Source organism: Cydia pomonella, chromosome 7, assembly GCF_033807575.1.
Source record: "Cydia pomonella isolate Wapato2018A chromosome 7, ilCydPomo1, whole genome shotgun sequence".
NCBI classification, from domain to species: Eukaryota; Metazoa; Arthropoda; class Insecta; order Lepidoptera; family Tortricidae; genus Cydia; species Cydia pomonella.
Genome location: NC_084709.1, coordinates 3,731,332 through 4,019,689, shown reverse-complemented (window position 1 = coordinate 4,019,689; position 288,358 = coordinate 3,731,332). Strand labels below are relative to the sequence as shown.

General features: G+C 36.7%; 3 protein-coding genes and 1 long non-coding RNA gene across 7 annotated transcripts; 2 read left to right on the top strand and 2 right to left on the bottom strand.

Moving 5' to 3' along the window:
• Positions 1-98,763: 98,763 nt before the first annotated feature.
• On the bottom strand, positions 98,764-284,035 carry LOC133519603 (cytochrome P450 4C1-like). Of its 2 annotated transcripts, XM_061853631.1 has the most exons (9): positions 116,334-116,611; positions 110,791-110,880; positions 109,706-109,819; positions 107,706-107,888; positions 104,439-104,684; positions 102,134-102,323; positions 101,485-101,636; positions 100,497-100,676; positions 98,764-99,741 (listed from the first exon to the last, which is right to left on the bottom strand). In XM_061853631.1, exons 1-9 carry the CDS (start codon positions 116,491-116,493, stop codon positions 99,554-99,556), a joined length of 1,503 nt encoding a protein of 500 aa, XP_061709615.1. In that variant the 5' UTR covers positions 116,494-116,611; the 3' UTR covers positions 98,764-99,553. The 2 variants fall into 2 exon arrangements, with proteins under 2 accessions (XP_061709615.1, XP_061709616.1); XM_061853632.1 differs by lacking the exons at positions 110,791-110,880; positions 116,334-116,611 and adding an exon at positions 284,030-284,035 and having other exon boundaries at positions 109,706-109,821.
• LOC133519614 (cytochrome P450 4d8-like) lies at positions 191,909-201,829 on the top strand. The gene is made up of 9 exons (XM_061853649.1): positions 191,909-192,398; positions 192,619-192,732; positions 196,769-196,954; positions 197,446-197,642; positions 198,472-198,526; positions 199,082-199,274; positions 200,054-200,205; positions 200,715-200,894; positions 201,555-201,829. The coding sequence occupies exons 1-9, from the start codon at positions 192,137-192,139 to the stop codon at positions 201,722-201,724; spliced, it is 1,509 nt and encodes a 502-aa protein (XP_061709633.1). The 5' UTR covers positions 191,909-192,136; the 3' UTR covers positions 201,725-201,829.
• On the bottom strand, positions 230,809-285,635 carry LOC133519607 (elongation of very long chain fatty acids protein 7-like). 3 transcript variants are annotated; one of them, XM_061853639.1, is made up of 5 exons: positions 285,426-285,567; positions 283,334-283,524; positions 281,168-281,242; positions 280,003-280,299; positions 230,809-231,172 (listed from the first exon to the last, which is right to left on the bottom strand). In XM_061853639.1, exons 1-5 carry the CDS (start codon positions 285,445-285,447, stop codon positions 230,894-230,896), a joined length of 864 nt encoding a protein of 287 aa, XP_061709623.1. In that variant the 5' UTR covers positions 285,448-285,567; the 3' UTR covers positions 230,809-230,893. The 3 variants fall into 3 exon arrangements, with proteins under 3 accessions (XP_061709623.1, XP_061709622.1, XP_061709624.1); XM_061853638.1 differs by lacking the exons at positions 280,003-280,299; positions 281,168-281,242; positions 283,334-283,524; positions 285,426-285,567 and adding exons at positions 243,706-244,002; positions 246,271-246,345; positions 256,393-256,583; positions 272,671-273,076; XM_061853640.1 differs by lacking the exon at positions 230,809-231,172 and adding an exon at positions 278,327-278,629 and having other exon boundaries at positions 285,426-285,635.
• On the top strand, positions 276,083-285,037 carry LOC133519619 (uncharacterized). The gene is made up of 2 exons (XR_009799646.1): positions 276,083-276,227; positions 284,620-285,037. It is a non-coding gene; the product is annotated as an uncharacterized LOC133519619 (long non-coding RNA).
• Positions 285,636-288,358: the final 2,723 nt, after the last annotated feature.

Below are 288,358 nucleotides of genomic sequence, written 5' to 3'. Positions count from 1 at the left end.
ACCAGTCGCTTCTCGGTGAAGGAAAACATCGCGAGGAAACCGGACTAATCCCAACAAGGCCTAGTTTACCCTCTGGGTTGGAAGGTCAGATGGCAGTCGCTTTCGTAAAAACTAGTGTCTACGCCAAATCTAGGGATTAGTTGTCAAGCGGACCCCAGGCTCCCATGAGCCGTGGCAAAATGCCGGGACAACGCGAGGAAAAAGAAGAGTACCTCTTCGAAGAGATGGTGATCATTTTTGTGAACCTGCACTCAGAAAAAACTATTGTGAAAATAACAAAAAAACGTTGCTAAATAGGAGCCGACAGAGTAAAATTGCGGGCGCAGCAAGCTTAATTTTGCGAAAAAATATTGCGAAAATGACAAAGCGGAAGCGTTAACTTTGTGAAAAAGCACATAGCGAATTTCGCAAAGCCAAGTTTTTCACAATTTTACTCTGTCGGCTCCTATTTCGCAATTTTAACTTTGTGAATATTCAGCAATGCCGACATTGTGAAATAACGTTGACAATAAGACATAGTAAAAGTGGTGGTTTATAACATTGCTAATTTAGCAAACCTTTACATTGTAATATGAACATTGTTAATCTAACAAATTTAGTTATTAACAATTTTTCTTTGATGCCTATTTTGAACATAGCTATCTTAGCAATTTTTATTTTGTGGTTTTATTAATGCTGACGTTGCTAACTCCGCAGTTTAATGTTGCGGGGATAGCAATGCTGACGTTGCTAGCTCCGCAGTGTCATATTGCTGGAATAGCAATGCTGACGTTGCTAGCTCAGCAGTGTAATATTGCGGGGATAGCAATGCTGACGTTGCTAGCTCCGCAGTGTCATATTGCTGGAATAGCAATGCTGAAGTTGCTAGCTCAGCAGTGTAATATTGCGGGGATAGCAATGCTGACGTTGATAGCTCCGCAGTTTAATATTGCGGGGATAGCAATGCTGACGTTGCTAGCTCCGCAGTTTAATATTGCGGGGATAGCAATGCTGACATTGCTTACTTCGCAGTGTAATATTGCGGGAGTAGCAATGCTAGCGTTGCTAGCTCTGCAGTTTAATATTGCGGGTATAGCAATGCTAACGTTGCTAGCTCCGCAGTGTAATATTGCGGGGATAGCAATGCTGATGTTGCTAACTCCGCAGTGTAATATTGCGGGGATAGCAATGCTGACGTTGCTTAATCCTCAGTGTAATATTGTGGGGATAGCAATGCTGACGTTGTTAGCTCCGCAATGTAATATTGCGGGGATAGCAGTGCTGACCTTGCTTACTCCGCAGTGTAATATTGCTGGGATAGTAATGCTGGCGTTGCTAGCTTAGCAGTGTGATATTGCGGGGATAGCAATGCTGACGTTGCTAGCTCCGCGGTGTAATATTGCGGGGATAGCAATGCTGACGTTGCTAACTCCACAGTGTTATATTGCGGGGATAGCAATGCTGAAGTTGCTACCTCCGCAGAGTAATGTTGCGGGGATAGCAATGCTGATGTTGCTAGCTCCACAGTGTAATATTGCGGGGATAGCAATATTGACGTTGCTAGCTCCGCAGTGTAATGTTGCGGGGATAGCAATGCTGACGTTGCTAGCTCCACAGTGTTATATTGCGGGGATAGCAATGCTGACGTTGCTAGCCCCGCAGTGAAATATTGCGGGGATAGAAAACCTGAAGAAACACAACAATATTTATAAAAATAACTTTTATTCATTAAATACAGTTACATATATCGGAAGAATAGAAAAAGATGATCAAATAACTAACATGGTCGCCTTCTTGTAGTTGTGATATGCGTTCATGTAGACAGCTGTTCCATTTTGTTTCTACCAATTCTCTCAATGAAGAAGAGTGCTTCAACCACTGCACAGTATCTTTTTCAGATTCTTTATTGCTACTTATTATTTGAAAAGCGTCAGGAAAAGGTCTAACCCGTGCAGGAAATTTAATAGCAGATTTTTTCCTCTTCTTTTGGTCTTCGCTGCTGTCACTGCTTTTGCCGCTACCTCTGTGACGGCTTCTACTGCGGCAGCGATTTCAATTTCCTTCTTACTATTAAACCACTGGCCTGAATAGCTTTTCCATCTACAAGACGAAAAGGATTATAATATACCCCCTTTGTTTCACCAGGGAAAATCGTCATAATTTCTGATGTTCACGTATCCCAAGTTTCTTTTCCTATTGGGTCAGTGGTATCTTTCAATGTCCGCACTTCAGCCTCAACAATAAGGGCCGACAGTATCTTTCGGTCACTAGAGGATAATACTTTTTTATTGAGGAGAGGTTTCCCAATACTAGAGGTCTCTAAAATTTGTTTAAGAGATCCATCAGGTATAGTCTCTAGGAGTTTACCTGCATCTCTAAACTGTAAGTCGTCACAATTGATGCCCCTTTCCTGAAAATCAAGTAAGCCCTGAGTAACGAAAGAACTAGAAATCAGGTTATGTGGTTATTTGGGCACAATCATAACATTGTAATAAAATAAATACATAAAATAAATATCTGGGGACAATCTTACACAAATCAACCTAGTCACAAATTAAGCAAAGCTTCTAATATGGGTACTAGATGACTATATAAATACTTATATAGTTAAATGTATACTTAATACATAGAAAACACCCAAACATGTTTATCACACAAATATTTGCCCTGACCGGGGTTCGAACCTGGGTGGGACCGCAGCTTCGCAGGCAGTGCACAGTGTTACGACCAACTAGGCTGACCGCTCGTTAGTTAAAAAAAAATATAGTAACACATGTACAGTCAGCTGCAGAGATAGTTGACCCCCTGCATAACAAAAACATGATCCACCTTAAATAAAGAATACAGATAAATATTATAATTACCAATAATTCAGTTGATGTTGTACCAACAGACGATAAACTAAATTTTTGGCTGCTTGATGGAAACACGAAGGAGTCTTGCTTTTGAACTGTAGCTACAGCAAGCTGTACATCTACATCCCTCTGATAATTTTTAACTCCTCTCTATAAAGACAAAATAAAGTTAGAAGTGATTAAAATAACCATAATGCCCATTAACATATATACAGTAGTGTATGCAACTGTTTTCGAACTCGTGTTTTAAAACCCCCTTCTTTTTAAGTTTAAGGCCCAGGCACTCCAGCTGCGTATCTATGCGAAGACCTCCACGTGCGCGAATTCTAAAATGTTGGAAACGTGCATGCGTACGTAACGCAATCAGTATGCCATGTCTCATATTGTCTCGTATTGTATTATATGACTAATGTTCCCTAATATATTAAATAATGTTTAAACAGTACAGCAAAAATGATATGTATTTATTTTTATTAATTGAGGATCTATATATATCTTAAGGATTATTGCATACGTGTACGTATACGCTACTGGTGTAGCTGGGCCTTAAAACTAAGGACATGTAAAGTATTATCAATAAAATTGACTCAAAGTAATGAATAGATCTAGATTATGGATCAAGTAGGTACATATAAAAAAAGAAGCTGCTAACGCCATGCGCAGTTTTCCTTTCTGAACTATTGCCGGGACCAATATTGACAGTTCATGGTCATTCGCGCTTAACAAAAAATCAAGATCCACGCCCTGATCTATAATCATATAAATAAATAATAAGTACTACATAAATGTACACATTCAACCCACTGCACTGTCATGGCGGTAACACTGCCGGCAATATTTTTTTCAGAGTAATGGATTACAACTATGGGGCTTCTTCAATTTTAACGTGTAGTGCAAATGATTTCAAGAAAAATAATAAGTAAATGGTCATTACAATACAGCTATAATGTCTACAAAAATTATCCAACATTGCAATTCAAAATAACCTAATAATTATTTCTAATTCGATTAAAGAAATCTTCGATTTCGAATTGTTTATTTGGTTGAAACAAATATCGATTAGCAACGACAAAGTAACTTATTACATTAACTAGTTAGAACTAAACATAAACTATAACCACAATTATACCTTACCATTTAGCGATCCATAAAGGTGTATCAAATCACAGTTGAGCAGAAACACACTTAAGTCGTCGTTGAACTTCTTAATATTTTTATAAAACAACGTTCGATGCGTTCGACGCGTAAGTCGACGCATCCTCATCTTACGAATGTCGCCAGCGAAATGAACGATAATTTTGTCAGCTTTGCAAAGGACTAAGTCAACATCTCTATTTTAACTAAGTTCACATTGTGCTTCTAGCCATGCTGATATTATCTCGCAATGTATAAGTTGTGAAATTATCAAGTTGATTTTTTTTTCCCTTGTGAATTCCGCAATTCCAACATTGCGACTAAGGCAATCAAATACCTTTCTTAGAATTCCATTTTTAGGGTAAAGGCATTAGTAAGTACCAATAAAAATAATTAAATACGTTGTTTCTTATTAAAAACTGTAAACCTGCTCTAGATTTAGCGACAATAACTGCTTTATTTTTATATCCCAGGTACAAAATGCACAGTTCGATTTGTCGCCGCGCCGCCTCCCTCTATCATTCCAGTATATTATATTATGTATTTTTTAAAGGTTTTCCTTTCTAGACTTTACTATTTGGTATCTTGTCGATGTCGCGTCCTGAGCCACTCAGGGAAGAGGAAATACGATGGCTGCTTGCTTTTGTAAAATGTGTATGTTTATTTGTGCATCTTATTATAATATATTATAGTTATTGTTGCAATAAAGAATATTAGCTTAAAATATTTGGGAGACCAAGCTTTGCTCGGAATACAGGAATCCCCGAAATATATATACAAGAAATGCTCGTTGAAAGGTTTTGTTATATATTTAATTTTGTTATATTTTTGTTACATATTATACGCCTAAAAGGAAACTTTGAATTTAACTTAGAATTTCTCAAAACGAAGCAATAATTAAAATAAATTATGAATTTTCACAGGGATTCTAAGTTTTTTTCTACATATATTTGTGTATCTAAGCAAAAAGTGTTGCCAGTATAATAAATATCATATTTATCAAGAGTCTAAAACTGTATGCTAAGCTTTGTTGAGTGTTGCCGTTTAAAAAAATACGTCGATTTTATACGAATAGACCAAGTTGAAAAAAAATATCCCCTTGTACTAATAAGGATTAATCTACATTCTCATTCCTGAATGAATATCGTAAAATCGTAATTCATAGGGATTTTTCTTTTTCTTTGGCAACTCAAGCACCTTAATGGCTGCCAATGCTGTTGTGTTGTTCAATATAGGCGTCAATTTGTGACTGTTTATGGGTAAAATTTAGACTGTCTGTTAAATTGATTTATTATTAGATTAGGTTAACACGCAATATAATATAAATGATACTTAGTATGTTAAACGCAAACTTAAGATATTATTAGATAACTTCTTATGATTGATTTCGTCGGTGCCAAGATGACGACATTGAGGACTTTCACAACACTGTCCAATTATACGTTAACTTACTTAAATAATTAAATAATACTATCTTATAAGAAATGTGTCAAAATAAATAACTTAAATATTGATAATGGCCATAATCGAGATATTTGTCAAAATGCCACGTGTGCGCGGACCTGACATGCTTTGATTGAAAAATATAGCCTTATTGCGATGCCTATTACCTATGGTGAATAGAAAAGAGTGCCATGTTTTAGTATTTGTATCAATATACCGTACACTTATGACTCTAAACTTGGCTCTCGAACCAGGCGAACTAAATTGTCACGAGATTGACAGATAATATGATACCAGAAATAGCAAAGAAAAAATAGATATCGTAAGATATTGCAATAATTACTACCCATGTGATAATCATAAAGGGATCACAAACGATTTAGATTTACGAATGTCACGAGGAAAGTGGTTGATTCGATTGTAAGATTGTGACGTTACCGATTAAATCAGAAGGTGCGCACGCGAAAATGCCAAATTTCGATGTTACTATGCAGGTTTGGGGGCAAGTAAGTAAGTAAATATTCTTTATTGCACCAACAATTATACATTTTACATACATTTAAAACTACAAATTAATTTTAAAGGAAAATAGAACCAGGTAACAACAGGCGGTCTTACCGCTAAAAAGCGATCTCTTCCAGACAACCTTTAGGTAGCAAGAAATTTCGAACTCATAGGTAGTGCAAGGAGCTAAATACAGAGACTATTAAATAAACACACATACTACTTATATAAGTATTAAAACAATACCTAATATACTAATAAATATACAATATAATATAATACAATGTATATATATATATATATATACTTACACATATACAATATATAAAGGCAAGTTGTTTATTTCGAGAGCTCTGTTGTGGTATCGCCATAAATCTAAAATTGGTGATTTAATTACACATATAACACATACCTACATACATTTTTTATACATGGGGCCGGTAGATGAGATATGAGATTGATGCATATTTAAATGCTGACCTAATTGGCAACTTGAACTTGAATGTATGGTTTTCTATAGCAGCAAAATGAAATAACGTCGTGGCGTCAGTGGCACGATTTTCCGCTGACGTGATTTCCGTATTTGGCAGTGAGAATGTTAAAACAAAAAACCTATTATTGGATTATGTACCCTTGTAACACTTAACTTGTATCAACTTAAAATTTCTAGAGTCCGCAGAGTTCTATTTTGTGATTTTGACAAAGGCTCTCTTAAAGTTGCTGAAATCACAAGGTATAAATCAGTGTGGTTGAGAACACTGTCAATCTCCACACTTTAGCCATGTAGATCCCTCAGAGTTCTATTTTGTTATTTTGACAACGGTTCTTAAAATTGCTAAGGTCACAAAGTAAAAAACGAATGTAGCAGCGAACATTGCGAACCGCACAAACTTTAACTGTGAAGATTTCGCACAGTTATTTTTTATTTATTTGACAAAGGACCTCAACGTTGCTAACATCACAAATGAACGCTGTCAACTCCCAAACTTTAGCCGTGTATATTACGCAGAGTTATATTTTGTTATTTTGACAACAGCTCTTGAAGTTGCTAACTTCACAAAGTAAAAATCAATGTGGCAGCGAACATTGCGAACGGCACAAACTTTAACTGTGAAGATTTTGCAGAGTTATCTTTTGTTATTATGACAAAGGTCCTCCAAGTTGCTAACATCACAAAGCATAGATCAGTATGGTTGGGAACACTGTCAACCCCCAAACGTTAACCGTGTAGATTCCGCAGAGTTCTATTTTGTTATTTTGACAACGGCTCTTGAAGTTGCTAAGGTCACAAAGTAAAAACAATGTGCTTGCGAACATTGCGAACCGCACAAACTTTAACTGTGAAGATTTCGCAGAGTTATCCTTTGATATTTTGACAAAGGCCCTCGAAGTTGCTGACATCACAAGGTATAAATCAATGTGTTTGTGAACACTGTCAACCCCCAAACTTTAGCTGTGTAGATTCCGCAGAGTTTTATTTTGTTATTTTGACAACGGCTCTTGAATTTGCTAACGTCACAAAGTAAAAAACAATGTGGCGACGAACATTGCGAACCACACAAACTTTAACTGTGAAGATTTTGCAGAGTTCTCTTTTGTTATTATGACAAATGTCCTCAAAGTTGCTAATATCACAAGGTATAAATCAGTATGGTTATGAACACTGTCAATCCCCAAACGTTAAACGTGTAGATTCCGCAGAGTTCTATTTTGTTATTTTGACAACGGCTCTTGAAGTTGCTAAGGTCACAAAGTAAAAAACAATGTGCTTGCGAACATTGCGAACCGCACAAACTTTAACTGTGAAGATTTCTCAGAGTTATCTTTTGTTATTTTGACAAAGTTCCTCAAAGTTGCTAACATCACAAAATATAAATCAATGTACTTGTGAACACTGTCAACCCCCAAACGTTAACCGTGTAGATTCCGCAGAGTTCTGTTTTGTTATTTTGACAACGGCTCTTGAAGTTGCTAAGGTCACAAAGTAAAAAACAATGTGCTTGCGAACATTGCGAACCGCACAAACTTTAACTGTGAAGATTTCGCAGAGTTATCCTTTGATATTTTGACAAAGGCCCTCAAAGTTGCTGAAACCACAAGTCACAAATTACACGTTGTTCAATTAGCAAAGCTAAACCATGTTAAATTCGCATTTTTTACTATGCTATTACGACAAGGCATCGAAAAATTGATATTTTAACAACATTTTTATTGTTAGTTTCGCAATAATTGCGTTTCGCAAAAAAAAAGTTGCTGCGCTAGCAAAGGCTAGGTTGTCAATGTCCCAAAGTAGTTTTGTTGTTTTATCAATAATTCGTTCGCAACGTAAAACTGCAGCCTTGTCTCCGGATTTTTCTCTGAGTGTGTCTCTCCTAAAGTTCAGCAACTTCTAAAAATAACTTATGGTTTGAGTTTTATTACCCTTCAAAGTTTATTCAAAGACGCAATGTATTGCAAATTTTGTTATGTTTAAATTAAATTAAATTATATATCATTTATTTTCAGGCGACTATGGCCCATATATAGATACCTTACAGACTAACATACGTACAATAATAAAAATATTAAAATATAAATATCATTTTGACGACGCAGTTTTCGCAGTTAAAGAGTGACAAGCAACGTCAAACACACTGATGATACCGTACATTGAAAATAATATTTAATTTGTATGAAAAAGAGGAAATTCAAAGATTGTATATTTTGTTAAAGTTGATAATCAAAAGTTATATCTTTTGGGGAGTACTATATATGGTTTAATTATTTGCTCGTGTTACAGGAATCACCCGGTATAAAATATTCATTCAATTTCCATCCGATTAAAGCCTCAACCAATTCATATGAGATTGTATTATCGTATCGACGGCGCCGTGTTGACACCGCGTTGACATCGTGTGATGAGGGTCATGTCATATTATGATTGTTATCTTTACTTACCGAATTTATCAGCCCGGAATAACCAGAAAACCTTGGCATCCGTAACAAAAGCTATTAGAGGTTGTCCTTGTGTGTAGTGTACCTATATGCAACGCCACACTCAGTCTCTTAGCGTAACCTTATATATGTCGGAGAACGACTGAATCGTGGCATCTATCGCCTTAAAAAAAAAAAAAAAAAGACGCGTTTCATTACGCCATATTTGACAAATAGAGCAAGACAATAAAATAGAAGCGCGACAGAGTGGTCAGAAACAAGACAACGAACATATTTTTTAACCAACTGCTTAATAAAATTAGTATACGGCTAGGCGATGAGAATGTCAGCATTATATTTCACGTTTTTCCCCATCGTCCCTTTCCATTTTAGGAAACAAAACACCGAATACCATAGCGCACCCATATCGCACAAGGTTTTATGTCACCTGCAGACGTCGGTGTCCTTTCACGTCGCAGAAAGCATTGAAGATAAATTAGTCGACCGAAATACTTACAGGGTGCTTTCTGGGCTGTGGAGCAAGTGAACAAGGCATCATACAGTATTTAAAGATGAGCCTAATGATGTTCCTAATATCAGTCTTATATTTAATTAAGGAAACCGTAGGTCTAACTTTGAATTCAATATTTAATAACATATTATTATTTTTATTTAATAATATCTATATTGTAAAAGAAAACATCATAAAAGCTATAAAAGCTTGTTGCTAATTATTTATTATCACCAAAAATGGTAAAAAGTAGAAAAAAACATTTTTGCATACAATTTCGTCACCCTAATCAATGTGACGTCTTGTCGCTTTCCATACAGCGTATGTCAAAAGTCATAGGGTGACCATGATTTATTAGTATAAGATTAATTTTACTTGAAAAATAAGAAAAAAATTATCTACTTATCTTTAAAAAATTATCTATTTACTCAGAAAAAATCACCTGAATAAAAGCTACTTGACGGAATGTTGTGCACGGGATATAGAATGTGTCATTCACGAAGACGCGTGCCTTGGCTCATATTGCCATGGTATTAAAGGTTAGATTTGACAAATCTGCGCGTCATCGTGGATGACACGAACTATATTTTGCTTAAAGTTATACGGTACACTTTTTAGATGTGGGAATTTTTGTGTTAGTTCTACTTAGAATCACGAGCTTTTTTGATTCTAATAGGCAAAAAAACTCCCATAATTTCCAATATTTTTTCCTTTCTTCCAGTCCGTTACAAATTTTATTATTATTATTCAGAGCCCACTGTATCTCACTGCTGGGCAAAGGCCTCCCCCCTCTTTTTCCATTCGTATCTGTTTAAGATAAACCCCCATATAGCAAACTTTATCGATATGGTTAGAACCGTCTCTGAGATCCCCCCCCCCCCCCCAATCTATATAAATAAAATAAATAAATAAATATTATAGGACATTATTACACAAATTGACTAAGTCCCACAGTAAGCTCAATAAGGCTTGTGTTGAGGGTACTTATTAGACAACGATATATATAATATATAAATATTTATAAATACTTAAATACATAGAAAACACCCATGACTCAGGAACAAATATCCATGCTCATCACACGAATAAATGCCCTTACCAGGATTTGAACCCGGGACCATGGGCTTCGTAGACCCACTAGGCCAGACTGGTCGTCAAAATATATAAGTATATATTCAAAAATTGCTGGTCTATAGGTATAACTATTTCAAATGGTTATTAGGACTGTTTCGCGTGCAACACTCGTATATTGATACGAAAGGGGAGTAAGGAAATGAAATATCACATCAAATCGTATTTTGAAACTTCGAATACATTTCCCGGTGACAGAAGACTTTTACGACGTCTACTTTCAGCTGTGAACAAGATTTAGTTACAAAAAAAGAAAAAGGGTGTAATCAAGATTGAAAAGGCCGTATCTTATCTTCAAACACATTGCGACTGAGGGCTGTATAAAGTGAGACTCGTGATAGATCCCTTTACTTAGAACTTAATTTGATTCTTAAAGCAGTATTTTTTATTTTATTTGATTATATTTGAGATAGAGTTAAAGTGCAAGTGCTTAAATGGCTCGAGAGTAATAAGGGTAGACACTACTCATAGTGTTCCTGCCGGTGAGTAAGGTTGCCAGAGCTCAACGAGGGTGCGAAGTATTAGGGTCGGCTACGCGCATGTAACTCCTCTGGAGTTGCAGGCGTACACAGGCTACGGAGACTGCTTACCATCAGGCGGGCCGTATGCTTGTTTGCCACCGACGTAAAATAAAAAAAAGAATGTGTCACCTTAAAAGTTTTGATACTTCAAATAACCATTCACAAATAACACTTGTCAGCGTTCACTATTCCACGCTCCGCTCTAAATTCAAAACTGACCGTTAAACTTTCGAAGCATCCAGCTAGTTTCGAATTTGGAAAACTATCATATCGCTTCGGTGTTATAACGAAGTACGGAATAGTTACAGTACCCCTAGTGTAAATAAATTCGATTTCCAAACGTGACGTACGCGTTTGCGTTTAGTCTCATTTTGTATTGGATTTCGAAAGAGCGCGCCAAGCGGGACGTTTTGGAAACTCAAAATCCTATACAAAATGAGACTTAACGCAAACGCGTTCGTCACGTTATGATGTCGATCAAAGTTACACTAGGGGTACAGAATGAGCAAGTTATGGGTTTACGAGTTTTGAACATTTCACACGTAACGTAATGTTTCAAGAGATTGTAGGTTATGTAAAGTTAGCTGTAGAAGTAAATAAGCATGTGAAATGTAAAAGACTAAACTTTTGGTCTCCTAAGAGCAAAGGGAAGACCGCTTCTCCATACAAATGTAGTCCCCATTTTCCTTCGTGGATATTGACATTGTGGAAAAGATGTTTACACAATTTATTGTAAGTACGAATATTAACCATAACTATGCCCCTTCATTAGACTTTTTCGATTAGGTACAAATATGAATCCTTAAAGGTGTTGTCATTTCAAATAACCGTTAACAAATAACTCTAGTGGTTGTCAGCTACTATTCCACGCTCCGCTCCAAATTCAAAACTGACCGTTAAACTTTCGAAGCATCCAGCTAGTTTCGAATTTGGAAAACGTTCTCATATCGCTTCGGTGTTATAACGAGTACGGAATAGTTGCAGAATGAGCAAGTTATGGCTGTGCGAGTTGCGAGTTTTGAACAAAATTTTACACGTAGTATTTCATAGGAAATTGCATGTTATTTAAAGTACAGTTAGCTGTAGAAAATGAGATGACCCAGGACTCTTCCACACCACACGTCTTGTATATGGATATTACAAAATATAATAATATAATTATTATATACGGTGATTATTTTAATTCCTTTCATTTTAAGGGTGCATTCCTGAGCTTAAGTTAAGTTACTTTATTGAACACACCGATATTTTGTTAATTAACTCAATTTTGGAGAAAATCTAAATTTTATTTTTATCTAATAAGACCCCTATGAACATACGAGTATACACTTGCTTTAGGGCTTGTTTACATATTGTTTTGTGTTTAGTATGAGTCTAGGCATTTGCTACTAAACTCAAGTACTATTTCGAGCTTCGAAATGACATCGACATGTCTAAGTTTTCAATTACTTGGTTGCCCATAACAACGCTTTGTGCAGCATTTAATTAATGTTTACTTTAACAAAAACTACCTATCCCATTAATTTTCCTTAAATGTACTCAGCCATACCCAAAGAAGTTTAAAAGATTATAAAAATACCACGTGACTCGATCATTTGGCCAATAAGGTGGCTGCGATGTGTCTGTCGAATTGTCATCGAACGACTAATTGTAAGTCACGTAGTTTGTTTGTTCAATGTTTTGTAGAATAGAGAAAACTATAGTCATTAACCACTCATTCTTTTTTTTTCAATTCGTGTAAGTAACTTTTTTTTTCAATTCGTGTAAGTAAAATTACGCGTAGAAAATTCATTAAGATAAGATGTTTTTAACCTTTAAAAGCATATACTGGAAAAAATATTTAAAGATCACGATAAGTTCTGGTTTAGATAAGTTCTCATTTAGATATCGTTTGTATGTCGTATAATAGACAGAAGCAGCTCCATTCGGGCAACCAATGTCGCTTTGACGTTAGAAATATCGTAGATATATCTAATTGGGATCACAGCGGAATCGAAATAAACGTCAATTTTGACATGTCGTTTAGCTATCGATCTTTTAAAGATCTTTCCAAGATCTTAAACGTGTCTTAATCATTCTCCGAATCGGGCCGTGAGTCACGTGGTTTGTTTGTTTAAAGTTTTGTAGAATAGAGAAAACTATAGTAGTTAACCACTCACTCTTTCTTTTTTAAATTCGTATAACTTTTTAGATTAATTAAAATTTAGTTACTTGTACAAACTTCATTATAGGATAAGATGTTTTTGACCCTTCAAAACACAAACTGAAAAAAGGATTTAGGTAATTTTAAAGATCCAGGACGGAAATTTCAAAACCCAGTGGCTTAATGCGTTAAAATCTTTTGAGAAATTCACATTTCCACCCGCCATTTTGCTCAGATCGCCACAAATCTGATATTCAGCGCTGCATATTATTGCCTATATGGTCGTTGAGTACCTATGTTGCTTGGGCAGCCGCTACATGAGCGAGTAGGCTGAGAGACAAGGGTATTTATAGCAACTTATCATGTACAAGTACTTATACGAATATCGAAACATGTAATTACGCACCTACCTAAAAAAATACTTTCTTTCAAGTATATACCAGCACACTATAACTTAGGTCTTATCAAATCGAGAGTGAATAGACATCTCTTAGGTATGCTCCATCCTAGACCACATTGGCACTTAGCATCAGGTGAGATTGTGGTCAAATGCTTTCCTTTATCGAATTTAAAAAAGGTTAATATGCACACCACAGTCAATTTGGTCAGGTTAATTTAGTATGTGAGCGCTACCGTTTGTTCAGTTGTGCGTATAATTACAATTTTTGTATCTGTTTTGTTTTGTCTGTTTTATGTTTGGTACCAACGCTGATGTATGAAATGAGCACTCTATACTTACTGCTTATTTCTCTATGGCTTAAGGGCTGTATCTGGACTATTATAGTATAAAATGGCCTTTTACAAGTAAAATCACACCTGCTTGTTGTAGTTACCTGCTCTTTGTATACGCACCGTAATACGCTGTCAGTGTAGTCTATGTCTTTATCAAAAAGTGGTTGGTTCTCGGTCTATCGATTGATGGACGAGCTGGCAATCGAATCGGCAGCCGGAGCAATCGTGGTTCTTTGGCCTCGTTACGAGCCAGTTGAAAATGCACTTGAATTCCGAGTGTTATATGGCCATTTTGCACATTTTGCGGTACATTTTGCTGCGAGTTTGACAGTGAAGTTGGTGTTGCTGTCTAAAGACAGCCTAAAGGCACAGCATTTTGCTCTGAGTTGAAAAGTCAGATAACGGGTTGCTATAATAAAAACTAATATCTGCGATAATTGTTGGGATAACGTAGTTTAATCGGAACGCAGGCTTCTTTAGAATATAATAAGTAGGATACTAATAAAACAAAAGTTCTATATTTCCTTACAGTATTCAACTATTCAATCAAACAAAATGTTTGAAATAGCCAATTTATTTTGCTTCTTTTTCCTCGCGTTGTCGCGGCATTTTGCCACGGCTCATGGGAGCCTGGGGTCCGCTTCACAACTAATCCCAAGATTTGTCGTAGACACTAGTTTTTACGAAAGCGACTGCCATCTGACCTTCCAACCCAGAGGGTAAACTAGGCCTTGTTAGGATTAGTCCGGTTTCCTCACGATGTTTTCCTTCACCGAAAAGCGACTGGTAAATATTAAATGATATTTCGTACATAAGTTCCAAAAAACTCATTGGTACGAGCCGGGGTTTGAACCCGCGACCTCCGGGTTGCAAGTCGCACGCTCTTATCGCTAGGCCACCAGCGCTTCAGCCAATTTATTTTGCGATTATGGAGTTTCTAGATTCACGTTGATAATCTCATTCACCTTGATAAATATGACTAGACGCTAGATGAGAACACCCTGTGTTCCAAAAGCAATTAACTTTGGATTATAGTTAAATTTAGTCATCATTAACTTGGTAATCCATTTTAACATTCCCAAACTCTAACTGACTAACCAGTTAATGCTCTTAACAAAGACATGCAAATAACAAAAACTGGTTACCATGCAAAGCCACGGTCATCTTTGTAATCACAAATTATTTTGTCAATTTATTTATAATATATTTTGTCAATATATTTGGAAGTCAATTTAATAGAATTTCCTATAAGTATAGGTATTTTATTTGTATCACGAGTGAAAACAATTTTGAAGCAAATTTACAATGTAGGTACTTAAGGCGCAGGGTAGGGCAAGGCATTCTCCATACAAACCTTGTGCAAGTTTTATTCGTTAGTTTTGGCACATAGCATTTAATTTCATTTTTGCTTGTATATATTGGATATACGCAGAACATGATGTAGAAATTTAACTATATTAAAAAAAAAATACAAAAAAAAATATTTAAAAAAAATACATCAAGACCTAGCTAACAGAAAAATAAGCATATTAACGAAAAATAATAACTGTAGCGCAAACGCAAACGAAGAAAAACGCGCACAAAGTTTGTATGGAAAGAGCTTGCCCTACCCATCAACAAGCGGTCTTATAATATACGAACTTTTCCAATGTTAGAGCATTTAACCAATTGTCTATAATTTTTATTTCCAAAGCAGTTTGCCGATTTTTTCGGAAAGGGGCATGTCAAATGTATGGCTTGTACGTAACGCACAAATAGCCATGTCAGATAAACGTCAGTCCACACAATAAGTATGACGTGAGTATGACTATTGGCCATATAAGATATGGTTACCTATAGGAACCGTGCGCGTTGGAGGGTCTGCCATCTTGTGGCCTGAATCGGAACCATAAACATGTACATTTCCACATCACGTGTTTTCTTGTGCATAGTAGGTTCTGCCATCTTGTGGGCTACATCGGAACAATGAACATCACATTTACGCCTCGCCTGCCTCCTACAGTTTATGCACGCTCCCTATAATTAGATAAGCATCAGTCCTGATTGTCATATAGATTTAAGATGTAAGTGTATGTAAGATGTATTATTTGTTGGTAATCCTAAATAAAGAAAATAAAATAAAATAAAATGAATCAAGATTTTCGACACAGGGGCAAGCTCTTAAAGGCGAGGTTAAATGGTCTAAGCTCCCAAGCAACCTTAGGCTAGTAGGATATAAAGTACTTGTACTTTTTAAGAAATTTAACTTTAAGTCAAAACACCTGTGGCAGTCAGCAGATATTGTGCCCCAGCAGCCAAGGGAAATATTTTCAGATAACTGACTTCACGTACTTTAACTAGCCCGGGTGCCTAGCCAAGGTACGGTCAGTGCTGCCACTGAAATACTCGTAACTAAGTATCCATACTAGTTGTATAGAAACCGACATGCACGCTAATGTCTTTGCACTAATATGGAAGATTGATAGAAAGAGATTACCGTTTTTTTATACCAGCACGTCGCTGGCAAACAAGCATACGGCCCGCCTGACAGTAAGCAGTCACCGTAGCCTATGGACGTCTGCAACACATAGAGTGTTGCAGACGTCCATAGACTATAGTCTGTGTTATTAGGTATTAACGTTTCGTTCGTTACGGCGCAAACGATTGACATCTTGGCTAGGCTCTCGTTTCAACTGTTCGTCGCTTACTTTCGATGGTCCGACTGTGTTATAATTAACAGTTGCTGTCGCTAACACGTCGCAGTTTCTCAGTCCACCAAACTTAGATAAGCGTTCAGGCATTGTTTCTTAGTTTGGCAGACATAAGTTACGAGGGACGTTGATCAATCGTACGTCAGCGTAAGTTATGGCCGATCTTAGGCCTCCGCAAATAGGTCGCCCGGCCAATGCATACAGATTTAAAACGTATTGCTACCTTAGTGCTGCTGGATGTGGTTTAAGATCATGATCTTTTTTTGTTATGTAGTTTGTGGTATACTGTAAAACGTTCCTCCCCTAAAAAAGTCAGCATACAAATAATCACGGTTTTTTTTAGAGTTTAGAATAAAGAAAATATTAGAACAAATTGTGTTTACATTTTTTTTTATATTAATTATACTCGTAAAGTGTTTGGCTATGGTATTTTATAATGTGAATGTAAAATTCATGATTATTGAATTTAAATAGTGCTCCCTCTCTCTCTCTCGTTTTGGGATAATATTAGCATATTCCCGTACGATGAGCGTTCAGACATTGTTTCTTAGTTTGGCAGACATAAGTTACGAGGGACGTTGATCTTGATCAATCGTACGTCAGCGTAAGTTGTGGCCGATCTTAGGCCTCCGCAAATAGGTCGCCCGGCCAATGCATACAGATTTAAAACGTATGTCACCTCAGTGCTGCTGGATGTGGTGCTGATAGTACTCTGTGGATGTGGATAGCACGCTGAGGTACTGTAGAACACTGTGGATCTTAGCCGATTTTAATATTATAATTCAAATTTTTGTTTTAAATGAGTCTGAATACTCTTAATAGAATAGTCACATGGCGTAATTTAGATGTTTTGTTATTTTTTATTACACGATAAGTAATAAAAATTATAAGAGGCGGTTTAATGCCTTAAGGCATTTTCTATCAGTCCTTAAGTTATACGACGTATAACTTTATGACGATTATTTAGAAATGAAACGATACTGTTGCACTGGCAATATTACTCGCCATCTGTATCATCTGGGCGTCTGCTCATCGTCCTGTGTACCAAGACCCCAAATGAAGCTGTGAGACCTAGGTTAAGATGTACTAACACTAGTATTGTACGTCTGTATATAACTAACAATCTATGGGTAAATTGGCCTGAAATAAAGAAATAAATTAAAATTAATTTAATGTTCTCAATGTTTTTCTTATTTATTTATTCGGTTACCCCATACATCATCATCATCATTTAAGAGCATGGCTCTTGTCGGTGGAGTAGACGCCAGTTTTAGCGGTCCTCGGCCAAGTTCTTTAGGTCCCTGTAAGACACGACATTTACTTTTCCTTTTAGTTGCTGCGTGTAACTTGCTCGTGGTTTTCCTCTTCCTCTTCTACCTTCGATCTTGCCTTCCAAAATAGTTTTAAAGAAAGTGTCGTGTCTTATCAAGTGACCTATCATTTTTCCTCGTCTATTCTCTATGGTCCTCAGTAGGTTTCTCCTCTCTCCAACAATTCCCAGCACTTCCTCGTTCGTTTTTTTCTCAGACCAACTTATTCTCTCCATTCTTCTCCACAACCACATCTCAAAAGCCTCCAAGCGTTTCCTATCCTTCTGCCTCATTGTCCACGTCTCACACCCATACAAAGCGATGCTCCAGATGTATATCTTAATTAGGCGTTTTTTTTTATATTCTTAGATATCTTAGCCTTTAGCAAATGTTTTTTGGCGTTGAAAGCTGTTTTCGCCATTGCTATCCTTGATATTATTTCATCTGTACATACCGTCGCGTTTTTATTAAGAAATGTGTTTCAACGTTAATGCAAAATTACTCCGAAGAACATTACAGGCAATCATGATAAACTAATACGATTTTTTATTTGTATATAAATTAAAAAAGTCTAACAAAGGTAAATAACGTTATTTAAATTCTACCCCGAGTTTAACGGTGACCACGAATGCCTGCTGGTAAAAGGCTTGAAACGTTGGGAAATATTTCAAGACAGTGCCGAGTTTGGTTTAAAATTAAACGTACATGCCGTGAAGCCTAACAATACCATACAATTAGGTCAAACATGTATGGGAGCGGAACATTAACCTATATCTAATGTAGCCGCCCACACCCCACACGTGCACCCGTCAAAACTTACCAAGACAACTTTGATTTGTCAGAATAAACAGGCCAATTCGAACGTACACTTGTCCTATTAGTGCCAGCGAGTGACAGCTAACTGATACTTATGATTTCAATATCATTTTTAAATCAGTGCACGTTATTCAAAACAGAATGGAATGGAATAATTTATTGAGGCTATATGAAAAATCTGTTAAAAACAGGCGCTTCCAGTATTTTATACATATTCGCTATTTCCGATATATCCCAAACTTGACTAATGGACAAAGGGCAGTTCGGTTATGAGTTGGAGAGCCGATTTATGTGGGTTCTTGTTTATTTATGTATTAGATGAATCGTGCTTTTGGAACTTTCTTGAATAAAAGGGTTTGGCGTTCATTTTGTCAAGTATGGAAACATGGAGAGACTGAGAGAGATCAGATTAAACTATCAGATAAAGTCATCGTCAGTAGATATTTACGCGACATGTCAATTAAGTGCATGATATATACGGGTCAGTGGCCTGTAACACGAGCAAAAAGTGAAACTGTACTATACTCCTCAAACTGACCAACATTTGTTCAGCGACTTTTAAAAATTATAAAGATTTTCTTCCCCCTTATTCATAAACGTCTACTAAAGTTGACAAGCCGCGAATAATCGTTTGTCCCTTTCCGACGTATCGGTATGATGGAAAAGGGACAAATGATTATTAGAGGCTTGTCAACTTTAGTAGACGTTTATGAATAAGGGGGTTAAAATACAAATTAAATATTCCCCTAGACCCATATGGTCGAAAATTTGCTGCCTATGGATGAGGTCTTGGTGGCTTAGATGGCAGAGCGCTGGAGTATCGATCCAGAGGCCGTGAGTTCAAGTCTCACTCAAGACAGTAATTTTTCCCGATTATAAATTTATTCTCAGCTTAAAATAAATATTATCCTGCATGTGTATGTAAATAGTTGACATTTATTATTTTGATGATGAGAATTACTTTGAATCGCATGAGCGCCGCTACTTACGTTAAATATTTGTATGCTTCATAATATGGCCAAAAGTGGATAACATAATTATCTGTATGTAACACCTGTTTGCAACACTACCTGCTTTTCGACAAATAAATGCATATGCAAGTTTATGCTTTTCTTACTTAAAAGGTCGAATTTTGTCACGAAAAGATATAGTCAAGGTAAACGTGTAAAAAAGGATGCAGCTTAAAAATAGTTCCAGTTACAAAAATATCTTCAAAATGTTTAAGGTAATAGAGTTATTTTACATTTATAATTAGAAGATATAAAACAGAATAAATTACTCCAGAACGTGACTAAAATGTAATCCTTTTCGTGACCAAATTTATCAAAATATATTATAGTATTAGTAATTTTGTGTAAACAGACACGTTCTTACACAAAATACCACACACACACACACAACACATCATATTATATTGAAATAAAGGAAAAATAAGGCTGAGGCGCTAAATCATACGGTTGCCTGGTATTCCGGGTTCACGAATTCAACTCCAGCCTAAGACAGGATTTTTTTTTTTCATTTCTCCGTCATTTTTCTAAACAAATATGTTTTAAAATATTAAATAACTATTTCCTTCTGTTACCTCTTCATTAAGTACTGAACCGATTTAGATTCAATTTTGTATTGAGATACTTTGAGCCCCAGAAAAGGCGTACCACATACAAACCAGCCCAGTTTGGCCAGTTTTGACCACAGATATCATTCATTATTGAGTCGAAAAAGGAGGTCGAATTTACTATAGATATGGGATATTATAGTATATTTATAATAATGTAAACTAATTAAAGCTAGACCAAGATAAGTTGGCAGTGATTTTGATAGCCCAGACGGTGCAAAAGTTAAGTAAAAGTCAAATTAATTGCCTCGTGGCATTAAGTCCGCCTTTTGTACTGTAAGATTTTTTCTTTAGTGCAATAAAGATTAAATAAATAAATAAATAAAAATTTCATAGAAGTTTGGCGTTTAAAATAACACGTGCCCGTCTGGGCTATCAAGATCGCTGCTAACTTAGCTTGGTCTGACTTAGTTTACTTCAATTTTTATGTAGAATTCTACACAAACGATGTCACGGGCAGAAACTAGAAGAGTTATATGACTATATTACGTATAAGTTTTCTCAAATTTGCAGCAAAATGGTCATATAATGAGTTGAAAAGTTGAGGTTACCACGGATTTATCTAAACGATTTGCCGAAACGGGGCGAATGTAAGCGAACTTTGTATTCGAATTGTTGAAGATACATTCTGAGATATGAGAATCTGAACACTTTAGGCCTGGCTTAAAACAGAGCAGTCACTGAACAATGTTTTATGCAACTGTTACGTAATAAGGGGATTTGTCTAAACGATTTGCGCTGCAACGGGGCGAATGTAAGGCGAACTTCGTATCCGACTTGTTAAAGACACATTCTAAGATATGAGAAGCTGAACAGTTATGGTGCAGCTTAAAACAGAGCAGTCACTAAAATATGTTTTATGCAACTGTTGCGTAATAAGAATAAGGTTTGTTATTATGCAATATTGTGATACAATTTTGTATCCACGAGTACTACTATTTGTGGTTTAAATTATAAATAGTTCAGGGTGTAATTTCTAGAATCTAGTACTAGTCAGATCTAGTCTATGGTATATAAGTTTAACTTTTGTGCAAAATGTGATCGTCATTGGATAATTTCTGACAAAATATAACCTTCTGAAAGAGGATTTAGATTCTTATTGCTTCGGTATTTCATAATTTCAATATGGACCCAATGTGACACATGTATGTATATACAAATATCCTAAATTTTCTTGAAAAACTTCCTTGTTTTTGGGACTTTGCCAAGCCCTACATTCTGCAGTATTGAATATTATGAGATTTTGTTCAAAGGGTTTGATGTAGTTTTTTTGTGGTCTTAATTACCACAATTCCCTAAAATATGTAGACAAATGGGGTAAATTACATATATCTATTATCCAAAAGGCTCATAAACTTAGGTTTTAATTATTTTTTTCCATTTCCGAATTATGAAATATTGGTAAAACAAATGCGGCATAGCTTTGATACGTATTATATCAACCAAAACTACGTCAAGAACAATTTCACTCGATTATAACAAAAGCAGATATTAATTTTCTTCATTTTTGAGAAAACATCACCCAAAAATATTCGTTTTTATCGAATAGTGCCCTCATTGTTCGTTTCTGGCGGGGTTTCAAGGTCGTCCTCTTGTTCTGCGCTGACATCGGTGAGTATAGCATACGGGATCTCGCGTTCAAAACTTTGCCACACCCTACATTCTGTCATACATAATATATATTACAGTCAAGTATAAAAATATGGGTGTACACATCTTACTCAAAAATATGTCCCATAGCATCTTATTCTAGTGTAATAATAGCGTAGTACAGTCAGCGTCAAATACTTTGTAGCAACCAAAGTAGCCATATAGTTCGGTACATCATATATTTAGTATGGTGTACAGAACTATTTGGCCACTTTGACTGCTACAAATTATTTGACGCTGACTGTACCATATTTATGAGACGATTCTTTCGATACATATTTTTGCACTTGACTATACCTACCTAATCTAAGACCGAAAATACGTCGGGGACGATTTTAGTCAATATTAGACCCAAGCAGATATAGCATTAGTGTCTTTAATTTTCAGGATAATATTCTTAGTTATTCCTGAAAATATAACACAAACATATTCGCTATCTTAAAGTGCGCCCGCTGTTCATTTCTGGCCGGTTTCCAAGGCGGTGCTCTTGTTCAGCGCTGATATCTGCGAGTGTACCTTACGGGAACTCCCGTCCGAAACTTTGCCGCGCCCTACATTTTGCAGAGAATGTTCAATATTACGCGATTTTACACTGCATTTAGCATATAAGTGTTGTGGATATACGATTTATAGTTTAATATTTATATACATGATATACTTACATAAAATAGGTTACATCAAAAATTTATTTTATATTTTTAAAACCCGCAATATCGATTGAATTGTTCAACTAAAACTCTATGTGGTGTTGAAATGAAATAATCTACTAAAAACATGTACAAAAAAATGAAATAATCTACTAAAAATAAGATAATAGAAACATTGTCTTTTAGCCCTACAGAATACACATTTTCAAATTTTGTTTTTTTTTTTTCCGCTATCAAAAATCGTTGTTTAATAAGAAGAAAATTCTGTGCGTACTACCATTCTGTGGTTTCCCTGAACTGTTATCGACAAAAAAGGTTTTTGAAGATGCTTTGTTGCCATGAACCAATCCAAGCTAGTGATACAATACGAGGAAATAGACCACAAATCACAGCTTTAATCAAGTAATGAGTACGCCGCTCCGGTGACCAACGCAGTGAAACATGGGTAAAACGGACATTAATACATAATGGTAAAAATATATATGAGCTGTTAATACGAATTACTCGAAATACAAAAAAAAAACAGAAGATGTTTGCAAACCCTGTTACGAGCTGAGGGTGATCCAGATACGATCGTGCCATTATGTACACTTCAGTTCGTTCGTGGTGCGCGTGCCGCGGCCGCGGCCGCTGCTGAAGACCATCACGAGCGCGGACTTTTGGCCGAAGGGTGTGATATTTTGGGGGTTCCGTGGCAGTCTGCTGAATCCTCCCCAGAACAGGTGGCGCAGCAAAATAATGATGTGTCGCTAAAATGATTTTTGATTTCAGAGCTATAGTTTCTTTAACAAAACCTACCCAGAGAAGTTAGGCCGTATTGGAATTAGACAAATAGAGCTTCATGTTCACGTCTCCATGGCTACCATTTTGAACGTCGAACGACTTAATTAGCAGTCACATACTTTGTACCTTTTTAACACCGCATCAAACACAAAAGCTGTCCCTCAGACGCCACATCACCGAAGTGTCAAAACTAAAATTGTGACATGTTGCTTTGTGGTCTGTGACGAATAAATCCGTCTTCAACGTTGGACCTACGGTGCGAATATATCCGTCATTGGCGTCAAAATGGGTAAACCCATATTCATAAACTTCTGTAATTAATTAATACATAGTGTTGATAAGAAATATCTTTAACACTGCGATAGAATGACTATTAGTAAGTTAGTCCTCCGGAAGCAAAGGGGATTGACAATTATAATGTAGTAAAATAAGAGATCCACAAAAGAAGCTCTTTAAAATTATATTAATATTATTTGGTACCTGCAGTGGTGGTATCTGAATTTTCCTATTATCTCCCTGTTTCTGATCGCAACCATGTATATGACCGAATGATTTTATTCTTGTATCCATTCGCCGACTCACTCACTCTCTTCTTTCTAACAACTCCACGGTTAACATCGCTCTGTAATTAATATCCGTTTTTTAGTGAAAATACACAGTTTTCATCGATAAAAGGTGACTTTTTATCCACCAACATCCCACAATAAAACAAAATGGGTAATGCACTGAGGTTCCATTTATTAAGGTTTCATTACTTATATAAATAACTTATTAGTTAATAATTACACTAGGAAACAATCAGGACTTGCAAACGATTAGGAAGGCTGTCATCTAATCTTCCGACTTAACTCGTCAAGTTTATTGGACGTATTATGTTAAGGTTGCATTCGGATGAGACTGCAGCGGTGCATGATGCATAACTGAATTGCTTTTTTATAAACTATATTGGTAGTAAACAAGCATACGGCCCGCCTGATGCAGTCTCCGTAGCCTATGGACGCCTGCAACTTCAGAAGAGTTATATACGCGTTGCCGACCCTAACACTCCGCACCCTCGTTGAGCTCTGGCGACCTTACTCACCGGCAGTAGGGTGTAGTGTTATTTGGCTGTGGTTTTCTGTAAGGTAAAAAAATTGCCCTGTTTCATGTGTGCAATAAATTACTGAATATTGCTTTTTACCGCCTAATACAGGGGTCATAATGGAAAAAAAATAGTTCATCTCAAAAATCATGGCCTATACATATAGTAAGGTGCGCTAAAATGATTTATTTTATTTTTTGTTTTATAATACCTAACTAAAACGGTAGAGGGGCGTGGGCAGGGAAGGCCCAGGCAGAAATGGCGGGATGACCTGTCCAGCTTCCTTAATATCTGTCCGGAGGAAACACGAAATCAGGAGTCGTAGAAATTAACCTTTGCCACTGGGACACTGAAATCGGCCTAATAAATAATAATAATAATTCAGCCTATATACGTCCCACTGCTGAGCACAGGCCTCCTCTCATGTGCGAGAGGGCTCGGGCTATAATCCCCACGCTAGCCCAATGCGGATTGGGGACTTCACATACACCTTTGAATTTCGTCGCAGATGTATGCAGGTTTCCTCACGATGTTTCCTTCACCGAAAAGCTAGTGGTAAATATCAAATGATATTTCGTACATAAGTTCCGAAAAACTCATTGGTACGAGCCAGGATTTGAATCCGCGACCTCCGGATTGAAAGTCGGACGTCATATCCACTCGGACACCACCTAACCTAATAAATACGTTCTTTATTTCATATACCTAATAAATTACTATTGCGTTGTAGCAATATAGGAGTTAGAAATTTTGGTTTTTCATTTCGCCTGCAATTTAAATAATCAAGTTAAAAAAATGTTCTTGGAAAAGGGCGAAGTTATCGAATTACAGTAACTACGTAGAGCTAATAAATTCCTTTACAAGCTCTATTAGTATTCCAGTTGTTTCTTGACTCTTTTCAAGAAATAAAAGCTTCGTCTTCTTTTTTATACCTACTATTGTAACAGAAATAGCTAAAGCATGGTTTGCAAAAAAACCGGACCAGTGTGAGTCGGACTCGCCCACCGAGTGTTCCGTAAAAAAATAACTTTATTTATTTATTTATAATTTTCATATTTTTCCTTGTATTTTTAGTGTAAAATTTCATAGTTCTAAGTCAACGGTAAGTACTTATAGGTAAAAAACTTAAGTAAGTCACCTGTTGTATGTAGTTGTGACGTGTTCGAATAGACATTTGTTTTGTTTGTGTGTATCTTTTAAACGTGTATTGTCTATTCGAACACCTCACAACTACATACAACAGGTGACTTACTTAAGTTTTTTACCTATACCTACCTCATAAATTTTGATTCCCTTGAAAGTATCGAAATTTCGACAGTGAAAGATTTTTTAGGGTATACCGTGAAATTGCGCTTATATTATGTGCAGAGTAGGAAACTTCTATCCATCAATTTTTTTCGAAATCTGACGAAGAATATCAACAATAAAATAAACTAGTGGCTCTTTCCATCTTTAAAGCGTAAATTCAATAAGTAAATTAGTAAATATTCCTTTCTGTGATGGCAAATTGACAAATTAGGGATTAACAATCTTAAATAGGACTGCGTGTAAATCATTGTAGAACCATTTCTGGCACGACCCCTGCTCTAACGGCTGACATTCTTAGGATAAGGTGCTAAAAGCGTATCTAAAAGAAGCCAAAATCGTATGACGCGATTAATGGACGCCCCCTTTAGCGAAGCATCTCATTGATGCTACGGGTGACCAGAGGGCTGGTTCTTTCGTTGCCCGGCCAATCGCATCGCCATACAGCGCGGTAATGTCACCAGCCTTCAGGGCACCTTACGATCGGGCGACGAGCTAGCCCCCGTTTTTATTTGTTAATAGATATGTTTCTTTACTTTAGTTAATAGGTATTCTTTTTGTATTTTATGCGTTTTAATAAGTTAGTTTATATATTACATAGTAACTATTATTGTACAATTAAATAAAATTTTGAACATTTTCCAAAAAATTTAAAAGACAAAAAGTTATATGTAGCTACTGAACCTGCTTACAAAATTTCACGAGATTCAGTTGATAATTGCGACCTGTAGAGGAGAATCCGGACATACGAAAACAGATTGCCCGAGTTAAATAAAACCTAGACCTTTGCTAACGCAATCAATAACAAATAAAATTTGAAAGGTAAAAAAATAATGACTGTACTTTTTTTTCCACAGAAAACTAATACCCATCGAGACAATTCTAAAAACCCCAAACTATTAGGCTGCGGTGTCTGTCACAGAGTTCCTATGGCTACCTCCTGTCTCCATCATCAGATCGGCTCGATGGTTCCATAATATTGCATTTTCACCCAACTTACATATTATGTATGACAATCTTCAGTTCTATCGGAAACCGGGAAGCGGGTCTTTATCTTGCAAGATTTGACCCGGTACAAACATACACAGTTACACACATAGTTACGTACATTGCAAGTTAAATAAAAGATCATGAAATCGGCCCTTTCTCCAAGTAATCGATACATATAAAAGAGAATACGATTCCGATGAATTCAAAACTTCCTCCTTCTTTTAGGTCATTTAAAATTTACGCGCAAAGCAGTAATCAAGTCAGTCTGATAGCAATAAATTTTATAAAAGAACAGGCAAGTTATAACGCCACCTTTGACTCAAAGCGGATAGGAGAAATCCAATAGATGCAGTCCTTTGTGGCCCTCATCAGAATAAAACAAATTTTCGCAGCGCAATCCACTATAGGGGAGCCACAAACGAGGCTACATACAGTGACGGAATGTATACATACAGTGACGGAATGTGTATTCTGTGTATTCCTGATCACATTCTGAGACTAAAATGACATATAAACTTTTCTGGATTTCGCCTAGTTTCAGAGTTAATACCAATTTAAAAAATATATCTTATTGTAACTTAATGGAAGACACCTTTTTGGTAGCGATGATGCCATTATGGGGCGAAGTCTAAATATCCCTATTGATAGTTGTCAAAAAGTGACAAGTAACCTTTGCAAAAACTAGGTTTTATAAAAAATATATTATAAATTCATTTTCAGTCCCAGTTTTACCATAAAATTAACTTTTTATGTACAAAACATTAAACATAATTTTTTTTGGCGAAATTTACTTAATTTCATATAACATTTTTTCCTTTTTTTTGCCTCAGAAGTGCTTGGTTAAAATCTTTCGGGTTACTCGTTTCCCGCCGTAGGTATATAAAATAATTATTATATTCCGTCGCTATACCTGTCCGTGTCTGTGTCGGCATGTTCGTCTATACGAAGCTCGCAACACATTTTTGATTCCGAAAAACGGTCCATCATCGGTCTTAAGTTATCGCTTTTGTATAAATGTACCTTGCGACTTTGAATATTACCTTATACACAATTTCCCGGTAAAAAAAAGTTGATTGGTCACTAAAAGTTTTGATTTGGTAAAAAAAAAAAAGTAATATGTCAAACATTTTTCATGGCATTACGATATTTGACGTTGCCAACATGCGCGCTGATAGATAAAGTTGTTCTTACCTACCTATGGTTAAAAAAACCTTTTTAGGGTTCCGTAGCCAAATGGCATAAAACGGAACCCTTATAGTTTCGCCATGTCCGTCTGTCTGTCTGTCTGTCTGTCTGTCTGTCTGTCTGTCTGTCCGAGGCTTTGCTCCGTGGTCGTTAGTGTTAGAAAGCTGAAATTTGGCACGGATATATAAATCAATAAAGCCGACAAAGTCGTACAATAAAATCTAAAAATTTAATTTTTTTTAGGGTACCTCCCCTACACGTAAAGTGGGGGTGATTTTTTTTTTCGCTCCAACCCTAGAGTGTGGGGTATCGTTGGAAAGGTCTTTCAAAACTAATACGGGTTTTCAAGAAACATTTTTGATAAAGTGAATATATTCGGAGATAATCGCTCCGAAAGAAAAAAAAATGTGTCCCCCCCCCTCTAACTTTTGAACCATAGGTCCAAAAAATATGAAAAAAATCGTGGAAGTAGAGCTTAAGAAAGACATTAAATGAAAACTATAGCGGACATGATCAGTTTAGCTGTTTTTGAGTTATCGCAAAAAGTTTTCCCTTCATAGTAAAAAGACTTACTTTAATTAGGTACTGATTATGCAAATTTGCCTATTTGTTTAACTCGGGTGAAAGGTACCGTTTCATCCCTTGGTTAACAATTTACTATACTTTAAGCTCCAGTTTAGCTTATTGTGACGGAAGAGTAACTACGGAACCCTACACTGAGCGTGGCCCGACATGCTCTTGGCCGTTTTTTTTTACTTATAATACCTTATGAATGGTTGAATACTTAAATACTGGTCATAGTCATGGTAATTTAACCACCATGCTAAGGTATATTACTACGTTTTTGACACAGCCATATTCGCTAGCGGCTGCGTTAACTAACTCACAATGCATCTCCCTCGTACTGGCATTAGTGCAAACGAGATGCACTGCGTTTAAGCAGATGCAATTGCTAGCTTTTACGACTTCAGAAATGTCATAATAAGGGCGCTTTTGAATACATTATTAAATACTTTTCGAATATTGACGCATCTGTCTATGGTGAAATAAAATACATTTTGCAGGATATTAATTTGACACTATTTAGATGCTTCGTGTATAGCCAGCCTTTATTAAAGTTTACCTGAATTATTCATTCTATCGTATATGAATTTTCATCGCATTGATTTTAATAATCTTAACGAGATATATGCAGTTAGCCCATCATTACTATGGGATGAAACGCGATATAAAAAACGTGTTGCACTCCGGGAGTGCCGGCAGAAGAAAAAACTTGAATATTAACGTTGTGCATTTTTGATATTTTGGAATGGTTAGGGAATAATTTTGCACGAATTGCTTTAATTATCAGTATAAAAGTACTATCATTATATTATGTTATGTTAAAATGTGTTTCTAGTTTGTTTTTCGATTGTTTACTTATTTCTTCATTTACTTTTTGCATGTACAACGATTTTGTTTTTCCGCGAAAAAATGATTTCTATTCCTCTTTGTAATGTATGCAAGTTTTAACATGGTCTTCAAATATACGAAGATTAGAAAGATACTATGCGATAAATTCACTTTATTTACATTCATTTCGGTAAATTTTCATCTATCGTTTAACAGCATTGACTTATTATTACTTCTTATTCGTAAAGACCGTTACGAACACTACAAAATGGGCCAGAGGGTTTTTTGGTGTCCAAATGGCGTTTGTGCACATTTCCGTTAGTTAATTGATTATTTATTTGTTAGTTTACAAAGAGGTCTCAAATCTATTTACAATATGTAACTCATCATCATCATCATCATATCAGCCTTTTATCGCCCACTGCTGAGCATAGGCCTCTCTTCTAGTCCCTCTTCTAGTCTTCTTATCCCGGTCCCGAGCCAATCTCATCCAGAAGTGACCCCCAGTCTTCCGAATGTCGTCCAACCAACGAGCCAACGGACGCCAGGCACTCCTTTCGTCTGAAAGCGGCCACCATTCCGTTAGCATTTTGGCCCACCTGCCATCACTCTGCCTGGCAACATGTCCCGCCCAGCTCCATTTTAATTTGGTAATGACGTGTCCGACGTCTTGCACCTTGGTGCGACGTCGGATATCGACATTCCTCACTCGGTCTTGAAGTTTGATGCCGAGCATGGCGCGCTCCATGCCTCTCTGTGCCACTCGAATTTTATGCACAGTCTCCTTAGTGAGCGTCCCTGTCTCGGCACCATAGGTCATGGTGGGCAGGACACATTGGTTAAAGAGGCGAGTTTTCAGGCATTGTGGGATGTTAACGGCTTTGAGGATGTCCGCCAGTTTATTGAATGCCGCCCAACCCAGCTGGATCCTCCTGGAGATCTCCTTCCGTTGGTGTGTTTTGTCAAAAGATAGAATATGTCCAAGATACACGTATTGCTCGACCACCTCCAGAACATGTAACTATATTAGATTTACACCTTGTGCCTACAAACTGACATAAAAATTGGTGCGCATGTTCGCTCGGCGTTATATGAAGGCCTATCCTTACTTTTTAAATATTCAAAATTGTAGTTTTTATATTGAATTTTAACACATTGTTTGAAAGGGCATAATCTTACTAAAACTATAAAAGTTTAAAATTGATAGAAAAAAAACATGTATAATTTCCATTTGTCTTCCACTGTATATTGATAGCCTTGGTACAATAGCAGTATAATTTATAAAATAACTTAAGATATTGCCGAGGGAACTGATAAGCAAAATTTTAAATACAATTTCATTTTCAGAGTAATTGAGAGTAATTTGGTTGCCTTCAAATTTTCTACTTTTACGCCTCAATGAAATACAGCATATAAACAGTCCGTTTGTCTGCCACTCCCACAATCACGAAATAGCCTTAAACTACTACCCTATAAAGACCTCAACACATACGCACGTCATTTTTACAAGAAGACAGATAGTGCAACTCCTATACATCTTCTTTAACACAAACTTAACATTACCTCTCTCAAACTAAGTTTTACTTGAAAAAGGGTCCTAACACGAAGGTAATAGAGGTGTTAATAATGCCAAGGGGGTGTTCAAATAAGTTTGCGGTGCAGTAGTTGGTATTCCAACCGCGGAGAGTTGGCATGGCCCCTGAATAGATATCTTGTGGAATGATATGGCCCTCTCGTTGCCAATAAGGAGTGATTTATATTTAAGTACTCGCAAATCCGCCATAATTTTACAATTGGAATCTAAATTTAGTAGGCAGATAAAACATTCTGAATTTTGGAATCAATGTTTATTTCATTTTTCTTAGTATTAAAATACACTAACTCAAAAAGAGGAAAGTCAGCTCCTGATAGCGGAAAGAAAAGTGCTCAGGAAGATCCTGGGACCTGTCCGAAGTGACGACGGCTCCTGGAGGATCCGGAAAAATGCCGAGATCGAAGAGTTGGTGGCTGAGCCCAATATCATCGGCGTAACTAAATCCCACAGACTTCGCTGGCTCGGTCACCTACTCAGAATGGGGGAGGATCGCGTAGGTAGTTAAGGAAGCGTACTTGAGGCGACCAACCGGCCGTCGACCGATCGGGCGCCCCAGGTATAGTTTCTATTTTCCTCCGTGAGCTTCTACGGGTTATCGTCTTATCTATTGTTTAAAAACCGCAAAGGCGCGTGCCACTATGAAAAAATGGGCAGGCCGCATAGGTAGCGTTTATTGAATTACTACTCTATTGAGCACGGAATAAGATTCATTATGAACTAATACAGAATTCTAACAGAATAGCTGTCTGATCTCTATTGGTGCGTCTAAGGTAGGCGACTAAACGCTCTCAAACCAGCTTAACTTGTGACACTGCGATCCGAAACAAAGATACGTATTCGAAGACCTCGCTTGCACTGGTAATGCGAGCGCACGGCTAGCTAGCGCAAAGGAAGCAATGTTATGTTTCTCGAGGAGCAGGTAAAAAACAGGGCCGGATTTTCACACAAATATATTTGGGTGGTTTTACGTTGCTTAATTTAAAGAGATAAAACATAACACTATTTAAATAGTAGGTACACATCTAACAGAATGGGTTTGTGTAATTACAATAATAACGAGATATACTCATTTTTATAATCAACTGTTTAAACAGTTGTTTGCTAATTTTAAACTTTAAACAGGCTAATTTTAAATAAACAATAAAACAATGGTAAAATAGTAATAAATATGTATATCCATTTAACAACCCCGTACTACTAATGTTAAAATAGACCTATATGTTATAATTATGTACACTAAAATAAAGATATTATTTACAATAGAGTACACATTTAGTAAAACATTTATACAAATTTATATTATGAGTCAACAAAAAAATAAGTAACATATACATAATAGTCTATTGTAAATAATATCTTTATTTTAGTGTACATAATTATAACATATAGGTCTATTTTAACATTAGTAGTACGGGATTGTTAAATGGATATACATATTTATTACTATTTTACCATTGTTTTATTGTTTATTTAAAATTAGCCTGTTTAAAGTTTAAAATTAGCAAACAACTGTTTAAACAGTTGATTATAAAAATGAGTATATCTCGTTATTATTGTAATTACACAAACCCATTCTGTTAGATGTGTACCTACTATTTAAATAGTGTTATATTTTATCTCCTTAAATTAAACAACGTAAAACCACCCAAATATATTTGTGTGAAAATCCGGCCCTGTTTTTTACCTGCTCCTCGAGAAACATAACATTGCTTCCTTTGCGCTAGCTAGCCGTGCGCTCGCATTACCAGTGCAAGCGAGGTCTTCGAATACGTATCTTTGTTTCGGATCGCAGTGTCACAAGTTAAGCTGGTTTGAGAGCGTTTAGTCGCCTACCTTAGACGCACCAATAGAGATCAGACAGCTATTCTGTTAGAATTCTGTATTAGTTCATAATGAATCTTATTCCGTGCTCAATAGAGTAGTAATTCAATAAACGCTACCTATGCGGCCTGCCCATTTTTTCATAGTGGCACGCGCCTTTGCGGTTTTTAAACAATAGATAAGACGATAACCCGTAGAAGCTCACGGAGGAAAATAGAAACTATACCGCTGGTGTGATGTCGTGGAGGCGGACCTGCGTCGACTGAATGCCAATTTTGGCAGGAAACCGCGCTGGATCGGGACAGGTGGCGTTCTCTCGTTTCGGAGGCCAAGATTCTTTTTGGATCGCTGAGCCAAAGCAGTTAGTTAGTTAGTATTAAAATACATATAAGCCATTTAGGTGAGAAAATCAAATAATGTAAATATTTATTGATAACAATTGTTACATGACGTGATTTTTTTACATATTTATCTACTATTTGTCGTGCATATACTTATTGTATTAATTGTTACATCATTTTTCTTCATAGACTTATTCAATTACATATTACAAATAAGTTATTATTGATGATGTAAAATTACATTTTGAAATAAAAATACAAAAGCAGGCAACGTCATATTAAAATGTAATGTGAATTTGCAAACTGCTTTTCGTTTTTAAATGTTTAAGTTTTAGATGCATTGGACATATTTAAAAATCTAACAAGTATTTTTAGGTACAACTAACTTTACAAACTAATTTAAATTGACAAATTCTGATTGCAAAGCCAAACTTCCAAACCAGGTAAATGTACGCCTTAAAATACTTGCAAAATGAATTGTCTATTTTCATCCATTCGCTTGTTTCCGTGCCAAAACTAAACTTGTACGTTTGGATATTACAATTTAGGTATGATTTCATGTACCGCGTTACCAACTTATCCATACTCCCAGTCTTCAGAAGCTTCAAAACGCAATCTTATTAGAAAAGTGATAAGGTTCAAGATCTCAAGAGTGCAAGAAGTTTTTAGTTTAAAAGCGTCACTTGAAAGCGGAGCGTATAGACGCATATGACGTTTTTCTTTCAAACTAGCTGTTTCAAGATGTTAAAGCTAAATTTGTATTTAACATAAAGAACGTATTATACGATAAATACCGTGGCCGTAGTATGGGCCCTCGTAATACTAAATGGGCCGTTTAAGTAAGAACACGGGTTAACTTTATCGTGTGGATATGATTTGAGGTGTTGATAGAGTTGAGATATTGTAAGCGATTTTATGTGCGCCGTTTCTGGGAATGCGGAAAAGATATTATGCTGTAGATATAAAACGTAATATCGGAAATAACTCACATGCCTATAACTAATATTTCGTGAATCATAACGATAAGCGATGAGTGATAAGTATACTTTCTGAAATAAATTATTCTTTATCGAATGTTATTTTCTCTAAAGATTCAAAGTTCCTTCTTATTCTCTTTCTTCTTCTAGAAACATAGCTGTCTTAGTAATTATTTAGTGATAAGTTTGTACATATTAACATAGCTGTAAGTTCATACTAACATACTTATGAGTCTAAAGTGACTTGAAATAAATGATTAAATAAAAAATAAATAAATAAATAAATAAAATTTATTTATGGATATAAATACTGTCTACTGAATACAATAACAGGTAAAACTAACATTATTTTTCTGTAAGATTTTATTTGATTCCTTTATTTGGGTGAAAAATAACATGATCATCAAAGGGACACATTTTACTAGGTACTGAATCTTACGGCCTGATTCGAAGAATGAGATACGATAACGATAAGTTCTGGTTTAGATAAGTCCTCATCTAGATATCGTTTGTATGTCGTATAATTGACAGAATCAGCTCGATTCGGGCAACCAATGTCACTTTGACGTTAGAAATATCGTAGATATATCTTATTGGGATCACAGCGGAATCGAAATAAACGTCAATTTTGGCATGTCGTTTAGCTATCGATCTTTCCAAGATCTTAAATGTGTCTTATTCATTCTTTCTACTATAGTAAAGTACTAGTTACTATAGTTGGTTGATTCCCGGGATATATTAGCTTAGTATGATATTCTTGTCTCAATTTCACTAATGGCCCCATTCGAAGTACACAACACCGGTATTTGTTCCGGAGTCACGGGTGTTTTCTATGTGGAAACTGGACTAACAATCAAATAAAATGTTAGCATTGATACACCGAACAAAACACCAAAAATAAATTGGTACCTATTTCATCACACAAATAAAATGCCCTTACCGGGTTTGGAACCCGGGACGATCGGCTTCATAGGCAGGGCCACTACCCAGCTACCCACTAAGCCAAACCGGTCGAAGTAAGTCCATTTTTGAATTTCCCGACATTGTGAACTTTTCGGAATTACCCGAATAGACCTTACCTAGTAATGTTCCTTGCACCACTTTTCCCCACGTTGACAGCTTGCGAAGTAAGTACGATGGCAATTTCCGGCTGCACCGACTTTTAATATAAACGGGTTATTGAAAGAGCAGCCTTGCGGTGACAATAGGAATAACTATAGCGCGCCCGGCGAGTCTTGATACTTTCTAAATTTAAACTTTAATTTGGCGACCAGTCTGGCCTAGTGGGTAGCGACCCTGGCTATGAAGCCGATGGTCCTGGGTTCGAATCCCGGTAAGGGCATTTATTTGTGTAATGAGCAAAGATATTTGTTCCTGAGTCATGGATGTTTTCTATGTATTTAAGTATTTATATATTATATATATCGTTGTCTGAGTACTCACAACACAAGCCTTCTTGGCTTACCGCGCGAATTAGTCAATTTGTGTAAGAATGTCTCTATAATATTTATTTATTTATTTATAACTTCCAGCGCCAAATAGTGCCTAATACTGGTACATATTACCTCCGATTAATTATAATTAAATCGAACGATTTGCTTTTGTTTTTTTACAAGCTTTTAACTTCAAATGTATGTTCCTATGTGACTATATTTGTACGGGTCAAATCTTGCAAGTAAAATCAGTCATCTATGATTATAGTTCGTGCAACCCAGCTCGCGTTAGACCCGCTCAAATCACTAAATATGAGTTTTGATACTTTTCAAATTTAAACCTTAATTTTAGCCTTTATTATGGCACTTATTGTTGTATGATTGTATTTTCGTTTGTGCAATAAAGGTTAAATAAATAAGTTATCGAAATCCTCCTACAACAGTAACTCTGATGATGATGATAAGGACTCCGTTCTCTCACATATATTATAGGAGTCGAACCAAAATGCATGGCATTAACACGTGACAAAGTGTGGTCATGTCATCATTTATGCCAAAGTGATGAGATTTCCAACCATTTTCTTCTATTCAACTCGATACAAAGTAAACTTAGATGGACTCTAAACGGGTAATTGAAAGACGCTGCCCTTGCAATAACCTGCGGTAACAATAGGAATGAATATAGCGCGACTAAATAGTCTTGATACTTTCAAAATCAAACCTTAGACGTTCATTTTATTATTCGATTTATGCCTTTTATCGAAATGTGCATTCAAGAATACATAGTCGTATAACTTTATTCCCTATATTTATGGCAAAATCTAGTCCAATTGAAAAACATTCCAACTATACTTGATTTACAATACAGTTTACATATATTTAATGTGTTCAACGTTCTTTAACGTTTCAGTTAGGTTGCACTAGAACACAGACACTGAAGACTGACGTCCCAGCAAAATGTCAATATGTTGGACTCCAGTCCGGCTTTCGAAAAAAACATTTATGTACGTACCAAATTGCGTCAAAGGAACAAGACATTTTTCTCGATACAAATAAGTTTAATAAATCTACGCATCGTTTTCATACGTCTAATAAAGATTAAAGCGGTAAAACTGATACTGCGCAAATTGGAAACGTTTCAATATTTTCAATGCGTTTGAAAAGATTGCTTACATATTTATAGCATAAGTGCACGTATCAATGTCCGGATTTGTATGCTTCCTTTCTAACAAGATAAGAAAATCTTTTCAACACAATACCAAAATTGTTTAAAAGTCATACGACTAGGTTGGTGCCACTGCTGTACAATCGAAGTTACAATCAAAATTTGACATAAAAAAAACTTCTACTCGCTCTTTTTCTTTGTATAAGAATTGTTAGTTACGATATCTAGTAGGTACAGATATAGTGAGTAATCCTTTGCCATCGTATTTTCTCGGGATCGTTCGTATCTACTTCAGTCAACCTCAGTACATTTTGTACTGTGACTGATCGAAATAGCATAACACGTTCGTACGTTTCCGTGGAAAAAACGATGGAAAGGATTATTTTACTACATCTGTACGTAGGTATATGTTACTATTAATTTAAATAAAACTGTTTTTTAAAATGAAAGCGTCACTACAATTTGCGGCTTTTTGGAAGCGGGTTCATGAGCCTAAATAAATAAAAAATAATACAGATATAGTACAGCAAAGTATCAAGAAATTGGAATAAAATATAAAAATACTGAGTCATGTTTTGCCAATAAATGGTCACCTTCGCAAACAGTTCACAAGAGGGTTTTACCTGGTGAGGCATTCAAACTTGAAAAATCTGACATTGATTTGATATTGATATGTTATATTCGCAGAGCATCTTGCTCGCACCAATGTATTAAAAATGAGGGAGATGCTCGAGCCAGTACTTTTACTTATGCTTACCATAAGTTTTTGTTCCTTCTTCATTATGGTTCACTATTTCTGATACGCCATACTTATTTGAGTAAATATTATGTTAACATTTGTCTTCCTCTGATGCTGTTTTGATAATAAACAAACTTTGTAAAATTTATTTAATGAACGCTCGTATTGGTCTGGTCTGTCATTGCCTTTTTAGTTCGTGTAGTTACCGTTGGCGCTAGTTGCATATGCAGCTGTAATGCTCAGCCAAGGTATGGTTGGACCGGACCGATACAGATAACACTGTATCGGTCCGGTACAGTTAGGTATGGGTACGATGCTTGATTTATATAAAATATCCTTATTTAATTAAGTCGTTATGTTGTATATTCTTGCTGTGTAACTTTTTCCTATTTAACCATTATTTTATTTAGAAGCGGTGGTGGCCGAGTGGATATGTCGTCCGACTTTCAATCCGGAGGTCGCGGGTTCAAATCCTGGCTCGTACCAATGAGTTTTTCGGAACTTATGTACGAAATATCATTTGATATTTACCACTAGCTTTCCGGTGAAGGAAAACATCGTGAGGAAACCTGCATGCATCTGCGAAGAAATTCAAAGGTGTATGTGAAGTCCCCAATCCGCATTGGGCTAGCGTGGGGACTATAGCCCGAGCCCTCTCGCGCATGAGAGGAGGCCTGTGCCCAGCAGTGGGACGTATATAGGCTGAATTATTATTATTATTTAACCATTTATACACTCTATGTTATTTTATGTCTTTCTCCTTCTTGTCTGTCACCTTCCGTGATTCTTTTCACTTGATGGTCTTATCTGAAAATCTGCGCTGGAAGCCACCAGCAATATGCTGAGACGAGGCCATTTCGTGGTACTTTATACTTTCTATGTTTTTGTTATATTATGTTATTTGTCTTGTTTGTGTTTACGAAAATAAATAATTATATACTATTTCTATTCTAATTTGTGATTTCGAATCGGGCTTTTGGTTCCACGTAGGTAGTTTTCCTGTCTGTCCTTTGATAATGAAATTCTAAGACGATGTTTTGAACTATGACAGGGTTACAATGTAGTACCTTGAGACTTATAAAAACATGAAAAATATAATAGGGGAGGGTGGCACAAGACGGGGACCTTAAATTTCGATACTTAAAATCCAAGTTGAATTTCCCCCGACTTTAACGGAACAAAGTATGATTATAAACATTTCATAGAAGTTTGACATACTTAAATGAAGACATTGCACACTTTGTAATTGCAAAAATAATGCAGAGTTAGCTTGGTCCAACTCTATAGTGATTAAAAACTTGTCGTTGATAAGTGTCTCGCTTTCACGCTAATAGCAATATTATTTAATATTGCATTATCTAAATAAGAAACATATAGGACACCTCCCATACACGTCAAGTGGGAAAGAAATATTTTTCGCCTGAACCTTGCGATGTGAGATATCCGTTGGGTTGAGTTGGATTCTTAATAAACATTTTATTATCGTATAAAAGTTTTAAAACTATAAGGGCCTGTTTCACAATATCCAAGTAAAGTATTGGATAGCTAATTGACAAATAAAATAACTGCCAGATAAAATTTCCTACGAAACTTAGCACTAAAATATTTATTTTATTCTGTTTTTAAGTATTAGCGGCAACAGAAATACATCATCAGTGAAAATTTAAACTGACTAACTGTCACGGTTCATGAGATACAGCCTGGTGACAGACAGACAGACAGACGAACGGACGGACAGCGGAGTCTTAGTAAAAGGGGTCCCGTTTTACCCTTTGGGTACGGAACAATAAAATACATTAACAAAAGAATAAGTAATAGACAGAGACATAAAATAAGTAATAAACAGAGACAAAAAATAAATAATAAACAGAGACAGTAATAGCCTGGTGCTGACAGAGGTAGGCTAATCGCTGCTTCCAAGCCTGAATCTGGAGCATGGCCACACGCTCTTCCCTCTCCAAACTTAGGCACCTTACTAGACAACGACTCGTTGCGGGTGGCCGCTGCTCTCCGCCTGGGTTCTGATGTATGCCAAACCCACCAATGCATCTGCGGTTCCACTGTGGAGAGCAACGGCCACCATGCCTTGAGCTGCTGCCGCTGCGCGGGGAGGTTCCCACGGCACCATGCTCTTACTGCCATCATTAGGAGGGCCTTAATATCAGCAAATTTCCCCTGTATGCTTGAGCCGCCGGACGTCAGCCGATCGGACGGCAAAAGGCATGTCAAGTTTCCCGGGAATCCGAGGTGGGGCAATTATTGTTTTAATTATAAGCCTTTGCAGATCTATTGCTATGATGTATACAGACGTAGTGGATTATGAAATATTTGCGTTGTTTGTATGGCGCAAAATTGGCGGAAGAATACCTTTGCGATCCTAGCGATATAACGGTATTTTTTCTATGAAATTTTGTTTCGGGAGATAACGTTTTCCATTATCTGGTTTTTAACAAATCACTTTGATTTTATAGGTTTTACTTAATTTTTTTTTTTGGTTTGCATAAAATAATAATAATTCAGCCTATATACGTCCCACTGCTGGGCACAGGCCTCCTCTCATGTGCGAGAGGGCTCGGGCTATAGTCCCCACGCTAGCCCAATGCGGATTGGGGACTTCACATACACCTGTGAATTTCTTCGCAGATGCATGCAGGTTTCCTCACGATGTTTTCCTTCTGGGTTGACCCTGGTGCCGTGGGAAAAGGGTAAGTGCTTACTATGGGATGCCACGTGCTTCAATACTTTTACCGCCTCGCATCTTAGCCGCACTATGCGATCAGCAGGAGCGGCTGCTGAGCACGCGGCGTCCCTTAAAAAATATAAATATTCTGCGCTGAGCGGATATTTATTCGTTCCTCTCCCTCTGGAGATTTCGGGGTGCTAGTGCGCTGAAGGTAAGTCCTTCCTCCGGGATCTGAGTCATCGCCTGTTAGAATGGGGCCTTGACCCCCGCTCCGAGTTTTTCCTGATGCAAAGGCTATCCAATCCAACGCGGCAACGCAGCGAGCGTGATGGGCAACTTTGCATCGGGGGCGGCCCAGTAGCCAGTAGGTAGGTAGTTATTTTATACATATTTAGTTTATATTTATATTTAAGTTCTGATACATTTAGGTTTAGTTTTTAATTACTTTTATGCAGGGATCGGAACCGGTTTTTTGCAAAAACATCGAAATAACCATATATTTCGGTTTATTTTATACTCTAAATGTAGGACTCAGTTGTGTTTTCAGATAACGACTGCGTATTATTAGATTGCCTGATTAGAAATGAAGTAATTAACAAAGAACGAAAAAATACCGTTTTCGTTCCCATACAAAAAATACCGGTTTCCGATCCCTGCTTTTATGTTTAGATATATTTTAGTATGTATTTCTATTAACAAAATATATTAAATATCTGTACATGTACAAGATGGAGTAGCTCGAGAGAAAAAGATTTAATCCCTACTTCGACGAAACCTAACTAACTTAGAGTGTTTCGTAATTTGTTTGAGAATTGCTAAATGACTAAGGATGAACTTTAACGATAGAAAAAAGTTTGAGGCTTTAAACCTGATAAAAAGTTATTTGAAAAGAGAACCATCTGAAATAATTAAGTACTTTGACGGTCTTCTGTAGCTGGTGGCTTCGAAAAGTTTATTTAAGAGGAAATGGGATGGCCGCTGCTCCATACAAACGTAGTCACCATTTTCCTCTCCGAATATTAATAATATAGTAATTCAGCTTCACACAGGCCACCTCTCAAGCACAAGTGGGTTTGGGCTGTAGTCCCCACGCTGGCCCAATGCGGGTCGGGGACTTCACAATTCACATACACCTATGAATTTCTTCGCAGATATATGCTGGTTTCTTCACCAAAAAGCTAGTGATAAATATCAAATGATATTCCGTACATACGTTTCGAAAAACTCGTTGATACGCGCCAGGATTAGAATCTCCGGATTGAAAGTCGGACGTCAGATCCACTCGTCCACCACCGCTCTCCGGATATTGACATTATGAAAAATACTTGTACATAATTTGATGTATTTTAACCATAGCTATGCGCTTATCTTTCACCTTTTTAGATATTTTGTTTCTTGTATAAATTTGGAGCGGGTAAATAATTTCATATAATTTTTGAAATGCTCCTAACTCTTATAATAATTGAAAATTTAAAAAAATCAAACGTAAGGGCATAGCTGTGGTTGATATATAACAAATTGTGTTATAATATTATCCATAATGTTAATATCCAGAGAGGAAAATGAGGACTACGTTTGTATGAAAAGGCGATTTCGCGCGGACGTCCACTTTCGTCCAAATTTTTTTATGATATAGGAGACAGAGCATATAAACCACCAGCTGGTAAGAAATGACCGTCACCCATGGACACATGCAACACCAGAGGAGTTGCAAGTGCGTTGCCGGCCTTTAAGATCACACAAGGTTTTATGGTTGCCATATTACCACAATATGAAGTAAAGGTTTCTTTTTTGTCTATTTTTGAACCAAGATGGCCCGCAGCATCATAAGCAGAAATCAGCTTGCAAGTCTTGAAACTTACAAATATTGAATAAAATCTTCTCGGACCGAAGCCATAATGTGAAAAGGTCATAAATAATGCGATAAATCGCATCGTTTTCCGCCTAAGTTAGGCCTTTATACAAGCTGCAGGCGTCAATAGGCTACGGTGACTGCTTACCACCAAGCGGGCCTATGCTTGTTTGCCACCGTCGTGGTATAAAGAGCAGCCATGCAGGCAAAACAAGTACCTACTGCGTCGTATTATTCGGGCTTAGAGATGTAAGTATAATCCGTAGATATTGCCACGGGACTATTCTGGATAGGGAATACGCTTGACGACCGCCCTGCCTATAAAGCCGGTCCCGGGTTCGAATCCCGATAAGGGCATTTATTTTTGTGATGAATATAAATATTTTCTTCCTGAGGCATGAGTGTTTTCTATGTATATAATCAATAATAATAAATTAATATAATAAGGACATACTTACACAAATTGACTTAGTCCCACGGTAAGTCAAAGAAGGCTTGTGTTGTGGGTACTCAGACAACGATATAATTATTTGTGTAATAATGTCTTATAATATTTATTTATTTTTTTATTTAATTATACAATATACAATCTTAAAATTATAGAAAACACCCATGACTCAGGCACAAATATCTGCGACTATCACACAAATAAATGCTCTTACCGTAATTCGAACCAAGGACCATCGGCTTCATAGGCAGGGTCACTATCCACTAGGCCAGACCGGCCTTCCCTTATAAGTATAAGTACGTATTTATCTATATACGTATATATGTCGTCACCTAGTACCCATAGTACAAGCTTTGGGGCTAGGTCGATCTGTGTATGATTTTGATTAATTGATTATCCCCAAATATTTATTATTGGTATTAAAAAAATTAAAATAATAAAATCGGTTGAACTGAAATTGACTTTATGCTAATAATCACTTTTGTTAGAATAATGTTATTACAAGCTTTTATTTAACTTGACATGTTAGTGTGTAACTTTTTTTACAAATCTTGCAAACGATTTTTCAACCATTTCCTGATATCTGATTGAGCTGAAAATTTGCATACATATGTAAGTCGGGTAACAATGCAATATTATGGTACCATTGAGCTGAATTTAATTTTTAGTACAAGCTTTTATCGCTAACTTATATTTCCACAGGCAACTAATACTCACTGACATAATTCTAAAAACCCCAAACACAATTAAGTTGCGTTGTTTTATCACACAGTTACCATGGTCACCTCCTTTCTCCATCATCAGATCAGCTCGAAGGTATCATAATATTGCATTGTCACCCGACTTACATAATGTATGCATAATTTTAGCTCAGACAGAAACGGCATAAAATGTACGGGCTCTGATGGTCATTAATTGCGTTGACTACAATATATCCTTAATACGTCCGTTTTCTGTCATTATTGTGTTTCTCTTTGCTCAAGGCAGCTTCATTGTTCGCTTTTGTTGAGTTTTACTTGAATTAAATGGCTATGTTTTAGTTTGGAAAACATTTTGATATTACAAGCTCAATTCGACATGAGAATGTGATATGTGGCCTAGCAATAATTATCCAAAACGCGATAATTACGCGGTACTATGACCATGGACGTATAAAACAAGAAGACCTTCTTCTTCCTCGCGTTGTCCCGGCATTTTGCCACGGCTCATGGGAGCCTGGGGTCCGCTTGACAACTAATCCCAAGATTTGGCGTAGGCACTAGTTTTTACGAAAGCGACTGCCATCTGACCTTCCAACCCAGAGGGTAAACTAGGCCTTATTGGGATTAGTCCGGTTTCCTCACGATGTTTCCCTTCACCGAAAAGTGACTGGTAAATATCAAATGATATTTCGTACAATAAGTTACGAAAAACTCATTGGTACGAGACTACGAGCCGGGATTTGAACCCGCGACCTCCGGATTGCAAGTCGCACGCTCTTACCGCTAGGCCACCAGTGCATAGGAAATGAATGTCTGTAAAAATATGCATTATGAACCCCATTTTATGCTCATTAATTCTGAATTTATTTGGTTGCTCTCGCTTGCTTGGTTTAGCTGCAATAACAGTTTAAAAATTAACTTGATTTTTTGACATTTTCGTGGATAAGTCTGAAACAAAAGAAGATCGAAGGCTGATATTACGCATACAGTGTTCTTAGGACCTGCCACTACTGCACCTCAAATTACAACCAAATCCCTTGCGGGGGCCAATCTTCTTAGCTTAGCTTGCTAGACCCTTTACTTCTATTAAATTACGACGTATAAATAACACTTGCACTTGCTATCAAAATTGTTGCACACTTATTTTGGTCTAACTCTATTTCATTTACAGTCAGAGGCGATTCTATACTTTGGCGTTCCGGCCAGGCCCTTTGCGACTGCTGACGAAATGACAACACACATGTATCGATCTCTCGCAGAATTGAACGTGCTAATCAATCACTCGCTTTTAATCAGCTAGTACGGAATAGGACCTGAACACACTAGGAGAATTAGGGCTACATGGCATTTTAGTCATGGCTTGAACAAAAAATTATACATTTTAATAACATTATAAACGACATGAATCATCAAATTTTAAAAATAATTATATATATTTTTAAGCATGTAACTGGATTGCAATCCTCCTGTTAAGTTGAAAACTTGTGTTAGGAGATATTCGCTTTTACATTTGCTTGCCGCTTGACGACCGGTTTGGCCTAGTGGGTAGTGACCCTGCCTACGAAGCTGATGGTCCCGGGTTCAAATCCTGGTAAGGGCATTTATTCGTGTGATGAGCATGGATATTTGTTCCTGAGTCATGGGTGTTTTCTATGTATTTAAGTATTTATAAATATTTATATATTATATATATCGTTATCTAAGTACCCTCAACACAAGCCTTATTGAGCTTACTGTGGGACTTAGTCAATTTGTGTAATAATGTCCCATAATATTTATTTACATACAAGTTATTACTGTCGTCAAGCTCACCATACTTATTAACCTATCGAATGAGCTAATGGTTTTACGGATACTGGAAAGCGATATGTAAATGTACTACATACCTATACGAGGCCTGGATGTTAGTGAGATGACGATATGAGTTGTGCTGGTGTCCGACTTTATTACCTACATATAACATGAGTATCACATGATTATCCACCTGGTTTCTTGAGCTTAATAGTCGCCTCCAAACCTCCCCTTATAGCGACCCCTTTCCTCACACAAAGTTTACCTTAAGTTCATATTAGCCTCACTGGATCACTGTTCACTCTGAGTACTGATAACGTTGGTCACAATATACTAGAGACACATCATTATTCTAATAACACCATAAGAACGTTCTTGACTTGATCTAAAAGCAAATATCACTGCCGCGTCGATCTGTTCGCACACAACCTCCTTTTTCCTACTGTCGTTCTCATCTACCCTCTCACCTTCCCTCAAAAAATCCCAATAACCTCGAAGCGGTTACTTAAGTTAAACGTGACTACTAGCGCCATCTACTCCATGACGTTGGCAAATATTAGCGGGTTCGCAATACGTTGGCGACACTCCCGCCCAGAAAGAAAATGCTACTCTTAATTGAAATTAGATGTCTATAGGCAAACATATAAATAAATCAACAACTAGATAATAAGAACACTTGTGAATAACAATGTGTTTTCTCGAACCGCATGGTTCACCCTTTGCGTCGTGAATCGGCACGGCCTGAGACTTTGTGCAATTTCTGATGACGTTACAGAAATGTGCTGAGACACTGCGTTTCTGAGATCGATCCAATCGTGCATCTGGTCTGAGTTGAGTTGTGATTGTGAGTGATCTGTCTTGAGCTGATAAAGAACAGGATTCTGAGTCTGGTCTGAGCATTCATCAATGTTTGTGCTGAGCCAAATAATAACAGGATCCTAAGACTGATCTGAATACTGATCAATTTCCGTGCTAAACTGATTGAAAGCAGGATTCTGAAACTGGTGTGAGCGTCCATCGATGTCTGAGCTAAGCTGAGTGGGATCACGGCTGCGACCTGTCATATTTGGTCCATTACTGGTCTCTCCGTCAACCCATGACCAATGTTATTTCTTACACTCCAGCGCGTACGGTTCTCGATTGCTCCGAGCAGTCTCTAGTTGCAATTTAGGTCACGAGAAGAGACCGCGTCATGCGGCCCATGTGTCAGAGAGTGGCAATGCGATCTGATATCAAATATCGGTATTATTAAACAGTGAGAGCTCCGTTCGCGATAGGTTTATCCCATCTGTAACTACCATCTGTGATTCGCTCTGTCACTTTGTCACTTTGCTCTTTTGACATCGTTATTAACATAATAACCTATTTCACCACTTCAAGTGTCACAACTATTACTACAGCAGACGTAAACAACTGTAACTGTTTTGAACACTGCGACGACCGCGAGAACGAAAAGAACATACGTTTTTTATATGCAATGATAGTTACCACACAGACAAATGCGGCCATCTTATCCGAACGGGTGTATGTAACCTAAATTCCCACTACTTCTCTTTACTGAATATTACTCGCAGTAAACTACTATGTTAAGTATTCGCTTTAAATCTATTCGCTTATCCATTAAGGCCACTGTTGACATGTCCATCTCTGGGTGCACCCACTTCATGTCCGGCAGCCCTCCCCAGCCAAGGGAGAATCACGCTATTTTTATATAATCACAAATCAGAATGTAAAATAGAATCTATTTACAACTCGACCACACTCCTTTTTTTATGCTAATTGGACATTCAACAGACTTGTCAAATCAGGCTCCCACTTCGAACCGTCAAATCCAAAACAAGTGATGTGATATTCAAGGCACCTTTTCTTACCGTTCATTTCGATTTATCAAGCAGATATTGAGTCAAAATGAACTCTGTTTTTTTTGTTTGCAAAGTGGTTTTTATTCTTCTTATCATTCTCTGGTGCGTTTATATCGCGCCTGGTGTGAAATAATCTAGTTTAAATATGTTGGGACAGTCAAGTTGTCAGCAACAGTTTTAAAAGTATTATATCGCGTCCGTGATTTTATTCACGTCGATTTACGCATAAACATTTTTGCCACACTTTATTCTGTCTAAATTGAGCTACACTGATACCGCCTTTGGGGGGTGGATGCTGGCGAGTACCTCGGTATTAATTCAACGCAATCAAAATGCTTTTCTTTTCTGTTTCTTGCCGTTCTCACATCACACCATTTTTAAACCGTTATAACCTATTAAATATGTCTGACAGACCCACCTTACACTTTGCATCATTGCTTTTTGGAGTCATTCGCGATTAACAGCCGTCTTATCTATTTGAAAAACTTAAGATTTCGAAGGGTCATATACGTGGTGTCCTCAGGCTTAACGGCACGCAACACAGTAAGTCCGCTTTTCGTGGCAGCTTTCGATATGTTTACTCTTTGATTACATCCCCGTGCACATGCATCAGTCCTGCTAAGGATGGTAGAAACAGCAATACATATACTGTACATCCGAGGTACCGATCCATCTTCCTCATTCCGATCAGATCTTAAATTAAGCAAAATATCGCCAGCCTTCCGCACCACAGTGTTTTAACTGCTGTGTCCATCAAATTGACCCAATCTGTTTCTTTTATTCACGAATAATCACTTCACAACTTTAACAACCATGCGAGACATATAGATGGGTACTCAGTAGCAAATTCTCAACGTGTGCCAATTAATAAAGAATACAGTGGGTGCGGCGTATACTCTTTAAGGCTTTGCGCTTTATTGACTTCGCATTCGCAAAGGCTTTTGATTTCTTTAACTGGAGTTAAATGTTCAGAGTTATGAGAAATGGGGATACCGTAACACGTAATCCTTTTATAGTTGAACGAGGAGTGCAACTGTTCACTGAGATCTGTGAATAGACAATGAGTATAGGAAGGTTGTGAGGGTGATGTCCAAGTTGGTGGCCAACTAATCAATAAACTCAGTTTTGCAGATGACATGACTATATTAGGTTAAGTGTCCGTGGAAAATGAATTTCGGTTCTGCTACAAAAGATTGGGTATGCCAGTAATGAGTCCATTTTCAGGATGCAGATCCATACCTTATGATCAATAGAAATGAGACGAAGATGATGCATGTCGATCTTCCTTGTAAAATTAAGAGAATCAATGAATTGCACGATCTTGAGGCAAGTTGTTGGTTTACTTGGTATTTTAAATAAGTGATGATGGCATCTGCGACTAAAAGGTGATCAGAAGAGCTCATGTGGCCAAAGCTGCGGTGAAACGACTCGCCAGGATATGCATATGGAATAACATAAAACAAGGATCAGACTAATGCGGGCGCCTTGGTTTCTCGATCATATTCTTTACATGTCCGAAACCTAGACCATTGAAACTGAAACCCATCATAGGACAGATGCATTTGAGATATGATGCTGGCGAAGAAAGCTTGAACGTTACTACGGTGCAACTGCTTCAACTCTTGACAAACTCGACATCACCGAGGTTATCCACTGTTTGTACCCATAGCGTTCTTAGTTTCTTCGGCTATCGAGGCCGAACCAAGAAAGGAAGAGCCAAGGAAGCGTAGGGATGGACGTATGGTCACACGTCGTTGGGCGAACAGAATAACATTAAAGATAAATCCACATTACAGGCTAGCATACACCGCCCAAGAAAGAGCGGCTTCGAGTGCACTGGTGAAGAACCACACAGGACAGGTGTCCACAGTGACTTATGACGATACGGCAACGAATAAGACTTTGATAAATCTGTCTTGTGACTATTGCTACTGTAGGAGTCGTACATAAAACAATTAAGGCTCCTCTTCCCGCAAAATACCGTAAAACTAAGTTATTCAGAACCATATTTTATATTAAACATTGATACTTTCTGAGCAGCAAAAAACATATAACAATCTACAAGATATGACCAACGATATATTTTTCTGGAAATCTATTTTAATTTACACAACTATATTTCTTTCAGTTAGATCGGTATTACTTCTGCAAAAATATGGAACTTTACAATCATTCTCACAAGACACTATAAAATGATTTGGTTTTCTTGCTTTTTGCAATTTCATAAAACTATGCCTCAATTTCTAAAAACAATAAGCCTAAATTCCGCCTAGATTCCTACCATTACCCCCCTCTGCGGAGGCAGTGCGAGGCAAGTCGTATTGCTAGACGGACCTGTGCTGCATTGCACGCGCGAGCAAGCGATATTCTATTTCGAACGCATAGCTCTGCGCGCTCGATCTTTTGCAGTGGGTGGTGCGGTGAGGGGTATAAAGCTCCGCCCACACGCGCGAGGTCATTGGCGTCGAGTGCAGCCTTAACACTACGATATTTCACGGCAATATTAAAATGAATCAAGAAAGATATCGAACTTCCTTATATGACATCTGATTCTAATTGTGATTATGATTCTTGGGATCATAGTGTAGCTCCAGTCTGCATTTCAATCCGATTAAATCTGATAAACAAGCTAACAAGCTGAGGTGTCCCGATCAATTATTATCAATAATTATTTGGCTTATGATTAATCTCTTCCTTTTAAAGGTTTAATGGTCTGAGCTTTTGCATACTAAAATAATTAATAATAAAGTCCTTTTTATTGTTTCTAAAGATGATATTATACAAAATAGATGATATTATATCTGAATTACTTCTGTCATTACATTTATTAAAATAACACAATACTTGAGAAATTCTGATCTTATTCAGAAATGTATCCACCATGGTCTTCTACCGCCTTTGTAATTATTACTATGAGTATGAAGGTTGAAGGTACTTAATATGTACATCTACGACGAGTAGACTCGATTGAGTTGGCGACATCAATTAACATCTACTGCTCGATTCCACTTTCATTTAACAAAATTAAAATAGTTTTGCATGGCTAGTGACTATTCTTTAAATTATCTACCACTCCCTTACCTGTTTTTGTTGGAATAAAATACATAATAAAGAAACCACTAGCCCATTCAATTAGTATGCAATTCATTTGAAGTCTTCTCAATAATAATATATTTTAATATTTTTAACCCTAGGTTTGGGTCATCGCATGTACATGACATAGATACATACACAATTCAGAAGTTAAGTTAATATTTATCTAATTAGTTTATATCAAATCGCTAATCTGTGACTGTCCACACTATGAATCAATGGTTGAATAATAATAGGAAGTCCTTATACCTATAGGGTATGGCTTAGGTGCAAACATATATATTATAATAGCCTGGTGGCTTATAGTAAACAGTTTTGCGTTTGCAATTTACTGTTATACAAGTTGATATTTATTGATTCTCTGATGACAATCTCTAGATTGGAATGTTAATTGGGATTGAATCAAGATACTGTGCTGAGTTACATGAACAGAAAAAGTAAGTGAATATTATTTAAACATAATATTTATATTCGGCAGTTCTTTATTCGTTTACAATCCTTTTAACCGTTTATTTTTTAGGACAGCAATATCATGCATGCCAACTGTTAAATCTAGCGAGAGCCCCATATTGGCAGTTTGCTGGTGCCATTGGAGTGGCTGCGCGATTCTGATTGGGTCTCAATGATGGTCCTGGTCCTTTGAGTTTGGGTAGCCATGTACATATTATGACATCAAATTGTAATCTGATTTCAAGTGCCTCCTGCATTTTCATTAAGGCACGTTACAGGTTACTACATCTAAATGATACCTATAACTTCTAAGAAACCAACCCGTACCAATACCTTACAACTGTAACAACAAACAACAATGAGGCAAGACATTCCTTAACATCTCTTATGTTATGAGTGGTTCTAGTCCTTCAAACGAAGTGAAAGGGTTGATTTCGAATTTTGAATTACACGCAATGCGAATGCTTCTGATTTTAGCTTAGTGAAGATATGGATGCGCAAAACATACGATTATAATAGCCTAGTTTGGTTGTTTGGAAGATGTCGCTCTTCAGCGATAAGACCGCTTGTTGTGCACCATAGTTTGAGTTATGTGCTTAATCTGTATGTTATTTTCGTTTTTATATTGGTGAGCAACAAAGAATATTTGTACTGTATTATTTTATTAATCTTGATAAAATAAATTTTGTTTCATTCTAAGAGAATATTTATGGATCATATAAGTATATCGAACGAATGTTAAATCTGGTTCCTACCTAATACGTTAAACATGATACATTCGTTTTCTAAAAAGACACGCAGTATAAATTGTTTCCATCCACCACGCACACTTGCGCACACGACGAGTCAAATCAGGGCTGAGCTGATAATTTGTGATAAAGCGGATATTCTGCAAGCAATGCGTGTTATACAAAAGCATCATTCATAAGAGATTATGGTCCTTTTCACAAAATGTTATAAACACCAATATAACTAGATCCCGAAGTTACAGAAAATATACCAAATCGGGGGTCAGACCTAAACTGGTTTGTAAGCAACAACAGTCGGCAAGGCATTATATCACTATCCGCATGATAAATAAACTTTAAATTTGATACTATTAACTATAACAACTATTCCGCCAAACAGAACAATGAATGAGAGATTTTGATTCTTATTATTTTAATATTAAAATGTAAATTATTTTGTTAATGAATTGTTGATCAACAGCATGATTTGAATCTGTGATAAAGTCGCTGTTTGAAAGGATGTATCCTGGGTCACAACACAAATTGACCAGCAAATTTTAATTCAAAATGTCGTAAATGTTTATTAGTGCATGATTTTATTTAATTTATATCAAAGATTGGTCAGGCAACTAAATCTAAACACGTAGGTAAAGTACCTTGTCCCCTACATAATCAAATATAAATATCAAAATTAACATAACGTATAGGTACCTAAATATAGATTATAGTTAAACCTCTTGTTTAACTTAAACTTAGGTTTGAGCAGTTTGACCTGTTAGGTATGAGCAGGTATGGTAATGGCACCATTCATTAGACATTTAAGAGAACAATTGGATAATTGCTGACACTTCACCGATAATTGAAAAATTTCTACCGCTTTGGGCGTTAAAATTTGAGTTGAATGTCCTTTCACCTTTTATTATTTTCGACATGTTTAATGAAATATGTAGTTAGGTACTTGGTTTCAATATAATGAAATGTGAGACTTAAGAGTTCTAAGGCTCTTGTTGAAGGTAAAATGTTACTAAGTCAGTGTTTAAAAACTGATGATAAATACTTGTTTTATAGGATTTATAGTAAACACGAATTACGAATGTTTACTGAGACTTACCTGATTCATAAATGATTACTGATTACCTTTTATTATTCAGTAGAGATAACTATATTTTCTGATGTGACAATCTTTGCCACTCTCTCATTCTTTTAACATAGAAATGTTGAATCTGTTTAGTAACGTCACATATAATCATGAGCGTAAAAGTAAAATCTTGAGCGTTGCGAGTGTTTCAAGGCACGTGAGTTGAAAACAAACTTTGCTGCTCTGGTAAAACATAAACATTTTTATCACATCAATTATTGTCAAATACTGGTTCTAAAACATAAAAATTTAAATATTTATATCATTCAAAACCATAACATGAAATTCCATTCCATTCCACTGCTTATAGCTGCTATAGGGCTAATAAACACACTGTTTTCAAAGATTAAAGAGAGCTTTTTAATTCAGACTACCCTTTGTCGCAAAATATTAATAATCGTGAAAGTATGTATTTATATATCTGCTTTTTATAAACTATATTATGATACCTACTGACACTTGCAATCTCTTGTATATCAAAGAGCAAGAATGTTCAGTTAAAATGTATGTAGGTACTCACTCAATTGCCTATGTGCTCAGGTGAACCACTAACATTCGCCTGCTGAATACCTTTTTGGTAGAAATAATATAAATATGGGCTTCATGGTTGAAATAAAACATTAAATTGAATTAAATAAACCAAATATTGTAGCTCTTTAGTTGTACGCGCGTAAATAAATTGACTTTTCATATGTTAGAGATAAATATATGTTACTTTTGATGATGATAACAGTGCATGTGAATAAAAATTCCCAGCATGCTCCACCATGTCGTCAAGCTCACCATACTTATTAACCTATCGAATGAGCTAATGGTTTTACGGATACTGGAAAGCGATATGTAAATGTACTACATACCTATACGAGGCCTGGATGTTAGTGAGATGACGATATGAGTTGTGCTGGTGTCCGACTTTATTACCTACATATAACATGAGTATCACATGATTATCCACCTGGTTTCTTGAGCTTAATAGTCGCCTCCAAACCTCCCCTTATAGCGACCCCTTTCCTCACACAAAGTTTACCTTAAGTTCATATTAGCCTCACTGGATCACTGTTCACTCTGAGTACTGATAACGTTGGTCACAATATACTAGAGACACATCATTATTCTAATAACACCATAAGAACGTTCTTGACTTGATCTAAAAGCAAATATCACTGCCGCGTCGATCTGTTCGCACACAACCTCCTTTTTCCTACTGTCGTTCTCATCTACCCTCTCACCTTCCCTCAAAAAATCCCAATAACCTCGAAGCGGTTACTTAAGTTAAACGTGACTACTAGCGCCATCTACTCCATGACGTTGGCAAATATTAGCGGGTTCGCAATACGTTGGCGACAATTACATTTGTCTCACTCTATATGCACCAAGCATTCACTAATGGCGCAATGCATTCTTACTATATCTAGTATTAGACCACTCTAACTACTAAGGCTAGTTAGAGTGGTGGCTAGTCGAGGATAGCATCCTCATAACACAAATGACAACACACAGGCATCGATTTCTCGCAGATTCGTACGAACTTGCTCATCAATCACTCGCTTCAAATCAGCTAGTACGCCATAGGACCTGAATACACTAGGCGGATGAGGCTGCATTTCCACTGCTGCGGAGATGAGAGGAGTGCGGGAATCAACCAATACAATTGGTTGTTTCCCGCTGGATTACAACCAATGTTATTAGTTGATTCTGGCACGTAACGAGAAGGAGATGAGAATCTCCGCTTATCACCGGCTCATTGGATAGGCAGCTTTAGAAAGCATAATAACATAAAATTAGTTACGTATAGTTTATTTTTTATTTTTTTCTAATCTACATATTTAGGGGTCATACCGCCGCCAAAAAGCCACTCCCATACAATCGAAGTTACGCTTTTTGTCCGATTATATGGCGACGGCTAGATTCGTGTAACACTTAATTAAGAATGATTGACGCTGGAACGGCCCGAGTCCGGGCCGAGGCAAACGACACTTTACTTTTCTATGACCAGTGAACGTAATGCTTTCTATAGAAAACGAAGTGTCAGATGCCTCGGCCCAGACCCGGGCCGTTCTAACGTGAGTCATCCTTCACCTACCTACGTCATTATTCTTTTTTTAAGGTGTTACATAATAATACAAATGTTACTACACAATATTAAAAGGCATGAAGACAATATTTAAATAGGTTTGCTGAGTTACATTACCTTTTGTAAAAATATGCAAAATAAATTCAATATTTTATTTTAAAAAAAATGGATACCTTTAGTAACGTCGGTACAATGAACCTTGGATTTTGTAAGTAATAAGCAGACATCGGATTTTCAAGGGAAAAATTTATTGACAAGTATGGAGTTCCTATATGGAGTTGCTTCACGTCACCGAGATATAGATGTTGCGATGGATGTGTGGCGTTACGCGATTAGATCGCATACGTTTCGAACACATCCACGGCAGCCTTGGAATCCGTGACGTAGCCGATACATGCGATTTATTTAAATTTTTCATTTTCACCCTTGACAGACTTTCAGACTTTACACCTCCAAATCTTATTAGTATTAGTACTCTGACATTGGGGACCTTTTACATCTCTAAATTTTATGTTATGGTTTTATTAACGATAGACACTATACATCTCTGTAAAGGTGCGACCAGACCGCAGCTTAAAAAACGGTCACGATACGGAATCGCAGTGACGCGTCGTATGCGTACCGTTTTTGACGCATGCTCCCCACACCACACCTTTATATTGTATCTCGTAATTATTTATTTTAAGTATATTATAATGTAATATTTACCCAGGTATTGGCTGTTGTATATCATGTTAATATATCATGTTACTATAAATATTGTATTGACTTGTAAAAGAGCCTTGAGGCCTACTTGGAGATTTTTATTAATTTATTAATTTTGAAAAAGTATAAGCGCTTTTAGGATGCAACCGAGAAAACGCTAATAAGAAAATAATATCAAAGAGAATTTGAAATAGAAGTGGAATATCAAAGAAAACTTTGTGGCCACAGTAAATTTACTGATGTCTTTCGACACGATTAAAACTTAAAACGCCATTTGACTTCGATCCTTCTTCATTTACTGATATGTGTTAAATTTGTTAAAAGTGGCGCCATCTAGTAGATTAAAGGCCATAGGTATGGCGGCGTCGTTTTGAGCGTTGGCGCCACAAACTTAGGCCTATGCCCGGTAAGATGGCGCCACTTTTTGATATTTAACACAATATCAGTGAAAAAATAAGGATCAAAGTCAAATGGTGTTCTAAAACTTTCAAACATGTGTCTAAAAATGGTAGTAAATTTACTGTGGCTACAAAATTTTCTATGATAATCCACCTATTTCAAATTCTATTTGAAAATATCAAACAGACAAATTATCAATTACCAGAAAGAAAATGACAACAAAAATACATTAAGACCGAGACAAATGGCCTGTCATTCACCGTAGCCGTCATTCATCAGTTCGGGAATGCTCATCGATCACGTGTCCCGAATCTCGTCTCTAATCAGGACACGCTTACACACGTACCTTTGCTTGTTCATTTGCTACGCGGGTTTGCAATACCTCAAACACAGTTCCATCATTATTATTAAAAATATATATATATTTTGGGGTAATCTTACACAGATTGCCTTGGCCCGAATCTAAGAAAAGTTTGTGCTATGGGTACTAACGATATACGTATATGTATATCTCAAGCACTAAGTGCGAGCAGCGTTCACGACGGCCGCGCTTCTGTAATAGCTTCTAGACCTAGACACTCCGAAATGTCGCGCGAGTGACTAAAAAAACGTGAGTGTAAACCGTAAAATTAGTTAAAGAGCCCGGTAACGATTTTAGAGCAGTAATATTGCTAGATTTAGTCGTTGAAATTGTACTAGGAGGCCATGAAACATATGAAAAGAAAATAGCAATGCCCTTTACACTTTACCTTTGTCTAATAATTCCCGGAAATTATCAAATTTCCACGTCAAACCTTACTCTCATGCCGCCCACCATACAAGACTGTTAATCAAGGGATAAAACCTTTCACCCAAGTTAAACACTCTTCATTTCGAATACGAGGAAAACAAAATACATAAGTACCTATCCTTTTAGGGTTCCGTACCCAAAGGATAAAACAGGACCCTATTACTAAGACTCCGCTATCCGTCCGTCAGTCCGTCTGTCACAAGGCTGTATCTCATGAACCGTGATAGCAAGACAGGTGAACTTTTCACAGATGATGTATTTCTGTTGCCGCTATAACAACAAATACTAAAAAGTACGAAACCTTCGGTGGGCGAGTCCGACTCGCACTTGCCCGGTTTTTTTTTAACATGACTAAGTATAATTCTTTAATTCTTTATAGTATTTCTTCAGGGTACTTTCAATTAACCATTTAGGTAGAAGTATCACTATTTATGAAATGGCGAGTTAAATATCGGAATGAAAATTGTATAACAATCCATTTAAAACTAAATTTCAATTGCTTGTCGTAAAAAATTAAAAATCGTATTTGGAAAGTAAAATGCTCTAGTGCAGAAACGTATCACTTTCTGCAGACAACATGACACTCTTTCAGAGCATGAAAAATAGAAAAATTGTAGCTAAGGCAGTTCGATTATAGTTGTGTTTTTGATTCGGTTGAATTTAATTTGTTCAAAAATTTTACGTGTTTTTAATAAAGGTTTACATTCCGTCGAAATTGAGTGTACATCCTAATGTACATTGGGCGGCACGAGGTTATTGAGTTCCAAATAAATTAACTTTCCTATTGTAATGTTGGAAACCAGTCAGTAGAAAGATCAAATAACATTAATTTAAAGCTAAAATTGGGTCAGAAACATCCGGGAAAACGGGTATCTTTCCCATGGACATTATTAAAGTTAACAATTTGGGTATATTTTACACAGGCTTACAAGAGCTTTCAAGAAATAGAAAGTTTGAACATTACTACTGTAAGGGTCTAGCAAGAAAATTAGGCTTCAAAGTTCATTTAAGTTCAATGTGGCGAAGACCAACATGTAAAATGTATTGCAGGTAAGACCGTCATAGGAGTCATACGGCAAAAAAAGTATGTCACACCAAATCAAATATCATTTATTTTTAGGCAACTAATTAAATCTATCTATATCTGTATCTATATACATAGATACCTTACAAAACAAACATTGGCTACCTGCGAAGTACATAGTAGGGGTAAGTAAAGCGACCCCAATGCATAATGAATGTGGTAAAAATTCGAACTAACTGCGGATAGCGTCTTTAACATTTGAAATTAAATCTATCTTTGCCGGCTTGTAATTTTCTTCATATGATTAAACGTTAGGTAGCATTATTTTCTCCTCATCATAACTTATAATGTTTTGTTACGCTATCGATTTATACTTAAACAGAAACCTTGTTTCAATGAACAAAAGCGTAACTTTGCGTTGCCTCGAGCTAAGATCGAGTAAAGTATAAAAGTTAAGACAACGTTTTGTGTAGGTATAATAAAGGCCTTTGTTTTAAGCAGGAACAGTTTGGTTATGTTTAGGTATAAGAGAGAATAGTACATTTCGATGCTCGTGTATCGAACGACGTTTTTTAATAGTTGCGAAAAAGTAAGAAAAAAAAAACAAGTACTTTTTTATGCATGTTCTATGTATAGACAGAAACAATTGTAAATATAAAATATTATACTATCATTACCTAAGTATCATTATTTACGATTATTTGTGTATCGTATATTTAAATTGTATGAAAACAATATTGAATGTTGCCTTTGGAAACTTAAAACGTTCTTGCAGTAAGAAAAAACGCCTTTGCTTTGACAGGCGTTTCGGCAGCTATTCCGTTCCATTCAGACAACTTATTAAGAACGGTTTTTCAATATTCAATATTAAAAAATAAACGTGTTATAATGATGAAGAGGTAAGTAATGAAATATGAAATATGCTTATATTTATTTGTTTTTACATTAACAGTAGCTTTTTATGTTGATTACGACTTTTAAAGGAAACTAACATTAACACTCATCAGTAAGTAGTCATGAATTGGAACAAAAAGTAAAAAGCACTAGTTCGCGAAATCCAACTTTCCACACGCTAAACAGCTACGTAAAGTAGCACTTTTTGAGCAACTGTATTTAAAAAATCATATATATAGATTGTACTCTTCAAACGATAAAACATTTGCCTATGCTTTACAATAACATACACTCCCGGCCAAAAGTATAGAAACAAGCTTATATTTTAATAGAAAAGTGTGATTTTTAAGCGATGTAATATATACTACTCATTAGAAACAAAATGGTAAATATAATAGTAGAACATTTTAAAAGTAAATTACTTAAATTACTCAAGTTGTGGCTATGATATTTGCCAGTTCAACATTTTTCAAAGCAATTAAAAGGATATAATTATGTTACTTTTTCGTAACTTTTTAAATGTTTTTGACAATATTTTAGAATGTTTTGATAATTAGCGAGTATTTTTAACCTTTTGTGGTTGCTTAATGTAAATTTTAGGTTACAATTGTAAAACAAAAACAGAAACATGAGATATTAATGAAAACAATCTTGTTTCCATATTTTTGGCCTTGGGTGTTATTTTCAATATATTTAATCTTAAAGAATAAACTTTAAAGTACGCTAAAAATCAAAACAAATGTTATGCTGAACAAATTTAATATTGATCAGTTTGAGGAGTACACAATTAAGTTTAAGCTCTTGTTACTCGTATCAGGCGACCCCCATTCTAATAAAATGAGAGGTGTGAAAAATACTTAATAAAAAGTATTTAAATACAAAATCAAAATACTTCCTTGATATAACTATTTCAAATGCAGAATACAGAATAGTTTTTAATTTGTTTTTGAAATACAAAATAGGTATTATCAAAATACTTTTTAAAAATACAAATACTTCGCGATAAAACGTACTCTAGTAGGTACTCTAGTACTTATAGTGAATAACCTAGTCAGTACCCCTAGTGTAAATTCAATCGACATCATAACGTGACGAACGCGTTTGCGTTAAGTCTCATTTTGTATAGGATTTTGAGTTTCCAAAACGTCCCGCTTGGCACGCACTTTCTAAATCACATACAAAATGAGACTAAACGCAAACGCGTACGTCACGTTTCGAAATCGAATTTATTTACACTAGGGGTACTGAACTAAAAAGTATTACTCGGAATTTCCGAGTTGGAAACGCTCTCTGTCAGTCCTCTAGAGTGCAAGAAAGTTCGAGTTGTTTCCTCATGTTAACTGGTAGAATTCACTTTTAAGTGATTGTTTTTAACGGTCAGTTTTTAAAAGCATGAATTTAGATTTTTTATGTTTTACAGCTAGTATATGCCTATCGTTGGTGTGGTGAAAACGTCTCATTTGTGTTTTACCAGGGCATATAGGTTTGTTCAACAATTCCAAGTTAAAAGAATGAGAGAGTTGTAAAGATTGTAAGTTGTAACGTCAGAAGAGACAACTCCTATCTACTCGTACATTACCTAATAAAAAGTATTTTCTATTTTGAAAATAGAAAATAGGTCCCCAAAACTATTTCAAATAAAATACAAAATAGTTTTCAACAAAACGTATTTAAATACAAAATAGGTATTTTGCATTTTGTCTTTGCATTTTAAATACAAGTATTTAAAATAAGTCATAGATCTAAAAATATAATAATATAATTTTTATACTACGTCGGTGACAAACAAGCATACGGCCCGCCTGATGGTAAGCAGTCTCCGTAACCTATGTACGCCTGCAAGTCCAGAGGAGTTACATGCGCGGTGCCGACCCTAACACTCCCCTCGTTGAACCCCTGACAACTTTACTTACCGACAGGAACACAACACCATGAGTAGAGTCTAGTGTTATTTGGCTGCGGTTTTCTGTAAGGTGGAGGTACTTCCCCAGTTGGGCTCCGCTCTAGATCTGGAATGACATCCGCTGCGCTGTGCCCTACCACACTAAGCGAGGTGACATTCACAATGCCCATACCTCTCTTTATAACATAATTCTGCTTTATAAGTTTTAAATAAATAAATACATTTTTTTTTACTTACTGGGTGGCTTCATGGTGTTAGATTATAAACAAACTGTTTCTTACGAAATAAACTATCAAGTAACCCCGTTTAACCTAAAACCACCCCAATTTACTGTAATCACACAACAATTTAGCAATGTTATTATTTCGATGGTTGGAACAGTAGTGATATTTCCGTAATATTACCAACCTAAATATCACGCAATAACAGATAATATAATTGGCCTCATTAATAACAATACCTTTCAATCTCATTTACAAAAGCATTTCACGTGAAACGAAGATCAAAGATAAAATTATCAGGATTTGTAACAATATCTCAGGATCCTGATATAATGGAGCTAAATCGGATAATTCAATTAAAGTCCAATTCAAACGAAATGAGCAGCCTAATCTCTCCGTTTCATTCGTACGAGAAACTGTAGTCTCGGGAGAAATTAATCGCGCGATTTGGGGTACGATTCTTGGAATGCGCGACTAATTTGCGATTATAAATCTGAGGGATCTACTTCCAATTTGTGATTCGGGGTTTCTTTGTTTTTTTGGGAGTTTCTTTTTCGTTCTAGATTATTAAAATGTCGAGTTGATTTATTATTTATATGAGACGCAGTAATGTTGGTGAAGTATTTCCGAACGGTACTTTTATTGTTGGCGTGTGCTGTACCGCGAGCCTTATCAAGGTCGTATCATAATCAATAGCCAATTAAGTTTTTTATTTATGACAACCAATATATTTCTGCGGTTTTAACACAGTAGTCTTATATTCTAGGTAGTTTTAGTATTTTCTATAAGATCTCAAGAGACTTCTCAGGTAACAGGACACCATAATAGACAGAAATAATAAAAAATACAGCATAAAGAAAAACAATTGATTAGTGATAGAGGCAGACAACAGGCGGTCTTACCGCTAAAGAAATTCCCTAATTCTACCTATACACATTTATGTGTCTTATTGGGGCAATTTCGAATGCGGGGCATACAACGTCTCTTCAAACAAACTGTGCCACTGTTGTCCCTTGGACAACGGGACAGGATAACAAAACAAAAAAAGTTGATTCACCCATTTAATATGAACCTTACAAATTTTATGATAGCAGCAAACATAACATCAAATTATCTTTTTTTTATTTTTACTAATCTTACCTACTGTTCCCACTTTTGACTATTAAACCTATTTATCTGAGGATCCCTCAGATTTGTTCTTACTAATTTCAAATAATTATACCATATGGTAACAAGTTTCGTGAAATTTATTTTATTCACTACATCACCCTACCACCTGTATTATTAATTCCATGGATTTATTTACGATTATTTTGTTACTTCATTAATACTACTTTGTTACTACATGTCACACGGAAGTTTAAATACAAACTCAAACATCATCCTGTGTGCAAGATTACGTCATTTTTACGTCATCCGCACTTTTTGTCCGACCCCTGCTTATAATGTTTTCTTACGCTATCGATTTATACTTAAACAGAAACCTTGTTTCAATGAACAAAAGCGTAACTTTGCGTTGCCTCGAGCTAAGATCGAGTAAAGTATAAAAGTTAAGACAACGTTTTGTGTATAATAAAGGCCTTTGTTTTAAGCAGGAACGGTTTGGTTATGTTTAGGTATTTGAGATAAAAATATATTCATATAGATTGTGCCTATATAATCATCAGGGTAATTGACGTCACCTGTCATGCTTTACACATAACATTTTTTTTTTTTTTATACTACGTCGGTGGCAAACAAGCATACGGCCTGCCTGATGGTAAGCAGTCTCCGTAGCCTATGTACACCTGCAACTCCAGAGGAGTTACATGCGCGTTGCCGACCCTAACCCCACCCCCCTCGTTGAGCCACCGGCAGGAACACAACACTATGAGTAGGGTCAAGTGTTATTTGGCTGCGGTTTTCTGTAAGGTGGAGGTACTTCCCCAGTTGGGCTCTGCTCTAGATCTGGAATGCCATCTGCTGTGCTGTGCCCTACCACACAAGGCGAGATGACATTCACATTGCCCATACCTCTCTTAAAACATACACCATATATCATACACAACAAAAAAAAAAAAGGTTATATTTTAAAAGTGTGATTTTTAAGCGATGTAATATATACTACTCATTAGAAACAAAATGGTAAACATAATAGTGGAACATTTTAAAAGTAACAGTAACAGTAAGTTTTTAAGTGTTTTATATTTGTATGCCTCATAATATGGCCAAAAGTGGAGCACTTAATTATCTGTATGTGACACCTGTTTGTAACACTACCTGCTTTTCGACAAATAAACGCATTGAATTGAATTGAATTGTAAATTAATCAAATTACTTAAGTCTGGCTATGATATTTGCAGTTCTACATTTTTCAAAGCAATTAAAAGGGTATAATTATGTTACTATTTCGTACTTTTTTAAATGTTTTTGACAATATTTTAGGATGTTTTGATATTTAGCGAGTATTTTTAACCTTTTGTGGTTGCTTAATGTAAATTTTAGGTTACAATTATAAAACAAAGACAGAAACATGAGATATTAATGAAAACAACCTTGTTTCCATATTTTTGGCCTTGGGTTTAATTTTCAATATATTTTATCTTAAAGAATAAACTTTAAAGTACGCTAAAAATCAAAACAAATGTTATGCTGAACAAATTTAATATTGGTCAGTTTGAGGAGTACACAATTAAGTTTAAGCTCTTGTTACTCGTACAGGCGACCCCCAGTATAATAAAATGAGAGGTGTGAAAAATAGTTTATAAAAAGTATTTAAATACAAAATCAAAATACTTCCTTGATATAACTTTAGTTTTACTTTAGTTTTTAATTTGTATTTGAAATACAAAATAGGTATTATCAAAATACTTTTTAAAAATACAAATACTACGCGATAAAAGGTACTCTGAATAGTGAATAATCTAGTCTGAACTAAAAAGTATTACTGGGAATTTCCGAGTTGGAAACGCTCTTTGTCAGTCCTCTAGAGTGCAAAAAAGTTCGAGTTGTTTCCTCATGTTAACTGGTAGAATTAACTTTTAAGTGATTGTTTTTAACGGTCAGGTTTTAAAAAGCATGAATTTAGATTTTTAATGTTTTACAGCTAGTATATGCCTATCGTTGTTGTGGTGAAAACGTCTCATTTGTGATTTACCAGGGCATAAAGGTTTGTTCAACAATTCCATGTTAAAATAATGAGAGAGTTGTAAGGATTGTAAGTTGTAACGTCAGAAGAGACAACTCCTATCTACTCGTACATTACCTAATAAAAAGTATTTTCTATTTTGAAAATAGAAAATAGGTTCCCAAAACTATTTCAAATAAAATACAAAATAGTTTTCATCAAAACGTATTTAAATACAAAATAGGTATTTTGTATTTTGTCTTTGCATTTTAAATCTTGTATTTCAAATAAGTCATAGATCTAAAAATATAATAATATAATTTTTATACTACGTCGGTGACAAACAAGCATACGGCCCGCCTGATGGTAAGCAGTCTCCGTAACCTATGTACGCCTGCAAGTCCAGAGGAGTTACATGCGCGTTGCCGACCCTAACACTCCCCTCGTTGAACCCCTGACAACTTTACTTACCGACAGGAACACAACACTATGAGTAGGGTCAAGTGTTATTTGGCTGCGGTTTTCTGTAAGGTGGAGGTACTTCCCCAGTTGGGCTCTGCTCTAGATCTGGAATGACATCCGCTGCGCTGTGCCCTACCACACAAAGCGAGATGACATTCACAATGCCCATATCTCTCTTTATAATATAATTCTGCTTTATAAGTTTTTAATAAATAAACACAGACATTTTTTTTACTCACTGGGTGGCTTCATGGTGTTAGATTATAAACAAAGTGTTTTTTACGAAATCAAAGTAACCCCGTTTAACCTTAAACCACCCCAATTTACTGTAATCACACAACAATTTAGCAATGTTATTATTTCGATGGTTGGAACAGTAGTGATATTTCCGTAATATTACCAACCTAAATATCACGCAATAACAGATAATATAATTGGCCTCATTAATAACAATACCTTTCAATCTCATTTACAAAAGCATTTCACGTGAAACGAAGATCAAAGATAAAATTATCAGGATTTGTAACAATATCTCAGGATCCTGATATAATGGAGCTAAATCGGATAATTCAATTAAAGTCCAATTCAAACGAAATGAGCAGCCTAATCTCTCCGTTTCATTCGTACGAGAAACTGTAGTCTCGGGAGAAATTAATCGCGCGATTTGGGGTACGATTCTTGGAATGCGCGACTAATTTACGATTATAAATCTGAGGGATCTACTTCCAATTTGTGATTCGGGGTTTCTTTGTTTTTTTGGGAGTTTCTTTTTCGTTCTAGATTATTAAAATGTCGAGTTGATTTATTATTTATATGAGACGCAGTAATGTTGGTGAAGTATTTCCGAACGGTACTTTTATTGTTAGCGTGTGCTGTACCGCGAGCCTTATCAAGGTCGTATCATAATCAATAGCCAATTAAGTTTTTTATTTATGACAACCAATATATAGAAGCGGTTTTAACACAGTAGTCTTATATTCTAGGTAGTTTTAGTATTTCCTATAAGATCTCAAGAGACTTCTCAGGTAACAGGACACCATACTAGACAGAAATAATAAAAAATACAGCATAAAGAAAAACAATTGATTAGTGATAGAGGCAGACAACAGGCGGTCTTATCGCTAAAGAAATTCCCTAATTCCACCTATACACATTTATGTAAGGCGCATTGGGGCAATTTCGAATGCGGGATAATTTCCAATATCATTAATATATATATATATATATTTTTTAGTTTATTTCCATCTACTTAACCAGAAGCACTTGCTACCTCAACAACAATAACCGTATTGCAATGTTTTTACCAACAGTATAAAACTTCTTGCTACCCCACTTTTCTACTGACCCCATACCTTAGTTGATATAATTTTATTTTATTTTATTTTTTATTTTAACAACAACAAAATTACACAGCATTACAGTATATACTAATGCACTGCGAAATTTAGGACAGAAAGTATATAAATGCATACACATCAGGTACAGAATACAATCTGGGACTAAGTAGGTAGATCATTAAATTGTGTTATACATAAAAATAGAATTACAAAACACAGGAGAACCTTAATAACTAACTGAGGACGGACGGTCATCCATTGCCTCACAATGGTTTTTGCATTGCTCACAAATTTGCCTCCAATTACTGGCAAAAAGATCGCAGTCTGGAGCCGACTGGAGAAGTGCGTTGATGTAGTGCAAAGCACGAACCAGTGGTGATTGCCTGTACGCCTTCGTGCGTGCTTTAGGACCCGCAAGTAAGTCGCGATTACGAGGCCTAAAATTGAACTTTGCGACGGACAGAGAAGGGATGAGGAGGCGTACCAGCTGTGAGACCAGCTGAGGGCAGTCTGAATCTCCACGTAATATTCTGCACGCGCCGATCATAAGTGCATAATTACGCCTCACTTCTAAGGAGTTAAAACCCAGAGTTCCAAGTAAATATTTTGTCGGGTAAAGGAAAGGATAATACCCATAGACTTTTTTAAATAAAAATCTTAGAAAAGTCTTTTGGATTTTCTCCAGAAGCAAAGCGTAAGTGACCTCATGGGGGTTCCACACCACAGACGCTGCCTCCAGTTTACTCCTAACTAGAGAGGTATAAACAATCTTGATAACAATCGTGTTGTCAAAATCACGAACGTTACGGATGACAAATCCCAATCTCCGATAGCATTCGGTAGCTAGGGTTCTCATATGAGCATGAAAGTTAAGATGCGGGTCAAATATGACACCTAGGTCTTTAATAGTGTCAACGCGGTTAATTAATTTCGTTCCTAACATGTAATTACCAACTAGCGGACTACGAGATCGGCTAAAAGACATCACAGAGCACTTCTCAGGGTGAAAAATCAGTTTGTTTGAGATACTCCATTCATATACCCTGTTAATATCTTCCTGGAGCGATTCAATGTCAGAAAGTTGTTGTAGACCATAAACAAGCTTTAGGTCGTCGGCGTAAAGAAGACATCGCGCACATCCAGGGAGAGACGCCAAGTCGTTGATCATAACGCCGAACAGAAAAGGGCCTAGAATTGAACCCTGGCTTACTCCGGAGCGAGTATGGTAGGAATCGGAGACGAAGCATCCGTGCTGCACGTACTGCTGCCTATCGCGTAGATAACTCGCAAAAAACCGGAGCAGTTTTGGCGAGAAACCGATGTTACATAGCTTCCTCAGTAGTATATCGTTATCTACGCGATCAAAGGCTTTTTTAAAATCAAAGTACAGCACGTCTACCTGTATCCCCCTATCCAAATGCTCAGAGATAGAGTCTACTAGGGTTAAAAGGTTGGTCTCGACAGAACGCCTAGGCCTAAAACCATGCTGAGCGTCACAGAGATAGGGCTGCACTTGGGAGGCTATATGCTTGTTTATGATAGATTCAAACAACTTTGCAATAGAGGAAAGAATCGCTATGGGACGATAGTTTTCAACCTTGGTTGCTTCGCCTGACTTTGGAATCGGCCGTACCCGTGTTACCTTCCAGTGACTCGGGTACTCCCCAGCACGTAGGGCTAGGTTGAAAATGTGACATATAGGTTGTGCTAGCCAGTCTTTGCAACCCTTTAGAATGAATAATAACATTGGTTAATAGGGCTCAGTAAGATATAGATCGTGTCATTCGTGCCTTGACTCGTATTGCCATGTTATTAAAGGTTAGATTTGACAAACCTGCGCGTCAACGTGGATGACACGAACTATACAGAGAATGCCTTAAAGTTAAAATATACTTTGTTCGCCCTTCTAAATGTATTTTAATAATTAGAAATGCGACATATTGGATGCTTGTTCAGACAAATGTGGAACGGATTTGAATGAACTTTGACATACAGGGAGTTAACCCAAAAAGGGACGTACGATGTTTTTTATCCGTGATAAAATCAGGACAGGGGTTGAAAGACGCAGGTATTGAACGAGGGGAGGGGATTATTTGGAATTCAGCGATTTCTACGCGGACCAAGGGTCAGTTGCACCATACCATCTATCACCTTTAATGCGTTTTATTGCAGATCCTGGTGTGGCTGATTTTTCTTTTGTTTTGCGCTAGATATCAACCCTGTAAGGCGCTGCAAAACTCTGAAGGTGCAGTAAGTTCAGAAAACGGAGTAAAAAAAAGTCGTAGCGCTTTTTTGGATCACAATACGGCGGCCAAAAATTTAATTAGCAATCGGCCTTTCTCAAGGGACTGTGTCGATTCGAATCTGGACATTTTGACTTTCGTTTGATAGAAAGTAGTAAATTTTATAAATATAGAAATGTAAGTGAATTGTCATTATTTTGCTTATCCTGAGACCCATCAAAATTTGGCCCTGAACCGAAAAATGCCCGGCAAAAGGAAACGAGAATAGTTTTAAGTCTAGTGAACATGGTCACCCTAAATTTATTTGGTGCTGTTCCGTGGAGCAAGAGTAAAGTGTTACTCAAACTGCCCAGGTCTGAAGTCAGTGGAAGAATATGATTCGAGACCTATACCCTAAAAGGGTAACAGGATGAAAGAAAACGAATAAAATTGTCATACTTCAACCATTCAAGTCCGATTCGTGAAAAATATGTGAATTTTTCGCCGGTGAATGTATGGGGATTGTAAGCGGAAAATTCAAGGAGCTTGTGGAAGTAATAACACCACTTTTCAGCCTGGCGACATCAAGTTTCTTGAAGCCTGAGAGCTCTACTACAAGGATATTGGGTTTTTTTTAGGGTTCCGTAGCCAAATGGCAAAAAACGGAACCCTTATAGATTCGTCATGTCCGTCTGTCTGTCCGATTCTGTCACAGCCACTTTTTTCCGAAACTATAAAAGCTATACTGTTCAAACTTGGTAAGTAGATGTATACTATGAACCGCATTATGATGTTTACACAAAAATAGAAAAAAAAACAATAAATTTTGGGGGTTCCCCATACTTAGAACTGAAACTCAAAAAATCTTTTTTCATCAAACCCATACGTGTGGGGTATCTATGAATAGGTCTTTAAAAATGATATTGAGGTTTCTAATATCATTTTTTTCTAAACTGAATAGTTTGCGCGAGAGACACTTCCAAAGTGGTAAAAAGTGTGTCCCCCCCCCCCCCCGTAACTTCTAAAATAACAGAATGAAAAATCTAAAAAAAATATATGATATACATTGCCATGCAAACCTCCACCGAAAATTGGTTCGAACGAGATCTAGTAAGTAGTTTTTTTTAATACGTCATAAAAATTAAAAAAAATTTTTTTTTCATCAAACCCATACGTGTGGGGTATCTAGGGATAGGCCTTCAAAAATGATATTTAGGTTTCTAATATCATTTTTTTCTAAACTGAATAGTTTGCGCGAGAGACACTTCCAAAGTGAAAAAATGTGTGTCCCCCCCCCTGTAACTTCTAAAATAACAGAATGAAAAATCTAAAAAAATATATGATATACATTACCATGCAAACTTCCACCGAAAATTGATTTGAACCAGATCTAGTAAGTAGTTTTTTTAATACGTCATAAATGGTACGGAACCCTTCATGGGCGAGTCCGACTCGCACTTGGCCGCTTTTTTTGGGCCTTTGAGTGCCACGTCGACCAGGTAGTGATCTATTGTGACAGTACTACAAGGATAAAAACAAGGCTCTAAAACCGGTTTTTCCAAACAAAAAAAAAACCAAAAACATGGCGCATAAAATTTTAATTTCGGTATTGTTTGTAAAACCTTTATTATTAAACCGGTGTTTAGGAGACTATTTCAATAAATTTATTTTCAGATTAACCGGTTTAGAACAATAAAAACCGGTTTCTTCCTATGTCAGTGTCTTTGTTTACGCAGCACAGCACCAGGCCGGCCGGCCGTCTCGTCGCTCGTTGAATAAACCGGTTAATTTAAGTTACAATAAGTTCGGAATAAATCCGAAATAAACCGGTATAATCCGCCGTATTTAAAATAGATTCAAGCCTTGGATAAGCAGATAAACTGCAGTTTAATAAATATGCATACGACACTGCTCCTGATAACGTGCACTATATAACAAAATCCATTTTAGCTATATTTGTAAGACGTATAAAGTCTATTAGTAACTCTTTGCTACAAAAATACGTACTAGTAGTCCCTCGGGAAAACATCAGGAACGTAATGGTGCTTGAAAGTTTTATCGGATGCTTTCAGAATAGCACCCCCGGATTAATATTTAATCCGCACCAAATTGTGCAGTATCTACCGATCGGGCTTTTATTTTACCTTGCGATTGGAGCTGTAGGAATAATTTCGGGTTTAACCCGTTTTATGTTTCTATCTTGTGTTAAAACTCTTGTGTCGGAACTATTGAGCTGATTTTAATTAATGGAGTTTCTGATCTTCTTTTTGGTCCGGGTGACATATAATACATTGGGTTTAACCCGTTTTATGTTTGTATCTTGTGTGAAAACTGTCGGAACTATTGTGCTGATTTTAATGAATGATGAATCTTCTTTTTGGTGTCGTAATACATCTCCAATCAGTTTTTTCAGGGGTCCGGTTTTTAAAATAAAACGACAATTGCGGTCAGTTTCTACTTGAATTTATTAAATAAGCGAAGTAGGTTGGCGGTCCGGATCTGGACTGCGGTCTGCCATTTTTCTTTCAAAGTCTACCAACACTTCTGTTTTAGTGGTAGATTAGAGAAATCATCATACATTCATAGAGCACGATTTTCGGTAGTTGCTTTTAAAAGAGCGATAGCTAGACTTTACTAAATAATCAACGAAATGAGGATACTGAGATGGGCCGCGGGTGTAACTAGACTTGGTAAATTGCGTAATGAACACATCAGAGAAAGTTTCAAAATAGCGCCCATCGCTGAGAAACTCGCCGAACAGAGGCTGAGGTGGTATGGACATATTATGAAATACGACGATGACCATGTCGTGAAAAAGCCCTCCAGGAAACCAAAAGAGGATCACGGTGCCGGCCTGCTACTTGATGGTCCACCGTGTCAAAGGATTTAGAACTAGCCCACAGACAACCCAGGACAGAAGATCCTGGCGCAAGAAAACGAGGAGAGCCGACCACAAATAATGGGATAAAGGCAAAGTAAAAGAAGAAGAGACTTTACTAAATAATAGCCACAAAGGCTAGCCGGGTGTTGACCAAATAAAGGTTAAATGCATTTTAAGACTAATTCTTCCTTACCCCGGACAGACGGGGACAATTTCGGAGGCAAGAATTAGTCTTGAAACGCGTTCAAATCATTATTATTAATAACGCAGTCATATTATCTGCTTGAATTTCAAAATATTGTTATTGAATATAATATATGATGATGATGATACCTAAGGATCGAACTCACTGAATATCTCGTCTATTCTTCGTTTTGGTTTTCATAATCGACTCGTAATTTAATTGGTATAGCGATTCCACATAACTTGGCTTGGCTTAAATAGTTTTTTCAACGATTTCAATATTTAGTAATTACTAAACTATATACAAAACTTTAAATTAAACGCCAAAATACAAATTGAAACTACATTTAAGAAGATATTCGCCAAAGGCAACGTAATTAACGAAAATAACGGGATTCATTTCTACAACAGAATAAGTACGGCTCTCAGACGCTCTTTATTGCCTCGAAATCGATTCGAACGTACAAAGTGGTGTCAAATTGATCTAATTTTGATATATTCTTATATGATATATTACAGAAGGTAAACAAGCACACGGCCCGCCTGATAGTAGTCTCCGTAGCCTACGTACGGCCGCAACTCCAGATAAGTTAAATGCTCATTGCCGACCCTAACACTCCGTACCCTCGTTGAGCTGTGGTAACCTCACCGGCAAGTGCACAACACTATGAGTACTTCTAGTTTTATTTGACTGCGGTTTTCTGTAAGGTGGAGGTATTGACTTCTCTAGTTGGGCTCTGCTCTAGATCTGCTGTGCCCTACTACACAGAGCGAGATGACATTCAAAATGCCCATACCTCTCTTTTCGACGTAGTTTAAAGACATACCCGGGTCCACACCGGGTTATACAGAAATTTATTGACTTATTAGAAAACACAATTCCACAGCTTAGCTGTATGAGGCAAGAAGCTTCTAGAAAACGCGCTATTGAGGACTGCCATCTAAGTGGTGCAGACGCACTGACCGTACGAACTTACCTTCTCGTATATTCAAAATGAAACTAGTTTATTTCCTTGATAGTACATCACAAATTATATTTTGGTTGTATATCTAAATATCATGTATAAGGTACATTTGAAAGAAAAATACTAATTAATATTGGAAAAAGAACTGTAACTAATAACATACATTTACTCATTTAAATGAAAATTAACTGAATTTAGCTTATTTATATTTGGTATGAGTGTGTGTGAATGTTTTGTTGTTGTAGAGGTATCTAAATTAGGTATTAATATCAAATCAATATTTAACATTTTTATAAAACTCGAATGTCTCTTTGTCAGTGGAATTAAATAAAACTTCTGTTACATTAAGGGTCCAATTGAGAAGAAATTCTTTCTTGTAATCGGAACATATAAGGTATCATAATGCGTTTAAAAACGCAGTTTTGCAAGAAGGTTAAATTGAGTAGGTAAATCAATTATTTTGATGGCAAATAAACTATACAGCGCGACATTACAACCGAAGGCATTACTGTCACCAAGGCTCGGACCGGTTTATAAAATACCGATTTATTTCCGTTTTCCCCCATGCTTTTATAAGAACGCGAACGTTTTAAGAAATGTATTGTTACCTAAAAAAACGGTTTATCCGACGAGTGACGATACGGCCGGCCGGTCTGGTGGTGTGCCACGTAAACATAGACACCGACATAGGAGGAAACCGGTTTTTATTGCTCAAAGCCGGTTTATATGACAAGAACTGTTCTCATAAAATCCGGTTTAAAATAACTGATTTTCGAGATCAAGGAAAATTAAAAGGTTTTGCGCTAAGTACATAATAACGGTTTCGAAATTTAACGGGTTTCCGAGCCTTGACTGTCACGAATGTCAAAATCGATGATGCTGCCAGGATTTTTGATTGCGGCAGCAATGAAGTTGTCAGTAAGCCGTGCTACAATACTGTTGTAGGTAGTAATGCTGGTGTAGTCTAGGCTATGTCCACGAAAATCGAAGTTCGCAAATTGCGGGCATTTTTCTCTGTCACTCTAATTACGCCTTCATTGGAGTAAAAAAGAAAAATCCCCGCCATTTGCGAATTTCGGTTTTCGCGGCAGGCCCCCTGAATTTGAACGCTATCTTAACGCTGCCTGCAGTCATAATCCGAATTTTACCTTTAAGAGGCTGTCAATACCTAAAGCGCGCACACTGTCTATTTGTATCGGAGTAAATGAGATAGCACTGTCGCATGTTACTGGGCCTGGGCAAGGGAATAATAAAAAAAATATTTAAATAAAAAAAGTGGATTATTAGTGTAATATTTTACTCAATAGCGGTTTAGATATAAATGTTTTGAAATTGTGATTTTAATTGCAGACCCATAAGTCAAAACAATAAAGACATATAACCGTTTAATTGTGATTTTAAGACCAATCTTTGCAATTATTTTCTATCGAGCCGATTTCGTTCAATAGTGTATCGAGTACAACCACGGTCTTTGAAATATAATTAATATTAACATATATTTTTCTTACTTGACTAAAAAAAAAAGTCTTTTTTAAAAAACTGTTTAAGTAACATCAATTTCAAGGACATTGGGTGTTGACAGCCTCTTAATCTCAATTACAGTGGCGTGCAGTTGCGTTTTTATACCACCCATCTTATCCATGTATCCCCCAATTAACTATACAGGGTACTTATACTAAACTCAGGCTTATTTCATTAGCCCTTAAATCACTAATAAATCCCTCGGAGCCCGTTCCGATTGCCTCACAGATTTATCTCACGGTCGGCGAGAGATGCCTTTTTTTGGACACCCGTTAAGGCTTATCTTGTATAAGTAGATACAGATTACACTGATTTGTTTAATTAACTTTTTTGTTGAAATTAAAATCAGAGAATTTTCCTATTAGTAAATAAGTAAAAATTATTTAATGCATCAAGATTACATTTTAAGAATAAGATTATCTTTTACATGTAAAACTACAAAGAAATTAAAAAGAAATATATGACTAGGACAACTGGCGGTTTTATTGCTTCAAAGCGATATCTTCTACCGTCACTCTCGTTTTCAACAATAATTATAGGTGCATCAAGTAACTATTTAGTTGAAAATCGTTGGCAAAAAAGATATCATTTATTTTGCGACTCAGTGGTAAAGATAAATATTTTTTTTTTCAAGTAGGCATATTACTAACCCAACTAACCCAACACCTCTAACCAGAGAAGACTTAAACCCCTCCTAGATTGTAAAAGGGTATCCCAATATGGTACCGGACAGTGCCATTGTCAATATTACAGTAATACCAGTGGAGCGACACTCCTCCTTTCGGCTTTTCCCGGCTCCTTTCGGCTCAGCATTGCTTCGAGCAATTATTAGGGTTGGCACAACTTGACGTCCCTATACTTGCACGACCACAGATAAGATAATGACTTGAAATTCCGCCAGCCTTCAGGGCACCCTACCGAACGGCACAGACCTGGGGCCAATTGTCTATTTGTAGCCTTTAAATTTTTTAGGTAGTTTTGTTTAGTTCTTAGTTTAATTTATTTTAACCTTTTTCCTATTAAATTCTATCGTCTTTGAAATTGTTTCTTCACTGTTTTAGTCCAAAGATGGCCTTTTGTAACTAAATAACAAATCGGCCAAGAATATGTCGGGCCATGCTCAGTTTTAGGTTTCGTAGTTAACATTCTGTCAGAACAGGCCAAACTTGGGCTATGAATAAGTAAGTATCATGTAGGTACATTACAAGCATAAGGGAGTACCTTCATAGCGCTTTGTACGTATTTTTTCTAAGAAGAGAAGATTTTAGCGATAACTCAAAAACGGCCGGACCAATCATATTCGCTTTTGTTTTCATTGAAAGAATTTACTAAACTTTTATTTCATATTTTTTGGACCCTTGGTTCAAAAGTTATGAGGCGAAAATAATAACTTTATCAAAAAATAGTTTTTTGGGAGACCCAATTTGTATTGGAAATACCCAAAACAATTTTTTATAGGTTTTATTTTACCGTCGTTGCCATGCATGATTTATATATCTTTGCCAAATTGTAGCTTTCTAGCACTAACGATCACGGAGCAAATACGCGGACGAACGGACAGACGGATATGACGAAATAAGATGTAAGGATTTCTAGGTGACTACGAAACCCTAAAAAAGTAAATTATTTTTTTGTTTCGAGTGAGCAAAAGTGCGCAACAGCATTTCATATTTCATACGTTAATTTATTTAAGTATGAACCTAAATAAAATAAATGTCTAGTTCCCAAGGTGCAAAAAGGAAGGTATGCCCACTATATTAAAATAATTATTATAATAATTAGTTGGGTCTCACTTAATAGCTGGACCCGAGTCGTTTGTTAGAAGAGGGTGTGACGATACCATTATTAAAGTTCCTTATTTATGGTTGAGGTGGTTTGTTTCGCAATGTACTACTATTTAGCGTTCAAATTCTAGGTCCATGGTCTCCATGGGGTCTCAGCGCGCACAAGTTTTTTGCATAAATCGCGATGTGTCCTGTTGACTGGTGACCGAAGAGCTGGCGGCTTGCTCGCACAACGTATCAGCATTGCGATACAATGAGGACATGCCGCCAGCAAACTTGGTGCAATGCCTCATATGCCTATTTTAGATTTACGCTCGTTATTAATTAATAATATTGGTACATTACTGTAATACTTCTGTATATATTTACTATATAAATAAAGTGAATAACTACTGTTTTTATTTTATTAGTGGGATATTATTATCAACATCAACAGTGGGAGTCAGAATGGCGGGTGTAAACACTAATTTCTGGCGTAATAAAAATAAATGTAACTTAGCGTTTTTTTTTAAATGAGGTCGATAACTTGAAAAATTATAACGCCTGCAAAATTGTAATAGCAAGCAAAATATAAAATGAGTAAAACTTGGAAACCACAAATAAAATGGTTCATATTATAATTGAATATGAAGGTAAAAAAAAGGTACAAAAATTTGGCTTTTGTAGAATTTATCAATAACCACGGGAACATAGCGTAATAAAGTACACCCGCCATTCTGACTGTGCGGGTGTACTGTTTTTTGATGATAACTTTATGTACCGTGAGGTACAATTTTTTTAACGGAGGTAGGTACTAAAAAGAAAAATTTGGTACAAAAATATGGTATGCTTTTCATTTATTTTTATTTAGGTACACCCGCCATTCTGACTCTCACGATCAACATCCTAATCATTTTACATTTTATCGTCTCTTCGAGCATACCTCTTGTCCCGGCCCGAAGCTAGTTTTATTTTAATGATATAAGACGCAAAGGGGGAAGCCATGTCAGATAAACTCACGTTCTGACATGGCTATTTTTGCATGGCTTTTGGACTGACGTCCATACAAAAGTATGCAAAAGTGTGCAAGGTTTTCGGCATAGGGGTAAGCTCTTAAAGGCGATTCCCGTCTAAATTCTCTAAGGAAAATGGGCCTAAAGGATGAAGAGTTAATTCAGTCGCAAGAGGAGTATTCCTCTTGCCGGACATTAATGATCCCAGCATCTAAATAAGGGATATATTTTCACGGAAATTTAACGCCCCCGTTATCGTCAAACGGGTGGTTGTGATTTTTTTAACTCAGACCCTTAAACTCTGAGCTTAATCTTCATTTAAATAATTTAAGTCAACACCCAGACGCAAAAAAAATATTTTAGTAATTTAAAAGGAAATTACCGAAGGGCGTAGTGTAGTACCCTATACAGGGTGATTCATGAGACGTGAGCAGGACTAAGCATACACAATCAGTAAACGTTAATGAACCGTTCATCATCATATTTAAGTAAAACAATCTCGCTTTATTTCTGTTATTTAACTTTTTGGGAAGGACAAATTTGATAATCTACAATCATGGACACCCTACAACACTTAATTAAGAAAGATAAAACCTCTTTAACCGTTATGACAGCAGTTTGATTATGAAGAAAACAAAATGTCACACTTGAGTGAGATACGATTTTTCAAAAGTAACCAGACTCCGATGACATTCAATTTGTCACTTGTTATGGATAAAACAAAGAGGGTGACCATACATGGCGTAAATAAATTAAAACATTTCTTTTGAACAGTAAAAAATAAAAGAACGTTAATCTCACAAATACTGGTACGAAACAGTTGCTTATAACTTACTGAATGCTCAAGCTTGATTCTACTCACGTCTCCTGAATCACCCTGTATATTGTAGACCGTCTTCAAGGTCTTTCTCGCTTCTCCTGTATTTGTACATATATATACTCAGCTCACAGAAGGTCGGTTGAGTAGAAGAAGGGAAGCTTTTCCTTTCTGTGTTTAAACGACGTACGTATGCAAATATGTAAGTTGCACTATGATATTTGTTTTTTTTTTTGTATTTAAGTAACTCTTCAGTAGTTGCTACTGGGTCTGAATGACCCAGTGGCTTTCATTATGAACACTAACTTCCTTGGGTTGCGCGATGATGCAGTTGTGAGTAGTTAGTTCACGTAAAAATTCTTTGGGTCACTTCGTTTTTCACCTGTCTGACGATTGTCTGAAGAACGTATGGGTTTGTTAGACCCGTTCACAAGTTGATTTTACTGGACCAATGAGCGGTCAATTAAGTGACTTGTATTTATGGGAAATATAAAGGATTATGTTCAACTAAAGTTTTCTTTTTCATAGCACATAAGATGGTTGATCTTTGGGATTTGCCGAACAAAAAGATAGTAGATTTTTCTAAAGAATAACAATTGAAAACAAAAATTTTTGATTGAGTGCTCTAGAAATTCCTAGCATCGGGCATTTACGTAATTTATTTTACTAGAGATTCTCTTTTGTAATTTTTTATGAGTCAATACTAGTGGTTTAAAAAAACTAGGTACTTACAGAGAGGTATAAACAATATTAGCATAACATATGATACTTTCAAGAAACGCCTTAAAAAGGAAGCAATTTTATAAACTGTTTAATTTATACGATAATTCGCTAACAATAAACTATTATTATATCATGATTTTTTTATTTCCTTATTTAAGACATATATATATGCATAAACCCATCATATTTCAATCGTTTTCATTGTATGGTCACATAACGTCCTGGGTCCAGGAGACCCCTTTACATTTACACTAAAAGTGTTTGAAACTAGGGTACGACTGTTTAAGTGTTACTTTAAGCTTAATAATAAATTCATATTTAATTTTACGAATCCAAAAAAACTCCGGTTCTATCCTACTACACCACAATCTCGAAAAACTACTGGCGCAAAACAAGCATCTCACTTTAAAAAACTTAATAAAAATTGAATAAATGTTTACATACTTACGTGTTTAATTGACACATAACTTATTTTAATCCTATTATTCTCCATTAAATTGTTGGTTGATTATTTTAAATTTTCGCTCGGAAAACTGAAGCTTAGCGAAAACCGCCATCTGCGACTTTGCAATAAAACCATAAGTAAAAATAAAGAAATCTCATCAGACACAATGATAAGCACCAGACGTCGATACATTGTAACATCAAATTACATTTCTAACAAAACTACGAAATAAACACACTTGAAATAAGACCTTAGATTATTGAAATAAGTTTACTTTCTCAATAACAAACTTCACGCCTTAACGTAATGACACAAGTACTTTTGGAGCAGTGCAAGCAATTTAGAACTCTGCCACATTGGAAATAAGGTTTCGTTATTATTATTTTATAAAACCTGGATTTTGTAGGGTATAATAATCCAGTGACTCGCCACTCTCGCCAGTTGTGTTTTCTTCGCAGAGTGAAATAATAATGTCCTTTTTGTTTTGGTTTTGTAGTATTTTTCTACTCGTTGACTGTAATGGTTGAATTAAGATTTCGTATACCAAACTATAATTGCGTACTTTTCAAGTATTGGCTGCCACTCAACTATAAGATTCATTTCGATACGCTGTAGTCAACTGTAAAAAGAATGACCAATCACGTGCCGCCGCGCTCCCATAGAAAAGACTAAACGGGCGCGGAGTGCGGGGCGCGGGGTGCGGGGCGGGAGTCGGGAGTCGTGCGTTTATGTCTAAATTTTTGTCTACTGATACTGATACTACCAATTTTCAATTCTTTAGATGAACTGTAGACAAAATATTGTATACAATAGTGATATAATCAAGCTTTTCAGTCGAGTACCGTGATTAGGCAACGAAGCTTGCTGAGTTGCCTAAGTAAGTATATATACATATAATAGATTGATAGATAGAATACTCTACATCTACCGTAAGAACGTTACACTTCTTAAACGGCTACTGAACTTCCAAGTCATATAATTATAATACATACATATGTATTCATATACTTATATCACATGATACAGTCATTCATTAATCAGTACAGGCCGAATGAATACCGAAAAATTGCCGAATCATAGCATCTGCATGAACACAGAATTGTATGATATTTACTGCACACGTTAAATTTACTCATTGTCTACACCGTGTTTTTTTTGATTTGCGTTAATTTCGAGGGTGCATTCCTGAGCTTAAATTAAGTAACTTTCTCAAAGATACCGATATTCTAACTAACTCCATTTCGGAGATAATCAATCATAAATTTTTATATTATAAGGCCCTTACGAGCGTGTACACTTGCTTTAGGACCTGTTTACTTATTAGTTAGTGTTTAGTGCGAGTTCATACATTTGCTACTAAACGTACGTACTATCTCGGACGATCGATGTTAGAAATGACATTGATATGTCACAGTTTTCAATTGTTTGGTTGAGTTAAATGTAATGCCCGTGTTACAACAACGCTATATGCAACATTTAGTTACTTTTTATAAAAATAAAAATAGTAAAAAAAAAACAAAAAAAAATATTTTTTTTTTTTAAATTAACTATGCCATTTAGTTTCCTTAAACGTACTTACCGAAACCCCGGAGTTAACGCAATTCAATAAAAACACGGTGTATATTGTCATATAAAACATATCCATGTTGTCAATTTATCGGCGTTCAAAATTAATATCGTTTGTTCGGCCAAATGAACCGATTAAACAATGAAAGCACTTCATATTGTATGATAAAGCGGTCAATTTTAGGGCTGGTACACTGTGGTTTCTGACTGGAGGCTTTAATCGACGAAAATTCACGTTCACGTGAGATTTTAACATAATTGTTTCATTATAACAAGCCACTTTACACCCCAGGCCAAAATATGAAAATCTTTCTTTATTTTCAGGCAGCTATGGGCCCATATGGGCCCACCTTAAAACTAGCATACATATAATAAAATATATCTTAAAAACTAAAACACACACTAAGGCTGCAATGCATTTCGCAACCCGGCTGTGTCAGGGAGCCGGCCGTGGAACCGCCGAAACTTGACACCCTTCAGCCAAAACCTCCTTTGTGAATGAATCAAGCTTACTTATATGACAGTAAATTGTAGCACCACCCACAATCTTTCTGCTTAGTATTAAGGTTGACTGAGAATGCCTTAAGGCATTAAGTTCGCCTTTTATAATGTAAGGTTTTTTCTTTTATAAAATAAAGCTTACATAAATAAATAAGAAACTATTATCCTCATGCGCAGGATTTTTTTAAATATTTTAATTTTTATAAAAAATAATTAAATGTTGCATATAGCGTTGTTGTAACACGCGAATTAGATTTAACTCAACCAAACAATTCAAAACTGATATCTCAATGTCATTTCGAACATCGATCGTCCGAGATAGTACGTACGTTTAGTAGCAAATGTATTAACTTGTACTAAACACTAATCAGTATGTAAATAGGCCCTAAAGGAAGTGTATGTATACGCTCGTAAGGGCCTTATAAGGTAAAAATCAATTATTCATTATCTCCGAAATGGAGTTAATTAGAATTAGAAAAAATTAGGTGGCTTTGAGAAGGTTACTTAATATAAGCTCAGAGATGCACCCTTGAAATTTACGAAAATAAAAAAAAACCGGGCAAGTGCGAGTCGGTCTCGTGCACGAAGGGTTCCGTACCATTATTTATAAAAACGGCAAAAAAAAAATGTTTGTTGTATGGGATACAAACAACCCTTAAATATTAATTTTATTCTGTTTTTAGTATTTGTTGTTATAGCGGCAACAGAAATACATTATCTATTTAAATTTCAACTGTCTAGCTATCACGGTTCATGAGATACAGCCTGGTGACAGACGGACGGACGGACTGACGGACAGCGAAGTCTCAGTAATGGGGTCCCGTTTGACCCTTTGGGTACGGAACCCTAAAAACACGGTGTATATCGTTGTCAACTACCCTCAACACAAACCTTATTGAGCTTACTGTGGGACTTAGTCAATTTGTGTAAGAAAGCCCTCTAATATTTATTTATTTATTTTTAAGGGAATTCAAAAGGGCGATATGTAACTGTTTCCAAATTTCTATTCGATATTTGATTATAAGAACTTGACGATAAGCGTGACGAGCTAAAGGCTAGACCACCTATGGCCATAAAATATAACTACGTCGGAGGGGTGCTGACCTGCAGCGAGTGTGGCCGCACATTCGCTGCTAAGATTGGCTACGTCAGTCACCCGAGAGCGCACCAGCGACACTCAGTGGTAGAAAGCAGTTGCTGTGGCCGAAAACGGCTAGGAGACGATGATGATGATTAGGTTGTTTTAATACTTTGTATTTATAATAAAAACATGAGAAATGTCAAAAGGGCATCTACGTGTTAGTTGACTCCGCGCACGCCTCCCAAATGTACGAAGCATTGTACCGTTATGGGTAAAGACACACATAATAGAAACATAGATATTAATGAACACATGTTCCCATATTTTTAGCCAGGGATGGAGTCCAATATATGTAGCTCGGCATTTCCATCTGTTTATAGGATCCTGGACAAACGCACCAAAATAGCAAAATACCGGTGCAACGTTATAAACATATTTCAATACCATATTAAAACGTTTTAGGTGTGTTCTTGACGTCGGCATTGAATTCTATGCGCAGTAATTAAGGATCTAAAGTCAGACCATTGCAATGACAAAGTAAGACGATGTCATAATAAATAATGAATAAATAAATAAATATTATAGGACATTATTACACACATTGACTAAGTCCCACAGTAAGCTCAATAAGGCTTGTGTTGAGGGTACTTAGACCACGATATATATAATATATAAATATTTATAAATACTTAAATACATAGAAAACACCCATGACTCAGGAACAAATATCCATGCTCATCACACGAATAAATGCCCTTACCAGGATTTGAACCCGGAACCATCGGCTTCATAGGCAGGGTCACTACCCACTAGGCCAGATCGGTCGTCATAATGAATATCAGATTTCCATGAAAATATAGATACTCCTTAACTCTATCTGATCAAGTTACTAAAGGAATCAAAATATACATATTTTTTTTTATAATTTTTTGAAAGCACTGGTAACCCTATGTTAAAGAGGGCATTGTTATATTAAACGAGAGTATGATTTTACCGTTGTGAGTTGAAGTTATTGTTTATTCGTAAACAGACAATGTGAACATACTATTGCATACCGTAAAATATGCCCACTTTGTTCCAGAATTCCAGAGACTAGACCGAGCTATGCTGTGTGCAGAGATTACACAGATACCACATTATGAAGCATATACAAAGTGCACGAGATCGTCGAGATCACACATACTTAGGTACAATTTTACTTGTAAAATGCTACGGTTTGAGCTGAGCAACTTAGTTGTATTCAACACCTTCTCCTGACCGCTTTCGGCCACATCGACTGATTTATATGCCTTAGGAGTAGGAACTAAGCTGGTTCGCCCGCTCGTGCACCCTCATGTAACTTCAGTAGCCAATCTTCGCCCAGATACACCACCAAAAGCCTATTCTTTGTTAATATTTTTAAATTACATTAGTACCGGTCATAATCGTGGGCGCAACTGAAATGAGCGGAAGCACTTATGTGTGGTAATCGCGATTGACTTATGTGCTCCGTCTAGTATTTAGTTGAGGTAGTCTGGTTATGTGATGGCCCTGATGGCTGTGTGAAGTTGTGACTTTAAGTCAAAATTCACACTCACACATACTTGCTTATCGGGTTTAATCCTTCCACGGCTTGACAACGAGTTGTGAACGTGTGACAAATTTAATTGGGGCACATTGGTGGAATTAGATCGAGCTATGATGTGGACGGCCATCTTGGCTGTCAAGTTGTGAAATCATGGCAAACTGAATTCGGTGGGATTGCGCGAGAGTGTCAACGCATGTGGGATCCCAAACTAAAGGCCGTCCCAACTTCTAAGGCACCAGAGTCATACCTTCGTCCTTAGTCAGACCGACGGGCTCGAGCATGGCCGGCACTTTGGCAATGACAAAGGCCCTTCGGATGACATCTTTCATGCTGTCGTGTCGGTGTATGCGGCCGGCGCTTCTGCCACAAGAGAGTCCATGACTGTCCACATTGGCACCGCAGCGGCAGCGATGGGGGACGTTAGTTATAGTCCCTAAACGCAAACAAGCCGCCAGTCAAAATGTGGAGTTATCTAGGGTGCCTATGGATGGCGAGGGTAGAACTTTGACATTATAGACAAATATTATTCAATTGTTATAAAATTTCGCTAACAAAATATTTATTCAAATTAAGCCAAAATAAGGGTAAAACATGGGTTCAATGTTTTTAACTTAACACACCACGGACACGGACAAAATCCCGCGTGGAGGCCAATTAATGTATAAAACTAACACGTAGATATTTAAATTAATTCCAACCAAGAAGCCTGATAACTTAATACTCAACCGCTCGGCAACTGTAGCCATTAAATTTAATATTAAAGAAAACTTAATTTTCTTCCGCCGTCGAACAAATTTCGCGCGAAAACCCCCAACGTTCCCGAGGCAATATTTAGGCTTAAGTGGGAATTTATTTTCCCGGGTATTCGGGCCCAGTGCTAACTCACCGTGGATAAGGCGCTTTAGCTTACCTATTTGGCAAATAATGGTTTAAATGAAAATATATCTTAATAAATTGCCCTGATAATATTTGCGGTTTAGATAAAGCATCTTGATAAACAAATTTGGAACATGACATATAAGTACCTATTTATAGTTGATTTTTGAAAGTTTCATGGGGTCCCAGCGCGCACAAGTTTTTTGCAGAAATCGCGAAGCGTCTGGTTGACGTAACTGGTGACCGAAGATCTGGCGGCTTCATCGCACAACGTATCAGCATCCGTGGTACAGTGTCTTAAGGCAAAGGCCTATCTAGTTATAGTAATCCTCTGTAATATCCATTATGTATATTGTTATGCTAAATATTGGGAAAAGTACACATACATAATAAAATTGTAACGTTGCATGCCATTGTTCAAAGATGGCACTATTATGTTTGCAGTTTTACTTAGGTTAGGTTTTCTCACTTCTATTTTTTTACTGCAGAACGAAAATTGGAGTATCCTACAACCATAAAACAATGAGACCGACTAACTTAAATACGATAAACTAAAATAGTACCGGTCCAATGGCGGGAAAACATAGATTACCTGTAAATTTTTAAACTAAGTATAGGGAATTGTTTTCTGTACCCCTAGTGTACATTTATTCGATAGCGAAACGTGACGTACGCGTTGCGTTAAGTCTCATTTTGTATGGGATTTTGAGTTTCCAAAACGTCTAGCTGGCACGCTGTTTCTTAATCCCATACAAAATGAGACTTAACGCAAACGCGTACGTCACGTTTCGCTATCGAATAAATGTACACTAGGGGCTCAGGGGGCCTACCGCGAAAATCGAATTTCGCAAATTGCGGGGATTTTTCTCTTGTACACTCACTACGACGTAATTAGAGTGACAGAGAAAAATGCCCGCAATTGACGAACTTCGATTTTCGCGGTTGTAGCCCTGAACGCTTTCTATTAAGGTTGCCAACTACATTCTATAATTAAGCAGCGCTCAAAGAAGTTCCCTATTTCTCAAAAATTTACGCCCAATTTACGGTACTTAAGAAAGTCACATACCAAATATCAAACATTTATTCAGCAAATAGGCCACAAGGGCACTTTTACATGTCAATTTTTACAAACAATAAAAATTACAAACTACAAATACAAATATGGAATCGATGAAATAATATATACTTTATTAGAGATGTATACTGTCTCTAAATGTCAAATTATAAAAAAAAACAGACCATGTTAAAAAAATAAAACCCTAATAATACTAAAATTCTTTAGAGATGTATAAGTCTCTAAGTGTCAGAGACAAAATATAAAAAAAAAAAACATTAAATTATCCTTAGAGGTATAGAGGGTCTCCAAGACTTGAATTCTTATATTAATAAATAAAAGACAAGAAATGAAATCAGACAAGAACCGAATAAAGAAGCCTCCACACAACATAAATCAAAATGTTTAACGCGCCGTGGTTTCAGAGGTCCTACCGCGAACGGCCGTGTTGCCTCTCTGTCGCACTTGTGAATTCGTACGTAAGTATGACAGGGAGGCAACACGTCGAACGTGGTTCGCGGTAGGCCCTCAGACTCTTCTCTTACTCTTACTGAGCGTAAGATGGCTGTGTCATCAATGAGTTCGACTAAAAATAAAATTGTAGATTTTTATAATCAATATATTTTTAGGCTTTGAGCAAAATAAAGTGCATTTTATACCTATGTTCATGTTTCGAATCGATGCAATCCCTCAAGAAAGGCTTGTGAAAAGCGCTACAGGTTTTTAAAATCTCCTATATTATGAACCTACTGCACCCGAAGATTGTATGGTGATGAGAATGAAAGATCATATGTATAATTAAATGTATATAGTCTATACATTTATACTGTAGCTACTTCGCAACAGCGGTGCATATTAGCTTTTATGTGCTTTTATTTGTCTAGTATCCATTTCACTCAGAATACACAACGAAATCCGTTTAAAAAGGGATTCACAACTGAACCAACTGAAATAAGATGAACTGAGAGCATGTATCTAACAACTGTTATGTTATTCACAACGGCATACTGGCATTAATTCCAAATGTGGGATTATTCTTTATTTATTTTATGACTAACATATCTATAAATTTCATTAAGTTAAAACACTATCTAAGAAACAGAACGGTGAGGTTCCGTTGTATCGTCTGCTCTTGTGTCGGATTCGGTAGTTTGTCTCGAACTTCGGAAACACAAAACTCTTCGACCAGAAGTCAGCGCACTCGATGGTGCTCTGCAGCGCAGCGGTCGCGGTCGCGATCAAACCTGGAACAACCTCAACGTGTAGCCGATCTTCTGGAGAATATACCTAGCTACTCTACCACTTCATCAGCCCTGGCGGTTTGATGCACGCGCGACACATACAACGGCTTGATGTGCAGTGGAGGATATTGATTCTTTAGCAGTTTGCGGATCAAGCAACGTCGGCTGTACATACTTATGTTAACGGCACCAATCATGGGACATTTAAGAGAAAATTTGGAGTATTATTGATATTTCACCGATACCTGTAAAATTTCTACCGCTTTACGCTTTAAAAGTTGAATGTCCAATTCGTCCTTTATATTTTCTATGTATTTAATGAAAGCTGCTGCAATTGGTTTAAATTTTAGTAACCAATTAAAACTGTGGTTTTTTGTTCCAGTAACGGGATGTATTGTGCTATTCATTATCAAACTAACAAATGTAAATGAAAAATTAAACTTTTGCAGCTCTTAGCTCTTATTTATGGTAAAATGTTGCCAGTGATTAAAAACTGATGGTGTAAATACTTGTTTTAGAGGATTTGTCTACACCATCCCATTACTGGTGCCTGCTCCATTACAGGGGTGTTTACTATATGTCAAAAGCTGTCCAAAGTAAAGTGAACTGTAAACTGCAAAAGAATCAATTTCCTCAACCGTACCTAGCAAACGAGTAGTATAGAAGAATTTTATGGAGATCGTTGGTATAAAATTTTATTTATCGACATAACGTAGACACAAATCTTAAGTAACAAGCCAATTCAGACGTACACTAACATTAAACATGTCACATAGTATATAATATATAACTTAAATAACTAACAAAATAAATAAACTGCGCGTACATTGGCCTGAGCCTAGACGCACGATAACTAAATGACATCAGTCTGATGTCATTGCACTTTAGAACTGGCCTTAACTTATTTCAGCGTAAAATTTCTACCGTTTTGGCTAGACAATGCCGGATTAAATCAAGAATAAGTAGATATAATAATACCAAAGTCCATCGCCATAGGAGCAGATAAAATCTGGATGGAAACCCTTAAAGGACAGCCTTCGCCAGGTGAACTGGAGGTAGGGAGCAACACATGATCATCATCAGAGATGCTTAGGAGTTTTTGGATTTTGATTAAATTTTACAGATCTCAAAGTCTCAGTAACACTGGGAAGTTCAAGTTTTGTACCTCTGCAAGCATTTTAAACGACACCGCATGCATTTCAGCCATTATGCCTAGCCACGGAGCGGTAATGAAGTGGCTGTGCACGCACGGACACTGCCAACATTTTCATGCTGCTGGTATTGCAAAAATGGACTCTTATTACAAAGTAATAAGAGCGTCGATAAAGCACCTATAAGTTTGCCTGACCTACAACGCGAAACATACGGAGTGGTGAACCGCAGAGCTCCGTAAACTTTTTATACGCTTTTATTTTGCTTTAGGTACTCCGTCATCGTCACGTAGCATGATCCTATTTTTTTTTGTAATGGCTCACTAAACGTAACCTTTAAATAGTGACAATATTGCAGCGTAGCGTTTGTACAAACTGTATTACTGCAGGTAACTTGATATTAATGTTGATAAAAATTACTTTAATTTTGCTGTTGCAATTGGGATGTTATCCTAAGTGAATCTGTTTTACAATGATTTTAAAAGACACTAAATGCAGTTCAGCCACTCCCACGGGCGTAATGAAATTTAAAAATTAATTCCATGTCATTATTACGCAGTATAGCATATAATAACACTGTTTACGAGCAAGTGTAATGAATAAGTTATAATGCCGCTTTAAAAGCCCTAACACCCAACGCCGCGTTGCGCGGTATGAAAACGCTTCGTGTGTTCTCCGGGTACGCTGTTGGTCACACGATTTCGACCTCTATGTCGAAGTATTAAGAGCATTCACACGGAAAATACTGTTGGTGCATATTATCATGTAAATATGGTGCACGAAGTGACAACACTGAAATGAAACGACTACTTCATACTTTGAGGGCGTCCGCTAGCTAGTGCGGTTGCACGGAGCGAGTGAGCGGGTTAACAATAAATAGTATGAGCATCGCTAACTGGCGCGGACGTGTGCGACGGATTTTATCTTCAATGGCACTAACCTTACATACATACAAACAGGTCATAGTCCCAGAGCCGCCAGACCTTACTTATTTTCTCACGAATAAAATTTATGGGATAATATAGTGTTAGTACGTACTTTTAATGTCTGCATACTTGCTATATTGACCCGACGGCCATTTGTCCGGTACAAGATGCTAAAGGTTGGTAAAAATATTACTAACTTTTTTTAATATTGTCATGGCTGATTTTTATGTATTATGTATATTTTCTAAAATATACATAAAAATCAGAATGTAATAAAAGTTGGTAATATTTTTACCTAACTTTAGCATTTGTACCAGACAAATGGCCGTCGAGATTGATAGCAAGTATACAGATATGAAAAGTACATACTTTCATGTGATGTGGGGCGTTACAGGGAGAACTGCTTGGTCTTGAACATACGTTTATTGTGTCTTAAATAACAAGTACATGCCAGTATATACTAAGCTATGCACGTGTGTGGGTAAGGTGTAGTACACACACTACATTATTCATGAGAATATAAGTAAGGTCTGGCGGCTCTGGGATCTTGCTCTATCAAGTTAAATAAAAGCTTGTAAAATATCACAATTATTGTTGAAATAGAATTCGTGTCAAAATATTTAATATTCATTATTTAGATTAGATAATATAATTTGGAAAGATTCAGTTTGATCTTGACACCGATATCGTCTGCTACTACTGCTACTTAATTAATTAATTAGTATCAGTCTGTATTTTTGATACCACCGCATAATCAAAGAATTAAAAGTTAGTTTAGGTTTAAATGAATATACTTTGATGTGTTTTGTAAAAAATCGACGCCTTTTATTTTTCTATATAAAAGAAAAAGAAAAAAAAAGATAAAAAAAAAGAAAGTGAAAAGCGAGATAAGTGGCGCTATCTTGTGTCCAAGTCTCATTTTGGGTCGCTGAGCCAACGGAGTAAGTAAGTATATAAAATAATTCAGTAAGCTTTGTTTAACCAGAAACGTCGCATTTAATAACGAGACGTCACAACTGTCACAAGTCATCATGATGAACGAAATACATTGCCGCTCGAAAAAAAATTAAAAATTATTTACGCTCAGTACCCCTTAGTGTAAATTTATTCGATGGCGTAACGTGACGTACGCGTTTGCGTTTTGTCTCATTTTGTATGGGGTTTAGTTTCCAAAACGTTCCGCTTGGCGCGCTGTGTCTAAATCCCATACTAAATGAGACTTAACGCAAACGCGTTCGTCACGTTTCGTTATCGAATAAATTTACACTAGGGGCTCTGATAGTTAAGAGTAAATTAAAACTTACGTTTTGTTTAAATTTGCGGTTATAACAAAAATACACACTTTATAGTACGTATAGTGATGGACCAGTAATGGGTTAGTATAGACCAATCCTCTAAAACAAGTATTTACTATTTACCACAAGTTATAAACGCTGGCAATATTTTACCATAAACAAGAGCCAAAGAGATAACAGTGATACATATTTATTAGTTAGATTTTTTTTTTTTTTTTTTTTTTTTTTTTTTTTTTTTTTTTTTTTTTTTTTTTTTATGGTAGAGGAGGCAAACGAGCAGACGGATCAACTGATGGTAAGCGATTACCGCCGCCCATGGACACCTGCAACACCAGAGGGGTTGTAAGTGCGTTGCCGGCCTTTAAGATGGGAGTACGCTCTTTTCTTGAAGGTTTGAAGGTCGTATCGGTCCGGAAATACCGCAGGCGACAGTTCATTCCACAGTTTAGCTGTGCGAGGCAGAAAGTTCCTGGAAAAACGCACAGTTGAGGACTGCCAACCATGCCAAATTAAAGGCGCCATACATCCCATGACTGGATATATACATAGTTCCAATTTAATAATAATATTGAAAACATTTGCAGTAGCTTTCATTTAATATATAGAAAACATAAACGACGAATATTATAGGACAACTTTTAACGCATAAAGCGGTAGAAATTTTGTCGGTGAAATATCAAAAATACTTCAAATTTTCTCTTAAATATCCCATGATTGGTGCCGTTATTTGGTAACTTCTAAAAAACGTTTCCTACTTCTCGACTTGAATGCCATAAGGTCATGTAACGTCAAATATAAAGATCCGACCAAAATGACATTTTATCATAACGATAATAAATAGCGGATTCCCTTTATAATAAGCAGACTAGTATTTTTCCCGAGATATAGAAAGTGCATGAGTGCATTTGAATATTCTCTGTATTTCCGCGAGGCATAAAGCATTATTTTCACATCCGTCTGTTTCCATGCCTTCACTTCTCAATTGTTTCGATTTTGTGGAAGGCGGTAAGTGACTTAAGACTTTATGTCCCTAAAATGTATCATTAGATACGACGTTCAGCCTATATTATTAGTAACAGTACCTAATACGTTGTGGATTTGAACTATAGGACTGCCTAAAATATTCAAACATGTTAGCATATCAAAATATAATTTATGCCTTTCTTGTACTGTTCAATTCGGAAAAATAAAAAAAAATTGATCAGATAAATTTTTCATAAATACCGCCCTTTATAGTACAAAAAGAACTGAAACCTTCACTTATTCAGAACAGAAAGTAAATAGGCCTTGCTCAATAAAAAATGGTCTTTCTAGGATAACGGCAAACAAAAATACCAATTTCACTTTTTTCACATCCGACGTAAATCTTCTTAGTTTTAAAAGTGACTTAACACGTTGGTATTATTGTTAAGCATGTGTAAAATTAAATATTATTATTTAAATTTAGCAATTTATCCGCCCATTTTGCGAAAGGATGCATCTTGTGGTAAAAAAACTGGTACTCTTGCCACGAAACCATATAAAAAACCATTTTCAGAGCACACGTAGGTAATTGTATAAAAATACTACCTGTGTTGTAATGGCAGTTTTATGTTCAACGTGTAGCCTCACTAAGCTTCATAATGATGGCGTTACATTATGACCTAATTACAGTACATTGTTGCCTTTAACGACCGTGCCAAAGACTGGCTAAAGTTTTATTGAGTTTCCTTTCTTGGAATCGAAGTGTAATAATTGCTCAGATGCAATTGTACAAAGTTGCTGGTACGAAGTTGGATTATTTTAGAGTTAAATTGTTTTTTAATTTGTTGCAGAACGACGGTAAGAAACGTTTATTTGTTGCTTCAGTCTTGGCGATATAAGTTCTATTTTTTTTGACAAAATATGTACCTAATATCACCCCGCATTGAGCCAGCGTTTACTTTGATTGACTATAAGCGCTATAAGCATAGCGCTGTAAGCAAGCGCATGAGACGAGTCTGTGCTCATTATAGTAGGAAGGATATATATAGGCTGAATTACTATGACTAGTGGCTCTGGCTATAATAGACCTCGCGATAAGCTTAAACAATTAAATAAAAAAAAACTTACTTCGTTGAAACATTATCACAGCAAACTCACAACGGTCTTGCCATATACCTACACTAAAGCTTTTTATGCCAATTTCAAACTACCAAGCCCGCTAAAATTTCACGAGAATCAGTTGACAAAAGCGACCTGAGCTCTTTCGTGAGCGATTTGCTTTTGAATATGTAGGTGCAGTTTTAGTCATCATTTCATGATTTTTTGTATAAAAAAAAACTTAAAAAATCCTATACCGAAATCCTATGAGGTGGTCCACAGATCATGATATGATTGCCAAAAAGCAATACTAACCTACCCATAACATGAAATGGTAAAAAAATAAAAAAAAATAAAAAATAAATAAATAAATAAAAAAAATATATATATAATTTTTATATGAAATGATCAGAATCTATGATCTGCTCTTATTCGTTTGGTTTATAAACTGAAGCTATATAAACTAATTACAGAAATAGATATAATTATCTCATGTCATTGTACGAGTACAAAGTTCCTATGGAGTGTGGAATTAAGAGGAGTGACATCTCTTATGGTAGAACTGTTGCAAAAGTTTCCAGCTGTCAGCTATAAATAGTTCCAAATCTCTCCAGAGTAGCGCTAGAGTAGCTGAGAACCTAGGCGTTATTGACGGAGTGAAGTGCGCTGTCTATGATTTGATTTTTTTGTTCAAGTATTCTAGGTATTGTAGCGCCACCTATTTAAGGTTTTTTGATAATACTTTTTGGTACATGGAGATTGACCTTCCGTAAAAGTTCCATTACAATCGAACACCTAGTTTAAAAATGAGAACAAAACTCCGTTTGTATGAAAAGGTGAAATTCGGCCGAGCTTGCCGGGGACTCTTAACATCAGCATTTTATGAAATCACAGATTTTTCTTAGCTTCCACCGCTGCCTATCTTTGAAATCTGTGAAAAATATCGCCATTTTCTCGGAAACAAACTCAGTTAAAAGTAGGGGAAAGTATTTAAATGAGAGACAGTAATTATGCGCAAAGTTCTGCTTTAGAAGATAAAGAATGATACAGCGTATTATTCTTTTTTAAATTTAATATACATAGTAGCTTCTGCCTGCAACATTGTCTGCTTCTATGTGATTGGTCTCAAATCGGCGCTGTTTGTATTTTCAGTTAACAGCCCATTTCGAACTTTAACATACTTATGTCAAATATTAGGGCTAGATACGTGGGCCATTAGATTGAGACTCGTCACAGACGAATATGAGAAGATGACTTTCCTGAAGACTCAAAAAACTGCGAGGAGTGGCGCCGCCTGGTGGAGGCCTATGTCAAAGATAGCCTGACAAAGAAAAAGAAACAGAGAAAGAGTATAAACATAAATAAATAAATAAGTGTATACTTGTATAACTTTAAAAGAAAATATTAAAATTAAGTGTCAGGTATAAAGGCTATTTCATCAATTTAATTCAAACCAAATAGTAAACAATCTTTAAATGCAATTTAGTTTATTTTAAAAAATAAAAGAATTTTTCCTTTAAGTAAAATGAGCTAGCTTAAGGTTTTAAGACACTTTTCCTCCAGACATTTTTGGTACAAGCTTTTATCGCTGACTGTACCTTTCTTTCCACAGACAACTTATACTCATCGAGTCAATTCTAACCTCTTAAGACCCTGAGTACAATTTTTTGTACTTATTCCAAAATCTATTTAGAACTTTTATTGTGTAACTAAGGATTCCATATTCAAAAACAAAACAATTGCTTCTGGGTCTCGGGAGGTTAAAAACGCCAAACACAATTAGGTTGCGTTGTTTTATCACAGAGATCCTATGCCTACCTCCTGTCTTCATCATAAGACCAGCTCGATGGTACCATAATATTGCATAGTCACCCGACTTACATATGTTCAGCTTCATTGGAAACCGGGAAGTGGGTCAAATTTAACTTGCAAGATTTGATTACAGACCGACAGACAACGGAACAGGTGAAACTAAATAAAAGCTTGTAAAAAGAAAGTGTGTTTATAAACGTACCAAACCATTCACGAAAAACAAGTCTTTATATCCCTCAATGTGTGTAAAGCGTGAATTGCCTGTCCATAACAATTTGCTGACACAAACACAGACTGACAGCGCCACGCCAAATCAGTTAAAGATGAAGTAACGGCGCTGTTTGTATTTCTAAATATTCAATCGTTCACGCTGGGTATTATGGCTTACTTGTGGGTGTATCTTCTTCGGATCTTTCTTTGCAAATATTAGGGACGAATTTTCAGTTACCATTTAAAGGATGCCCAACACTTAATATTCTATGACGGCTGCTTTGTGATCACTTAGTGCTTTGAATAGAAAATGAAGTCCCTGAAGCTCTGGCCACGCCACGACGGTCCGGCCTAGCGTGAGTCATCGTTAACTCGTCCGATAACTTAGAGTTATGAGAATGACAATTGAGAATCGTGTAATCAATGGAATAAATCTTATCCGTCTGTTACCTGGGAACTGAAAAATCCACTATTAGGTAAAAAGTGACGACCGCTTACTGGTTATAACCACAGTAACATATAGTCACTAGAATATAAATGTTACGGCACTGTTTAAAATAATTTGGAAATGATAGAATATTCTTTATTTGCACACCTCAGTAAAAAGATAGGTACAAGACATTGCCTCGTCAATATTACACGACGGGCCCTGTAACACAAGCAAATAATTAAAACATATATTGTACTTCTCAAACGAACAAAACTTCTGTTTAACAACTTTAAATTCGATTCGAACTTTAAGATAGTCAAACATTCCTAAAGATACGATGTGGATTGGATATATCAGTGTTAAAAGTGACGTTTTTGTTTGAAGAAACGTCACCTTTGACACTGACATATCTAATCCATATCATTCATTCTTTTAAAATTATGGCTTCAGTCCGTATATTATTATCAAGGTATTATGAATTAAATACGACTAAAATTGCACGGTTACTACAAGATAGTGTACGGTGTTTTTATTAGCGATATAAAGCGATAGCTGGACTTTGCAAGCAGCATGTCTACCGGCCGTTGACTCCAAAATGGTGGCTAAATACTGTATAATAATCTATCGAAATTACAGTTTAAACAATATTAATGAGCGAAAAACTTAGGAATTAATACGAGGCTAACCATCAAGATGCGCTCGAACCGGAAGGCCATGGATTGAATATATCATATCGTATCTTTATGTTTAACGTATCTGAAAATTCAAATTGAGCCGTTTAACTTCATATTTTCATACAAAATAATTATTATCTTTAATGTATGCTGACATCATTGTAATTGACGTTGCTTGTCACGCTTTAAACGTGAAAAGAAGAAAAAAAAAAGAAGAAAAGTAAAGTATACTAAAAATTAAAACAAGTAATTTTTAATAGTCGTTGAACAAATTTTGGTCAGTTTGAAGAGTACCTACAGCCTACAGTTTAATTTATTGCTCCTATTACAGGGCTCACCCAGGGTATATATATAGGTACAAATATAGCCAGTGAAGCTAAATAAAAGTATGTAAAATACTGCAACGTTGTACGTGTTATTTGCAAAACTAAATAAATCCTCATGATTAAACTGTCCTTGTTATTTTAACTGCACAAAATAAATCCCTGCTGTTTCAAGCTGGGAGGTAAAATACGAGAATTTCATCTAAAAGTGTGTATTATTCACACGCATGTCATAGCTTATGCGGTACGGTAAATGTGATGAAATAAATTGGGTTTGCTGCAACCTATGTTTACGGGCAGAATGTTTGTAGTAGGAAAAATAACTAAACGTAATAAATATAAGAGCCTCGGTAGAGAGTACCATTTTGTACCATTTGGCGTTGAAACTTTAAATAGTTCCATGGGGTCCCAGTGCGCAGAAGTTTTTTGGAGAAATCGCAAAGCGTCTGGTTAACGTAACTGGTGATCGAACAGCTGGCGGCTTCGTCGCACAACGTATCAGCATTGCGATATAACGAAGAAATGCCGCCAGCACACTTGGAACAATGCCTCAAAAGCATATTTTAGATTTAATCTAGTTATAGTAGTAGTCGTAGTGGTAGTAGTATGTAAATATATTACGTTAATAAAGATTATTTGAAGAAAAGTAACTATTAGTTTTGATGACATTTTTTTTATAATGTAGAATCAAAATTCCGATCATAACTATGACTTATATTCTATTGATTCACGACTAGGCAAGTGATAAAAAATTATTATTTACCATAAGGGACTAAATCGGTTATACTTAAGTGTTAAAATTATCTTGGATGTAGGAAAGCGGACCCTGACGCTAGGCCAGGAAAACGCTAGGTTGAAGAAGAAGATAGCGAAACCTTTGAACCTTCAATATATTACATTGAAGTCTTGTGTGGTAAATTGGCAGCTGCATGTTACGCTCTGAGCAGACTAGCAATAATCCTGCCTAGCCAACAACTAAGAAGTAGTTATTTCTCATTGTTTCACTCAGTCATGTGCTATGGTATAGAATTTTGGGGTACGGCAGCGGAATGGCAACGGGTATTTAGACTGCAAAAACGTGCAGTACGAACAATATCATACTATCCCTCCGACTCCTCCGCCTGTCAACTATTTAAAACTAAAAAAAATTTGACTTTGACATCTCAATATATATACCACGTCAGAAGTAATTTTCAATTATACCCAAGTAAGGTTTTCAAAAGTACAAGGATTACGAGTAAAAACAAAAACACGTTATCTACAACATGTTGCCGACTAGCTAAATCGTCTAAAATAATATCTGTTAGAGGACCAGAAGTCTACAATAAACTACCCAATGACTTAAGGCAGATTGAGTGTGACTCAACCTTTTACAATAAATTAAAAATATGGTTAACTGCCCAAGCTTTTTATGACATTAATGAGTTTCTTAATTTTAAATGTAATAACATAATGTAGCTTAAATAATATTAATGTATGATTTTAACTTATCCGAATAACTTAATAATTTTAACTTGTCATTTTTATTTATTTGTATTTGTATCCTTTTATTTTAATCGAATGTAGATCAAGTAAATAATTTTTAATTTAATTTAATTTAATTTCAACTGTGTATTTTATTACTGACATGTAAAATTGTATATTTTACCAATAAATGAGTATGAGTATGAGTATTATATTGAAGCGATCCACATCAAAATCAAAGTGATTTTTAAGATTTAGTGAGTGGAAGCCGTTTTCTCCCGAATTAGAATTTCATAGAACATTCAAAAAGCTATTCATCCCTTTTAACCAGCAATAGGAAAGGGGTTCGTTCAGAATTAAACCCCATAACTGCGAATTGTATAATATGTTGACAACCACAGGTTTAACGTTAATAACGTTTGTAATCGGTGAGTTGAGTGTTTGGGTAACACAGGTAATAATAAATATGTAATGTAAGTACTTGAATCACATATGAACTTTCATTTACTCAAATGAGATAGAATGGCAGTTTAAAACCATAAAGTCAGTCTCCTGTATTTCCAATAGTTTTTCTCCTAGATAATTGTATGGGTGGCTGCCGCTCTTTAACTCACTGAGCGGCAACTGACGTTCATGAGGCTTCATCCATCTCCAGCTTGACAAGAAGAAATTATTGGTGGCTCTCTCCACGAGAAAAACAAAGACAAAACTTGAAAATAGTGGTCGAGTTCCGTGCAGAAACTTTACAGAGAAAAGCTAAAAGTTGCTTATTTGCAATATTCTTTACAGTACATATGGGGCTACTTTATAGCACTAGTGCGAGAAGTAGCATATTATGTTACTGTGTCGAACATTTAAAGGGCCATATGTACTGTAAAACGTTGTACGATACATGTGCGAATAGGTAATTCGCAACTCGTGTCGATTTAAAACACTCCCTTCGGTCGTGTTTTAATTTATCGCCACTCGTTTCGAATTTCCTATTTTTCGCACTTGTATCGTAATGTACTATTACAGTACATATGGGGCTACTTTATAGCACTAGTGCGAGAAGTAGCATATTACGTTACTGTGTCGAACATTTAAAGGGCCATATGTACTGTAAAACGTTGTACGATACATGTGCGAATAGGTAATTCGCAACTCGTGTCGATTTAAAACACTCCCTTCGGTCGTGTTTTAATTTATCGCCACTCGTTTCGAATTTCCTATTTTTCGCACTTGTATCGTAATGTACTATTTTAATACAAGCTTTTCTCGCTGTTTGTACTGGAATTCCATATTGAGACTGTAACGTCAGTTACCAATTCTTTCGTGTGTTCTTACATTAATTAAGCAAATTTAAGTGATTACATTAATTAAGAATTTATCGCCACTCGTTTCGAATTTCCTATTTTTCGCACTTGTATCGTAATGTACTATTTTAGTAGTTTGTTTGTTAGTGTAGTAAAGTGTTCTGCGATACTTGAATCATCATTATCATATAGGTGATAATATATGATGCTAATTAGTACATGAAGGGCATTAAGATAACTCACGGCAGTCACTACATATACATGGTGTTTTACGAGGACCCCGAACGATTTTAATAGATAATATAATAGATTCTAATCATATTTAAAGACTAAAATATTCTATATTTTTTCTGGAATTCGCCTAGTTTTAGAGTCGATGCCAATTGAAAAAAAAAACATATATTTTTTGTTAGTGCTAAACGTCTTTATGAAGGCGACGTTGCTACAATGGGACGTAGTCGAAATATCCTCATTGATCGATGTAAAAAAGTGGCAAATAACACTTTTCAAAAACTAGGTTTCATGATAAAAAGGAAAACTTAATTTTAAGTGCCAGTGCCAAAATAATGAAAAAAAAAAAACAAAAAAAAAATCGAACAAAAAAATATTTTGGCGAAATTGACCTAAACTCCACTTTTTCTTATTTTGGCTTCAGAAATGCGTGGTTAAAATCTTTCGGATTTCTCGTGATACACATACACATTGTGTAAATGTGCTTCCATACTAATTTAGTCGGTCGTTTATTGTTGTAGTAGTAAGTTGCGTCCATGTTTAAGATTCATTTCCTCATGTTGTACTTAAATACGTCTTCCTCGCGTTGTCCCGGCATTTTGCCACGGCTCATGGGAGCCTGGGGTCCGCTTGACAACTAATCCCAAGACTTGACGTAGGCACTAGTTTTTACGAAAGCGACTGCCATCTGACCTTCCAACCCGGAGGGTAAACTAGGCCTTGTTGGGATTAGTCCGGTTTCCTCACGATGTTTTCCTTCACCGAAAAGCGACTGGTAAATATCAAATGATATTTCGTACATAAGTTCCGAAAAACTCATTGGTACGAGCCGGGGTTTGAACCCGCGACCTCCGGATTGCAAGTCGCACGCTCTTACCGCTAGGCCACCAGCGCTACATAGTATAAAATGGCGTAGGATGCAACATAAGTACATGGCGTAATATTTTTCAAGGAAAATTGTATCTGTATGGAGCAACCTCGCACTGCTTAAGAGAGAAGAACAGCTATTCAAATCTAACGAAATAACGGTAATTTTTCTATGAAATTCCATTATGGAAGAAAACGGTTTTCACTAACAAAATCTTAATAAATTTTGATCTTGATTTCGATCGCTTGAGCATAATATATTCTAGGTTTACTTCTAGGTTACGCTTTTATGAAAAATATTTTTTTTTTGTTTGAATAATTAAAAAAAAAAGGAAATCATAGAAACCTATAGTTTTCCATCGTGTCAATAACATACTAAAAAAATCATGGAGAATGGAAAATATTTAGAAGTGGAAAAACGTTTTCTCTTCTTGTATGGAACTATGGACGTTTTGTATCACGTGGTATATTTCCCTCTTAAATACTGCCTATGTCTACTGTATTTTCTCATAACTTGAAAATCGGAGGAATAAAAACAACGGTATTAAATAATACTACATTTTATTTAATTCTAACATTAACCTTAACAATTTTATGCTAATAGTATTTTACAAATCTCACCCCGCTATAAAATAAATAAACATTAGACACTTTAAACATACATTTACTTACATACGTAATAGGCAATCAATGAGTCTTATGCTATCAGTATTTTTCTTAAATCTCTCTTTTAACTTAAGGTACGTTTCCGATGGCAACGGCAGCTGCATTACTATTGCGACGTACCGCTGTGACGTTGACGCGGGGGCTGTCACTGTTAACGCAGTAATCTACAGGCTTTGACATTAACAGTGACTGCGTCCCCGCGTATAATAATGCAGCTGTGCTTGCCATTCCAATATCACCTTTATGCTGTAGATTTAAAGACAACAGCAGTAAGAATTATTTGGAGGATAAAAACGACATTTGGATTACAACTGTTTTACTGTTGCGGTATCGTTGTTGCCGTCACTGTATCTGACAATTTCCTTGATAAATTGAGTGACTGAATGTCATAGTCGCGGCAGTAATGCGGCGGCGAAAGTCATACAAGTAATCAGCAACAGTTGAAATCCGAATATTACCTTTATAAAAGTTCTTGCTGACCAGAGGACTGGTCACTACTTTGCTCAACAGATCAGCACAGCTATTCAGCGTGGCAATGCGGCCAAGCTTGTGGACCACAGATATAGGCAGACATGCCTTAATGCCAATTTTTATTTAGGTATAACTTAATACTTTAAATAGTTTATTGTATTTCGTGTTTTGCTGAATTTGTACTCGTACATTCATTTCTATAAACTACATTCTCTAGGCTCTAATCTAACAACGTAATCTTCTACAGGCTTCATCATTATGTCAAACTTAACTCTTAAAGGCGTGTCATATTCCGATTGGTCCAGGCCTTTGTACGGTAGAACCTTGTATTTTCTAAGTAAATTAGCTAAAGCTGTCTTCATTGACATCATTGCGTAGTTATAACCTGAAACAAAAAAAAATCAGCACTCAATATACAGATAACAAATAAACTGAAATAGATGTATCGTATACGAAAGAAAAAGTGACCAAGGCTTTTAGTATCTAGCTAGTGGCTGGAATTGAACCAGCGTCCTCTGCATTTTTGGCAGATGCCTAGGCCACCCGATTCAAGGCGGTCTGGGTCTAATTATTATCAAGTACATGCAATCTCTTAAGGTTGAAAACTATTGATTTAAATACTCTAAACAACAGTTTAAAATGCTTTTATTTAAAATCAGAGCCACAAACACGTCTATGATATATCGCTTTATTACATAGTATGTTATTTTATGATCAGTTCCACTTTACCTCGAGGATTCTTATGGACATTAGTTGCTTGATACGAACTCCTTCTTCACAGGTCAAGTGGCTGGAAAACCCGTTCTGGTTGTAGAAAGACACCGGTTACATAACATCCGGGAAAGGACTGGATTCGGATATCCCGGTGAGATTTTCAACCTTGCCAAAGATTGGAAGAAATGTGCGAAGCTGACTGTCAACCTTCACTTGTGAAAGAGACACTAAGAGGCAATAGAGAGAGAACTTACCGAAGCAGTTTCTAGAAGCATGAATCAACGGCGTGAACTGGACTGGAAGCTTCAGAGGACCTTCAAAGCGTTCAGGCCTGATCACGTCCACGTCGTCTCCCCAATATGGTTGTTCCGGATGCCCCAGATCTTTAGAAAACCTTGAAGTCTAGTAAAAATATAAATAACTTACCAAGGCAGTTTCTAGGCGCGTGACTGAACGGCGTGAACTGCACGGGATGCTTCAGAGGACCCTCGAGGAACCGCTCTGGTCTAAACACGTCAACATCGTCTCCCCAATAGTGATTGTTGCGGTGGATGCCCCAGATATTTAGGAACACTGAGACGCCTTCAACAAGGGTTGTCCCGTTCGCTGAAGAAAAAATTGGATCTTTTAATCATACTATTAAACAAATATTTGTGTATAGACCCATGATTTTAATATAAATCTCAAAAGGGAATGGCTAAGAGATACTAAAGTTTGAATAAGACTCTGACTCTAGTGGTAAATTTTAAAATATAGGAGCTTATGAAAACTAATAATCGACCACCCCGTGATTGGACTCATGAGATAATTTTTCCATATTGCAATGCTGTAGCGCTAATTATGGATCAGCAGCAATTGCAGTCGTAATCAAAACTTAATCTTTAGTAACAGAAATGCTCCGTTAGCTTCGGGTTCCAGAAAATTGATTTTTGTGCCACTTCATATCTCATCAATTGTGCAAAAGGGAAGCCATTAAGTGTATGAACACTTCATGAATGCGAAAGAGGCACATTACAAAATCACTAGACGTGACCGCTTTTGAGCTATATAACGGCCGTAACTACACGATGGCCCAGCGTAGGCCAGTCCAAGCGACGTATTTATGCGTTAGAGGGAGCAAGTGATATTGCTATCTCATTCCGATGTATAGCTGCGTCCCTTAGACTGGCCTACGATGGGCCATCGTGTAGAGGAGCCCTTGGGTTAAACTGTTACAAAATCAAATAATTCACACAATTAAATATTTCTGAATTCAATACTCCCAATGACACTTTTGACAACATTTAGATTTTCGTGGCGCTTTTGATGCTACAGGTAATCTTGTACATTCTAAACCCTTGATTATCACTGAGTTAAGACACGAATTGGCACAGAAATCAATTCCTAGACTATGGTCTAAACATTAGGCACTTACGCAAGACGACATCATGGTTGACTTCTCTTACGATGACGGGAACTGGAGGGTACATCCTTAGAGATTCCTTGAGCACAGCTTCCAAATATTTCAGGTTCGGTAGATCCTGTACTGTCAGCGGTCGGTCTGAATCGCCAAATACTTCCTGCAGTCTGTGGGAAACAATTCAATTCTTTATTCGTTCATCACAGGTACATAAATAAGTGGTAACTCAGTAACAAATACATATATTTGTTATTTAAAAAAAAACAGTAGCCTGGACCTCAATTTTTGAAAAATTTCATAGGAAATTAAGGAAACTTCCGTTTTGAAAACGGTAAATTTCGACCCCTAAAATATAAAATTTTGGAAACTTTCCGATGGGCCATCAATAGGTGAAGGCCAGTCGGGTCGGGAAAGGCGTGACCATTTTGTACGAAATAGCTTTATTTATTTCTGTCTTTAATTATTAAGCTTGAATGTTATTCTTAAATAACGTTAAATTACTTAAAATCAGAGTCAGAGACTAAAGTCACATTACAGTCACATCTAGCCAACCCAACACCGGGCCCAAGATCTTTATACGGCTTGGAGAGTACTGGTGAAAAGTGTCCACAGTCGTCAGGTGCCCTCAGTGATGTGGATCCGAGAAAGAAGAAGTTGTACTTACTCTTGATGTACTTTAGCTTGGATCTCCTGGAACCTGGACAGGAGGACAGTCGTGAACGCTGTTCCAACAGCCGAAGTGTCCGTTCCAGCCATGATGAGCACCATGGTTTCCTCGCAAAGTTCCAGGTCCGTGTATCCCTTCTCGCCGCCGGACTCCATGATCAACATTTGTAAGAAGCTGCGTCTGTCATCTGAAAAAAAAAAACAGACGGTTAGTAAAATAATAATTTATGTAAGGTCAATATGAAGTAGACCGTCTATCAGGTAAGATCGTCTACATGCTCTTTCAGCGCTTCTACTTCTAGTGTTCTAAATACTCCACTTCTGACTGTGTATGATAGAATTTGGAGAGTTTTTGCCCCATGACGGTCTTGACAGCACCGACCTTACCGATAACCGATTACGTACCCGTAAATTGTCAGATGAGCATGGTCTGCCTTTAAGGTACCAGCGTCATCATTATGTGATGTACCACGGGAAATGGTACCTTATGGCGGATGTCGCTTACGCTATTATTAACGACGCTCCAATCGCAACCGCGTTATGCGTCGAAGCGGCTACCGCCACGTTTTGCCCGTGGAACGTCACATATAATTTAAGAGACACGAACCTGCCGCCGAAAAGCAGCATTCTGATAGTTAAGCTCTCATTCTAATGCCCTAATGACTGGCGTAGTACATAGGCCCTAATTAAGTTTTGACTCTGTCAATTTGATCCAGTGAAATTTTTACCATCAGGCAGACCATATGATGGTTTGCTACCGACGTGGTAAAAAAACTGGACAAGTGCGAGTCGAACTCGCCCACCGAGGTTTCTGGACTTTTTACGCAAAATTTCAATTATCACCGTTCATGAGATACAGCCTGGTGAGAGATGGACAGATAGACAGACAGACGGACGGACAGGGGAGTCTTAGTAATAACCCTCCGGGTCCCTTGGGTACGGAACCCTAAAAATGGTCATTCGGCTTCGTGAAAACCTGCCTGCGAAAATCCTAAAATTACGTTAACGAGCGGTTTTTTTTGTATTCATTAAGATTACCCATTAAAAAAGTAACTAAAACTTAGTATTGTATGCTCAACATTTTCAAGGTAATTGAGGGTCACATATGTACATACGCTTTAAGAAACACGAATAACAACTTTCTATGTTTTTGCGAGCAAGTGTGAGAACCATGTCAAGGACAGCAACACTTGTTATGACGTCGAGATGAATTAGTTTTACTTTGTTTTAAATATACTGTATGTACATGGCGGGAAGTTGATAACTTGTGAGATAATATTGAATATAATCTCACAAGTTATAATATTACGTAATAAATATAAGAGATTCAAAATTCAAAACTGATTGACGTAACTGGGGAGGTGACCGAAGAGCTGGCGGCTTCCTCGCACAACGTATCAGTATTGCGATACAACGAGGAAATGCCGCCAGCATCTTGGTACAATGCCTCAAGGGCCTATTTTAAGCTAGTTATAGTTATCATCTGTATATGTCCATTATGTATATTGTTATTGTAAATAAATAATTTAAAAAAAAATGAATATTTGTATTTCTATTTTAAGTTCAAATTTATTTAATTTATATCTTGAGTTCAACTCCCGCCGTGTACCAAATTATATTATTAGCACAAAGTACAAAGTGGTACAGAATTCGAATTCCATAGAGTAACTAATAATTCTACAAATTTTGAAAAGGAAAATTTCGCCGCTTCAGGCAGGACTCGAACCTGCGACCTTTTGGAATACAGGTTTTTTGTAAACTTGTAGTATCGCTCGCCGTAAAATTTGTTTACTAATAATTCTAATATGTCTAACGTTAATTCATTTTCAGATGTTCATTACCCTATATACCATAGCAGTATAATATAAGTATAAAATAGCCATTGATATAGCCTAGCAGCGGTATCATGGTCGCATTTTTATCACCTGTCATGTCATGCGTTACTTTCGCACTTACACACTTGCTAGAACGTGACAGGCATGGTGACAAATGATAAAGAGATGTATATTTTCAGAGTAATAGAGACAAAATATAAAAAAAGACTATGAACTCGCACCATGGCAATATTTTCGCGCAAGTTTCGCGCGGCGAGCCATATTTGGCTTTCCATCAGAAGATGGAAAGCCAAATATGGCTCCTCCTATCCTTCCTTGATTCCTTGATCATTCTTAGATGGAGTCCTTAGGTATGTTTCAACATTTCCATCAGAAACGAGCATTAAGGACTCTTTTCTGATGAAAGCCACATATCTCGCATTCGCCCCTTTGATGATTCCATATTTCAAACACAATTTAGGTACTTACTCGCATCTTCTCCATTTAATGCCAGTTCAGTCCTCTTCTTCTGAATAAGATCATTAATAAATCCATACAAAACTTTCCTATGTTTCACGAATTCCTTATAAGTCGGTATAGATTTGTATATGAAGTCCGGGTGCAGCCAGGGCGTGGCGATTCTCTTCGACACCATGTCTGCTAGTTTTTCGAATGATTTAAGGAACGGTTGGTCGGTATCGAATTGAGATCCTAATTGAACTCCCATAACGGTTTCTGAAAAAAAAGAATAAGTTTTTTTTTTACAAAACTGACAGTTTGTATTATTGCATATCACAAGGCACTTTATGATAACTGATGACAGGAAAAGTCACATAGGTACTTTTTTATATATAAATCATATAATATATTATACACCGTGTTTTTTTGAGATCCGTTAATTTCAAGGGTGCATTCCTGAGCTTAAATTAAGTAACTTTCTCAAAGACCGGTAACCGGTATTCTAATTAACTCCATTTCGGAGATAACTATCAACTTATTATTATCTGATAAGGCTTTTACGAGCGTGTACACTTGCTTTTGGGCCTGTTTATATATTGATTAGTATTTAGTAGGTACGAGTTTATACATTTGCTACTAAACGTAAGTATTATCTCGGACGATCGATGTTCGAAATGACATTAATATGTCACATTTTTCAATTTTATTGTTTGGTTGAGTTAAATGTAATGCCCGTGTTATAATAACGCTATATACAACATTTAATTACTTTTTATAACAATAAAAAAAATTAACGTTTCTTTTTTTGTTTAAAATTAACTATGCTATCTACCTTCTTAAACGTACCTACTTATCGATACCCCAAAGTTAACGAAATTCAATAATAACAATGTGTATATAATGTTTTCAACTTTGTTTCCATTCCAATGGTGATATTTTGGTCGGATTGTATATTTTATAAAATGTTAAGGTCTAAAATATAGAAAATGAGTAATGTATCTTAAGAAAACTGTAACGAAATATAAAATAAGTACAATACTTAAAAAAAACTATTATATTTAAACGTGAATATTTTAGGTTTTGTCTTAGTTAAAGTTAAGTTATAGTCGGATTTGTTGTTAGGTACCTACAGTGTTTAATTTTTTAAACCGTATTGTGTGTTTATAAATAAAGAAAAACTACCAAATTATTTATATATTGTCTGTCACCAATAATATGAACATGCAAATATTCTCGAACATAAAATTGCATTGTGTCTGCGTCGTGGTGGCTACGTGTACATGATATAAATAATTTAATATAAATAAATAAATATTACAGGGACATTCTTACACAAATTGACTGAAAAGTCCCACTATAAGCTCCAGAAGGCTTGTGTTGATGAAAGTAGCGTTTTGTATGGAGAACTTTAACGAAATTCGATTTTTCATACAATGAATTTTGCGGATTATTTTGTGATAGCATTTTCAAACCAAACAAATTTTTGCCAGTAATCTGAGACATTTTTAAGGCACATTTTCTATCTCATTTTTTTTTATCTGTCCCGTCAGAAAAATATAAGTCATTTAAATACTCGAGCCGGCAGCACATGAAAAGAGCTGTTTTCGGGGCGGTATTCTGAATACATAAAACAATAAAAGTAGCAAATAATTGTACATAAAATCGTTGTTATGTAGCGCACTAATGAAATTAAAAAATACTTCGAAGTTACTATTAAAATAAATAAACTATGACATGACTTATACTTATGAACAAAAACGCAAATTTCATAGGTAATGACAATGACCCAATATATATATATATATATATATATATATATATATAATATATGCATGATCCAAATATCTGCTTATGAAATTTTTCCAAAAATCGGTTGATAATTGCGATCTGTAGAGGAGAACATCAGGAAATACAGAAGCATTTTGAAGTTTAAGTTTAAAGGGAGACCTTCGCTAACGCATCGGTCTACTATGTTACATTAATGTGTTGTGACGACCGGTTTGGCCTAGTGGGTAGTGACCCTGCCTACGAAGCTGATGGTCCCGGGTTCAAATCCTGGTAAGGGCATTTATTCGTGTGATGAGCATGGATATTTGTTCCTGAGTCATGGGTGTTTTCTATGTATTTAAGTATTTATAAATATTTATATATTATATATATCGTTGTCTAAGTACCCTCAATACAAGCCTTATTGAGCTTACTGTGGGACTTAGTCAATTTGTGTAATAATGTCCTATAATATTTATTTATTTATTTATTTTATTTATTAATAATAAACATTACATTAGGACGTTTATTCGATTCTTTATCTTATGCTTGCGCAATAAAGTCCAAGTTCAAACGGGTTTTTCAATGTCACAAAGTTGTGTAATGTGTCGTGGGGGTTTCCATTCATTTTACGTGACCACAGCAAGGATTATGATTTTAGCAGTTTTTTTTATTGTATTTAAATATGTATAGCCTCGTGCGGCCCACCATACAAAATTATAGCTAAGGAAGTTTGAATCTAGTTGTATTTTTAATAAGGTTGATGTTCATTTGTGCTAATATTTTAGAGTCGAATAAATAAATAAATAAATATTATAGGACATTATTACACAAATTGACTAAGTACCACAGTAAGCTCAATAAGGCTTGTGTTGAGGGTACTTAGACACCGATATATATAATATTATATATAAATATTTATAAATACTTAAATACATAGGAAACACCCATGACTTTGACTCAGGAACAAATATCCATGTTCATCACACAAATACATGCCCTTACCAGGATTTGAACCCGGGACCATTAGCTTCGTAGGCAGGGTCACTACCCACCAGGCCAAACCGGTCGTCGTAAACCGGTCGTAATGAAATGCTACTTTGTTTGTTTTTAATGAAGGTTGACATTCCACCAAAACGGAGTGTACATCCTAATGTACATTGGGCGGCACGAGAATAGGATTCAGACTTTACCAGTCGGCAGTAATGTCGCTCTACAATACTGAAGCATTAATGTTGATGTTATGAGAATACAAACGGTATATATGATACAAGTACCCTACATACATCCTTAAACAACTGTGAAAGAAAATTTACTAAAACCGAAGTCCGAAGATATTATATGTAATTTACGAAAAGAGGCCAGAGCATACCGATTGCGTATGCATAAACGTGCATATGTAACCGTGCGTTAAAATGTTGAAGATGTGACGTGACATACGCAAGCGGTATGCCGTCTTTCATAAGGATCTGTATATCACAACGTCTACGCACACGCATCCGATATGCACATTAACTTGAAAAAACTTACCGCATATAGAATCGAAGGTGTATGTAGTAATATATTTCCATACAGAGACATTCTCGTACGCAGTTTCCTTCAACTGTTTCGCCATGATATGACTCTGCTTATCGAAAACTTCCACGAATTGGTTTAGGTTCTTCATGCTGAATGTTGGGGCTAGAATTTTTCTTCTTGGCCGCCAAATACTTACTGCAAAAAAATGTTTCATCAAATTAAAATCAAATTCAGAGGGTACCGAAAAATCGGGTCACATTGACTCAACAAGGGGTAACTTTGGTAATATGCTATAATTTCAATGTAATAAATAAACATACACCGAATTAATCCCATAGACCATACCCCAGGGCCAATCCACCTTACAGAAAACCGCAGCCAAATAACACTAGATCCTACTCATAGTGTTGTTTTCCTGCCGGTGAGTAAGGTTGCCAGAGCTCAACGAGGGAGGGGTTGGTAAGGTCGGCAACGCGCATGTAACTCCTATGCAGGCGTACATAGGCTACGGAAACTGCTTACCATCAGGCGAGCCTTATGCTTGTTTGCCACCGACGTAGTATAAAAAAAATAGATTTTAAGGTGAAGCATCATTAAAAAATAAAATCTAAAAATGCGGCGCTTGCTTGCTTCCCGTAACCCGCGCTCATCCCGATACTTCGCGCGTAGTGCATTTGCTTTTCCGCTAGCTTATTCTATAAGTCGTATGCGATAAAACGGGTTTTACCGTTTAAAGTAAACATACAACAATTAATCAAAAAATCACAACTACAGTATTGAAGTGTGTGTTTAAACTAATCAACATGGAAACTTTAGAGGCTTGAATCTGTCCCGTTTGCCTGTACAACGAAAATATTTGTTTAAAAAGAGGCATCTTTGATACGATTTTTTCTGCTATATAAGCTAATCAATCGTGTAACGGCAACTACAGAAATGTAGTCGATGCCATGAATAACCATTTCACCAAACAATACTTTCATGAGAGTTATCACACAAATAAATGTCCTTACCGGGATTCGAACCCAGGACCATCGGCTTCATTACATAGGCAGGATAACTACCCACTAGGCTAGACCGGTCGTCAATAATGAACGTTTACAAAAAGGTCAGTCATAATGATTATAGCATTGTCATTTGTACGTCAAGGGTTAAGGGTTAATGATAGAAAATAATAAGAGTCTGCAATCATCAGATACCAAGAACATTCTGTAAGTATCTCTACCTACCTACTAAGGTGTCGGCTTACGTGACCGAATAACTCGCGAACGCGAAGCGGTGCGGCGCGGGTGAATTCAATACTTTGATACCTTTGGAAGTGTCCTATGTGGACGATGTCGTTGTGAACGCGTATGCCGTTGGGCCTCCGCGCCGCGTCGCATCGCGAGTTATTCGCTCAGGTAAACCACTGCGTAAAGTATAATTTTCAGCAGTTCTATTGCGAAATAAAGGTCAAATTAATATAGTCCGTTTATAAGAATATAATAAAAAAATAATGAAAATTGTGTTTTGGGTATGTAGTTAACATGGCAAAGTTTTTGTATGTACTTGGGTCACGCGTGTATTTCTGTTCCGTTTATAATTGACATGAGAAAAATTTAAAATATTTTTTTATCTCATACACAAAAGGTATACACACACACACACACACACATTTTGCGGACAAAAAACGAGTCAACGAAAAGAATGTTGACCCACTTACTTCTCAAATGAGTTTAGTAAAAAAAGTTTTTGTTAAGTATTTTATTAGAGCATGGTCAAAAATAACAAGAAGCTCTAAATATGATTGTGTATTAAAAAAAACCGAGGGCAAAGGTCGTTTATTGCAATAGCGCGAGTGTTATGAGCCGAGCACCTTTGCATTGGGTGTGTATATTTAATTTTAGATTTATAATTTAGGCTGCTTATGTTTATTTTAGTATTTATTCATTGGTCTATTTAGTGTTTAATTAGAGTGTTATTTATAAGATTAATGTATTTTATTAATCCAAATAAACATGAAAAATGTATCTTACCAGGTGCAAATATGCTTCCGTTTCCTATAACTGTCCTAATGAACTTCATTGTGAAGTTATCCTTCTCAACACATGACTTCATAATAACTTCAGCGGACACTGGATCAGTTACAACTGCAACATAGAAAGAAAAGGATTGTAAAATACATTAATAAACAGTTTTTTTAATACGCGTTTACTCAATTTATAGCGGCAATTCATTTCGTGATTTTTTTGGTACAAAAAATATGGTGCGAGTTACAAAATATATAAAAATAACATTAACAATTAGGATGTCTAAGGGCGCGGACTGGACGCAAGCGGCGCGCAGCGCGGCGAGCGGTAAATCAAGGTCGTTCATACTTTGCGCTCGACCAAATGACAGCTTATTGCGTCGAAATAGGGTTTATTATTGGCCAAGGGACAGCTGTGTTGCCGATATATGGTACCCAAAAAGTATCTTGTTGTTATTATAGTTTAGTTGGAGCTCATCGCCAACAAACTGTTTTACAGTTTGGCGAAACTTTAATTACCACCTATAGGTAGGTACATTGTATACTCTGATTTGTGGGAAAAAAAAATGAACGGCCTAGATTTTCCGCTCGCCGCGCCGCGCGCCGCTTGCATCCAGTCGGCGGCCTGACAAAAGGAACGGGCTTGCGTCAGCCATTTAATTAAAATATGACCACGCAGCGCTGGTATTCAGTCCGTCCCCCTTCACTGAACCACATTGATAGGTAGCGGGTCAAAAGAATTTTAAGTAGAAATACTAACAGGCCAATTCGATACAATATGATACTGACCTGTCAGTGTCATATTGGAATGAGATCGAATAAATAATAACTCCTGTAAAAAAATACTGCATGTGGGTTCAAGTTAGGAGTCAAACGTCAAACAGCGAAGGTCTATCATTTGTCCATTGAACTGAAAACCTGACTTCATAGGCTGCATTTTCATTGAGACAGAGATGGGAAGAGACGTGCAGGAATCAACCAATAGCATTGGTTGTAATTCATATCTATTCTCCTTTTCGCTCGATTTCAACCAATGCGACTGATTGATTCCTGCATCTCCTCTCAATTTTTGTTGTTACGATTTTTACTTACCTAAGTATAGCTTATGGACAAGCCAAAATGTGGAGAGTCCGCCCTGTGAGGTGGCGATTCGTCCCGCTTTTTGAAATAACTGCATAACATCTGAAAAAACGTAAAAAAATGTTTTTTATTAACTTTTTGTAATAAGGCTTCAAATTACGGTAGTGCTCTAAAAAAATGAAAACTTGAAATATTGTAAAGAAAAAATTGCTCTCGAAAAAATGCTAGAGAGACCACTATAGTGCATTTTCATAGTAAGCACTCGTACGTCGCGTACAGCGATCACGCCGGACGCGACCTACGGCGTTTGTTGCAGACCCGGGCCTAAGAGATGGCTAAAATTTCGATTTGGCGGTCCGATTCGAACTTTAAGACACGTCAAACATTTGCTAAAGATACGATATGGATTAGATAGGTCAGTGTCTAAAGTGACGTTTCTTCAACATGAACGTCACTTTTGACACTGACATATCAAATCCGCATCGTATCTTTAGGAAATTTTTGACGTATCTGAAAGTTAGTTAGCGGGCCGTTAGTTATTGTAATTTGAATGTATCTTTATTGTACAACCCGTCCTTTTGATTACGTAAGGTCATTATAAGAGTAAGACCAAGCTAAGTTGGCAGCGATTTTGACAGCCCAGACTGTTAATGTGTTATGTATACATCATGATTTGACAGATGTTTGACGTTTAAAATAACCCTTGCACAGTCTCGGCTATCAAAATCGCTGCCAACTTAGCTTGGTCTAACTCCACAGAAAATATAAATTGTGACTAAACTTATGGTTTAGCACAGAAAATTTAATTTGATATAGATTGTTGTTTCTAACCTAGCCCGATCATTCACCCCCGCGCTTATCGTATAAATATGTAGGAGAGATGTTAATTATTTCCTTTGATAATCATATTGTTTGATAATTTATTAGTTAAATTTAATCAAACATGTCACTCGCGTTTTATGATAAGCCCTTGTTTATTTAGGTCAAACCTCGCAAAAAATGTAACCAGTTTATGTTACATTTGGGTCAAAAACGTTTGCCCGTAATTTCACCCGATCATGTAAAGCATAGGTTTAACCGTATACAATATATTGTAGTTTTACAGGCCAATTCGAGTTTTAGTTATTAGATATGTTTCTGATATGATACTGATTCAGTGTCAAAAGTGGCTTTTCAACCAAAAGCGTCATTAGGGTTTTCGTTGAGATTCAAGATGGCGAAGACGTCTCGAGAATATTTTTTTGTGTATTAATGTCGTTTCAAATAAGAAGCGCTGGTGGCCTAGCGGTAAGAGCGTGCGACTTGCAATCCGGAGGTCGCGGGTTCAAACCCCGGCTCGTACCAATGAGTTTTCAGAACTTATGTACGAAATGTACGTAAGTCGTTCACCGTTTTTGCATGCTACCCTCTCCTATTTCGATTTAAGCAAAATTATTGTTTTCTCAGTAAGTGATTTATGTAAATCTTTTGAGAAATAAATATCTTAAACCATAAATATCATTTGATATTTACCACTCGCTTTTCGGTGAAGGAAAACATCGTGAGAAAACCGGACTAATCCTAACAAGGCCTAGTTTACCCTCTGGGTTGGAAGGTCAGATGGCAGTCGCTTTCGTAAAAACTAGTGCCTACGCCAAATCTTGGGATTAGTTGTCAAGCGGACCCCAGGCTCCCATGAGCCGTGGCAAAATGCCGGGACAACGCGAGGAAGAAGAAGAATGTCGTTTCAAGTATAATATTGATAGCTTACGAGTATTATGCAGTGAATTATCGTGGAAGTGTGCATATAATGAAAAACTAATCTTGAAACGATTGGCAAAATCATCATAAATTTGATGGTTGCCATATTTCAAAAAAAAGAAAACGAGCGTCATTACTTCAAACGTCAAAACGAATTGGTCTATAACATGTCTATAAGTCATATAATACGAAGACGTCTCGAGAATATTTTTTTGTGTTTTGCTCATTTATGTTGTTCAAAGTGTAGTATAGATAGCTTATTTGCAGTGAACTATCGTGGAAGTGTGCAGTTAATGAAAAACGCGTTTAACCATGTTTTAATCAACATCCGGCAATCCATCGTGGCTTCTAGTAAAGTCCAGCTATCTCTTTACTAAAAGCAACTACCGAACAACGTCATGCTCTACGAGCACACTTAAAACTTACAACGAAACTTGACATTGGCAAAATCATCATAGATTTGATGGAAGCCATATTTTAAAAGAAGAAGAAGTCATATATTAAGTTGTAAAGGTATAAAAAAACTTGTCCCATAGTTATGCAAATGCTCGATAAATGTTCGGACGTAATGACATTGATGGCCCTGACTGCTGTGATCATTGACATTGATCTTTAGAATTCTTTCTAAATGTTATAAAATTTTAATTCATACATATTTTATTTGACTTGAATAATTAATGTTATGTCTGAATATTAATGCTGAAGTCCTTCGAGATATTAAGAAAAAAAATGCTCAGTTGGAACGAAGTATTTTTCGCCTAGCCCCTAGCCTTTCAAACATGTGCTATCCACTCACATGATTCCAGCAACTAAGGTTTCAACATTTCGCACCTCTAAAATGATCGTTGCAACTCGAGTTGCGAACGGAGTGTATGCGGTTTTTTATTTCTTATCTGTGAAGGGCTGCACAGATATGGTGTAAACATTTATTAAAATACAGAATACCAACGTGACAATATTTAAAAAATGTTTCAACCACATAGACATAACCAGAGTATTTTTTATCTATGTTACTTTGCAAGTTGTTCGGGAAAGTGCGAGTGTTAAAAGTTGCTGCGTGTTTTAAAATGCCGTAAGCATTCAAATTTACATATTTCTGTTAGTATTATATATCAAATTACTCCGCGTTTATTGGTCTATTAGATTAAAACTATATTTTAGACCTACTTAATATTGATGACCATAAAATCTCACTTCAAACCAATAACTCTGTAGATTTTTGGCGTGTTTCCTATTTTAATGCCCTAGATTTCTATGATTACCAAATATATCTTGAGCAACCTATAGTCATTAAATAGTTCGATTATTAAATTACATTAATATACAATAAAATGCATTAAATCACTGTGTATTATCCAGGATTAGCGAACAAACCATGTGACGGAAAACTGTAAGTACAAACACAGCAACTGTGGTTGCTTAAAGCATTTTTGCACATCGTAAGGCATGTGGTACACTAGACGTTGCATACGCGTTTTGGGGTGTTTGTTACTACTTACTTATAATTTCTATTTACTAATATTTCTTATATATATTGCCCGGATCCTGGGGTAGCTTGCCGTTTTTCGTCTGGCAGTGAATGTGTTAAAAGTTCCTATTTCTGTTGAACATCTGCACCGCGCGACTGTTGTGTCTCCGCCCTAAATAGGTAGCCATCTTTGTTTTTGACATGGCGCAGGTCAGTTTGCCGGCCGCCGTGTTGTTTATTTACGTTTGTAATCAGTATAATTTCATGTGTTAATAGTTACTATTTGCTTATTGTGCTTAATTTGTTGTGAAGTGTATGTTATGGTGCATATATTATACGTGTTAGTGTAGTTATAAGTTAGTTCGGTTGTTGGTGATCGGCCGTTTTAAAAACACCAAAGTTTAGTAGGTATGTAAATACTCTTTAGTTATTTTAAGTTATAAAGCTACTATCATTGTCATAATTACATAAATTATATATTTTGTTTCAAGGTAATTAGTGTCTTAAACGGTTATTTACTATATTTTTGTACTTCAGTGTCTAAATTGGCCACAAAAAAATCACGAACATAGCACATAGTTACACGCCAGGTGGAGCAATTCGAAAGTTCCTTATCAGAATTTGAATCAGTTTTACTCTGCAATTTTATAGGTGAGCTATCAAGGTGTTTAGTATCAATTAAAAGCTTATTAAGCCTTCTATAAATTGAATTTAAAAAAAAGATATGTTATCGATTTAGATTTTTTATTAAAAATAGTTTTCTACTATAACTCGGAAATTATTCCTTTGGGTAAACTTCGTGAATTTTTAATAATTATCTTTATTATAACAGCAAATAGCTAAAGTAAAAAAATAAATTTCTTTGTTTCTTTACCATTATAAAACCGAAAGAATCATTCCAAATGCTTAAGCAGAAGCAAAGTTATCGATTTTTGAAGACATCACGACACTGTGCCGTCGTATCTGCGAAATGGCAGAGCAATTCAGGGCACCTTTCGTTAAAATCGGAATCATGTGAGTGGATATGGTGGTATTTTTGTTATTTGGAAATACAATGTAGCACAGTTCTCTTAGGAATTGTTTGACATGATGCCAACGGCCACTTTCTATCACCGCACCGCTCGCCGTCGGCAGGGTGTCCCTCCTCATACCCTAGATCCTAAATGGTCGCGCACTGTGCGGTTTAAGAGGAACTTCCTCACGTGGACGCTCCGGCTGTGGATTGAGCTCCCTGCCGAGGTTTTCCCGAAGGTGTACAGTATGGGGTTGTTCAAAAAAGGAGTGTACAGGTTTTTAAGTCTAAATGGGATCTTACTCATGAAATAAATCTATGTAAACGCACTATATATAAGGAATGATGTAAAGGGTTCAAAACTTAGCCAAGATGTATTTTAAATTCATTATACGTGATGTAATCTGTTTACACAGTTTTTTTCATGGGTAATCATGTAGATAATTTAAATTACATTTAATTTTAGTACCTTCAAAATTCTTATGAAAGTTAGATGATTGGTTTTTTGTGGATTTCGGTAAATTATTAAAATACGTTTACGAAAAAAGGAATATTTTTCTAACTTAGTTTCTTACACTTAAACTTTAATTAAAAATAAATCTAAAATCATTTAACTGAAACAAAACGAATTATTTCAAAAATATTCTCATTCAGTTTTGATTCATAAACGCAAACTTTAACACAGTAAAAAATCTTTGTAAACTTATTTTAAAATAAGATTTAGTCAAAAAAATGTTTTTTGGTACAAACTGACAAAGCTTTTCTAAAGGCTGACTGTACTTTTCTTTCCACAGGCTAATACTACTTGTAATACTCATCAAAACAATTCTAACAACCCCAACACACAGTTAGTTTACATTATTTTATCACAGTTCCCATGGCCACCTCCTATCTCTATCATCAGATCAGTTCCATGTCATCATAATGAATTATTATTTCTTATGCCGACATTATTTCTGTAACTGTAACTATTTATTTTCTACCTTAATGACGACCCGTTCTTGGTGAATTTATTTATACAATTGAAATTTAAAAACTTTAGTCATTTTAAATGAATTATTAATTGTCACATGTTTTTCCTATGTATATAAAGTAAGACAAACTGACAATCACAATATAAATTCCTAAGAATTTACCACGCGTAGTTTTAAGTGAAATTGTATATTGTGAGATAAATAAATCATATCATATCATAATATTGCATTGTCATCCGATTTATATATGTACCTATGCAAAATTTCAGCTCAATCGGTAATCGCAAAGTAGGTCTAATTCAGCTTCCAAGATTTGATCCACACTAACACAGGGCAACTTAAAAATAACAAAAAAACTTGCCTTCATGGTTCCCGCCCAACAAATGTGCATGTCCAATAACCGGCAATTCCTGCAAAGCTCCCGCAGAGATCTCCTCACAGACCTTCCTTATCCTCCTCCGTTGCCATCTGAAGTATACCGCCCAGAACACAGCAGCAATAGCCAGTAGCTGCCAGAACATTTTTACTTAAAAACACTTGCAAAATTCACTGATATTCCAACCGGCACTTGACTTTGAGATTTAATTTCACGCGGCTGTTTGTGTCGGCGTCCGTTGCAAGAATCGCGTGCGCTGGTTACATTTCAGTTTTAAGTATAGATAGTTGTCGTCGACGTCGTGACGTTGTCTAGTGACGACGTGACTAGTCCTGCGTAAATTAAAAAGAAAAAACATCCTTCTGTTAATATTGTAGCTTCATTAGCCGTATGATGGATTAGCCACGTGATAAGTGTTCGTTTTTTACGCCGCGAGATTGAAAGAAAATATTATTACGTGATTGCGTAGACAATGTATGTTGTGCTTACGAAATTTCCCTGCAGTCTTATTACGAGCTTATTCTGTTTTTTTTTTTTTGCAGCAAAATTTTCTTTTTTTTGGCAGCGAAATTTTTACTTTTATTTCCTTGAAGGAGTGTTTAATGGTTATGCTTAGGTCGTTGTTTGATGAACAAAGCGAAATAATTCTTCAGTTTTTGTAAGCTATGGGTGTTTTCGCCATCCCTCAAAAAAGTCTTGTGTTTGAAACTGCCAACACAGCATCTAACAAAAAAAAACATTAAATAGTCCCACTCATTTTAGCTGTTTAAAATTAAATTCATATAATAATACATAAATAAGTAATACGAGGGTGACATTCGGAGGTGAAGTTAAAACGGTCAAATATATACCTAGTTTTTTCTAGAAGTATTGCCGGTTTTAAACATTATGTCAACTTCTTTTTACAATAATAATAATATTAATAATAATAAAAGATAGTTATTACCTTAATATTCTAAGTCAATCGCCAAAAATATACAGGATGGAAATAATAAATGGGCCCTGGAGGGAAAATACCTTTAAACCTTAAGCTAGCTAATTTGACTTAAAGGAAACATTCTCTTATTTAAAAAAAAAGAAACAGTTTGCATTTTATGATGTTTTACAATTTGATTATCCAAAAATATTCTTCTAGCGAAATATTTGAATTTATGGATATTTTATACTTATTTTATACACATTAACATTTACTGTATCGACTAGCGGAATAAAATAGTTTATTTTTTGGAATTAGAGCAGGTTCAATTCCCACCGCGGGTGAGAGACAAGAGAATAATAAATAAAATAAATGCAGTTTTGTTTCCTTTCAGTAAAATGATCTAGCAAAAGGTTTGAAGGCACTTTCCCTCCAGAGCTCATTTTTTTTCCACCCTACTATTATTTCTTACACAGTTTTTTTTTATACACGGACAGTAAGTAAACCCCGGGATTACAGACTTGTCTCAATTATAACATATGAACTCACTATCACCCATATGTTGCTCAGTTCAGATAATAGATGGAAAGCCATTTTTGTCCCGCTAACTTGTTCACAGATCACTGTCATGGCTCCTCTACACGATGGGCCATCATACTGGCCCACTAAGCTGGGCCAGCGTGTAGAGAGGGTAGTGGTGTCGGATGGCTTATGGCGCGGCGGGATGGCGATGGGATGGCCACGGTGTCGGTTTTTGTCCGCACATTAAAGCTAGTGGACCAGCGATGGTGCGTTCGCATCCACGTGGCCCATTCCATAGACGTGCTCTCAACCATCGCATGGTTATCAGGCTGGTCAAGCGCTGGGCCATGATTCGAAGAATGAGATACGATAACGATAAGTTCTGGTTTAGATCATTTCTCATTTAGATATCGTTTATATGACGTATAATTGATAGAAGCAGAATTCAGGCAACCAAGATCACTTGACGTGGCGCGGAATCGAAATAAACATAAATTTTGACATGTCGTTTAGTTATCGATCCTTTAAAGATCTTTCCAAGTTCTTAAACGTGTCTTAAACATTCTTCGAACCGGGCCGTCAGCCCAAGACTACCCTGGGTGGCTAAGAGTCATACAAATCTAGCTGCCGCCATACAGTTACTCTATCATTTTAAAAGAAATTCCGAAATAAAATGATTCTTAATATTGTTGTTTTTATTATAATGACTTAATAATTTAAATTCATTAGCTAGCTTTAATTTGATTTATTGTCAATTATTAAGTTTGGTACCTAGTCCAACTTTATAATAATTATTGAACAATTCAACCATTTTAATTACCGCAACAGATGTTATAAACACAATACTTGACTGTATTCTAGTCCAATATTATATTAAAAAAATATTATATTACTTTGCTGATCCGCGAAAAGACCCGTTATACTTACTTGCGTATTTTTACAGGCAATTAATGTAAAAATACGCAAGTAAGTATAATGGGTCTTTTCGCGGATTAGCAAAGTAATATTTTTAGTTTTAATTAATATGAGCCCGGACCTATTTGAACGGATATATTTTGGACCCGGGTACGTCCTTAAACTACGTCCACAAGAGACGTATGGGCATTGTAAATGTCATCTCGCTTTGTGTGGTAGGGCACAGCACAGCGGATGTCATTCCAGATCTAGAGCAGAGCCTAACTGGGGAAGTACCTCCACCTTACAGAAAACCGCAGCCAAATAACACTAGACCCTCCTGATAGTGTTGTGTTCCTGCCGGTGAGTAAGGTTGCCAGAACTCAACGAGGGCAGGGAGGGTTGTTAGGGTCGGCAACGCGCATGTATCTCCTCTGGAGCTGTTTACCATCAGGCGGGCCGTTGCTTGTTTGCCACCGACGTAGTATAAAATAAAATGGACTTCCGCAAAGTAACGCCTAATTCTATGCAATATTATTATATACCTTTGTCAATTTACGTACCCATTTCTAACACCCAATTAATGTACCCATTTCTAACACCCATCCCCTAACACCCATTATTATGTAATAGAGGTATTATCATGATTTCAATAAATAAAAATGGCATTCAACTATTTTTTATTGACAACAACAATATATACATAATATATATTAATCGGGCATCGTCCCCAGGACGCTTGCTGGACTGCCCCGTTGGATATAAACAGGGTTATAACCGCGAAAATCGAAGTTCGTCAATTGCGGACATTTTTATCTTTCACTCTAATTACGTCTTACTGAGAGTAAAAGAGAAAGATTCCCGCAATTTGCGAATTTCACATAAAGCGTATCAACAAGTAAACCAAACTAACCTAAAACCCGTTCTGCCAAGCCCGGTCCAAAGGTCTTCTGCACGCTCGTACTGTATGGCGATGGAGACATGTCGGTTGACGGACGGGGTCAACCCGTGATCCACAACGGGTGTCATTGCCATTCACATTCAGCCGGTTGTCTAACACTTAGAAAAAACCGGTCAAGTGCGAGTTCGTTTTACTCGCGCACTGAGGATTCCGTACAAACTTTGAAATATTTCGTGTAACTACAGAGGCGAAAGGCTTTTGATTAGAAGTACCTATACCAAAAAGAATTTGAAATATAAGTGGACTGTCAATGAAAACTTTGTAGCCATTTAAATTTACTCTAAAAATACTCTTTGACTATACTAAGTCTAATTGCGTATAGTTTAATGTTGTTCATAACTGTTCCAAATTTACTTAGTAATTCAAATCGAAGCTAAAGTGGTTCTCGAGATATTTAGCGATGTGATAGACAGACAGCCTGACAGACGGACAGAGTGGTGGACGGACGGACGGACAGAGTCGTACCAAAATCGCGCAATTAGGTGAGTAAATGTACCGTTCGGGTTCTGACTTCACCAGTATTTACTGCTGCAGTATTGTGGTGCGACATCACGTCACCGGTTTTTTTAACTACAAGATTATAAAACGATAACACAGAAATCCAACGATTCCGCGAACACATAAGTTTAACGAAAACATTATTGAGTGTAGACGGTTCAAGACATTCGCGATTATTCCGGCCACGCCTACGCTGAGTTTATAAGGGCCATAAAACTATCTGTCCGGTTTTTTTCCTATGATTCTATGTATTTCTTAAAAAATAAGTTTATCTACACGCATATCATAAACCCTCTATTATACGTTCAAAATCCGCAAATTACAACCAGCATAAAGATTTTGTTTTGTTCGAAAATAAATCTTATATGTAAAAATGTTGTTATTGCGTAGAAACAACGTCAAAATCGATTTAATAATGACATTCGAATTTCAAACATCTCTGAAAAAAAAGCAATTTGATTTGACCTCTATTTTAATATCAGTCGAGATCGAGATGACGTTTTATTTGAAATGAAATGTCAATAGTAGTTTTATGCTTAATATTTATTTAAATACACTGTGTATTTTTGATATAACCTCAAACTTAAACTAGACGTAGGTTTTAGTGCTATAAAACGATTCTGAAGGATATTTTTACTTTAGTCTTCACTACCAGAGCATAATTCTGGTTTTAGGATGTTGTTGGGGCTGCCCCGTTTCTGCAGCGCATCAGCCATGTTTGCACAAGCTCGCACAGATGACTAATATGCCATAATATGAAAGAGGATTACCTCGTTGCTCTGCAGAGTGCGGGCCAGCTCCAACCCCATCCTGGCTACAGTAGCGGGCCGATACGACTCACCTGTTGTGCGACATTTTGAGGGTATCATGACCGCTAACAGGTGATTGTATGTTTTTGTTGCTGTCCTTTTCGCTTTTATTTTTGTCTTTTTGTATTTGTTCTACTGACACTTAGTTTTCAAACCTTAAATGTAACTAATCATTGTGGACCATAGTTGTCTTTTGAAATAAATAAATAAAAATTAATATAATTCATTTTTGATTTTTTTTCAAGCTGCAATGTATTTCGTACATCATGATCACTTGTGAGTTGTGACAGTTGTGACGTCGCGTCATTAATGAGACGTATTGAGTTAAAACAAAGAACTGATACATTGCTTGCTGAATAATTTTGTATGAAAAAATAAAAGCCGTCCATTTTTTATAAAACCTATGAAACTGTGTTAATTACAGCCTAAACGAACTACCCTTTGATTATGTGGTCGTATCAAAAATACACGCTGTATATGAATATGTTCCGTAGAGGAACAGATTATTACTAATTAATTTCTACATATATTACACAAAAACTGCACGCTTACTTCTGTGAAGTTCTTTCTATTGCTACGAAAAAACGAAGTATAGTGTTAAGGTGCCACTACACCGCTACCTAAAAACGGTGACGGTAAGGAATCGCAGTGACGCATCGTAACTGTACCGTTATTTTTCGTGCCATCGACACTGCTGCTCAAAATAATATTCGGCCACTATTCAGTATCCGGCATATTCGGCCACTCATTTCACTATTCGGCCGAATACCGATTAGTGGCATAGTATTCGGCCGGATACCGTTAACACGTAAATAACGGTAAACGAGGGGTAAAAAAAGTAACAAACTACAAGTAATCGATTATTAAGATCAGTATAATCTTTCAGACTACCTTTATATTCATGGATATTACAAAAACTTCAGAAAAATAATACAATATAGTTTTTTTACGTACATGACGAAAACTACCGCACCGTAATGTCCGCAATTCAATCCGCACAGCGGGCAAAATAAGCGTAATTTCTATCGAATTGCCTACACCTACAGCGAGAAACAAGTTGCAACTTCACAGCGCACGCATGCGCGCGTTCGAATTTACTTCATTTTAGGTAAAACTTCTAGCCGAATATTCGGCTATTCGGCCGATGACTTCGCCAGATATTTGGTATTCGGCCAAGCCACTATTCGTTGCATCTCTAAACGTTTACTAGGAGAGCATGCAATAAAATCGGGGCATTTACGACGCGTGTCTGCAATTCCGCACCGTCGCGTTGCCGTGTTTTAAGCCGTGAGAGCGTGCGATAAAAACTTACGGTACGTCACTGCGATTACGTACCGTCACCGTTTGTAAGCAGCGGTATGGTCGCACTTTAACATTATACTTCGTTTTTTGTAGCAATAGAAAGAACTTCACAGAAGTAATCGTGCAGTTTTTATCAGGCTCTTTAATTGTTAATAACTATGGAATTATCTAATACTTACTTTTTTCTGGTTTTGACATGTTGTTTATTTTATTGTAATTTGTTTTTTTAATTTTTAGATGTGGACATGTATTTTAATTTTAATTTGAACTGTAAAATATATTTTATCTAATACTTATTTTACTTCAAAATTTTATCGCAAAACGTGCCCGATTCGGAATCAGAAGCTTACTTCTGCGAAGTTCTTTCTAATGCTAAATAAACCAAGTATAGGGTTTTTCGATAGCTAAGGGCATACTGCAAACACCAAAGTTCGTAAATTGCGGGCATCTTTCTCTGTCTGATCTGACAGACGGACAGACGGACGGACAGAGTCGCACCGTATGGGTTCCTTTTGTAACTTTTTGGTACGGAACCCTAAAAAGAACTTGCCATAATAAAGACTAAATAACTAGTGGATCTCTGAGCTGTAGACCTCACGAGCATAATACTGGATGAATGTATGTCCCCGCCATTTTGGAAAAAAATACAAAAAATGTCTCGACAAAAAATCTATCTAATAATCGGACCAGCTATACCTGACACTAACATATTCGGTAACGTCTTCGTAACTTACTTTTTATGCATGTCGCTCGCATTAATATGTCAGTACGAACGAGATGCATGGAAAGTAAGTTACGCACACGCTAGCGAATATGTGAGTGTCAAACTCGTGGTTAGGCTACTGCTCACAAAATCGGAATATTGTATTGCGACCTGTAGAGGAGAACATCTGGATATACAAAAGAATTTTTGCCTAAGCTGAAAGGAAGACCTTCGCTAATGCTCGGCCAATTAATAAATACTTAATAATTACTCTTAGTATGCAGGTAACGGAACCGTTTTATAAATTCCAATAATTATTATTAGAAAAATATAGTAAACACGTGCTATAAAATGGCAAGGTCAGCCATCTTGAAATACTTAAGTAATTAAACGAAGCATAGACTTGATAAATTGTCAATAACAGTATCATGCCTGGAAATGATTCATTTAATTTTGAATTGTTTATTGTTGTTTATTGTTTATACACTGTGGGACGATAAAACCCGACAGATTTTAAAAGTGTATTTTTGACTGCATTTAGAGACTAAAATGTCATTCAAAGTTTTCTGAAATCCTTCTTGTTCTAGAGATAATGACAATTTTTGTAAACATTTGTTTTTGTTATAACTTAGCGGAAAAGCTCGGTTTAATTGGCATTGGAATCTAGGTCTATGGCGCCTTAACCTAACAGATATACAAAATACAAATACAAAATATATAAATAAGTTATAGGTTACATTAGTAAACTAGACTAGAATAAACGATTAAACTGTATCACACTGTATAAACACTAGTAATTATTGTATTACTTATTAAATAAGTAATAATTATGTTAGGGCACTTATTAAAGTCACGTTCGACGTGTTGTCTCTCTGTCGCACTTGTAAATTCGTACGTAAGCGGTAGGGAGGCAACACGACGAACGTGGTTCGGGGTAGGCCTTTAGATACCGAGTTGCAGTTCCTTCTGTGAGATTTTTATAAGGTCGCATACCTTATACCATAATCTGTAGGTTTGTTTACTTATTATAATAATAATACATACATAGAAAACACCCATGACTCAGAAACAAATATAGGAATAATAATTTATTATGGAGAAACCGTATGCTCACTACATATACCAAAGTCCTGTATACCAGACCTGCGTCCTAAGTATATTGCAGTACGCATCGGAAACATGGACTACATACGCGAAACAAGAACGCAAACTCAACGCTTTCCATATGCGCTGCCTGAGGACTATACTTGGAGTTACTTGGCAAGATAAAGTTAGTAACGAGGTAGTACTCTCAGGAACACATTGCTGCAGCTTAACTGCAATGTTAAAGCAGAGAAGACTTCGCTGGCTCGGTCACGTTCATCGCATGGACCCTGAGAGATTACCACGCCAAGTAATGCTGGGTCAGATAGCGGACGTAAAAAGACCTGTTGGGCGTCCAACTCTACGTTTTAAGGACTCCTGCAAGCGGGACATGGACAGTTTTGGCATTCGGACCGACGGTTGGGAGAAACGCGCCGAGATGAGACCGGAATGGCGTCGCGACATTAAAGTCGGAATATCAAAGCACGACGATGACTGGCTGGAGCACCTTAAGCAGAAAAGTCTTCGTCGTGCTCTACCACCTCCTGCGAACTCACGATTTGTATGCGATCGATGCGGAAAGAAATGTCGCGCTGCTATAGGACTTTATAGCCACCAACGGCGATGCCCAGCCCCATAAACCCAAAAGCGCCGCAACAAGCATCTACAACAGATGGTGTGGCCAATGATGATTAAAAAAAACCACAGGTGTCTTACCCGAAATCGTGACGCAAAGGAATGTATAACTATCAGCCTATGTATATATAATATCATACCATAAATTATGAATATGCGTTTTCTGCATACGACACGTTATTTGGGTGAATCAACTTTTTTTGTTTTGTTATCCTGTCCCGTTGTCCAAGGGACAACAGTGGCACAGTTTGTTTAAAGAGACGTTGTATGCCGTTCTATTAACATGCTTAGTAGGGGGCCCATTATGGACATTGGTTATAACGACCACAAAAACGCAAGTTTGATACATTTAAGTACCATAAAATCAGTATTTCAATGAACTTTTGTCCCCTGGACAACTAATCGTAACCATGGCAACGAGTGACGCTAAAAAGTTGATTCTCCCATTTATTTTTACACCTTGGTGTAAAGAACATTTCAACGAATAAGTAAAGGTTTTTATTTTAATTAAAGACAAAAATTGCAAGTTTTAATTTAAAGCACCTCTCTCTATTATATATTTCTATCTCTATAGTTGCAGGCGTCTATAGGGTACGGTGACTGTTTACCATCAGGCGGGCCGTATGCTTGTTTCCCACCGTCGTGGTATAAAAAAACAACTTTAATGTCTGTCGGTCAACCAGTTGAAACCAAGTCACATAGTGGCATCGTGATAACTAAAAAGGTGTTTTTCATTAACGGCCCGATTCGAAGAATGATTAAGACACGTTTTAGATCTTGGAAAAGTCTTTACAAGATCCATAGCAAAAAGACATGTCAAAATTGACTTTTATTTCGATTCCGCTGTAATCCCAATAAGATCTATCTACGATATTTCTAACGTCAAAGTGACAATGGGTTGCCCGAATCGAGCTGATTCAGTCAAATATACGACATGCAAACGATATCTAAATGAGAATTTATCTAAACCAGAACTTATCGTTATCGTATTTCATTCTTCGAATCGGCGTCGTAAGTTATAACAGAAACACATTTTAGTCTTTAAATGCGGTCAAGAATACAAATCTGTCGGGTTTAATTGGTCCACAGTGTATTTCCGAAATCGCCAAGATAATCTGGAGTTCCATAGATAACTTCTTACATAGACTGACTAAGCTTCACGGTAAGCTCACGAATGATTTTGTTGTGGGCACTCCGACAACGATAAATATATAAATACTTAAATACATAGAAAACACCCATGACTCAGGAACAAATATGTGTGCCCATCACACAAACAAATGCCCTTACCGGGATTCGAACCCAGGACCATCGGCTTTATAGACAAGGTCACTACCCATTAGGCCAGACCGGTCGTCAAATAGAACACACTGACATATGATTCGCCCATATATATTAGATAGCAATTTGCGTTTTCGGAGTTAGCTCCATAGTAAAAGTTGATCACTATGACCTCTATAATGACCCCTCTAGTGGTCAGACATAACAAAATTACTCTGTACTTACAATATTTGGTAACATTGGCAATGCTCCCAAGGTTGCACTGTGTGTTGCAAGACTTGCATTTGCCGCACGAGTATAATACGAATCCTTATATATATTTAGAAGGTCACAGACGCACATAACAGAAAAACTACTTAGTGGCATTCAAACTTATACAAATTTTTTTAAACTGATTTGTTATTACTCACAACGCTCGGTCGTTCTACCTAGACATCGATTATTTATACACGGTGTAACATGAGGAAACCGATAGATTATAACAGTGTATTCCTGTACCCCTAGTGTAACTTTGATCGACATCATAACGTGACGAACGCGTTTGCGTTAAGTCTCATTTTGTATAGGATTTTGAGGTTCCAAAACGTCCCGCTTGGCGCGCTCTTTCGAAATCCAATACAAAATGAGACTAAACGCAAACGCGTACGTCACGTTTGGAAATCGAATTTATTTACACTAGGGGTACTGGTCACATTTAGAGACTAAAATGTCATATAAACTTTTCTGGATTTCGCCTCGTTTCAGAGTTATTAGCATTTAAGAGCCCTTAATCCTTGGAGCGTTCTCCGATTTCACGAAATAACGCTCGATAGATGGCGTTGGCGCTCGGTACGCGAGCGCCGGCAACGCGACGCGCGTTTCAATGCAGACTAGAATAATCTTGATAGTTTTCAATATAATTTCAAGCAACATTAATTTTAGTGTTATATGATATCATATGGGCACTCTTTATTTTATTTTATATGCACAGTAGTTTTTTTTATGTACACTACTACTAAGTGTACAGACTACAGAGTGTACTATAACCCTTGCTCTTTATTCTGTCTCTTTCACACCAATGGAAAATGAAGAAGTTAGTAAATGACTGCAGGTATAAATAAAGTATATTAGTGCGATAGAGATACAGATAGTGTTTCGTTGTCGTATCGTAAACGATTGGCATGTTGGCCACACACTTGCTTGGTGCCTAGCCAAAATACCAATCGTTTGCGTATATTAGTGCGATAGAGAGACAGTAGTGTTTCGTTGTCGTATCGTAAACGATTGGCATGTTGGCTACGCGCCCATGATACCTAGCCAAGAAGCCAATCGATTGCGTATATTAGTGCGATAGAGAGACAGATAGTGTTTCCTTGTCGTATCGTAAACGTTTGGCATGTTGGCTACGCACCCATGCTGCCCAGCCAAGATGCCAATCGTTTGTGCATATTAGTACGAGAGAGAGACAGATAGTGTTTCGTTGTCGTATCGATTGGCATGGTGGCTACGCACCCATGCTGCCTAGGCAAGATGCCAATCGTTTGCGCACATTGCTATAGAGTTTCAGTGTTATTTGAAATCACGTTAGGGTTTGTATTATTATTTATGACCCGAATGAAGTCCATCCAGGTTCTTATGATGGAATCAGGAGTTGGTCACCAGAACTCCTAATCTACTCATTATAATTCCATCGTGCTTGGGCTCAAAAGATTTGCCCTGACGAGCACCATCAATCTAGATCAGGTCCAGGGTCTCATGATGGACTCAGGAGTTGGTCACCATAATTCCTAATCTACTCATCATAACTCCATCGTGTTTGGGCTCAATAGATTTGCCCTCACGAGCACCATCAATCTAGATGATGTTCAGGGTCTCATGATGGAGTCAGGAGTTGGTCACTAGAACTCCTAATCTACTCATTATAATTCCATCGTGTTTGGGCTCAAAAGATTTGCCCTGACGAGTACCATCGATCTAGATGAAGTCCTGGGTCTCATGATGGAGTCAGGAGTTGGTCACCAGAACTCGTAATCTATTTATCATAACTCCATCGTGTTTGGGCTCAATAGATTTACCCCGACAAGCACCATCAAATTAACATTATGATGAATAGATTAGGAGTTCTGGCGACCAACTCCTGAGTCCATCATGAGACCCTCGACTTAATCTAGATCGATGGTACTCGTCAGGGCAAATCTTTTGAGCCCAAACACGATGGAGTTATGATGAATAGACTAGGAGTTCTGGCGACCAACTCCTGAGTCCATCATGAGACCCTGGACCTGATCTAGATTGATGGTGCTCATCAGGGCAACTCTATTGAGCCCAAACACGATGGAGTTATGATGAGTAGATTAGGAGTTCTGGTGACCAACTCCTGACTCCATCATGAGACCCTGGACCTCATCTAGGTCGATGGTGCTCGTCATGGCAAATCTCATGAGCCCAAACACGTTGGAATTATAATGAGTAGATTAGGAGTTCTAGTGACCAACTCCTGACTCCATCATGAGACCCTGGACTTTATCTAGATTGATGATGCTCGTCAGGGCAAATCTATTGAGCCCAAACACGATGAGGTTATGATGAGTAGTTTAGGAGTTCTGGTGACCAACTCCTGACTCCATCATGAGACCCTGGACCTCATCTAGATCGATGGTGTTCATCAGGGCAAATCTATTGAGCCCAAACACGATGGAGTTATGATCAGTAGATTAGGAGTTCTGGTGACCAACTCCTGACTCCATCATGAGACCCTGGACCTCATCTAGGTCGATGGTGTTCGTCAGGGCAAATCTATTGAGCCCAAACACGATGGAGTTATGATGAGTAGATTAGGTGTTCTGGTGACCAACTCCTGACTCCATCATGAGACCCTGGGCCTCATCTAGATCTATGGTGCTCGTCAGGGCAAATCTTTTGAGCCAAAACACGATGGAATTATAATGAGTAGATTAGGAGTTCTAGTGACCAACTCCTGACTCCATCATGAGACCCTGGACTTTATCTAGATTGATGGTGCTCGTCAGGGCAAATCTATTGAGCCCAAACACGATGGCGTTATGATAAGTAGATTAAGAGTCCTGGTGACCAACTCCTGACTCCATCATGAGACCCTGGACCTCATCTAGATCGATGGTGTTCGTCAGGGCAAATCTTTTGAGCCCAAACACGATGGGATTATAATGAGTAGATTAGGAGTTCTGGTGACCAACTCCTGACTCCATCATGAGAACTTGGACTTCATCCGGGTCAAAAATAATAATGCAAATGCAAAGCCTAACGTAATTTCAAGTAAAAATGCGTTTTTCAGAAAATCGCAGCCAAATAACACTAGACCCTACTCATAGTGTTGTGTTCCTGCCGGTGAGTAAGGTTGCCAGAGCTCAACGAGGGGCGGGAGGGGGTTAGAGTCGGCAACGCGCATGTAACTCCTCTGGAGTTGCAGGCGTACATAGGCTACGGATACTGCTTACCATCAGGCGGGCCGTAAGCTTGTTTGCCACCGACGTAGTATAAAAAAAGGACCACTGAAAATCCATCAATAAGCGAGAGTCTGTTAAGCATAGTGTAAAAAATGAACTTTTATTAAGATTTTCTAATCGCAGTATATAGCACTTCTCGGAACTCCGTAGCTGATTACGATCGCAACGAATGCCTGACAATCGAACACAGGTCCGTCCTCTAAGCGCGCTCCGCGCGGACTGAGAGCGGGGCGTCGCTGCTGCGTGATTTATACGTGTTTTAAAAAAATATAAATTTACGGCAATGTAGGTCCCATAGTTATGATTTTTTTTTATAGGTTAACATAAAGTTACAGTTTGCGACAATATTATTTTTAAAGCAAAATATGCGTACAATTTGCGAAAAAAAAAATATAATAAAACCCTGTTTTCGCCAAAAAAATGAAGAAAACTCAGGAGGTATATTATCAGTTTTTTCAAATGAATCTTCGATTGTTAATCATTCCAGCCCCTCGTACGAGATATGTTGAATCAAATTGTAGTCATTCATGTACCAAATGATTCTTGTTTACAGCAAAATTGAGAACCGAAACGCCACATCTCACTGCAAAATTTGGAAAAGACTCCCAAAAAAACTCTTTAAAAAAGAGGTTTAAAAGAGAAAATGAAAATTTGAACTGTTGGAGCCGCTAGTTTAGGAAACGATTATTTAAGTACGTTACCAGTTTTTGAATAAATACTAATAGTTACGTCGTAATCTTGAATGAAAAAGGAAGCATTTTACAAAATACGCTCGTCTGTAGGAATAAGGACTCTTAAAACAAAAACATCTTTTTATTGTAACTTAGTGCAAAACGACTTTTTGATTGCGATGATGATATTATGGGGCGTAGTCTAAATATCCTTATTGATAAATGTCAAAAGGTGACAAAATAACCTTTGCAAAAACTAGGTTTTAGAAAAAACAAATTGTAAAAATTCACTTTCAGTGCCATACCATTAACTTTTTATGTACATGTACAAATACATTAAAAAATTATTGGCGAAATTTACTTAAACTCATGTAACATTTTTTCCGTCTTTTGGTTTCAGAAGTGCGTTGTTAAAATCTTTCGGTTTCCTCGCTGTAGCGTGTATAGATGCCAATGCTGGGCACAGGCCTCCTCTCATGCGCGATAAGGCTCGGGCTATAGTCCCCACGCTTGCCCAATGCGGATTGGGGTCTCCACATACACCTTCGAATGTCTTCGCAGATGCATGCTGGTTTCCTCACGATGTTTTCTTTCACCGAAAAGCTCGTGGTAAATAGTAAATGAATATTTACCACTAGCTTTTCGGTGAAAGAAAACATCGTGAGGAAACCAGCATGCATGTATATCATACATAAGTTCCGAAAAACTCATTGATACGAGCCAGGATTTGAACCCGCGACCTACGGATTGAAAGTCGGACGTCATAATCCACTCGGCCACTACCGCTTCATTTATTAATTTATTTAAACTGTATTGCACATAAGAAAACTTGTCTTACAAAAAAAGAAAAGGGAAAGAAAAAAAAGGGAAAGGGGAAGGGAAAGGTCGATTCTAATTAAACAATTTGCTTATTCCGAACTGGTTTTGATCCGACCTTGATGGTAGTCGTGGTGATTGCGCTCATCTCACGCACGATTTTCACTTTGTTTCATAACCAGCGCTGAATGATGTTCAAGGTCGTGTCAAAATATGAAAACCGTTACAAGTTGTTTAGTCAGAATCGGGCTCCTAGTTCAATGCTCTGCGAGAACTATCAAATTCATTCTACTTTTTACTGCAGGTTTTTATGATTTCTAATAAATGCGTTTTAACTTACACTAGCTACTAAAACATGAAGAGGAAAAAATAGGCCTCAATATTTGACCCTTGGTTTTATTTTATTTTTAAAATGTATAGCCTGGAGGCCCTGGAGTATACAAATATACAAACTATGTTACCGTCTCAGGTATTTTACTCATAATGACAACTTCATTACTTATAAAAAAAAATGAGATATTTTTTACTTTGGTTACAAGGTATCGTTAGTGCGGCATCAAAATGTGCTTTATATTTATTATTTTTTATTTTATTTTATTGGTATTTAGGATAACAACAGCCGTAAATATAACTAAACATATAAATGCTTACATAAAAGAAGGCCAATGTTTTTATATTGATATACAATTTAAATAAATACTTAATTTAATAATATAAAAATGAAATACTTTCTTCTGGGGGCCCAAAAACCTGCAGTTAAAAGTAGAATGACACCAAATCAGTATTATAATATGATGACATTTAACATTTACGAGGGAGCGTAAAACCAGAAAATTAGAAAGAAACAAAAGATATAACGCGCCGCACGAAACTTGCGACGGTGAATTTGATTGCGTAGCTTTTAACGTTTTACCTCAATAACTCTGAAAGTATAATTCTGATTAGAATTTGGCTAAACAAATCTCTCGGCTATATGACTAGCTATTTTGTACTAAAATTATACTGCTATAGTGTACAGGGTAACGAATAACGATATACAATTGAAAATAAACGAAAATTAGACACGTTTTCGTGATTTTTTTTTATCAACCCAATTTTAACTTTATACGCTTCTGCTTAGAGTCTTTTCTCGCAAATGTAGTCTAGTTTTATTGTAATTATTTTCATAGCATTTTCCTTTGTTTAAAATTTATAAAAACTCAATAGAAAAACTGTTACTTTTTGTTATCCCAAAAATGCGGCCTAGAGTTGAAACTTCCCCGTTATTTCGACCGTAGGTGATGTTTTAAAAACCAGTTTCAACTTAAATTTTATAGCGTATTTAGAAAATTTGCATTATTTATTGAGAACTCGCGAAATAACCAAATGAGTTCTCGAATTTTACTTATATTGATAGGAAAGAAAAATTGATGTCGGATAGTTTCATACAGGTGTCAAATCAAAATAGTCCTTAGACGAAAGTGGATAACCGCCCCGAAACCATATCCGGAGAGGAAAATGAGGACTATTTTTGTATGAAAAGGAATTACGGCGTAGAAGTGTTAATTAAATACTTAGTAACTAACATGCATTTACTCTATATTTACATTTCATGGATTAAATATTACTTAATAACAATGTCAATATTTGTAAATTGTTAATTACAAAAAAATGGAGACTAAAATGAGTATAATACTTTTAAAAAATGTCCTACAAAATACATTACATTGCATAAATTAAATTATATAATTTAGCCTATATACGTCCCACTGCTGGGCACAGGCCTCTCATGCGCGAGAGGGCTCGGGCTATAGTCCCCACGCTAGCCCAATGCGGATTGGGAACTTCACATACATCTTTGACTTCCTTCGAAGATGTATGCAGGTTTCCTCATGATGTTTTCCTTCACCGAAAAGCTAGTGGTAAATATCAAATGACACTTCGTACATAAGTTCCGAAAAACTCATTGGTACGGGCCAGGATTTGAACCCGCGACCTCCGGATTGAAAGTCGGACGTCATATCCACTCGGGCACTACCACTTTGGAATTAAATTATAATTAGGTAGTACGATTATAAATATAATTAAATTAACAGCCCTTTATTGCGCATAATTATTAAATATACAGCCGGTTTCTTTAAAAAATCTTTAACTGAGAAAAACTGCCAAAATCAAGATCCGTTTTTTTTTTTTTGGTATAGAGTTATAGATTGAACTTTATTTTTATTGTGTCACTAATTCATACGAAACAAGTAGGTATAAATGATTTTACTTGTAATATACTGACGTTTATAATTAGTTTTTATTGCTAATGTAAAATAAAAATAATTTCAAATATTTTTACATAATTTTCAATCGTGGCTGAATACCGGATAGCCTGAGCCTTCAATGCCTAACCTGTCAAAGAATGACAATATGGCGGACGTATGTTTGAAATGCCACCATTTAAGAATTATTTAACTTAAAATTTAGTTTTTCTTCGCAAAGTGATGAAAAACATTGTGTGTAACTCCGGGGGTAAGAATATTGCAAACTCGAATCTTTAATGTACTCCACTCCAACCTTGCGGCTGTCGTGCATCTGAAGAACTCGTTTGCAAAATTTACCTACCCCTCTCAGTGCAGTGTACTAACTCAGCTAATTAAGACATGAGTCACTAATGCTGAGACATATTTCTCATAGTAAAGAATATTCCCATATTTTTTACGATGCTAAAAACAAGGGAACATGAAACATAACAATGCATCTAGCGACATACGAGTACAGTATCTGTTGACAAATACCTATGGAAAACCTGGCCTTTGCACTGCGTTGAATAAGATGACAATATGGAAATTTTATGAATCAGTTGCTTCCGTCCGCGACTTTGTCCGCGTGGAATGATAATTGGGTACTTGACACATGTTGAATATTATAACAAAATTTAGTTAAATGGATAGAAAATGAGCCAACCATTATAAAAAAGTGTAATATAAAAATACATTGAGACTCTAAAAACATTTTTTACAGTACATATGGTGCTACTTTACCGCACTAGTGCGAAAATTAGCATATTACGTTACTATGTCGATCATTTAAAGGGCCATATGGGCGAATAGGTAATTTGCAGCTCGTGTCGACTCGTTTCGAATTTCCTATTATTCGCACTTGTATCGTAATGTACTATTTTTCAAAAATAAAAGAAAATGGTACCATTCGATTCCTTACATTTTATTGATAAATAAATTGTATGGTAATTATATACATAACCGCAATATTTCAGGACAGATTATTGTAATGTGACGTCACATTACAATATCATTTTGTTAGAGACGTTTCAATCGTCGAGTGCGAGCGTCAGACTTTAACTCTCATTTCTGACCTTTGTGTTGCTTAAATGCCATGAGTCCTATTTAGCCACTCACATGATTCCGATTTTAACGAAAGGTGCCCTGAATTGCTCTGCCATTTCGCAGATACGACGGCACAGTGTCGTGATATCTTCAAAAATCGATAACTTTGCTCCTGCTTAAGCATTTGGAATGATTCTTTCGGTTTTATAATGGTAAAGAAACAAAGAAATTTATTTTTTTACTTTAGCTATTTGCTGTTATAATAAAAATAATTATTAAAAATTCACGAAGTTTACCCAAAGGAATAATTTCCGAGTTATAGTAGAAAACTATTTTTAATAAAAAATCTAAATCGATAACATATCTTTTTTTTAAATTCAATTTAAAGAAGGCTTAATAAGCTTTGCTTTGATACTAAACACCTTGATAGCTCACCTATAAAATTGCAGAGTAAAACTGATTCAAATTCTGATAAGGAACTTTCGAATTGCTCCACCTGGCGTGTAACTATGTGCTATGTTCGTGATTTTTTTGTGGCTAATTTAGACACTGAATTACAAAAATATAGTAAATAACCGTTTAAGGCACTAATTACCTTGAAATAAAATACATAATTTATGTAATTATGACAATGATTGTGGCTTTATAACTTAAAATAACAAAAGAGTATTTACATACCTACTAAACTTTGGTGTTTTTAAAACGGCCGATCACCAACAACCGAACTAACTTATAACTACACTAACACGTATAATATATGCACCATAACATACACTTCACAACAAATTAAGCACAATAAGCAAATAGTAACTATTAACACATGAAATTATACTGATTACAAACGTAAATAAACAACACGGCGACCGGCAAACTGACCTGCGCCATGTCAAAAACAAAGATGGCTACCTATTTAGGGCGGAGACACAACAGTCGCGCGGTGCAGATGTTCAACAGAAATAGGAACTTTTAACACATTCACTGCCAGACGAAAAACGGCAAGCTACCCCAGGATCCGGGCAATATATATAAGAAATATTAGTAAATAGAAATTATAAGTAAGTAGTAACAAACACACCAAAACGCGTATGCAACGTCTAGTGTACCACATGCCTTACGATGTGCAAAAATGCTTTAAGCAACCACAGTTGCTGTGTTTGTACTTACAGTTTTCCGTCACATGGTTTGTTCGCTAATCCTGGATAATACACAGTGATTTAATGCATTTTATTGTTTATTAATGTAATTTAATAATCGAACTATTTAATGACTATAGGTTGCTCAAGATATATTTGGTAATCATAGAAATCTAGGGCATTAAAATAGGAAACACGCCAAAAATCTACAGAGTTATTGGTTTGAAGTGAGATTTTATGGTCATCAATATTAAGTAGGTCTAAAATATAGTTTTAATCTAATAGACCAATAAACGCGGAGTAATTTAATATATAATACTAACAGAAATATGTAAATTTGAATACTTACGGCATTTTAAAACACGCAGCAACTTTTAACTCTCGCACTTTCCCGAACAACTTGCAAAGTAACATAGATAAAAAATACTGTGGTTATGTCTATGTGGTTGAAACATTTTTTAAATATTGTCACGTTGGTATTCTGTATTTTAATAAATGTTTACACCATATCTGTGCAGCCCTTCACAGATAAGAAATAAAAAACCGCATACACTCCGTTCGCAACTCGAGTTGCAACGATCATTTTAGAGGTGCGAAATGTTGAAACCTTAGTTGCTGGAATCATGTGAGTGGATAGACATTTGATCGTCAGAAAAATCAAGATCAATTGTCATTATTTACAAAAAACTGTCAAGTAACTAATTCATAAAAACTATCCTATGTGCTCGGGCTTATTTCCATGCAAAATCTCGTTTATATTGGTTCAACGGTTTAAGGGTGAAGAGGTTGAGTTACATATTAAATCACATATAACCGGGTCTTAACTGAATTTATTTTATTACCTTTATTTATCGACGTTTCCAAACAGGTTTCACTGGTCGTGGTCGCGGCTTACTGATGCCCCAGCAAAATGTCAAAACAGAGATTTGTGTTACTAGCCGACGAAAAGTCCATGAAAACGTTTAGGGTAGTAATCACATTTTCACACCACCCACTATACTCCGTATCTTTACGTATTTGAATAAAAGTAAACAAAATCCAAGTAACCCAAATAGCTAAGCGAATATTAGTATGGTGAATACAAAACATTTATGTAAATGTACTTTAAGATTACTTCTTTTATTCTTTATACTACGTCGGTGGCAAAAAAGCATACGGCCTGCCTAATGGTAAGCAGTCTCCGTAGCCTATGTACGCCTGCAACTCCAAAGGAGTTACATGCGCGTTGCCGACCCTAACCTCACCCCCCTTGTTGAGCTCTGGCAACCTTACTCACCAGCAGGAACACAACACTATGAGTAGGGTCAAGTGTTATTTGGCTGCGGTTTTCTGTAAGGTGGAGGTACTTCCCCAGTTGGGCTCTGCTCTAGATCTGGAATGACATCCGCTGTGCTGTGCCCTACCACACAAAGCGAGATGACATTCACAATGCCCATACCTCTCTTTTGGACGTAGTTTAAGGACATACCCGGGTCCAACTTCTTTCGCATTTCAAAGTTGTCCACTCCCATAATTGGACGAAATCTAACCCACCTACCCTATACACTGAACCAATTTAGTTGAAATTTGGTATGATCCCGGGGTAGGACATGGGATAGTTTTTACGCCAGAAATCATACCTCAAGGGGGTGTAAAGGATCATGGAAGTTTGTATGGGGACTCAATAACCATTGAACCGGTTTAGCTGAAATTAGTTTGTAACGGAAATGAATAATTTCTTGAAAAAAGGACTATAACATTTTTATCATTGATCTTGTCGTAAACGTGTGCGTTTTGACCAATTACTAATCTTATTAGGGGGTGAAAAGGGGGTAGAAGGTGGAAGTGAAAAGGGGATGGAAGATGATTAATAAAAACTATTAAATGTCCTTCTCCGGGCCTTAAAATATCTCCATGCACATCGAGCTTCGATGTAAGCATCGAAGTCAGTTTACCGGCTTAAGCGTAAAGAAATAGCAGACAGGCAGATAAACAGAGTTACATTCGCATGTATAATATTAAATATAAGTATGGATTGTATAAAACATAAAGGTCATGACTTTTGTTGGCTTCTGTGATGCGACAAACACGTGAGGACGGACAGACTTTGACCTGCAGAAAACAATCACGTTTCTTGCGTTTCTAGGGTTCCATGCCCAAAGGGTAAAACGGGACACTATATTACTAAGACTCCGCTGTCCGTCCGTCTGTCACTAGGCTGTATCTTATGAACCGTGACAGTTAGACAGTTGAAATTTTCACAGAAGATGTATTTCTGTTGCCGATATAACAACAAATACTAAAAAGTACGGAATCCTCGGTGGGCGAGTCCGACCCGCACTTGTGCGGTTTTTTAATTGTTATAAAGGTAATATTCAATTATACCCAAGTAAGGTTTTCAAAAGTACAAGGATTGCGAGTAAGAACAAAAACACGCTATCTACAACATGTTGCCGACTAGCTAAATCATCTAAAATAATATCTGTTAGAGGACCAGAAGTCTACAATAAACTACCCAATGACTTAAGGCAGATTGAGTGTGACTCAACCTTTTACAATAAATTAAAAATATGGTTAACTGTCCAAGCTTTTTATGACATTAATGAATTTCTTAATTTTAAATGTAATAACATAATGTAGCTTAAATAATATTAATGTATGATTTTAATTTATCCGAATAACTTAATAATTTTAACTTGTCATTTTTATTTATTTGTATTTGTATCCTTTTATTTTAATCGAATGTAGATCAAGTAAATATTTTTAATTTAATTTAATTTCAACTGTGTATTTTATTGCTGACATGTAAAATTGTATATTTTACCAATAAATGAGTATGAGTATGAGTATGAGTATTCGGACTGCAGCGGCCTAGCTGTAGCGACGTTACTGCTGCGAAAGTGGAAGTATTTAAACAGAAGTACCTATACCTACTATATATGTATGGTCCCGGGTTCGAATCCCGGAAGGGCATTTATTTGTGTGACGAACACAGATATTTGTTTCCGAATCATGGGTGTTTTCTATGTATATAAGTATGTATTCCTCTATATAAGTATGTACATCGTCACCTAGTACCCATAGTACAAGCTTTTTTTAGTTTACATATCGGCAACGCGCATGTAATACCTCTGGTGTTGCAGGCGTCCATAGGCTACGGTGACTGCTTACCATCAGGCGGGCCGTATGCTTGTTTGCCACCGACATGGTATTAAAAAAAAGTCCACTTGTGTAAGATTGTCCCCAAATATTAATTAATTCATTTTATTTATTATACTTTCACAGTAATAAAGATAAAAGGTAAAAGCCCGTGCGATTGTCATAATATCTTCCGTCACGCGGTGGGCTGTTAATAAATAAAAACTTAATTATTAACTCAATCGTAACTGCAATCTTTATTTATTTATTTAGGCAAGCAAACAATAGTATAAAATCACAGCTCACGGGCGCAATTGCATGGCATGTATGTAAATAGTTTTTAAGTCTCATGAAGTGAAATGTTAATTTCTTTTGAGAATAATAAATATCTTTAACCCGAAACAATAACTACAAGGCTTAGTATTAAGTATTTTAACATTGTTAACATTACGTGTGAACAACACTGTTCACCACTTATTAAATACAATTATTTTGATTATTCGGAGCTTTCGTTTTGTTATAACACTGGTTATTAATACTGGAGCTTAAGGCTGGAGGCATTGACAAGAGAAAGGATAAATATTATTATTATTTCCTTTATTTATCTTTTTTATCTCAAGATAAGCTTTTTACAATATGTATATAAAAGTAAAATATAAAAACACTTACAAAACAAAACAAAAGATATAAACACATTATAAAAAACCTAACCCTGGTGCCGCCAGCAGCGGGGCAGGGCCCAAGCTGCCGGTGGTCAGGGCCGCGGCGAGAGGAACCGACGTACTATACGCGCCGTGTCCAAGATCACCGCCTTCTGCATCTGACCCTTGATTCAGCCACCAAGCGAGAGCCTCTCAAGGTGTTGGTCGAGACTCTTCGCTATGAGACCGTTCGCTGACACGACTATCGGAACAACGATCGTCGAGTCGACATCCCACATGGCGGTTATCTCGTGAGCTAAGGATAGGTACTTGCTGGACTTGTCCTTCTCGGCTTTCACGAGATTCTCATCATGGGGGAGATGGTGACGTCGACGAGCACGTATTATTATTATATTATATTATAAATTCATGCAGAAGATAAATAATCTTTAACTCTTAAGTTAACAGTGCGTGCGGTATTACGTTAATATGATGTACTATCTATCGCTTCACATATATTTATTTTTTATATGCACCAGTAATTATACTATCCCAAAATGAATATAAGTTAATTTGGTCGAGAAAATATTTTTTTTTTTCCAAAAATATGACTGTATGTAACGTATGGTAAAAATGGGATTGTCTCTGGAACTAAAAGGTAAACACAATCCTTGCAGGTGCATATAATACCGAATATAGTACACTTTTGTAAAAAAAAATAAAGGTACAAAAAATCTGATATAATATAATCCCATTTTACCATACGCCGCATAAGTAAGTAAATATTGTTTATTATACCTTAATTATACATACATATACGTCGCATAAGTAAGTAAATATACTTTATTGCACCAAATTATACATACATATATTTCGAAAAATTATAAGTAAGTACCTAGTACATTATTTTGTTAATCTGATTATATTTACTTACTTCGGTAGGTACTTATTTTAACTATTTAAGTACCTACTTATTTTCTTGGCCAAATGGATAGATTTTGGGAGAAAAAAATAAAGCTCTTGCAATAAAAAAAACTAACACCTTTTTTTTTCTAAAACCCGAGTCGTCGATGTTGGGATGAAGACCGCCAGGCTAAAGTGGGACTGGGCTGGACATGTCTGCCGGATGAATGATGACAGATGGGCTAAAATAGCCACTAGCTGGCATCCCCAGTGTTATGCAGTCGAGGCAGAGGCAGACCGAGAAAGAGAAGGCCGGGGAAAAGAAAAGAAAAGAAAAGAAAAGAAAAGAAAAGAAAAGAAAAGAAAAGAAAAGAAAAGAAAAGAAAGGAAAAGAAAAGAAAAGAAAAACAAAAAGAAAAACACCGTGACCGTGTGTCACAAGTTGATAATTATTATCTTTCATATCCTTCGTTCCAGGCATTATGTCCCCTCTTAAAAAAATGTTTATCGTAAAATCGCTACCATTTATTGTGAAACCACATGTCAAGGTGAAATATTGTACATGTTTTTTCCAGTTTCTTAAGGAAATCTGATGAATAATGACGACCAATCTGGCCTAGTGGGTAGTGACCCTGCCTATGAGCTGATGGTTTTGGGTTCAAATCTCGGTTAGGGCAATTTGTCTGATCAGCACGGATATTTGTTCCTGAGTGACTAATTTTCTATGTATTTAAGTTTTTATATATTATATATATTGTTGTCTCAGAACAATACCAGCCTTCTCAAGCCCACTGTGGGGCTTAGTCAATCTGTGTAAAAATGTCCTATAATATTTATTTATTATTTATTTGAAGAAAACACAAGTTTTCTCTCCTGTAGACAATAGTTAACAGCTTGTAGACATATAGGTAACAGGTAAATAAGAAAATTAACCTTTGTAGCCGTTAACTTTTAGGCATATCTACAGGAAAGACGTGAACATAGTTTTGTGTTTGACCCACGCCATAATTGGCATAATTGATTATTAATATTATGTATTTCTGTATGTGACTTAATAGTCACGGGCAGAAATACATAATAATCATTAAAGCTCTCCAAATGACCTCTACGTGTTGGATCCTTATCACATTTTATAAATGACCGGGCTTGAAAAACTCACATGTCTTTTTCTGGGGACATCTTTACAATTATTTACTTAATTAATATTTTATGTAGCAGTTATATAATAACTTAAGGCTACCTCCTTTTCTAAAAGTAACATTCAAATTCAGACTGTCCCAGCATTACTGCTGCAGTTTTGCGGCGCGACATTACTGCCAGCTTGCTGCTGCTAATTTAAAAATAAATGTTAAGTTTTTAGTATCATCGTTGAGTAAAAAAACACTTAACACATAACTGCAGATATCATTGACCGTTATCCTTTCTCCATAAATATACCGCGCCCGCAGCTTTGAATATCCGCATCCGTAGCAAAATGTTTCCGCACGTCAATGAAGTGCCGGCACTTCACTGCATTTAGTACGTCTTCGACTACTGTTGAGTTGAGATGCCACGTATGTAACGAAAATTAAAAAAATATATAAAAATTAAAAATGCCTTTCTGCTTTATGAAAATGTATTCTAATAATATCAAGAAACATAATAAACGCAATATAATAACAATCCACTGCGAAAAAACTCTTGTTATAGGGAGCGTGCATGAACTGTAGGAGGCAGCACAGGAGGCGTCAGATTTTTGGCGCGAGGCGTAAATGTGATGTTTATTGTTCCGATGTAGCCCACAAGATGGCAGAACCTACTATGCACAAGAAAACACGTGACGTGTAAATGTACATGTTTATGGTTCCGATTCAGGCCACAAGATGGCAGATCCTCCATCGCGCACGGTCCCTATAAGCTTATTTAGTTTATTTCATTGGCGCATAGATTACATTTCGCAGATGTAACACACGGGTACTAATGATTACCTACCTTGTATTGTATTGTATACGGGCGATTTTCCGCAACTCGACGACTTGCGCCTATTTTGCGTGATGTGTTGGGGGTGGGCTAATCCTGCCAGCTCCTCGAGGAATCCTATCAAACATTTAATGTTGAGTAGGACCTCGGGGAGGTCTCTCGGGGATCCGAGATGTTTAGCCCTGTATGGAGTCACTCCGCTGCATTCCAGCATCACGTGAGAGGCTGTTTCTTCTGTCTCCATGCATCCATGGCATAGGGGACTGTCTGTGACACCTGTTGTGAAAAGATGTTTGTTAAATAGTCCATGATCTGTTATGACACTGGTTACCATACTCAGTCGGACCTTCCCTAGTTGCAGGAGCGCCCTTGTGAGCTTTCCGTTGATGCCAGGCATGGCTTCTTTTGCCTGTCTGCATCCAGTCTGGTTCAGCCATTGTTCTGTGTGTAGTTTGAGGAAGAATCGGTTCCGGACCAATCGCCCCCGCACTCGATCCTTGCCTGGCAAGCTCGTCCGCAGCATCGTTACCCCGGGATCCACTGTGTCCCTTGATTCATTGTAGGTTACCTACCTTATCAACACACTTGTAAGGAAATAAATTCATTTCATCCAGGTTCATTACAGTGCGTATGTAGGCAGAAAATGAACAGTTGTCATAACAGTTTCGCCTCTGGCTAGCACGATTATTCTTTAGCTTAGTGACAAACGTCAAACGCCGAAAATGGCGGACACAATTTGTTCTCGATAGCCTGTCTACTATATCTATGTCAGTGCACCCAATACACAATTCTCCGTTATTAAAAAAAACGTCAAACATTTGTGAAAGATACGATTTGGATTAAATATGTCAGTGTCAAAAGTGACGTTTCTTCAAACAAAAACGTCACTTTAGAGACTGACATATCCAAATCAAATCGTATCTTTATCAAATTTTTGACGTATATTGAAGTTCGAATCAGGGATGTATGTCAAATATTTCGCATGGCTTTACAACGTTTGACGTTGTCAAGCTGCGCACAGTAACATTGAGTCGCGGCATAATATACACGTGTGGTAATTTTTGAGCTCGCGTCAGACTTATACACCGTGTTTTATTTCGTTAATTTCAAGGGTGCATTCCTGGGCTTAAATTAAGTAACTTTCTCAAAGACACCGGTATTCTAATTAGCTCCATTTCGGAGATAATCTATAATTTTTATCGTATAAGGCCCCTACGAGCGAAGGGCCTGTTTACATATTGATTTGTGTTTACTACGAGTTCATACATTTGCTTCTAAACGTAAGTATTATCTCGGACTTTCGATTTTCGAAATGACATCGTCATGTCAATTGTTTGATTGAGTTAGTGAGAGAAATGCCGTTAGTGTAAAAAAAAAAACCAAAATTAAGTTTCATCAAACATACTTACTGATGCCTCGAAGTTAACGGAATTCAATAAAAACACAGTGTATAGTAATTTTAGTTTTTTGGTAAAGTGTTAAGAATCTGGCTAGGTTGTTAATTATTAGGCAATAAAATATTAGATGCAAATAAGCAAAATGGAACCAGTTTAAACAATTAATTTGAACAGGTTTCAGATTGAAATGACGTAGGTAATATACAATAAATTGTACGACTGCCAAATAACTTGTTTTGACTTGTTTTAAGGTGATGTTCAGATGTCCACTGTTGCGGCCTTGACGCGGGCGTCTGTCATTTTTCTTGATAAAATGAGTGACAAAATCAATGTCGTAATCGTGGCAGTAATGTGGCGGTGATCGTCAGCCATTTTATCAAAGAAATTGTCAAATACAGCGGTGATACCAACGCTGCAGCAGGAATGTCACATGAGTACAGAGGGCCTACCGCGGCGCGAACCACGTTTGACGTTTTGCCTCCCTGTCACATTTCCGTGCGAAGTTACAAGGGCGACAGAGAGGCAACACGTCAAACGTGGTTCGCGGTAGGCCCTCTCATATATAGTTCGTGTCATCGACGATGACGCGCAGATCTGACAAATCTAACCTTTAATAATATGTCAATATGAGTCAAGGCACGCGTCGTCGTGAATGACACGATCTATATGCATTAGAACATTTCAATGCAAGTGTGCAAATTGTGTCATTATGTACGAGTCTCGAGATGTCTTAAGAGCCCTTAATCCTTGGAGCGTTCTCCGATTTAACGAAATAACGCTCGATAGATGGCGTTGGCGCTCGGTACGCGAGCGCCGGCAACGCGACGCGCGTTTCAATGCAGACTAGAATAATCTTGATAGTTTTCAATATAATTTCAAGCAACATTAATTTTAGTGTCATATGATATCATATGGGCACTCTTTATTTTATTGTATATGCTTAGTAGGTTTTTTTTTATGTACACTACTACTAAGTGTACAGACTACAGAGTGTACTATAACCCTTGCTCTTTATTCTGTCTCTTTCACACCAATGGAAAATGAAGAAGTTACTAAATGACTGCAGGTATAAATAAAGTATATTAGTGCGATAGAGAGACAGATAGTGTTTCGTTGTCGTATCGTAAACGATTGGCATGTTGGCCACACACTTGCTTAGTGCCTAGCCAAAATACCAATCGTTTGCGTATATTAGTGCGATAGAGAGAGAGTAGTGTTTCGTTGTCGTATCGTAAACGATTGGCATGTTGGCTACGCACCCATGATACCTAGCCAAGAAGCCAATCGATTGCGCATATTAGTGCGATAGAGAGACAGATAGTGTTTCCTTGTCGTATCGATTGGCATGGTGGCTACGCACCCATGCTGCGTAGTCAAGATGCCAATCGTTTGCGCACATTAGTGTTATAGAGTTTCAGTGTTATTTGAAATCACGTTAGGGTTTGTATTATTATTTTTGACCCGAATGAAGTCCATCCAAGTTCTTATGATGGAGTCAGGAGTTGGTCACCAGAACTCCTAATCTACTCATTATAATTCCATCGTGCTTGGGCTCAAAAGATTTGCCCTGACGAACACCATCGATCTAGATGAGGTCCAGGGTCTCATGACGGAGTCAGGAGTTGGTCACCAGAACTCCTAATCTACTCATTATAATTCCATCGTGTTTGGGCTCAAAAGATTTGCCCTGACGAGTACCATCGATCTAGATGAAGTCCAGGGTCTCATGATGGAGTCAGGAGTTGGTCACCAGAACTCCTAATCTACTCATCATAACTCCATCGTGTTTGGGTTCAATAGATTTGCCCTCACGAGCACCATCAATCTAGATGATGTTCAGGGTCTCATGATGGAGTCAGGAGTTGGTCACTAGAAATCCTAATCTACTCATTATAATTCCATCGTGTTTGGGCTCAAAAGATTTGCCCTGACGAGTACCATCGATCTAGATGAAGTCCAGGGTCTCATGATGGAGTCAGGAGTTGGTCACCAGAACTCCTAATCTACTAATTATAATCCCATCGTGTTTGGGCTCAAAAGATTTGCCCTGACGAACACCATCGATCTAGATGAGGTCCAGGGTCTCATGATGGAGTCAGGAGTTGGTCACTAGAACTCCTAATCTACTCATTATAATTCCATCGTGTTTGGGCTCAACAGAGTTGCCCTGATGAGCACCTTCAATCTAGATGAGGTCCAGGGTCTCATGATGGAGTCAGGAGCTGGTCACCAGAACTCGTAATCTATTTATCATAACTCCATCGTGTTTGGGCTCAATAGATTTACCCCGACAAGCACCATCAAATTACCATTATGATGAATAGATTAGGAGTTCTGGTGACCAACTCCTGAGTCCATCATGAGACCCTCGACTTAATCTAGATCGATGGTACTCGTCAGGGCAAATCTTTTGAGCCCAAACACGATGGAGTTATGATGAGTAGATTAGGAGTTCTGGTGACCAACTCCTGACTCCATCATGAGACCCTGGACCTCATCTAGATCGATGGTGCTCATCAGGGCAAATCTTTTGAGCCCAAACACGTTGGAATTATAATGAGTAGATTAGGAGTTCTAGTGACCAACTCCTGACTCCATCATGAGACCCTGGACTTTATCTAGATTGATGATGCTCGTCAGGGCAAATCTATTGAGCCCGAACACGATGAGGTTATGATGAGTAGATTAGGAGTTCTGGTGACCAACTCCTGACTCCATCATGAGACCCTGGGCCTCATCTAGATCGATGGTGTTCATCAGGGCAAATCTATTGAGCCCAAACACGATGGAGTTATGATGAGTAGATTAGGAGTTCTGGTAACCAGCTCCTGACTCCATCATGAGGCCCTGGACCTCATCTAGATTGATGGTGCTCGTCAGGGCAACTCTATTGAACCCAAACACGATGGAGTTATGATGAGTAGATTAGGAGTTCTGGTGACCAGCTCCTGACTCCATCATGAGACCCTGGACCTCATCTAGATTGAAGGTGCTCGTCAGGGCAACTCTATTGAGCCCAAATACGATGGAGTTATGATGAGTAGAGTAGGAGTTCTGGTGACCAACTCCTGACTCCATCATGAGACCCTGGACCTCATCTAGATCGATGGTGCTCATCAGGGCAAATCTTTTGAGCCCAAACACGTTGGAATTATAATGAGTAGATTAGGAGTTCTAGTGACCAACTCCTGACTCCATCATGAGACCCTGGACTTTATCTAGATTGATGATGCTCGTCAGGGCAAATCTATTGAGCCCGAACACGATGAGGTTATGATGAGTAGTTTAGGAGTTCTAGTGACCAACTCCTGACTCCATCATGAGACCCTGGGCCTCATCTAGATCGATGGTGTTCATCAGGGCAAATCTATTGAGCCCAAACACGATGGAGTTATGATGAGTAGATTAGGAGTTCTGGTGACCAGCTCCTGACTCCATCATGAGACCCTGGACCTCATCTAAATTGATGGTGCTCGTCAGGGCAACTCTATTGAACCCAAACACGATGGAGTTATGATGAGTAGATTAGGAGTTCTGGTGACCAGCTCCTGACTCCATCATGAGACCCTGGACCTCATCTAGATTGAAGGTGCTCATCAGGGCAACTCTGTTGAGCCCAAACACGATGGAATTATAATGGGTAGATTAGGAGTTCTAGTGACCAACTCCTGACTCCATCATGAGACCTTGGACCTCATCTAGATCGATGGTGTTCGTCAGGGCAAATCTTTTGAGCCCAAACACGATGGGATTATAATTAGTAGATTAGGAGTTCTGGTGACCAACTCCTGACTCCGTCATGAGAACTTGGACTTCATCCGGGTCAAAAATAATAATGCAAACCCTAACGTAATTTCAAGTGAAAATGCGTTTTTCAGAAAATCGCAGCCAAATAACACTAGACCTTACTCATAGTGTTGTGTTCCTGCCGGTGAGTAAGGTTGCCAGAGCTCAACGAGGGGCGGGAGGGGGTTAGGGTCGGCAACGCGCATGTAACTCCTCTGGAGTTGCAGGCGTACATATGCGGGCCGTATGCTTGTTTGCCACCGACTTAGTATTAAAAAAAAAGTAACACTGAAAATCCATCAATAAGCGAGTCTGTTAGGCATACTGTAAAAAATGAACTTTTATTAAGATTTTCTAATCGCAGTATATAGCACTTCTCGGAACTCCGTAGCTGATTACGATCGCAACGAATGCCTGACAATCGAGCACAGGTCCGTCCTCTAAGCGCGCTCCGCGCGGACTGAGAGCGGGGCGTCGCTGCTGCGTGATTTATACGTGTTTTAAAAAAATATAAATTTACGGCAATGTAGGTCCCATAGTTACGATTTTTTTTTTATAGGTTAACATAAAGTTACAGTTTGCTATAATATTATTTTTAAAGCAAAATATGCGTACAATTTGCGGAAATAAAATATAATAAAACCCTGTTTTCGCCAAAAAAATGAAGAAAACTCCGAAGGTATTTTATCAGTTTTTTCAAATGAATCTTCGATTGTTAATCATTCCAGCCCCTCGTACGAGATATGTTGAATCAAATTGTAGTCATTCATGTACCAAATGATTCTTGTTTATAGCAAAATTGAGAACCGAAACGCCACATCTCACTGCAAAATTTGGAAAAGACTCCCAAAAAACCTCATTAAAAAAGAGGTTTAAAAGAGAAAATGAAAATTTGAACTGTTGGAGCCCCTAGTTTAGGAAACGATTATTTAAGTACGTTATCAGTTTTTGAATAAATACTAATAGTTACGTCGTAATCTTGAATGAAAAAGGAAGCATTTTACAAAATACGCTCGTCTGTAGGAATAAGGACTCTTAACATATATAATTATAATGACCTTAGTTATAAGAAATGTAATGTCTTAGGCTAGCCCTGTATTGTTACATTTTGTGGTTACTTGAATAAATTGAAATTGAAATTGAAATTAATTTGAATTATTTTGATACAACTATATTTTAAGTGGAAATACTGAAAATAGCGGGCGCCGGTTTTACTTTTTTTTCTGTTAACGACAGCCAACGTGGCAATAAAAGTTTCATTCTGTCAATAATTAAAATAATGTTTTAGTGAAATATCGTAATTTAAAACATTTTATTTAAAAAATAACAAATAATTATTTAATTTATATCGTGTAATAATATTTTTTGGACGTAATAAACGTGTAATGGCGAAATATTAAAATATATAAAGTGTTAGCATATCCAAATTATTTGGTGTGGACGTACGGATTACGGTCAGAAATAAATTGAAAAAAGTTGGAAAAGTAAAAAGTCGCAAGAACTAACTTTGCGAATGCTAAACATCTACGTTAGCACTTTTTGAGCAACTGTATTAAAAATCCTTTACAGAACATATGGCGCTACTTTCCCGAACGCGTGCGGGAATGAGCACTTTCCGTGCATATGTCGAAACTTTAAAGAGCCATATGTACTGTAAAACTTTATACGATACACGTGCGAATAGGTAATATGTAACTCGTATCGATTTACAATACTCCCTTCGGTCGTGTCTTAGTTTATCACCACTCGTTGCGAATTTCCTATTTTCTGCACTATCGTAAATAACTATATAAAAAAAAGCGACCAGAAATCATACTGCAAGAAAAAAAATTCAGAAATTACTATTACTCTTATTACTATTATTATTTCTGGCGTTACTATCGTATTTTCTCGGAAACGTTCGTATTTATCATACTACTCCAGTCAACCTCAGTACTATTTGTACTGAGACTGACTGAAATACCACTACATCTGTTACGTATCTGCAGTTGACATTAGAATTTTACCTTAAATATTAAAAAAATAAACGTGTTGACAGTTTTGACTCATCTCATACGAATAATAAAATAACAGTTGCATAATGCTGTCCACGCTTAGCAGACGTGACAGCCATTAGAAGGCCAACGGGCCGACCGCGAACCACGTTCGACGTGTTGCCTCTCTGTCGCACTTGTAAATTCGTACGTATAGTGTCACAAGGATGCAACACGTAAAACTTGGTTCGCGGTAGGCCCTCAGTTGAATTTGGAATTCGTGACCCGAAACGGTTAAAAATTAAATGAGTTTTATAAATGTTTTATAAATGATGATGTTTATAAAGTCTGACCAGTAATATATGACAACGCGCCATATTGCGGAATTTCATTTGAACTACATTTTTCATACTAAACTGAATTGTCACGCTATATATAAGACACACAGTGCCCTCTTGATCATACGAGTATATTTCTGGTCGGGCTTTAATGATGTTATGTGTTTAAACTCTTTTTACATGCGTTGCCTTCGTAAGATCTTACGAATATCATGGCAAGACAGGATGACAAATGAAAGGGTTCTGGAAATTGCACAGCTGCCTAGCTTAACCGCGTTTCTGAAACAGAGACGTCTGCGTTGGCTAGGGCATGTGTGCAGGATGGAACCCTCTCGACTTCCTCGTCGTGTTCTTCTTGATGCGGTTGCAAATGCGAAACGTAACGTTGGGAGGCCATTGCTTCGCTTTAAAGATTGCGGAAAGAGGGACATGATTGCCTTCAATATCGACCAGCAAGACTGGGAGAGGCTCGCAGAACAGCGGACGGAGTGGAAGGTCGTAAGTTTTGTATTATACAAGAGGCAAAAAAGACGACAGGGCGTCTCAGTGCCGCTTTCCACAAATTCCCCTTGTCAGGCCTGTGGTAGACCATGTCAGTCTCGCATCGGTTTATTCAGTCACCAAAAACGGTGTCTCTCCGGCGTTACATTATAAATCGTCTGCAATAGACGAAAAGGCCCATGATGATGACTTATGATGATGGTTATGACTATTATGGCGAGCAGGATGTTTGCATTTTGAATTAGACAAGTATCAATACAGGAATGAAATAATTAATTATTTTGTTTTTCGCGTTAATGACGTACCTACGAGTATGATGACAACCTAGAGATTTTCGTAGCACGATCATCATGTTGTAGTGCTTGACAAAATAAAAATATCGACAATCCTGTTATCGATATTGGCGGCCGATCGGAAAGTCCGCCCGAATGAAAAGTTCCTGTGTAATGTTTTGACGGTAGTAAACATTAAACCAATAGATAAGTAGGCCGTAGGATAGACTCATTAGGTTGCTTCAGATATCCGAAGGACAAACTGTCAAGAAATAGGAGCCCCGCGTAGCGGGGCTACGTCGCTCAGGGAACGAGAACGAGACAATGTTTTTCACGTTTCATGATATTCTTGGGAATTTCGTGATTTGGCGGATAGTACGATCGGCCGCTGTTATCGATAAGTAACCTTTCACCGTTTATAATTTTCCATGTTTCTGCTATGCACCCATTAATTATATCAGCGGAATTTGAAAAATCTTTGAGTCAATTTAAGTGGATTTTTTCAAGGAGAAAGTAGCTTGACATCCGAAAATATAAAAAAATGATAGTTTACTTCGGAAATTAGGAAATTATTTATGTATGATGGTTTTATTGGAGATGGCGATTTATAGACAATTTCGGTATATGTGTGTCACGGATTTGGATTTTTTTTTAAGTATGAAGTATGTAGGTAAAGTATTAATAAATTGATAGTGTCGTTATTCTTGTCCATTTATTTCCAAATATGCCACATTTGTTTATGACATTTATTAAGTCGGTTATAAGTATAACATATCGAGAAACTAAATATCGAAAAAAGTCACTAGCGTTGCCTTGTTCGTGCTAGGAAAATCTCTAGATGATGAAAGTGCAAAATTTGCACATTGTCTATAAGGTAGCTTTCATATTGAAGCTTTATAGAAATAGCGTCTTATTGACAACCGACAATAAGTACCCTTTTGGTTGAAAACGGTACATTTGAATATTAACTTCTATTATTTTATGGACAGTTATTAATGCCAGCATATAAAAAAAAATTACCCAGGCATATTCATCCCAGGATTCTCAGTTCTCTATAGAAAGCACCACGTGATTACCGATCACCCGTCATAGAAAACGAAGTGTCGAAAGCCTCGGCCCGGACCTGGACTTCTAGTGTGAGTTATCCTTAAGGGTTCCTTTTACCTTTTTCGTATTTATAAAGTGAAATAACAACTGAAACTCGAGGTCCATGGGGTCCCAGCGCGCACAAGTTTTTCGCAGAAATCGTGAAGCGTCTGGTTGACGTAACTGGTGACCGAAGAGCTAGCGGTTTCCTCGCACGACGTATCAGTATTGCGATACAACGAGGAAATGCCAGCATCATTAGTACAATGCCTCACGGGCCTATTTCAGATTTAAGCTAGTTGTAGTAATCCTCTATATATAACCATTATGTATATTGTTATTTAAAATAAAATATTTAAAAAGTCAACAAATATTGCACGCATTTTTATTTATGTAATAACTATTACTAAACTAATAAAACACAGCCGTCTTTTTCACAGGCGACGCCATATTACCCGCCGAAAAAAAATACTTTTGATTTACATTCTTGATGAAACAACGATTTAAGCATTCTTATTTTAACAAAAATCTTTTATGTTGAGTATTATTAATTTTTAGATATCATTTTTAAGTTTGTTAATTATTGTATAATTAGTTTTTAATATTTGCTCCTTAAAATTTTAAATGTTTGTAAAAATCAATTGAATATTAAAATAAAAGAAATATAACTAAATTTGCAATAAATTATCAGCGCTTATTAACATTTAAATATTCTTATTTTATTAATTATTGTCATTTATTAAACTTACATAAACAAATTACCAATTTAATAAGCATTTAAACAATACGTAGGCCTCAATATGCAATACAGTACTTAAATACAAATGAATGACATCATTTTTTAAATAAATATTTATGACTAGCATCACAAATTAACTTGCGTGATGGAGAAGGTTTTACAAATAATAATGAATACAAATTCCACATTTTTATTTCTAACATACGAAACCCTAAAACTCTTTTTTTTTGTATTTTGTCGGTTACTCGTAAACACTTTATTTTATTATTGTTTTAACATTAGTGTGTTGTGTAATACAGAAAAAAACTATAAAAACAGGATTAGATAACCTGTACTGTTTTTGATCTTGAATGGCGAGGACAAAACAGATTTCGTAATATACGACGCAGCAAACGAGTATTGAATAGGGGCGTATTCTGATTGTAATAACTGGTTATAATACTGATCTGCAGGCATATAATGGATGGTTTTATCTTCGTGATAAAATAACCGTCACTTTTTAACACCGCGGGATAGACAGTGACGGACAACGTTATCACGCTGTCACTAAGACAAGAACGACCATTTGTATCTGTCGGTGTGAAAAGTGATGTTTCTTCAACCAGATATTTGCAGGAATTTTAGAAATTTCATTAATTTTTCCGTTGCTATTATATAAAGGAGTAATTAACTAACTATATAATATTGTTTGGATAAAAGTGTGATTTTCATTATAACAGCCAGCCATACTATAACAGCCGCGTTTCTGTAGTGCATCAGCGATGTTTGCGGAGGCACACACAGACGCCTTCAGTGCGATTGTGCGTAAAAGAGTTGCGTCGCATGTGCGGCAGTCCGAACAGCCTCGTGATCGCTGTTATGTCAGAGGGCCTACCGCGAACCACGTTCGACGTGTTATCTCCCTATCACACTTACGTACGAATTTACAAGTGCGACAGAGAGGCAACACGTCTAACGTGGTTCGCGGTAGGCCTCCTGATCCGGCCAGTAAAATTATGAAACACTGGAACTCTATTCATTTAGAGTCCAGATCTAATATTTATAAGTATATGCAAGTTTAATTTTAATTCACATATTGTATTGTTACTAATATAGTTGTAAGTTCGTGTAATACTAATAAGTCTATGGACAACAAAAGTCTGAAATAAGGAAATTTATTATTTATTATTATTATTTATTTTTTTTATAAAAAAATTGGGACCAAGTTATCATGCGCCGCCATTTATTCCTTTCTTGGGTGTCTTGTTCGTGGAGTCCCAACACCTTCATGTCCTTTCGGACGTTCGTCATCTAAGTTGTTCGGGGCCTTCCACTTCCCCTCTTTTTTGGAACTAACCACGTGATCGTCTGGTCTTCTCATTACGTGGTAGTAATTATGGCGTTATTTATTAAATAAACAGATATCGATCAATACCTAGACAGACTCTCGCTGGGTGGCGGGATCAAGATGCACCTTATAGATTGACATGTAACATTCCAACCCAGAGGGTAAACTGGGCCTTATTGGGATTAGTCCGATATCCTCACGATGTTTTTCTCCACCTAATAGAGCAACGCATTGGTACCTACGGGGTTTGAGCCCGCCACCTCCGGATTGAAAGTCGCACGCTCTTACCGCTACTCCACCAGCTCTTTTGCCTACTACTCGTAGTTTATAATCTCGTATAAAAAATCTGCAATTGAAGATTGTAACCGATAGATCACTGAGTGTATTAAATTGAAACCTTGAATATTTATTAAATACGGCGCCATTCGAAGAATGATTAAGACACGTTCAAGATCTTTAAAAGATTGATAACTAAATGACATGTCAAAATTGACGTTTATGTCGATTCCGCTGTGATCCCAATAAGATGTATCTACAATATTTCTAACGTCAAAGTGACATTGGCTGCCCGAATCGAGCTGCTTCTGTCAATTATACGACATACAGACTATGGAAGGTAGAGGTACCAGGAATGCAATCTCCATAGGCAGAACTGTTGCAAAAGTGTCCAGTTGTCAGCTATCAATAATAGTTCCAAATCTCTTCAGAGTAGCGCTTCAGAGAACCTAGGCGTTATTGACGGAGTCAAGTGCGCTGTCTATGATTTGTTTTTTTTTTTCAAGTATTCTAGGTATTGTAGCGGCCGGTTTTTTGATGACACTTTATGGTAAGTATATGGAGATTCCATTCCTTACCTCCTTCCATAATTCAAACGATATCTAAATGAGAACCTATCTAAACCAGAACTTATCGTTATTTTATCACATTCTTCGAATCGGGCCGTATCGGCCCTATAATAAATAATCTATCTAAATAAAATAATAATCTATTCTGTCAGAACATGCTTAACTTGACCCAATTTTTTGTTTACAAGCTTAGCGTACGTAGCACGAGTCACGTAGCTTTTGTATACAGTCGTCATCAAATATAACGATGCGATCAAGGTACTCATAAATATCTGAACGTGCGTCTTGACAATAAAAGTTTTGTTTAGATATTTGTGAACAACTTGGCTGTGTCGACAGAGATATTTTAAGACCCCGTGAGAGTAATCTGAGGGCTTACCGCGATCCACGTTCCACTTGTTTCGTGCCTGTCACACTTACGTATGAATTTACAAGTGCGACAGAGAGGCAATACGTTGAACGTGGTTCGCGGTAGGCCCTCTGAACCAAGGTTCGTCTCTCACTCTCACTGAGTGTAAGCGAGAGCGAGATGACTGTGCGTGCCCAAGATCGCGGATATCATGTTTTTGAATTTTAATTTATTGTAAGTTTTAACAGAAGTGCTGGCGGCTTAGCGGTAAGAGCGTGCGACTTACAATCCAGAGGTCGCGGGTTCAAACCTATAGGTAGTAAATTTTGTAAATAGTACAGATCTTAGTATTAGTTATTAATTAATCACGGAAGAGCGGTGCCTCCCAACACAGGCAATATTGCTTACCGGGAGACACCATCCCCTAAATTATATAAACAGTATATAATGAAATAAAGAATTTTGTATTTGTAAAAAAAAAAAAGAAAAAAAGAAAAAAAAAAAAAAAAAAACCCCGGCTCGTACCAATGAGTTTTTGGGAACTTATGTACGAAATATCATTTGATATTTATCAGTCGTTTTTCGGTGAAGGCAAACATCGTAAGAAATGTGGACTAATCTCAATTAGGCCTAGTTTACTCTCTGGGTTGTAAGGTGACGTAGTCATTTTCGTAAAAACTAGTGCCTACGCCAATTCTTGGTATTAGTTGCCAAGCGGACCCAAGGCTTCCATGAACCGTGGATAAAAGCCGGGACAACGCAAGGAAGACGTGTAAGTTTTAACAAAAAAATTATTCGATGCATGGACTTACGAGCACCTAGAATATTCGATGAGTCCGGAAAAAAATTAAATTGTTCATTTGTACAAGTAGAAGCAATGTTCATATTTTTAGCTTTTGTGCAATAATTGTTACAAAGCTGCGTTTTAAACGTATGTTCGTGATTTTTTTTCTATCAAGCGAAAGTCAATAAATCTGGTTTCGAATCGATCAAAGAGCAAATCTAGTGAACTGAAAAGCCTCAAGATTGCTAATTATCAAATTGCCAGATACAGCGGCAGTAACAAGTAACAAACGATGCCGCAATAGAAAGAAAGAAAGAAAAAAAATACATTTATTTATGACAAAACTATAAATAGTAACGCAGCTGCAGTTCACAGATAAAAAAAAAACAAGGACCACAGATATTTTTAAACTGCTATAATATTTTGATCCAAGACATACCAATTGCACAAAGATAATCTCAACAAAGGTTTCAAGGATATTAAATTATCAAAATTCAAAAGAAAATCGTTCTGATTATTTTTTTTTCTTCAGCCTTTTTTATTTGATTATATTTGATACAAGGAAGTTCCTTGTACAACATCTATAATACAAGACATTGCATTTAATAAACGAAGACATTTACGAGTTTCCTGATCTTGAAATAAATAATTTTCCTTGGTCCGAGACTTTGTTTTTATCCGTATTGACATCAGAAAATCACCTTAACCTTTTAACCGCCGTAGACTGATATATATGTCATACAATATGAAGCTCATTTCGCCGCAGAGCAGTCTGATAAATAACAATAACAAAATTTCGTGTAACTTCGTACCGGTGGCGATCAGGCACGCTCGATGAGAACTTCTAAGTGGTTAAAAGGTTAAGGCTGAAAGCCATGCAGTTTTTTTGGAGAATCATCTAGAAATTACATCTCGTAAAATGTAAAAATTTTAGTATATCCGTTTATGTTAAATAAACGTTCATTGCTTTTGCTAATTGCTTTTCTATGCAAATTTTAAATAGTTTAAAATTATTGATGACTGATATTATCTGTGACGCCAACAGTTTGCTATGAGATTCTTATATTTATGTATTTCCATTATGTTGTTTTCCATTTAAAAGCCCCGCGCGTCTTGCCGTCGGCAGGGTGTCATCCTCACACCCTAGAACCTAAATGGTCGTGTACTGTGCGGTTCAAGAGGAATTTCCTCCCTCGGACGCTCCGGCTGTGGAAAGAGCTCCCTTCCGAGGTTTTCCCGAGGGTCTACAGTATGGGGTTTTTCAAAAAAGGAGTGTACAGGTTTTTAAAGTGTTGCAGGCTGCGTTGGCTGCTTATCATCAGGCGGGCCGTATGCTTGTTTGCCACCGTCGTGGTATAAAAAAAGCCCTGCCACATACTCGTCGAGTCGTATGGGAAGTAGCGAGGAAAGTAAACGGAGACGATGGGTGGTCGTTACTCTTCATGCTGTTCGTCATGGTCCTCCTCATGCCCACCTCTCCCTATTTTGTCGATTTTTTTGGCGCGAGTCAACACATGGCAGCCCAATATTTGGCCACTTGGCGAAATCTCACGCACATGCCCACTATGATTAGTGATAATTGTATTTTTAAAAGGAATTTAGAATTTGATGTATGTAACTGAATTTATAAATTTACATGTAGGTATTTTAATTTTTTATTTTATTTGAGTGATGAATAATGTTAAAATTTAAATTTTATTAGTTTGTGATTTACCTTTGTTACTTATACTTATTGTTTGTGTTTTGCAAATAATTTAAACAATCCAATTTACCTACATTAAAAAACTCGCAACATTTAAAGAAAATCATGATCCTAGAGTCTGTATGGAAGGAAAAGAGACGCGGAATGTATGGCCAATATATTCTACGACTCGTCTCTTTCCGAGCAGACTCGGTCAACAGTCTATACACTTAAATCTTCAATTTAAGATCATCAATTTCTAGTTAAAATATGATGAAAACAATCTTCGTAAAAATGTTAGGTTATATATGTCAAATGCATACAGTCTGCCATAATTGTTTATATTATTTTCTTCAAACAAAAACGTCACTTTCGACACTGAGATATCCGATCCATATCGTGTCTAGATCTAATATTTGACGTGTATTAAAGTTCGAATCGGACCGACAGTCACCAAGTCACAGTCTAGAAAATGTTTTGTGAACTAAGTAGCTGATGGAAGCGGATATTGTAAGGGCAAGTGCACAAAGGCGGTCTGAGTCAGCGATTCAGATGAATAGCGAGCGATAAATCGATGTTGTGGACTACTCTTTATTCTCAGAGCTTTGTTCGCGTAACGGTTTATAAATGAAATGAATCCAAGAATAGAACTTCTGTATTTTTCGTTTAAAATAATTATCCTCTTGCACACGTCAATAAACGAAAACGATATTACGATACCTACAAATCGCAAACTTCAGGAGAGGACAAAATGGCGGTCTTGTAGTAAATAAGCGACAACTTCCAATTATAACCTTTCATGTGGCGACAGACTAGGTATGTAATTGAACGTAAAGAAATTATCTAAACCCGTTAATATTTAGGTCACACTGAGCAATTATTACTATGGGACCAACCTCGAAATCGTAAAAAAATGTGTGTTTCATACATTTTGCTGGTCTGATTTTGAAATTTCCTATGGGAGAGTCAATTTTATTTCGAACTTTGGGGGTTGGTATCGTAGTAAAAGTTGCTCAGTAAGACCAAAGAGAATTTGAAACAGAGGTGGATTGTCAAATAAATTTGTAGCTACAGAAAATTTACTGCCATCTTTAGACACATGATTAATAGTTATTTGTGCAACAAGAGAGCAAAGTTCTTATTTGCATCGAGTGACAATTTTGAGTCCCAAACAAGCGAAAGATTCTATAATAGAATCACGAGCATAGCGAGTGATTCTAATTTAGAATCTTGAGCGTAGTGAGGGACTCAAAAGTCACGAAATGTAAATAACTTTGGTCTCGTGTCGCACATACAACTTTTCACCTCAACAGTGAGAACAACACTATAAGAAAAAAAAGAAACATAATAGAATGAAACTAAACCAGTATTAGTATATTATGCGTATATTATATAGCAAATTAAAAGTTAAAGGTACAGTTATTGCAGTTGGATATAGACAGGTAAGTTATCTTTTTGTTTGGGACATTTATATTTGCAATTTGCGTATTTTGTGACTGGAAAGAATGGGAAGCATCCGTATTTTCATTATCGTTGGTAAAAGTAGGGGACTCCGGTCGTGTCGAATTCGTAAAAGTTTCTTCCGATGTTCCCGGCCGTTCCCAGGGTGTCGACTCCGATCGTGTCGAACTTGTCAGGATATCTTTCGATGTCCCCGGATGTTCCTGATGCTTCGACTCCGGTCGTGTTTGAGGCCGTGTGTGTGAAATAACTTTCGATGTTCCCGGACGCGACCAAGGGTCTGAGCTCTTCACATGTATGGATTCTACTATTCGTTGGCAGATTTTTGATTTATTCTCTACAGAATCTTCGATATAGCCTTCGGCTACTGTGTTAGACCTCCAGCCGCCATGGCGTTTTAGGGTGGTGAGGTCGGCTCCCGAATCTGCTAAAAGTGTGGCCGATGTACGCCGAAAGCAATGCCCGGTGTAAAGATGTGGTTCAGCTAATTTCAAAAAAGTTGCGATTTCTCGGGGCGTCCCACCTAGTTTATTTATACCCATTGGTTGCCTGGTACATTTGGCGTTATGATATTGCAGAAAAAAGCGGTCTGTCTTTGTATTTGCAGGACGTAAAGATTTATACCTTTCTACTAATTCTACATACTCGTCGCGAACAACAAAGGACCTGTCAATATTCGTTTTTGTATTTGGCAACTTTATTAACATCAATGTGTCTGAATGCTTTTCAATTGAATTAATTGTAAGATTTAAGAGTTCATTTGTGCGGCATGCTCCATTTATACCAATTATGAGGATGACCTGCAATAAAATAATCACATACCTATATTGAAAGAAAGTTGCAATTTTTAACCGAAAAAATTGCTAACACAACAATTAAAATACAAATATCAATAACAAATTTTATTTGTATATCCTTTTGATAGCCAAAGACGTCAACTTCAACGTTCAACGCGCGGCTACAGCCTAATACCTATCAACCTTCGTGCATTCTGACAAGGTTCGTGATGACCGAATAACTTTGGTGACCGAAGAGCTGGCGGCTTCCTCGCACAACGTATCAGTATTGCGATACAACGAGGAAATGCCGCCAGCATCCTTGGTACAATGCCTCAAGGGCCTATTTTAGATATAAGCTAGTTATAGTAATCATCTGTATATATCCATTATGTATATATAAATATTAAAATTAAACCTTATCAATCATAATCACACTTGTCAACCCAACAAGGTACTTACTTTTGCCGCTAGAAAATAGTTGTTCGGACCGTCATTAATAAATTTCTCTATGTTAGAGGCCGTAAGGACTTTAGACTTTTTGGATTTATATCCCACGGAGATCCTTTTTAAGTATGCTACGACTTTGGAATATTTTTCTATGTGCACGTCGTTTTTAGTTTTTAATGTAGCTTTCAACATTGAAAAAATACTCCACATTGTAGAAGCTTGTTTAGTTTCAGACATTTGTATGAAATACGATAAAATAACAGTTTCCGACAAAGAATTTGCTCCCTTTTCCATTCTCCATTTGTTGAAATTATCGTACGCTTTCAAATACTTCTCCCGAGATTTATCCGGGAGGAAACTTAATTCCGCATTCTTTATAGTATCTGTTAACTCCTGAGGGGTTAAAATTAGTTCCTCCTCACTACTATCACTCATTTTCTATTATTATAAACTCACTTAAATATGACGACAGTAACCGTTAGAACAAGTAACAATTTTTTTGAAACGGCTATGAAGAGCCGCGCATTTTTTTTTAATAATGAGCAGCGTTCGGATACCTCCTACCTGTTCGAAAACAATAATAAAAATGGTTTGTAAAAACGTGTTCAAGTATTATTCTGTGAGTAATTTCGGCTGTGGTGATTATATTTTACACTAGAAAAGTTAAAATATTTGAATATTAGTATATTTATCATAATTCTAATTTATATTTTAAAGTCAATTGTACTGACAAATCATTTGCTTTCACAGGCTTACGTGTTTCGGAACGATTAATTTTAACTTTTTTTAAGGTGAGTCTATTATGAGAGTTCTGTATACGATTGACAGGATTTCGTAAGTTTATGTCTCACTCTTTTTACTAACGAAGAGAAAGAGACAGAGCGAATAGAATCCTGGTATTTCGAACTCGTATTAAGCCCCACATGTTGAAATGACATTCGAATGTAAAGGTCACTTGAATGTCATTTTGTCTCACTCAGTGAGCAAAATGCGATTTTGCTCACTGCTTTTAAGCAGCAATGTATCCGTTTTCGAGCTGCTGAGGTGAAAAACTTTTAGAACGCCTTTTGACTTGAATCGTTATTTTTTCACTGATTGTGTCCCCACATATTTTTTTTAATTTCAGAGCGATTTTTTCCGAATTTACTTTTTTAAAAAGTATTGGAATGATTGGTGGATTGATTTTGAAAGACCTATTCAACGACATCCCTTACTAGAATTAATAGAAATTTTTATTTTATAAATATTTATAAAAAATAGATTTCATAAAAAAATCATTTCGTATGGGAGGTACCCTAATAGAATTATTTTTTGATTGTTTTTTTTACGACTTTTTCGAATTGATTGATTTATATATCCATGCCAAGTTAGCTTTCTAGCACAAACAATTACGGAGCAAAGCTAGGACAGACAGACAAACATGGCTAAACAATAAGGGTTCCTATCCTAGTTGACTACGGGACCCTAAAAAATCACATTGCAGATATTCAGTGTTGTTTTCAGTGTTTCGTTTGACTGAATAAAACCATGCAGTGGCAGTAGCAGGCGTTAAGTATGATTTGAACTTATTTTTTATAAAACGAACGTGATCCAGAGCCCCATAATGTAAATTTATTCGATAGCGAAACGTGACGTACGCGTTTGCGTTAAGTGTCATTTTGTATGGGATTTTGAGTTACCAAAACGTACCGCTTGGCGTGCTGTTTCTAAATTCCAATTTACTGATAAGCTACCTATTAACTTTTTTTTTTTTTTTCACGGCATTACAGCATATGCCAATACACCGAATAATTAGACTATACAAATACAAAACATATATAAAAAAAAACAGATATTCATTAATAATCAAATGCAAGTGCTGGAAAGCCTATCATCCATCATCTCACAGAACCTCAGACACTCCTGGCACACATTCGCCCATTTCCCCGGAAGGTACTTAGGTACAACCAATTCATAATAATAAACCATTTATCTATGCACCCGGCTCAGTTCAACATGTTCACCGGTGAAGAGGATGTACAAGGAAAAAGAGATCACTGATATTTTTTTTATTTGATGTATGCATTTTTTTATTGAATAGTGTAGAACTAGTACACGTCAGTAAATAGTTATTATTATTATTTTATTGTTGTGTCCCACTGCTGGGCAAAGGCCTCCACCCAATATATCCACTGATCTCTATCCAGTGCTCTGTCTGGCTACTCCTTCAAGAAGTAGTCCAGTTCATCCCGCCACCGCCAGAAGGGCCTGTCAGATCCTCGATTCAAGTTTTCGGGCTCCCGCTCCGTAATGATTTTACCCCACAAGTAGGCCACAACTCATTCGGCATTCGGCAGACGTGACCGGACCAGTCTCATTTTGGTGTGGCCGTTCCGAGCTACATCAATGATTTGGGTCTTGGAGCGCAGTGTTGTGTTCCAGACTCGATCCACCAATTTGACACCTAATATGCTACGCTCCATGGCTCGTTGGCAAACCCCGAGTTTGGACATCTGAGCTTTAGTCAAAGGCCAAGTCTATGCACCGTGGGTTAGAACTGGGAGTATGCACATATCCATGACCTTCCGTTTGAGTCACATCGGAAGATTTCCTTTCATAAGGTATTTCATGGACCAAAATCGACCAAGTTACTGTTTATTAAATATAACACACCTATATGTTCTTGTTCAATACTAAAAAGTAATATTTGATGTTTTTATATAATTAATTGACATCCACATCCGCGGATGTGAGCCATTGAATATTCGCATCCGCATTCGCGGATTGCAAAATCTGGCATCCGCGATATCCCTGTGCCCAATACACAATTTCCAGCTTTTAACAAAAACTTTGTGATTGGTCAACAAAAGTTTTGATTGGCTAAAATAAAATTCTATATTTGACATTGGCAAGTACAGTTGAGTCGTTCGCGGCACAATACACGTGGGGTCATCTTTGAACTCTATTCAGACTTCTTTAGTTAAGTTATTCTAATAGTTCATTGTTCATCCTACTAGTCCTTACAACGTGTATTTACAGAGGTCAGAGATCATACTTTGTTGTACCTATTGAGAATGTAGCAAAGCCAATGGCCGATTGGCAGGTATGTAACTGACGGCATACATACCAGCGGCTGTAACATGGTCGCATTTTAATCACTTGTATGACTATACCTGTCTCATTCTAACAAGTATGTAAGTGCGAAAGTGATTTCCGTAGTGTGACAAGTGATAAAAATGTGCCCGTGCTATAGCTGCAGTATTTTTTGTCTAAGTAACTCTATATCTCAAATAACATAACATCTCAAACTACCTTCTTATGGTTAATCATACGGCCCGATTCGAAGAATGAGATACGATAACGATAAGTTCTGGTTTAGATAAGTTCTCATTTAGATATCGTTGATATGTCGTATAATTGACAGAAGCAGCTCGATTCGGGCAACCAATGTCATTTTGACGTTAAAAATATCGCAGATAGATCTTATTGGGATCACAGCGGAATCGAAATAAACGTCAATTTTGACATGTCGTTTAGCTATCGATCTTTTCAAGATCTTAAAGGTTTCTCAATCATTCTCCGAAACGGGCCGATGGTTAATGAGTATAAAATATCAAGGATTGAAATTAAAATTCAAAAATTTAATTTTCTAGACATGAGTTGTCGATTAGCAAAACATATTCGAATATATTTCAAAACCAGATTTTGGCAGTTCGTCTTGTCAAGGCGGTTTAGGTTACTCATAAAAACCGGTCAGGAGCATGTCGGGCCATGTTCAATTATTAATGGTCCATTATAGACCATTTTTAGTGTCGATTTTTTTCCGTCTTATTTCGATTTAATCTGGTGCACAGATATAGTTCCCTAAGCACAATTACGCCGTATGTCCTAAAAAATCTAGTCTTTGTAGCTCACTGACAAATTACATGTATTTTTCGGAGCAAGTTTAGATCAGGGATGTTATTTGTATTCGCATTCGTTCATACGAATATTTACTGCATTTTAAACATTCGCATTCAGATTTGCATTCGCATCAAATGAAGCGAATGTTTTGCGAATGCGAATTTGCACAGGTCGTGTCCTGTCTCGTCGACTCACATATAGGCAGTTGGCAACTGCAGGCAGGCAACTGTTTTCCAGTAATGAATTTTGACCAGAGGCGAGCATTTTTCAACACTTTATAACATCCCGTTACATATATGACAATATGTTTTATGTAGTAACAGATTTTTTCTAATTAGGAATGATAATAACAGCTACATATGACGACCGGTCTGGCCTAGTAGGTAGCTAGGTAGTGACCCTGCCTATGAAGCCGTCCCGGGTTCGAATCCCGGTAAGGGAATATATTTGTGTGATGAACACAGATATTTGTTCCTGAGTCATGTCTTCTATGTATATAAGTATGTATTTATATAGACACGTATGCATATCGTCGCCTAGCACCCATAGTACAAGCTTTGCTTAGTTTGGGGCTAGGCCGATCTGTGTAAGATTTTCCCCAAAATATTTATACATATTTTTATTCCCTAACATTCGACATTGGACTTCGGATATTCGCATCATGGACATTCGGATTCGCATTCACGTTCGCGAATGTGAAGAATGTGACATTTGTTGGATTTTTTATATATTCCACTCAGAATGAGGTTTTTTAAACCAGCCAAAATTTATCCAAATGAAGCGACAAAAATTTCGACAACATAATAAAACTCGGAGGTAATAACATTGCTTGTATAGGTGTGTGTGTGTGGGTCAGACTATACACGTCATAGACAAAAACCGGTTAATATTTATGAATATTTTAAATAATAATTTAACTTGGCAAGTCAGTTAGTAACGAGTTATTCAGCAGGCATCTTTTCGCTTTTGTATTAATGATGAGTTCTTTTTCCCTGTCTAATTATTATTTTTTGAATAAAGTGTGTTAATACTAATACTAGATTAATTGTTTTAATACTGCAATCGTTCAATTCGGTATGCAAACATGACATGATTAATACAATTTTAATGTTTGATTATTAAATAAATAAATAAGTAAATATAATAGGACATCATTACCCAAATTGACTAGGCCACACAGTACCTATTACATATAAGCTGTAGAAGGCTTGTATTGTGGGTACTCAGACAACGATAGATATATTATATACCATACATATAATGTACAAATAATACATAAAAAAACACCAACGACAGGAACAAATATCTGCGCTCATCACACATAAATGCTCTTACCGGAATTCAAACCCAGGACCACCGGTTTCATAGGCGGTCATTACCTATTAGGCCAGAACGGTCGGTAACCCGTTGTGTGTTGGGTACTTAGGTGTCGGCTTACGTAAGCGAATAACTCGCGAACGCGAAGCGGCGCGGCGCGGCGCGGGTGAATTCAAACCTTTGATACCTATGGAAGTGTCCAACGTGGGCGATCTCGTTGTGCCGTTGGGCAGCCGCGCCGAGACGCATCGCGAGTTATTCGCTCAAGTAAGTCACAGCGTTAGACAACGATATACTTACGAATATAATATATTAATACTTAAATACACAGAAAATCTATGACTCCGCCATTTTATTTAGCTGTCAAACTCAGGAGCACGATTTGTTCTTAAACTTCACACATCTTAGCCTGTTACAATTTACAATACGAGTAAATCTTACAGGCCAATTCGAACATGCACCGACATCAACACCGATATTTGAATAATATTGGAATCATATATCAGTTAGCTGTCATTGATTATTTTTTTAACTTTAAATAAATTTAGGTTTACCAACAATTATTTATGCTTAACATAAATTACATGCATATATCCTTATTGAGTACCTAGTGTAATAATCACTTAAAGGTTAAACTCCACATGTCCACGTTGTGATTGATGCTTAAGTCTAACAACAGTGGGTAATTATAATACATTACATTTATATATAATTACATTAATTACTACTAACGGCCTGATTCGAAGAATGCTTAAGATACGTTTAAGATCTTGGAAAGATCTTTATAAGGTCGATAAGGAAACGACATGTCAAAATTGACGTTTATTTCGATTCGGCTGTGATCTCAATAAGATCTACCTATCTAAGATATTTCTAACGTCAAAGTGACATTGGTTGCCCGAATCGAGTTGCTTCTGTCAATTATTCGACATACAAACGATATCTAAATGAGAACTTATCTAAACCAGAACTTATCGTTATCGTATCTCATTCTTCGAATCGGGCCGTAAGACTGACATATACATAGATAGGGACATAGATCCTACAAAAATATGTTATTTAAAAAAATGTGCACATAACTATCACCGTACACCTACACATGTATGTATTTGTTCTTTACAACTTTCGCATCGATACGATTAATAGGTACGAAAACTTGTAAGATTTTATTACAATACATATAGTATGATAACATGTTAATTATGACTATGTTCAAAAACTTTAGTAACTATTAACTTATAAAGGCGTTATTATTTCTATCTACTTACATTTAATATTTTTACGCACGGGGTAGCATGGTTCCATTTTTATCATTTGTCACTATGCCCGTCACTTTCTCGCTTACATACTTGTTAGAACGTAACAGGCATGGTGACAAATGATAAAGAGCCGACTATCGAATTGTTTTGTGTCTAAAAATTGTTTTATTGTGTAATTAAGTGTAGTTAGTATATTTGTAGTTTTCGTTCTTTAATGTGTATTATATGCTGCGCATACATGCTTTGGAAGGCATTCCCAACCAAAACCTCAACTTAAAATAATTATATCATGTAGTAAATGTTATCTGTTGTATTCTGTGTGTGCCTAATAAATAAAATAAAATAAAAAATAAATATAAATATCTTAGCCCTACATTAGGGCTAAGAGGGTCGGCTCTTATCATTTGTCACCATGCCTGGACCGTATTAAAACAAAATATTAATTACATATTTTCTACAGGAAATATAAAGAAGAGTAGCATCCTTGTCTATCTTCAAATTACGGTTACCATTTTAAATAACATATTATATTTACAATTACTATTACTATAACTAGCTGAAATCTAAAATAGACTTTTGAGGCATTGTACCAAGGATGCTGGCGGCATTTCCTCGTTGTATCACAATACTGATAGGTTGTGCGAGGAAGCCGCCAGCTCTTCGGTCACCAGTTATGTCATCCAGACTCTGCACGATTTCTGCAAAAAACTTGTGCGCGCTGGGACCACGCGCTGATAATCACGCTGCAATACTGGTGCAATACGCACGTGCACCGCACTGCAGCGGCAAGCGCCGCTCTCTATCGCGCTCTCTGTGCTCAACTCCGTACTTAAGAGGCTGTCAATACCTAAAGCACGCACACTGTCTATTTGTAATTTTGTATCGGAGTAAATGAGATAGCACTATCGCATGTTACTGGGCCTGGGCAAGGGAATAATAAGAAAAATATTTAAACAAAAAAAAAGTGGATTATTAGTGAGTTGAGTAATATTTTACTCAACAGCGGTTTAGATATAAATGTTTTGAAATTGTGATTTTAATTGCAGACCCATAAGTCAAAACAATAGAGACATAGAACCGTTTAACTGTGATTTTAAGACCAATCTTTGCAATTATTTTCTATCGAGCCGATTTCGTTCAATCATGTATCGAGTACAACCACGGTCTTTGAAATATAATTAATATGAACATATATTTTTCTTACTTGACTAAAACAAATAGTCTTTCTTAAAAAACTGTTTAAGTAACATCAATTTCAAGGATATCGGGTGTTGACAGCCTCTTAAGAGCCCATCAACGTGCTCACTAGCGCCACTGTTTAATAATTATGATCATTTAAATTTTACGATAGATATTTAAAAAAGAGGGCCGCTACGTACTGAATTCATCATAATAGTTTTTACGTTGCTGGCTTCGTCAATCTAGGCGTCCAAAGTTAAAACGGCCGTTTTTGTTTTGAGTTCGAGGACGAATCCAGCAACATAAAAACTAGTTTGATGTATTCAAAAGGTACTTAAATACAAAATCCAGTACGTAGCGGCCCCCTTTTTTAAATATCAATCGTTAAATTTAAACAATCACAATTTTTTTCCAGTGGCGTTAGTGAGCACGTTAATGGGCTCTTAACGCAGACCCGCAGTGTGATCAGTACCCCTAGTGTAAATTTAGTCGATAGCGAAACGTGACGTACGCGTTTGCGTTAAGTCTCATTTTGTATGGGTTTTTAAACAGCGCGCCAAGCGGGACGTTTTGGAAAGTCAAAAATTCATACAAAATTCAGTCAAACTTAACGCAAACGCGTACGTCACGTTTCGCTGTCGAAAATATTTACACTAGGGGTACAGAGCGTTAAGTGTCATTTTGTATGGTATTTAGAAACAGCGCGTTAAGCGGGACGTTTTGGAAACTCAAAATCCCATACAAAATGAGACTTAACGTAAACGCGTACGTCACGTCACGCTATCGAATAAAGTTACACTAGGGGTTCTGTCTGACACCCCTAGTGTCTAGTGTAAATGGGATTGGTTGGGATTTTGAGTTTCCAAAACGTCCCGCTTGGCGCGCTATTTCTTAATCCCATACAAAATGAAACTTATTCTATCTATATCTATAGCTATCGAATAAATTTACACTAGGGGTTATTTTTCACTCTACGTGGTATTTCTTAATACAAAAATGTAAGAAAGTAATGGAAACATCCTAATATGTTAGTTCTTAAGTCACGAAGTCTTTGTAAGTCTTAAATCAATGTAATGTTAATATGTATTAAGTAATTAATATTTGTAACGCTTTGGCTTGTTAGCTGCAAGTTACAGATGTTTACCTGAAATAAAAATAAAATGCAATTCTGGTGATGTAATGGCAGTAATGCTGGTGCTGTCTGAATCCGAATGGTATCTTAAGACTATCTCCATATCAAACTACATCTATATCTGTTCAGCGGTTTAAGCCTGAAGCAGACAGACAGACAGACCGAGTTATTTTTTTTATTATTATATCATTACGTAGTAGGAATCTTCGTGACCTTTCTCAAAATATAATTTTTAACAGGATACATTTTTATTCAAGGTAAACAATAAATGCATCTCTATATTTTTAACGATAGTCTACGTAAACTTATTTAAATTCCAACTTCGTCTATATCATTAAAACAAAGTATATACCTATAATTATTGTCAACTTACTAAATTATGTCCTCATTTTTTTGTGACATAGTAATTACGGCTCCGCTCCGTATTAATTTTGTTCACGGAGCACTTATGGGATCACTTCGATTTTGCGAATCGGTTATTTTAATAGCTTACATTGTGCCCCACTCTGGGAAAAGGCCTTCCCTGTCTTACGCCACTCGTCACGGCTCTGTGCATGTTCCCGCCAGTCGCCACAAAATGAGTCCAGGTCGTCTCGCCATCTCTTTTTTGGTCTGCCTCTGCCTCGGGTGATGACTCAGGAACAAATATCCATGCTCATCACATGAATAAATGCCCTTACCGGGATTTGAATCCGGGACCATCGGCTTCATAGGCAGGGTCACTACCCACTAGGCCAGACCGGTGAGACCGGTCGTCGTTAAATGCGTTATTCTCAGAGACCGTTTGACGCAGATAGCTAGGTTGGAAGCCATTTTTTCTAATTCAATAATCGATGGTGATCACATTTATGTATCACTAACTCAACTAAGTTAATTTGTGAATACCTACTTCTTAAGTTGTATTTAAGTTTTAAATAAATTTATGGTCTCCCTACCAAAGACTTAGTCTAAGGAGTTTAATTTTTTTTTTCAAAGTCACAGTCATAATAAACTAAAAGACTTATGACACTAAGTAAATAGCGGCGGCGCGCACCGGAGCAGAGTTCGCTCAGTACAAAGTGCCATTTTCGCCGCACGCACACAGACGTGACATTTACGCACACAGACGTTATATTTACAGGCGTTCTTGGGCACTCTCGGGCAGAGCTTAGTCGGGCTGTGCGCGCGTTGCTCACTTGACGTCCCCGCCGCTACGTAGGTACCTACTGTCATGTACCCGTACGTCAAAATGCAGTCTCTAAGGAATGTAAACATGATAAGATGTATGTATAAACGAATCGATGTATGTATGTCTGTAAACTTATATTACCTACTCCTTTTTAAAATTCGAAATTAATACAGAAGCAACCCTAGTGAGTCGGGCAAGTTTAGGTATGTATTTTCAAGAACGGCGGGAACGGATCTTCTGTTTATTTTTTATTTTGTGCTTATGAGCAATAAGCTGTCAATTCGTCATTGTCAAATTCATATTGTAATAGGTGTGGGTGAGCTCTAGATATGGAGAAGATCTGATTCTATTATTGTTAAAGACCGTTTCCATAGAAGGAAACGTGTTTCTATGGAGTGATCCAGAACTCACCAAACTTCACTACTGAAAAGTTCACAAATACCTTCGGCTAACTACAATCATAGATAGGGTCGCGGTTCAGGCCACTATGGAGTGAGAATAGGTATCCAAAAATTTAAGGTAGGACGCCAGGATACTACTCTCATCAAGCGCATGACATATCCAAATGAAAATCCCAAATTTATTTAATACACACCTTTATTCCTTAAATGTAAATGACCCGCTACGGTCAACACGAGTTATTTATTAGTAAATAAGTAATACTAAATACTTCTTAGTGACACCACTATTTCTTGAAATTTACACTAAATACATCATAGACATCTCTGTGTCTACGGACACCAATATCAAAATTTGTCTTCCTAACATAACACTGTCTAAAGTAAAAGTTATGCCCCAACCTCCGGGGATGTTTAGCAGTAAGCAATTGCTCACAGGGATTACAGGTTACCTGTTCAGCATAAAGGGTCCATATTTAACTAAAGGTATATCATAAAAGTCTTTACTTCACGGACACTGCCAAGAAGAACACTGCCACCGGATGGCACAGCCTTAGAGTAACCAGGGTCCAGGAAAAACCAGGGTCCAGGAAAAACCAGGGTCCAGAAAAAACCAGGGTCCAGAGAAAACCCTAAGAACAAAGAAAATGTTCTAGGTTAAAAGATTATGTTTTAACACGTTTAGTTTTATAGAAAAATTATATTTTAAACTGAGGCATAGCGCGATTTAAATTACGGCAATGAAGCGATTAAAAGACTTACCGGGGTTTATGCCGGGTCCATTATTTCCTATACCAACGACGGCGCCTGCAGACCGCGTGGTAAGACGAAGAGGTGGTTGACGTTACATTAGGTTTTGCTGGAAAATCCACATAAAACACTATATTAACCCATTTGCGAAAGGACACACTACCTCCGCCTTTCCTTCTTTATATATTTAAAAAGTGTGGAAACTCACCAAGTTATGTTAAATTGAAGGGAAAAGATTAGCAGCCGCTATTTTAGGTAGGCTCTAAGACGCTAAATTATGCACATTTTGGGACGAGCTGTAACAAAATTACATTAACGATTACTAACTTGAATTTACCACAGTTTTAGGAAATAAAACCTTCAAGTAGGTTACATACCCCTAAGATTGATTGTCCAAAGATTTTCTAAGATCCTTCACATCCTGAAGATCGATCGAACAATGATTTATCAAAATTCCAATCCGAGAAACCACAGACAAACTGATGAATGAAAAACTTCCCATTCAATGGATACCGCGACTGACCGGTTTGACTCTCGGTATAATTCGAAACATCAACAATAAAAAGAGTTACTCATTTTGGGAAGCTAATAATATGGACTTTATTAATAATTGGAAATTATAAAAAGATAAAAGAACCACAAGTATATGTTTATTGTCGTACAACAAGTGTGACCGACCGTCTGTTACGGAACCATGGACAAAAAAAACCAAATGACATTGACAGCCGTCAGTGTCTACCGCTGAAATAAACAACTGCTCGGTTTTATCGAAATCATACTGTTATTGTGGTATTTCTATGTTTTAAAATGTATTTCAATTGTGAAATGTATATACCACAACGAAAACAAAGTGCCTGTGTCCTAGCACAACGCAGGAACACGACATGGATGCGCAAAATGCAACGGAGTGAACGCACAGACTGACCTACCGCTCCGGTAAGTTTTGTCCACTCAATATAGCTAAAAGCGTATAGGTAAAGTTGAAAATATCACTACAGGTCTCAGTTCTTGACTGACCCACTATGACATCCGTGTCGAAGACATTTCAACTACCAAATCTTACCAAAACAAACATACCATTTTCTAACCTATAAAGTACCTATATAATATGCTACTCAGCTGTTTATAACACTGGGTGGATACCCCAAAGTGTTACAATATTATGCTATGGCATTTAACGTAGATACACCTCTACTACCCTTTCATAAAAATAGGTGACCGTGTATCCATTGGCTATTAATTTTAATGATATCATTAACTGTAATTAAATGATGAAGTAAATTGCATAAGATTATGCATACTGAATTATTTTTAAGTTGGTGATTAATATTTTTAAACTCATGATCACTGATTAAATTTCACCGTGTGTATATATTACTTGATTAATCGGGCAGTATAAACAATGGCCGGTCATTATGAATAATGACCATAAGCGTCGGGCAAAGTAATAAATGTATTTTATTGGCCGGTCCGACGGCCCGTGGTCCATTTAATAAATCGAAGATTGAGTTAGGTTGAATTTATCATTTGGACCGGGCAGTATGAATACTTCCCTAATTCTAGCTGGGCAATGTGATAAATTCCTAACCTAACCGGACCTAAACCTTGAACTACTGTGCTGAATACTAGTTTCATTACATTGCACAAGAAATAATGGTCTTTATTCATATTGACCGGTCAAAGTGATTAATAATGCAGTTTTAATTACATTGCCAACGTGATACCCGGCATTATACATACAGAGCGGTCATTATTCATAGTGACCGGACTTATCAAGTTGCTCGTAACAGATACACATATCCGATACCTTCAAGTATACTGAGGCAAGTGCAAAATCAGGATTTTGCACGAGAGCAGTCTAAATGTACAATGGAACGTAACGTCCTTATTTGTTTATGTAGTTCCATACAATGTTGAACTTGTTCTTGCGAAATGTCTTAAATTATGTCTGCAATTAGAATTCTAAAATGTATCGCAGTTTATATATGAGTATATACTTCAGTATACGCCTATTTTAGCAAAACCAACAAGCACTTGATCCAGTATCCGTCTAAGTTTTTTTTTTGATAAAATTTGATGCACAGTAGAATAACATGCAATTCTTAATTATCAAAATATTTAAAATTAATGTTATTATCAGTTTTTAGGGTTCTGTGCCCAAAGGGTAAACGGGACCCTATTACTAAGACTCCGCTGTCCGTCCGTCCGTCCGTCTGTCCGTTTGTATCCAGGCCTGCCTTTATTTCCTAATATGAAATTCACCATGAAATTTCGGTGGTAGGTAAAGATTGCTATTTTAATCATAAATACGTAATAAACAACGTAAAATCTTAAAATTTCCGCTTATAGGTACTCAAGAGCAGAGGCGGCGTTAGGCGTGGGCGATATGGGCCATGACCTACGGCTTCGCGGTCCGAGGGGCTTCGCGGTCAGAGGGGCCTTGTGGGCCTCGCGCCTTAAATAAGTATATCTCGGACACAACGTAAAAATGGTCGTTATTTCTTGCGCTACCAGAGCGCCTCGATAAATGTACATTGCCCTCAAAAAATTTGGTCTTGCCCCGCCACTACTTAGGTGGTATCGTTTTATTCTGAGCTTGAGGAGGGCAAGCGGAAACAGGGTGGCCAATTCCTCAGGTAAGAAGATGTGCTTAAGCGGCACATGACAAAGTGTCGTATAGAACCCTCGCGATGGGAGCAGCAGGCAGCCATACGAACGAAGTGGCGGGCTACAATAAATGCTAAAATAGCTGAATTCGAATCGCGTCCGCGCTCAGAGCTGGATGCCAAGCGCGACGATATAAAAGCCAGACCTGCGGCAATACACTATAATTACACAAATGGTGTGCTTGCCCGCAATGTTCGCGAACCTTTGGTAACAAGTTCGGCTACGTCAGCCACTTGCGAGCGCACCAGAGACAGCAACGGAGTTGATAGCAGTCGCCGTGGCCGAATCGGCTGTGGAGTTATTATTATGTATATGGGTCAATTCATAACTACTAACTATAATAGCCTCTTTTCCACGGTGTATTTCAAAGTAGACACCTACTTAAGTACTACACTTTATCGTCCATACCAAAAAAGAAAACGTTTTTTCCACTTCTGAATATTTTGCATTCTCCATCTGGCAACGCGCGTGTAATATCTCTGGTGTTGCAGGCGTCCATAGGCTTCGATGACTGCTTACAATCAGGCGGGCCGTATGCTTGTTTGCCACCGACGTGGTATAAAAAATATTGACATAATGAAAAACCAGGTTTATAGGTTTTACTTTTTTCAAAATTTGCAAAACAAAAAGAACTTTTATTTTTCTTCAAAAAAGCGAAACCTTTAATATATTATGTTGAACAACACCAACATCAAAATGATTTGTTAAGATTTAGTTAGTGGAAACCGATTTCTCTAGAAATGAAATTTCATAGAAAAATTATCGTTATTTCGTTAGATTCGAAAAGCAATTCTTCCCTCTTAATCTACTTATAGAGCATTAGTATGTCGAGAGTTGCATACTATAATTATCATCAACTAAAGGTATCCGAAAGGTTAAATACGTATGCAAAACGCACAATTCCTATAACGTCAACAAATACAACGCCTATTCGTAGAAAACTATGTTTGTGACATTTGACCTTTCTTAGAAACATTAGCAACGTGAAGTCATACCTACTCATTTTAAGTCAAAGAGGCATATTCTGTTTAAGCAGTTATGGAACTCTGAGCCAGGTTTTTTGGGGTCAAAAACGCTAGTGATTGATTAAATATCGACTTAAGTGTTATCGATATCGAGCAAGTAATTTCTAAATCATAAATATGACATTCTTGAAGTAAACATTATTAACTAGAGGCTCTGCGAGCTGTAGACTTCGCGATAAGATCGATAAGCTTAAAATTTAAAAACAAAAAATACTTCGTTGAGTCATTATTTCACAGCGTACTCACAATTGTCTTAAGTGCTACAGACCGTAATGGCACTTAAGTTCATTAGGCCAATTTTCACCATTTTATAAAAAATTAAACGATAGAAAAATTATATGTAGCTACTGAATCTGCTTACAAAATTTCACGATATTCTGTTGAGGATTCCGACTTGTAGAGAAAATCCGCACATACAAAAGCAAATTGCTCGAGTCAAATTCATTACCCATTTGCAAGCCTCTCTCATTTATATTTATTATTATTTCAAATTCGATTCAGGCAACAAGGCCCATATTACAAATACCTTACAGACTTATACTTATTATAAAATTACAGCTAAACACTATTTAGGCGACAAAACGCCGTGGCTCCGTTGAATCGGCTGCTCTAGTGTCGGATTCGCCAGTTTGCCCCGGAACCTCCGAAACACGACACCCTTCGGCCAAAAGTCGGCGCATTCGATGGTCCCCTGCAGCGGTCGCGGCACGCGCACCACAAAAGAGTTGAAATGCACGATGCGCTATCGAAGCTGGAACACCCTCAGCGTGCAATCAGCAGTAATTTCACGCTGTAATACTGCTGCAGTAATGCTGGTATAGTCTAAATTCGAACGTAACCTTAAGGTAACGTATCGTTAAACAATAAAATCAAAAAATGCGGCACTTGCTTCCTTACTTGCTTCCCAAAACCTGCGCTTATCCCGATACTTCGCGCGTAATTAATGTGTTTTTGCGCTAGCTGATTTTATCATGTCATATTCAGCATAAAGTACCCTGTAAAGTAAAATGACTAGAATTAATCGATAAATCATAACTGAAGTATTAAAGTGTGTGTTTAGACTAATCTACATGAAAAATTTAGAGGCTTAAATCGGTTCCAATTTACCAGTACTTACTATAAAAATGTTTATTTAAAAAGAGGCATCGTTGATTCGATTTTCTGTGCTACAAAAGTTAATCGTGTAACGGCAACTACCTAACAGAAATGCAATGAAGTCGATTCCATGAATACCCAGTTCACCGAACAACACTTTAGTGAGTTTTGTAATTGCTGAGATAAATCTAGATACTTGACGCCAAAATTTACAATGCGCGGTCATAACGGTAATACTGTCACGGTGTCGCAGCAAATCAAGATGAAAACCATATCAGAGTCTTAAAGCAGAATCGACTCCAAGGAAGATGACGATATTCACCTATAGATTATTGTTGACATGTTCAAACAAAAGGTATTTCTGACGTATTTCGCGCATTGTTTTTTGCGGAAATTTTGACGTGACTTTTAATCTTATTAGCAGTTTTGTGTGAAAAAACTCATACGAACCCGGCCTAAAGCCGCTTCCATACAATTGAAGTTACGCTCTCATTTGAAAACAACATTCTGAGACAACATGAAACTTGACATTAACATACGACTAACATATATCAATGTTTGGTAGAAATTGCTATATAAAGAACATAGAGTGAGTAGCAATTTTGTAGGGAAACCAAGGCGAATCAGATCAATGCACCATTCCAATAACCCGGGGTTAGTCGGTTAAACCTAAAGTTACCATGGTTATCCCAGCTCTTAGCGCCATAGAACCACCACACTTGCGGCGAAAAAAGTGTCATCCCCGAGAGGCAATAAAAAAACCAAATGCCAACCCACGCTACCTGTTCATAAAGACCTTGGTGATTTTGGAGAGAAACGACTCAAGTCCCGTAAACCGCCAGCACTTGGTATGGTGCATATTGACGACGAGTGCGATATACGCGATTCATGCATAGCTAAGTGGAACGCCCAATACTTTAAGGATAACCAACTTTTCATACTCAACCCAAATAGACGGATTAAAGACCTCGCAAACCTTAGTGAAAGGGCCATCGAGGGCATCGAGCATCTGAAGAGTGCAAACATTAATCTCTAGATAAATATTTAATTTAATTTAAATCCAGTATAGTCGTTCGATTTGAAGCTGGCCCCGAACGGCTAGTCTTCTGTCTATTGTTAACTAAAACCGCGCGTGCCACTGCACCTGCCACCTGCAAAAAAGGGTCGTATAATTCTAATTGGTATCTGAGCGCGGGCTAGTCCAACGCTCAAAAAACCAGTGTAAGTGCGCTCTCCGATAACGCGCCTTTGTTCCGCATATCGAGGACACATTTTAGACTGGTTCGGTAGCGTTCGACTCGGCGGCACTCAGTAGCCGTAGAGGAACCATACAAGAAATCGCATATTATTTTTCCATTTGTTTGAATCTTATTTCAATTATCATAGGAGTTGTAGTTCAATAACCGGTTAAAGTGACCGGACCCTTTTTTTGCAGGTAGTGACACGCGCAGTTTTTGTTAACAATAGACAAAGGATTAGCCGCAAGGGGCCAGCTACAAATCTAACAATAATTTAAAATTTTAAACTAATGATATCCGCGTCTCCCGCCTCGAGCACGCACATTCATCTCGCTTACGCTCAGTGAGAGTGAGCGAGATGCATGGAGAACACGAATCTACGGGGCCTTAAGATGAATTTTAAATAAAGTATCAACCATGAAAAATATGGCGGTTTTTTTCTACGGATCATTGTTGAAACAAAAGGTTAGTTTTCTGACGCAAAAAACAATGCGCGAAATCATTGTTGCTTGCGGAAAATTTTGTCATGACTTCTGATCTTATTAGCGGTTTTGTATAAAAAAACTTAAATTATTTCACACAAAACTGCTTAAAACGTTTAGGTTTGTTTGATTATACATATAACTGTAAAAATATGTTTTCGTAGGGTCAAAACTACTACGCCAATTTTTGTGAATAAGGTGTCGATAGCGTTTATGTTCAACAAACATGGTCTCGCCGGAAGATTAGTGCTGACTTTTGGATTAGCATAATGTCCGTAGGTACATGTATTGGTGCGGGTGAGACGCACGATAACTAAATAACAAACTAACTAACTATTGTGGTGATCCAAAGAAGGTTTTGGCCTCCAAAACGAGAGAACGCCACCTGTCCCGGTCATGTGCCACTTCCTGCCAGTTATCGGCTTTGAGTTGGCACAGATCCGCCTGTCGCGATAACTAAATAACATAATTCAAATATCATTCTGATGTCAGTGCACGTTCGAATTGACCTGTAGATTTTTAAAGCAGTAATTTCTTGTTATTTTATACAACATTGGTAAATAAACAAAACAAAAATCATGAAAATAGTCATTTCCAATTTTTTTTTGGTTCAAGCGTTAATTAGTATTTTTACCTACTCTTTTGTATTGTCTACCTATTTGTCTAGAATTGCACTTTGCGCCTTAACATGCGATGATCCTCATGAATTTTCTTGTTGTTATGACGAACAACGCAGAAACAAAACAAAGAAAGAAATATATAAAATGAAATTAAAAATGTTACTATTGTGTTTCGGCTTCTTGAATCGATTGGGTTTTAGGCAAGTAGGTGATTAGCCCGTTGTGCCCTAATCTACTAGTGGGGCTGCCACATCGGAATTTGAAGACTGAATCGGGTTTGTTGCGGTATCCTCCCTAGTGATAGGTTCTGTTTTAGGGCGCAGAACGCTTTGTTTTTTATCCGTTTGCAGTACAACATCGTAGGTGGCGATCTGGCGATCACGCGGTTGCGTAGTTGTGTCAGGTCCCAGGGTGGCCGACGGGGACGTGGATAGCTGGGCCTAGCTGAGGCTCTGTGTTTTGTGTCTCACCACTGACACGACAGATCGCTTACTTCACATTACATTTATAAAGAGTTTTGACTCACTGTATCAAAAAGTCCATCAAGGCGCGACCTCAGCTTCCCACCCCTGCACGCAGCCAGAACACAGAACGACGCACGAAGACAGGACGAGATTGCGGTGAACTGTGGACGCCCTCTGTCCCATAGGCTTTACATAGGGACAGGGGTTTAGTCAATATTATTTATCGTATGGCATTTCTTTTTTTTTTCACTATTTTGTAGTCAAGTTGTTGTTTAACCCCTCGTGCTAATATTGATACTAGGCAAGGCACGAGGGACAAACGTTCCTGCCGAGTGAAACAACATTTTAAACTATTCCAACGCGAGAAAAATACTAACTGTAAATTATTATAAATCATATTGAAATGAACGTCATTAATCATTCAAAATAATCAGTTAATTCTAACTATTATAACACGAGGATATTACTCTGTCATTGTGTGGTTAAAATTCAACTTTATCATCAGTTTTTGAAATAACTATAAAGAGAACCTTTACGAGCTGATTTGGTGAAAATACTTTTTCATTTTTCATGCTCTGAAAGTGGGTCGTTGTTATAAAAAATGTGCAGAAAATTATAATTTTCTTCTCTAGAGCACTCTACTTTCTAAATACTTTTTTCTCATTTTCTACGATAAGCTATCAAAATTTTGGTTTTAAATGGACTTGTTGAAAGATTTCCATTCTGATAATTAACTCTCTATTCCATAAATAACGATGTTTTTACCTAAATTGTTAAGTAAACGTAACCCCAAAAAATACAACTGAAGTTTATACTTAGCCGTGCCTTTTTAAATGCACATGTATTTTACTTTCCTCGTATTCGAAAATAAAAGTAGAGTGTTTAACTCTGGTGAAATGCACCATTTCAGTCTCGCTGCTTTCGAGCGCCAAACTACCTCGACAGAAATGAGTTTTCATCCCTTAGTTAACCATGTACTATTATCACACTAGTTACTAGGGGTTTTTTAGAACCCGGAGCCCGATTCTGATTTAATAACTTGTAACGGTTTGATCTTATTTTGACACGATCTTGAAAATCGCTCACACTGATTAGTGCATGCGAAATGAAGTGAAATTCGTGCGTGAGGTACGCGTCAAGGGAATGCTCCCGCCACGGGGGTTGTATGGCGAAAACTGGAAATTCCCAGTTCCGGGACTGTATTTGTATAGAAAACAGTACCGGGAGCACACCTTACCAAAAACCCCTTTTTCCAATTCAGTACATTTCGGGAACCCCGCGAAGAATCGAGTTCCGTTTAATTCCTACTTATTTATACCGATCCCGTAAACCGGGATTGCCGGAGTCTTTATGCCTAACAGCTGGAGGCCGGTTCTAAATTAAAAACTAGTTACGGTTTTGATATTATTTTGAATCTACCTTAAACTTCGCTCATGCTGATGGATGCATGCGAAAAGGCCTCTAAAGGCTGACATGATTTTATTTGGCTTTCGACATGATGTGGATTTTCAATTGTAATTTAGATACTTGCATGGAGTACTCTTTATCAGCACGTTGAAAGTCATCGAATGACATCGATGTAAATAAAAAGTTCAATTATAAATGATTTTACAACAAAAATGTCAATAAAGATTCCCATAGATATAAGAAAAATTATTTTGAGTACCTACAATAAAAATTAAAAATGGCTAAAGAATGCTTCGGAGAATTTCAATAAACAAGGTTTTGACTGATATTTTACTTGACTAAGTATAACACGCTTATCATTATCACTGTCTAACGCGCTGACCACGACATTGCGCAACTGGCTTCGACTAAGGCGACAACCATAGGTTGGAGCGAGACACAGCGATTGGACCTTTCGTGCCCACCTATGGTTGTCGCCTTAGCCGAAGCCACTCGCGCAATGTCGTGGCCAGACCGTAAAGTGTTTATAGCGACACTGTCTCAGGATCAAATAGAATCTTGTCACGCTGTAACAACGCGATATTGAACGAGATTTGCAATAAATTACCGGCTAATGAAATGTAACGAATTCCATACACTGTTGGTCGTATCAAAATAATATAAAAAACATATTAAATTGTCATAAGAGAATCGGACTCGGAATCAAACAGCTGTACTAAATTCCGGTAGCCTCTTTAATACCCAATCATTAATTAAAGCTCTTTCATATCTCTGATCCGTCGGTTCACGTGCAATTAACTGCGCCTGTTGGTAATTTATTCGACACTGATATGGCTGGCACCTTAGTGATTTTATAGGTAATACGCGACAAATATTACTTATTGAAAAATAGGAAAGCATAGTCAATGCCAAAATGATCAAGATTGTTATTGGTAGTAATAATTAGCTAAACTTTATTCTTGCCCACTAGGTTAAGTATTATTCCTGCTATAGGTAACTATACCATTTAACTTAATTCATATTTAGCAAGAAAAACTGATATTCTTAAATTAAATGTATTATTCATTTCAGATAATATTCAATTGTAGAAGATCACAGTATCAGCGGTTTTTTTAACCTGAGTTGATCCAGTTAGAGGATATGAATCGTACTGTTCTACCCTAGAGCGCCGTAAGTAAGTAAGAAATGTATAAATTCGACCAATGCTGCTGTGACCCCGTTAGGCGGGTGGCTCAGGCACCTGCTGCGATAGCAGAGGACGCTGGTTTGATTCCAGCCTGGGGCACTGGAGGCCTTGGTCACTTTTTCTTAGCATATGTCATTTATTTCAGTTTATGATTCATAACCTATTCTATGAATTTGTGATTAATTCAAGAAAAATTCACGTAGCCCTCCAGTGATGAAGGACGGATTCTAGCCTGCGTCTTTAGCTATCCGGGTTAACGCCGTGAACCTCTAGGCCACCACGCCACGGCGGAACCAGTCCCAATTTCTCGACTATACTCGTATGCCATCTTAGTAAAACTAGGTGTCTTTGACAAACTCTAAGGGTGAGCAGTACGTACTTGCAGCTCCTATATCAATCCCATATGGGATCACAAGATAGCGAGAAAGATGGTGCTGCCATCTACACATAGCTTTGGGAAGCGATCAAATATTTTTATCAAATATCCTGCCTCCATTGGGGGGCTTCGTCACTTTTTCTGTAGTATAATCTATTCAGTTTTTAATTGTAGTAGTGTGACTGATAGTCGTATCAAAGAAATAAGAAAATCGTATAAAATAGATATAACAGAATCGGCCAAACAGCTGTGCTAAATTTCGAAAGCCTATTTAATACCTAATCATTAATTAAAACCCTTTCATGCTTCTGATCCGTCGGTTCACGTGCAATTAACTGCGTGTTGGTAATTTATTCGACACTAATATGGCTGGCACCTTAGTGATTTTATAGGTATTATGCTAATCACGAATAATTTATCGGAAAATAGGAGCACAAATACGGTACATTTTGTGTCAAAAAGTGTCCGTTGTGTGCTAAAATGATTAAAATTGCTAATAATACAAATAATTGACGACCGGTCTGGGTAGTGAGGTATCCTGCCTTTTCGCCGAAAATTGTATTGCCGAATTTCACTTGCCAACCAACTTTTCGCAGACATTTCATTTGGCCGAATAACTTTTACCAAATCATTATTTCGCAACCAACCCAACCCCATAGTTGGGAAAAGAAAATTGCGTACTAGGTTGAGTTAGGTTAGATTGGATTATGTAAAGTTGGGAAATGAAATTTGCCCGAATGAAACATCTGCGAAAAGTTGGTTGGCAAGTGAAATTCGGCAATACAATTTTCGACGAAAAGGCAGAGAACCGAAAAAAAAAAGACGAAAAGTGTTTTATATTTTCTATGTATATAATTATGTATTTATCTATATACGTATATATATCGTCGCCTAGTACCCATAGTACAAGCTTTGCTTAGTTTCGGGCTAGGTGGATCTGGGTAAGATTGTCCCCAAATATTTATATTTATTTATACCGAAATCCAATAGAAAAAGCAAATAATTTAAGTAAACAAATATGATGGCATTTGACATCTAACCTAAAAAAAATATGGAGGCTGATTTCACTGAAATATTATTATTAATTAAATATTATTGATACAAATAAAATATTTAAGTATATGAATTGTTGATAAGATCATGATTATCATCATACACTGCGTGATTACCGAAGAATTAGAAGGGAAGGGTTACTATCCACTAGACCAGACTACCCTGCCTATGAAGCCGATGGTCCCGGGTTCAAATCCTGGTAAGGGCATTTATTTGTGTGATGAGCACGGATATTTTTTCCTGAGTCCCATGACTCCCCTCGGTCGTGTTTTAATTTATCGTCACAATAATATCGACGAATTTCCCTATTTTTCGTGATTTATTACTATGGAACAGTACACATAATACATAATATAATTAACAATTATATACAGATTATGATCCCATTGGAAAATTGGTTATTTTATTAAAACAATATCAAAAAAATATTCTACACCGTGTTTTTAAGGAAACTAAGTGGCAGCATAAGTATGTAATGTTCAAAATTGTTTTTTTTTCATAAAAACTATTTAAATGTTAGTTGTATTGTAATACGGTTATTATATTCAACTCAACCAATCAATAGAAAACTTTAACATATCAACATCATCTGAGATAGTACTTGCGTTGAGCAGCAAATGTCTTAACACTAAGAAGCAGGCCTTAACGCAAGTTATTTTCTATAGGTAAGTGTTGATACGTTAACCAAGAACCATCTTGTTTATTCCATCCCTAAAGACCTGTGATTGCAGGGTTTCTTTAAACACAAAATGACATAACCGCCATAAGTATCCTATGCACTTATGCTATTTTATTTGCACAGCTCGTACCAGCCGGTAAACAACTGACCTCTGCTTAACATCCATCTTATATTTTACAAAACCGTCCCAAAATGAACCTTAACTTCATTCTCATAAGCATCAATAACACGAAGTAGTTTCCGAAACCACGTTCTTTACGTACATTCCGCCGAAGCGGCCAAGGTGCTCACAAATATCTGAGCACGCTTCTATTGTCAAAGCGTTAGAATACATGTTCAGATATTTTTGAGCACCTCAGCCGCTCCTATATATCTGATGGGAACTGTGCATTCGAAATTGAGCCTTATTTTCACGCAATGAAAGTGTTGGAAAGCGAAATTTTATATTGGTTTTTTGTAAGCGCAGTTTTAGAATTCTAGGCACGCTTTCAAGCGACACGGGGAGTTAGGGGGAAAAGGGGGTAATGACCAGTGGGTATACAGAACTCAGGAGGGAAATCATTGTACTAAAACAACGTAGGAACTTAGGAAGCGTTGTAGTCCCCTGAAACGTGTAGGTATTATTCTCATTATGTTATACTCAAGTTGTCAAGATACAAGGAGTTAGGGACGCTTAAGATAAAATTGTGACTCACTTTCAGATTTGAGCTATTGACCGCAAAATTTGCGTTGACTTTTTTCTCTCTTAATAATCCATAATTTAACTCAGCGAGGGTGTGGACTGCGTGGAGTGTTAGGGTGGAGTGTCCTCTGGAGTTGCATGCGTACATAGGCTACGGAGACTGCTTACCATCAGGCGGGCCGTATGCTTGTTTGCCATCGACGTAGTATAAAAAAAATATTTAAACTTCACGATAATTTGTGATATTTTTTTGCTACTAAATATAATTTGTAATATCTCGTAAGATCAGAATTAATTAATTGTACTAATAGAGAGGTCAAGTCGAAGTAAAAATGTGGCCCTTAGTTTGACAGCCAAAACAGATGGCGATGTACTGCGCCATATGTTTTGCGGTCACTGAATTGTCAAACGTCAACTTTTGACACTCAGAGTTACCGCTTTTGGTTGCAAACGCGCCATCCGTTTACCTGTCAAATTCAAAGCACAAAATTGTCTTAGAATCTACACTTCTCTCAATCAATGAATCTTTGATAAGATTTTGGTTTTCTTTATAATTTAATATTTACAAATTCCTTGTAAGTGTGTTGGCGTATGCTCATCCCTGGTACGCCGGGTGCGGGCCAGCGCCAACCTCATCCTGCGCTCAATTGCGGACAGATTCGACTGTCCAGACTTGAGGCGCTGCTGTGAGATGCATGTCTTGCAGCCCTTATTATGTATAATAATTTTTATTTCATTGACAACTCAAATTCTTCTCGTCACACGCTGCTCCGGGAAACATAGGCTGTTCTCGCTTTAACACCGCTGGCAGCAAACCACTACCTTAACCGGCGTCCGTTGGCCCGAAATTTACCGAATCCACTAGCCGAACTCATGCGGCTCGAAAGACCATGTAAAAAGGCCCAAAAAGAAAAGCACTCTTGTTGATTATACAATAATGTAATAAATTCAATAGAGGTATAGGTAAAAAACTTAAGTAAGTCACAAGACAATATATGTTTAAAAGACACACAAACAAAACAAATGTCTATTCGAACACGTCACAACTACATACAACAGATGACTTACTTAAGTTTTTTTACCAATACAACTGTTATAAAAGCTTGACAATGTTTAGTACCGGCCAGACGTCATGTTTCTCGGAAAAATCTTAACACCCCGATCTAGGATTTTCAACACATGGTATAACGACATCTAGCAGGCAATTTGAAAACTAAAATCAACTTCTTGCAAATAAAGTTATGAAATACATACAGAGATTGGACAAATGATATACTAACATTAGATATAAGAATTAATATTGTATTGTATAGTAACAAATTGTACGAGTCATGTTACTTGATTTAAATAAATGAAATTGAAATTGAAATTGAAATTGTGAGCTGTAAACTTATGAGTGAAGCTTGCAAAACAAACAATAAAATACCTAAGGTTTCTCTTAGCGACACTACCTCTGCCTATTTTTAATGTAAACATAAACAAACAGGCCCCATAATACAAGGACTTAATTTATACACGCCTAATTTTACAACCATTGCTGAGGTACGAGTATGATCTATGAAACTTTGCTATACATAACGGGTTAGGTTTTTTAACACTATGTCGGTGGCAAACAAACTTACGGCCCGCCTGGTGGTAGTCTTCGTAGCCCATGGACGCGTGCAACTCCAGAGGAGTTACATGCGCGTTGTCGACACTAACGCTCCGCCCTCGATGAGCTCTACGTTCGAATACGAATTACGTTCATTAGGGAAAACTGAGGGGCAATGATCCAGTCCTAACAGCAGAATATAATTAAAATTGTTTGAGGACCGATCTGGCTTAGTGGGTAGTGACCCTGCTTATGAAGCCGGATGGTCCTGGGTACGAATCCCGGTAAGGGCATTTGTTTGTGTGATGAGCACAGATATTTGTTCCTGAGCCATGAATGTTTTCTATGTATGTATATCGTTGTCTGAGTAGGGACAAATATTCGTGATAAGCAATGAAAAGCTCACGCGTCCAATAATTTATGATTAAGTAATCGAATGCGATCATATAATAATAAACAATTAAGTTATTTTCTTATCAAACCTAATTTTAAAAATTTGATTAAATTTTAATTGAAATTTATTGTCACCCTACCAATGGTTTAGTCTAAAGAGTTTAAAACCTCTTTCTAAAGTAACAGCCATAAATACTAAAGACTTTATGAGCAATAAGCTGTCAATTTGTCATTGTCAAATTATTAAATTCCCCGCTAAAGCGCTTATTCCCTTCAATAAAAGTAAGGTGTCCATGTATCCAGTGGTTATTAATTTTATGGCTCCTCTACACGATGGCCCAGGGCTGGACCAGCGAGATCGCCATGCGATGTAGCACGTACTATAAGATGGGCCACGTGTAGATGCGTACACATCATCTCTGGCCAACTAACTTACAGACGAAAACCCGACACCGTGGCTATCCCATCGCCAACCCTCTGTGCCATAAGCCATTCGACACAACTACCCTCTCTACACGCTGGTCCATCTTAGTGGGCCAATAATATGGCACATCATGTAGAGGAGCCATTAACTATATCATTAACTGTAATTAATTAAAAGGTGAAATAAATTGCATGAGATATCGCGTATTGAATTCTATTTAGGTTGGAACTTAATATTTTTCGACTCCTGATCACGCATTCAATTCCACCGTGTATATTAATGTGGTGATTTTGTGGCGAATTACTCCGATTGAAATAATATTTTACATTTCCGAATACGTTCCTCACTCATTTGTAATGATATAATTATGTTTGCATTCTTGCGATTTCATTAGCATCCTTGAGTTTCTTTATGCATTATACACTTCATTTACCATTTACACTTTACATACGTTTACAAGTAAAACGTGGAAAATAGTATAACCAGACTTTTTTTCCCGTTTTAGAAGCCTGTCACTTGGACCTCATCATCAAGATCATCTTTAAAAAAATGTCTTCCTTCAACGGCCGAGCCAGGATAAACTAAGTGATTCTTCTTTCATCAAGTTTGGGTTATAATTTTTATGTCTTCCATAGAATAGTTAAGTTCCAAGTTTGTTTTTTATTTAGGTATTTGAGACATGCGGTAGGTAGGTGACAGTTGTACTATACAAAGTTTTCTGCTACTCTGTGTACTTTCTATTTAAGAATTCTAAGAGATGCTCGGAGACTGATTACTGAGTGTGATTGATGGTTTGGTTCGCGTTGAGGTTGATTGCTCCTGCATACTCTCGTGAGTTTTTAGAGCACTGTTACCAAGTTTAAAAATAAACTACTTGTTGTTAACACTGTCCCTCGCTGATTACTAAGAACGCCCCATCGATCCCGCCACTTACACATCTACTATTAGTTATTTACGATATAAGTGCAGAAAGCAGGACATTTGCAACGAGTGGTGATAAATGAAAACATGACCGAAGGGAGTGTTTTAAATCGACACGAGTTGCCAATTACCAATTCGCACGTGTATCGTACAAAGTTTTACAGTACATATGGCTCTTAAAAGTTTCGACATATGCACGGAAAGTGCTCATGGGAATGAGCACGCACCCCGCCACTTTCGCACGTAAATACACACATTTTCCGGATGGGTAAGCAGAGACCACAGGTTTCCACTTGCTACAATCCTGGCATACTTCTTTCGCTTCCTTCACTTTCATGACATCCTTTATACACGCTCGCCTAAACTGGCGAGTGCTCTTGATCTGGCCTTTCTTCAGGATTTCCCCGCTTTGATCAGGGAAAGTTCGCCGAGGTCTACATGCTCCCTCTTCTACTTTTCCTTTATACACTCTCTATGTTAGCCATCATTCACTCATTTATTCTACGTGTCCAAAACATCTTAACATACTTGAATGATCATAAATTTGATCGAAGTCATATTTTAAAAGTAAAAAGGTAAATTCCATAACATTTTCAGATCCAGACATTAAAATCAGAATCGGGTTTCTACTTCGAGAAGTTTAATTTAGATATAAAAAAAAATGACAATAGACTAAGATCTGGGCTAATCTAAAATTATACCTTTAAACTTGACCCAGCTGACTGAGAAAATCATAAAACGTTACTGTTAATCACACTATCATTGTCCAATAAAAGGAGTATCCTTAATATTTAAATAAATTGTACGTGTTAGATTCCTTGATAAGGTTGTAATTATTCCCTCAAGCTGATTGTTATTGATTGTTCTCGAAAAGAATCAACAATATAAAAAAAATGCAGAGCATACTTATGGGCGATTCATATGGACCGGGCCGGACTTCGTCCATTCACCGATGGTTCAAATCAGTACTATTTCAATGAGATTACGTGCTTTGGCATCCGGGTGAGTTCTCATGGGGTTGGATGGCTTATCTTGGCTCTCAAAAGGGCAAAATTGACCCAGAATATCATACATGATAACAATGACAACATGGTGCTCTAGTATGAGACTAGGAAGTGAAGACGAAAACCCAAAATAGGCTGGCATGGAGAACGCTGTAATGACAGAACGATTTCATCCATCCATATTTAGATTCCATCAACTCTCAATAGTCCTTACACCCTGGCTGGTGCTGCCTCTGCGTGCGTCTCATGACATGGGCAAGGGCAGCACCAGGTCGATGTACCCCTTACATCTCATTAAAGTGTCCAAAGGGACGCTACGTGTTGGGTTCGGCTCCGCGCACGCCTCGCAAATGTCCGGAATACCATTGTTCTGTGCTGGATTTCGATTCGTTTTCGTGATTCGGTTTTGATGCTCCGCTAGCCGATACAGCTCGCCTCGGTCAATGTAAATCGTACTTTAAAATTCGAGCTTCGATTTCTTTGTAAGAGATTGTTCTAACATTAACCCATCAAAGTCATTTCAGCGCTAGAACTCTACAGACGTTTAGAAAATGTTGTGGCTTCTCGTGCTGGTCGCTACGGGACTTTGGGCCGTGTATTCAAGGTGGAATAGGCGCAGGATTCACAGAGTTAGTAGGGAAGTGCCTTCTTGTGGTCTGCCTGGATTGCCTTTGATTGGGCAGGCGTATTTGTTTGCTGGCAGTGATGAAGGTATGTTACTTAGAGTGATTTAAAAATTATACTTGAAAAACTATAAGCCAAACACGGATTTTGCATAATATATACTCCTGTTTCGAAGTCGGTTTAATGTAATCTTTCTAACCCGGGTCTAAAAATCCCCAAATGATACCCTATTTATAGACCAAAGAGAATTGATTGTAATAAATAAATAAATAAATTTTATAGGACATTATTACACAAATTGACAACCACCTAATCACCATATAGAGGTAAAGTCTATGAAAAAAACGTGCTTTGTTTGAGAGCCAAACCAGATGGCGCTGTACTGCGCCATATGTTTTGCGATCACTGAATTGTAAAACGTCAACTTTTGACAAACAGAGCTACCGCAAAATGTGTAAAGCTGTACAGCGCCGTCACGTTTACCTGTCAAATTCGAAAGATGAATTTGTTTTAGATGTTACACATTTTAATCAATGTGTCTTTGATTTCGTCGCTACCTCGTACGTCATTAAAGAAATATTACTGAGTTTAATGTATCTAAGGGTGCGTTGGGTACCTAAAACCTAGGGGTTGGTCTCAGACTGTCTAGAACACAAAATAACTAGTGTAATATACATAGGTACCTACTTACTTATAATTCTTCAAGAACAGTAAGTATTATTACCATCTCACTCTAACAAATAGCTGGCTCTCGCTCACGAATGGGAGCAAGTCCGTGAATAATACTTAAAAGTAATAATAGGATGTAGTTATCGTGGTTAAAACAGTAACGATGCGTGTACCGGAACGTTTCACTTCATCGACGTTTTTATCTATAAGAAAAATATTTTGTGATATTAAAATTAGGTAGGTACTTATAGCAATTGATCTTCTGCACCCGATAACTAAGGGTAATGGGGCCTAATTTTTTAGTTATGACTTAGATACCTCGGTCAAAACCGGTCTCGACATGGTTGAATGAATGAATGAATGATTTTTATTGCGTATATGGTAATTCAGGTTACAATAGCAGGTACAATTGCATATTACAAAATAGTTCCACTGAATACTTCCTTTCCATGTGTACACGCTTGTATACTACTTAACTTATTACTATATTAATAGAAAGTGAACTAATTATAAAAATGACAATATAAATTAATACAAAGAATACCATTAAATAATCAAAATAAAAAAGTGATTTTTTGGGAATTTATAAAAATAAAATTATGGGTATTTCTATTTGTTATGGGTATTTGTATTTGTTGTTTCTGTATTTGTATTTATAGGGTAAAGAAAATACAAATATGGACACTAACAGCCTAAGGGCTGACTACACCTTGTAGTCATGTTATGTTTATAGGAGTAGGAGTTCTACTGGAGTAGCCTTCAAGGGCTTACCCCTCTGTCGAAAACCTCGGCCAATGGTCATAATATGTACAATACAATACAATACAAATACACTTTATTGCACACCTCAATACAGAAACAGTACAAATAATACAACACATAAAGAAGAGGTAAACTACAGGCGGTCTTATCGCTAAAAAGCGATCTCTTCCAGACAATCTTTAGGTAGCGGAATTTAAAAAAAAATGTTATGTCAGTAGGTGTTCCAGATGCAATAAAAGAAATCTAGGACAGAATAAACACAAAACTAAACAATATATCATATACAAATATAAATAAATAACCGGCCAAGAGCATGTCGGGCCACGCTCAGTGTAGGGTTCCGTAGTTACTCTTCCGTCACAATAAGCTAAACTGGAGCTTAAAGTGTAGTAAATGGTACCTTTCACCCGAGTTAAACAAATAGGCAAATTTGCATAATCAGTACCTAATTAAAGTAAGTCTTTTTACTATGAAGGGAAAACTTTTTGCGATAACTCAAAAACAGCTAAACTGATCATGTCCGCTATAGTTTTCATTTAATGTCTTTCTTAAGCTCTACTTCCACGATTTTTTTCATATTTTTTGGACCTATGGTTCAAAAGTTAGAGGGGGGGGGACACATTTTTTTTTTCTTTCGGAGCGATTATCTACGAATATATTCACTTTATCAAAAAATAATTCTTGAAAACCCGTATTAGTTTTGAAAGACCTTTCCAACGATACCCCACACTCTAGGGTTGAAGCGAAAAAAAAAATTCACCCCCACTTTACGTGTAGGGGAGGTACCCTAAAAAAAATTAATTTTTTTAGATTTTATTGTACGACTTTGTCGGCTTTATTAATATATATATCCATGCCAAAATTCAGCTTTCTAGCACTAACGACCACGGAGCAAAGCCTCGGACAGACAGACAGACAGACAGACAGACAGACAGACAGACAGACAGACAGACAGACAGACAGACAGACAGACAGTTCCGTTTTATGCCATCTGGCTACGGAACCCTAAAAAGATATATAAATACATATACATACATATATTAAAATACATATTATATATAATAAATGCCAGCTATAAGTATGGAAAAGGAAGCAGATAAAAGTATTACGGAGCAGGTAAAAAGTGAAGTTTAATGAGTCTCTTGAAAGAATTAGGACATTGAGCGCGCCTTAAGTCTATAGGCAGAGAATTCCATAGTCGGATAGCTATGTATTGTACGGATGTATTGTATGAACTGACGACATACATTTGACGTGCCCCTCCCCCGCAAAAATCGGCAGACTATTTTGTACAGAAAATTACAGACAAGGCGTCTCCAGTTGTTAAATCCTCCAAGGCTTCAAGAAACTTAATGTGGCCAGGCTGAAAAGTGATGCCGGTCCAGCCTCTTGAATTTCCCCCTTACAATTCTCATACAATTGGGTACTTGACACATGTTGAATATTATTGAGCCATCCATTATAAAAAAAATGGAATTTAAAAAATTATATTGAGATTATAAAAAAATACAAGGCTCCGAAGTCTCAAAATTTTGTTTTTGTTTTTTGTGTTTCATAAATAGAAAAGAAAATGGTACCATTCGATTCCTTACATTTTATTGAAGAATAAATTTTATGACAACTATACGCATAAACGCAATATGTCAGGGTCAAAATGGCAATTTCCTTGATCTTCCATACATTTAGGACAGACCTTATCATTTTGTTAGAGGCGTTTCAACTGTCGAGTGCGAGCGTCAGACTTTAACTCTCATTTCTGATCTTTGTGTTGCTTTAATGCCATGAGTCCTATATAGACATTTGATCCTCAGGAAAATCAAGATCGTTTGACATTATTTACAAAAAACAGTCAAGTAGCCAATTACTGTCGAAATATTGACACTTTTTTCACAAATCGAAAAAGTGATTGACTCGTAAAATTAGCAAACTAAATCTTAAATTTCATTTTTTGAATGCATGATTGTGCCGCAAGTTAAATTGTTTTATGAAATATTTTTGTTAATTTTATTTCGTTTGGTTTTTGTTGTTTTGTTTATGACACGACGTGGGAATGCAGAGTACACTGGCTCGATCCCAGCCCTGGATACTTTTTCATTCGGTATAAATATAATATTATCATACATTTCAGATCGAATGGAATTGATACAAAAGCTGGGTAAAATATCAGTGGAACTTGGTGGTATGACGTCAGTATGGATGGTGAATAAATTATATATAGGTAAGTTTGTATTTGTACAAGAATTACATACTAATTGGCAGGTACCAAATAGTATAAAGATATCGTCCCACGAAAGTTCATATTTTCAACACGTTAACTTTTTTCCTTAGGAGTAACAATTTTGCCTCAAATCTGTCCATCAACATCCCTCTTTCGCTAAGGTATTTAAAAAGGCAATCTACCCAGGTCAATTTTGATTTCATCTTAATTTCTTTTACAGTGGTTTCCGATCCCGTCATTGCAGAAGTGGTGTTGAAGTCTTGTCTTGATAAAGATGACACTACTATGAAATTTATAAGAGAAATCGTGGGCAATGGAAGCATATTTGCTCCAGGTTAGTTGAATTTGGTTGTCTCGTTTGTTACTGTTTGTCCTGATGGTGTCCTTGTGTTTTGTCTCTTTGTTTCTGTAATGTCCAGTAAGATTCAATTGTGATGTCTATATCGTGCTTATTTATTTGAAGTCAATGTGGTAAAGACCGTCTACGAGCTCTTTCGTCGCTTCTAAACTCTTGCGTTCCGGTGATGCATCGCATAGTGCCATTGAGTTAAGTATCCACCTTAGCTACGTATGCGCTTTCCAACCACCACCACGGGAGCACATAAGAGTACTCTGCGGCTGAGTAGATTGAGACGATGCCAGTCGTGCGCAGGCAATCAGCGGATGCTCCCCAAGATGTGCCACATAGTTTGTGTATCATGTTGTTCCGCGAAGCCAGCTTTAGTAATAGCTTGGTGAGGTGCTCCCTATACATGAGGGATCTGTCAAGGGTGACTCCTAGGAGACTAGGTAAGGTAGGTTCTTGCGCTTGTACACATACTCCACTTACAGAAGGTTGGTATAATAGAAGGAGCGCAGCTTTTCCTTTCTGACTATGTCTGAGCAGATACACCCCTGGTCGGCCCAGAACCGTTCTGTGGAATCACAAAACGGGATGCATATTCACTGCTCAGCAATTTAGAAAAAATAAGGGCAAACGATTGGTGGAAGTTCGTAAAAGGACAAGAACACTCGAAAGCTCTAATCAAAGGGTTCAACAGCAAAACTGCTAGGGAGTTTCTAGGGCTCAAAAGACACAAAGCCTGCGCGGTGACCAGAATTTTGACTGGACGCTGTAAATTGAACAAACACATGTTTCAAATCGGAAAGAAACAAGACGCGACATGCAGGTTCTGCCATGAGTCAGAGGAGACTGCAATGCACATTCTCTGCTCCTGTGGACCACTAATGTCAAAAAGAAGTACACACCTAGGGCGGCACGTATTGCAACCCTATGAGGTACAGAACATTACGGCCCAAAGAATCTGGAATTTCCTGGATTCAACGGGCATCAGTAATGAACTTTAAAGGGCTGTCACAATTGACCAATGCCTGGTCGACGTGGCATTCAAAGGCCCACAAATTACAATAATATATGTCTGAGCTAAGTACGTACACAAATACGAGAGCTCTTGCCCTATGATGGTCTTCCCAACCAAAATTTGTATATGCCCATATGCCGGTTTTCACCACATTGACCTTGCCTACGTGTGAATCACGATGCCAACGATAAAAACGTGACCTACATAAGCCTTCAAAATATAAAATTATTGGTACAATTTTTCATGTGTAGCAGTATTAGTAGAAGTTATGTTAAGTTTCTTTTATTTTCCGAAAAACCTAAAATGATTTTATACAGTCGTGAAGTCCTGTGTGCCTACAACACTTTTATTGAATAAGTTTTTGGCTAATCTTGCGTTTTTGATACAAGCTTTTATCGCTGACTGCTATTTTCCATCCACAGGCAAGTAATACTCATCGAGACAATTCTAACAACCCCAAACTCTAATAGGTTGCGTTGTTTTATTATGCATGAAAATTTTGCATGAAACCGGGAAGTAGGGCAAATTTAACTTGCAAGATTTGACTCGTACAAACAGCATACATAGATACATTGCAAATTAAATAAAAGCTTGTAAAATAGTTACAAATTAAAAAAAAATTGTTAAATATACTAACAAAAAATGGGATCACTGTTATCTCGAAATAAAGAATTGATATCAATTGATATGATATGATATGTTGCTTTTGGAACTCAGAAAGATAAAGCAGTTATGTAGAATCCAATCTCTAAAGTTTTAATAATTTTGAATAAAAGCGACTAAATACAAGACGCATATGCTTTTGAATAATATTGGTTCTCAAAATATTTGCACGGATGTTATCACATCGATTTCCTCACATTTTAAACAAAACCATTCATACATTTAACATCTAATATTTAACTTTGACTGCAAATGTTCACTATTTATTCATGTCATCATGTTCTAACTAAATAAGTGCACAATTTGAACGTAAAAATCTCTTGATTGGAAATTACTTGCAGTGCGTCTCGCTTTTTTATACTACGTCGATGGCAAATAAGCATACGGCCCGCCTGTTGGTAAGCAGTCTCCGTAGCCTAAGGACGCCCGCAACTGCAGATATGTTACATGCGCGTTGTCGACTCTACCACTCCGCACCCTAGTTGAGCTTTCTCGTTCACCAATAAATATACATACACACATTTTTGCAATTTTGTATGGGGAAACAATAACCGCTAAACCGATTGAGTTAAAATTTGGTATATAGATAGTTTTTGTTATAGGGAAGAATATAAATAGTTTTCAACCCCAAAATCACTCCGTAAGGATGAAAAGGGGGAGGAAAAGGGCGTTAGGTTAGTTAATCAGTAAAAAAAGCAAATTGTAAAGACGAAACCATAAGGCTCGCACTGTCAAAAAGTTATCAGATCTCTTGTAGAGCCAAGCTTCTACCTCTACAAGCCCTAACTTCACCAACCTTAGTCAAAAAATGTGGCTTGTATTAATTGTAGTTTATTGTATAATAAAAAATATAAATAATGAGCAAATTTTTCGCCTTACGCCCATGTGCGAGTCTTATAATTTCGTCTTGGCAACATTTTACATGAACATGTTTTTGACGGGTAGATGTTTTCTAGGTATTTAAGTTTTTATCTTTTTCTTTATCTATCTATCGTCGAGTACCCGTAATTAGAGCATTTTTAGGGTTCCGTAGCCAAATGGCAAAACACGGAACCCTTATGGATTCGTCATGTCTGTCTGTCAGTCCGTCTATGTCACAGCCACTTATTTCCGAAACTATAAGAACTATACTGTTGAAACTTGGTAAGTAGATGTATTCTGTGAACCGCATTAAGATTTCCACACAAAAATAGAAAAAAAGCAATAAATTTTGGGGGTTCCTCATACTTACAACTGAAACTCAAAAATTTTTTTTTCATTATATCCATACGTGTGGGGTAGGATAGGTCTTCAAATATGATATTAAGATTTCTAATATATTTTTTTCTAAACTGAATAGTTTGCGCGAGAGACACTTCCAAAATGGTAATATGTGTGTCCCCTCCCCCTGTAACTTCTAAAATAAGAGAATGATAAAACTAAAAAAAATATATGATGTAGGTACACTACCATGCAAACTTCCACCGAAAATTGGTTTGAACGAGATCTAGTAAGTAGTTTTTTTAATACTTCATAAATGGTACGGAACCCTTCATGGGCGAGTCCGACTCGCACTTAGCCGCTTTTCTGAGCTTACTATGGGGCCAGGTCAATTTGTCTAACATTGACTCAAAATATTTATTTTTTTAAATCAATTTGAGATCAAATATGTCACTTTCGAATGTCTCTCGGTTCTTGTTCCGAGAAAAGCCGCAACAAAGTATTGACAGTTCACAAACACAATTAAGAATACTTCCGTTAAGTGCAAGATGTGCTCGGAATAATAATATTTGAAGGAAACGTCCTTGTTTATTTACCCAATTGGTGTAAAATTTAACCAATAGACACCTAAATCAATATGCGCGTTTAAGAGGTTGCTTGAAAAAATCCTAGTTTATTTCATCAAAAGTCTGAAGGGTCAGTGAATCTTAGGTTTTACCGACAATACCAAAATTTTACCGTACTTTGGGCTTTTACATGAACATTTCCATTATTTACAACTTCTATAGAATGCAATGTTCACGAGATAAAGGCGCCCCAAACATTTTTGGAAAGAGTACGCAGATTGCTTTTCCACGAGTTACTTGGTAAATTGCTTGAAATACCCTTGGAGATATTGCAATATCAATAACCATTATTTAATTATCCATACATGGCGGTCAAACAAATTGCAGAACCCTCCTTTTTATTGCCGTAGTCGGGTAACATGCGCATAGAATCCACAGCGCTTGCGGATCCGAAATTCGTTTTACCCGAGAAATATTATTATTATTAGTTATTTTACTCGACATATTTTATGGTTCGAATTATAATTGAGGGGGTAATATGGGTGCGGTTTTTTATCCTCCCACTTTTCCTTGATTCCAGTAAGCATTTGGCGTCCTCGTCGCAAGATCCTCGCGCCAATCTTCAGCGTAAAGAATCTAAATTGCTTCGTGTCTATCTTCGAAGAGCAGAGTGAGATTATAATCCAGCAGTTGGAAAGAGAGGCGGGCAATGGAGACTTTTCCTTCTGGAAATATATTACGACTTACACTTTTGATTCTATTTGTAGTAAGTTATTTAGATACACCATCACTATTTAAAATTATAGCCTCATTTGGAAGAAAGCAAATAACTTGGCATAGATAATTGCATCATCATCATCATTATATCAGCCCTTTAGCGCCCACTGCAAAGGGAGCGAGCTAATCTCATCAAGAAGTGATCCGCAATCTTCCAAATGTCATCCAACCAGCGAGCCAACGATCGCTAGGCGCTCGTTCATTCAAAAGTGGCCACCATTCCGTCAACATTTTAGTAAACCTGCCATCACTCTGCCAACTCCATTATAGTTTGGTAATGAAATGACGTAACCCACGTTTTTCATCTTGTTGCGGCGTCGGATTAAGACATTGCTCACTCGATATTGAAGCAAAATAATTTAATTCAGCTTATCGTTTATCAAGATCAAGCTAGCTTGATAGCGCACTAATTATGTAATGGGACTTGTTTCTGTATCATTATGCTAATAATATGTATTTTCTACGTATTTTTACTTCCAGAAACCAGCTTGGGTGTAGACTTGAACTCACAGCAGCAATCAGATCACCCGTTTTTAGAGGCTTTCGAAATAACACTGCATCTTATGTCAGAACGGCTTAGCTGTCCTTGGTTGTATCTGGACTGTATATATGAGCGATTGTCGAGATATAAAACATTTGTTGTCAAGAGGGATCTAATGTTTCGGTTTGTTGATGAGGTATTAATATTTTAACTAGAAATTAGAAGAAAATAGTTTTAAAGATGTTCAAAAACCAAATAGAAAGATCGAGCACATTCAAAACCTATTATTCGTGATGAGGCACAGATATGTCTGTTAGATATGGAAGGTAGAGGTAAGGAATAGTATCTCCATAGGCAGAACTGTTGCAAAAGTGTCCAGCTGTCAGCTATCCCTTGGGGTGGTAGGCCGTCGACTCCCGACCGATTATGTCATTTAAATTTCAAATTTGATTAATTGAAATAAAATCAAAATTACAATAACTCAAAAACGACATATGCCACTTGAAGAGCTATAAATAATAGTTCCAAATCTCTCCAGAGTAGCGCTAGAGTAGCTAAGAACCTTGGCGTTATTGACGAAGTGAAGTGCGCTGTCTATGATTTGAATTTTATTTTCAAGTATTCTAGGTAGTGAAGCGCCACCTATTTAAGGTTTCTTGACGGACACTTTTTGGTACATGTAGATTATATTCCTTACCTCTACCTTCCATACTGTTAGAGATCTCCTTAAATTGACAGATTGTCTGCCAGACAGATTCTGATCTGACGGACAATGAGCATACTTGGTAACTATTTCTAAACTACGGGTTTCTCTAAAGCGCCTACTCTTACATCTAAAGGAATCTTATAAACTCACACAAACAAAGTAAAACTCAGTATTATTAGTCAGGCGCGCAGTTCAGAAGTAGTTTATTTTTAAAGTGATTATAATAAGATATTATGTTGATATATGTTGAGTGTCACTAAATCTTATTTATGCATTGTTGTTAATTTACCTCTATAATTTGATAATTTGTTTCTAACAGTTAATTAAAAAGAAGCGGAAGGAACTATCAACTCGGGATGATGACAAAATGAAAAGTAAGTTTTCATTAAGAGATTAGTAATAAGTACATTACTATAGAGGCCGGGAAACGAAGGGTTGCAGGCCAAGTAGATATAGACGGGTTAGAGATACGCGGGCGGCAACACCGTTTCTTGCCGAGATTTGTATAATGATTTTGTCAACTCGCAATGAAAAAAAAATGTAGTAATTTTATTTTATTCGTAGGATTACATAGCTAAAAAAAATTACAAAATCTACTAATATTTGATGGTTGAATGCCAAGACGTTGTGTAACAATTTGACGTTTAATAACAAAAGAAGGTTGCTTTACAGGCCCAGGTGTGTAAACATGTATGAAATTCCTTTACATAATATATCATCTTTACTTATCGCACCGGATACTTAGTATTTCCGGACCTCATTTGAAGTAAGTCATGTCAACATTACATTGCAAGTTTGAGAAAAATATGTATACATGTCGTGGTAAAAATTCGTGGATTAAACCTCGATTGTGCTGTATGAAGCAGAAACAATCGTTTTACTAGTTCATGCTAGTAATTTTACTCATCGACTAGCATTTAATGTTTTAGAGCCAGAAATACGTACTTTCCTCGAGATGCTGATCGAATCCTCAGGTGGACCTCAAGGTTACACAGAACTCGAGTTACGTGAAGAGGTGCTGGTCATCATCTTAGCTGGCACGGATACATCTGCTGTTGGTGCTGCTTATACGGCTGTGATGCTGTCTAAGTACCCTGAGGTTCAGGAAAAGGTGTATCAAGAGTGAGTTTTAGAGTACCTCTTGTGTAGTAAATTTCATTGTCAAATAGGTTTTTTTTTCACAAAACTGCGGCCTAAATAGCTGTATGCTCTGTACCGACATCAGTTGCGTCGTAACCATGAATATGTGATCCACTGAAAAATACATGGAGTGGAAGAAAATGATCGAACGGGATGGTGTTATGGAACTGTCAGTATGAGTAGAAGAGATCTTTCTCTGCTGAGGATTTTATTGTTTGTCCTCGTCATAGAATCACTTTTTATTTCTGCCTAATCTAAAAAGCCTTAAGTCCTAAGAAGCGGAAGACGTATAACGGTAACGGTAAACGTATTGTTGTTACCCACCGGTTCCTAGTGCATTACGTAGGTTGTTTTTGGTATATTGTCAGGAATTTATAACGTGTTTTTAATTTCGTTGCATTGCGCATGTTCTGTCCCTCACGGGCACACACATGTTTCTTCTCTATATTATTGTACCTCTATGCTCGTAACAATAATTACGCCTTTGTTGATCAACTGCTGATGTTCTTGTGTACGAGAGGATAAGGACAGAGATATGCACTCGCTACCCTTTTCCCGCCACAGTTTTAGCAAGCTTGGTTCCTAAAAGCCCTCAGGAAATTCAATCCAACACGTAGTTTTAAAATAAGAACGAAACTTCTTTTGTATGGGGAGGTGAAATTCGGGCGAGATTGCCGGGACTCAACTTACACCTCTTAAGTCATTGTGCATTTGTTTATAAATCATATTTGTTATGCATAACAATAAGCTTATTCTTACAGATTACAAGAAGTATTTGGGGACAGCGACCGTCCAGTATCAGCGCATGATCTGCCCCGTCTAAAATATCTAGAGGCCGTTATAAAAGAGACCCTGAGAACTTACCCAGCTGTCCCGGTAGTTGTGAGGGAAGTCCTAAACGACGTGGAACTGCGTATGTATCTTTCGTCAGATTAAATGTTACAGTGCAAGACCTGCCCCATCTAAAATATCTAGAAGCTGTGATAATAGAGACTTTGAGAACTTATCCAGCCGTCCCGGTTGTTGTGAGGGAAGTTCTAAACGACGTGGAACTGGGTATGTATCTTTCGTCAGATTAAAAGTTACAGTGTAATAAAGATTGAAGTCAGTGTAATCCATTTCCAAGAAAGTTGAAGGATTGCATACAAATGCTGTGTCGCAATTATATTGTATAATAAAGAAGGAAATAAGGTCGATAAAGGCGCTACTGAAGATTTATTTATTTCCAAACATTTGGAGATTCACATTCCGAGAATTATTCACAAACGCCCATAAATATTCTGTTTTTTTATTACATCGTCTTTTTTACCGTGGTTGAAAATTTGTTTTCAACGTTACATTCTAACTGAGTTTAAATTTTTCTTGTTACGCAACTGTATAAAAAAAAAAATCACCATTTATCATCTGTTCTTTTATTTCCAGCAAATGGCACAAAGTTGGTAAACGGCATAGGTATTCTTATAAACTTCTGCGCCTTACACCGAAACCCGGCATACTGGGGTGAAGATGCCGATGTATTTAGACCAGAAAGGTTCCTGGAGGGACCCTTGAAACATCCCGCTCAGTTCATGCCTTTTAGCTACTCCTTGAGAAACTGTGTTGGTATGTTACCTTTATAATTCCCGTAATTTTATGTTTGTTTCAACAGAAAGTATCGATTTTCTGCGCACATGAATAAAAGTAGAAAACATTTGGCACCTAAGTAGTCAACACCATAGATAAATAAATAAATAAATATAAATATTATAGGACATTAGTACACAAATTGACTAAGTCCCACAGTAAGCTCAATAAGGCTTGTGTTGAGGGTACTTAGACAACGATATATATAATATATAAATATTTATAAATACTTAAATACATAGAAAACACCCATGACTCAGGAACAAATATCCATGCTCATCACACCAATAAATGCACTTACCAGGATTTGAACGCGGGACCATCGGCTTCGTAGGCAGGGTCACTACACACTAGGCCAAACTGGTCGTCAAATAGATGAATACAATATTTATGATAATTCAGTAAAACTCCAACAAATTTATGGAATTGAGACGATCGAGATGTGGATTTTGCCTTTGAGGAAGTTAAGCCCCGAGAACAAGAAAAAGGCACGCTCGATGCTGACTACCAGTATGCGTCATGAATAGGATGCAATGCACCAGTCATTGTAAAACTGTTTTTTAGATTTTTTGTAAGTTTGACTGTAAGCTCTGGACCTTAGTTGGCTATAAATTATATTTGATTTGGTTGTCATTTCAGGGTCAACGTACGCTATGATGTCAATGAAGACCGTATTATCAGCGCTGGTCCGCCGCTACCGGCTGCTGCCCTCGACCCTCGAGCTGAGAGCCAAGTTCCGCGTCATGATGAAGGATGCTGCTGGTTATAGCTTAAGGATTGAGCACAGACACAGAGGTTCTGTGGCATAAACACACACACCCTATTTGTCCCTATTGTGCTTGTGTGTCTTTTTTAGGGTCCCGTACCCAAAGGGTCAAACGGGACCCTATTACTGAGACTTCGCTGTCCGTCCGCCCGTCACCAGGCTGTATCTCATGAACCGTGATAGTTAGCCAGTTGAAATTTCTACAGATTATGTATTTCTGTTGCCGCTATAACAACAAATACTAAAAAACAGAAAAAAAAATAATGGAGCTCCCATAAAAGTGATTTTTAGATAATGGCACGGAACCCTTCGTGTGCGAGTCCGATTCGCATTCGCAGTTGCCTAGGGCTGAGATGAAACCCGCAATTTTTGCATTCGCGGTAGACGCCATTACCTCTAACGACACATGGCACATGATGTATTTTTTTTCTTATAAGACATCCTTGCACAATCTAAGTAAAATAACCGGCCAAGTCGAGTCGGACTCGCGCACAAAGGGTTCCGTACCATTATCTATAAAAACGGCTAAAAAAATTACGTTTGTTGTATGGGAGGCCCCTTAAATATTTATTTTATTCTGTTTTTTTAATATTTGTTGTTATAGCGGCAACAGAAATACATCATCTCTAAAAATTTCAAGTGTCTAACTATCACGGTTCATGAGATATAGCCTGGTGACAGACGGACGGACGGACGGACAGCGGAGTCTTAGTAATAGGGTCCCGTTTTACCCTTTGGGTACGGAACCCTAATAAGTTTAAAAACTAAAACTCGACTAAACAATGAAGAATCGCATCCTAAAAAGTATGAACGAGAAAATATTATCTCCTGAAATAATTATATAGAGAATGTTATATATTTGCTGTCTATTAAATAAAAAGAAATAAAACGTAACATATTAAAGCTCTCAAAAGAAAAGCAATAGCAAGTTATTAAAGAAATAACAGGATTCTAAAAATATTTCCTTTTCTCCAACCCAAAAACTTAAATAGGAAAGTTTTTTTAGCAATAGACTTGTATGGGTAACGCAATATTTTCACGTATGTTAGTGATTTCCCACAGGGCGGTGTTTGTAATACACTGTATCCGAATATACCAAATAATCCCTACCTGTATAGCAATAGGGGATATAATACTATGATTGCTGATGATATCGGTTGAATTGTTCCATCAATTTTCGTTTTGGTTGTGTATAAATTGAATCGATGTAAATTGGCAGTTGATTTAGTACCCCGTGTAGGTTAAAACAAAATAATATTAACGTTTTGTAATATCGTTATTAAATAAGCGGATATTATGGGATTAAGGAGAAATGGGGTCAGAGGAGTCTCGCAAGAAGGTAAAATGGAGTAAAATATAAATAATATTACTTGGAGATGTTTTCTACAATTCTGTACAAAATATTAGGAATACGAAGTCGCGCGAAATACGAAATTAGGATTGAATGAAAGAGCGATCATACTGGAATTAAACGGAAATTTTGAATTTGCTGCGTAACGCCAACGGTCTTTATGTCTAAGGCCTGAGTGGACGCTTGGTTGGGCGTACAGCGGGGCGGGGCGGGCGGCGTGCTTAAATCACTTTGTGAGCCCGACGCCACGCTGCACGCCCCGCCGAACGCTCCGCTTCAAGCGTTACACTTAGCCTGCCAGTGTTGGCAGTCCGACAAAAAAAAAAGTGGTCGGACTGCAAAACCTGCCAGACTTATGTGCAACTTTGTCAACAGGTTAAATATAGCTATCATACAGGTTGTTTAGTCAGCTGCAATAATTTACGGGGTGAATATATAGGTCATCAGCTTCGTAGGCAGGGTCACTACCCACTAGGCCAAACCGGTCGTCTGATTTTGCGTCCATACATTCGCACCTTCAGTATGGGGTGGAACTGTGGGCGGGAGCCGCTGGTTGGGAGAGAGTCTTTCCTCTACAAAAACGAGCAGTAAGAGCTATAGCGCGAATCCCCCAAACCGAAACTGCCAAGGCACACTTCAAGTCATAGGCATTTTGACTCTGCCGTCTCTTTTTTTTTAATATGGCAGTGACCAGCACACGGGAAGAAGTAGACGCAACGCCTAACTGTACCGTAGCCACACGCAGGTATGAGACCCGCAGCGCGCGCGCTAGAAAGCTACCTTGCGTGCCACACCGACTCGCAAAGTCAGGAAAACTCACACACGTCACGGGTCGCAAGATCTATAACCACCTCCCGGGTGGAATCATCGCGACACATAGCATAGCAATATTTAAAACAAAACTTAAAAAATGGCTGATAGAGCAGGCGTTCTACGGTCATAAAGAATTATTCTCTAGCAATAGTTCCTAGTCTTAAACTAAAAATAAGTATATTTACAATTGTATTTAAAATCAATATTTTACATGTAAATCATGTAATTATTTATTACCAATAAAATAATATGAATAAGCTCAAGAAGGCTTGTGTCGTTACATTACACAAATTAATGCCCTCACTGGGATTCGAACCCATAGGCAGGACCCACCCACTCTACGTGAAAAATAGGTCAGTCAATTTTCGACCAAAATTTTTTCCTAGTCTTTACGTGCAGACTACACATTACAATCGTACATGTACAGTCAAGGTATGAAATATATACACAGACTAAAGTGCTAAAAATATGTATACACTGCCTTAAAATTTTGGCACTTTTTCCATATCGATATTTAATACCTTGAATGTACAATCTTTAGATAGCAGTTTAAATTATTGAATATTGCTCACAGTCGTTACGATTTTCTCTATATTTTTGTTAAATACCGGTACAGCTTTACTCCATCAAGAGTGAAGCACGTAATGATCGTGCACGGACACAGATGTTTTACCCGGTAGATGGTGCAAATAGTTGACTCGCGGTTACCACGTATTGGCCATCGGCTTCTGGAATTATAGTTTAGTACACTTAAGCTATAGTTTAGTTTTTGTATTTGGAACCTTGGCCTTATATTAAATAATGCATATTAAATATTATTATGGCATCATCTTACATTTATTGTTTTTACATTTACATGTTATATTTGATGACCGACGATCTGGCCTAGTGTGTAGTGACCCTGCCTATGAGGCCGATAGAAAGCCGTGAACGAGTTAGCTAAAAAATGTGTATGACCCGTGTTTTTTAAATAAATGTGACCGCAGCCGGCAAAACGTCCCACTTCGTCACGTGCCATAAGGACGAGATTTGCTTGTATTTTTATACGAATAACCCGACAAGGCGTCCTTATGGCAAGCGATAAATTCGGCCGTTTTGCCGGACGCAGTCATAAATTATGTTTATGTTTAAATTGTTTAATACGTTATTCATGATGCAGAGTCTAAAATGTATGTAAAGTGGTCGATACACGAGTATACGATAAAAGGCAGGCGTCGGTTGAACCCATTTATCATTTCATTGTGTCTTTTGTATAAATAAAGCTTTTTATTCGTTACCATTCGCGGTAGCTACGTAATGAACAGGTATTTTAAGCATTTTCACCTGTGAGCGACAGCTAAGACAGGGTTATTAATGAGTGATGTGATGTATTTAGAGTACTCTTAAATAAACAGCACGAAGATGCGAAATTTCTTCATCGAAAAAGGTTTTTTTATGAAACAGGAAGCAAGCTAGCAGACAGATCACCATCAGTAAGCGATTACCGACGCCCATGGACACCTGCAACACCAGAGGGGTTGTAAGTACTTTGCCGGCCTTTAAGATGAGAGTACGCTCTTTTCTTGAAGGTTTGAAGGTTGTATCGGTCCGGAAAAACCGGAGGCGACAATTCATTCCACAGTTTAGCTATGCGAGGCAGAAAGTTCCTGGAGAAACGCACAGTTGAGGACTGCCAACCATCTAAGTGGTGAGGATGGAAATATTGTCGCGTAGGGCGATGGCGAAATGAAGCGGCAGGGATTAATCCGAACAATTCCTCGGAGCACTCCCCGTTATACATGCGATAGAAAATGCAGAGCGAAGCCACATCTCTACGCAGCGCCAAGAAGTCAAGGTCGACAAAGCAGTGGATATAAAGGTTATCAGTGATAGGAAGACATATCAGCAGAATGGTAAAATTTACGCTTCCGGCAGAACTTGAACCCATGACTTCTGCAATCCATGCATCGCTCTTACCCAACTGAGCTACGGAAACCTACCAGAAACTGCGCAATTTCCATTCCTTCTAGGGACTGCTCCCGGTACCAAAGATGTATATAACTTCACCGGTACTGAGTTTGTATGTCAAAAACCGGGAATTCCTGGTTCCGGTACTGTATTTGTATAGAAAACGAGTACCGGGAGCTCTCCCTATAGGATGATTCACCCTAGACCGGGCCGGGGCCGGACCTGAGCGTCCAACACGTCATTTTCTATGACGGGTGATCGGTGATCACGTGGTGCTTCCCATAGAAAACGGTGCGCCGGATGTGGGTCTCTATTGTTGCCCCTAACATTTTAAGTCATAATGTATTGTTTGTCCGCATTTTCGTTAGCCATAATTTGGTTTTTCTTAGAAACGCGTAACTTTTCAGGATTGCCATAAAACAAACCTATCCTAACCTAACCTATCTATAGGATAACCTAAGGAAATTCCTGAAAAGTTAACGGTTTCAGAGTTATGAGTAATGATAATATGACTATCATTACATTATGACTTTCAATAATTATGCCAAGCAAAAGGATCAGGCCGGGCGGATGCTCCGGCCCGGTCACGGCCCAGTCTTGCGTAAGTCAGCCTTAATTCCTTATTTTATGTATGGCCTTGGGGTGGCCTAAAGCGACATCTACTAGACACAGACAGAAACAGAGTCAAAGAGTACCAATAGTCTAACACAAATCTAGAGACTAAAGTGTGAATCTGAGGTTAGTAGGTATAGTTTCGGATTCACTGGAGACTCCGTATGAATAATTCAAATTGAAAGTCAGATCACGGGAGCTTGCTTTAATATTAAACCTAAGCGCCGATGCGATGAAAACATGGGCCTATCAGCTAAGGTTAAGTATACAACGGTGTATTATGATGATGTATAAAGAAAATACTGCATGATTTTTTTCATTTTTTTTTTAGCCACACGGCCTGATTCGAAGAATGATTAAGACACGTTTAAGATCTTTAAAAGATCGATAACTAAACGACATGTCAAAATTGACGTTTATTTCGATTCCGCTGTGATCCCAATAAGATCTTATCACAGACAGACAGTAAAAGACTTTCGACTTTAACAAAAACAAAGACACGTAAACGAAAGACAGAGGAAGAGTGATGGCTTATTTATGAAACTGTTAATATCTATTTCATATTTATTTATTGCAACCATGGACCTACATGTATATGTGACCGCGGCCGTTAAAACGCCCCATTTTGTTGCTTACCATAAGGACGAGATTTGCTTGTATCTTTAAACGAATAATCTGAGAAAGCGTTCTTATTATGGCAAGCGTCAAAGTAGGACGTTTTGTCAGATATAAAAAAGGTGATTTTTTAAGCCTGACCCATGACCATGCTCTTCTCGTACGGGGTAAATCTTTTACTATTGAGCAAAGCCCAAAATCGCAAATCTGCTGTTACACAGAAAACACTGTCATATCATTCGCCGAAATGTATGAAACAGCAGATTTTTTGCGGCTCGGGGAATTCGGGGTTGGTCATATAGTAAAATTTGTTTCGTATGACCTAAATTTTCACCCCTCAGTGTATGGTCAGACATAATAGAATCACTTCCTTTAGGTTGCGTTTATCACCACGTAATAGAATCACTGCACACTGAGCGAGAAAAACAAATGAAGTGATTCTATTGGTTCTTAACAAACACATCCCTCGCTACGCATCCTCGCACATCTCTGGTAGAAACGCAGCCTTCAGATCTATAGATACAGTCCGTAATTTTTGCAAAATCTAGGCTGAAAAGAAGCCGCTAAATAAACGCCTGGTGCAATAAGACAAGCAATGTTTGACTTCCTAATAAAATCTTGGCTTGTGATTTTTTTGCAGGCGTTTATTCAGTTTGCATTTTATTATTTTTTGTCTGAAAAGTTGTCCTCCACTATGTAATTCATTTAGAAATCGTTAGCGCGAGTACAAAATTAAATTTTTGAGTCGAAACTGCCTATGTTATCACAATTTATAAGTTTTTGTTAAAAAATTGGTACAATAGTTCTGCTTAACAACAACAGCTTAACAAAATGTGATGGTTCCACATGTAGAACAAATAAGACGGTAAAAGAGACTTAATCTATATTTGGAAAAGTTAACCGGAATATCAGATACTTTTGGAGCGTTGTTTCATCCGCTACTATTGATGCTGACTGTACATATTTTAATATCGTTTCTCAAATTACGCTACTACTTATATACCAATGCCGAAAATATCAGCAGCGCTCTAAAGCAGTAGGTATCAATGATTGTGTAAACAGAGGCCTAGATTAATTTCTTGCCTCGTTTGCATTCGATTGATATTTGACATTTAGATTTTATTCTAGAAAGTTTCTAGACTAGTATTTTTATACAGTTTTGGTGTTTGACGAACCGTTTGCGAAATTCTTATTATTAAGTTTGACATATCTATAATAATTCAATGTTTTTTGAGAACCATAATAACTGTATCAATAAATTGCTCTGAATATTTGTAAAAAATGACGATTTAAAAGTGCTTGTTGTTAGGCCTATTTGAATAAAGAATATATTGACTTTGACTTTGAATATTGATTGAATATGGCAACTAGTCTCTTCTTCCTCGCGTTGTCCCGGCATTTTTGCCACAGCTCATGGGAGCCTGGGGTCTGCTTGGCAAATAGTCTAACAATGTAATATCGGATAACTTGATAATATTACGATTTTTTTATATAGGAGGCAAACGACTAATACCCTTCAATTGCCTCCTAGCCTAGTTGGCAGTGACCCTGCATACGAAGCTGGCAGGAGGTCCCGGGTTCGAATCCTGGTAAGGGCATTTATTTGTGTTTATCACAAACTAGCTATTTCCCACGACCATTAACATATATAACAGATATAGCACCATTCTAAGTGCCCGTAAGGGCGGGCCTTACGGGCTCTTAGAATGGCGCTAGTTCAGCATTGTCACTTAAGAATTCGAGTCAATCAAGCGCGTGATGCGAACTCATCAACCAATCGCGTTGTGGCGTTAGACTGCACGATTGGCTCGAAATCGCGTGCGTGACACCGCTGTAGGCCTTCATACCGCGAACCACGTTCGACGTGTTGCCTCCCTGTTACACTTATGTACGAATTTACAAGTGCGACAGAGAGGCAACACGTCGAACGTGGTTCGCGGTAGGCCTTCTGGGCTCAAGGCCCGTCCTTAGATATATATGTCAATGTCCACTTCGTTCGCGTAGATTTTTGTATTGATTGCTGTAATTCTACATGAATTTTATGCAGCTAAAAAAAGCAGTAAAACGCTTGACATTTGTGTCACAATACATGCTATCTTCCAAAGTTTCAACACCCTCAATCGAAAAAAAATATTCTCAATACACACAGTCAATCTCTTCTCAACTCGCTAAGGAAGTCTCACGAGAGTTATATCGATTACTTGTCTGTACGACTACGTTGTCGTCAAGCTCACCATACTTATTAACCTATCGAATGAGCTAATGCTTTTACGGATGTTAGTGAGATGACGATATGAGTTGTGCTGGTGTCCGACTTTATTACCTACATATAACATGAGTATCACATGATTATCCACCTGGTTTCTTGAGCTTAATAGTCGCCTCCAAACCTCCCCTTATAGCGACCCCATTCCTCACACAAAGTTTACCTTAAGTTCATATTAGCCTCACTGGATCACTGTTCACTCTGAGTACTGATAACGTTGCTCACAATATGCCAGAGACACATCATTATTCTAATAACACCATAAGAACGTTCTTGACTTGATCTAAAAGCAAACTGCCGCGTAGATTTGTTCGCACACAACCTTCTTTTTCCTACTGTCGTTCTCATCTACCCTCTCAACTTCCGTCAAAAAATCCCAATAACCTAGAAGCGGTTACTTAACTTAAACGTGACTACTAGCGCCATCTACTCCATGACGTTGGCAAATATTAGCTGGTTCGCAATACGTTCGCGACATACGTGAAATACTTCTTAATGAGCATTGATAAAAGTAAAAATATTGAAAATTCCATTGAATGTGCTTCCGCTTCCTTGCATCACGGATCCAATGAATAGCTGATCAGTATCTGAGACATGATCACGTATATGCATTTAGATGCTGAATATATCGCATATTTCAGTATTGGTTCTTTTTAGGGTCCTGTAGTCAACTAAGAACTTATAGTGTCTCTCCGTCCGAGGCTTTGCTCTTTGATCGTTAATGCTAGAAAACTGCAATAGGGCATGAATAGGTACATAAATCAGGCATGGCCACAGAACAGTATAATAAAAACTATTTTTTTTAGGTTAACTCTTATACAAAATATTTTGGGTATCGTTTCATAGGTCTTTCAAAATAAATACGGGTCCCCAACAAAATTTTTTTGAAAAGTGAATATTTTCGGAAATAATAGCACCGAAAGTCTGCAACAAACTGGGTCGTTTTGTATTTGCACTCAAAAGGGTAAGAGACACTATGTCCCTTGAAGCAGCATTGACCGCTTATCATGGATACGTGTCATCTGTCCTTGGTTATGGGTTGATATTGTGGGGAAACGCAGTGGAAGTGGATAGTCTTTAAAATACAAAAAAAAATGTGTCAGGGTCATTAGTAATTCGTGGCAGGATGAACGTTGCGTGCCCCTTTTCAAAAAACTAAAAATCCTTCCTTTACCGTGTCTATATTTAAGAGAGATATGTAATTTTGTCAGATCACATCACTCGTATTTTAAAACGCGTGGCGAAGTTCTTGAAAAGCGAACCAGGGTAAATATTATGAAACGCTTATATCACCCTCGAAGTCGCAAGATGATATACAAAAATACTTTAAATGAAAACTATAGCGAAAATTATCGGTCCAGCCATGTTTGAGTTCTTGCAAAAAAACTTTTCTCTCCTATAGTAAAAAGACGTAGAAAGCGCTGCGAAGATACTCCCTTAAAGATAAAGATAGTTTATTATTCAAGTAGGCATATTACAATGCGCTTATGAACGTCAAATAAAGCGACACAGTGTGTCATTTCAAATATCCTATTTTCGGAAGTAACGTCATACGTGCAACAGTACCCTTGAGGTTTCGCAGAAAAACTTTAACCAAGTTGTCAGAAATGACACTCCAATTGCCGGCACGGGAGTTGTTTCAGAGCTAGCTCCAGAAAAAGTCAGGTAGTTATACCGGGAAGGTCCTGTAAGAGGAGCAATAAATTAAACTAAAGTAATGTTTAAAGCGCGACAAGCAAATATTCATTACAATGATGATAGCGTACATTAAAGATATTTTTTTTTTTTTTTATAATTATTATAGGACATTATTACACAAATTGAATAAGTCCCATAGTAAGCTCAATAAGGCTTGTGTTGAGGGTACTTAGACAACGATAATATAATAGGTATATAAATATTTATAAATACTTAAATACATAGAAAACACCCATGACTCAGGAACAAATATCCATGCTCATCACACGAATAAATGCCCTTACCAGGATTTGAACCCGGGACCATCAGCTTCGTAGGCAGGGTCACTACCCACTAGGCCAAACCGGTCGTCAAAATTTGTATATTACTATAGAGGCCAGAAAACGAAGGGTTGCAGGCCAAGTAGATAAAGACAAGTTAGGGATATGCGGCTGGCAACCAAGTCAATTTGTTTTATTCGAAGGTTTAAACAACTAAAAACAAATAACGAATCTATTACTGTCTGATGATTGAATGCCGAGACGTTATGTCACAATTTGACGTTTAGAAACAAAAGAAGGTTGCTTTACAGACCCAAGTGTGTAGGGTTGTATGAAATTCCTTCACATATCATCTTCACTAATCGCACCGGATATAATTTGAAGTAGGTCATGTCAACATTTTATTGCAAGTTTGAGAAAAATTAATTTAGATGAAAAATAGGAAGTCACTAGCCGCATTACCACGTTGAATGGCGGAGGACAACCTTTGCACTAGGTGCTTTTCTTAAAATAATTTGCTTCGTTTCCTAGTAGTACCTACATCTAGTATAGTAAGTAGGTTAATATAGTAATAGTAGCCAGCCAGGTGCCTGTATCAAGTATTAAATATAGCACGGCGGCATTTTATCAGTCCCAATTTCTCTGGTCATTAGCTGCTGTATAAACTGTATGCTATTTTTCGAGGCTAGCTCTTGGACTATGGAATAGGGTACCAAGAGCGCACTTGATCAGATATTCATTGGACACACCTCTGCCTCTCAGACGCTGGATATACCGATTTAGAATGCATGCTGTTTCTTGGACTGGTAACTTATACGTATTGAACGAGGTTTAAGATCGGTATTTGTAGAAGTGGCCAAAAATAGTATGACCTCCTAGACTAGTCGGTTGTAACCCAAATGCCAAAAAGTACAATTTGACATCTATAATGGCATTTAATTATCATTCACGTGGGCATTTCGCAATGATCTATTATAATTCAAGATATGTTATACGCGTTCCAAAATTGAAGCGCTTACCTTGTGACAAGTTGTACAAGTTGCCTTTACAGTACATATGGGGCTACTTTATAGCACTAGTGCGAGAAGTAGCATATTACGTTACTGTGTCGAACATTTAAAGGGCCACATGTACTGTAAAACGTTGTACGATACATGTGCGAATAGGTAATTCGCAACTCGTGTCGATTTAAAACACTCCCTTCGGTCGTGTTTTAATTTATCGCCACTCGTTTCGAATTTCCTATTTTTCGCACTTGTATCGTAATGTACTATTTTAGTCGCATCTCACTGATAAAGAAAGAGACAAGCTCATGTTTAACAACAAGAATGGCAAAGATGAATGGAATGCGAAAATAAAATAACCGATTTCTTAGTAGGTATAGAAATATAAATTGAAGTATTTTTTGTGCTCCTGTTCTGTTACGTGTATTAGCGCAAGCGACACGCACTTGTAAATGATAATGATGTTATTTAGATATCTTTTTGATGTCAAAATATTCGTTTGGATCTGTCTCCGGTGTTTGAACAAGCTGGCAAAAATATTAGGCTTATTATTATTCGGGCAACTAAAATATTAAACAGGAACTTTCATTAGGCATATAATAATATAATTTGCCTGTGTAGGTATTAATATTTTAGAGCCTAAAAATCTATATTAACTCTAAATATATGCATCATTTTATTAAAAAAAATTGCAGCAAACTCAAACCACAAAAAAAATAGGGAGCTTGAAATTATAGTTTGGCGACTAAACAATAAATTGGCACCTATTATTTTAAAGCGTATTATTTTGAATATTTGTTTTTTTTTTTATACTACGTCGGTGGCAAACAAGCATACGGCCTGCCTGATGGTAAGCAGTCTCCGTAGCCTATGTACACCTGCAACTCCAGAGGAGTTACATGCGCGTTGCCGACCCTAACCCCACCCCCCCTCGTTGAGCTCTGGCAACCTTACTCACCGGCAGGAACACAACACTATGAGTAGGGTCAAGTGTTATTTGGCTGCGGTTTTCTGTAAGGTGGAGTTACTTCCCCAGTTGGGCTCTGCTCTAGATCTGGAATGACATCATTGTTGTCATATAGTTGTTTACACCTAAGTAATAATATTGAGCACATCGTTGCAGGTAGTATAAAGTATGTATAATAAATGTGTGGTTTTACCTATATCGAATATTATATCTTTCCCATCATGGAACACCATAACCACCACCACCAAAACCAATACGTATAGAAGCCCTTTTGACAATTTAGTGAAATGTATAAGGGCCACCCCACACTAGCGTCTTTTGGGCGTCGGTGTCTAGTCAGCGTTATAGAAAATGGCGTCGTTGCGCAGTTGCCTAGACACCGACGCTCGGGAGATGCTAGTGTGAAGGTGGCTTAAGCGGTAAATAGGAAGTACACCGAGCGAATGTCGCCATCATTGCCAGATTCATGGGATGCACGTAGAGGCAGCGGCAGCACCCACTGGGGTCTAAGGACTATCGAGAGTTGATGATTTTATTCATTATAAAATCTAATATAAGCTATTGGGTGAATGCGATGGACAACATTCTGGGCTATGTGATATAACACCGAACGCCTGCCTAATAAAACGATATGCAAATGAAATTGTGATTATTATGCCTTAAAGCAAACGATTATCTCAGTCAATTTATCTGTTAAATAGTTACGCGGTTAGAATTACAATTGAAGACGTTAGAATGTTATTAAACGTAGAAATTCGGATTTGAAATATAAAGTGATTTTAGGTTTGGGGCCACAAAAAAGTGATTGGTACCTAGTTCAACAAAAAATTGTATACCACATTTTGCAAAAACCTGAGAAGGTTCATACTTATTCTTTATGCCTTTTTATTAGCTATGTTCTACCGGTTTTTGATATAAAATGTTCGTGCTGCATCTTGCTCGTGTCGAGAAGATGTAGTGCAAGTAATGTCGAATCTATATCAAATTATGAAATTGGAATGCCGCTTCAGAGACAATGCAGGAAAAGTATATATTTTTAATGATAATAAGGATAATGACATAATTAATTTTGTAACAAAATCTAGTCAAAAATATTTTAAAATCATATTTATAACTGGGTCTATAGCGAATTTATTTTATTACCTATCTTTACCGACGTACACACAGGTCGACACAGGTTTATGGGGTCGGTAAAAATAGTAGTTTATGTGACTGCTACATAATAAAAGTCATTAAAGTACACGAGTGTGGGTTTAAGAAACGAACGAAGTGAGTTTCTTGAAAAGATCACACGAGTGGTCTAATGCCTAATTATGTACAGTTACATACACTATTTTATCTACACACATTTATAAACTTTCTATGAAATATTCACTAACCCAAATTACAGCCTCAGTTAGGGCATTGTTGCCAAATCGTTGCTCTCTCGGCGGAACTCGCGGATATGTGGTGGCGTCACCGAAATATTTTTATCGCTTATTTTACACGAAATTTTTGCTATAGTTACCTTAAAAACAACAAAACATATTCATTTTATACTTAAAACTAATTAAAAGATAAACTGTACGTCAAATGGCGGTAAATGAAAACTTTTTTCACGCATGTAGTTTTTTTTTTTTAATTCGGAGACAAACTAAAGTCGGGGGCCTATTTCCGTATCATTCGATACAAACTAACATGCGAGATATGTCAAAATTGTATGCAATTGACATTTCATTTCGAACAAAAAGGCATCTCGACTGATATTAGAATAGAGGTCAAATCGAATTGCTTTTTTTTCAGAGATGCTCCAAATTTGAATGCATAACCAAATCGATTTTGATGTAGTTATGAAGCTACACCTACATTATCACAGATAAGAAATTTGTTGTAACAAAACAGTTTATCGTAATGTTGGCCATTATTTACGGATTTTTAAGGCATCATAGAGGGTTTATGATATGTGTGTAGATAAATACCTTTGTTGTAAGTAATATAAAATAAATTTGTTATGCTAGACCTCGTGATAAATGTGATCTAATATGTGTTGAAACTGCAAAAGATTTAAATGTTAAATTGAAAAACAGGACCATAAAAATATATATTGAAAAGAATAGAAAAATCCAAAAGACATCAGTTTAATTTTTTTAACATTTACAAAGGAAAAAAATAGTGATAAATAAACGCAATTATTCACTATAGAGATAACAATTTTCTTGTTTTCAATACTTTAAGACGGCTTTTTCAGATCATCGTAATGTCACGATCACTTGCCATTTTATTAGGAGCGTTTCGTGAGTAGAATGCGATAGACTTTAACTATCATATCAGACTTTATTATTACTTTAATTTAATGGGTCCCATATGGGATTAATTTTCGCATACCATTTTCACATGTAATGGTAAGAAAGATTGTTATATTCGTTAAAGAAAAGTTTAAGTATGTAATGCGAGAGCTCGTTATCACGTGCACATTTCTCGCTTGCCTCGGCGGCTAAAGACAACTTGTACAAGGTAACCGCTTCAATTTTGGAACGCCTATAACCTATCAGGAGTTATAATATCATTGGCCATATAAACATTTGATTCTCAGAAAAACCTGATCGACCATACCATTGTCATCCAGCGTATTGAAGTTTTTTATATTTTCTGTAGTGTAACTTAAATACCTGAACCTCTTGCGGTTGTATAACTAACGTCATCGGACCTTTGATAATACGCGATTTCTTTTTACCTCTTTCGTTACTGGTTTCGTTTTCCTGGTAAACACATTCAAACATCTAATGAGCTTTAATCAAGAACTATTCACTTGAATATATCTAATTTGCATCGTTAGTCATGGTCATGCGGAAGGTAAATGTTTTGGCTATAAATAAATCATGTTTTTATATCGTAGATAAAGTCAAATTTCAGTATTGTCAAGGTATTAAATATCGACACGGACAAAGTGGCAAAAATATGTACACATTACTTCAATGTATAAGCAATAAGGTCGTGCATACATATTTTTGTCACTTTTTCTTGACTGTACCATTTTGTACCTTGTCACTGTGACAAGGTACGAAATGGTACTAAAATTAAATTCCTCGACCGCACTTACAGATAATTTTATTTGTCCAATTTATTCAACCGATATGCAATTTTAGTGCAAATGGTACAAGAGCTGTACGTAGTAGTTTACGTGACTGTTAGGGCCGCCGACACTAGCGTCTTTTGAGCTGTAGAAAATGGCGTCACTGCGCAGTTGCGTCAACGTTGCGTTGAGCAGCTGCCATAGAGTTGACCAGACGCCGACGCTCGGAAGACGCTAGTGTGGGGTGGGATTTAAATAATGAAGGGCGTTAAAATACGAGTGTAGGCTTATGTGATCAGGAACCACATGTTACGACACCCATTGTGGCGTTTGATCACGCTGTTTGCAATTTACATTTCATTTAGAAAAAAAGTGACTGTGACATAATCGGACAGACAGACGGACATGACGAATCTATAAGGGTTCCGTTTTTTGCCATTTGGCTACGGAGCCCTAAAAACGTCATCTCGACTACTAGAAATTATGTCAAATCAAATTCCTTTGTTTCGCAATATAATTGCATTGCTTCTAATCCAGCAAAGTGGAGAAGAAATGTGAATTATAACCTATATTATTGGTTGATTCCGGCACGTCTCCTTTTATCTCCGCTCAATGCTGCTTCAGTGGGAAGGCAGCTTTAGTTGAAGGCAAGGCTCGGAAAACGGGTTTTTTCAAATAATATAATAAGATAAACCTTTTAATTTCGGTTTCGCTCGAAAAACCGTTATTTTTACACCGGTTTTATTAGCACAGTTCTTGTCTAATTAACCGGTTTAGAGCAATAAAAACCGGTTTATTCCTATGTCGGTTTTTATGTTTACATGGCACACCACCAGGCCGCCCGCCGTTTCGTCGCTCGTCGAATAAACCAGGTTTTTTAGGTTACAATAAAGTTCTTATAAAAGTTCGGAGGAAAACCGAAATAAACCGGTATTTTATAAACCAGTTAGGCCTTGGTATAAGGCCTGAGTGGACGCTCGAGTTAAGCGTGCAGCGGAGCGGGCATGTTAAACAAATGCAAACGTATCGGAGCGGCCTTAGTGCAACCTTCTCAAATCACTTGTGAGCCCGACGCCACGCTGCACGCCCCGCCGAACACTCCGCTTCGAGCGTCCACTCGGGCCTTACACTTAGGGGCCCCAGCCGGTACCTGCGTTAGCGACATTATCGCGATATGCAGCTTGCGATTATGACGACATTACCGTAAAATTACACTTTTAGCGTAATGAAGCAATATTTGCCGAAATTAGACCACCGCGCGAGTAGATTGGTCTGAAAGAGATAATTAATACATACATATTATATTATCTTTGTGCTTAATAAAAATAATAAATATATTATTTTATAATAAATATATAATTTTGACGACCGGTCTGGCCTAGTGGGTAGTGACCCTGCCTATGAAGCCGATGGTCCCGGGTTCAAATGTAACGGGTGCCCTGGTAAGGGCATTTATTCGTGTGATGAGCATGGATATTTGTTCCTGAGTCATGGGTGTTTTCTATATATTTAAGTATTTTTAAATATTTATATATTATATATATCGTTGTCTAAGTACCCTCAACACAAGCCTTATTGAGCTTACTGTGGGACTTAGTCAATTTGTGTAATAATGTCCTATAATATTTTTTTTTTTTTTTTTTTTATTTATTATGGGACAATCATATATAGATTGATCTAGTCTCACGATAAGCTCAGTAAGATATGTGCTGTGGGTACGACGATATAGAAACCATCCATAACTTTCTGAGTTAAATATTTGTGATGACCACACAAATAAAATGCCTTTACCGGGATTCGAATCCGGGACCCCCTGTTTCATAGGCAGGTTCACTACCTTCCCCGGAGGCCGTAATTAGGGCATTAATTAGCGCAAATGGCAAAAAACGGAACCCTTATAGATTCGTCATGTCCGTCTGTCTGTCCGATTCTGTCACAGCCACTTTTTTCCGAAACTATAAGAGCTGTACTGTTCAAACTTTGTAAGTGGATGTATTCTATGAACCGCATTAAGATTTTCACACAAAAATAAAAAAAAAACAATAAATTTTGGGGGTTCCCCATACTTAGAACTGAAACACAAAAAATCTTTTTTCATCAAACCCATACGTGTGGGGTATCTATGGATAGGTCTTCAAAAATGATATTGAGGTTTCTAATATCATTTTTTTCTAAAATGAATAGTTTGCGCGAGAGACACTTCCAAAGTGGTAAAATGTTGTCCCCCCCCCCCCCCGTAACTTCTAAAATAACAGAATGAAAAATCTAAAAAAAATATATGATATACATTGCCATGTAATCTTCCACCGAAAATTGGTTTGAACGAGATCTAGTAAGTAGTTTTTTTTTAATACGTCATGAAATTTAAAAAAAAAAATTTTTCATCATACCCATACATGTGGGGTATCTATGGATTGGTCTTCAAAAATGATATTAATGTTTCTAATATTATTTTTTTCTTAACTGAATAGTTTGCGCGAGAGAACCTTCCAAAGTGAAAAAAAGTGTGTCCCCCCCCTTGTAACTTCTAAAATAACAGAATGAAAAATCTAAAAAAATATATGATATACATTACGATGCAAACTTCCAACGAAAATTGGTTTGAACGAGATCTAGTGAGTAGTTTTTTTTAATAGGTACGTCATAAAATTTAAACAAAAAAATTTTTTCGTGTGGGGTATCTATGGATAGGTCTTCAAAAATGATATTTAGGTTCCTAATATAATTTTTTTGTAAAGTGAATAGTTTGCGCGAGAGACACTACCAAAGTGAAAAAATGTGTGTCCAAAGTGGTAAAATGTTGAACGAGATCTAGTAAGTAGTTTTTTTTTATATGTCATAAAGGAACCCTTTATGGGCGAGTCCGACTCGCACTTGGCCGCTTTTTTTTTCTATAATCTCGCACGAAATAAGAAGTCATTATACTAAAATTTAAAACAAAAAAACTATAATGAAAATTGATTATGACTAATCCTGTATTAGTTTTAATACAGGATTAGTCCGGTATTATTAGTAACTGTAACTATTAGTAGTTATTTAAAAAAATGTTAATTACACGAGAACAGACATCGAACAAAAAAAAGCGAATGAGCTGATTGAATGAATTAATTTTGCTAAAATAAAAACCTTCCATTCGTAAACTGTTGGAAACATCAATATTAATAGGGATATTTTTGCTTAGAAATATAATCCCGGTAACGGATTCAGCTAAAATTATACAATTTATGGAATTCGGGGATTAATGATTGCAAATTAATATATACATAGGTAAATTAGTTATAATCAAGGCAAATTTAGATAGCAGAAATTTAAATAATACAGATTTTTGGCGATTTTTCTCCTATAAAGTATAATTAGTACCACTTTTTAGAACCTATAAGCGTTATTTTCTGGTCCTTTGTGTATTATAAATTATATAAATTTTTCTTGTGCTACTGAATTCTTCTTATCTTATATTATCTTATTTTTTTATTACATTATATCTATTTACATATTTTTTGAGACAAAATTTAGATGAATTAAAAATCTTTACTATTAATTGCGAGTAATTCTGAGTATCACCTATTCTGGTAAAATCATATTACGGGTACCTATTGTATTGGGTCCATAGGATGCCCTTGTCGACGGGCATTTGTCAGTTTTTGATTTTTTATATCGCTAAGCCATCAGTAGTTTCTTATACTTTATTCATTTCAAATCACAATCGTTGGGCAAGGCGAAGTAATTTGATTAAACAGGGAAAATAAGACAATCTATTTAAGACAAAGCCGACTTTAACGCGAATAACGAAATTAAATCTTGCCCAAGATTACTGTCTGTTTCGATGAGGAAGGAAGGACTTTGTTTAAATAAAATCCAATTTGGGAGCAAGTTAGATGGCGTTACGTTGAGCTGATCGGTGGACCAAGGAAAGTCAAATTGAACCTTTATTTGGATATAAATTAATTATTGAAGAGGACTTTTCAATTGGGGAAGATGAAATTGGATGAAATTAAAACCAATGCTATCTTATTCCTCTATAGCTTGTTAATGTATACTAACACTAGATGTAAAAGTAATAGGATTATAATGTAATCTATTAATTTATCATAATGTTGTTCAAATTTATTATATAACTAATTTATTTATTTTGTTGTAATGTTTTATGTTGTTTGTTGTATGATCCCAGATGGTCGAAATAAATGATAATTTAAATTAATTTTAAGGGGCTCAGTCAACACTCAATGTCCATGAAATTAATGTTACTTAGCAGTTTTTTTCAGAAAAACTATTTGTTTTAGTAATGTGGCAATTTCATAATTTTTGTCAAATTTCTATGAACATATGACGATTGTAATATCACCTCACTTAGTTCAGTTCTAGTCGGTGAAAAGCTAGCTTAGAACTATCAGGATCGTTGTTCTTTTTTCAAATTTCGAGCACACTTTGGATTTTTTTTTTCTGTTAGTAATACTTTAATACCTAATGTGGGGTACTCTAAGTGGCCCAGATACCTAATGCCCATATAGAACGGCTCCACAAACGATGGAGCACAATGCACATGACATATCATGTCCAGCGTGCCCGCATGCCTGCTCTGAGCAGGATCGCCGTGATGCAACAGACAGGGCGATAAATGTCGCAACCTTCCGGTCCTGCATAGTCTGAAATCATCAATACGAAAAGATTAAGAAAAATACCTAAAATGTATTGATAATATAGAGGAGAGTCGGATATATCGTACCAGTTTTTACATAAACTTGGATAATTTGTTTTTGGAGGTAGTTACAAATATGTTTTACTGTGCATATAAAAGTTCAGTTACTTGGCTACATTCATTATGAAGATGAGCATTCTGAGATTAGATTAACAAAGTCAAAATGCATTTCTTCGAAAGCACTGTCATCGGTACGATTTACCCGACCGGTTGGTAAAATCGTACCACCCATAATAAAATTGTATCTATGAAACGTTTTGCAAGTTTATTGTTTATTAACAAATATTTATTACGGGAATCCGAAATCATACTTACACGACTCAAAAATACTTAGTCCTTTAAATCGTACCTATGCCAGTATGCTATAGTATGATTTAAACGACTAGCTATTTTTATTAAATAATCAGTATAATAACCAAAGTATAAAAACTAGTCAATTTTTAACATCTACATAGGAAACCCGTTTATATTTATTGTAATATACTTTTCATTTGGTATTTTTAACTTATCTTGACCATAGGTTATGGTATTAAAAAAAAAAAAATCAGCTGTTTATTTCAATAAAAAATCACATTACATAATCTTAAACTTAACTACTAATCTTAAATTCAAAAGATTTTTTGAGTTAAGGAGTCTTATATGAAATATTTATACATTTTAATTATTATTGGTTTTAGGTACATAGGTCATCTAATTAAATGATTTCGGTAGACTGCCCTCTTATTTTAATAAAGTATTTTTTAATGATATTTCTAGCTTGTCCACTTGTTTGTCCTTCTATAAGTTTTAATAATTCCTGTGGAAATCTATTCAAGATACTCGGTAACATGCACTTCCACACTCTTTGCCCGTATACATTGTTTGTTTTTGCAACTTCAAATGTCGGGAGGTTGGCTAAGTTACGTAATCGCGCAGGTCGTGTTTTTTTTTCTTAGTTCTGTTATATGATTATAGTATTGAGTTACAATGGCTAGATCAACTTTTTCATATACAGTTAGAACTTTACAGTATTTGAATAGATTTTCATAGTTATCTTTGAATTTATATTTGATTTTTGTAGGTACAATCGTTTTAAGTAGACGTAATTGTAGGTTGTAAATGTCATTTAGATATGTTTTATATGTTCTTCCAAAGCTCTCCAAACCGTAACTTATGACTGAATCGGCCATTGACATGTACAAAAGTCTTAATGTAGTGTAGGGAACTTTGTTTTTAAGTACAAATAATTTTGACAAGATAGCTCTAAGTTTGTTACAAACATGATTAATATGTGGATTCCAGTTGAACTTCTGGTCTATTTTTAGTCCAAGGTAGGTGTGTTCCTTTACAGTCTCAAGCTTAGCACAATTACAGTCCGCGCGGGGCATGTGCATACATTTATGTTCGTGGGCCACGATCTTAGGCGTCAAGGTTACATTTTTATAAGGTATTACAAATACACATTAAAAGTTAGGTCAAGTCCAACGAAAAACATATTTCTTCTCTCTTTTGTTCGATGGTAGTCATATGCCATATCTGATTAGATTATTGAGCTTAATTCCATTAGAGCACTGTTTGGTGCATTATGTGTAAATAAACTAAGTTGTTTAGAGTTTCCCCACTAAACAACCTACCTACCTATGTACGATTTAACCGGCGGTACGATAAAGCCGACTCTCCTCTATATATATAAGTGCTATTAATAGTTTATTTTAAATAAAAAAATCCCATACAGTAAAAAAAAATATCTAGGTACATATTTGTTTTAGTTTTAAACGAAAATATCTTGTAATTTTAAAAATAATACGATTTCGGATTAGCTACAGGTAGTCAATGAAAAATTATTCATTTAATGAATTTAAAAATAATAACGGAATACAAAAACTAGTTAAAGTCAGCGTGGGTTGAGACATTTAAATTTGCATTAATTAAAGTACATAAAAAAACTACGAGCAACAATATTATTTATGTTGAGTAGATAAAAACAAGCATACCGGTTCTGTTTTTATGGATAGATAAATAATATTTGCTAAATTGTTCCGGAGTGGCTATAAATAGCTAACTTAATTTAAATAATCATCAATATAGTAAGAAACAAGCACATCCCGTTCTGCTTGGTACGTTTCCATATTATAAATAGGTATGATCCTCAAATTCAAAATACCATCATTATAGGAACATTACAGGGACATTCTTACACAATATTTAGGCTTGTGTAATACAAGTACTAAAGTCAAAAAGACGCAATTCCCTCCACTGTACTATGTTAAAGGACCAATCATGGGAGTATTTTTGATATTTCACCGACATCTGTAAAAATCCTACCAAAGCGGTAGGATGCTTTAAAAGTTGAATATCCAATTTGTCCTCTAGGTTTTGTATGTATTTAATCTAAGCTACTGCAATTGGTTTAAATATTATTAACCAATTAAAACTATGGTATTTTGCTCCAGTCATGGGATGTATGGTGTCATTCATTTTCAAATTAACAGATATCAATGAAAAATTACAATTAAGCACCTCTTTGGCTCTTGTTTACGGTAAAATGTTGTCAGCGTTTAAAAACTGATGGTAAATACTTCTTTTACAGAATTTCTCTATACCATCCCATTACTGGTGCCTGTTCCATTATAGAGGTGTTTACTATAGACAGCACTATTCCCTAATGATTCTGCTCTTAGTACATTTCAGTACATTACAATACGGAACAATACAATCAAAACGGAACGGGAGCGAGGAGTGACACTGACAGCAAAGCGATCCGAGTAATCCGACCGAACTAACGCCGAGCGCGTGCGATGACGACCGAACTGCTCTCGGCTAATATGAGCGAGACAGCCCATAGCTGTCATTCCGTGGCAACTGCATGGGAGTAAGCGAGACAATAAATTTTGAATGGTACTCGTACTTTACGAAACGTCCGCAAAAACGGTTCCGTTACATTATTATGCTCAGTTTGTCTCGGTGTACTACTGTACTAAAAGACCGAACTGTAATAGTACAATTGTGAGATTGTACTAGTTAGGAGCGATCTATTCAGTAAACGAGCACGCACAACTCTATCAGACCAATTGACTAAGACCCACGGTAAGGTCAAGAAGGCTTGTGTTGTGGGTACTCAGACAACGGTATATTTAATATACAAATACTGAAATATATAGAAAACATCCATGACTCAGGAACAAATACCTGTGCTGATCGCACAAATAGGTACATGCCCTTACCGGGATTCGAACCCAGGCTTCGCTCATAGGCAGGGTCACTAGGCCAGACCGTTCGTCAAATTTATCTTATAATACAAACTACTGCAGGGATTGGAACCGGTTTTTTGCAAAAACTTCGAAATAACCATACATTTTGGTTTATTTTATACTCCAAATGTCAGTTGTGTTTTTAGATAACGACTTCGTATTATTAGACTGCCCAATTCGAAATTGAATAATTAACAAAGATCGCAAAAATACCGTTTCCGTTCCCATACAAAAAATACCGGTTTCCGATCTTTGAACTAGCCCCAATTCGTGACTGCGTATGCGCAGGTATAAAACTTAAGATGATAGGAGACGACCGCTTGTCCATAAAAATGTAGTCCCCATTTTCCTCCCTGGGTAATGACTTTATAGAAAATATTTTGACACATTAAATTGATGTATGTTGACCATAGCTATGGCTCTTCGTTTGATTTTACGATTATTTTATTATTATAAAAGTTAAAAGCTTTCAATAATTTGTATGGAATATGTATTTCGCTCGTAATTTTTATTATTATCGTGTGTGTGTGAACGTTATAAGAGATACATGTCAACGAACGCTCTCGTAGAAATTAATTATAAAACATAGCTAAACCCTTATATATTGTGTACAAACCTGGACTCAAACTGAACTAACCTCAAATGGAACACCAAGAAGATCGCAACAGCATGGGGTGAGATGTATTACACATGAAATTATACTATGAAAAATATTGCTCGGTACCATAATAACACGCACACAGAGACAATTCAAAAATAACTGTCCCATTTTATAATAAATAGTAATAAAAACAAGGTAACTCATTAAAACGCCGGTGCACTGTCACAACAATACTTGACGTTTGCCGTGTGTCAGTACTGTCAGTGTCAAACAACGACGTTCCGTTCCAAAAGCTTTCCTTGCGTTTACGAAGATACATATAAACAAAAGAAATGTCAAGCCCACAGAAAATAAACATTTGCTCAAAATGCACGCAACAGATAAAAACAAGAACTTATCTTAAATGTTATGATTGTAATGATATTTTTCATCTTCACTGTACAACAAATGTAGCATATAGTAGATTCAGGCTTATGACAAAAGACAATAAAAATAATTGGAAATGCAATAAATGCCGTATTCTCGCACCAAGTCCAATGCAAACTCCGAGTAAAAAAAGTAATTCAAAGGAAACTCCACGGAAACAACTATCCTTTCCGCAAACGTCAAACTCTGAAAAGGTGTCGACTGCGGTACAGGACCAAACTAAAAATGAAATAGACAGTATTACTAAGAAAAAAAATCAGTTAGAAATACTTAGTCTCTCGCCACTAAAAACTCCGTGTAGTTCGATAAACAACTCTACAAGAACACAACAGAGCAGTGACAGTAGTGTACATAGTTTACCGAATCCGACAGAAAATGCACAGATCTCCGATCTAAAAGACCAAATAGAGATTTTAAACACCCAATTAGAAAGTGCGCATGAAGAGATCGCAAATTTAAATTTAGAAGTAGTTCGACTAGAAAAAAACAATACGGAGTTAGAACGACAAATCGCTACATTAAAAGCTTTACTGGGGGAGGAAAATCATATTGCTGGAAGAAAATTGACCCCAAGACTTGGGAAGAAAAAAGAAAAAGACATCAGGTCCCAGACACCACTGAATCACAAATATAAGAGCCCTATTAATAATAGGGATGATGGCAACGATATAGTTACCGGACTAGAAGATTCTCCAGTGACGACTGCATCAACAAAGAATGACCTAACTACAAATAAAAATAACGATGAAAGCAGGGTTAGAGCAGAAGCTAACCCAGAAGATACTCAAGTGGCTACTATACCGCATGTAAAAGAAAATCTGCAAAAAGCAAACACTTTCTCTTCCCGATCATCGCCATCAAAACAATGGAAGCTGGAAAATAACACTAACGACAAAATTACCGATACAATTTTTATGTTTGGCGGGCGTCAGTGCGTCGGGCTAGCCTCAAAGCTTACACTTATGCGGGAAGAGAGTAAATATAAAAAATATAAAGTGTTCTCAGTCGTCAAACCAGGGTCTACTACACAATCAATAATGGAAGAAGTAGTCAAGTATGATTTTGTTGAAGGCGACAAAATAGTACTATCAGTAAGTGAATGTGATGAAAATGTTATAGACACTATATATGAACTTAATAATGCTTTAACTTATTTAGTAAAATACACAGTTTTAGTCTTAAGCATAAGAAGGAGTGAAAAGGTATATTCTGATGTAATGAATTATTTAATTAATCAATGCTGTTCTACTAAATCAAATTGCACATTCATTGACGTATCCAAACACAATGACAAAAGCAAAATAAAATATCTAAACGAGCTATGCACAAAAATTAGTAATGTAATAGATCAACAGGATTATAAGGAAAGCTATTACAATTTTGTTCCGAAGGAAACTCCTGTTGTGTCCCCAAAAATAACTGCCCCTAATAGTAATCAAAGAAAGATTACATTCTACTTTAACAAGAAAGATATAATACTAGATAATGCTGAACAGTATGACAAAACTCCTAAAACCGATTCAAAGCTTATACAACACACAGAAAATGAAAACTCTCTTTTTCGCTCAAACCAAGAATCAAATATACCAGTTTAGAATAATGCATCAAAACATTGCAAGTGTATTAGCAAAAAAAGATATCTTAGAAGTAACTATAAACAGTTTGGCAAGAGAATATAAAGATCCTAATGTTATTTGTCTAACTGAAACATTTATTAAATCCGGAAGTGAGAATAATATACAGCTGCAAAATTACGTTTTAGCTGCAGTTTTTTCACGAGAAACTAAGAGAGGTGGAGTCTGCATTTTTGTACAAAAAGGTATAAACTTTTGTGTTTTAGAGGGACTCAAAAAATTTACAACGGAAAGAGTTTTTGAGTGTTGTGGAATACAAATATCTGAACTTGATTTGGTCATTATCTGTCTTTATAGAACACCAAACTCAAACCCACACAACTTTTTCCTAAAACTCAATATGATGCTTCACGATTTGAGTAAAAAATTTAACCAAATTGTCATATGCGGAGATTTCAACATTAATATTCTTGTAAGTAGTAAAATTAGTACTGAATTTTTAGATATCGCACAAAATTATAATTTAACATTACATATCACATGTCCAACTAGAGGACAAACTCAAACTTGCATAGATAACATACTGAGCAATATTAAAAATGCTTCTGCTGCAGTTCTACCTTTAGGTTTGTCCGATCATGATACTGCTCAAATGTTAAGCTTCAAAGTAAACTCAAAAATAAAAAAGCCAAAACATTATTATAAGTTCAAACGGGACTACTGTCAAGAAAACATGGCCTTATTCCAAGAATGTCTAGCAAAGCTATCGTTTTCCGAGGTATACATTGAAAGTGACTTTAATACCGCGTTTCAAAAATTCCACGAGTTGTTATCAGTATTTTACAAACTCTGTTTTCCCATTCGGCGAATCAAGGTTAACTATGTGTTGCAGCAAACTCCTAAATGGATTTCAAAAGGGATTAAGGTCAGTTGTAATACAAAAAGACAGCTAAGAATAAATTACTATAAAAATAAACAAAGTGAACAAAAGAAACATGAATACTATAACTATACTAAACTTCTGAAAAGATGCATTTATAAATCGAGACATATTACAAATACTAAATACATACAAAGATGCAAAAATAAATATAAGGCATCATGGAACGTGATAAAAGCTGAAACAGAAAGCTCAAAATTACCGCAGTACATTGACAAAATAGAAGTGAATAACGAGTTTATCACGGACCCTTTAGAGATAGCAATGCGTTTTAATAAATATTATATCGAGTTAACAAATAAAACGCCAACATGCACTAGTAGTAGAACATATTGTCAAATCAATGCAATGCAAAATAGTATATTCTTAAAGCCATTTACGGAACTAGAGATCGGAAACATAATCATGTCACTGAATAGCACAAATGCTGTAGGCTTTGATGAAATCAGTACCAAGGTTATTAAAAACTGTAAAGCTGATCTAGTTACAATTCTTGCTTATTTGATAAATTTTTCTTTTGAAGCTGGTTGCTTCCCAGACTTACTTAAGACGTCTGTAGTAAAGCCACTATTCAAAAATAAAAATAAAATGGACATGGGAAATTACCGCCCTATAACCCTGATACCCATCTTATCGAAATTTTTTGAAAAGTGCATGCATAAACGAATTATGGAATTTTTCGAAAAATATAATGTCATAAAACAGGAACAAAACGGATTTCAAAAAAACAAATCCACCACACTTGCTGGTTTTAACTTAGTTCACTACGTAACAAAAAGCGTAGATGAAAAAAAACACACAACAGCAATATTCTTAGACATGTCTAAAGCGTTCGATTTTGTAGACCATTCTTTGCTTCTCCAAAAATTAGACAAATATGGCATACGAGGACCTGCTTTAAATTGGATTCAAACGTACTTGTCTGGAAGAAATCAATATGTAGATATTTCCACATTAAATGACCAAAATGAGGAAATCCACTACCAATCTGAACCTCTACAAAATAACTTTGGTGTACCTCAAGGTAGTGTACTAGGTCCTTTAATGTTTATCATCTATGTAAACGATATATGCGATGCAATTAAGTATAAATCCATTTTATTTGCGGGCGACATTTCAGTTGTTGTTACATCAAATAAAAATGAGAGCATCAAAAAGCACGTGGAAAAATAAATGAAATGTTGATCTTTGTAATTGATTGGCTAGGTAAACATAATTTGCAAATAAATGTTGAGAAAACGAACTATGTACAATTTAATACAAAACTCGGCAAAAGTGAAGAATTAAATATACACTATAAAAATAAAACTATAGCCGAAATGGATAACGTAACATTTTTAGGTTTAAAATTAGATAAATATCTGGACTGGAATGAACAGATTGAAAAAGTTTGTTCCAAAATAAATAGGTTTGTTTATGTTTTGAGGAGACTGAGACGCACGTCCGGTTTACAAGCCTCTTTAGCCGCTTATCACGGCTATATTAGTTCAAATTTGAGGTACGGCCTTATCCTTTGGGGGGCCAGTTCAAGTCTGGATAGAGCATTTATTGCACAGAAAAAATGTATCCGAGCAATCTGTGATTCACGCCCTTATAAGTCATGTAGAGAAATGTTCAAAAATTTAAAGATCCTGACGCTTCCGTCTTTGTATATATTGGAGTCGTGCATTTTCGTCAAGAACCATATGGAACTTTTCACGACGGCCAAAACTGTGTTTCCGAGGGGCACGAGAAATGAAGGTCGTCTTGTACATGAAAGTATTCCTAAGACTTCATTATATAACAGACAGTGTTTTGCAATGTGCATTAAAGTGTATAACAAGCTACCGCAACGCATGAGGGAGCTACCTATTAATAAATTTAAAAGAAGTCTTGTTTGTTACTTATTGGATAAAAATTATTATTGCCTCAAAGATTTTCTCTCCGAAAACATCCAGGAGTAAAATAAAGTTGTTATTCAATAGTAATTAAAAAATAAATTGTGTAAAGTTTTTGCATGCTAGTATTATTATATACATATAGCAGAATAAGCAACAAATTGTCAAAATTACATCTGTGGACACCAAAATATGTACTTATTCTATGCAAATAAATAAAGTTATTCTATTCTATTCTATCAAGTTGTAGTTAATAAACATCTAATTTAATGATAATATTATCCATATTTTTTATAGAGTAATATTCGTCCCCTTTTTTCATAAATGAATAACATTTATTTAATTCGGCATCCTTTTATGACATCGCCTAAATCTACTGACAGGACTGTACGGTATTGTCATAAAATTCGTCATTATTATTGTATCATTTGGATTATAATATGTCAAGTGTCATACGTCATACTTTTCTCATTATACTAGTGGGGCCCAATGGTTTTTTTAGGATTATAATTTTTTTTTATCTAATTCGTATGAAGAAAAGTAATTGCTTGATTTCTATTGTAATCTGAATTGTATTTTTTCTTATTTAATGCATGTTAATTATAAGATGTGTACTCTACATTGTACTTCAAATCCATTTGTATATGTGACTGTTTGTCTTCTAAATAAAAATAAAAAATGTGTCCCACCGAGTTTCTTGTCGGTCCATATTGGGATACCCTCCTCCAATGGAGGGGGGATTTAAATCTTCTCGGGTCAGAGGTGTAGGGTTAGAGCTGGTGTAGCTTTATTTGACGTTCATAAGCGCATTGTAATATGTCTACTTGAATAATAAACTATTTTTATCTTATCTTTAACATGTAGCAATGTCCACAAGGTAAAAAATTATTTGGTAAATTATCGTTATTCTGAGGAAATCTAAGCTTATTCACCTGAGATTTTAATACAAAAGAATTGCTGTCTTATCTTTAGGACATAAAGTCGATATTGTTGAAGTGTCTATTAAACTAAGATGCGATGATGATGATTTAATCCTCTTATCCCTCATTAGGGATATAGGACTCGCTGAAGAATTTTCAATTTTTCGCGATCCTGAGCGATTACTTCCAGCTCTTTCCAGCCAAGTCCAGTTGAGCCACCCTCCTTCTCAACTGATACCATATGGTAATACTAAGATGTAACAAATGAAAAACTTGCAAAAGGTTTAGTATCACAATTTATTAAGTACTTATGTAATTCTTATCAATAAATAATATTAAACTAACATAATCTCTATAATATCGTCACATGCCTTTAACTTTAATTGTTTGATCACCCACATCATCGTTAATTATCGAAGTTATGTAACCTTTTGATCCTTTTGTATCTTCAACAACTTCCTTTTTCACATCTGATTTCACAGATACTTTCTTTACAGTATATGCCTTAATGTAGAAATCACGGAAGAGATATATCATCAGTCCTAAGTTGAAGAAAATTGTGAATAGCAGAACGTATGACGTCTTGCAATTTGAAACTAAGGCGCTAAGGGTGACTTGTATGGTGATAAGTCCAAATTGGATCTGCAACAAAAATAGAAAATGGTTAAAAATACATACAATAAAAATCTCTTCTGGGTACGGAGACCAATTGGACAATTTGACCCTGCCTATAAGGCCGATGGTCCTGAGTTCGGCTCCCGGTAAGGGCATTTATTTGTGTGATGGCAGATATTTGTATATTATAGATATCGTTGTCTGAGTACCCACACACCAAGCCTTGGCTTACCGTGGGACTTAGTCAATTTATGTAAGGATGTCGTATAATATTTATTCATTAATTGTTTAAGATACGACTACATATTTTTAAATATTTATGTCAATATTTTATTGTCTGCACCAGCAGTTACAGAGCCCCTAGTGTAAATTTATTCGATTTTGTGACATGACGTACGCTTTTGCGTTAAGTCTCATTTAGTATGGGATTTAGAAACAACGCGCCAAGCAGAACGTTTTGGAAACTCAAAATCCCATACAAAATGAGACTTAACGCGTACGTCACGTTACGCCATCGAATAAATTTACACTAGGGGTACAGTTCAACAAATAGTGATTTTCAAGATCTAAATACACGAGTAACCATAAAAAATACTCAGATTACTATAACATTTGAATCACTATAATATAATATTCCCATGTTTTTTTCAAGATCTCATCATTAGATCCTGATGTGATAACCAAAGTTCGGAACCGGTTTTAAAAATAGCGGTAAATATCTCTTTATGTCGGTTCTACTTCGAACTTTCATAAAAACGCGAAGGTTTAAAACCTAATTGTAACCTAACCGGTTTAAGGATGACTCACGCTACACAGTGCCAGGACCGGGCCGGGGCGGACCGGAGCGAGCCGTCACACGGACTTTCAGGAGCGCCACCGTCGCCGGACCGTTCCGGGGCCGGGGCGACCGGGCCATCATCGCTATATTATAGTATCTCTATGCGTTGACACTATCGTTGAGTCTCCGAGTGCGAGACAGGCCGGGCCGGGCTGTCCGAGCTCACCGAGCCGTCCAAATAACGGACTGTTCATGACAAATGTCACAAATGTCAATCATATTGGAAAAATTGGTTCGATGGGAAGCAAGTCGATATAGAAATAAATAATAAAATCAAAATATTGGCCCTGGCTGCCATAATAGCTGATGAAGAGAATACTGCATACTCTGGGCAATTGTGCATTTGGACATTTCGCGGACACTTTCGGAAAAAGGAGAATTACACAACATTATGTGAAGCGCTTTATTTCCACATGACCCGAGACTCTTTCGAAGCCACCGTGTTCTCTGCTTAAGGTAATGGAAATACAATGCGTGTATATTGTCTCAAATAATCATGTGCCGAAGCATATTAAACTATTAAAAGGAAAAGGGATGACCGGTTCTCCATACAAACATAGTCCCCATTTTCCTCTCTGGATATTGATATTCCCTTCGTTCTACATCCAATTTTGTAATAGTACATTACGATACAAGTGCGAAAAATAGGAAATTCGAAACAAGTGGCGATAAATTAAAACACGACCGAAGGGAGTGTTTTAAATCGACACGAGTTGCGAATTACTTATTCGCACATGTATCGTACAACGTTTTACAGTACATGGCTCTTTAAATCACAGTAACGTAATATGCTAATTTTCGGACTAGTGCGGTAAAGTAGCAACATTTGTACTGTAAAAATATTATCCGTAATGGGGACTACGTTTGTATGGAAAAGCGGTCTCGTTTTGAGGTAGGTAACTAGGCAGATTACTTAGAGATTGACTCATCACAAGCTGCCCTAAGTGCTTCTTAGCGAGTAGACAGGCCTATTGCTTTTCAGTATTATTTTCTTCTATTGAGGTGTGCATTTGTGTTGTATTGCAAAAATATATCCGTTGGGGTTCAGTGATACCCGATAGATATTAACCCTGAATCACAAATGATCATTTTGCTTAATGCCGCGTTTTTGCATTATTTTCTCCCATCAATCCTATCATAGACTTGTTCCGTTTCAGGAATGCATGAAAAACTTAAGTTTAAAAGAGAAGATATTTAAAATGGCTGTAGGAATACCACAACATTTTAAAGCATCGATATATATAAGATAATCATCTACAAACATTCAGCTATAGAGAAATACGCCACCACTAAGAATGTCGGTGGTGCGCTCTCAAAGTAAAAAAAATAACCTTTAAGTTCGGTACACTAAGATAGAATTGTCTAACAAGTACAAAAAATAAACTACTTACTGGCTTACTTACTTCTTGCGGAAAAGGAATTTTTGATCTATAATACGAGTGGGTTAGGTAGTTGAAATTTACAGTGTGCATTTTATGGTTCCGTAGCCAAAATGGCAAAAACCCTTACAGTTTCGTCATGTCCATCTGTCTGTCTATCTGTCTGTCCGTATGTCACAGCTATTTTACTCAAAAACTATAAGATAACCAAAAGAGAAAAGTGGAAAGTAGGTATTTTTTATACTACGTTGGTGGCCGGCCTGATGGTAAGCTACTACTTAGTTTAGAAGTTCAAATGTATAAAAATATAATTTTTAGGCACACAACGTAGTATATAAAAAACCAAATACTAAAAAAATTACGGAATCACGTTGGGCGAGTCCGACTCGCCCTTGTCCGGTTTTTGTATTTATTCGTAAGCTTGCATTAATTGCCATGGCACTTTAGGCTTAGCTTGTAAGTACAGTCGAGGAAATTGATTCTTTAGCAGTTAACGTGTCACGTTACAATGGACAGCTCTTACCATAAGTATGTACAGCCTTTACTTGAACCGCAAGTTGCTAAAGAATCAATTTCCGCGACCGTACTAATAGGATATTCTTTGCTAATAGGTCTAATAAATAATATGTTGCGGACTCTTTTCTTAAACCTTTTTACTTGTATACTTTTTACGACATTTGACGCTGTCATGTTATTCAAATAGTAAAATAAATCTGACAAGAGAGAAAATTGTGATCTTATTTACAGAAAGATACTTAATGTATGAAAAAATAAGCAAAAATAAGAATGAATGTTTTGTAAGTGTGAAACAATTTTATTTTCTTTGACAAATAGAGCACTGCATTGCATTAACGATTATTATTATTTTAATTTGTATGTCTTTCCCATCACGGAACAATGGTACTCCGGACCTTTGAGAAGCGTGCGCCGAGCCCTAACCTAACGTAGAGGCCCTTTTGACACGTTCATGAAATGTAAGATGTACACCGAGCTGATGCTGCCCTTGCCCATGTCATAGGACGCACGCAGAGGCAGGCCCGACAGGGTGTAAGGACTATTGAGAGTTGTTGGAATCTAAAATAAACTAGGTTATTGTGTGAAAGCGATGGGCTAAACACTGAGCTATGGGATAAAAAACCAGACGCCTGCCTAATAAAACGGTATACAATTTTATTTCCGGCAGACGACACAAAAAGCGACATCTGGGATGGCTCAAGAGTAACACTGGTGTGAGCGGCTCAGGGGTATCGAGAGGCGTGCACCGCTTTCAACCCAGTGGCTGTAACAGCCACTGTGCCAACTCGCGTCTTGCACTTGCACCCTTGGAACTTATAGCTCTAACGACTCCACCCTGGCCGGCCGGCCAAGGCAACCCAGAAGCAGATAATCCTGTCCCACCCACCCTCCTTCGAATGACAGAACTCCCTAGGAACACTCGGGTACGTGAGATCGTTACTCCCCAACTGCATGCCACAAGCTGCCCGAAGTTGACTGATTGCACTGGTAAAATCAGCGGGCCATAGATTATTAGTTTGCAGTTCCTAAAAGCCATTGCTGAAAGGATGTGTAGCTGTCATATACAAAAACAATGGGTAGACAGTCTCAAAGGGTATGTCTTATGATAAATAGTTTCATGCCGCAGTAAAATAATGTGATTTGTAGTATATAGTTTTAAAATATATTTTTATAATGTGTATGCTAATCTTAAGGTATTTATCTATGGGCCGCTAGTTGCCTGAAATAAATTATGATAGATAGACGGATAGATGGGGTGTTCTAAGAGAAAGTCGCTTTGAAAATGCTTTTGTCTTGTATGGCAGCTTCCTCAATCAACTGCGTAAAGCTCGAGAAAATACTGCCAAAAGGCTAGGCTAGATAATAAGTTTTTATAAAAGAAACGTCTTTATGGGACCCATAACATTGAAGCAATACAAAAGTTAGAAATGAGAGTCAAATCTGACAATCGTTATCTACGCACGAAACGCCCCTTATTAAATGATACTTGATCGTGACGTCATGATTAAGTTTAATGCGTTTTATTTGCATTGCATTTACAAAAAGAGGAGCTTTCGAGTTTCGAGGATTATGTTTTTAAAATACGTGTAATATACACGTATTTTAAACGTAGGTTTGTTTGTATTGATTTTTTGATTCTAGAAATAATAGTTGTATAACCTTAATATGTATGTAGGTAAGTACTAAGTACATAAAAGGTACTGAAATAGGTCAGAAGAGCAGTAAATTCAATATTACTATACAGTATATCCAAAAAGAGCGCTATGATAAGTAAAAGTTCCTTTTTAGGGTTCAGTACCCAAAGGGTAAAACGGGAGCCTATTACTAAGACTCCGCTGTCAGTACGTCTATCCGTCTGTCACCAGGCTGTATCTCGTAAACCGTGATAGTTAGTTGATATTTTCACAGATGATGTATTACTGTTGCCGCAATAACAACAAATACTAAAAACTACGGTACCCTTGATGGGCGAGTCCGGCTCGCATTTGTCTGGTATTATTTAAATATAGGAGGCAAATGAGGAAAGCCCATGAACAGAGGTCGTACCTATCATAGGATAAGTAGATATATATGTACAAAGAAACAGCGGTATGTTAAGTAGATTTTTTTTATATAGTAGGCAAACGAGCAGAGCCCATGAACAGAGGTCATACTCTTATCATAGAATTGGTAGATATGTACAAAGAAACAGCGCTATGTTAAGTAGAATCGATTTTTTTTAAGTAGGAGCTAAACGAGCAGAACTCATGAACAGAGGTCGTATCTTAAGATTTGTAGATATGTACATAGAAATGGCGCTATGTTAAGTAGAAGTATTTTTTTAAATATAGGAGGCAAATGAGCAGAGCTCATGAACAGAGGTTGTATCATAGGATAAGTAGATATGTACAAAGAAATGGCACTATATTAAGTAGAATTTATTTTTTTTAATATAGGAGGCAAACGAGCAGAGCCCACGAACAGAGCTCGTATCAGAAGATTTATAGAGATGTACAAAGGAATGGCGTTATGTTAAGTAGAAGTATTTTTTTTAATATAGGAGGCAAACGAGCAGAACCCATGAACAGAGCTCATATCATAAGATTTGTAGAGATGTACAAAGGAATGGCGTTATGTTAAGTAGAAGTATTTTTTAAATACAGGAGGCAAACGAGCAGAGCCCATGAACAGAGGTCGTATCATAAGATTTGTAGATATGTACATAGAAATGGCGCTATGTTAAGTAGAAGTATTTTTTTTAATATAGGAGGCAAATGAGCAGAGCCCATGAACAGAGGTCGTATCATAAGATTTGTAGATATGTACATAGAAATGGCGCTATGTTAAGTAGAAGTATTTTTTTTAAATATAGGAGGCAAATGAGCAGAGCCCATGAACAGAGGTTGTATCATAGGATAAGTAGATATGTACAAAGAAATGGCACTATGTTAAGTAGAATTTATTTTTTTTAATATAGGAGGCAAACGAGCAGAGCCCACGAACAGAGCTCGTATCAGAAGATTTATAGAGATGTACAAAGGAATGGCGTTATGTTAAGTAGAAGTATTTTTTTAAATATAGGAGGCAAACGAGCAGAACCCATGAACAGAGCTCATATCATAAGATTTGTAGAGATGTACAAAGGAATGGCGTTATGTTAAGTAGAAGTATTTTTTTAAATACAGGAGGCAAACGAGCAGAGCCCATGAACAGAGGTCGTATCATAAGATTTGTAGATATGTACATAGAAATGGCGCTATGTTAAGTAGAAGTATTTTTTTAAATATAGGAGGCAAATGAGCAGAGCCCATGAACAGAGGTTGTATCATAGGATAAGTAGATATGTACAAAGAAATGGCACTATGTTAAGTAGATTTTTTTTTTAATATATGAGGCAAACGAGCAGTGCCCACGAACAGAGCTCGTATCAGAAGATTTATAGAGATGTACAAAGGAATGGCGTTATGTTAAGTAGAAGTATTTTTTTTTTAATATAGGAGGCAAACGAGCAGAACCCATGAACAGAGCTCATATCATAAGATTTGTAGAGATGTACAAAGGAATGGCGTTATGTTAAGTAGAAGTATTTTTTTAAATACAGGAGGCAAACGAGCAGAGCCCATGAACAGAGGTCGTATCTTAAGATTTGTAGATATGTACATAGAAATGGCGCTATGTTAAGTAGAAGTATTTTTTTAAATATAGGAGGCAAATGAGCAGAGCCCATGAACAGAGGTTGTATCATAGGATAAGTAGATATGTACAAAGAAATGGCACTATGTTAAGTAGAATTTATTTTTTTAAATATAGGAGGCAAACGAGCAGAGCCCACGAACAGAGCTCGTATCAGAAGATTTATAGAGATGTACAAAAGAATGGCGTTATGTTAAGTAGAAGTATTTTTTTTAATATAGGAGGCAAACGAGCAGAACCCATGAACAGAGCTCATATCATAAGATTTGTAGAGATGTACAAAGGAATGGCGTTATGTTAAGTAGAAGTATTTTTTTAAATACAGGAGGCAAACGAGCAGAGCCCATGAACAGAGGTCGTATCATAAGATTTGTAGATATGTACATAGAAATGGCGCTATGTTAAGTAGAAGTATTTTTTTAAATATAGGAGGCAAATGAGCAGAGCCCATGAACAGAGGTTGTATCATAGGATAAGTAGATATGTACAAAGAAATGGCACTATGTTAAGTAGAATTTTTTTTTTAATATAGGGGGCAAACGAGCAGAGCCCACGAACAGAGCTCGTATCAGAAGATTTAAAGAGATGTACAAAGGAATGGCGTTATGTTAAGTAGAAGTATTTTTTTAATATAGGAGGCAAACGAGCAGAACCCATGAACAGAGCTCATATCATAAGATTTGTAGAGATGTACAAAGGAATGGCGTTATGTTAAGTAGAAGTATTTTTTTAAATACAGGAGGCAAACGAGCAGAGCCCATGAAAAGAGGTCGTATCTTAAGATTTGTAGATATGTACATAGAAATGGCGCTATGTTAAGTAGAAGTATTTTTTTAAATATAGGAGGCAAACGAGCAGAGCCCATGAACAGAGGTCGTATCTTAAGATTTGTAGATATGTACATAGAAATGGCGCTATGTTAAGTAGAAGTATTTTTTTAAATATAGGAGGCATAAGATCAGAGCCCATGAACAGAGCTCGTATCAGAAGATTTATAGAGATGTACAAAGGAATGGCGTTATGTTAAGTAGAAGTATTTTTTTTAAATATAGGAGGCAAACGAGCAGAACCCATGAACAGAGCTCATATCATAAAATTTGTAGAGATGTACAAAGGAATGTATGACCTATTATTCACCTCGTAAATTATTTGCAGGTGACTAAATAAACACCCTGTATATATTTGTTGTTGTATCAACAAATCAAGCATTTACATTAAAAAAGTGAGTGACATTTAATTAAGTGGAACTGCTGATGAAGACCAGACGGAACACCTCAACTACGCGTATTTCACGTTTGGCGATATCTTCTTCGTTGAGATTGTTCTGCAAGTTATTTTTTAAGCTTCATTTTAGTCAAGATCTATTTCTGATAATGGATCCCAGGAATAATGGATGAAACTCTTCAAATATTTTACATATAGTATATTTTTATATTTGCATTTAAACAGTGCTATTTGGTGAAACGTGTTCATGAAGATTAGAATATAACTTCTCCTTGACAAGTATTTTACGAGTTAGGGCTTAGGTATATTATATGGGCTTACCTATGGGCTATTGTTTTTCATTCAATAATTTACATATGTGAAAGAGAAAGTATAACAATATGCTTGTTAGACTAAAATAGCTTTAGTTTTGTTAATTTCAAAAACTTAGTAGGTGATAATTATAACATAGATATAGAATCTTCAAAAATAAAACAGTAGATACAAAGCAGGTGTTATTGGCCCGTCTTTATATATAGAAAATCGATGGCATGATTCCTAGGAACAGATCTTCGTATGTGTTATAGTTTCAAACTTTCCCATACTGAACGATCTAAATAGGCCACCATGTATACCCTACGGAACATTTTATTTCGTTGGATGAATTTAGGGTGTAGGGGAGAAACTACCCAATTATGAGCTACTTACTGAAAACTATCATTAATAGACAATTGTAAGGATATTTAACATTGCCAAAATAAGGTTAAAGGTGCCCTCTAGTAGTACTTAGTCGATATTGTGATACAATGAATGGTATTATAAACATTTTTCTTTTTTCATATACTATGGACATTCCTCGATGGCACCAAGCTGCAACTGGAAAGCGATGATCACACGGCAAATAAAATCGTGAAGACTGTAGCAGCCACGTCTAAGGAGGATGAATGTATCCACATTCAATATTTTTTATTTATTTTTTGTTTGATATGTAAAAATGCACGTCAATAAGGTGGCAAACTATTATTAACAGAGACCGGAATTATTGTGGCATTCTTGAACTGTCATAGAGAGTTCTCATTTATCGACTTCGGGTACACATATATCGATACAACGTAGAACACAAAATATTAAAAAGTTATCAAGTTAATGGATATTTGACTGTAAAAGAAGTAACTGCTTTTTTGCATTTCTTTTTACTTATTAAAAAATAGCTCTATAGTTAGGGAGTACAAGTCCAGTAAGGGTTGCTAGATAGCATCTCTCCAGCAACTCTTACTGAGTTTCAACATAATTACTTATATTTTCAAGAAATGAGAGCATCTCTCCAGCAACTCTTACTGAGTTTCAACATAATTACTTATATTTTCAAGAAATGAGAGGGGTAAAAAATTATAACTAACCATATTATTCTCAAAATGTTGGATTGTTTTAAGCATGACATCAGTGGAATACATTTTGAGCGCTGGGATTCGGTGGTTAACAGTCATAGTCGGTCTTTCGCATGTATTGCCGTTATTCTTTAAAAACGGATGGGAAAGTTACTTACATTTTATTCACAAGAAATGCAAAGTAATTTAATCATTCAAATTTTGAAATATTTTATCACCTAGGAATGTAAAATTAACGACGACGACGACTTGTGATGATTTTGAAGTTTAAATATTTTTTGGCGTTGGTGTGGTAATTATACATTAATTCATAACGAGTTCAATTATTCACAACCAGTGGCAGTAAATTAAAACACGATCGAAAGGAGTGTTTTAAATCGAAACGAGTTGCCAATTATCTATTCGTACATATACAACGTTTTACAGTACATATGGCACTTTAAATTTTCGACATAGGCGCGTAAAGTGCTAATTAACGCCCTAGTGCGGTAAAGTAGTACCATATGTACTATAAAAAATGTTGTGTTTCAGTCGTTAGAAAAAATTGTTTAACCCTCGTGTCTTCAAACCCCCGAAACGCTCAAGATTTCCACTTCTCTAAAATACATAACTGTTTTCGCCAAAAATATTAACTGTTGAACTATATTGAAGGCCCGGTTCACATTGAGTGGCTGCACCACTGTGCACATACAAAGTTTATTCTAACTGTAACTTTTTTGACCACATTATTTTCAATATTTCTCGATTTTTAGCGAGGTAAAATTTTTTTGATGTCATGTACCAAATAATACAAAAAAGGTACTAAAACTGGGAGTAAGCGTCAGGATGTCAGGACCATGATAGCTATTTATATCGTTATAAATAGCTATCATGGTCCTGACACCCTGACACTTACGATACTACAATACAGTAAGGGCTATAACCGCGAACCACTTCATTAGTTCATCTATTCGCGTCTCTATCACTGCGCGATCTTTCTTTGTGCGAAAGAGAGGCACATAGGCTTCCCCTTCCCCCTGACGAAATTATGCGTTCCACGTCTTAATCATTAATTTAAGAACAATAAAACATACGAAGAGTATTATTGTATTATTTCAGTAGTTACAGTAATAATAGGCATAAAATAGGGAATATTACGCAAAACTCTGCGTAGAGGGCGTTACTAACGCACACGGGGCCTACCGCGAAATGGAAAATCTAAATTGTGGTTTCTGCCTCCATCATTCTTGCATATTCGATAGACAGAGAGGCAGATAGGTAACGAAATTTCGTTTCGCGTTAGACCATCTGTAACCAAAACGCCTTGATGCATCAATGCCTTAGTGAAAACTTGTCAAAAAACTGTTTAAGGCATAGTATGCATAAGTTACTCTCAGGTTTATAATACATGCTAGTGCTGCTCTCTACAGCCTGAAAAAATGTATGGCCTATCTATTTCAGGAGAATGCATCGTACGTGAGCAGTTAGCAATAATATCGCCAACGACAGATTGCAAATGAAATATAGGCACCTTTATGAGTAATTCAATAACTGCACTGAAATATGATGTTCGTACTCTCTGCAGGCAGATTTACAGAAGATCAGTTGGACTCTAAATTAAGTAAAAGAAATAGTATCCCGTAATCTACAAATTTATTAACGAGATATTTCATTATATATAACTTCGTACGAAATGAAAAGTAATACGTGGGAATATGAGAAAAAATTAGTATATTTATATTAATTTATAACCTACATGCTCATTAATGAATAATTTTTACAAGCAGTAACATTACTAGATATCTCATTTAATATAATCCGACTAAATTACATTTCCGCAACACCTCCGTATTTCACAAAATAAATCAAGACATTATGCAACTTATATAATTTTGATGTATATATCCGAGTCGCCCGTGTTGCGACCGTCGCGACTTTCATGTAGTAACACCTAACATGGAAAAGTAAATAATAAAGACTGAATCTTCACGGATACCGCGTTGTTCGGGAAATATATATAGGTCAAATAAATACTTAACTAAGTCGCTTGTAATAAACCTTGCGTAGATAGATAGATGTATAAATAGAATACTCTTTATTGGAACACCTCAGTAAAAAGATACAAAAGAAAATAAAAAACAAACAATTGATTAAATGTAGAGGCAGACAACAGGCGGCTACGTAACGACTTATATATACTTATAGTACGTTATTCTTTTGTTATATAATTTATTTCATTGTCAATAATATGATAATCCGACAATATGTACGAAACGGCAGTATTTAGTTCTTAAAGCTCTGCTTCTTCTGAACATTTTTTTATTCCACTTCATTTACTATTAAAATTGGTAACAAATTCTTAGGCAACTTGTCTGGCGCTATCAACTATCTCGAGTAAAATGTGGAGCCAGCGTGACTAAAATAAATATAAGTACTTTTTTTTTATTGCTTTCCACAAAACCGGCAATATGTAGAATTGTGTAGCTTTATTTACAGAAATTTGGTTTCATATAGAGATTGACAGTCATTGTTAATTAACTTCTCTCTGCGCCGAGTAAAATATAACCCGACCAAGTAATGTATTGGCTATACCATCCATATTTAACAAACAAATTTATGACGTTTTGTAACCTTCTTATTTTGGCAAATATATACCGACACATCCGAGCATGCACATTGCGAAGGGTGGTATTCTGGTTTTTCATCTTGGTCCAATGTGTATTTGCGTCTGACATTTTGCTTAATGAGAGAGTGAGACGCAATGCACATTGGACAAAGATCTTAGACTAGTGGAATATCACCCGAAAGGAAGAATTGAGTCACCGGGTGGCCCGGAGGCTCCGGGAAGTCCGATTTTTGCTCATAGCATGACCGGCTAGTCTCCGGTCCGAGCCCGCACCGGGCCACTACAGAGCTCCGGTGATGACGTAATGCTTTCCATAGAAAACGAAGCGCCGGAAGCTCCGGCCCGGCCCTGCCCCTGTGTAGCGTGAGTCAACCTTTATTCGACGAGCGACGAGACGGCCGGTCGGCCCGGCGGTGTACCGCCTAAACAAAAACACCGACATAGAAAGAAACCGGTTTTTATTGTTCTAAACCGGTTAATCTGACAAGAACTTTATAAAAATGTTTTCCTAAAAACCGGTTTAAAAATAACGGTTATACGAATGAAACCAAAATTAAAAGTTTTTGCGCCAAGGAGTAGAATGCCTTGCCCGAGTCTGTTTCCGCATGAGTACAATCTGGATCTCTTCAAGGCTAGAGTAAATAGGTATCTCATAGGTAAGCGTGCTCCACCGTAGACCGCGTCATCAACTCATCACTTACTATCAGGTGAGATCGTGGTCAAACGCCTGCCTACCCTCCATAAAAAAATAAAGTACATGATAACGGTTTGGAAAATTAACCGGTTTCCGAGCCTTGGTAATGACAATGGACCTTAACTCTTTAAAAGATCGACAATTTGATTTTCGAAAAAATCCTGTCTCACCTTCAATTCATCTGTTCTAGGGAAAATAGATAAAAACTGCCTTCTTGTTAAACTCGGTTAAGAATTACTAAACCGATTCCAAAAACAATACTCACCAACTGGAACGACGTTATATACTTCTTCCACCATAAATACTTCGCCAGGCTTGGGTACGCTGACAACCCATAATACCCATACATGACCACATGTACCAGGGAGTTAATAGTCCCCAAGAACACCACAGCATCCGTCGGGTTGTATTTGATGGCGCACCAGGTACTGAGCATCATCAAAGAGTGATGGTATACATGGAGAAACGTCACTTGGTTCATCTTCTTTCGGAGTACGAAGAAGACTGTGTCGAGGAGTTCTGATACTTTGGCTAGGAAATATATGTAGGCTCCTCGTAAAATCTGAAAATATAGTTATAATTAAAGAGGATCCTTGAGGAGAGTCGCGCCCAGCTGGGAAGCCAAAAATGCGTTGGTATGACGATATCAAGAGAACAGCTGGATCGAAATGGGTACATAGAGCGCAAAACTCGATACTCGACTCGACTCGATAGAGCGCCGGGCTCATAGACTTTTTGGCGATGACCCATCTATCAAGTCAAAATTACAGAGCTTTGAGCATCGCCGTCGAGTCGCTAGCCTATCGGTGTTCTATCGGATACATTTCGGGGAGTGTGCACAGGAATTGCACGATCTGATCCCACCTTCCCCTTTCCATCATCGGACGTCCAGGCGTGGGGAGCGAATGCACCCGTTCGTGGTACACATTCCATTTGTTCGCACTAAACGGTTTGCCTCCTCTTTTTTGTTACGGACGGCTAAAGAATGGAATGCGCTCCCGCCCTCTGCATTCCCTGATAAATATGACCTCGGTCTCTTTAAAGCAAGAGTGAATAGGTTACTACTGAATCGGTGAGCTCCATCTTAGGCCCTGTCTTCACTTTCCATCAGGTGTGACTAGAGCCAATCGCCAATCAGTTTTTAATAAATAAAAAAAACAGACCAGAATGGCAAAAATTTAAGGAGGCTTACATCTCAAAGATTGAAAAGGGCTAAGAAGAAGAAAGAGGATATTTGGAGTTTTAAGAATGATGACTCAAGCTGACCGGGCCAGGGCCGAGCCGGAGCGTCCGACACGTCATTTTCTATGTCGGCCCGGTCTAGCGTGAGTCATTCTTTAGTAGTGCTTTTCCAGACAAACGTAATCCCCATTTTCCTCTCGATAATGATATTATGGATAATGTTTTACACGATTTACTGTATATTAATCATAGCTTTGTTTGATTCTTTCGATTTTTGAATAGTGTAACAGTTAGGAGCGAAATGAAAAATTCATATATTTTTTAAAAGCTTCTATCTCTTTTATTAACCAAAAAAATCTAACGAAAAGACATATCTGTGTAATTTCTAGAGAGAAAAATAATGATTGTATGGAAAAGCGGTTGTTCCCTTTCGTCTTCCCTTGCATGTTATTATATGAAATACACATCTTGTTAAAAATATGTTATATTTGTTCTTATGTTTCTCAGCATAGGTTATTTATAACAATATGAGCGTTTTTATTGCTCTTAATTGCATGTTTTGTAGCGGTAGTTAAAATACGAACTGTGTGAAAATAGTTATTACGTTATTCATAAATGTCTGTCAAATCTAACAATCGGTTGATAATCGTTTATTGTTAACTAAGTTAACAATTAACGCTAAGTGTCAAGAATTCAGAGGTAAGTAAACAAATAACAGATAATACCTTACACATGCTTTTAGTGTGTAAATTCAATACGGGCGAATTTTTAAACAGTGGCTAGCGTAGGACCTAAGAAGTATATTGATTTTTTTTTTCTTAGAAATACGATGAAAATTTTAACCATAGAAAATAATTTGGCCAACGATATAAAGCAACACACAACGAAAGAGATACGAGCTTTTTTAATTAACTGTCAACGTTTGTTGGCAGATAGTATAAAAACCTCGTATCTCGTAATGTAATGTTGCAGTACATTGCTGCTCGATAAATTTTCAAAAAATAATTACGGGGTCATAATTAAGTGTAACATAAAAAACTTTTAAATTAATGATTACATGGAAAAAATCAATATGTGGTAAAATTATCACCCGTATTAGATTTACACACTATATACCTAACTCTTATATAAAATATTATCGACCCTATATAAAATGCACTAAAGGGCCAATTATTTTGATAAAATTTTATTTTAAAGAATGTCTTATTCTGGGAAGAATAAATACTAAATTGCAAGTTGTTTTATAATTTTCCGTTGAGTTGAAACATACCACTTTTTCATAACTTAATGGAATATTTGAGGATGCCAGTCCTCTCCGAGACCACGGGGACAACGTCGTCCTCGAAACGTCGGAGGTAAATTTAAAACTTAATACGCGATTAAGTCTCGTTTATATTACTTAATAATGGGTGTTTATTATGTTTTTAAGTATGTAAATATCATCGCGTAGTACCCATAGTACAAGCTTTGCTTAGTGTGTGTAAGATGTCCTCTAATTATTATTTTATTTATTTCTATTTAGTTTTGGGCAATAGTTGGAAGCTTTCGGATTATAATTGTGTGGGTTTACAGTACGTGTGAAAAGGTAGTAATTAGAATTCACTGTGGAGATTTTAGGAAATAATAAAAAATAAGAAAAAAAACTTACATAATGCTGTGAATCCTTTCCTTCTGTGGCACACTGCGGACTCACCAGGCCCCAGCTTCTTAAAATATCTAAGCCCTGTAAATATATAACATCATTATTTACTAACTATTACGATATTAGATTAAGTCACAGAATATGACGCTAAATGTTACCGAATCGCATTAAGAGGGGACTGACGCAAAATTTCAGTCTTTTATATTGAATTTTTACACGTTTTAGCCAACGGTAAATTCCACCAAATTAACACATAAGCTAGACTATATTTGCAGGCAACTTGAACCAAACTCTTGAAATAGGTATGGCTTGATAGAAAATAAGCAGTTTTGACTTATTAACAATATTAGTGGTGGTAATGACTATAACTGTTCCAAATTTTAGCTGTCTCCGTCAATCGGTCGCTGAGAAAATCGCATATAACCGATTTGCAAAACCAAAGTGATTCCAGAAGTGTTCCGTGAACAAAGTTTTGTACGGAACACTAAAAATCACAAAAACGTGTATTATATTATTTTCAGTTATACCATAGAGAAACGAGAAGTGAGCATAGAGCGCTCACTCCATGCGTCAGTTTTGGTATCAATACGGTTATTATTTTCGTAGTCGACATCTAGCATCGAGTAGCAGAATTATCAGTACTGCTACTTGACACTAGATGTCGGGACGAACGAAAAGTCTAATGCTCAACAATTTTCAGCTAATATTATAACCGTATTAACAGGAAGTCTATTTTCAATACAATTTTCGTTGGTCGCGACACCTGAGACATCTAGTGTCAAGTAGCGGTACTGATAATTCCGCTACTCGATGCTAGATGTCGACTACGAAAATAATAAGCGTTTTGGTACCAAAACTGATGTAAGTATGGATAGACTCTATGACTTTTTATTTCTCTTTGGTTATATATTTTGGTTTGACGACCGGTTTGGCCTCGTGGGTAGTGACCCTGCCTACGAAGCTGATGGTCCCGGGTTCAAATCCTGGTAAGGGCATTTATTCGTGTGATGAGCATGGATATTTGTTCCTGAGTCATGGGTGTTTTCTATGTATTTAAGTATTTATAAATATTTTTATATTATATATATATCGTTGTCTAAGTACCCTCAACACAAGCCTTATTGAGCTTACTGTGGGACTTAGTAAATTTGTGTAATCATGTCCTATAATATTTATTATATGAAAATGAAAAATGAAAAAAAAAAAATAAAAAATATTATTAACACTAAAAGTTTACAATTCCTAAATAACTTATTAACTTTGGGACCCGCACTAAGCACGCCTGTATCGCGGGGACCAATAATATAGTTACCCTGCTTACCATAGCAGTATAATTTTATTTTCATCACACTTGCTCGAAAAAGATCTTTTCATGCAGGTGTGCTGAAGGACAAAACCCCTTTTTGTTCCGTTAGGAGTTATGGATTGTAAAAAAAAAGCTAGTTTTTTTTTTAATTATGTCACTTATTCGTACAAACAAAGTAGCATAAAAGAGTTTTACCTTTAAAATACCGACGTTTATAATTAAATGTATTTGTTTATGTTTAAAATTATTTCATTTGATTAATTTAACAGCAGCAAATATTTTTACATAATTTTCAATCGTGGCTGAATGTCGAATAGGTCTGTGCCTTCGATGCCTCACCAGCCAAGAAATTACAAAATGGCGGACGAATCTTTGACATGTCACCGTATTTAAGAATTATTTCGCTTAAAATTTAGTTTTTTCTTCCCAAGTGTGATGAAAAACATTGTGTGTAACTCCGGGGGTAAGAATATTGCAAACTCGGGTCTTTAATTCCCTCCGGCCTCCGGCTGTCGGGAATTGCCACCCTCGTATCCAAAATTTCACTTACCCCCCCTCGTTGCAAAATGTACTATTTAAAATAACTAATAATATAACTGAAGACACGGAAGACTGCCTTTAAGTGCCTTTATTGCGTAAACTGATTGTGCGTCGAAAAACCATGCGAAGAAAACAAATTAATCCCTGTAAAAACGTTCTTCAGAATGTCTAATTACAATTAAGTAAATATAGGTAGTATGTACAGTTGCCATCAGATATATCGGAGCGGCCAAGGTGCTCACAAATATCTGAACACGCTTCTATTATCAAGCCGCTAGAGTGCATGTTCAGATATTTTTGAGCAACTCGGCCGCTCCGATATGTCTGATGGCGACTGTGCAAATTGGCCATCCAATTTTAACATAAGATTTAAAATCTATTTGTATTAGGCGATCGAAAGGAGATTAATCTCGTTAATTTCGTTTAAGTAAGCTAACATCGGATTAGCGAAAAATACTTTTTATACTAGTTTTTGTTAATTCAATTTAATAGGATAAGAATAAATTGATGTTTTCGTTGTGCCAATTATGTTTTTAGACGCTCTTCATTTTGATAATAATTGAAATAAAGAAAAATATTTAATCCTATCTACGTTTTCTTCTATACTTTCTGATTTTCTTTAACTGGTATTTTGGTTAATTAGAGTCAGACCAAGCTAAGTTACCAGCGATTTTAATAGCTCAGACGGTGTAAGTGTTAAGTAAACGTCATAATTTTATAGAATTGACCTTAGAAATCTGCGCATCATCGTGGATGACACGTACTACACAAGCTTTTATTTAACTTGCAATGTATGTACTCGTATCTATGTTTGTACAGGTCAAATCTTGCAAATTAAATTTGACCGTTTTTCCGACTTCCAATGAAGCTGAAAATTTGCATACATAATGGCTCCTCTATATGATGGCCCAGTGCTGGACCAGCGAGATGGCCATGCGATGGTTGAGAGCACGTCTATGGAATGGGCCACGTGTAGATGCGTACGCACCATCGCTGGACCACTACCTTTGATGTGAGTACGAAAAACCGACACCGTGGCCATCCCATCGCCATCCCGGCGCGCCATAAGCCATCCGTCACTACCCTCTCTACACGCTAACCCATCTTAGTGGGCCAGTATGATGGCCCATCGTATAGAGGAGCCATAAGTCCGGTAACAATGCAATATTATGGTACCATCGAGCTGATCTGATGATGGAAACAGGTGGCCATAAGAACTCTGATAAAACAAATTGTGTGTTTGGGATTTTTAGAATAATCTCGATGAATAGTTGCCTGTGGAAAGAAGTCACCACACCACCTACAGTCAGCAAAAATGAAATCATTGACAAAAACTTATTACTTTTATACTTTTACTTTACCATCTTGGCTAGACTGTATATATAATTGGACAAATTTGACGTACATAACAATACCTATCATAAAATTATAATCATGTTCTCTTAACCCATTAACCTTGTTGATTTTAAATTCGTACAACATCAAAACCGGTTATCTAAATATTTATTATTGGTATTTCCTACTGATGACAAATAAAACCTTGTGCTTTGACTACACCGGAAAAAGAGATATCGGGTAGAAGAACCGGCCAACGCTGTCGAATCATGCATAATTTTGCATTCTGGGTATCTATAATGTGATAAAATCAATAATAACGCGTTTTTTATGTCGGCCGTCTATGATTTTGCATGCTCTGAATCATATTATTCCCAAAACCGTACACACTGATTTTTAATGAAGTAGGTCACAATAGGCAGTCTTCCCTATAGACGGAAGACAAGCTGTTTGAATCTAACGAAATAACGGTATTTTTTCTATGAAATTCCATTTTGGGAGAAAACGGTTTCCACTAACCAAATCTTAACAAATCACTTTCATTTTGGTGTCGATCGCTTCAGCATAATATATTCTAGGTTTCGCGTTTTTCAAAAAGATTTTGTTTTGGTTTTGCAAATTTAGAAAAAAAAGGATAACCTATAAACCTAGTCTTTCATTCTGTCAATAACATACTGGAGAATGAAAAATATTTAGAAGTGGAAAAACGTCTTCTCTTTTGTTATCGACGGTCACGTGATTCCCTCTTAAGTAAGGGCACAGAATAAGTAATAGTACTACCGTACAGAAAAGAAACTTCCTACAAAACAGAAGTTTCACAGCGATTTAGGGACGAATCATGCTGTCCCTTTCTTATGTATGATACTATCCTTTTTGGCTATTTAGGGTTGCCAAACATTTCTGCAGCTGGATTTACGCTGCCCACAATTCACAAAATTACGCTCGACTGTCTTAACCCTACTGGCTCCTCTACACGATGGGCCATCATACTGGTCCACTAAAATGGGCCAGGGCCATTGGGATGGCTACGGTGTCTGTTTTTGGTCCGTACATCAAAAGTAGTGAGCCAACGATGGTGCCTAGGCCATCTCGCTGGCATTATAGAGGAGCTATATAGGAGACATTTTGGATTTCCTGAATAGTATGAATCTAACGTGTTGCTATACATTTTAAACTTCACTAAAATAAACCAGGCCCACGCCGCGCGAAATCGCCTTCTCATACAAACGTGGACTCATGGTCATTTTCCTTTCTGTATATTAACATTATTGAATTTTTAGACAATTTGTCAACCATAGCTAATGATATTTTTTTTCGAATTTTCAATTATTACATGATATGAGTACGAATACGAAGTACCGTAAAACCGGGTTTCTTTAGCCCTAAGGGTAAAGATTGTCCCAAAAAATTAAAAAGATTTAACATCCCGCCACAAAGCCAATAGACGTCCGATCGTAGCAGTTACGCTCTAAAATCATAAATGGCACTACCTACCCGCGACGTGGTACCGTTTCCAAGTTGCTTGCGCAGGTTTCAACTTGTCAGTATCGATCAAGCGTGAGGTGAGACGTACGTACATAAATGGTGTCTGCAAACTTTTGGTAAAAACAGCGAAATAAGGTAAGTTAGCTTACTAATACCTATATCTTGATACAAAGCATGTCTTTGAGAATACTGCAATTACAATAAAAACTTATTTAGTCTTTTCTTAGAAACATAAAGTTCGTTAGTATAATCATAGTAAACATTGTCCCCCATTTCGGGGAACTTTAGCCCGCGGGTAGCTAGCCTACAAGTAATACCCATTGATTGTACCTATCGTATTAAAATGACATAATCATACGATTATGTCATTTTAGACGAAGATCAGTTGATAGTTTTCGTTAATCCAATGATAGTTTTCGTTGAAAGACTGAATTAATTAAGTGCTGGTATCTAAATTTTAAGTTTTTCATGAGTGTTGTGAGTTTTTGCTCTCCATAGGTTTAAAATAAGTGTAAGTGAGTCTTAAGTTACAAAAACGAATTGTTAGCCTACTATTTCCAACGTTTATTCTCGTTAAAATGCTGTGATTTAAGAATTTGTTACGTTTTCAGTATTAAGTTTTACTTGACTGATATTTTGTACTTTTATTTTACTTAGAGGTAAAATATTACCATATTCTTGTTACTAATAAAGGTGATTATTATCGTATATGTTGACTAATTCTAATGATGATTCTCATTAACAGGCTGTTAATTAAGGTTTTGTTAAAATTTGAACAACTTTTATTCTATCTCAGAACTGAAAAAGTTATTTTTGTTTGATTTTTGCTCAAATAAATGTCAAATATTGTATCCAAAATTGATTCGTTTCATTTACTAGCCTACCTTAAAGAGGTTTCTTGGGTTTCTTTGTTGTTTAGATTAATAGTGGGACTTTCTGTATGAAAATAAGTATACAATTCAAACTTACCCGCATCTAAGATCAACTTTGGCCCAAAAATGAAAAAATAAAAAAAAATACACAGAAGGTTTTTTTTTACTTTTTTTTTACGTTTACTTATCCGACGTATCCTTAAGATGCACCTAACCGTAACTAAAAATTCGGATCAAGGATAGAAACGTAATGATCTAGAAGTATATAAAAAAATACAAGAAAAAAGGGTCATGTAACCCGACTTTACGGTATTTAAAAATATATCAAATTGATTTTCGCGCCTAATTTTTACAAAAATAAAAAAATCTAAAAATGTTGCTTTTAGAGCTATGGTTAGTTAATAAATATTTTTCGGAATGTCAATATCTAGAGAGGAAAATGGGGACTACGTTTGTATGGAGTAGCGGCCGCCCCCTTTCCTCTTAATATAGCCGATGCTTGTCATCATGGTCAACGTTTATACACAAAATGAAAAAAGGTCCAAAAACAAAAGCACTTATTGACCATATAATAATGTAACAAATCGAATAAAGCTGGAGCGGATACGTTTCAGAGTCCCAGCTCGATTCAGCTCGCGCTCTAATGCTTTGTTCTCGGTTCCCACCACCTCTAGTAACGCCGGTTTGCGAGCCCCCTTACGTCGTATTTGTAACACTTACAATAAAGAATTTACTTCCATCGATATATTCAATGTCACTAGGCCCAAATTCCGTTATCAAATACTCAATATTTTCAACGGCCAACACAATGTTCATCAGTAGTGTGTCGTCATCATTGCTAGTATCGGTACTGTCAATGTACTTAATAATATATTGCACAAATTGGTTATCAGTACCTAATTTCGACTTTTTGCTGATTTTATTTTCTTCTCCATTTGAATTTAGTACCTAAATTATAATATACATAAGCTTGGTCTATAACACTTGGTAAACTTGTATGTTAACATACCGTTTAGTTAAGTCCGTTTATTTTATGTATGTTTTAGTGAGAGCGTTTAAGGAAGTAAGTGTTCATCTCTATATTGTTTGTACCTAACAATGTAACCTATTATCCTGTCGCATACTTCTGTTGTTTCTCCAATAAAAAGAAAAAAAAAAAAGGTATAACTGTTATAAAAGATTGTCAATATAAAGGGGCCGACTGATTAACACTCCACCTATGGAAGGTAGAGGCAAGGAACAAAATCTCCTTAAATAAATAAATAATAGATTTTTCTGACCTACCCAATGAATAGTGAAGGTCATCAAGAGCATACTCGCTGAGATCAATGGAATGGAGGGTCTTTCGATTGGACACAATTCTAACGCATTACAAATACGCTATTTTGTAATTACCATGTTGAATATTTTAAATTGCGTGTTTTGACAATTAATGTTGACAAACAGTTGACAATGTTACATTAAGAGTCATCTTGACATTACTTTAGAAATCCATAAACAATGGTCATCTGTTTATACTTTTTAAAATGATGGAGTAAGACTGACGAGATTAGCGCAATTTATAAATGTTTTACGTCAAGTAGAATTTTGCTCTAGAGCGACATCTAGCGTTGAGTAGAAAAGTTAAAGCGAAATTAACTACAATTAATTAACTCATTTAATGTTTTTATTTCGATTCCTGCAACCGTTTGATATCAGCTATATTATACGAAAAATAGCTTATACAAATACTTTTCACGTGATATACATGATATATTTTTTTTTAACTGTAAATTGTGTCTCTTTAAATACTTTACCATTGGTGTTGATACAAGAAGAATAAAGTATATTTTATATTCTTTCTAATAAAATACGTTACAACTTATTATATCTCGCGTTTAAGGAAATATAACTGCTTATATGCGCGACTTCTTTTTTTTTGTATAGCTCTGTCCCTGCAAGTTGTCTAAGCAGGCGCGGATACAAGATTTGGCTTAGGGGGGGGCCATTTTGAGAAAATCATATATTTTTGCACAGAAAATAAAATTTACTCAATTTAGTAATGTGAGAGCCAGGGTTTTAGGGGGGGGGGGGCATTGCCCCTATGCCCCCCCCCCCTTGTATCCGCGCCTGTGTCTAAGGTTAGTGCCATACATTAAAATAAAACTAAGATTAATAGCTTATAATCGACATATGTTTCAACAGTATACATCCATGGGACACTGCCCATTGTCCATGTCCCATATGTATGTAAGTCTATAAGGTATTTATAATATGGGCCTTTAGCCTTAATCAAATTTTAAAATAAATAAATAAAAATATTGTCCAAGTAAAGAACTGCATATACGCATCTTTTTATAAAGCTACTTTAGCTAAAAGAACTAGAAATGCGTTACAACAAGCAATCTAGTAAAATGTATCTTTGCAGCTGGAATTCAGCTCGGCTAAAATAATTTTACAACTAGTGGTTCTGTGAGCTGCTGTAGACAGCCTTTGTGACAAGCTTAAAACTTCACGAGAACCAGTTGAGAATTACGACCTGTAAAGGAGACAGACATTTTTCATACAAAAGTGCATGTTCTCTTTTATGTAGATACAATCAACAAACTTTCAGATTTTGGACCGGGTATGGAGGAAAGAAAAGAGAGGTAAGGGCACTGTGAATGTCATCTCGCTTTGTGTGGTAGGGTAGGGATGTCATTCCAGATCTAGAACAGAGCCCAACTGGGAAAGTGCCTCCAACTTACAGAAAACCGCACACAAATAACTAGAACCTACTGATAGTGTTGTGTTCCTGCCGGTGAGTAAGGTTGCCAGAGCTCAACGAGAGTATTAAGTTAACGGGACATATGCTTGATTGCACCAACGTAGTATAAAAACATAAACTATTATTTATTCGTATTAAAAATAATAATTTATTATTTATTTACAATTAGTATATACATATTGCTATATACAGATGATTACTATAACTAGCTTATATCTAAAATAGGCCCTTGAGGCATTGTACCAAGGATGCTGGCGGCATTTCCTCGTTGTATCGCAATACTGATACGTTGTGCGAGGAAGCTGCCAGCTCTTCGGTCACCAGTTACGTCAACCAGACGTTTCGCAATTTCTCCAAAAAAAACTTGTGCGCGCTGGGACCCCATGGACCTAGAGTTTCAACGCCAAATGATACAAAATGGTACTCTCTACCGAGGCTCTTATATTTATTACGTTTCAAAATTTCGGCGTTTTCAAAATAATTATGCATCTACTCCTCATCTTAGCGATTGGCGGTTTCATTTTAAGTTGGCGGTTGCTTCCCAAAAAATACCGAATTAAAGGAACCCGAGGGTTGCATCCCGAAGGAACCTCCAGTTTCGTCACCGGACGCGAAAATGCTAAGCCACGAGCGCTCACAATGATATTGGATCTATCGTTTAATTCAAGTAGAATTAACAAGGTACAGATTTTTTGATTGATACAAGATTGGATCTTGCGATAAAAATAATTCCCACTAGATCCATTTGTCATTTAAACTGGATCTATTACTAAAAGAAGTTCTCGTTAGATCCATTGGCCGGAAGTTGGATCTAACGAACAAAAAAATTCTCACTAGATCCATCTTGGATCTACTGGTTGGATCTATCGAGAATGAAGGATATTATAGGACATTATTACACAAATTGACCAAGTCCCACTGTAAGCTCAATAAGGCTTGTGTTGTAGGTACCTAGACAACGATATATATAATATATTATAATTATAAATACTTAAATACATAGAAAAACCTATGACTTAGAAACAAATATCCGTGTTCATCACACAAATATATGCTCTTACCAGGATTTGGACCCGGGACCATCAGCTTCATAGGCAGGGTCACTACCCACTAGGCCAGACCGGTCAACGTCGGTCCATAGGCAGAACTGTTGCAAAAGTGTCCAGCTGTCAGCTATAAATAGTTCCAAATCTTTCCAGAGTAGCGCTAGAGTAGCTAAGAACCTAGGCGTTATTGACGGAGTGAAGTGCGCTGTCTATGATTAGATTTTTTTCTCAAGTATTCTAGGTATTGTAGCGCCACCTATTTATGGTTTTTTGTCGGACACTTTTTTGATACATGGAGATTCTGTTCTTACCTCTACCTTCCGTAACTCGGTCTGTCAGTTAGAACAAAAAGTTGACAGTTCCGAACTGACAGACCGATATCGTCCAGCGGCCGTTTTTGATTGTTTTTGAATTGAGAACGTTTCTTGGAAAAATCTTAACACCACGAACCCCGCCGCCCAAAGTACCCGCTAGATGTCGCTGTTATATTCGTGAAAAATCTTATAATTAATTTCTTTTGCATTAGAAAAAGGGTAAACTATTTTGAAAAATTTGTCGCAGAAAATAAGTAACAATTATATAGCATAAATGATCGTTAACATTATTTTGGTTTCGTAATTAATAGTTACTATTTTAAAAAGCGTTTTTCCATAAAAATACACGTCAAAATTGTTTACCCGCCATCTAATGCCACAAAAACGTATTTCACGCACATAACAGCGACATCTAGCGGGTACTTCGACAACTAAAATTAACTAGGAAATCCATACGTTGGACACATAAAAAAATATAACTTACATAGTTAAAAATGTAGGCAGACACCACCACCTGAGTTATATTATATAAAAGTAAAGTGTGCTTGAGTTGGTAAGCGGGCCGCTTCGACATGTAAGAAGGGCCCAATTTGAGTACGAACGCGATGTACGCCAGCCATATTGCTATCACTGGCCACGGGGAGCTCATCAGGAACCAGTTGTCTACGTAGTCCACTGAAAATAAAATTTTAAAGTTAATAATATGAAGCGAGATTCGAACTCAGGAACACTACATAATTAGTTTTATTTTATTTCCTTCTTTATTCACAGGCCTTAGGCGGTTATCACACTGGCGCTGCGCTGTGGCTTCGGCTCTAATTGACATAAAAACCAAAGTTGTTCGTTTCAATTTTTTTATTGGAATAAGTTTTGCCCAGCATTGTTATGTTCATTTTTTAATTTAGGACAATTTGGCATAATAAGTGTAGAGTTATTTTTTTTTGAAAAAAAAAATGTTTGGATCAGGAACAAAAATCAATTTATTTCGAAAAACGCAAACCGTAATACCCTCGCAGATAGCTGTACTACGAATTATTTTTTGAACAATAAACGATTTAAAAAACGCACCCGTGACGGAAATATGTAATAGGCCAAAAAAATTACAAATAACCGTAATATAGCCGTCTGTGAGGTAATTACAGTTTTTGAAATAAATTGATTTTTTGTTACTGATCCATACATTTTTCCGAAAAAAGCGCTGGTGGCCTAGCGGTAAGAGCGTGCGACTTGCAATCCGGAGGTCGCGAGTTCAAACCCCGGCTCGTACCAATGAGTTTTTCGGAACTTATGTACGAAATATCATTCGATATTTACCAGTCGCTTTTCGGTGAAGGAAAACATCGTGAGGAAACCGGACTAATCCCAACAAGGCCTAGTTTACCCTCTGGGTTGGAAGGTCAGATGGCAGTCGCTTTCGTAAAAACTAGTGCCTACGCCAAATCTTGGGATTAGTTGTCAAGCGGACCCCAGGCTCCCATGAGCCGTGGCAAAATGCCGGGACAACGCGAGGAAGAAGAGACATTTTTCCGAAATACAAAATCATAACTCGACACTCTTTATGCCAAATTGTCCCAAATTCATAAGTTTCCGCAACAATGCTAGGCAAAACCTATTTCTATAAAAAGAAAATTAAAATAACAACTTTGGTTTTTATGTCAATGGGAGCCTTTCAGGAAAGTCAGCATCTGTGTTATAGTTATAACCACCTTATGCTTGGACCACACTAACGGGAAACGCCGTTGATCATCGCGATAATCACAGTGGCTATATGAAAAACGTTCATTACACATTAGTGTGGCCCCGGCTTTACGAAGACGCGTTGCGTAGTAAGAAAGTAGGTAGGTAGTAGGGGAGAAGGGAATGTTTTATTTTATTTAATACTTGATAAAAGTGTAATGGCGTTGGTCACAAACTGCAAATACTGTGTAATAGTTGTGAAGTTTCAAAAATGGTAAACCGATTCGCTGACTGTCCCTACCTATGGTTTTTTTGACATTTCTAGTAATATTAGTTGGTTTTTAGGGTTCCGTACTTAAAGGGTAAAAACGGAACCCTATTACTAAGGCCCCACTGGCTGTCTGTTACCAGGCTGTATCTCATGAACCATGATAGATGATGTATTTCTGTTGCCGCTATAACAGCAAATAATAAAAACAGAATAAAATTAACATTTAATTGGGGCTCCCATACAACAAACGTGTTTTTTTTTGCTGTATTTTTGGGTAATGGCACCGGAAGTCTTCGTGTGCGAGTCCGATTTGCACTTGGCCGGTTTTTATATGAAATTATTTCCATCACCGATATTTAAATAATCGATTGACATTCAACAAGAATAACGGCATTTTTCCGATTCGTAAATGTCATTAAATACTGTAAATACCAATTCATATTCCTACCGTTTGTCTTGGCTTATTTCCACAGCTCATGGAAGCTCGGGGTCCGCTTGGAAACTAATCCCAAGAATTGGCGTAAGTATTAGGTACTAGTTTTTACACAAGCGACCGCCATCTGACTTTCCAACCCAGAGGGGAAACTAGGCCATAATGGGATTAGTCCAGTATCGTTACCTCACGATGTTTTCCTTCACCGAAAAGCGACTGATAAATAATATATCAAATGTTATATCGTACATAAGTTCCAAAAAAGCCATTTGTACGAGCCGGGGTTTGAACCCGCGACCTTCGTATTGAAAATCGCACGCTCTTACCGCTAGGCTACCTACACTTTTTTATAAATTAATAAATTATAGAAGGTCTTCGACTATTGATAATATTTCTATTACATATAATCAAATGGCAGTGGCCAATCCTCTAAAACACCAATTTATATATACAAAAAAGAGAAACTTAGTAAAAAATAGTAAACAAAATGTTGTAAACAAGTTTTGATAAAACGCTTTTTTTCGGCATTGGTCGGTTCGCTTCTAAAAATATACATGTAGGTGCCAAGAACCTGAATACTATTATTTTTTTCGCATTAAATATGTATAAAAAAGAAAAACAAGTTTATTTTTGACACAAACAAACCCGAATCAAGGTCACAAGTACGGTTACCACGAGCTTGTCACTGACCTGACACTGACATACCTATCTATTATCATCATTATCATTTAGCAGTTAGGTAAATTGTTTGTCGAAATATTAAGATTTTTGACAAACGCTGTTTATTTCGAGAAGGTACTAAGTAACGGTTTCTAATTGCTATTAGAAAAATAGAAAGTATGTTAATTAATTAGTAAATTACCGATTGGTCTATACGATCTCATTAAACAGTTAATGAACATAATAGTTAACTCGTTAGCAAATGTATGCATGCTTATTAACAGCCGACAAAGTGCTATATTTTGCTAAGTTGCGTCATAAATAATAGTACCATTACATCAATTATAATTAATAATCTAAATTTTTATTTAAAAATTGGCTCATAACCTGTTTAAAGTGACCTTTCCATTTCAATCTGTTACATTTATTGCCAATACGATGTTGTTATATTTTTGAAACAATAAAAGATGAGTCTTAAGAGTCTGTCAACACCCAATGTCCTTGAAATTGATGTTACTTAAACAGTTTTTTAAGAAAGACTATTTTATTTTAGTCAAGTAAGAAAAATATATGTTCATATTAATTATATTTCAAAGACCGTGGTCGTACTCGATACACGATTGAACGAAATCGGCTCGATAGAAAATAATTGCAAAGATTGGTCTTAAAATCACAATTAAACGGTTTTATGTCTTTATTGTTTTGACTTATGGGTCTGCAATTAAAATCACAATTTCAAAACATTTATATCTAAACCGTGGTCCAGTTAAATATTACACTAATAATCCACTTTTTTTATTTAAATATTTTTCTTATTATTCCCTTGCCCAGGCGCAGTAACATGCGACAGTGCTATATCATTTACTCCGATACAAATAGACAGTGTGCGCGCTTTAGGTATTGACAGCATCTTAAGAGGAAAGAATAGCTTTTCGAATGTAACGAAATAACTGTAATATTTTTATGAAATTCCATTTTGGGAGAAAACGGTTTCCACTAACTACATCCTAACAAATCACCTTGATTTTGATGTCGATTTATAAGTTTCGCTTTATTGAAAAAAAAAACAAGAAAAAAGGAAACAAAATCGTTTTGAAAATTAAATAAAAGGAAACCCTATAAACCTAGTTTTTCATTGTGCCAATAACATAGGTACTATAAAATCATGGAGAATGGAAAATTTTTTGAAGCGGAAAAACATTTTCTCTTTTTTTATGAAGGATCACGTGGTATTCCTCATAAGGTGTCCACTGATTACCAGTTCGCCGGACGATATAGGCCTGTCAGTTCACAATAAAAGGTGAGTCTTAAAATCTCGCAAAAGCTGACAACCGCCCCTTCAGGCCCTGTTTACTTGATTAGTGTTTAGTGCGCGTTCATACATTTACTACTTGCGTTTAATAGCAAATGTATGAACTCGCTCTGAACACTAATCAATGTGTAAACAGGGCCTCAAGGGGCTCACTGATTACCCAGTTCACTGGACGATATCAGCCTGTCAGTTATTTGCGATGGATTGTCAGCTTTTGCGAATAACTGACAGGCCAATATCGTCCGGCGAACTGATAATCAGTGGGCCCCATAGGGCTCATCTTTTATAGATACGTAAATTTTGACAAGATTCTATTTGGCCCTGAGACAGTGACGCTAACAAGCAGCTTACATAACACCTGATGATGTGTTACGTCATGTTAAACAAAAGTCAACGACTAATATCAAAATATTTGTGTTCAGTACTCGTACCAAAAATCTATCGAGAAAAAGATGAGCCATCGTGTTTCTGACAAGCATACGGCTAGTTCAAAGACTGAAGTTATACATACTAGAAAATAATCGATGAAATCCTTGTACAAGCCTGTAAATATCGATTTAAAAATAGCGCATTTTACTATACACCGCGCCTTAACCTGAACCTTATCTCTTTGAAATAAGGTTTATGACATGTCTTTTCTTGACTGTGTTGTCTCGTCTTTTGGCATTGACAAGTGTGATCAGTACGTACAAAAACAATAGGAAAAATTACTGCATAGTTCTGCCGCCAGAGAGAAGCACTATCACATCACTTAAACCATAGAATAACTTACACATACAGCACATACTATGCTTTGAACAGTTTTTTGAGAAGTGTTCACTATGACATTGAGGCATCAAGGCGGTTTGTTCACAGAGGCCTACCGCGAAACACGTTCAACGTGTTGCCTCTCTATCGCACTTGTAGATTCGTACGTAAGTGTGACGGGGACGCAACATGTAGAACGTGGTTCGCGGTAGGCCCTCTGGCCTCTTTATTGCTCGAATATGCATCCGTGTGGAGACTGCCGTGTGATGGTGCCGGTGGAATAGAATAGTACCACCCCATATCTTCCTGTGGGTATCGTTAAAGACAATAAAGGGAGTGTCGAAAAGTTCTTGACCCCTTGAAACTTTTCCATAGCTATACTGTTCCATCTATCCGAGTTTTTCTCCGGTCATAGCGGTCTCCGTTCCACTGGATCAAGAAAAATAAGGATGAATATTTGCACCTGCGTTTTGCGCGTACGTTTGTGCACTTCAATATCTCCTGCGTACTTGACTGTTTCCGCAAAATGGACTCAGATATCGGCGTTAAGCCCAGCGGCGATGGGTTGAGATAGAGAGGTTCGGTTTGATGCAAGAGTGATAGAGAGGCAGACAACGTAATTTTGATTTTGAACACTTGCTGAGGTTCGCTCCTTTACATTAATTCGTGCCTACTTAACTTTAATTCTAAGGCTTGTAATGTTTTGTAGCATTGCCTGTATACATTTTTCAATGCGGTGTTGTGATGGTGTTAAATATTAAAAATATACGTCTATGTCTATTCTGTTCTGTGTTAGAACCTCAGTATGTGGTAGATATGCCTCCTACGCAGTTTTGCGTAATATCCCCTATTGAGATTTTATCGGTGTATTGTCGAGTATTCCGTCGCCTGTCAAGTTTTACGTCAAGTAGGTATGGTACAGCACAGCCATACGTTGTCACTGCAAGAAAGTCAAGTCAGTGCATTTATTTATATATTAGCGTAGTTGAAGTCCATTCCAATTAGGGGGACGAATGTTACTCGCGTCCGGAGGAGCTACCCACCACAACCCTGCACATGTCCCTGGGTGGTGCTAAAGAGTGACAAATCAAGAGGCAAATAAACAAATGATTACGAATATTGCGATGAATACGAGTACGAACTCCAATTAGTAGCATGCCTACCGATTTATATTTAAATATGTTTAGCGCGATTAGCGATGTCTAAAAAAATCGATCGGTGAATAACCGATGGTAAATAACAAGTTTTTATATCATTGACGTTGGTGGTAAACCATAGATATGCGTCACTTTAATAAATTTCATTGGAATATAACATATTAACTAAAAATAAAACTAATCGAACCCTTATGGTGAGACTCTGTTCGTCCGTCCGTCTGTCACAACGCTAAATATCACGAGAACCACTTAAGCTATCGATTTGAAATTTGGAATAGTTATGAACAACCCTAAACCAGATACATTGAAAGTATTATTATTTTATTTTATTCTTATTAGCTATGGAAAATGCCCAATATGAAGAGGGGGCAAAATTTCAAAGTCTATTGACTAGGTCAAGTGGGGTATCATTTGAAAGAGGTCAATTAAGTTAGGTTACGGGAAACCCCAGAGCTTCGCCAGTGGTTATAAAAGGTTCGCAAAAAGACAGCGTAAGTACATATTTATGACAAGAAACAGGTGATTGGCTTTTTGTATTAAAGGGCATTTTTTTTTGTCCGATTTTGATAAAAAATGGTAAAGTTTGAAGAGCACCTCATTCTGGTCGTCAATACAAATTTGGGACAAAAAATGTATGTTTCCCACTGAGTTACAAAAATTCGTAATTCAGTGGAAGATAAGATTTTATTGGATACGAGTATACGATGGAATTGCGCTTATGTCATACAGGATAAAGAAGTCTATCTATACACCAAATGTTATCAAAATTAGAGAAAAAAGAATAAAACGTCAATAAAATGAAAAATAGTCCTAAAATTTGTTTTGGAAAATTTCAAGTACTTTCGCAGTCATCTAGAAAACGTAGCAAGAGTGCGTTGGGCTGATGAGATCTATTATTATCATCATTTTTAGCCTCTTGTCGCCCACTGCTGAACGCCACGTATCCTGGTCCTGAACTAGTCTCACCCAAAGGGCCAGCGATCTTCCGAATGTCGTCCAGCGGGCTATGGGACGCCAGGCACTTTTGTCTTCCTAGAGTGGCCACCAATAAGTTAACGCTTTGGTTCACCTGCCAAACCTACCATCACTATTTCTGAAGAGATACCCTGCTCTAAACTGAGAGGGCAGGGTACCAGGGACCACGGGCTGCACTACTTTTTTCATAATTACTTTTCATATATTATTATAGTTTGATATTTTTTAATATAGTTTGATCATATTATTATAGTTTAATGTAAGTTAAGGTTTTTGGAAGTAGTTTTTAAGGTTTTCATTTTGTATTTTAAATTGATTTGTGAAATGAATAAACAAAGAGACTTTTGTTTGATATGTCGTTATTTTGAATAACATAATATAAGACAAACTACTACATCACCTAATGACATACATAATATTATTCTTTGTATAATGTTTATAGGATATAACTAGTGACATTAGTTAAATAATTGTAAATATGTAGAAAGTGAATTAGGTTTGGTAAAAACTGTGACCCCATTAACGAATATCTAGGAAAAAGTAGGTTAGGCGACCTGGTATAATAATATAAAAATAATAATTCAGCCTTTATACGCCCCTCTGCTGAGCACAGGCCTCCTCTCCCGGACCCGGTATAAAAAAAGTTTAATATTAAAATATAATATATCATAATTGACATTTTTGGTTGAAGGAATGTCAGTTTTGATACTGACAGTATAACATCGGAAACAGATCGAATAACTAAAACTCGAATTGGCTTGTCAGGGAATTATTGCCGCCTGCCGGCAGCGCGAGGGGAAGCGGCAGGAAGTTTTGGATCGATCTGAGAATCTAAACCAGCCATGAGGAATTCCAATAGAATTTTGAAATTTAGAATGTTATTGTGCCAGAAATAATAGGAGAGTTCATAACGTAACGTTATATAAACTGCATAGTCATTTTTAAGTATGTACGAACAGGTCATTAACCTATACTTATTAACACCAAGACTCTAATCGAATAGTGATAATATTATTAATAAACAGACAGGTTTTTAACTAACTAAATATGTAAGTATACATACTGTGCAACTTTATAAATAATTTAAACTGTCACAATTTACACAAATTTATATTAATTATTGACACTCAAGAGGGGACTCCCGCAAAATTGTAGTTTTTTTTCAGGTTTGACAACATTAATAAATGAACGAACGTGAATAACGCATCTATACTGGCAAGGATGGAAACGCTGGTGGCTTAGCGGTAAGAGCGTGCGACTTGCAATCCGGAGGTCGCGGGTTCAAACCCCGGCTCGTACCAATGAGTTTTTCGAAACTTATGTACGAAATATCATTTGATATTTCTCAGTCGCTTTTCGGTGAAGGAAAACATCGTGAGGAAACCGGACTAACCCCAACAAGGCCTAGTTTACTCTCTGGGTTGGAAGGTCAGATGAAAGTCGGTTTCGTAAAAACTAAATCTTGGGATTAGTTGTCAAGCGGACCCCAGGCTCCCATGAGCCGTGGCAAAATGCCGGAACAACGCGAAGAAGAAGAAGACTGGCAAGAAGGCCAAGAACAGGAGAGAGATGGCAAAGGTGGTCGCCGAAGACCGTTAGGGCGTAGCGAATAAAGAAGAAGATTCCATTACAGTATAACTTTAGTATAAAATAGCTAGTGATATAGCCGAGGGATTTGACCAGCTAAATTTTAATCAGAAATATACTTTCAGAGTTATGAGGTAAAAAATCAAAAGCCGTGCGATCGTTAAATCTTCCGTCACAAGTTTCACGTGGCGCACCGTATTTTTTGTTCCTTTCTAATTACCCTAACCAACAGAATAAATAATAGTACTACCGTACAGAAAGGAAACTTCCTACAAAACCGAAGTTTAACAGCGATTCAGGCCGAATCATGTTGTCCCTTTTTAATGCATGGAACAATCCCTTTCGGCTATTTAGGGTTGTCAACATCAATCTAATTATCTTATCTGTGGTTGTGCACGCAAAGGAAAGTCAAGTTGCGCCAACTCTGATAATTGTTCGGAGCAATGCTGAGCCGAACGGAGCTGAGAACGTCCGAACGTTCTAGTTTCCTCCCCCTGCCCTAATAATACTAACTTTTAATTCCTTATATTATTACTTTTTGATATTAATTTTATTCCAACCGCTAAACTGTGAGTAATACTAATATGATATGATATTATAAACGTTAAAGTAATATCATTATTACTGATAATGTCTTTTTCCCAGATCATAATGGGTGTAAATTTGAACTATCGGAACAGTCCAGAAAAAGACGTAATTACCTATTTTACCAAGTACACTAAAATAATTAACTCAAATAATAACGAATATTTGTTTAAATTATTCACGTACCTCTGCAAATATACATATACCACGTTATTTGACATCGTAGTACCAACACTCTTAACATTGGACCTTATGTGAATCGCATTAAAGTTTAAAATTGTACGTAACACTCTTGACAATCATCATTACCATAAGATATATCGGAACGGCCAAGGCGCTCATAAATATCTGAACACGCTATTGTTAAGGTGTTAGAGCGCGTGTTTGGATATTTTTGAGATTTAACCATAGATAGACCTTATGTTCTTCATAGTAAGGTCTACGAAATATCAGTGAACAGTGTGACAATGGTAAAATCAAACACTAGCTGCACGCTAATACGTAGTACCTACCCGCTGTATGTATGTGTGAGTATGTGTGACAGAGAGCACACTATGTATTCGTTTACAGCGAGTGTTTGATTTTACTATACTCTCGGAGATAGCAAATAGGCCGGTACAAAGTTCATTCTAGAAGCCCCCAATACTTAAGTTGTGGTAGAATCTATTGATCACGGAAGCCTAAATACACAGTACAAGTTCCATATTTGCTTAAGTTTGACGTAATTACCGTGTCAACATTTTTTGGTGGTTTTTTGCATGTCGATTTGGGATATCAACGTTAAACTTTTCCTAACGGCCCGATTTGAAGAATGAAATACGATAACGATAAGTTTTGGTTTAGATAAGTTCTTATTTAGATATTTGTAAATACGAGTATGTCGTATAATTGACAGAAGCAGCTCGATTCGGGCAAGCACTTTGACATTAGAAATATCGTAGATAGATCTTATTGGGATAACAGCGGAATCGAAATAAACGTCAATTTTGAAATTTCGTTTAGTTATCGATCTTTTAAAGATCTTTCCAAGCTCTTAAACGTGTCTTAATCATTCTTCGAATCGGGCCGTAGGGCATACGTTAGCCCAAGGCTAGGGCACTGTGATTAATTTCTTACTTTTTCAGTCTGGCAAGTGAATGCGTTTATGATTTCGTCAAGTTATGTTCTAATGTATGGGGAAGACAAATAAATGATATATCCAGCTTGAAAAAGATGTAGTATGATACCTTTAGGTATGGTGCTTTACGCACACTAGAGTCAGTAGAGTCCCCTCCCCTCCCCTGACGCAACCCCTCCTTTTAACATGAAATATGTCCCGGTTGGTGGTTAATTTTCATTTTTGACAAAAGTATTAAAGTTAGGAAAATATTTATGATGCACGATTTTCATATTATAGCTAGATGAACTTCGACAATAGTTAGCCGTTGAACAAGCTGGTACTCCCTATACGATTTCTTTCAGTACTATATTATACTCTAGTTCATCTAGCTGTATCATGAAAATGGTGCATCATATCAAGAAAATGAATATTACCTTTTTTGTTCAGAATTTAATAAGGATTATGTCTTTCATTGACATTTTATTCCCGAAATGTAAACTTTCACAAATAATAAAAAAAACCGTCAGCCGGGACATGTTTCATGCAAGAGGGGGTTGCGTCACGGGACGGGACACGGAAGTAAAGCACCATACCCAAGGATTTCGTATTGCATTAGCTTCAATTAAGATATAATTTGTTTTTCAAAAAACATAATTTGACCAAATAATTATGAAGCACTCCGTTCATTACACTTTTTGCGGTTCTGAAACCGCAAGAAATTAATCGCAGTGCGTTCTTAGCCTAACTGCAAAAGTTATCATGGCATTAACCAGTTAAAATTAAATACAAGTCTTAAGAGGGAAGAATAGCTTTTTGAATCTAACGTAATAACGGTAATTTTTCTATGAAATTCCATTTCGGGAGAAAACGGTTTCCACTGACTAAATCGTAACAAATCCTATTGATTTTTAACACGCTTTTATTAGGTCGACCTGTATGTAATTATGTAATGGAATCTAAGGTAACTAATTTAAAAATACTACAAGGTCAGAATCGGATTGGAATACAAAATATCTATTTCTATTTTTAACTCATTTAAAACGGATAAAAAACCGTAACATTAGAACGATAAATATAAATATCTAACTAAAATTTTATATACTGACTGTTATTTCCTTTGTACTTTAGTGCGACCGCTAGCTGGCGCGGGTGCACGGATCGGGCGCTCGCACGTGGGTGCCATTGTAGGTAAAATCTATCGTCCCGCGCTAGTTAGTTTTGCTCATACTATCGGCCCAATTCGAATATTGCTTATAAGATCTCACAGCAATACGATACCGATCTGTGTCAAACGTGAGGTTTTTGTTGTTGAACAACCAAAAGATATTGGTATCGCGTCAATCGTGAGCAGATGGCGAAAAATACGGTCCAATTTTTTTTTCATGATATATGTAAATTTCAGATAAGAATTCACATCACGGTCGTCAAAAACTAAAAATTGACGTGCAATAATTCCATAAAACCATCAAATATTATAATATTTTATCTCCTAAAAAGGATCGTCTCCTAGAAAGAATCTCTGTCTAATCTGTTTGAGATATATACAGTGTATGGTGGAATTATCTCTCTTTAATTGATCTACAAAAAAGTCCGCGATGGTGTATGTCTTTCTTTTAAGGACAACTTACTATGCCTATTCTTATCTTCTGCAAAAAGATGACATAATATGTGGTCTTTGCATGGATAAGGTATTATTAATTATCAAATTAAACATGTTATTCATACAAATAACTATGGTCCCTTACACCGTACAATTTAAATAAATATCTCAGGCGTAATCGTAAATTGAATTCCATTTGGAGCCAAATAACTTGTACAAAACGTTAAAGACGGCTAAAGGGGCCCGCTGATTACCAGTTCGCCGGACGACATCGGCCGGCGAACAGGTAATCAGTGAGCCCTTTAACCTTCGTTAGTGCCAATTTTTACCACCGCAAACGCTGTGATCGCTTTACTTAACCTCCACCATGCTCTTCGCACGTAGTCAATTAGACTATAGTAAATATTTTTGACGCGTAGTTTAGTATTATCTCATCCAATGTTGACTGTACAATCCTAACGCAAGCGTATGGTGGGGCATGTTTAATCCAATCAATTTTTCGTGTTATGGCTCTATCAAGGTGTTGATTCTGCCAATGTCGAGGTTGGATAAGACACGGCTGGTATATAAGTGATAAAATAATGTTGATACCACGTGATTGAAAGAGCACACAGTCACGCGCTGTCACGTAGACAAATACGACATCATGTCTGTAACAACGATTGATGCAGAAAGAGTATTAAGTGACGTAGCGATAGCGAGGTTATCTAAGACAACTGTGCGGCTACAGTTCGGTACTGATATAAACGCTATCGAGAACGTATCTTACTTTCTATGCATCTCGCTCGTACTCGCATATAAGTGCGAGCAAGATGTATAAAAAGTAAATTACGTTCGATAGCGTATATGTCAGTGTTGATACCGTCAGTACTATATTGATCAAATCTGTGGCGTTGAAGCTCTAGGTCTATGGGGTCCCAGCGCGCACAAGTTTTTTGCAGAAATCGGGAAGCGTCTGGTTGACGAAACTGGTGCATCGCCACCGTCCACCGCCAGCATCCATGATAGGATGCCTCAAGGACCTATTTTATAGTAATACCTCTGTATATATCTATTACAAATAATAAATAAATATTATAGGACATTATTACACAAATTGACCAAGTCACACAGTAAGCTCAATAAGGCTTGACTGTGTTTAGGGTACTTAGACAACGGTATACATAATATATAAATATTTATAAATACTTAAATACATAGAAAACACCCATAACTCAGGAACAAATATCAATGCTCATCACATGAATAAATGCCCTTACCAGGATTTGAACCCGGGACCATCGGCTTCATAGGCAGGGTCACTACGCACTAGGCCAGAGCGGTCCTCAAAATCGGTCGTTACGAGTATGTAAATAAAGATTACTCTTTATTTATTTATTTCACAACTAGGTAAGCTACCTAATGTTACTGTGTTACACAGTAATATTTCTCCACAAAACGTCAACTGTGATGTTGATGCACGTAAAGAGAAGTTACGCTCTCATTTTAAAGCATCTAGCTAGGTTGCTCTGAAACTTTGTACTTACAATAGGATAAGGTATATCTATGCCTGTAATTAGTTTACATATGTAAGTATGGAGTTTAAAAAAATACAGCGAGTTTAAGATCTTTATACAAAACTTGTTTTTGCTCTATTTCGTTGTTTTATAAGGTGGAGCTATTGTATACAATACTTATATGTATACGAGTCATCTAAAATAATACTTTGTTTACTATAAAACCTAAATAAGTAATGAAAAGTGGTATCTCAGTAGACAAAAATGTAGTATAAAAGACATAAACGCGCAAAGCCAACCATTTAGTTTTTTCTATGCGGGCGCGGCGGCACGTTTAATTGGTAAAATTTTTATTGTTGACCACAGCGTATCGAAATGAATATTATAGTTAAGTTGGGAGCCCATACATGAAAAGTACGCAATTGTAGTTTGGTATACGAAATCTTAATTCAACCATTACAGTCGACGAGTAGAAAAACATTGTAATTTATGCGATGGTTCTGGAACGCTCAGGGGGCCTATTTTTGAATTCCGACCACTCGATTTCGTGTATTTTGTTCAATAATATCTCCACTATTAGGCATTTAAATTCTCCTAATGGAATTGAAAACGAGTGGTCAATACCACTCGATTCTCAATTTCTATCGCTCGTATTTAAAAAAATAGCATTTCGCCGTTTTCCACAGATTTGAGAGTGACGAAATCGAGAGATCTCACATATTTTAGGTACAAGACGAATAAAATAACTTCAAAACAACCTGCCTTTAGGACGTAGGTAAAGAATTTGTATGCATAAATAGTAATTTTATTGATGTTGATTTAGTTTTAGACGTCAAGTTTATGTTGGCTCTGTAAATATAGAGACTAATTCGAACCTACACGGATATCAGATGATATTTGAACCATGTTATTTAGCTATCGTGCGTCTCGCTCTCGCCAGTACACGTACGGACAGGTAAGAGTGAAATGCACGATAACTAAATAAAATTGAAATATTCTGATGTGAATATACGTTTGAAATAAAGTTTGAATTGGCCTGTGAGTTGAGAGAAATTACAGTAGTTTCCAGATTTAGATAGATGAAGTAAAAATACTAAGTAAAAGTGACCTTTTTTATAATTTATCGAAAAAAGTCTAAATGACAGAGTGTTTATGCAATTTTTTTATCTCTAAATATTAGCATACCCGGATTTATGTGTGCGGGAATGTTTTACACTATTCAAAAAATAGGTAAAAACTGTAAAATAATAAACTATTTGAACATTTCTAAGCCCGTTGTGAGCTTACTACCTATTTTTACCTTTTACCTACCAATAAACAAAGTTATAAACACACGAAATCCCGCACCTAAAAATCCGGGGTAAGCTTATTAGCGAAAACTAATAGAAAGCCCGGGTCCCATTTCTTGAACGTTATTAGTCTAATATTATTAGTGTGTTGCCATGGTAACCCATACGACTTGATAGTTCGAGGACTAATAATATTAGTCTAATAGCGTTCGAGAAATGGGCCCCTGACTTTTACCAATTAACGTACTGGCTTTAGTGACCGAGAGCATCCTATAAGCGACACTTTTACAGCTACTGCACAGTGTTGCCATGTCCCGGGTTCAAATCCTGGTAGGGGCATTTATTTGTATGATGAGCACGAATATTTGTTCCTGAGTCATGAGTGTTTTCTATGTATTTATATATTATATTTTACAGTACATATGGGGCTACTTTATAGCACTAGTGCGAGAAGTAGCATATTACGTTACTGTGTCGAACATTTAAAGGGCCATATGTACTGTAAAACGTTGTACGATACATGTGCGAATAGGTAATTCGCAACTCGTGTCGATTTAAAACACTCCCTTCGGTCGTGTTTTAATTTATCGCCACTCGTTTCGAATTTCCTATTTTTCGCACTTGTATCGTAATGTACTATTATCGTTGTCTAAGTACCCTCAATACAAGCCTTATTGGGCTTACTGTGGGACTTAGTCAATTTGTATAATAATGTCCTATAATATGTCTTTATTTATTTAAGATTAAAGTGGCGGACCCACGTAAAATCTCCTTTTCATACAAACGTCCTCATTTTCTATTCTGGATATTAATATTATTGAAAATATTTTGACACAATTTGTTGTATATCAAACCCACCTATAAAAAAAAATCAAACGTAGGGGTTAGATTTTTTTATATTTTTAATTATTATAGAGTTAGGAGCATTTGAAAAATTGTATGAAAACTGTTTTCCGCTCTTCATTTATTACAATATAATAATATATAAAATTTAAAAAACTCAAGCGTCCTACGTTGCTGTGGTTAACATGCATCAAATTATGTAAAAATATTTTCCATCATGTCAATATCCAGGGAGGAAAATGGGGACTACGTTTGTATGGCTAAGCGGCCGTCCCTTTTCCCCTTAAATTCTTGGATAAAAAAAGTGTGGGTTATAGGTTCCTGTACCTCTAGTGTAAATTTTATCGACATCATAACGTGACGAACGCGTTTGCGTTAAGTCTCTTTTTGTATAGGATTTTGAGTTTCCAAAACGTCCCGCTTGGCGCGCTCTTTCTAAATCCAATACAAAATGAGACTAAACGCAAACGCGTACGTCACGTTTCAAAATCGAATTTATTTACACTAGGGGTACTGATGGCTCCACGTTACTGATTTGAATTTGAGTCCATTAAGGTGTAGTAGGTTCGGAAAACGGATAAAAAAAACGTACCGCTTTTTTGGATCACATAATGGCTGCCATAAATTTAATTAGCAATCTTGAGGCATTTCTGTAGGGACCTCAGCGATTCGAATCCTAAGTTTTTGACTTACACTCGATAGAAAAAAATCACGAACTTAAGTCTAGAATGCACTTTAAAAAATTAAACTAAATTTTGCACAAAAGCTAAACATAATATACAAAAAAATGAGCTATATTGTCCTTGAGGGAACTCAGTAATTACTTTTTTAAACACAAAAAAAAAAACATGATATCCGCGCTCCCGAACAGGCACCTCCAACCCGCTCACAAGAGTGAGATTTTATTTTATTTTACTGTATTGGGTACACTTAACAGAAATCATACCATGGCTTAGAAACTAGCACGAAATCCAAAACAAGTGTACAGCAGCATAAGAACATAAACACCTTAATAATTGTATTTCACTTACCAACTCCTTTAGAATACCACGCCATATTGGAAGGACTGTCTGTTCTATTGTCCATTTTACTAATCCTCCGAAATCCTTGACACCGACCGCACTACAACGCTTCACGCGTCCGAATGACGGGTCAAATCATAAAATATCCGTAAATACTTACCTAAAACAGGTTTGCATGAATTGCGACCTATTAAAATTATTCAATGTCATGCTAACGCATATTTACATTGATCTCAATTAAGTTTTGCGAACTTTGTACTCGGTTATTTGTAACGGAAGAAGCTTAGGAATTTAATACGTCAAATCAATAATTTTATTTTTCAGTTATTTTATTTTACTTTATTACGTACACCAAAGGGATATCGTGTAATATCATGAGACACATACAATTGCATATTATGGCTTAAAAACTAGTACGAGATCCAAAACAAGTGTACACAGCATGCTTTACAATGAGCGCAAATGTTATAAATTAATTTAACACCACTTATCGTAGCTATGGTGAAAAATATCAGAGAACAACTCTAATAAAGTCCAATGAGTCAAAAAAGGTGGTTATATGTAGAATAAAAACCGGCCAAGAGCATGTCGGGCCACGCTCAGTGTAGGGTTCCGTAGTGACTCTTCCGTCACAATAAGCTAAACTGGAGCTTAAAGTATAGTAAATTGTTAACCAAGGGATGAAACGGTACCTTTCACGCGAGTTTAACAAATAGGCAAATTTGCAAAATCTGTACTTATACTTAATTAAAGTAAGTCTTTTTACTATGGGAGAAACTTTTTGCGATAACTCAAAAACAGCTAAACTGATCATGTCCGCTATAGTTTTCATTTAATGTCTTTCTTAAGTTCTACTTCCACGATTTTTTTCATATTTTTGGACCTATGGTTCAAAAGTTAGAGGGGGGGACACATTTTTTTTCTATTTCGGAGCGATTATCTCCGAATATATTCACTTTATCAAAAAATGTTTGTTGAAGACCCCTATTAGTTTTGAAAGACCTTTCCAACGATACCCCTCACTGTAAGGTTGAAGCAAAAAAAAATTCACCCCCACTTTACGTGTAGTCCTCTACCCTCAAAAAAAATAAATTTTTATATTTTATTGTACGACTTTGTCGGCTTTATTGATTTATATATCCATGCCGAATTTCAGCTTTCTAGCACTACCTAACGACCACGGAGCGAAGCCTCGGACAGACAGACAGATAGACGGACATGGCGAAACTATAAGGGTTCCTAGTTGACTACGGAACCCTAAAAATGGGCAATGGGTTCTATTTAAATCGGCGCAAAGTCAGTTTAGTTAGACGGACTCTAGAAATATTGCGAAGAAAAAAAAAGGAACAAGGAATGAAAAATATAGCAGTTATTCCCTTTTTGTAAAGATACTAAAAATACAATATATCGTGTCAATTCCTGTGGTTACGAGATCAGTCTCGTTTTTAGGGTTCCATAGTCAACTAGGAACCGTTATAGTTTCGCCATGTCCGTCTGTCTGTCTGTCTGTCTGTCTATCTGTCTGTCTGTCTGTTTGTCTGTCCGAGGCTTTGCTCCGTGGTCGTTAGTGCTAGAAAGCTGAAATTCGGCATGGATATATAAATCAATAAAGCCGACAAAGTCGTACAATAAAATCTAAAAATTTAATTTTTTTGAGGGTACAGTGTACACGTAAAGTGGGGGGAAAGGGCTTTCAAAACTAATAGGGGTCTTCAACAAACATTTTTTGATAAAGTGAATATATTCGGAGATAATCGCCCCGAAAGAAAAAATAAATGTGTCCCCCCCCCCCCCCTCTAACTTTTGAACCATAGGTCCAAAAAATATGAAAAAAATCGTGGAAGTAGAGCTTAAGAAATACTTTAAATGAAAACTATAGCGGACATGATCAGTTTAGCTGTTTTTGAGTTATCGCAAAAAGTTTCCCCTTCATAGTAAAAAGACTTTAATTAGGTACTGATTATGCAAATTTGCCTATTTGTTTAACTCGCGTGAAAGGTACCGTTTCATCCCTTGGTTAACAATTTACTATACTTTAAGCTCCAGTTTAGCTTATTGTGACGGAAGAGTAACTACGGAACCCTACACTGAGCATGGCCCGAAATGCTCTTGGCCGGTTTTTATTTATTACGCGCTCGTAAGGGCTTGAATAGATAAATATAAAGAGTTCAAGTTTGACATAAGAGATCTACAGGTACGAATAATGAATATACGGATACGTGTTTGAAACAAATAAACCTAATACGCACCTCTTCAATTTTTAAAAGCGTGTTTTTCTTAGAAATCATTAAAATTACTCTAATTTTGTTATATTTGTTGGTTAGTGAACAAAGATTTTTAAATGAATATAGTCGTGTCATCCACGATGACGCACACATTTGACAAATCTAACCTTTAGTAACACGAGAATACGAGTTAAGGTACACGTCGTCATGAATGACACGATCTATACTGAATAACTGAATATACATATTTTAAGGACGCCAAGTTTTAGGAATTGAATCAACATTTATTTACTAGTTTACACTTACTATGACTGACTATACAATCTTATACCTTTAAACGAGCAATTATTGTATATATATATTTTCGGGATCTCGGAAACGGCTCTAACGATTTTGCTGAAATTTGGTATATGGGAGTTTTTGGGGGTAAACAATCGATCTAGATTAGTCTTATGTTTGGGAAAACGCGTGTTTTCGAGTTTTCATGCGTTTTTCTTTCGACGCAGAATATGGTCGCTCATTTCGTGTTACCGGCCACTGTCCGTCTGGTCCAGCGGGTTAAGACGCGGACTGCTAAACGAGTGTTACAGGTTCGAATCTCGCCCGGTGACCAACTTTTTTTTTTAAATATATGTTCAAGTTTATATATAATTTTTTAATTTTTATTGTTTTAGACAAGTTTAATTTAGTAAAAAATGTAGTTAAGATTATCACCTATACACCACCATATTACAATAAATAGTTGTAACCGAGCTAAGCTCGGTCGCCCAGGTACTTTTAATTTTAAACGCCTTATCAACATATAACACCAATACGCACTTAAATTGATTGACAATACAATAGGAATGCTGAGCAAAAAAACTAAATCAGCGTTTTTTCGAACTGTCAAAGCAATATACCGATTAATAAAATGATCGGACCAAGTTAACCTTGTATACCCAATGAATGACAAAGTGTGAAGGAGTCACCTTAACCCTTAATGTGGGACTTGCTGAAAAAATCTAGGCAAGTTATTTTTACGTAAGATCTAAGTTTTTAAGTTTTCAACAAATCGAACGCTACTTAATGTCATCGGTATTCTACGGGATACATTTCGGGGAGTGTGCGATGGGATTACATAATCTTATCCCCCCATCTCTGTTCTGCTCTGCCACCGTGGGACTAGACGCGGACTTGCGTTTCACCCTTATGTCGTTACTTTACCACTGATTCGCACTAAACGCTACGCATCCAGCTTTATCAGGCCAACGGCTAAGGAGTGGAATTCACTTCCTACAAATCTATTCCCAGTCCACTATAACTTGGACCTTTTTAAATCGAGAGTGAATAGACATCTTTTAGGTAAGCATGTTCCATCCTAGACTGCATCGGCACTTTCCATCAGGGGAGATTGTGGTCAAATGCTTACCTTTTCCTAATAAAAAAAAAGTGTCTATATATGGGTACAATACATACAAGGAAACTAAATGAAATATCTAATATATATATATATATATATATTATTATTTTTTAATTATAGGACATTATTACACAAATTGACTAAGTCCCACAGTAAGCTCAATAAGGCTTGTGTTGTAGGTACCTAGACAACGATATATATACTATATAAATATTTTATAAATACTGAAATACATAGAAAACACCCATGACTCAGGAACAAATATCCATAGTCATCACACGAATAAATGCCCTTACCAGGATTTGAACCCGGAACCATCGGCTTCATAGGCAGGGTCACTATCCACGAGGCCAGACCGGTCGTCAATTCATTCTCATATAAAAAATGTTTTTTTTTTTAGTCAAATTATTTAAATGCTGCATAATATAACGTTTTTGTCACACTGGCATAATATTAAACTAAAAAAAAAATTGAAAAAAGGTATGACGTCTGAATGTCATTTAGTGAATGTGAATCGTTAACCCGATATTGTAGGTACACTTGATTTTCGAATTAAATATATGAACTCGTACTAAACATAAATCAAACATGTAATCAGCCCTACTTATGGTTGTGTTTGATGTGTTTCTGCCGGTGAGTAGGGTTGCCAGAGCTCAACGAGGGTGCGGAGTGTTACGGTCGGCAACGCGCATGTAACTCCTCTGGAGTTGCAGGCGTCCATAGCCTACGGAGACTGCTTGCTATCGTAAGCCGTATGCTTGTTTACCACCGCCGTATATATACATTCCCTGTGTTACGCGCTCGTAAGGGCTTGAATAGATAAATAAATAAAATAATAATTTAGCCTATATACGTCCCACTGCTGGGCACAGGCCTCCTCTCATGCGCGAGAGGGCTCGGGCTATAGTCCCCACGCTAGCCCAATGCGGATTGGGGACTTCACATACACCTTTGAATTTCTTCGCAGATGCATGCAGGTTTCCTCACGATGTTTTCCTTCACCGAAAAGCAAGTGGTAAATATCAAATGATATTTCGTACATAAGTTCCGAAAAACTCATTGGTACGAGCCAGGATTTGAACCCACGACCTCCGGATTGAAAGTCGGACGTCATATCCACTCGGCCACCACCGCTTAAATAAATAGAAACATACATTTTTATAAGTAACTTAAAAATGGAGTTATAGTTGGTCAAACCAATTTGTCAGTAAATAAGAACAAAAAAAACTATACTCATCCTTTTTTTTGGGTGCTAGTACTGGTGTAAAACAAAGATAGTATGATTCTCTTTGTCTATGTTTGACATGAGATCGTCCTTTGACAAACTATAATTGGAATACCGTATTCTTTAAGAAATTAATTTAAGTTAGCTCAGGAATGCATCCATAAATTAACGTTGCTTAAAATACCTTGTTATTTTGCATGATAATGGCTAGCTGCAAGGAGCTTTTTTGCTTTTTAGGGTTTACGTTCGATGCATATGTATATGATTACCTCTACTGCCCTTTCCTAATGCGGAGTGTGACGTACGACTTTTAAAACGAATAATATAGTGGTGATCCCGAGTTGTTTTTGGTCTTTTGGTTAGAAGAAATGCAAAAAAAAAAATGTTTTTATTTGTTTCGATACCCTTTTTAGGAATTTGTTAAGTACATTTAATACTTAATCAGATTATAAGTTTGACGAGCGTCCGTTTTTGTTAAAAATACTGTACATTCGATTTTCAGGAAATCTTACAGTGCACCATTTTTTAAACATTTTTAGAACATATTTAAAGCTATAATTAATAGTAAATAAATGTGCACATTAAACTTAAAATCAAGCTTTTTCCTAGAAAGTGACCTCCATATCATAAGTCGCATGTCGATATTGTTTTATTCAGAAACACACCTATAGCGAATCTGACCTCCACAGAGTCGGGCCCACTCAGATTCTGGCCCAAAACCAAACTGTCTCAATACGAATCTGCCCCGGCCCGCCCAAAGGCTGTCAGCGACTATTTTGTTAAGGCGGCTTCACACTCTATTCAATAAAAAACTAATTTTAAGTTTTTCACAATTTTTATTTTGCTATTTTAGGATTAATCTGATCACATAGATTTAGTTTCATCAGACCTGCTTGGTTCATTTAAAGATGTTATAAAGCTATGACTTAGTCTCCTAATATCTAATTTTTTATTACCGTTACTTTCGTTTTTTACATACGATTTTATGTAAAAGTCTCGGAAAAGGTATATCATTAATCCTAAATTGAAGAAAATAGTTATTAGCAGAACGAAGGAGGTCTTGCAATTCGAAACGAAGGTGCTGGTGAAAGCATGTAACGTAATACATCCAAATTGTATCTGAAACAAAACGGAATTCTAATTATATATATATGGGCCCGATTCGAAGAATGATGATGATGCTTAAGATCATAATAGACATAGGTAATCACTAGACAGAAGATTTGGGGCAAAAAATAAATTCGAAGAATGATGATGATGCTTAAGATCATAATAGACATAGGTAATCACCAGACAGAAGATTTGGGGCAAAAACGAGTGCTTGAGAAAATGAAACATCGACAAATAATAACATCGGTGAAAACCACGATAGAAACTTTTTAGCTCATGAGGTGGCACTGGCAGACTCATCAACGCCTGGTCTCTATCTAGGTACAGTCAGCATCAAAAGTAGCGGATCATATAACGCTTCATAAGTATCTACCATTCTGTAACGGCTTAACAAAAAGTGATGTCTTTAATATAGAAAAACTAAGACCGTAAAAGATATAGTTTTGAACGTGGATTTTAGAAATTTATCTATATTTGGAAGAGTTATCCGGGTTGTCAGATACTTTTGGCGCGTTCCGCTACTATTGATGCTGACTGTACAACATAAACACGGTGAAATTTAATCGGTAATCAGAAATATTGTTTTCACCCTACCACTAATTGTTTACTAAATGGTTTAGACCGAAGATATTGAAACCTCTTTCCAAAGTAAGCTGCCAATTTTTCATTGTCAAATTGTTAAATTCCCCGTGATAGTGAGGGCGCTTGACGTACACCTACTTCCCTAAATAAAAGTACGGTGTCCATGTATGTGTTTAATTTTAACGATATCATTAACTGTAATTAATTAGATGATGAAGTAAATTGAATGAGATCTTGTGTATTGAATAATTCATATTCATAATTATTCATAATAATAATTAGATAGCAAATTTATATTAAATTAAGTAGGAACAGTGATACACAAAAATATAAAATCGACTAAAGTATTACAAAAATCTTAACCTTAATTAAACTAAATCCCAAATTAACTAACAAGGACAAGAACTGTTACCTACATGTAACTTGGCATTATGAATAATTTTTTTGTAATTGTATTTCCAAAATACGCCCAGCACCCCTCCGAATGCAGAGGAGCCCATCACGCTCGCCGCGTTGCCACGTTTAACAGCGTTGGACCTTTGCATAAGGAACGACCCGGAGCGAGGGTCATGACCACTCTCCCCCAAACGCCTGCCCACTTCCACTATAAACGACTTGGCCTCAGCACACCAACAGCCAGTGGTTTCCACAGCTAGAGGGACATATATGGAGTCCGCCAGGTCTGCATACTTTCCCCGCTTTCGAACCGTCGGATAATTAGATTAATATTTTTCAACTTCTGATCACCAATTAAATTTCACCGTGTATAATTACTTAAAAAAAACGATCATGATACTCACCAACTGAAACGACGTTATATACTTCTTCCACCACAAATACTTCGTCATACTAGGATACGCTGACAACCCATAATACCCATACATGATAACGTGCACGAAAGAATTCAGAGTCCCCAAGAATATAAGGACATCCGTAGGATTATATTTCAAGGCGAACCATGTAGAAATCACCATGAGAGAATGGTGGTATACATGTAAGAAGGAGACTTGGTTCATCTTCTTTCGTAGGACGAAGAATACTGTATCTAGCAGTTCAGACATCTTTGCTAGAAAGTATATGTAGACGCCGCGCACCATCTGAAATTATGTGAATAGATTTACTAGTCGAATATGGTTCATATTTAACCCCTTGATCGCCATAGATGTAGCTAGTGACGCGCGCGGCTACAAACCAACATCAACAAGGTTCACGCATGAATTGAATGTGGTGGGGGAACTGACATAACGGAATAGTCTTATGCATAATTCAGTAGGAGAAGCAGAGAAAGCGCTATTATTGTTTGTCCTTGTCATAGTCTCACGTGTCCTTTCTGCCTACTTCCAAAAAGTCCTAAGTGACGTAGACGTTTTTTGGTTCCCACGTTTTTTATGGTGGGTAATAATGAACCCGACCAAATTACGTAGGTACGTATATTCACAAAAAATGCAATATTAATAAGAATACAACTGAAAGAAATAGGGGTGACTTCAAGTTTTTTTTCTTCACTTATTTTTTTTATACTTCGTCAGTGGCAAACAAGCATACGGCCCGCCTGATGATAAGCAGTCTCCGTAGCCTATGTACGCCTGCAACTCCAAAGGAGTTACATGCGCGTTGCCGACCCTAAACCCGCCCCCTCCTCTCCCCCTCGTTGAGCTCTGGCAACCTTACTCACCGGCAGGAACACAACTATAATTTCTAATATCTTATGGATTGTTTATTTTTCTGTCCAGAAGGTGTCATATTTAATACAAAAAATGGTTCAGAGTAACTCAGTTTTATGGTACCTATTGGAAAAATGTATGTTGAAAGATATTCACAGTTGGCTGTAAAGTTGGGGTCTCACACTATACTTGCCGCAAGACTACTTAAGTGGCAAGTCTGGTAAATCATCGGAATCATGCCATTTGGTATAATTAAATAAATAAAATTACGAATATTTAATATCTTAAAAAAATAACTTACATAATGTTCAGTTTCTTTCGCTTCAATCGCACAATGAGAGCTCACCAATCCTTCTCTGCTCATAATATATGTACCCTGTGAATAAATATGTTATTTATTATAATGTATAAGAAATACTTTTGCAGAAAAGCAGAGCATATGAATTGAATTATTCAAAATAAAATTATTTATTTGAATTGAATTGAATATCATAATGTGTGAGAGTGTAAAGAAATGACGCTTTCACAAGGTTTTTAACACGCTTTTATTAGGTCGACCTGTATGTAACTATGTAATGGAATCTAAGGTAACTTATTTAACCATCTTCCAAGGATCGTAGCGTCATGAAAATTGGCAGCTGTATATAGTTCTGATGACAATACAATAATATGGTACTGTCGAAATGATCTGATGATGGAGCCGGAAGATATGAACTGGAACTTCATGATGGAACATCGTATCGTAGCTGTGTTTGGATTTGTTAGAAAAGTCTTGTAATGAACTTTGACCACGATTAGGTTTCAAGGTATGATGATGAAGCCGGAAGACAGGCACTGGCATTCCATGATGGAATATCGTATCATAGTCGTGTTTGCACTTGTGATTGGTTTTTATGTGCATTTATAAAAACGTGTTTTTTCTAGTGTTTTTTTATACTATTAATTTATTTATTCGTACACTGACCCCGCCCATGATGCCCATGTATGATGATGTGGCTGTCAATGTCACTGTGCGAGCGTGCAATAGAGATAGCAACAGGCGACTGTATTATTTAGCTTGCAGCGCTCGCTAGCTGCATTTTTATCTCCAAATGGACAAACAGTTTTATAACAATAACTTATTAACCGACTTCAAGATTTCAAAAGGAGGAGGTTATCAATTCGGTGTGTATGTTTTTTTTATGTTTTTGTATGTCTATTTTGGTGAATTTTTTTTTTTAGTAATCAATATCTTTTCAACGTGTAGCTGTAATTCGAAATTCTTTTTAAATTACTTATACGTAGGGTTTGCAATCCGGATCCGAAATGTATAAAATTATCCGGATCTTGATTCGGATCGACGGATCTTCTCATACATTTCAGATCCGTCGTCCAAACCTTAGTTATACGAGAACGTCTACGAATTCCACTTATTCATACTAAAACTTATTTAATTCATTAGTGTAACACCGACAAATACCACACCGCCCAGACAGCGCACACGCATCCTACTAGTGACATCCAACGGCGAGTAGCGAACCTATAACAGTAACTGAATATCCCAGAAGATGTCGCTAGTAAAGTGCCATACGATTTCCACCAACTAAAAATTGTTATGTTTCGAATCTTAGGGATTGATTTTCCTTAGGTATAGCTCACTGCGTCCCTTGTGGAACTACTCGCTTCATATATAGGTTACACCTCTACTCTACCTATACGTGCATCCGTTCCAGTTTATTCTATCTTTTAACTGACTGGGGAACACGTCTTCGTTCATCTTAACGGATGTATAGTCTTTCCATTTAAAGCTGGCCCCGAGCAGCTAATCTTTTTTATATTGTTAACTAAAACAGCGCGTGCCACTACCTGAAAAAAAAAGGGTCGTATAATTCTATTTGGCACCTTAGCGCGGGCTAGTCCAACGCTCATAAAACCAGTGTAGGTGCGCTCTCCGATAACGCGCCTTTGTTCCGCGTATCGAAGACACTTTTTGGACTAGTTCGGCTGCGTTCGACTCGCGGGCACTCAGTAACCGTATAAGGACTGCACAAGAAATCGCAAATTATTTTTCCATTTGTTCATTTTGAATCCTATTTCAATTACCATTGGAACCATTCAATAACCGGTTAAAGTGACCGGGCCCTTGTCTTGCAGGTAGTGGCACGCGCGGTTTTAGTTGAAAATAGACAAAGGATTAGCCGCTCAGGGCCAGCTACAAATATAACGACTATAATTATCTACTTATAGTCTCTTAAGAGGGAAGAATAGCTTTAGAATCTAACGAAGTAACGGTAATGTTTCTATGAAATTCCATTTCGGGAAAAAACGTTTTTCACTAACTAAATCTTAACAAATCACTTTCATTTTGAGGTCGATCGCTTCAGCATAATAAATTATAGGTTTCAATTTAAAAACGTTTTCTCTTTTTGTATGGACGATCACGTCGTCTCTTAAATAATATACATTACATATGCAATTTTCTACGTACCATGTAAACGATGTAACAAGACAGTCCAACTTGAAATAAATTGTATAAGGCTAGAGTGTTTTTGAGTTTGTAAGCCGGTCTCGTGGACATGTAGGAAGGGCCCCATTTGAGTACAAAAGTGATGTATACAATCCATATCGCGAACAGTGTCCACGGTGTGCTCATTAAGAACCAGTCGTCTACGTAGTCCACTGAAAAAAGAATACTTTATGAAATTGCGTTCCTAGACATTGTTAGGGTTCCGTGGTCAACTAGGAACCCGACCGCGGCTTTGCTCCGTGATCGTTAGTACTAGAAAGCTGCAATTTTGCATGGATACATGGGTCGGCAACGCGCATGTAACTCTTCTGGAGTTGCAAGCGTACATAGGCTACAGAGACTGCTTACCATCAGGCGGGCCGTAAGCTTCTTTGCCACCGACGTAGTATTAAAAAAAACATTTATAATGGCAAGATAATGGTAAAATAAAAATTACAGAAACATGTTTTTTGGGTACCTCCCCTACACATTTATTTAATTTTTTGCTTTAATCCTATGATGTAGAGTGTCGTTGGATAGGTCTTTCAAAATTAATAGCGGGTCTTCAGAAACATTTTGAAATGAAGAAAATATTTCCGGCAATATTCGCGCCGAAAAAAAATTGTGTCCCTCTGACTTTAGAACCATGGGTCCAAAAATTATGAAAAACAATCATACAAGTAAAGCTTAATAAATCCTACTTTCAATGAAAACTATAGCAAACATGATGAGTGTTTGCACAAAGTACCACGGCACGGTTTAAGGCAGCTTATTCTGATACGTGGGTAGCTACCGAACCCTACACTGAGGACGGCCGGACATGCTCTTGGCCGATTTTTTTCTTAATTTAACTTCGATTTATAGGTAGCTAGGTAGGTACCTATAGTCGCCGGCAAACTTCTTCTATCTATTTGAAATTATCTGCCGGACTGTTTTGCTTTTTGACTGGCAGTTTTGAATATCACACTTTTTTTTGCGGCTTAGTCAAAGCGGGTCCTAAACTTAGTGCGATCAGGACAACTGAAGCGTTGGCGAAAATTCTGCGTTAAAATCTTAAAAATCGAAGTTTCGTACTCGACTTTTTCCTCCTCCAAAACTTCACCAATCGTAACGAAATTTTGAAATCTAAATGAAATTATCTATGTCAGACTGTTTTGGTTTATTGGCTAATTTATATCAATTTTGAATATCACGCTTCTCTTTACGGCCTAGTCAATTGCGCCATTTTAGACAGTGTTTGAAGAGCTTTTTTTTTTTATTACGAAAAGGTAAGCATTTGACCACAATCTCACCTGATGGAAAGTGCCGATGCAGTCTAGGATGGAACATGCTTACCTAAAAGATATCTATTCACTCTCGATTTAAAAAGGTCCAAGTTATAGTGGACTGGGAATAGATTTGCAGGAAGTGAATTCCAATCTTTAGCCGTTCGCATGATAAAGCTGGATGCGTAGCGTTTAGTGGGAATCAGTGGTAAAGTAACGACGTAAGGGTGAAACGCAAATCCGCGTCTAGTCCCACGGTGGCTGAACGGAGATGGGGGGATAAGATTATGTAATCCCATCGCACACTCCCCGAAATGTATCCTGTAGAATACCGATAAACAGGCTACCTTTCTACGGTGTTCTAGGCTCTGCAGTCTAGCCTCTACCAATCTCGCATCCCCAATAAGCTTCCTAGCGCGTTTGTCTATAGAATCTAGGGTGGCTAGCTGATACTTGGCGGATCCATCCCAAAGGTGACTGCAATACTCCATACACGACCGGACTTGAGCTATGTAAAGCTGAAGAAGCTGCCCCAGTGTGAGCTCTAGCGGTAAAATAAAGTATAGTATTGTAAAGAGGTCTAGCGTATCCCTTTACAGTATAAAAAAACAGGCCGACAAAGATATTGGTAATGTTAATCTGTGTGCAAAAAAACATTGCTCTAGGGTCAAAACCCACGGAGGAAACAGTCGAGTAAGTTTGTATGGAGAAATGACCACTCTTGCCTCGTAAGCAGAGGCATCCTTTGACATTTTTCGCTTTGAAAATTTCTAGAAAATTCTATTCACTACTTATTAAACTTCACTTACCAGCTCCTTTAAACCAATCCATGTTATTGTATATGTACAGCACAATTTTCAGTGCTTTTTAACACATAACACTAATTTTCAAGTTGTCTGAACTTGATCTGGGCACCACCACCGCACGGCGCTTTTTACGCCCGAATGCCAAATATATTACATATTTAATTAAGTACGTAATATCTACGTACAGTATGTACGCAGAGAATTATATTATCTACGTAATCAATTTACATATTTAAAACTGAATTGAGTTGACGCCGTGTCTAATTTTAATTAATTAGGCTAGCCAGTTCGAACTGACACTAATCATATTTAAATTTTACCAAATTTAAGTTATCGTGCATTTCGATCGAACTTGTCCTTAAAGTCGCCATCGGATATTTTAGAGCGGCCAGGTCGCTCACAAATATCTGAACACACCTCTATTGTCGAGGCATTAGAGTGCGTGTTCAGATATTTTTGAGCACCTCGGCCGCTCCGATATATCTGATGGTGACTGTACGTGTAATGGTGCCGGTGAGACGCATGATAATATCATTGTGATGTCCGTGTTGAATTGAATCAAGGTAATAAGGTATTGGCTCCCCTATACGATGGCCCAGCGCTGGACCAGCGAGATGGCTATACGATGGTTATGGCTCCTTTACACGATGGCCCAGCGTTGGACCAGCGAGATGGCCTTGCGACGGTCGAGAGCACGCACTATGGAATGGGCCACATGTAGATGTATATTCCGTATGCTACCAATGATGTGCGGACAAAAAACCGACATTATTTTAATGTATTTGTGAAATATCTTGATTATTTAATGTCTTTGTTTAATACATATAAAATAAATACGCCGTGTTAAGTTTTATTAAATTATTTTCTAAGAGTCAATCATCACGATATTTTTCTTTACCCAATCTATCTATACATATAATAAAGCTGAAGCAGGTCGAAAGTCTGTACACGGAAGATATTCGAAAAAAAATAGGCTGGGGATACTAAGAATCGTTAACAGAACACGTTCCAACAGTTTTTAGAATTTTTGTCTGTTTGTCTGTTTCTCTGTTTGTCTGTTTATTTGACCTCGCATCACGTGAAAACGGCTGAACGGATTTTGATGCAAACTTTACTAATCTGTCGAGAAAATGCCCGGCCAAGTTATAGGCTATAAAAATTCAACCCCTAGAAGCCACTACACTCGATTGAGTTAAGTTTGCACCTGAATCTTATGGCGCTACTTAGGAAGGAAGTGCAAACTTTTACAACAAATATGTGCTACGAGTATCGAGTACCCTGCTAAACTAACAGATAAGCCACCGAGGAAGAATTTTGCCAAATTAACTCTAAAGTTAGAAGAGGGGGTACGGATATCAATTCAATTTCAATTGTGTTGATGTAATAATACAACGAAATTAAACGACACTAAATTAATTGCCATACATTGCACAGTGCCATCTTTTGGGAAACTGAGTAAAAATTTTGTAATCAAGTAAACTAATAATTTTTTAATCAAGTAAATTAAAAAAAACCGACTTCAATGAGGTAGACCGGTGAAAGAACGATTATTGTTGATTTTTGATTTCATACAATTAAATTAAAAAGACAGCCTACGTCCTACGTCTAATTATGTATAAAAGGAGGTAACATGTTTATTTTTTGCCACTGCACCCACCTTGACACATTTCAGATTTGTCCTATGGTTGACTGGTAAGATACCCGCAATAGGGTATTCGACTGTATTTAAGATAAATTATTTCACACGATGCATCAAATAAAGCACCAGATAATTATTAAAAAAACTAAATAGGATAGAAATATAAAAATGTGTCTTGAAAACCTAACTACTTGACAAACATGCACAGAGAACAAATTGCCAAACGTGAACTATGCATCGTTGAAGAGTTCCATTCTGTTCATCATGAACAGCTCCACTTCATCAAATGTCACTTCTACAAATGTAAATACTTGATTTGTTGATGAAAATACAAAAAATCACTATATGTATGCCTTTCACATTTGAAGAGTTCCCTCGATTCCTCATGGACCCCATCGTCAGGACTCGAACTTGACAAAAATTTGTCTTGAAAATCTAATTTACTTAACAAACACAGCGAAGAGGACAAATCGCCAAACGTGTACTGTGTATCGTTGAAGAGATTCTGATCATCATCAGCAGTTCCACTTCATCAAATGTCACTTTCTTAAATGTAAATGCTAGATTTGTTAAAGAAAATACAAAAATCATTATATGTATGACTTTCATATTTGAAGAGTTCCCTCGATTCTCCTCCTTTTGAAACCTTGAAGTCGGTTAATAATGAGTTTACTTACATAGTTAAGTAGTGGCAAAATCAACACACACACACACACATACACAATCAACACGAGTATAACTGCATAATTATCTAAAAAAATATTTTCTCCGTCATGAATTATACCTAATCGTAATTTTATCGTATCCATATTCATACGTATCGCCTCTTTTAAGCACTTAATAATGGCTACGAAGGTGGGTACTATGAAAAAAAAAATTCTCTGATGTTTGCGGTGTAAATGTCAAACGATTTGGGACTCGCATTTTATACGCGTTAAAATGCCATAAGAACTAAAAACTGAAAATACCTTATGAAGAATGCCGAGTGTAGTTTTATTAAGTGGTACCTAATTGTAAAATATTTTATCTAGACTACAGTCCTCTAGCGTATCCATCTGTCAACTTTACTTCAAGTTCCACCTCCAGGGGAGAGGCAGAGAAATTAGCGGTGAATGAGCCGGTTACTGACACAGACCGAATACCACGCGAGCGGAGCCGCGGGCACAGCTAGTATTTAATAAAACAGCAAAGCAAGGATTATCCAAAATTTACAGCAACATGAACCAAAAACAATGGCCGCTGGCTTTCGTTAATACCCATAAAATTGGGCAGTGCCTGATAAGCCTCCGATTAGGCC

What these genes read in the sequence shown, in the direction of transcription:
- LOC133519603 (XM_061853631.1), bottom strand. Translation starts at nt 116,493, where the DNA reads ATGTTCTGGCAGCTACTGGCTATTGCTGCTGTGTTCTGGGCGGTATAC. An exon ending in GTTGGGCGGGAACCATGAAG is followed by an intron (nt 110,881 to 116,333) that starts GCAAGTTTTTTT and finishes ACGTTTTTTCAG; the next exon opens with ATGTTATGCAGTTATTTCAA. An exon ending in CAACCATGATGTCGTCTTGC is followed by an intron (nt 100,677 to 101,484) that starts GTAAGTGCCTAA and finishes TTTTTTCTTCAG; the next exon opens with CGAACGGGACAACCCTTGTT.
- LOC133519614 (XM_061853649.1), top strand. Translation starts at nt 192,137, where the DNA reads ATGATTGTGCCGCAAGTTAAATTGTTTTATGAAATATTTTTGTTAATT. An exon ending in TGGAAGCATATTTGCTCCAG is followed by an intron (nt 192,733 to 196,768) that starts GTTAGTTGAATT and finishes CCTTGATTCCAG; the next exon opens with TAAGCATTTGGCGTCCTCGT. An exon ending in GGATGATGACAAAATGAAAA is followed by an intron (nt 198,527 to 199,081) that starts GTAAGTTTTCAT and finishes TTAATGTTTTAG; the next exon opens with AGCCAGAAATACGTACTTTC.
- LOC133519607 (XM_061853638.1), bottom strand. Translation starts at nt 272,725, where the DNA reads ATGGACAATAGAACAGACAGTCCTTCCAATATGGCGTGGTATTCTAAA. An exon ending in GTGGTATTCTAAAGGAGTTG is followed by an intron (nt 256,584 to 272,670) that starts GTAAGTGAAATA and finishes TTTTATTTTCAG; the next exon opens with TGGACTACGTAGACAACTGG. An exon ending in GAAAGGATTCACAGCATTAT is followed by an intron (nt 244,003 to 246,270) that starts GTAAGTTTTTTT and finishes CTATATTTTCAG; the next exon opens with ATTTTACGAGGAGCCTACAT.